Raw genomic sequence first — 234,493 nt, forward strand, 5'->3', positions numbered from 1 at the left:
TCACAGACCCTGAGCCTGTGACCCTCCACACCCAGCTGCCCATTATGCTTTGCATCATGACAAGTGCATCCCGCAAGCTTGGCATAGCTACTGAGTTCTCCCTAAGACAGGAGGGAACCAAGCCTGGACCCTCTGGCGTATTCCACCTGTAGGAGGGGGTGGCTCGCCCTGTCCTCAGACCCTTGCCAGATGCCATAGGGCTAAAGGAGTCACCCTTCCCCAGACCTCTTGGCTACTTGAGAAAATGCTTGGGGTTAACTGAATGACGGGCAATGGGAGACTACACGAATGGCACTGCTAACCATCATATGTGATGGAGTTCAGTGGAATGTTGCTGCCTCCCATCCCTTAACCAGGATGCCCCTGATAAAGGACAGGACCCCAAAATCAACACACCTGGTCAAGTTCAGGCAGTCATCTTAACACTGGATGTTCTGGCCAACAAATGGTTCTATCTTCACATTTATTACAAACTATTGGGCCATTACCCAAAAACTGTCCTCTTCAAGGTAAAGGACTCTGGGAATCCTGCCTCACAGATACCCAGAATATAAATCAGAATCACACATGTCTCTACGTGTACAAAGGCCACAATACAAGGCCTTGCCAGGACTCCTTATTCCCTTCGGGGTTACAGATATTACTGGTAGAAACCAAGACATTCACTTTTCAAAATACACAATGCTGGGCTTTTGGAAAAGGCATTCAATAGAACCTTCACGTTCCCAATGGGCCCCAAATAGCCAGTTTAACTGAGCGACAGAATGGTCTCCTCAAACAACTCCTTTTAAAATCCAAGACCAGCACATAAACCCCTGAATGAGGCTCTATGTTGCCCCAGGCCTTAATCTATCTTTACAAATTTTCGACCCATTTGAACCTAAACTTTCACCAAAAACAAAAACAAAGACCCTGACAAGTGGAGGTGTGCCCCCTTCTGTTGATTACTGGCTGGGGTGCTTTCATTGGTTTGCAACCCTGGAGCCCAAAGCCTCTGAGTAACCCATGGTTCCAGCAAAGTACGGCAAATGCTAAGACCCACATTAACCTGAGTGGGTACCCCAAGTGCCACACCAAGACAACACTGCCCTGGCCCAGGGGCTCACCACTGGAGATGCCATCGCCCCAGCCCAAGACCTCACCATTGGAAAAGTCTTTGCCCCTGTGCTGCAGATGACGTCACTCAGACACTGAACCTCCACTTAGCGATGCCCACGGACAGCCCACCCCAAGGCATAAATTGGACACAGGATAGTCTTACTTTTCCTCCTTTGATATTAGAGATTCTCTTATGTTTCTGAGCTTGCTGACTGCTAGCCCAGGGTCCTAGTATATTCCTTGCTCTCTGACAAAATGTACACTCCTACACTCCCACGCCTCAAGAGAAATCTCATAGAGGTAACCACTATCTGTGCCATTCCAAAAACCCATGGAGAGAGTCGCCAAGATGGCGCCGTGAGTAGTCCTCTTTGTCTCTCGCCCTTCGAGTCTACAATTATTTGGACACTTATCGCTTGACAAAGGATATCCAGACAGCATCTCAGGACGTCTGAGACACCCACGCGACTATACATCGGAAGGCGGATGGACTTTCCTCCGGGAGGATGTGGAAATAGGTGAGGGCTCTCCGACCCCGACGGGCAGCCTGGTACCCGCAAGCGGCTTTCTTCCAACGGACGCCCCCAGAGGATCCACGCACGTCTAGGGCAGGAGCGAGAACACAACAGAGGAGCGACGGTGGAAACAGGTGACCAGAACCCTACCTAAACCCCCTGCAATTACTCCTAAACGCAGAGGGAAACTTTGGAGTTGCACACCTGAGCCCGCGGGGAGAGTCTCTCCCCGCCATTGGCGGGGGGATCCAGCCTGGTGCTCGGGGCGCCCGGAGGGTCCCAGAGAGAGACACGGAGGGCACGGAGATCTCCCAGCTGCCGTTGCCCGCCCCGTGGGACTAGGGATTGCCGGAGATCTCGGAGAGGACCGGGGCGGGGGGAATTTTCAAAGGCCGGTCCTGCGACCCGGAGGGGAAGCGCCGGAGCTCCGCCCGGTCAGCAGACAAAACTCTCTGTCTGCCATTAGCAGAGGGGCCACGCTGAGCATTCACGGCTCCGGGAGAGGCCCGGAGAGAAGCCCTGAGGGCGGGGCGACCCCCAGCTGCCGTTGCCCGCCCCGTGGGGCTAGGGATTGCCGGAGATCTCGGAGAGGACCGGGGCGGGGGGAATTTTCAAAGGCCGGTCCTGCGACCCGGAGGGGAAGTACCGGAGCTCCGCCCGGTCAGCAGACAAAACTCTCTGTCTGCCATTAGCAGAGGGGCCACGCTGAGCATTCACGGCTCCGGGAAAGGCCCGGAGAGAAGCCCTGAGGGCGGGGCGACCCCCAGCTGCCGTTGCCCACCCCGTGAGGCTAGGGATTGCCGGAGATCTCGGAGAGGACCGGGGCCGGGGGAATTTTCAAAGGCCGGTCCTGCGACCCGGAGGGGAAGCGCCGGAGCTCCGCCCGGGCAGCAGACAAAACCCTCTGCCTGCGGTTAGCAGAGGGGCCACGCCCAGCATTCACGCTCCGGCAGAGGCCCGGAGAGAAGCCCTGAGGGCGGGGCGACCCCCAGCTGCCGTTGCCCGCCCCGTGGGGCTAGGGATTGCCGGAGATCTCGGAGAAGACCGGGGCGGGGGGAACTTTCAAAAGGCCGGTCCTGCGACCCGGAGGGGAAGCGCTGGAGCTCCGCCCAGGCAGCAGACAAAACTCTCTGTTTGCTATTAGCAGAGGGGCCACGCTGAGCATTCACGGCTCCGGCAGAGGCCCGGAGAGAAGCCCTGAGGGCGGGGCGACCCCCAGCTGCCGTTGCCCACCCCGTGAGGCTAGGGATTGCCGGAGATCTCGGAGAGGACCGGGGCCGGGGGAATTTTCAAAGGCCGGTCCTGCGACCCGGAGGGGAAGCGCCGGAGCTCCGCCCGGGCAGCAGACAAAACCCTCTGCCTGCGGTTAGCAGAGGGGCCACGCCCAGCATTCACGCTCCGGCAGAGGCCCGGAGAGAAGCCCTGAGGGCGGGGCGACCCCCAGCTGCCGTTGCCCGCCCCGGGGGGCTAGGGATTGCCGGAGATCTCGGAGAAGACCGGGGCGGGGGGAACTTTCAAAAGGCCGGTCCTGCGACCCGGAGGGGAAGCGCTGGAGCTCCGCCCAGGCAGCAGACAAAACTCTCTGTTTGCTATTAGCAGAGGGGCCACGCTGAGCATTCACGGCTCCGGCAGAGGCCCGGAGAGAAGCCCTGAGGGCGGGGCGACCCCCAGCTGCCGTTGCCCACCCCGTGAGGCTAGGGATTGCCGGAGATCTCGGAGAGGACCGGGGCCGGGGGAATTTTCAAAGGCTGGTTCTGCGACCCGGAGGGGAAGCGCTGGAGCTCCGCTGGGCAGCAGACAAAACTCCCTGTCTGTCATTGGCAGAGGGGCCACGCCCAGCATTCACGGCTCCGGGAGAGGCCCGGAGAGAAGCCCTGAGGGCGGGGCGACCCCCAGCTGCCATTGCCCGCCCCGTGGGTCTAGGGATTGCCGGAGATCTCGGAGAGGACTGGGGCTGGAGAGAGTTCCAGAGACCCAGCTTAGTAGCCTAGGGGGAAACCCTACAGGCTCACAGCAGCCTTAGGGAAAGCCTCTGCACAGCACCAGTAGAAGGCACCCAGCCGCCAGCCACAAGGCTGGAAGACCCCAGGGCAAAAGCAGCATAACTAGGTGTACTAACCACAGACTGTAGAAGATGCCAATAGCTCTCCTGCGACCTATAGAGGACAAGTGAGATTTGGTGGGGGCCGACAGCAACGGAGCGACAAATATAAGTGATCCCACCCCTGGCTGCTGGAAAAGCCCATAACACCGTTGCAGACCCCAAGGAGAGAGCACATCTAGGTGGGCTGCAACAGTAGGCACCCGCAGCCTGAAGCCCCCCTGTGACGGCCCCCACAGCAGAGGAGGGAATCCAAAGGGCCACTGTGGCTACGAAGAGGGGCCCAGGCCCAGTTAGCAACTACGGACAGGGTTCCTGGTTGGTGAAATATAAACAGCTGCTCCTCCCACCGCAGCAGCTGAAACAAGTGAAAGGAGCAACTAAACTCTATCTCCATGCGGAGGCACAAATCAACAACATCAAGCAATATGAAAAAATACATCAAATCTCCAGAACAGAAAGAAAGCAACAAATACACAGAAAACAATCCCAAAGAAAATGAGATGTATAACCTAAATGACGATGACTTCAAAACAGCCATCATTAAGATTCTCAATGAGTTAAGAGAGAATTCTGACCGACAACTCAACGAGTTCAGGAGCTATGTCACAAAAGAGTTTGATACGATAAAGAAGAACCAAACAGAAATATTGGAAATGAAGAACACAATAGAGGAGATTAAGAAAAATCTAGATGCTCTGAACAGTAGGGCCGATAATATGGAGGAAAGAATTAGCAATTTGGAAGATGGCAATATAGAATTGTTGCAGGCAGAGGAGGAGAGAGAAGCAAGACTTAAAAGAAATGAAGAAACTCTCCGAGAATTATCAGACACAATTAGGAGATGCAACGTAAGGATTATAGGTATACCAGAGGGAGAAGAGAAGGAGAAAGGGGCAGAAAACCTATTCAAAGAAATAATGGCTGAGAACTTCCCAAATCTGGTGAGGGAGATGGATCCTCAGGTGACAGAAGCCAATAGATCTCCAAACTTTATCAATGCAAGAAGACCAACTCCACGGCATATAGTAGTGAAGCTAGCAAGAGTCAACGACAAGGAGAAAATATTAAGGACAGCCAGGCAAAAGAAACTAACCTACAAAGGAACCCCCATCAGGCTATCAGCAGATTTCTCAGCAGAAACTTTACAGGCTAGAAGAGAGTGGAATGATATATTCAAAAATCTGAAGGACAAAAATCTACAGCCGAGAATTCTCTACCCAGCGAAAATATCCTTCAAATACGATGGAGAAATAAAAACTTTCCCAGACAAACAAAAATTAAGGGAGTTCATTGCCACAAAACCTCCTCTTCAGGAAATCCTCAGGAAAACCCTCTTTCCTGAAAAATCCAAAAAAGGAAAGGGGCTACAAAACCAAGAGCAGAGGAGATAAGTAGAAGGACAACAACAGAGAGTAGTAGCTCTACATCAGAACAGATTAAACCATGGGACGAGAAACAAAGGAAACTGAAGAAAACCGGAAAACAAGACACAAAATGGGAGTGGTAGGCCCCCACGTCTCAATAATCACTCTAAATGTAAATGGATTGAACTCCCCAATCAAAAGACACAGAGTGGCAGGATGGATCAAAGAACAAGATCCAACAATATGCTGCCTCCAGGAAACACACCTCAGCCCCAAAGACAAACACAGACTCAGAGTGAAGGGATGGAGAACAATACTCCAAGCTAATAATGAACAAAAGAAAGCAGGTGTCGCTATACTAATATCAGACAAGGTAGATTTCAAAGCAAAACAGATAAAGAAAGATAAAGAGGGACAGTATATAATGATAAAAGGGACTCTCCACCAAGAAGACATAACACTTATAAATATATATGCACCCAACACAGGAGCACCAAAATTTGTAAAGCAACTCTTAATAGAACTAAAAGAAGACATCAACAACAATACAATAATAGTAGGGGACCTCAACACACCATTAACACCAATGGACAGAACATCCAGACAGAAAATCAACAAGGAAATAATAGAATTAAATGAAAAATTAGACCAGATGGACTTAATAGATATATATAGAACACTTCATCCAAAAACAGCAGGTTACACATTCTTCTCAAGTGCACATGGAACATTCTCAAGGATTGACCATATTTTGGGAACCAAAGCAAACATCAATAAATACAAGAGAGTTGAAATAATATCAAGCATCTTTTCTGATCATAACGCTATTAAACTAGAAATCAACTACAAGAAAAAAGCAGAGAAAGGTGCAAAAATGTGGAGACTAAACAACACGCTTCTCAACAAACAATGGATCATTGAAGAAATTAAAGAAGAAATCAAATATTATCTGGAGACAAATGAAAATGAGAACACGACATACCAAATCATTTGGGATGCAGCAAAAGCAGTCCTAAGAGGGAAATTCATCGCAATACAGGCTCACCTCACTAAACAAGAAAAAGCTCACGTAAGCAACCTCAAACGACACCTAACAGAACTAGAAAAAGAAGAACAAACAAAGCCCAGAGTCAGTAGAAGGAGGGAAATAATGAAAATAAGAGCAGAAATAAACGATATTGAAACAAAAAAGACAATAGAAAGGATCAATGAAACAAAGAGTTGGTTCTTCGAAAGAATTAACAAAATTGACAAACCCCTAGCCAGACTCACCAAGAAAAGAAGAGAGAAAGCGCAAATTAATAAAATCAGGAATGAGAGAGGAGAAATCACAACAGATACCAATGAAATACAAGAGATCATAAGAGAATACTATGAAAAACTATATGCCAACAAATTGAACAACCTGGAAGAAATGGACAAATTCCTAGACTCCTACAATCTCCCCAAACTGAATCAGGAAGAAATGGAGAATCTGAATAGACCAATCACAAGAAAGGAAATAGAAACGGTAATCAAAAACCTTCCCAAAAACAAGAGTCCAGGACCAGACGGCTTCTCTGGAGAATTCTACCAAACATTCAAAGAAGACTTAATACCTATTCTCCTCAAACTGTTCCAGAAAATTGAGAAAGATGGAGAACTCCCTAACACATTCTATGAAGCCAACATCACTCTGATCCCCAAACCTGACAAGGACAACACAAAGAAGGAGAACTACAGGCCGATATCACTGATGAACATAGATGCAAAAATCCTCAACAAAATTTTGGCAAACCGATTACAGCAATACATCAAAAAGATTATACACCATGATCAAGTGGGATTTATACCAGGGACACAGGGATGGTTCAACATCCGCAAGTCAATCAACGTGATACACTACATCAACAAAATGAAAAACAAAAACCACATGATCATCTCAATAGACGCAGAGAAAGCATTCGACAAGATCCAACACCCATTTATGATAAAAACCCTCAGTAAAATGGGTATAGAAGGAAAGTACCTCAACATAATAAAGGCCATATATGATAGACCCACAGCCAACATCATACTCAATGGACAAAAGCTGAAAGCCATCCCTCTGAGGACAGGAACAAGACAAGGGTGCCCACTTTCACCACTCCTATTCAACATAGTACTGGAGGTGCTGGCCAGAGCAATTCGGCAGGAAAAAAAAATAAAAGGAATCCAAATAGGTAACGAAGAAGTAAAACTCGCGTTGTTTGCAGACGACATGATCTTATACATAGAAAACCCCAAAGAATCCACAGAAAAACTATTAGAAATAATCAACAACTACAGCAAAGTAGCAGGGTATAAAATTAACGTGCATAAATCAGTAGCATTTCTATACACTAACAATAAACTAACAGAAAAAGAACTCAAGAACTCTATCCCATTCACAATCGCAACGAAAAGAATAAAATACCTTGGGATAAACTTAACCAAGGAAGTGAAGGATCTATACAATGAAAACTACAAGACTTTCTTGAAAGAAATTGACGATGACATAAAGAGATGGAAAGACATTCCTTGCACATGGATTGGAAGAATAAACATAGTTAAAATGTCCATACTACCCAAAGCAATATACAGATTCAATGCTATCCCAATCAGAATCCCAAGAACATTCTTCACAGAAATTCAACAAACAATCCTAAAATTCATATGGGGGAACAAAAGACCACGAATTGCTAAAGCAATCTTGAGCAAGAAAAACAAAGCCGGCGGAATCACAATCCCTGATTTCAAAACATACTACAAAGCTACAGTGATCAAAACAGCATGGTACTGGTACAAAAACAGGTCCACAGATCAATGGAACAGAATTGAAAGCCCAGAGATAAAACCACACATCTATGGACAGCTAATCTTCGACAAAGGAGCAGAGGGCCTACAATGGAGAAAAGAAAGTCTCTTCAACAAATGGTGCTGGGAAAACTGGACAGCCACATGCAAAAGATTGAAAATCGACCATTCTTTTTCACCACACACCAAAATAAACTCAAAATGGATCAAAGACCTAAAGATTAGGCCTGAGACAATAAGTCTTTTGGAAGAGAATATAGGTAGTACACTCTTTGACATCAGTTTCAAAAGAATCTTTTCGGACACTGTAACTCCTCAGTTGAGGGAAACAATAGAAAGAATAAACAAATGGGACTTCATCAGACTAAAGAGCTTCTTCAAGGCAAGGGAAAACAGAATTGAAACAAAAAAACAGCTCACTAATTGGGAAAAAATATTTACAAGCCACTTATCCGACAAAGGGTTAATCTCCATAATATACAAAGAACTCACACTGCTTAACAACAAAAAAACAAACAACCCGATCAAAAAATGGGCAGAGGACATGAACAGACATTTCTCAAAAGAAGATATGAATATGGCCAATAGACACATGAAAAGATGTTCATCATCGCTAATCATCAGGGAAATGCAAATCAAAACTACACTAAGATATCACCTTACCCCCGTTAGATTGGCAAAAACATCCAAAACCAAGAACGACAAATGTTGGAGAGGTTGTGGAGAAAGAGGAACCCTCATACACTGTTGGTGGGAATGCAAACTGGTACAGCCACTATGGAAAACAGTATGGAGATTTCTCAAAAAGTTAAAAATAGAAATACCCTATGACCCAGCCATCCCATTACTGGGTGTCTATCCTAAGAACCTGATATCAGATATCTCAAGAGTCCGTTGCACCCCTATGTTCATCGCAGCATTATTTACAATAGCCAAGACGTGGAACCAGCCTACATGCCCAGAAACTGATGATTGGATAAAGAAGATGTGGTATATATACACAATGGAATACTACTCAGCCATAAAAAAAGACGAAATTGGCCCATTCACAACAATGTGGATGGACCTCGAGGGCATTATGTTAAGCGAAATAAGTCAGTCAGAGAAAGACGAACTCTATATGACTCCACTCATAGGTGGAAATTAGTATATTGAGAAGGAGATCTGATCGGTGGTTACCAGGGAAAAGGGGGGGTGGGGGGAGGGCACGGAGGGGGTAGTGGTGTACCCACAACATGACTAACAAAAATGTACAACTGAAATTTCACAAGCCTGTAATCCATCATAACATTAATAAAAAAAAAAAAAAAAAAAAAAAAAAAAAAAAAAAAAAAAAAAATTCAAATGTCTTTGGTTCTCCAATAACTGTAAAAATGCCATTGGTTTTATTAAATAAAATGTACCTTAATTGAAAAAAAAAAAAAAAAAAAAAAAAAAAAAAAAAAAAAAAAAAAAAAAAAAAACCCATGGAGATTATTATTTTCCCCAGAAGCCGCCTGCCTCATATCAGTCAACCCCTGCCCCCTTGCGGCGAGGACCTCTCACTCCCCGGAGCCTTCTCCTGCCCTTTCCCTGCATCTCCCATCATGACCGGTCCTTCCCCCGGGTTACACACAATACCACGCATCTTTACATACATATCCTTTCCTAAACTATCAGCTCATACCCTCCCACAACATAACTGCCGTGACCTGAGAAATATACCAAGACATTATTGTCAAACACATTTTTAACACACTTTAAAACTCCACCAAATTATTGTTAGAGACCCCCAAAACTTCAGGTCTCTTTTCTTGGCTAATGCCATATAAATGGAAAACCTAATACGGGCTGACTTAGCAGGACTCCTTATATTTGTCCCTGTGTTCCTCCTTTCTACTCTCACAATAAAATGTTTCCTATGTTGTTTAGGACAACTTACGCCTTACTCTGGATAAGTCTCCATTATCATCCACCCCAAAGTTTCCTTGAAATGATGCCAGATAGCCACAGGGCCAACTGTTCTGTGTTTCCTTAGATTCTGTATTTGTCCTTTTGACATCTATTAACCACAGGGCCAAATTAATAGCCATGGTTGTTGACAGCTCCCCTGCAGCCCTGCTTTGCAAGCACGGAAAGTCATTTTACAAACCCTCCAATCAATCTCAAGTCCGCACCCACAACCAGCTCCTTTCTCTAACCCTCACACACCACACCAATATTTCCCCTGACCTAAATCAACCTAGGACCAGGTACCTGACATCCTAGAACAGCCATGCTCCAAAGCCCACTGGAATTCCTTAAACTAGCCATCCTAAGCTAATTTCCCTGCCATGCTTGCTTTTCCTGCAGAAACCCCAATCAAGGCTCTGGCGCAGTCTTCCCCTTGCTCCTTTCTGCTTCCTGACCAAACCTGTTGCTTTCCCAGAGGCCTGTGCAGTGTGCCTCCTCCTCTCGGGCAACGTAAGTAATAAACTCTTCTTTCAATGGCATTAGCCTGTCTGTGTCCTTAGTCAGGCACTTCCATAAATGAAAATTCTGCAGGTACAACTGAGAGAGGAGCTGCCACTGTGGAGTTCTCAGACGTGGAACACCAGCCTGTGTGTGTTAAAGTGTACATGACACAAAATTTACCATTTTAACTATTTTTAAGTGTACACTGCCATGACAATTATACGCACATTGTTGTGCAACCATCACCATTATCCTTCTCTAGAACTTTTTCATCATCCCAAATGGAAACTCTACCTATTAAACAGTAACTCCTCACTATACCCCCAACCTCAAACCTAGTAACCACTATCCTACTTTCTGTCTCTGAATTCTAGGTGCCTCATAGAAGTGGAGTCGTATACAATATTTGTCCTTTTGTGACTGGCTTATTTCATTTAGCATCATGTCTTCAAGGTTCATGTTGTAGCCTGTGTCAGAATTTCCTTCATTTTTAAGACTAAATAATATTCTATTGCATGTATAGACTACATTTGTTTATCCATCAACTGCTGATGGACACTTGGTTTGTTTTCACCTTTTGGCTATAGTGAATAACGCTGCCAGGAGCATTGGTGTACAAACATTCCCCACATAACAGCCAGAAAGAGCTTTCTAAAACACAAATCTGTTAAGTTACTTCCCTCCTGAAAACCTTCTATGGCAAATTAAACCACAATGAAATACCATGAAACATCCTGCAGAATAGCTACAATGAAAAAGATTGACAACTTCAGTGTTGGCAAGGATGCAACAAATGGGACACTCATACAGTGCTGGTGGGAGTGTAAAATGGTACCACCATTTTGGAAACATGTCAGTTTCTACTACAGTTAAATATACGCTTATCCTATGACCCAGATATCTCATTCCTAGATATTTACCCAGGAAAAATTAGTGCATGTGTTCACAAAAAGACTTATACAAAAATGTCCATAGCAGCTTTATTTATAATAGCCTAAGGAAAAAAACTCAAATGTCCTTCAGTAGATGAATGGATAAATAAATTGTGATGTGTTCACACGATTGCATACTACTGTTAAAGAATAATTTTTAAAATTACGTATAATCATGACTTTCATACAGACATAAAATAAACACGTGTCAAAGGCTTTATTTAACTTACTAATTAATGAGATATCCAGAAAGATCTTACAACTGATCCAAAGGAAAATTCAAAGTACTACACATACATAGTCAAATGAAGAATAATGAAATGCTTTACAAATAGATGCAAAAATTGGCAGAACTGATCAAATCCACAATAATTAAATACATTGCAGTGGCTACAATTTGCATTTCTGTAGACAAGCATTCAATTTTTTTTTTTTGAGGAAGATTATCCCTGAGCTAACATTTGCTGCCAATCCTCCTCTCTTTGCTGAGGAAGATTGGCCCTGAGCCAACATCCATGCCCATCTTCCTCTACTTTATATGTGGGATGCCTGCCACAGCATGGCTTGTCAAGCAGTGCATAGGTCTGCACCCAGGATCTGAACCTGCAAACCCCAGGCTGCCAAAGCAGAATGTACGAACTTAACTGCTGCACCACCACGCTGGCCCCTGACAAGAACCAATTTTTAAAAAACTTACAGAGTTCTTTATCTCAAAGATGATGAAAGGTGGAGAGCCCTCATAGAATCAGATATCCCAGAAGGGTATGCTAGACAACACCTCATTTACACTGTAGACTCAGAAATGCTTTTTGAACCATTTCAAAGTTTTCATGATTTTTCTCTACATTATACAGTAATAAAAGAGAATGAACTACTGGTACACACAATATGGATGAAGCTCACAGATATTATGCTGAGCAAATAAAGGTAGACACAAAAGAGTATTACTGTATGATACCAATTTCCTGCTGGGGGCACCAACAGACTGGGAAGCCCCACAAGGGAATCTGATGGGGTGCTGGAAACGGTATATATCTTGATCTGGGTGGTGGAGATACATAGGTATAAACATATATGTGAACTCATTGATTTTACTTAAAGTTAGTGCACAAGCCTCTCCCTGTCCCACTTGCCCCCAAATCCTTCCAACAAGTGCCATTTGCCTTCAGGGTGAAGTCCATACGGAGGTCTGGTCCCTATTTCCTCTCATGTGTCATCTCTATTCCCCATTTTCCTGACATTTCCTCAAAGCTACTTTACCGTAGTCCTTCCATTTTCCTGGCCTTTGCCTCCAAATCATACGTCTTCTTCATCTCTCAGGTGTAAGGACATCTACTGTAACCACAGGCCCATTTAGAGCCAGCTCGAACAGACTCCATCTCTTATCAACAAAGCGACTAAAGATAGTCTTTCAGAAAAACTGCAAAGTCATGAAGCCAGAGCATGCGTAAAAGAAGAAATCTTGACCTGAAATGAGCTTGGAACTAAAGATCCTCCATCTTACGGAACCCAAGGACAGGGATGTGACTGGAACCTGAAAGTCCGGCTCTCATCCAAAGCGAGGAATCCCTCATTCAGGAAGGTCTGGCGTTAAAATTCCTTCCCCATCTCCTCAAAAATGTTTAGAACTCCATCGCAAACATTCAGAACCCTGTCATGTTTAAAACCTCACCAGAAATACTTGAAGCCCACCAATCAAAGCCAGTGTTTCCACGTGCCAGTCTATTCTCCCAACCTCTTAAATCTCGCCCCAAATCCTGAACTGGGGAGACAGATGTGAGGACACACGCCCTGTCTCCCTGCAGATGGATCTCGAAGAATAAGAGCTGATTTTCCCACAAAGGCTGATGCCATAATTAATTGGCTTGTTTATGCACATCGGGCAGAGAACCCCACTCTTAGGCAGTAACATTATCTAATCCTGCCTCCCTGAGTATGCGTCCCTCCCAGGTTGATGAGGATCCAGGCTGCCCCAGGGAGAGAAGCCCAAGGGTCCTGCCTACATACTGATCTATATCATCCTCCGGGAAGGGTAGGGCGTCCTGACTTAATCCGGTCTGATTCCGATCCAAAGTTATAGGACCACCCAATAACCAGACCCCACCTGCACTGATACCATTTTAACGACTTTTTTCATGATCTTTCCTTTGTTTTGTAAAGAAATAACTCACATACCTATGCCTTATAAGTTTAGCTCTAACCCTTAACACATTGCAGCTCTTACTGTCCATGGATCCTGTCCCCACGCCTGCAGCTCTTCACTGCCCATGGGTCCTGTCCCCACGCCTGCAGCTCTTCACTGCCCGTGGGTCCTGTCCCCACGCCTGCAGCTCTTCACTGCCCGTGGGTCCTGTCCCCATGCTGCAGCTCTTCACTGCCCATGGGTCCTGTCCCCATGCTACTCCATGCTATTCTCTGAATAAAAGAGCACTACTGCCAGTCCTCCAGAGTCCAAGAAATCTTTGACTCCTTGACTCACCGAGCCCACATCAAGGTGCTCCCATAACACTGCTCAGCACTCTTACTTCCTGTGTTGTCACATCAGCATACAAGTGTCAGCCTCCTCCACAGACATCCTTCTAATAACAGACTGTGGGCTCCACGAGGCAGTTCTCTAGGGCCCAGCACAATGCCTGGCACTAGGGAAGACCCCGAAGTTGACGGACAATGAAGGAAAAAGCAAAAGGAGATTCAGTCAGGCGGGGTGTGGTCAGGCACTTTCAGCTGTGTCCTCTACACTGAGTTCTGAGAGGTTCCTACTTATTCTGGATAGTACCCTTTCAGTCTTAAACATTGGCAGCTTCATTTTTTGGGCAGATTTCCCATACTTTGTTGCTATCCTGCTCCCTATTAGCCATTTTGCTATTAAAAATCTGCTCATGGGCCAGCCCCGAGGCGGAGGGGCTAAGTTCGTGGGCTCGGGGGCCCAGGGTTTCGCAGTTGGATCCTGGGCCAGGACATGGCACCACTCATCTGGCCATGCTGAGGCGGTGTCCCACATGCCACAACTAGAAGGACCCACAACTAGAAAATACAACTATGTGGGGGGTGGGGGGCTTTGGGGAGAAGGAAAAAAAGAATTAAAAAAGGAAAAGATCGGCAACAGACGTTAGTTCAGGTGCCAATCTTAAAAAAATCTGCTTAATTTACTCTGCTTTTGCTTTTTCCTAAAGAGTACTTTAACAATACGTTTTGTTTGGCTGCAGCGTTTTATTTTTGTCACATTTAAAAATCGGCAGATTACAAACAGAAAGGAGAAACAGATTTTCCGCTTTTCTTAGAAACAAATGAAGGAAAGAAAAAAAGAGATGCGGCACCCCAGAGCCCACAGTCCCGCGTGGAGGCCCTCGGCTGGACCCGCCGCCCGGCTTCTCACTCGGGCACCGCCCGCGCCCCGGGGCGTCTGAGTTTGCGACCCCCGCCCCGTCCAGGACATCTCACAGGAGCGCGGGTGGCAGAGGCCAGCGTGACTACGGAGCGGAGGGGACCACGCGAAGCCTCACGAGGAGCCGGTGCCGCGGCCTGGCCTGCGGAAGCCGGCCAGTCTCAGGGTCCTCACCCTCCGAGGATCTCAATCCCACCGCCATCGAGATTCCAGGAGCCCGTTCTACTCAAATCCTTCGCCGGCACCAAGACACACCCCCAAAACACAGAGCTCCCCACGCCGCGCCGGAAGTCGGGCGGTTACCGGTAGTCACCTGACCTGAATTCTGGGCTCTGATTGGGCTCTGGGAGCACGTGCCCCACCCAGCGCCCGCCGGGCGCCCCGTCCCAGCAGCCCACGGGGCGGAGACAGGGGCGACGGGGCGACGGGACTGGTCGGCTTCCTCAGGCCGCAGCCAATCGGAGTCCGCCGGCTCCTGGCGCGAAGGCAGCGGCGGCTGCGCGGGGCTGTGGTCGTTGGTGCCGCCAGCTGCGGGCCTGCGGGCGAGGTGAGTGCGGCGCGCGGCCTTACGGGCGGCCGGCGCTGGCCCTGCCCCGTTCCCGGCCGCCCGGGGAGGGGAGGCTTACCGGCCTCGTTGCGCGCCCCGGGTCGCCTAGGCCCGCTGAGTCTTGCTTGGGCGGGCAGCCTGGGAGGGGAGTCTAGCCGCACAGATGTGCTCTGATGGAGACGCAGAGGCCGGCGAGCTTCGCCGGGGTCGCCCGGGGCGTCGGGGAAGAGCCAGCGTGACCCCCGTGATGTTCTCGTTCATGTGTCCCCTGCCCACCACGGCGCCGGGCACAGTGGTCCCTGCGTGATCCCAGCCCGGACCTCGGGCCCCACCTCCATTTCCCCCTGAGGGTAAACCACGACTCTGTGCTTTTTCCATGGCCTTCCGCGGTGACAATCGGGCCGCTGTCTCGTTTGAGTGTGTGCTGTGTGCCACGTGCTCGGCACCCGTCATCTTACAGTCGTAGGTTACACAGGACCCCAGCAGAGGGGAGTGATGGAGGACACACTGCATCGGATGGCCTGGCCGGCAGTCTCGTCCATGTACTAGCCCTGTGACCATCCACCCGTTGCGTAGACTGAGTGCCTCGGTTCCGTTCTGTCCTGTGGAGGAAGTGATCTCTGCTACATTCCGGAGTTTTTGTTAGGATTGAACGACTTAATATACGCAGTAAACGCTTCAAAGAGTACTTGGTACATAGGGCGAGTTCTGTTCCCATCATTATACAGAGAAGTAGGTAAAATTGTCCTCGTTCTTGACAAGGAGACCTGAAGCACAGGGAAGTTATCTCTGTGCTGAGAGGGCATTTAGCGATTGAGTGCTAGCGGTAGGATTTGAACTAAGAGCTGCCTGACTCCAAAGCACCGTCCACAGCTCCAGGCTTTCTCCCACACCCCTCACCTGCCCTTGAGTTGCTCAGAACCTTGCATGCCTGATGGCCCGAGATGGCGCAGCTGCCTGGCAGGTCCTGGTGCCACCAGTGTAGGTAGATAGCATTCCTGTGCCCATGTCAGGATTAAGGAGCAGTAATGGGAGAGACTGGTTGAGAGATCCGAAGTTGGAGAGAGGCAGAGGTATTCTGGATGGGGATAATAAATAGAATTGAAGTGTACCAGCATTTTGTTAGCCGGGCCGCTGTCAGAAAGTGGCATGTAGTCTACAAAATTTCTGGGTCATGAGTTCTTTTCAATGCCACTCACCGTGGTAGCACCTTATAAACATTCTAATCCTTCTGGGAATCGGGAGAGGTAGCTATTGGCTTCAATTTACTGTTGAGGAGACCCAGAGTTTAAACGTTGGGTGAATACCACAGTGTGAGATGTGTAGTAAAAGAACAGTCTGCAGGGAAAACATATACATCCACTCTAGGATAGTGAGTATTACCCAAGGTGGGGGTGGGGGGGTGGAGGGAAGGAGGTAAGGGGAGTGAGTGGAATTTCAAATATATTTGAAGTGTTTTGTGCCTTTTAAAGAGAGAGAAATAGGACAGAATTTAACATTTTAAATCTGGTTGGTGAGTACGTGGGTATCATTCTATTTTCTGTATGTTTGAAATATTTAAAATTAAATATATGTAACAAATATAAATGTTTATATATTAAGTGTAATATTAATATTAACTATTTTGATATATATATTTTTTATATATGTTTATATGTATTTATTTTAAGGGAAGAAAGGATAGAACTAAGAGGTCCAAGGTAATTGCAGAAATAATCCTGGGAACTAAAGGCTGAAAGCCCTGTGGGTCTCCATGGCCTGGAGTATGATCTGAGGCCTTTGAACTGTTTCCTTGTCTACCTACCTACTATTCTACCTGTCTTTGCACAAATAGTGCATAGACTACCCCTCACAACCTCCACTCTTTCTGGAATGTTCCACTGTCCTTCAAGATCCAATTCATTGTTCTTTGGAAAGTTTCTCCATAATTTTCTTGAATTTTTCCTTCATATGGGAAGGCATAAGACTTTTTTTTTTTCCCTGCTTTTTTCTCCCCAAATCCCCCCAGCACATAGTTGTGTATTTTTAGTTGTGGGTCCTTCTAGTTGTGGCATGTGGGACGCCGCCTCAACGTGGCCTGACAAGTGGTGCCATGTCCGCGCCCAGGATCTGAACTAGCGAAACCCTGGGCCCCTGGAAGCGAAGCATGCGAACTTCAGCACTCAGCCACCGGGCCGGCCCCCATAAGACTTTTTAAGAAAAGACTTACTTGTAGGACTTATCCCATTGCGTTCTAAGTTTGTTGATACGTCTGTTTCCTCTCAACCCGGAAGGTCATTGAGAGGAGTAATTATGTCTTGCTCATCTCTGTACTTCACCTGATGCCCAGCACAGAGTGAAAAATACAAGTCGAAGTCAGCCAGTGAAAGTTCTTAGAGATACCCACTTTGTTCTCTAGAATGGGAAGGAACTATTTCATTTCCTTTGCTTAAAAATTCCTATATCTTTTTTTTATTTTTTAAAGATTGGCCCTGAGCTAACATCTGTTGCCATTTTTTTCTTCTCCTCAAAGCCTCCCAGTACATAGTTGTATATTCTAGTTGTGCATCCTTCTAGTTGTGGCATGTGGGACACCACCTCAGCATGGCCTGACGAGTGGTGCCAGGTCTATGCCCAGGAATGGAACTGGCGAAACCCTGGGCCGCAGAAGCAGAGTGTGGGAACTTAACCACTTGGCCATGGGCCCAGCCCCATAAGTTCCTATATCTTAATGAAATATATTCTCAATGTCAAGAAAAATATTGTAGTCATAATCCTATCTTTCAGTCACTTCACCTATTTTCATTTTTCGAGTCCTTTCCAAATTTTAGCTATACAGATTTCATACATAATCTGTAACCACAATGTACTCATAATTTAGTGTTTTCAATATTGAATTCAATATTAAATTATTCCAGGTAGCTAGTCAGTCTTCATGGTTGTCATCTATCTTGTAAATTATCACAGTATTCCACTGTCCTTCTTTGTTTAATAAGTATGAAATGTTGCTCTATGCTCTTATTAGAAAAGTTGGACATTTTTCCATAAGATTATTTAGTGTGTGTAAAATCTGCTGAACAGTGTGTTTATATTCCCTGATCATTTGTTTTTGGGAACTTGGATGTTCTTTATGTGTTTTTAATATTGATCCTCTGTTATTTGTTGCTAATTTTTCTTTTAAAAAATTTTTTTGTGAGAAAGAAGATATATTTTTAAAAGTACATAGTATATATATATAACTTAAAGAATAATTATAAAGTGTAAGATACATTAAAATTGTATAAATGTAAAGAACAATTTGTAAAATTGCAATTACACATACTGTCATCCAGATCAAGAAATAGGATATTACTAGTACCCAGAAGTGCGCTTCCCTCCTTGTAACCTCCTCCCCACCCTAGAGATGACTGTTCTCCTGATTTTTGAGGTGATGATTTTCTTGTCTTCATATTTGCCCCAGGTCTGCATCCACAAATAGAGTAGTTCAGTTTTGCCTGGTTTTGAACTCTATAAATGGGATGATAGTTTATATAATCTACTTTATCTTACTTGTTTGGTTCAACATTATGTTTGTGAGATTCTTCTATATTATAGATACAGGTTTTAAAAAATTTTTAAATAATTTTTAATAAAAATTTACTTTATTGTCATAGAATATTATGATTGTGCCCCAGTTTATCCATCCTACATTTGATGGCATTTGGGTTGGTTTCAGTTTTATTTTTTTTTGCGGGAGGAGATTTGTCCTAAGCTAACATCTGTTGCCAATCTGACTCCTTTTTCTTCCTCCCCCCATCCCCCCAAATAGTTATGTATAGCTGTAAGTTCTTCTGATTCTTCTATGTGAGCTGCTGCCACAGCATGGCTACCGACAGATGAGTGGTGTGGTTCCACGCCCAGGAAGTGAACCCAGGCCACTGAAGCGGAACCACTAGGCCATCAGGGCTGGCTCTGCTTTCAGTTTTGAGCTGTTAATGTTGCTGTGAATGTTCTTGAACATCTGTCCTGGAGCACATGTTCCCAAGTTTGTATATAACTAAGAGTAGAACTGTTGGGTCAAAGGGCGTGTGTATGTTTTACTTTCGTATATAATGCCAAATTGTTCGCAAAAGTGGTTGCACGCCCACCAGTTTGTTAGACTTTCCATTGCTCTATATCCTTGCTGATATTTGATGTGGTGTTTTTAATTTTTACCTATCTGGTAGGTGTATGTATAGTAATATTTTCTTGTGGTTTTGATTCCCTGGATTATTAGTGAAGTTGAGCACTTTGTGTTTAAGGACTATTTCTTCCTTTTTAAAGTGCCTGTTAGGGGCCAGCCCCATGGCCAAGTGGTTAAGTTTGTGCACTCTGCTTTGGCAGCCCTGGGTTTTGCCAATTTGGATCCTGGGCACAGACCTAGCACTATTTGTTAGCCCATGCAGAGGTGGCATCCCACATAGCACAACAAGAAGGACCCACAACTAGAGTATTCAACTATGTACTGGAGGGCTTTGGGGAGAAGAAGAAAAAAAATAAAAAAGATTGGCAGCAGATGTTAGCTCAGGTGCCAATCTTTAAAAATAAATAAATAAATAAAAATAAATTGCCTGTTCAACTTTTCTGTTTTTTCTAGGGACTTGTCTGTCATTATCTTACTATTTTGTAGGGGTGATTTTTATGTTCCACGTACTAGTTATTTGTCAGATATATTGCAAATATCTTCTACTTTGGCTTTTTTCTTTTTTTTTTGAGGAAGATTAGACTTGAGCTAACTGCTGCCAATCCTCCTCTTTTTGCTGAGGAAGACTGGCTCTGAGCTAACATCCGTGCCCATCTTCCTCTACTTTATTCATGGGACGCCTGCCACAGTATGGCTTGACAAGCAGTGCCATGTCTGCACCCGGGATCCGAACCGGCAAACCCTGGGCCGCCGAAGTGGAACATGCGCACTTAACCACTGCGCCGCTGGCCCAACCCCGCAAATTTCTGTTTTTAGTAGTTACTTTGTATTATTATAATTGTTGTTTTAGTCATCTGTCTCTAGTTGTTGAAGGGCTAAAGTGAAATAAAATTCCAAAATACCTTTCAGTCCTCTGGACGCTCTTTGGGTTTTGTTTTTAAAGTAGCTGTAGGGGCGGGCCCAGTGGCCGAGTGGTTAAGTTCGCGCGCTCCCCTGCAGGCGGCCCAGTGTTTCGTTGGTTCGAATCCTGGGCGCCGACATGGCACTGCTCATCAAACCACGCTGAGGCAGCGTCCCACATCCCACAACTAGAAGGACCCACAACAAAGAACATACAACTATGTACTGGGGGGCTTTGGGGAGAAAAAGGAAAAAAATAAAATCTTTAAAAAAAATAAATAAATAAAGTAGCTGTATTGATCTCCAATAAGCTGCATGTATTTCAGGTGGACAGTTTGATCAGTGTTGATATTTGTGAGATCTCGCCACCACAGTCAGGTTAATGAGCGTGTCCCTCTCTCCCCAAGGTTCCTTATGCCTCTTTGTAATGCCTTCCTCTTGCTCCCTTTCCCCCAGTCCAGAATATATAAAGAACTCCTACAGTTCTTTGAAACACATAACAACCCAATTAAAAAGTGGCCGAAGGATTTGAATAGACATTTCTTCAAAGGAGATACACAAATGGCCAAGAGGCACATGAAAAGATGCTCATAATCACTAATCATTACAGAAATGCAAATCAAAAACAATGAGATATCACCTACCACTCATTAAGATGACTGCTATCGAAAATCAGGAAGTAAGTGTTGGTGAGGATGTGAAGAAATGAGGATATGGAGAAATGGGAACACTTGGGCATTGTTGGTGGGAATGTAGGATGGTGCAGCTACTGTGGAAAACAGTATGGCATTTCCTCAAAAAATTAAGAATAGACTTACCATATGATCTAGGAATCCCATTTCTGGGTGTATACCCAAAAGAATTGAAAGCAGGATTTCAAAGAGATATTTGTATACCCATGTTCATAGCAGTGTTATTCAGGATAGCCAAAAGGTGGAAGCAACCCAAATGTCCGTCGATAGAAGAGTGAATAAACAGTGTGTGTTTGAATGAATACTAGTGTGTGGTGTATACAGGCATACGTCGTTTTATTGTACCTTGGAGATAGTGCGTTTTTTCACAAGACCTTCCGCCAGCAAAAGGGTTAAATTTGCCAAAGGCTCACATGATGGTTAGCATTTTTTAGCAGTAAGGTATTTTTTAATTAAGGCTTGTACATTGTTTTTTTAGACATAATGCTCTTGCACACTTTATAATAGACTATGGTATGATGTAGACATAACTTTATATGCACTGGGAAACCCAAAAATTAGTGTGACTCGCTTTATTGCAATATTCACCTTATTGCCGTTGTCTGGAACCAAACCCGCAGTGTCTCCTAGGTGTGCCTATACATACAACGGAGTGTTGCTTGGCCTTAAAAAGGAGGGAAATTCTGACACATGCTACAACATGGATAAAGCTTGAGGACATTGTGCTAAGTGCAATAAGCCAGTCACAAAAAGACAAACGCTGTATGATTCTGCTAACGTAGTCAGTTCATAGGAACAGAAAGTAGAATGGTGATGGCCAGGGGCAGGCGGAGAGGGAAGTGTTTAACAGGTATAGTTTCCGTTTTGCAAGATGACAAAGTTCTGGAGATTGTTTGCACAAGAACGTGAATATACTTTACACCACTAAACTATGTGCTTAAAAATGATTAAGATGTTAAATTTTATCTTGTGTGCATTTTAGCACAATTAAAAATATGAAAGGACACAGGAGCCAGCGTGAAGGAGCTGCACTCTCACGGGCCAAATATGAAACAATTTGAGCATCAAAATAAATAGTGACAGTAATGGATTACAACCCACTGAATAAATTAGGAATCCTTACGAAGAAAAAGGAGAGAAGAGAAAGTTCTTTAGAATGCCAGCGACTGAATGATGATGCCAGCTGCTAAAGGCTGATGGGGTTAGAAAAACCATCATTATACAGTGATACTATTTACCAGCCTACTATTGTTTCTTCAGGCATGAATCATCAATGAATACTAAAACAGTTATTTTTTTCTTAGTTATCTTTTTATCATTGATTTCTGGCACAATTACATTTGGTTGGAGAACATGTCATTGTGATTTCACTCCTTTGCCATTTGTTGAGACTTGCTTTATCGCCAGCTTTTGTAGATGTCTGTTCATGAAAAGAATGTGTGCATTTTCTTTCATCAAGTTTGTGTTATTCAGATCTTCTGGGTTGTTACTGATTTTTTATTTACTTGTTCTATCAATTACTGAGAAAGCTAATTTGTGTCTTCTGTAATTATAGTTTTCTTCTGATTCTTGTAACTCTGTCAGTTTTGCTTCATGTATTTTGCAGTTATTTTATGGGCCATACAAATTTAAAGTTGTTATACTGTCCTGGTGAATTGAATTCTTCTTTATCTCTGGTAAGGCTTTCTGTCTTAAAATCTATTTTTTTTAATACTAATATAGCTTTCTCAGCTTTCTTTTGGTGAATTTTTCCATTTTCTTACTTTCAACTTTCTGTACACCTAATGTTTTAGGTGTGTCTCTAATAAACAGCAAATAGAGTATGTAGTTAGAAATCATTTTTTTAATTCAGATTGATAGGGGCCGGCCCCATGGCTGAGTGGTTAAGTTCGCACACTCCGCTTTTGGTGTCACAGGGTTTTGCTGGTTCGGATCCTGGGTGCGGACATGGCACCACTCATCAAGTTGTGCTGAGGCGGCATCCCACATGCCACAACCAGAAGGACCCACAACTAAAAACATACAACTGTGTACTGGGGGGCTTTGGGGCAAAAAAGGAAAAAATAAAATCTGAAAAAAAAAATTCAGATTGATAATCTTTTTAACCAAGGCAATTAGTCAATTTATATTTATTATAACTAATAAATATTTGGATTTAAATCTACCCTTTTCTGAGGTATAATTGGCATATAACATTATATTTGTTTCAGGTGTACAAAATAATGATTCAATATTTGTATATATTGTGACATGATCGCCACAATGTCTACATTTGTCACCATACATAGTTACAAAATTCTCTTTCTTGTGATGAGAACTTTTAAGATCTACTCTCTTAGCAACTTTCAAATATGCAGTCGAGTATTATTAATATATATTTACTGCTGTATTTTGTACTTTGTATTATATTTTTTCTTTTCTCTCCTTTTGTATAGCTCTCTTCTAGGTGAGATTTCTTTCTATTATTATTACTTCATTTTCATCCTCTCAATGTCTAAAGCTAATCAACACCTTACACTCCTTGCAGGCAATGCAGAGGCCTTGGAGCACATTCACTCTTACCTCCCTCCTCACTTGTGTGTCCTTAGTGTTGGGTATTGCAACTATTTTTTTAACTCCACAAGACATTATTATTGTTGTTTAACACAGTCAAGGTTTGCATAGATTTAACTACATATTTGCCACTTTCTTTGTGTTTCAGTCCATATATTATCTGAGAACTTCTATCCAGGCTCATTTTTCTACTGCCTTAAAGTGCACCTTTTAGAATTTCTCTTAATGAGGGTCTGTTGGTGCAAACAGTTGGTTTTTGATTATCTGAAAATATCTTTATTTCACCTTGATTTTTTCTTTTTACTACTTACAATTTTATTAAAAAGGATACACGTAAGATGAGGTCTGGGAGGGAGTGCACAGCTTCCATGCCTCTCCCCATGGAGTCAGGCATATCGCCCTCCCAGAACATCAATGCATTCATCAACCAGGAAGCCCTGCTGAGCCTTGTTGTCCAGGGTTTTGATTGGCCTTTCATTATGTAGACATAAGTGATTTGGCCACTTGATTGGTTTCAGTCCCCAGCCCCATTCACCTCTGCAGAGGTCCAGCTGGTCCAAAGTCCCAACCCCTGTTTATGTGCTTGGTCTTTCTGGTGACTAGCTCCCGACCTGAAGCTGTCTGGGAACGCACCAGCAATCACTTCATTAATAAAACAAAGACAACTCCTATCATCCAGGACATTCCAAGGGTTTTTGAAGCTCTGTGCCTGGAACCAGGGACAAAGACCAGATAGATTGTTTATTAGACCTCACTCCCTTAGAGCCGGGTCTGTGCAGGGGTAACAGGGGCTGTGAGTGTCATTTGCCCAGGACTCAGGCTTGGTTCTCTGACTCTGAGTTCAGATTCTGCCTGGCCTAGAGCCTGGGGTCTTGTCGAGGTGACCTTTCAGGAGTCACCAGGAAGCCTCCTGCCTGGGCTCCTGTGTCCTCCCCTCCCTCGTGATGTTGCACGCATACAGAACCTGTGGCTGTGGTGCCTGTTGCTCTTGCTTCCTGGAGAGGAGCCTCCAGAAGCTGGGCTTTGCTTGCTGTTCTTGGGAATGCAGGGCTCCGCACTGTGCTGTCTGCTGCTTCTCTGCGGGGGCCCCATTCCTGTGAGGGTGGGGTACAGGCCGGAGATCATTTAAGTCCTGCCAGCTCCTCACACTGTTTAGATGTTAGGGGTGACAGTGAGGCCCTTGTGCATAGGACGTTTTCCCGGGCAAGGACAGTCTGTGCAGAAGAGCGTCCTGCTGTGGGCTGCGAGGAGCATTTCAGCCAGACTCAGCATTTCCTGCACTGCCAGCGGGAACATTCAGAGCCCAACTCTGACTCTGGAAGTCCCTTTTCTCTCGAGCTGCTGAGGGAGAAATCACTGGATTGACTACAGGCCTCGAATCCCAGCTCTGAGCTCTGCTGGTGGTGGGGCTCTGGTTGTCTCTCAACCTCTCGGTTTCTTTGATCCTTAACTTGAAGGTGGAAATGATTGTAATGTCCTTGTAGGGCTTGCTTGTCCTCTTTGAGGCCCTGGCTGTGTATGCTGTGTCCACACTCAAGCTTGCTCATTCTATGTTGTGTGCTTTCTGCTCCGCAGAGGAGCTTTGGGGTGGGTTGAGTTCAGCCCCACACGTGCCAGACACTCAAGATTCCACCTCTTCCGTATGTGGAGGATATTCCTACTAGGCAGTCAGAAGCACTGGCACTGTGCTCATTAGTTGCTTCATAGCCGCCCCTCCCACCCAGACAAGCAGGATTTCCCCAGTTCGTTCTTCCAAGGAGAATATTTGCCTTCCCTATTCGTGTGTGCACCAATCCAGACCTTGTCCTCTTGGGCTGCTACCATGGACTGTGACGAAGCCCCTGGAGGATGTGCCTGATACCTCCCTTGTAGTCAGAGACACCTCTCCAGCCTGCCCAGTACCCAGACATCAATGCTGACTTGAGGAGACTTGGTTCCTGGTCTAAAAACTGTGTTCTCAATCTCTGTGGGTGGGGTACAGTATACAGATCTTGCACATCATTCATTACATTTAGTCCTGGGCATATGATTTCTTCTGGTGCCCTATCTCAAGGTATGTCTTCAGTGATCAGAGAGGTCCAGGACTCCAGAACCAGCTCCATTCAATTGATATCAGGGAAGGTGACAGAGGAACCTCCTTATCATGGCTGACTTCATACAACATCCCTTTGGCTCCAGTCTTTGCTTGCGTTATCTTTTCCGTCAGTGACAATTTACACAGCAGTGAGTCCCCCAGGGGGCTTATCTCTCTGCTTGACTTTTGTCCCCTTTTATACACTGGCTGGAATTAGGTGATGGGTGGGGTCTCAGGACAGTTGGGCTGGCTCTTAAAACAAGTCCCGTGTGGATAGTCCAGCATAGTTTTTAGAACGTGGGAATCCGTGTCACCTGCTGTTAGCTGTTTCAGGACAAAGGGAAAGAGTCCCTTCAACACCCTGTTTCATGAGCTAGCATGCTGTTCTTAAAATTGAGGTAACATTGGTTTATAACATTACATACATTTCAGGTGTACATCATCATATTTCAACTTCTTTACACACTACATCATGTTTACCACCAAAAGTCTAGTTTCCATTCGTCACCATACAAATGTCCCTCTTTTGCCCTCCCCCAACTCCCCTTTCCTCTGGTAACCACCAATCTGTTCTCTATCTATGTGTCTGTGGTTGTTTTCTCTTCCACATATGAGTGACATCATACAGTATTTGTCTTTCTCCATCTGACTTATTTTCCTTAGCATAATGCCCTCAGGGTCCATCCATGTTGTTGCAAATGGCAAGATTTCATCCTTTTTTATGGCTATAGTATTCTATTGTATATATAAATCACATCTTTATCCATTCATCCATTGATGGGCGCTTAGATTGTTTCCAAGTCTTGGCTATTGTAAATAATACTGCAGTGAACATAGAGGTGCATATATCTTTCAAATTAGTGTTTTTGTGTTCTTTGGATGAATACCCAGAAGTGGAATAGCTGGATCATATGGTAGTTTTATTTTTAATTTTTTGAGGAATCTCTGTGCTATTTTCCATAGTGTCTGCATCAGTTTACATTCCCTCAGCAGTGTATGAGGGTTCCTTTTTCTCCTTATCTTCTCCAACTCTTATTACTTGTCTTTTTTAATAGCCATTCTGACAGACATAAGGTGATGATATCTCATTGTAGTTTTGATTTGTATTTCCCTCATAATTAGTGACACTGAACATCTTTTCGTGTGCCTGTTGGCCATCTGTATATCTTCTTTGGAAAAATGTTCAGATCCTCTGTCCATTTTTTAATCCAATTGTTTTTTGTTGTTGTTGAGTTGTATGAGTTTTTTTATGTATTTTGGATATTAACCCCTTATCAGATATATGATTTGCAAATATCTTCTCCCAATCAGTAGATTGTCTTTGGTTTCCTTTGCCATACAGAAGCTTTTTAGTTTGATGTAGTCTGCTTGTTTATTTTTGTTTTTGTTTCCCTTGCTTAAAGCGGTATATTTAGAAAGATATTGCTAAGACTGAAGTCAAAGAGCAACTGCCTGTGAGTTTTAGATTTCAGGTCTTACATTCAAGCCTTTAATTTGAGTTAATTTTGTATATGGTGTAAGATAGTGGTCTACTTTCATTCTCTTGCATGTGTCTATCCAGTTTTCCCAACTGGAAAACTTATTGAAGAGACTTCCCGTTCTTGGTTGTATGTCCGTGGCTCCTTTGTCAAAAATTAGTTGTCCATAAGTGTGTGAGTTTATATCTGGGCCCCCAGTTCTGTTCCTTTGATCTGTGTGTCTGTTTTTCTGCCAGTCTCATGCTGTTTTGGTTACTATAGCTTGCTAGTATACTTTGAAATCAGGAAGTGTGATCCTCCAGCTGTGTTCTTTTTTCTCAGGCTTGCTCTGGCCATTCGGGGTCTTCCATTGTTGCATATAGATTACAGGACTCTTTGTTCTATCTCCATGAAAAATATTGGGATTTTGGTAGGGATTGCATTGAATCTGTAGATTGCTTTAGGCGATATGGACATTTTAACTGTGTTAATTCTTTCAATTTATGAGCATGGAATATCTTTCCATTTCTTTGTGTCTTTGATTTCTTTCAACAATGTCTTATAGATTTCAGATCTTTCACCCCCTTGGTTAAATTTATTACTAGGTATTTTATTCTTTTTGTTATGATTGTAAATGGGATTGTATTCTTAATTTCTTTTTCTGCTAGTTCCCTGTTAGTGTATAGAAACACAACTGATTTTTGTATGTTGATTTTGTACCCTGCAACTTTACTGTATTTGTTTATTATTTCTAATATTTTTGGTGGATTCGTTAACATTTTCTATATATAAAATCATATCATCTGCAAATAGTGATAGTTTTACTTCTTTCTTTCCAATTTGAATCCCTTTTCTTTCTTTTTCTTGGCTAATTTCTCTGACTAGGACTTCTGATACTGTATTGAATAAGAGTGATGAGAATGGGCATCCCTGTCTTGTTCCTGTTCTTAGAGGGATAGCTTTCAGTTTTTACCATTGAGCATGATATTAGCTGTGGGTTTGTCATATATGGCCTTTATTATGTTGAGGTACTTTCTTTCTATACCCATGTTATTGAGAGTTTTTGTCATAAATGGATGTTGAATCTTCTCATATGCTTTCTCTGCATCTATTTAGATGATCGTGTGAGTTTTATTCTTTGTTTTGTTAATGTGATGTATCACGTTGACTGATTTGCAGATGTTGAACCATCCTTGCGTCCCAGGAATAAATCACACTTAATAGTAGTGTATGATCTTTTTAATATACTGTTGCTGATATTTCATTGAGGATTTTGACGTCTATGTTCATGAGCAATATTGGCCTGTAATATTCTTTTTTTGTGTTATCCTCGTCTGGTTTTGGTATCAGAGTAATGCTGGTGTCATAAAATGAGTTAGGAAGTATCCCCTCCTCTTCAGTTTGTTGAAGGAGTTTAAGAAAGGTAGGTGTTAAGTTTTCTTTGAATGTTTGGTAGAATTCACTGGAGAAGCTGTCTTGTCCTGGACTTTTGGTTTTGGGGAGGTTTTTGATTACTCTTTCAATCTTCTTACCAGTGATCAGTTTCTTCAGATTCTGTTTTTTTGTGATTCAGTTTTGGAAAGCTGTATGATTCTAAGAATTTATCTATTTCTGTAGATTATCCAATTTGTTGGTGTATAGATTTTCATAGTATTCTCTTAAAATCCTTTGTATTTCTGTGGTATCTATTGTAATTTTCCTGTTTTATTTCTGATTTTATTTATTTGAGCCTTCTCTCTTTTTTTCTTAGTGAGTCTAACTAAAGTTTTATCAGTTTTGCTTATCTTTTTCAGAGAACCGGGTCTTAGTTTCATTGATCTTTTCTGCTTTTCTTTTTAGTATCTATTTCATTTATTTCCATTCTGATTTTTTTCCCAAGATTTTATTTTTCTCCACAAAGCCCCCCAGTACATAGTTGTGTATTTGTACTTGTGGGTCCTTCCAGTTGTGGCATGTGGGATGCTGCCTCAACATGGCTTGATGAGCAGTGCCATGTCTGCACCCAAGACTCAAACTGGTGAATCCCTGGGCTGCAGGAGCAGAGTGTGTGAACTTAACCACTTGGCCACAGGGCTGGCCCCTCTGTTCTGATTTTTGTTATTTCATTCCTTCTGCTGAGTTGGGGTTTTGTTCTTCTTTTTCTAGTTCCTTTGGGTGTAATGTTAGATTGTTTATTTGAGATTTTTCTTGTTCGTTGAGGCAGGCCTGTATTGCTATAAACTTCCATGTTAGTACCACTTTTGCTGAATACTATAGATTTTGGTATGTTGTATTTTCATTTTTCCCATCTCTAGGTTTTTTTTTTTTTAAGATGTTATTTTTCCTTTTTCTCCCCAAAGCTCCCCGGTACATAGTTGTATATTTTTAGTTGTGGGTCCTTCTACTTGTGGCATGTGGGATGCCACCTCAGCACGGCTTGATGAGCAGTGCCATGGCTGCGCCCAGGATCTGAACCAGCAAAACCCTGGCCTGCCAAAACAGAGCAGATGAACTTAACCACTCAGCCACGGGGCTGGCCCCTCTAGGTATTCTTTGATTTCTTCCTTGATCCAGTAGTTGTTCAGTAGCATATTGTTAAGTCTCCACATGTTTGTGACTTTTCCAGCTTTCTTCTTGTAGTTGATTTCTAATTTCATACCATTGTGGTTGAAAAAGATGCTTGATAGGATTTCAGTCTTCCTAAATTTATTGAGAGGTGTTTTGTTTCCCAATGTATGGTCTATCTTTGAGAATGTTTCATGTGCGCTTGAGAAAAATGTATAGTCTGCTGCTTTGGGATGGCATGTTCTATAAGTCCATCTAGTCTAACATTTCATTTAAGGCCAGTGCTTCCTTGTTGACTTTCTGTCTGGATGATCTATCCATTGAAGTAAGCAGGGTATTAAAGTCGCCTACCATTGTGTTGCTGTCAGTTTCTCCCTTTAGGTCTGTTAATAATTGCTTTATATACTTTGTGCTCCTGTGTTAGGTGCATATATATTAATAAATGTTATGTCTTCTTGATGGGTTGTCCCCTTTGTCATTATATAATGTCCATCTTTTTCCCTTGTTACTTTTTTTTTTAAGATTGGCCCTGAGCTAACATCTGTTGCTCATCTTTTTCTTCTTCTTCTTCTCCTCCTCCTCCCCAAAGCCCCCCAGTACATAGTTGTATATTGTAGTTGTATGTCCTTCTAGTTCTGCTCTGTAGGATGCCACCTCTGCATGACCTGATGAGCAATGCTGGGTCTCTGCCCAGGATCTGAATCAGCAAGACCCTGGGCTGCCAAAGTGAAGTGTGTGAACTTTACTACGCCATGGGGCCAGCCCCATCTTGTTACCTTTTTTATCTTGAAGTCTGCTTTGTCTGATATAGGTATGGAAACTCCCATTTTCTTGTTTGCCATTTGCTTTGAGTATCATCTTCTGTTCCTTCGCTTTGAGCCTATGTTTGTCTTTGGAGCTCAGATGTGTTTCCTGAAGGCAGCAAATTGTTGGGTCTTGTTTTTTAATCCATCCAGCAACTCTGTGTCCGTTGGTTGATGAATTCAATCCATTTGCATTTAGGGTGATTTTTGATATATGAGAATTTAATACTGCCATTTTATGTTTTGTTTTCTGGTTGCTCTATATTTCCATTGTTTCTTTTCCTTGTGTTTCTGCCTGCCATTTCAGTGTAGTGGTTTTCTGTGATGTTTTTCTCAGTTTCTTCTTTTTTCACTTTTTGTGGCTTTGCTCTGAATTTTTGTTTTCTGGTTACCATGAGGTTTGTACAAAAGATCTCATAGATGAGATAGTCCTTTTTCCTCTGGTGGCATCGTAACTTCATTTGCCTTTGCAGGTGCTGTCCTTTTTCTCTTCCCTTTCCATGTTTTTGTTGTCACAAATTATACCTTTTTGTGTTGTGAATTTGTTACCAAACTGAAGTGGTTATAGTTATTTTTAATGCTTCCTTTCCCTTTAACCTTTATATTATAATTGTTTATTAACCTATTCCGATAGAGAATTGCAACTTTCTGATTCTGTCTGTTTATTTGTCACCTTGCTCAAAGCTTTGTATACTTTTACCTTTTTGTTTCAGGTGGGAGGGCTCCTTTCAACATTTCTGGTAAGGTAGGTAGTGGCCATGCACTCCTTCAGCTTTGTTTGTCTGAGAAAGCCTTTATTTCTCCTTCATATGTGAGAGAGAACTTTGGTGGGTGGAGTATTCTTGACTGGCAGTTTTTATCCTTTAATATTTTGACTATATCATTCCCCTCTCTCCTGACCTCTAAAGTTTCTGCTGAGAAACCTGCTGAGAGTGTAATGGGAGTGTCCTTGTGGGTTATTCCCCATGGCTGCCTTTAGTATTCTTTTTTTGTCATTGACTTTTGACAGTTTTATTATGATGTGTCTTGGAGAAGGTCTTTTTGCATTGAGATAATTGGGTGTTCTCTTGGCTTCATGGACTTGTATATTCAGTTCCTTCCCCAGGTTTGGGAAGTTCTCAGCTATTATTTCTTTAAATAAGCTCTCTGTTCCCTTTTCTCTCTCTTCTCCTTTGGGGTACCCATTATCCTTCTGTTGCCCTTTCTAATGGAGTTGGATAATTCTCATAGGATTTCTACATTTAAAAAAATTCTGGCCTGGCATGGTGGTTAAGTTCGCATGTTCAGCTTCGGCGCCCGGGGTTCGCCGGTTTGGATCCCAGGTGTGGACATGGCACCACTTGGCAGGCCATGCTGTGGTAGGCATCCCACATATAAAGTAGAGGAAGATGGGCATGGATGTTAGCTCAGGGCCAGTCTTCCTCAGTAAAAAGAGGAGGATTGGCAGCAGATGTTAGCTCAGGGCTAATCTTCCTTAAAAAAAAAAGAAAAGAAAAATCTTACTTCTCTCTGCTTTTCTACCTGCATCATTTCTAGGTTTCTATCTTTGAGCTCACTGATTCTCTCTTCCATATGGTCTGCTCTGTCTCCAGTGCTGTCTAACGCATTCTTCACCCTCGTTTATTGAGTCTTCAGCTCCAGAATTTCTGTTTGGCTCTTTTTTTAGAGTTTCAATCTCTTTGGTAAAGTATTCCTTCTGTTTGTTGATTTTATTCCTGAGCTCATTGAACTGCCTTTCTGAGTTTTCTTGTAGCTCATGGAGTTTGTTCATAATAGCTGTTTTGAATTCTTTATCAGTTACATCACAATCTTTTGTGACTTCATGTTTGGTTTCTGGAGAATTGTTATTTTCTTTTTGTGATGCTGTGTTACCGTGACTTTTCATGGTGCTTACCAAGTTACTGCACTTGTTGTAGCAAACACTTATCTATCTTTGTTTTGATTCAAACCTTTCTACCAGTTGGAGATTAGAGGCCTTTGTTTTCTCAGTAGGTGGCACTCTAGTGCTATTGTTTTGGTTTCCCTTACCTGAGCTGCCTCTGACTGTATATTGAGGGTTGGTGCATTCCACCCTCTACCACCTCTCTGCAGGATGTGACTGATGCTCTCGTCGTTGCTGCCTATACCCCTGAGGGTTGTTGTTGCCTTGCTATTGCTGGTGTTGCTGCAGTCACTGGCTTTGCCACAAGGGTTGCAGGGTGGCTGATGCCTCTGCTGCATCAAAGATCACCTGGGTTGGAATCCCCTCTGCCATGGCAAGGGGAGGGGAGAGTGGGGAGGGAGCTGTATTAGCAGGGTACCATGTCTGCTGTTGCCTGTTATCTTGTGGTCGCAGGCGCCGCCGCAGTTGTGATGTCAGAATCATGTGTTCACCTCCACAGCTGCTACCAGGCTTTGGTCCATGGCCAGTAGCCTGGAATCACTGGGCTCTGCCTCTACTGCTGCCCACCAGTTTTTCTGGGGCTGGGAATGGCTGGCTCAGCCACCATAGCTGGGGGTCCAGGGTCCTGGACACTGCCTCTGCTATTTCCCCATTTTGTCTCCTCTCTCTGCTCCAGTCCACCCACCTTCTTATGTGCCAATGTGTGGATCTCTCCAGTATCATGGTGTGTTAGGCAGTGTAGCCTTTGCTGGGTTATGGATGTTTTAGTGAAGGGGATTAAAGGGGAGAGACAAAGGGATCCTTTCATACTGCCATGATGATGACATATTTTTTGGTAACAACTTTATTGAGATTTAATTCACATACCATAAAATTCATTCATTTAAAGTATACAATTGAGGGGGCTGCCCCTGTGGTTGAGTGGTTAAGTTTGTGTGCTCTGCTTTGGCAGCCCAGGGTTTCACTGATTTGGATCCTGGGCACGGACATAGCATCACTCATCAGGCCACACTGAGATGGCATCCCACATGCCACAACTAGAAGGACCTACAACTAAAATATACAACTATGTACTGGGGGGCTTTGGGGAGAAGAAGGAAAAATAAAATCTTTAAACTGGTTAAAAAAAAAGTAAACATAAAGAGTGTCTGAATTCATATTAAAAAATAAATAAAATAAAATAAGTAAAGTATACAATTCAGTGGCTTTCAGTATATGTATAAAGTTGTGCAGCCATCATCACAATCAATTTTGGAATATTTTCCTCAGCCCAAAGAGAAGCTCCACACCCCTAGCCATCATCCCCCAATCTGCTCACCTCCCCACTGCAAGGCAATCACTAGTCTACTCTCTATCTCTGTAGATTTGCTTGTTCTGAACATGTCATATAAATGGAATCATGCTGTATGTGGTTCTTTGTAACTGGCTTATTTCTCTTAGCGTAATGTCTCAAGGATTCATCATTGTAGCATTTATCAGTTCTATGTTCCTTTGTATGACCAAATAATATTCCATTGTATGCATATACACATTTTACTTATCTGTTTATCAGTTGATGGACATTTGGGTTCTTTCTACTTTTTGGCTGTTATGAACAATGCCCCTATGAAAATTCATGTTCAAGTATTTGTTCAGTACCTGTTTTCAATTCTTTTGAGTACTATATGCTTAAGAGTGAAATTGCTAGGTCATATGGTAACTCTGAATTTATCCCTTTGAAGTACCACCAGACTGTTTTCCAAAGCAGCTGCACCATTTTACATTCCCACCAGCAGTGTGTGAGGGTTCTAATTTCTCTACATCCTCACCAACACTTATTATCTTGCTTTATTATAGCCAGTTTTAAAAATAGCAGCTTTTTTGAAATGTAATTTATGTATCATAAAATTCAGCCTTTTAAGGTATACAATTCTCTCTCCTTGATTTTTCTTTTGGTGAGAAAGATTGGCCCTGAGCTAATATCTATGCCAGTCTTACTCCATTTTGTATGTGGGACTCCTGCCACAGCATGGTTTGATGAGCAGTGTGTAGATCCGTGCCCAGGATCCAAACCTATGAACCCCAGGCCACTGAAACGGAGTGTGCAAACTTAACTACTACGCCACTGGGCCAGCCCTACTCTCCATGAGTTTTGAAGGATATTTTTATTGGGAAGAGTTCTAGGTTATTTTTTTATCAGCGCATTGAAGATATCACTTTACTGTCTTCTTATTTCCATTTTTGCTGAAGAGAAATGAGTTTTCTATCCAAATGTTGCACAATGGATTTCTTTTTATCTATTCTACTCAGAATTTGTTTGCTTTCTTGAATCTGAGGATTTGTATCTTTCATTAGTTCTGAAAAAGTCCCAGCTACTATCTTTTCAAATGTTAATTCTGCCCCAGTTTCTTCTCTCTTTCTGGAATTAGATGATAGGTTTATGTTAGACTTTGTTACACTATCTTTCCTGTCTTTTAACTTCTCATATTTTCCATCCATTTTCTTTCTCTGTCTATGCCTCTAAGTCAGAAACTATGAAGGAGCTTAGATTTACCCTACTTTTTTTTTTTTAGACTTTTCTGCGTTTTTTGGTGAGGAAGATTGGCCCTGAGCTAACATCCGTGCCAGTCTTCCTCTCTTTTGTATGTGGGACTCCTGCTGCAGCACGGCTGTTGAGTGGTGTGTGGGTCCATGCCTGGGATCCGAAGCTGTGAGCCCTGGGCTGCCAAAGCAAAGTGCGTGAACTTAACCACTACGTCACCAGGCCAGCCCCGATTGCACCCTACTTTTAAGCTAGCAAGTTAGCCTGCCACAGTTTTTTATTTACACACACACATTTACACATGTACTGACAAGGTACAAGACCCCTGGGTCAGAGATCTACATGGTTTTACAGCAAAAACAGCCATCAGTTCCCCACATCCCAGTTCCCAGAGAGTGACTTGAGGAGGGCTGGACGGTACGTGTGCATACGGTTGAGTGCATCACAGGAGAAGAGCCCCAAAATTCAGAGACTCTAAGCATTTAAGAGGTCCTGGCATATCTGCACATTCTCCCCTCCAGAGACTACTCATTACCCTAGAATGCGGGCAGGTCTTCCCTGGGTAGGAGGGGGAAGAGGCCTTAAGGTTTATTACCCTGAAATGTAGGGAACTATCTCCAGAGAGAGCAAGAGGAGGGCTTTATTTTTATGACTGTGGGATGTCTCTGGGGAGCTCTGGCTCCAGATCTCTCCAGACGGATACCCTTTCTCCAGCTGCCAGGACCATTTGCTGCTTGACATGGCCTTTGCTCAGAAGGCTTGGACTGTGCAGGAGTGTGAGAAACCCTTGGAGACAGATCCCAGACACTTCCTTCTGACTCTCTCTCCAGTTTACTAATTGTCTCTTTGGCTGTATATAACCTACTGGTAAATCCATCGTTGAATTCTTAATTTTGGTTATTGTATTCTTCATTCCTTGAAATTCTATTGGTGAGGTTATTTTTATAGTTTTCTGTTTACTGCAGGTACTTCCAAGCTTGTCTTTTATTTTTCTAAACACAAGGAGTTTAATTGCTTTATTCTCTAATGCCTGATACTGTTTGACTGATTCTGTTACACCTAGTTCTCATTCTTGGTGCCTTGTTTCCTTGTGTGCTTTGCTATTTTTCACTGTTTGATACACATTGTCTTGAAAAATTATTTGTAGGAATTATTTAAGACCTAAGATAAGGGTGTATTTCTCCAGAGACATTTTTGCATTTGCTTCTGCCAGGTGCCTTGGAGTTAGGATCACTTTAATCTAAATTCATGACTTGAATTTCTTTTTTTTGGTTATGCAAGTGATGAAAATTGGGTTGAAAAGATTCTTGGGCTTGTGATTTCAGGACCTCTCCCACTCAGTCCCTCAGTGATTGGTAACTTCCCTTTACTTATGGACACCTGGGGATGGAAGTCAGGTTTAATTTTGGTTTACCTTTTTCCAAATGATACAGGCCTTTGGGGCGCTGGCTTTATAGGGGAACACTTCCCACCTTGAGTGGGCCCTGGCTTTGATTCTGTCCATCCTTTTCCTCCAAGGCTATCAAAACTGATGTTCAGATTGCAGGATTGAATAGCTGCCCTCAGGGCGAAGCAACGTCAGTGTTCTCCTTAACTCTCTGGGTTCCCACTTTCGTTTAGATTTTGGTCTGATTATTTTTTCAACTTCTCGTCAGAGATTAGATGTATTTAATAGTTTCTTATTTTATCCAACAATAGTCTAGAGAAACTGCCAACAAGTCTTTTCTGTAAATGGCCAGATAGTAAATATTTTAGGCTTTGCAGACCAGCCGTGCTCTGTCATAACTACCCAACTATGGTGCCAAAGCAGCCATAGGCAGTAGGTGAACAAATGGGCCTGGTTGTGTTTCAGTAAAACTTTATTTTATTTATTTATTTTTTGAGGAAGATTAGCCCTGAGCTAACTACTGCTAATCCTCCTCTTTTCGCTGAGGAAGACTGGCCCTGAGCTAACATCCATGCCTATCTTCCTCTACTTTATATGTGGGACACCTACCACAGCATGGCTTGCCAAGCAGTGCCATGTCCGCACCTGGGATCCGAACCGGCGAACCCCAGGCCACTCAGAAGCGGTATGCACATACTTAACCGCTGCGCCACTGGGCCGGCCCCTCAATAAAACTTGATTTATGGAAACAGGCTTCAGGCCAGCTTTGGCCTGAGTCATAGTTGGCCAGCTTCTAATCCAGAGGATATTGCTTCCTGATTATCCCAGTAGCATTTGTTAAATATTGATTACTTGCCCTATTTTGTTATGTTTCTTTGATTACACATTAAAAATTATATTTTGGAGACTAGGTTTTCGTTTTTTAAAGATAGATACTATGCCATTTAAACTGTTGTTACATTGGGGCTGGCCCGGTGGCGCAGCAGTTAAGTTCGAATGTTCCACATCTCAGCGGCCCGGGGTGCGCTGGTTCGGATCCCGGGTGTGGACATGGCACTGCTTGGCACGTCATGCTGTGGTAGGCATCCCCCGTATAAAGTAGAGGAAGATGGGCATGGACATTAGCTCAGGGCCAGTCTTCCTCAGCAAAAAGAGGAGGACTGGCAGTAGTTAGCTCATGGCTAATCTTCCTCAAAAAAAAATAAAATAAAATAAACTGTTGTTACATTTAATATGATTATATTTCTAATGCTAGCTCCCTCTCCAGTGTTATTTAGTATTCTTGTCTCATGCTTTTGTCAAATGAATTTTAGAAACATTTTTGTTGAGTTTTGTGAAATATTCTTGTGGTGTTTTAATTGGAATTTTGTTAAAATCATAAATTAATTTATGAGCAACTGTTGTCTTTATGATATTTAAACCTTTCATTTAAGAACATAAAATATTTCTCTATTTATTCACATCTTTACTTCTCCTAGTAATATTTGGTCATTTTCTTTCCTTTTTTTTTTAAAGATTTTATTTTTCCTTTTTCTCCCCAAAGCCCCCCAGTACATGGTTGTATACTTTTAGTTGTGGGTCCTTCTAGTTGTGGCATGTGGGATGCCGCCTCAGCACGGCCTGATGAGTGGTGCCATGTCCACACCCAGGATCCAAACTGGCGAAACCCTGGGCCGCCAAAGTGGAGCACGTGAACTTAACCACGCAGCCACGGCGCCAGCCCGTGGTCATTTTCTTTATATCATGAAGATGTATGTCTTTTGTTAATTTAATTGGTAGTCATTTAATATTTTTCATTGCTATTGTTAATTGAATGCCTTTTAAAATTTTTGTTTTGTTTTGTTTTTGTTTTTGTTTTAGGAAGATTAGTCCTGAGCTAACTGCTGCCAGTCCTCCTCTTTTTGCTGAGGAAGACTGGCCCTGAGCTAACATCCATGCCCATCTTCCTCCACTTTATACATGGGACGCCTACCACAGCATGGCCTGCCAAATGGTGCCATGTCTGCACCCAGGATCCGAATTGGTGAACCCTGGACTGCCAAAGCAGAACGTGTGCACTTAACTGCTGCGCCACCGGGATGGCCCCTAAAATTTTTATTTTCTAGTTATTACTACTACATGAGAATGCATTTGACTCTTGTGGATTTATAGTTCTCTTTTATTTAACTACTTTACTGAAATTTTAGTTATCTATTGTTATAACTGATTTTCTTTGGCTCATGTTGGTATATAATCAAATTGTCTACATGTAATGATATTCTTTTTTTTTTTTTTAAAGATTTTATTTTTTTCCTTTTTCTCCCCAAAACCCCCTGGTACATAGTTGTATATTCTTAGTTGTGGGTCCTTCTAGTTGTGGCATGTGGGATGCCACCTCAGCGTAGCTTGATGAGCGGTACCATGTCTGCACCCAGGATTCGAACCAGCAAAACACTGAGCCGCCTGCAGCGGAGTGTGTGAACTTAACCACTCGGCCACAGCGCTGGCCCCTGTAATAATATTCTTGTCTATTCTTTTCTAGTATTTCCCTTTTTAAATATTTTTGCATTGGCAAGAATGTTCAATATGAGAGTGAAAATAAGAGATCAATCTTGGTGTTGCCCCTGTTTTTAATGATTCACCCCTATTATAACATATAAGATATTGTATTGGGTCTTGATTTTAAGTACTTCTAATTCTGTGTTTTAATATATCTATTAGAAATGGTTTGTTTTATCAGATGTCTTTTCAAAAATGCATGGATAATACGTACTATATGATTCCATATATGAATCAAGAAGTTCAAGAATAGGCAAAACTAATCCATGGTGATAAAGTCACATAGTAGTTATGTCTAGGGTATGTTAACTGGGAGAGGGCACAAGAAAGCATATCAAGGTGCTAGAAATGTTCTATACCTTGATTTGAGTGTTGCTTGTACAGTTATATATATAAGTAAAACTATTTTGAGACATATACTTAAAATCAGTGCACTTTACTGGATGTATGTTTTACCCCAATAGAAATGTATTTTAAAAATCTATTCATCTGATCATATTCATTTTTGTTGGTGAAACTGTTAAGATGATATGTCGTATTAGTGGTTTCACTTAATGTTAAGGCAGCTTTACATTTCTGCAATAAGCCATAGTTGATCACACTTAGGATCCTTGTTTTTTTTTTTTTTTTTTCCTTTTTCTCCCCAAAGCCCCCCGGTACATAGTTGTATATTCTTTGTTGTAGGTCCTTCTAGTTGTGGCATGTGGGATGCTGCCTCAGCGTGGTTTGATGAGCAGTGCCGTGTCTACACCCAGGATTCAAACCAATGAAACACTGGGCCGCCTGCAGCGGAGTGCACTAACTTAACCACTCAGCCATGGGGCCAGCCCCTCACACTTATAATCCTTTTGAGACATTCTTTCTATATTCTTTAACATTGTTTATTCTTTCATTCAGTAAATATTAAGTGCTAGATGCTTAGAGATGCTGTGGGTTATGAAACCAATAATGACCCATAATTGCATCATGCTTACCTTCTAGTAGAAGAAATAGCCAATCAAATAATTACAAAAGTGAATGTACAATTGCAACTATGATAAGGATGGCAATTGAGAGGTATTTGTTATTATAAGAGTGTATCATAGGGGAATTTTTCTTTATCAAGCACTTGTATATTGCTTATTACCTGCCAGACACCATTCTAAGCACTTCACAAATATTAATTAATTTAGATACACGTAACAACCATATGAGCTGGGTAGGCATTATATAGATGAGGAATCTGAGGTACAGAGAGGTTAAATGATGTGTCCAGGGGCACTTAGCTAATAAGTGACAGAGCCAGGATACAAACCCATGTACTTTAGTTCTGAGCCCATGTTCTTAACCACTCTTATGCTACTACCTAAATGTGGAGTTTTCCTTAAGGAAGTAATGATTTGATTGACATATGAAGGATGAATAGGAGTCAGCCGTGTCAAGAGGGTCTGCTAGAAGGCTTGTGTTTCCAGAAGGAGCATGTAGTCAGCTGTGTCATGTACTAGGAGATCAGGAACGAGAAGGGTTGGAAAAGGCTATTGGATTAAGTAACATGAAGATCATTAGCGATCCTATTAAGGCTTTTAGCATTGTGATCGGAACAGAAGCCTCTGTGAGAAGAGTGATTGGGAGAGGGGAAAGGGAGAGTGAAGGTAAGTGTTTCAAGAAGTTTGGCTCTGCAGCGAGGGAGAGAAAGGACAGTATCTACATTGGAGAAATGAAGTCATGTAGTGTCATGTTTGGGGGGGGGCTGTTTCCTCAGAGAGAGAGGCTGTCACATTTGAAAGCTAAAGGGGAGCTAGTTGAGAAGGAGGGACTAATTATACAAGAAAGAGAAGGATCAGTAATAAATAGACTAAGGTTTTTGAGAAGATGGAGGATATAGGGAATCTAACGTTTCAGGTGGGGAACTTGAGCTTGTCAAGGAGGGTGGGCTGGGTCCACATAAAGAGGGGCTTGCGTGTTCGACAGCAGAGAACTGAAGGAGTTTTCTGTGCTGGTTTCTGCTTTCTCTGGAAAGTGGAAGGGAAGTCCTCTGCTGAGAGTGGAGTAGAAGTTTTGAGAAAGTGATTATGTGAAGTGAGTTGGCCAGAGAAATGTAGTTTTGCTGCGCAGTGTTGCAGGCCCACTTGAGCTTGGTGAGCATGAACGTACGTTTCTTATTTTGTTCTTATGATGTTTTAGGATCAGGACCATGCTTGTTTTGTAGAATGAATTTTGGTGCTTTAAAAAAAAGTTTGGAAGTTCTTTCTATTTTGTCTGTTCATATTGGTTTCCTATTTCTTTCTTGTATCAACATTGACCTGTTTATATTTTTATCAAAAAAGTATTTAATTTAGCTTTTCAAATCAACTGTCATGCTGTGGTACTTAACGTTTCTACATATGTTTCTCTTATATTCTATTTCTTTTCTCTATATTTTACCTTTTCCTTTCATATTTTGTTTTACTATTTGTTCCTTTATCATCCTTTCCAAAAACTACCTCTTGATGTTATCAACTCCTCATTTTTCTTTATTGGCTTTCTCACCATTTAAAGAAACTTTTTAAAATTGTTATTCTATGCTTTTTCTAAGACATTAATGTATATATAACTAGTTTGTTGTTTTCCTTTCCTTTGGCCATATCCAAATAAAGTAAATTCTTACCAAAGGTTATGGACTCCTGTTGTTACTTAGAACCCCCTGAAACTGATTGTACAATTGTGTTCATTTTTCTGGACAGAAGGTCCATTACTTTTATCAGATTTTTACCAGAAGCCATGACCCAAAATGCTGAGAACCATTGCTAACCAAGAGTTCAGCATGTGGTATTTTCATTGTCACTCTTTAAAATGTATCATTTTATAATTTGGGTATTTTTTTTCTCTGCTCCAGTTGTTTTATTGAGACCATATTTTAAACTTTCTAAATTTTGCTTCTGTTTTTCTTGTTAATTTGTTTTTATTGACTTGTGCCTCCAGTTTGAAACTATGTAATCTCTGTTTTGTGTATATTATATTTTCCTTTATGACAGTTTTTTAATTGCTCGTCAACATTTTTTTGGTGAGGAAGATTGGCCCTGAGCTAACATCTGTTGCCAATCATCCTCTTTTTTTGTTTTTTCTACCCAAAGCCCTGGTACATAATTTAAATCCTGGTTGTAAGTCTCTCTAGTTCCTCCGTGTGGGATGCTGCCACACCATGACCTGATGAGCAGTGTGTAGGTCTGCGCCCAGAATCCGAATCCATAAACCTTGGGCTGCCAAAACAGAGTGCATGAACTGAACCACTATGCTACAGGGCCAGCCCCTCATCAACATTTGTTAAGGAATTATATTCTCATTTTATCTCTGCCAAATACCTATTAGTTCTGGAGTCATGGAAAGCTAATTTTAGAAGGAAATGTAGAGATTCTCTAACCCAATTTTACAAACAAGAACACTAGAGAGAATAAATTAATTCCTCAAAGCCACACACAATGGTTTGTGGCAGAATTGACAAAAAACTTGGGTTCTTAGTACAGTTCTCATTCTTTGCTTTTTGTGGTAAAGAGATACTGATCCCCTTACATTTCTGTTTCTTTGATTTCTCCTTGCATTTTTAACAGTTTTAGCTTTATGCATTTTCTTGCTGTGTTGTTTGGATCATATAGATTAGATATAGTTTGGGCTTTTTAGTCATTCTGCAGTGACTGTGTGTGTGTGTGTGTGAGGAAGATTGGCCCTGAGCTAACATCTGTTGCCAGTCTTCCTCTTTTTGCTTAAGATTGTCCCCGAGCTAACACCTGTGCCTATTTTGTATGTGAGATGCCGCCCCAGCATGGCTTAATGAGCAGCGTGTAGGTCTGTACCTGGGATCAAAACCTGCGCACCCTGGGCCACTGAAGCAGAGCACACAAACCTAACCACTACACTAGCGGGCCAGCCCCATAACTTTTTTAGTTTTTAAAGTCAGTGTCGTTATTCAAACAATTCTTATCAATTTTAGAGATAAGGCTTGAATGTTACATTTTCGAAGACTTTAAAACTACAAAAAGTATTTCTGTTCTTTTCATATGTGAATGACAATTGCTTGGGTCTTTTATCCTGAGGATCCTACAAATGTTCTCTGTGTCCCTCAGAAGTAATTTTGTTTGTTACTGTAAGTGTGATTTTTTTTTTTCGCTTAGTCACTTGTAAGATTTTTAAAAATGTTTCCTTTTAGGGGCCGGCCCGGTGGCACGGGGGTTAAGTGCGCATGTTCCACTTCTCGGTGGCCTGGGGTTTGCCAGTTCGGATCCCGTGTGTGGACATGGCACTGCTTGGCATGCCATGCTGTGGTAGGCATCCCACATATAAAGTAGAGGAAGATGGGCACGATGTTATCTCAGGGCCAGGCTTCCTCAGCAAAAAAAGGAGGAGTGGCAGTAGTTAGCTCAGGGCTAATCTTCCTCGAAAAGAAAAGAAAAAAATGTTTCCTTTTAGTTTAATTTCATAAGACTACCTCTTAGTGTCATAGTCTGGTTGTTAAAAAAAGGCCCTCTTGGGGCCGACCCAGTGGCACAGCGGTTAAGTGCGCACGTTCTGCTTCGGTGGCCTGGGGTTTGCTGGTTCGGATCCCGGGTGTGGACATGGCACTGCTTGGCAAGCCATGCTGTGGTAGGCGTCCCACATAGAAAGTAGAGGAAGATGGGCATGGATGTTAGCTCAGGGCCAGTCTTCCTCAGCAAAAAGAGGAAGATTGGCAGCAGCTGTTAGCTCAGGGCTACTCTTCCTCAGAAAAAAAAAAGAAAAAGAAAAACCCACCAAAACAACAACAACAACAAAAGGTCCTCTCAACTTCTGGCCTAAATTATTTTTATTCGTTCAAGAGGCTGTTTAGATAGGACTCCTTTCATCATTTGTTCTTTGCCATTGGTTTCTTTTACTACTTCAAGGAGTCTCATTTGCTGGATATATTTTTTCTTTTTTCCTTTTTTCTCCCCAAAGCCCCCCGGTACATAGTTGTATATTCTTTGTTTTAGGTCCTTCTAGTTGTGGCATGTGGGACGCTGCCTCAGTGTGGTTTGATGAGCAGTGTCATGTCCTCGCCCAGGATTCGAACCAACAAAACACTGGGCCGCCTGCAGCGGAGCGCGCAAACTTAACCACTCAGCCATGGGGCCAGCCCCTGGGTATATTTTTTCTCTTCCAGCTCTGGATTGTTATCATTCTCTCATTCCTTCTTTTCACTGATTTACTATTCTTTCTATGTATGGATATGGTTTTCTGGTTTATTTTGTTTCATCTGATAAATTTTTTTGCGCTGTTGAATCAGCTTTTTGCCTATTTATAGTACAACGGCATTATAACTTCCTTCATGTATGTGAGAGGAAATTTAATCATTTTCTAAATTATACTCATGATTCTTGTGGTGAGTCTAATCAGAGGTTTATTTTAAGTTTTGTTGGCTCTCATTGCTTTGTTCTTTAGTATTGTGAAACTTTTCACTGGTCTCAATTTACTTATTTTCAGTTTATTTTCCTCCTTTAATTTTGTGTCACTGGTCCTTGGCGGTGAACAACATTTGTGTCAAACAATTTTATTGATATTTTAACAGAGTGTGCACAGAGGAGACACCTTTTTGTTTGTCAGTACGTAGCAACTTCTTAAAGGCGTTCCCACTGAAAGATATTGAATAGGAACGTTGTGTACTTACTTCCGTGCTCTGGACTATGACTCTGGCTAGAGGATGCTACCCAGTGAGGAGTAACCAAAGAGCAGTGTAGCTTAAAAGTAGGGAAAGGTGCCCCAGGGTCATGGTTGACTGCATGCTAACTATGAATTCATAATGTATCACTACGTTTATGAAATATTTAATCAAACATTTGTACTGTTGGCGGGCTAAATATACAAATAAAATCATGCTGTGGAATAATGTTGGAAAACTGTTAGAGTACTATGGCTGGTTTTGATCTGAAAATAAATGAGATATGGAAAATTAGAAGGATGCAATAAGAACAATAAAAACTTAGAAGGAGGGGCCAGCCCTGTGGCCGAGTGATTAAGTTCACACACTCTGCTTCAGCTGCCCAGGGTTTCACTGGTTCGAACCCTGGGCTCAGACCTAGTGCCACTCATTAAGCCATGGTGTGGTGGCCTCCTACATGCCACAACTAGAAGGACCCACAACTAAAATATACAACTATGTACTGGGGGGCTTTGGGGAGAAGGATAAATAAATAAATAAATAAAATCTTTAAAAGAAAAACAAACTTAGAAGGAATATGGAAAAGGTTAAGTAATGATGCCCTGGACCTTTTTGTTCTGCTTATTGTCTTCAGGCTGAAGGTCTATGTGCCTCCGCCTCTGTGTCTGCAGTCTAATTGGTTGAGGCTGACGTTCTGAGAGGTCAGTAGTGACTTCACTCCTTATCATTTACACTGTTGAAAGACTGCCCCGTTAGACAGAGCCTTGGAGAAAGCATACTTCACTTAAAGGCCAGTGCTTTTAAACTGAGTACAAAATGGGCAGGTGCCTTTGGACATGTAGGGACTGTGGTCTTAAAGTATTCTCCATTAAAAAACGTCAGGGCTCCTTGGGGAAATGGCTGATTCTGAGTCTGGGACAAAACATGCACAAGATAAATCTGCGACATCTCCTCATTCCAGATAGTATGGAAGCTCTTAAAGACTTCTAAAGTTATGTCACACGGGTTGAAGAGTCCACCTGAAAAGGCTCCCACTGGCCGAATGTGAAACCATTTGAAAATCAGTCAGGATGATAACTGTACTGGATTGAAACTTACGTGATAGTTTAACCCATGAGTTTATAATGATACTGAAAAAAAATTGACCACCGCTGGAGGTTGTCAGAGAATGAAATCATTATTTTAAAAACTAATAAATAAAGGAAAAGAATCTAAAGTTTATCCTGTCTTTCCGATGTGAACTGTACTACTGGGTGACAAAATAGTAGATCAAAGGAGATTTCTCTTTTTTTTTTTTTATTGAGTTATTGATAGGTTACAATCTTGTGAAATTTCAGTTGTACATTAATGTTTGTCAGTCATGTTGTAGGTGCACCACTTCACTCTTTGTGCCCACCCCCCACCCCACCTTTCCCCGGTATCCACTAAACTGTTCTTAGTCCATAGTTTTAAATTCCTCATATGAATGGAGTCATACACAGATTATCTTTCTCTCGCTGGCTTATTTCACTTAACATAATTCTCTCAAGGTCCATCCATGTTATTGCAAATGGAATGATTTTGTTCTGTTTTGCAGCTGAGTAGTATTCCATTGTATATATGTACCACATCTTCTTTATCCATTCGTCTGTTGCTGGACACTTAGGTTGCTTCCACGTCTTGGCTATTGTAAACAGTGCTGCAATAAACATTGGGGTGCACAGGACTTTTGGGATTGCTGACTTCAAGCTCTTTGGATAAATACCCAGTAGTGGGATGGCTGGATCGTATGGTAGTTCTATTTTTAATTTTTTGAGGAATCTCCATACTGTTTTCCATAGTGGCTGCACCAGTTTGCATTCCCACCAGCAGTGTATGAGGGTTCCGTTTTCTCCGCAACCTCTCCAACATTTGTTGCTATTAAGTTTAGATATTTTTGTCATTCTAACGGGTGTAAGGTGATATCTTAGTGTAGTTTTGATTTGCATTTCCCTGATGATCAGCGATGATGAGCATCTTTTCATGTGCCTATTGGCCATCAGTATATCTTCTTTAGAGAAATGTCTGTTCATGTCTCCAGCCCATTTTTTGATTGGGTTGTTTGATGTTTTGTGGTTGAGTTGCGAGAGTTCTTTGTATATTATGGATATTAAGCCTTTGTCAGATATATGACTTGCAAATATTTTTTCCCAGTTAGTGGGTTGTTTTTTTGTTTCAATCCTGTTTTCATTTGCCTTGAAGAAGCTCTTTAATCTGAAGAAGTCCCATTTGTTTATTCTTTCTATTGTTTCCCTTCTCTGAGAAGGCATGGTGTCCGAAAAGATCCTTTTAATACTGATGTCAAAGAGTGTACTGCCTACGTTTTCTTCCAGAAGCCTTATGGTTTCAGGTCTCACCTTTAGGTCTTTAATCCATTTTGAGTTTATTTTGGTGAATGGTGAAAAAGAATGGTCAATTTTCATTCTTTTACATGTGGCTTTCCAGTTTTCCCAGCATCATTTGTTGAAAAGACTTTCTTTTCTCCATTGTATGCCCTCGGCTCCTTTGTCAAAGATAAGCTGTCCATAGATGTGTGGTTTTATTTCTGGGCTTTCAATTCTGTTCCATTGATCTGTGCACCTGTTTTTGTACCAGTACCATGCTGTTTTGATTACTGTAGCTTTGTAGTATGTTTTGAAGTCAGGGATTGTGATGCCTCCCTTTTTGTTCTTTTTTCTCAGGATTGCTTTAGAAATTCGGGGTCTTTTGTTGCCCCGTATGAATTTTAGGATTCTTTGTTCTAATTCTGTAAAGAATGTCATTGGGATTCTGATTGGGATGGCGTTGAATCTGTAGATTGCTTTAGGTAGAATGGACATTTTAACTATGTTTATTCTTCCAATCCATGTACATGGAGTGTCTTTCCATCTCCTTATGTCATCATCCAATTCTCTCAGAAAGGCCTTGTAATTTTCATTATATAGGTCCTTCACTTCCTTAGTTAAGTTTACCCCAAGGTATTTTATTCTTTTTGTTGCGATTGTGAATGGTATTGTATTCTTGAGTTCTTTTTCTGTTGGTTCATTACTGGAGTATAGGAATGCTACTGATTTATGCAAATTGATTTTATACCCTGCAACTTTTCTGTAGTTGTTGATTACTTCTAACAGTTTTCCAATGGATTCTTTGGGGTTTTCTATATATAAGATCATGTCGTCTGCAAACAGCGAGAGTTTCACTTCTTCCCTCCCTATTTGGATTCCTTTTATTCCTTTTTCTTGCCTGATTGCTCTGGCCAGGACCTCCAGTACTATGTTAAATAAGAGTGGTGATAGAGGGCATCCTTGTCTCATTCCTGTTTTCAGGGGGATGGGGTTCAGTTTTTGCCCATTGAGTATGATGTTGGCTATGGGTTTGTCATATATGGCCTTTATTATGTTGAGGTAGTTTCCTTCTATGCCCATTTTGTTCAGAGTTTTTATCATAAATGGCTGTTGGATCTTGTCAAATGCCTTCTCTGCATCTATTGAGATGATCATGTGGTTTTTATTCCTCAGTTTGTTGATGTGGTGTATCACGTTGATTGATTTGCGGATGTTGAACCATCCCCGTGTCCCTGGTATGAATCCCATCTGATCCTGATGTATGATTCTTTTGATGAATTGCTGAATTCTGGTTGCCAAAATTTTGTTTAAAATTTTTGCATCTATGTTCATCAGTGATATTGGCCTGTAGTTCTCTTTTTTCGTGGTGTCCTTGTCAGGTTTTGGGATCAGCGTGATGTTGGCCTCATAGAATGTGTTAGGAAGTGTTCCATCTTCCCTAATTTTTTGGAATAGCTTGAAAAGGATAGGTATTAAATCCTCTCTGAAAGTTTGGTAGAATTCCCCAGGAAAGCCATCTGGTCCTGGGGTTTTATTCTTTGGGATGTTTTTGATTGCTGTTTCAATCTCTTTCCTTGTGATTGGTCTGTTCAAATTGTCTGCCTCTTCTTGAGTGAGCTTTGGGAGATTGTAGGAGTCCAAGAATTTATCCATTTCCTCTAGGTTATCCATTCTGTTGGCATAGTTTTTTGTAGTATTCTCTTATAATCTGTTGTATTTTTGCAGAGTTTGTTGTTATTTCTCCTCGCTCATTTCTGATTTTGTTTATTTGAACTTTCTCCCTTTTTTTCTTTGTAAGTCTGGCTAGTGGTTTGTCAATTTTATTTATCTTCTCAAAAAACCAGCTCTTTGTCTCATTGATCCTTTCTACTGCCTTTTTCGTTTCAATAGTATTTATTTCTGCTCTGATTTTTATTATTTCTCTCCTTCTGCTGACTTTGGGCTTCATTTGTTCTTTTTTCTCTAGTTCAGTTAGGTGTGCTTTAAGGTTGCTTATTTGGGATTCTTCTTGTTTGTTAAGATGTGCCTGTATTGCGATGAATTTTCCTCTTAATACAGCTTTTGCTGTATCCCATATGAGTTGGTATGGCATGCTATCATTTTCATTTGTTTCCAAGTATTTTTTTATTTGTTCTTTAATTTCTTCAATGATCCATTGCTTGTTCAGTAGTGTGTTGTTTAGTCTCCACATCTTTGTGCCTTTCTCAGCTTTTTTCTTGTAATTAATTTCTAGCCTTATAGCACTATGATCTGAGAAGATGCTTGTTGTTATTTCAATTTTTTTAAATTTGTAGAGGCTTGCCTTGTTTCCCAACATATGGTCTATCCTAGAGAATGTTCCATGTGCACTTGAGAAGAATGTATATTCAGCTCTTTCAGGGTGGAGTGATCTATATATGTCTATTAAGTCCAATTGTTTTAGTTTTTCATTTAACTCCACTATTTCCTTGTTGATTTTCTGTCTGGATGATCTGTCCATTGATGTGAGTGGGGTGTTGAGGTCCCCTACTATTATTGTGTTGTTTTTAACGTCTTCCAAAGGAGATTTCTTTTGATAGAAATATTTCAGCTAATGAATAAAGAATGACATTTAAAATATCACCATTTTGAGAGGTCAGCTTCCAGACTGGTGAAGTGAGAACCCTGGGATGTGTGTAGAGATGAAACAGTTTTGGATGAGTTGAGAATTGTGACTCTGGGTGATGGGTGGTAGGAGTTCATTATACTCTTCTGTCTACTTTTTAATGTTAATATTTTGGTAACAACTTTATTAAGATATAATTTGCATATCCATGTGAATTATTCCGTGTTTATTAATTAGTTAACTGTTTTACTAAAGCATTTTAAAGAGTAAGAAGAGCCAGAAATCGTTCCTTCTTCTGGAGAAGGCGGAACAAAATCTGTATCTTAATCACCTTCAACAAGCTCAACACAATGATATTTCTCAATTGAATGTAATTCAGTTTCTCCCAAGTTTTTCTTTTCACTAATATTTAAAGTAAAACAATTGTTAAACAGGTTATTTTAATAGTGAGTGGAATATGATTTATCTAAAGCTTCCTATTTCCGTGAATATCATCTAGTGTTGTTAACCCTTCCTCCTAAGATAGGTGACCTAAAATAAAAGTAGATCTCTGGTAAAGATAGAATGGGAAAGGGAGTTGTAACTATCAGCTAAAATGAGGATTTTTTACCATTCATAGATTTCGGCTATTCTGTCTTCCTTCAGCCCCAGTAATTTTAACGTGGCTTAAGCTGTACGTTATCCCAGGCAGTAGGTCAGCAATAGCACAATTTGTTACGCAAGGGGTATAAATGTGCTTTGTAAAAGTATTCTTTCAGGTTGAAACCAGATATTATGAAACACGATGTCTTGCTGGTAAACCATTCCTCTCATTGATGGTGCTCTTTCTTCTTTTCCCAGTTTTCCTCTTGGGTAGAGAATTTAGTTGTTCATTTGTTCTTTGGATTTTCAGTATGCTTTGATCATTTTCTCCCACCTTACTTTCTGTCCAGCTCCCATTTATTCTTCAAGGCCAGGCCAGGTCCCATTTTTCTGCAAGGCCTTTCCTAATAATCCTTTCCTTAATGTCTTTTGTGCTTATTTTAGCATTGGGGGAAAACCAGGTCATTTTGCTATTTAAGTGAGCCTTCTGTTATTAAAGATTATATATGTCAAATGTCACCAATTGTAAATGTCAAAACAATTTATTGACCCCCCAAAAGAGGCCTCATTACTCTGGGCACAGTTGGAATAGTACTCCACCCCCCAACAAATATTATGATTAATGCAAAGTATGTAACTCCACTGAGATTTTTTTCCTTCACTTTTTAGGATCATGGCTGCTGTTCCTCTAAATAATCTACAGGAGCAACTGGAGCGTCATTCAGCCAGAAAACTTAATAATAAATTAAGTCTTTCAAAACCAAAATCTTCGTAAGTATTTTGGTTGGTTTGCTGTCATACAGGCACTAACAGTGTCTTAGAGATGAGAGCTCTTTCCCTTCAACCCTTTCCTTGTACAGACGAGGAAACAAACCTGAGAGGGTCAGTGATTTCCCCACTTTGTAAATTAATGGTAGAGCATGTTTTAGCAGCACCAGGTAATAAATTGTTCAGCACCTTTCCGTGCTTCCTGGCACATAATACTTGCTCAGTAAATATTTGTTGAATGAATGAATAATGAATCTTCTTGTAAATTTGGGCAAATAGGTATTTTTGATATTTTAATATAGTTTTATATCCTTTCCAAAAACAGTTTATAAGGAATCTGTAGCTCTCCAGTTCTGATCTTTCCTCCAAGCTATCTTCCAAACTCCTAATGCCATCTAATAATAATTCATATCCTTTATTGTGCTTTCACCAGGTTCTGGACACTGTTCTGGGTGCTTGACTTTGAAGTCACCGTTGACCCTCATGTCACTAAATCCAGCAGAGTCGAGGACTCTTGTCTCTTTTGCTTGTCCTGATTTCAGCATGGCTAACAGTGTTTAACTCTTCCCGTAAAACTTTTATCAGAGTAGCAACACGTAGCCACATTTGAGCCTCTTCTCTTTTTTACTTATGCTGTCCCCGCCCTCTGGAGTAGCTGTTAATTAAAGACTGCTCGCCTGAGAAATAAAGTAGTGGGAATGGCCTGGATCCTCTCAAAATTGATTAATTAGCTTCTGAATAGGAAAGATCAGCCCATAATAAGTATAATTTAAGTTACCTTATAAATTTTAAATTCAAAGAAGGCGATGGATGCTTTGCTCATTTGTGATACAATGAAGAAAAGTTGTTATATAAATTAGTAAAAGAAATTTAGAGTTTTGTACAGTTGGTGGGTTTGTTAAAATTAATCCATCTAATTCATTTTTCAATTGTTTTTCAGAGGTTTCACTTTTAAAAAGAAAATATCTTCAGCCAATGATGTGTCTGTAACTAGTGTGTCAGTAGCAAAAACACCGGTGTTGAGTGATAAAGATGTTAATGTTACTGAGGCCCGTTCCTTCACTGAACCTTTACCGCCTCCCCCAAATCAGCAGACAAGTATCAGTGACTTTAAAAAAGCTCCAGGAGGACAGCAAACCAAGAGAATTGGTTCAAAACCATTACTGCCAGATTTGTTGCAGTTTCCTCAGGAAGTTTTATGTACTACCCAGAAGACACCAGTTGTAAAGAAATCTCGTGATGCTACTTTCAAGAAATTAGAATTTAGTTCTTCATCAGATTCTTTTATTACCATCAATGACTGGGATGATACGGATGACTTTGATACTTCTGGAAGTTCAAAAGCATTTGTTACACCATCCAGAAATCACTCTGTAAGAGTGAGCACTGCTCAGAAATGTAAAAAGTCCAAGAGAACCTTTTTGAAAGCGCAGCTTCCTAAAGCAAATTCAGTAAAGGCTGATTTGACTCCTTCCTCCTCTGAAATCGAGCAAGTAGATTTGACTAAGAAACAGGATGACTCAGAATGGTTAAGTAGTGATGTGATTTGCATTGATGATGGCCCCAATTCCAAAGAGCTTATAAATGAAGATATGCAGGAAAGTCATTCTTTGGGAGAGGAAAGAGGTAAAAATCATTATTTTATCTCATTTCAATATGTTGATTGTATTAGTTTATTCAAAGCTAGGCATTAGGAACAGCAACAAATATGATACTGCTTTTGTCTTTAGGATCTATGGAAGTGCTTACTGAGCAGTCTGTTGGCCGCATTCTTGAGGCAGGGCCTACTGATGAAAGATTTTATTCTGCTAATATAAATTTTTTTTTTTTAAGATTTTATTTTTTCCTTTTTCTCCCCAAAGCCCCTCCGGTACATAGTTGTATATTCTTCGTTGTGGGTCCTTCTAGTTGTGGCATGTGGGACGCTGCCTCAGCGTGGTTTGATGAGCAGTGCCATGTCCGCGCCCAGGATTCAAACCAACGAAACACTGGACCGCCTGCAGCAGAGAGCACGAACTTAACCACTTGGCCACGGGGCCAGCCCCAATTCTGCTAATATAGTTTTTAGATTAACACCAAAGATAGCTCTGTGATTTTACATGTGAAGAAAATAAAGCCCCTAGAGGTTAAAATGGCTTCTTAAGGGTCTACTGGCTGGTTAGTGGTAGAATTGGGACGTGAAACTAAGCCTTTCTATTATAATTCCTTTATGGCTTGCTGCCACCTAATATTGATGTATAATACAATCTAATCATGCTGTTAAAGTATTATAAATTACATTCTAATTATTTTCTCTTTAGTTTTCATAGTTATTAGATGTGCAGAACTTAATAGCTGAGATTAGCCATATGTGGAAGTACCTACCTTATCAGATACTTGGAAATATGAGACTAACGTTTTTAAACACCAGAATCAAGGTTACTGTAGAGTGAAAGAGGACTGAAAAGTGATTAATAAGCAAAACTGTAGTCTAATCAAATGTGTTGCTGTTTATGAAGAGAAGATTTGGTAAAAGTAAACTAGAGAGCAACAATTTGGCATTGTGTTTTCCCAAGTAGTCAAGAGAGACACTGAATCTGGTAGACTTAAATGGCTGTGAAGCCTTTGTGGTAGTGAGAGTTATGTGTACACACAACAGCATTTGTACAGTTACCAGACTTATTTGTTGCACTTTACCCTTAAATATGAGTGAAAAAACAGAAAAGCAAAAGTGCTGATCCTTAGTATGCGTTCCGTAATTAACTTCATGAGACAGTCTTGAAAATCCTTACGCAAATCTTCAGCCTCAATCCAGCATTCACCGGAATCGATCCAGTTGACTCGATAATCATTTATGAGGAAACAAGCCAGCATTAACACGTGAAAGGAGAGGGCTGTATACCCAGTGGTGTTGCTGTTTGTGACTTGCCTGAAGTGCTAAGTGCTCACACCTTATTCTTGCTGTGTCGTTGATTATTGAAATAACTTATGTTTATCAACATAGATAGTGGTGAAAAGAAGAAAAACTTGGAAGAAAAGGAATTACATTCAATTGAGAAATCTCCATGTGTTGAGTTTGATGAAGATGATTATGACATGGATTTTGTTCCACCTTCTCCAGAAGAAGGAATGATTTCTGGCTCTTCTTCCTCTTTAAAATGCCTTAGGTAAAACAGCTAACTAATTAATAGATATTGTTTGTTTCTGGAATATCTGAAATAATTTAGTTCTGTAGTGTCATTTCTACATAGATAAATTTCATGCCTCTGCACAGTTCATTTTATATTTAAATGAGAACATCAAACAATCCCCATTTATACATTTTATTTAGTTGGTGGTATTCTAAAGCTATAAAGTTCCATTATGATTAATTACGTGGGACCTCAAAACAATTTTCTGTAGTTGATTTTGACATGTGGAATATATTCCTAAAAATATTATGTTTCCAAACTCCTAGACCTGAAATGGCACAAAACTAACTCCTTATTTAGGAAATGACTTAGTAAGTAATAAGTCCTTTTTTTAAAAAACCCTGCAGGATAGAATTGGTCATTGCGTCTGTCTTCACTGAATTGTAGTAAATTAGTGACAAGATTGTGGTTAATTGGTAATATTATGAGAAAAAGAGATATCCACATAGCTTATCAGTAGCTTAAAGTACTAAAAGTCAGTGTGACCTCTGTCCTCACCCCCAGTCCATTGAGTGGTGGTGCATATACTACACTTCTAACCAATATTTTGATGAGAAACAGATCCCTCTAGTATATCCCCTTAATTAAGGAAGACAGGCAGGAAGAGGGGTTTGCCTGCATAACCTAGCTTATCTGGGTTTATGTTTTAACAGGTGGGTTGGGATGTTTAAAGAGGTTGAGAAGGCTGACTGGTGATTACTGTTTGATGACAAAACTAAAAACCTGTAAGAGCTCCCCTCTCCCCTGCTCCCTTCTGATAGAAATTCAGCTAGAACTGTAGAAAGTGAAAAACTGAGCAGAAGTTCATATAGAGTCTAGATTCTAAATCAGCATTCTTATTGAACAGGTGAAGCCCTGAGGCCCAGGATGATGCAGTTAACAACAAAGGGACTAACATCCAGTGTAGCACTGTTTCCTGGGCCATACCTGTTCCCTTATTGAATGCCTGGCCTTTTTCTTTGTTTATAAAAAGAGTGTGTATTGCACAGATAACATTGTAACCATTTTAACAGGATACTTGTAGTCTCACAATTCCAACAAACAAAATAGATTCTTTATCCTGTTAAGTTTTGATCCTTCCCTACATGTGTGTATGATTTTTGCGTTACTGTAATCAACATGTAACTATAACTTATTATGCTTCTTTTAACATTATTTTAAAAACATTTTCCGTAGTGTTACATAGTCTTTATTTTTATTCCTTTTAATGGCTACATAATTTATTGAGTTGTCATACCATAATTAACTTTACCTAGATCTTCAGCAATTGGAAAATGGTTATTTCCAAGGTTTTTCCTAAGGTAGATTCTGTTTTTAATATTACAACCTCATATACATATTTGTATAATAAAACTGAAATAGAATTTTCACAAGTGATACTTTGTGTGCAGTGCATGCTTAAATTTTGTTACGTTTTATTTATTTATTTATTTATTTTAAAGATTGGCACCTGCGCTAACATCTGTTGCTAATCTTTTTCCCCTTCTTCTCCCCAAAGCCCCTAGTACATAGCTGTATATTGTAGTTCTAAGTCCTCCTATAGTTGTGCCATGTGGGACGCTGCCTCAGCATGGCTTGATGAGAACTGCTAGGTTCGCGCCCAGGATCCAAACCAGCAAAACCCTGGGCCGCCAAAGCAGAGAGTGTGAACTTAACCACTTGGTCCCGGGGCCAGCCTATGTTTTATTTCATTTTAAAATACTGCTTGTGACTTCTGAATTACTTTCAGAGGCGTAATGTTCAGATAATATGTAGCAGAAAATAGAAACATGTTTTTGTGTCTCTTCTACTCCTAAACCTCTTTAGATGGCCCTCAAAATCCTTTGTCTTCAGGCCCCAAGTTACATTTACAGTTTTAGCTCCAATTATGCCCTTACAGTAACCTAAGCTCCAGTGAACCTATGAGACAAACCAACAATCTGGAAAACATTTCTAAACAATAAAGCCCTTTCTTTAATTACAATATATTATCATTTTTAAAAATGTATAGAATATAGTTAATCATCACTGTTTGATTTAGTTAGAAGATTGCATTCCAAAATCCTGCTTTAGAAAAGTACCATTGATTCCTGGGTATCAATAAATAGATTGCCCTTTTTGTCTGTCCTTCATGATCTGTTACTTTTCCCATACCCATCGTTCCTCAAATGCTACCTCCTCGGTGAAGCCTCCTCAGGTTCCAGAAAGTGTTCTCTATCTTTGGGTTTCCACAGTACTCTCCCTTTTTTTAAAAAAAAAAAAAAAAGATTTTTATTTTTCCTTTTTTTCCCCAAAGCACCCCAGTGCATAGTTGTATGTTTTTAGTTGTGAGTCCTTCTAGTTGTGGCATGTAGGATGCTGCCTCAGCATGGCCTGATGAGCGGTGCCATGTCCACTCCCAGGATCCGAACTGACGAAACCCTGGGCCGCCGAAGCCAAGCGCGCGAACTTAAGCGCTCGGCCATGGGGCCAGCCCCAGTACCCTTACCCTCTCTTTGACACTCATTTAGTACTAATTTATTTTGTTACTTTTAAGATATTTGTTATATCCAGTCAGACTGACCATGTTTATATGTGTTAATATTTTTTTATAATCTGCATGAGTTAATTATATGTACAGATACACATATATACACATTGGCATAATAAGAAAAGTCTGGATAAAATGCTTTGGAGTTTCAGAAGAGAGAGATGTTAATAACCACCTGCTGAAGAAATAGGAGAAGTAACACTTAGGCTGGGCCTAGAAGAACAAGTGTGATTTGGGTAAGAAGAGCTTGGAATGGTGGGTTTTCCCAGTCAAGAGAAGAGCAGAAGCAAAACCCCTGAGGCAGACAACGCGGGGCTCATGTGAGGAGGGTAAGTGATGCCCTGTGCTTGGAGTGTGGCGTTGTCGAAAGGGCATCACCGGAGATGCAGGTGAAAAGGTCTCTTGGGGCCAGAAGACAGCAGACTTTAGGGCCAGCGAAAGAGGTTTTAGAATAGACGAGAGACAAATACATTGTTTTCTTTTCTGTTATATATCGTCTGACCAGAGTTGGAAAAATATTAGAGGAAAAATTATGCATTTGGTCCAGTCTAGACTATGATTGGTTTTATATTTTTTAATTTGTAGTGTGTTAAAGGACCTTGACACCCCTGACAGAAAAGATGGTCTTAGCACATCAGAGGACTTGTCAAAAGCTGAGAAAATGACTGTACAGCAGCCTCATCAAGAAACGAGCACAGACTGTGACGGTACAAAAGTATTTTCTTTTTTTTTTTTTCTTTTTTTTTTTTTTCAAAAGTATTTTCAACAGATCACATATTTTAACTGCTTACTTTTGAAAGCAAAGATTGTATCTTTACCCTGTGGCTGTAAAGTGTAAGATGGCAAGTTTGTAGTTCCTTTTGCTCTAAATAGAATCATCCCTGTTCATTCGTCAGCCAGCATTTGCTCGAACAACTCAGAAACTCATGTTCTCACAACATAATTCATTCTCTATTTTGAACAGCTACTTGTTAGAACAAGTGTTTTTTAGAAAATTATTTCACATATTGAGCCAGAATTTGCTTTCCTGTAACTTTAATCCTTGTGAGATAAGTCTAAAGCTCCTAGGAGTTTGTTCTCCTTTTTTTTTTTTTAAGCTAAATCTCATTAGGTCTTTAAACTCTTCCTGTAGATACTGGTTTCTAGACTTTCATCCTCCTGTTCACCCTTGTGTGTAGTCTGGGTTTGGGTCTTGATGTTCACTTAAAGTTTGATACTTTTGATTTGTTTGATTTGTTTCTAATTCATTTTAAAATTTTCTATTAAATATCAACTATAAATAATCCAGTAGCTCTACAAGACTTTGAAAAATAGTAGCCTCCTTTCCCGCTCTTGCTTTCTACTTCCCAGGGGCTCTTTCAGCCTAGAGTTTTGTGTCTGTCTAGTCTGGAAATTTTTCTAGTGTTATTTCTTTTTATTTTCTTCTATTTGTTTTGTTTCACTCTTCCTGGAACTTCGATTTGGATATTGGGCCTCCATCGATTATCTTTTCTATTTTCCATCTCTTGCTTTTCTGGGAGATTTCCTCAATTGTATCTTTAACTCTTCTATGGAATTTTTCATTTTTATAAAATCAGTTTCCAAGAGCTCTTTTTTATCCTCTGAATATTTTTGTAGTGCATTCTATTCTTGTTTGATGGGTGCTGTACTGATTGTGTGTGTGTGTGCATGCACACACACATGTAGTGGTCTCTGTGCGTTGCTTCTGTTTTCTCCAAATTTCTTTTTGTTTATTTTGGTCTCTGAATTTATTGTCAGGGATGTTGCTGAAATGTCTCATGTCCTAAGCACTCTTTTAAGTGCCTTACAATATTAACAAATTTAATCCTCACAGTGGCCCTTTTAGGTAGTTTCCGTTATCCAGTTTTTACAGATAAGGAAACTGAGATACGAATGGTTAAGTAGTTACACAGAGTTGTGACTTAGGCAGCGTTAGGGTGAGGCTTTGAACCCGGCAGACTTGAGGCTCCAGCCGCTGCACCATGCTGTTTCTACATCAGTAAGTTTCACTGATAAAATGGTCCACTAGGACAGTGGCAAGGACAGAGTCCTGCAGAATGGCATTAGAGGCCTCCCTCCTGGCTGACGTCAATTCATTCAGCACCACTTCTTGTTTAACTAATTACAGATATGTCTTCAGACCATGTTTCTCTCCCTTGTCCATGGACATGGACTCCAGAAGTTCAGGGTGTGAGGCAGCAAGAGGCAATGGGTGGGACATTGGCTCTCAAGTGGTGCAGACCTGGGACACAAACCTGTCTCCTCTTCCTCCTGGCTGTGTGACCATGACAGATTAGTTAAGCTTCTCTAGACCTCAGTTGCTGCTTCTGTAAAACAAGGAGAGTAATATCTGCCTTGCTGGGGAGTTGTCAGGGTTCGAGGTGAAGTACCCAGGGTGCTGTCGGCCTTTAATAAATGGTAGTTATTTGGGCCTGGCCCCATGGCCAAGTAGTTAAGTTCACACGCTCCACTTCGGCAGCCCAGGGTTTCGCCAGTTTGAATCCTGTGTGCGGATGTGGCACCACTCATCAGGCCCTGCTGAGGTGGCGTCCCACATACCGCAACTAGAAGGACCCACAACTAAAAATACACAACTATGTACCTGGGGACTTTGGGGAGAAAAAGGAAAAATAAAATCTTTAAAAAATAAAAATAAAAAAAATAAATGATAGTTATTATCTGACAGTCTAGTAATCCTTTCAAAGAAGGAAAGATGTTAAGAGGGCTGGTTTATTTTTATGAACTCTTGCTAACTCTGTAATTGTTTCCTCTCCTTCTTAGAGCACACAAAGCAGCCATTTGAGAGCATATTCTAGAATTTTACTCTGAATTAACATCAAGATCACCAGCCTGTAGCTTTTGGCCATCACTTTAGAATTTCTTTGAAAGTTAGAACAATGTTTGCCTGTCTTCACTCTTCCATCAGCTGTCCTGTTCACCAGGTGCCTCACGGATCAGCGAGATCTTATTTGCGCATTTCCTTTGTATTCTGAGGTGTGGTCTGTCTAGACAAGGAGACCTGAGCTCCTTTCCAACTGCTGTGTCACTCTCTGAGCCCCTCTTGGCTTTTATTTCCTTCAGACAATTATTTACTCTCCTCTTTCCAATCTGATGCTCCTTCTCCTTGGAGAGAAAACAGATGTAAAATAGGCATTAAGCAGTCCCACTTTACCATCTCATCCCGCACATCCCTGTTTACATCAGTCACTAGTAAGAGTCCACATTTCCCGAGTCTTTGTCACACGGATGCTTGTCCCCGCACTGCCCTCTGCACCCCTGGTCTGTGCTGTCTTCCCCCCTTCGTGCTCTGTGCACCCTTCAGCTGACTGCCCTCAGTCTGCATCTTCCCAGTAACTTCATTCTCGTCTCTGAACGTTTTCTTCCCCAGATTTCTGACTGTCTCCTGAGAGGACTCTTTCCTCTGCAGCCTCCCTCAACTGTTTATTTCTCCTTAGGCCCTGGGGCTGGAGTAGGCATCTTCCTTGCTTCCCACTGCTACCCTAGTCCGTTTTTTTTCTTTTCTTCATCTAAAGCCTCACCTCCTTTGACGTTTCCTAGTTATATAGTTTAAACAAAACAGTGTGGAGTGGGCTGGCTGGATTCAGATGTCCATATGTTGTCATCAGGAATTTCTCTCACACCTGCCTTCTCTCTCCTCTCTTCATCCCATCTCTCCCTCTCAGTCCCCCATTTCTTTCTGTCTCTGTTTTCTGCTTTCCCTTGTCTTGGTCTTATTTTCAAGCTGTGTTTTCCTGTCTGGTGGCAGAGATGGCCACCAGTAGACTGTCTAGCTCGTTGAAAAGAGAGATCCTCTTTTCCAATCAGTCAAAAAACTCCCAGACCTAATTCTCATTGAGCTGCCTTACGTCAGATAGCCAGTGAGGGAGTTGGGGAGGGGTGCTCTTCTTACGCGGATACCCAGTGAGGGAGTCGGGGAGGGGTGGTCTCCAAAAAGAAGTCAAGTGCTCTGCTGTCATCACTGAAAGGGAGCCTGGATGCCAGGCAGACCAGAACAACTGGGGCTCTTACCATTCCAAGCCCTTATGATATGCTTGGTGTGGGCATGGTGAGATTTACCCCTGAAATTAGTAAAAAAGAAAAATGATAGTAAATTGATAAACTTTTGTATCTTGCAAGGACCTTGGTTACCCTGAGAGAAATATTAAGAATTAACCTGAAATTAAATGTTAACATAGTTATGAGCTCTCATCATATAGAATAGAGGAAATCTGATTTCAAGTTATTTCACAAGCAGATAATAGGACAATATCTCGATGTTTTTTACCTTGTTTTTAAACTACTTCAAATTTTACATGCATGACTTTCAAATTTTTACCTTTTTTGTTTTCAAAGAAAAATATTAACGTAATTACTTTATAGTTAGACAGATAAGTTTACAGCAGCAGCTTATTCACGTGATGGACCATATCTGTAAATTGGTTGATACGATTCCTGATGCTGAACTGAAAGCTTTGAATTGTGGGAACGAACTGCTTCAGCAGCGCAACATAAGGTATTTTGATTTTTCTACTTCTGGAATATATCTGATTGCATTTCTACCACTCCAAGTCAGAAATGTGCAGGGCAAAATTTCCAGGCATTCTGGCCAGGAAATTGAACAGGATAATTGTCACTATGTTTTAAATTTATTTACTTTTCCAAACTGTTCCTTTAGTACTTATATTCAGATTTTTGAGATTGGGAAAAAGAGGATATATTTTGTCACAATTTGGGATGAAAACTAAAGATGTACTTGTGTGGCCTACATTGTAGACTGCTCTTCTTTAATGTGCTTCTCTGTGTTCTCTCTTCAGAAGGAAACTCCTAGCTGAAGTGGATTTTAACACAAGTGATGCCGGTGTTCTTGGCTCGACGTGGAGAGGCAGGCCTGATTCCCTCGGTAGCCCTGTGGAGGATGTGGCATCTGCCTCCTCGCCTTATGCGTTGCCAAAGGCTGGTTCCTGTCCCACAGAGAATTCTGTTGAGTTCAATTTTCCACACCTTCCCTCAAATTCCATTTCTGCTGGAGAATGTTTACTGACTACTACCCCAGGAAAGACAGGATTCTCAGCCACCACGAAGAATCTCTTTGAAAGACCATTATTCAATTCCCATTTACAGAAGTCTTTTGTAAGCAGCAACTGGGCTGAAACACCAAGGATAGAAAAAAGAAATGAAAGCTCCTATTTTCCAGGAAATGTTCTCACAAGCACTGCTGTGAAAGATCAGAATAAACACACTGCTTCAGTAAATGACTTAGAAAGAGAAATCCAGGCCTCCCGTGAAATCGATAATTTTGACATAGATGACTTTGATGATGATGATGACTGGGAAAATATAGTGCATAATTTAGCAGCCAGCAAATCTTCCACAGCTGCCTATCAACCTGTTAAGGAAGGTGGGCCAGTTAAATCAGTATCAGAAAGAATTTCTTCAGCCAAGACAAACTGTCTTCCAGTGGCATCTACTGCTCAAAATAAAAACTTCTCAGAGTCAATTCAGAATTGCACTGGTAAGTTTAAAATAAATTGAATGCTTCTATTTCATATGAAAACAAAACTGTCCAAAATAGGAATTGTATAAGAACAACCATAGCAAATCATCATTGCCTAAAAACTACATTGTTTCTATGCAGATTTCTGCTGATAATATGAATTACAAATCACAATTTCAAAAGCAAGTTGCTCTTTTGTCTCTGTAGCAGCTGTAGTTTTCTAAAATGTGTAATTATAACCTATTATAGTAAAGCTCTAAAGTCATCACAAATGTGCTTTGCCTTTAAACTAACATTTTTAGTTCCTAAAACAATAAAACTCACGAGGACCAAGTTTTTAATGGTTTAGGGGATAGGTAAAAAGCAAAGCTGAATTTATATGTTAAAAATGTAATGGTGTGTATTTTTAGAATTCTGGATTGATGAGAACTGATCAATTTATAAAGTAGAGAAGCGTGTGTTATGTCTTAAAATATTAAATATAGGGCAGTTTAAGAAAGATGAAGTCAGAAATTTCTTAAATGAATCAAATTATTTCTTTTGGCCTAGAATCCCTTTAACTCATTCAGCAAATACTATTGAGTGCCCACCATGTGCCATGTCCTGTGCCAGGTTCTGGTGGTGGACAGATGCATGATGAGCACTTCTGCCCTATTAGAGCTCACAGTCCAGTGAGAGGAGTTTGGGAGGAGTGAAATTAGGCACTATAAAGGCTGCAGAGAAAAGCCAAAATCAATTTTAAAACCTTACATCAACCTTATAAAGTTATCACAAAGTGTTTTTTAACTGAACAAGTTTATGTGCGTAAAAGTTTTATAAAGTACAGCCCTCCCTATTTTTACCGTTGATGACTTAATGCCACAGAGGTTGTTCTTACAGTTATGCTGTTGACCTTTAAGACAACCATTAGTGGATTTATTTTTGTATCATGTTAGAGTGTGTCACACTTGATGTTCACAATCATCCTTGAGGCTGTGAGTGTTGGGGTTAGAGTAGCTGCCAGGGCTGGCGTGAGCACCTCTTGTTCTCCAAGCTGAACACAGTTGCGACAGTGAGGCTGCAGAGCTCCGGGTGGGTGTGAGACACTATGGAGGAAGAATCAGAGGAAGCCAAGGCGACCGAGCGTCCAGACGCGGTGCCTGGGAAAACTGCGGCACCATCAACAGAGACGGGGGAGTCAGGAGGCAGAGACAGATTTGGAGAAGCGCTGAGGAGGGCTGTTTTAAGATTTTTGAGCTTAAAGTGTTGCTAAGTCCTTCAGGTAGAAATGTCTTGCAGACAGTTGGAGATACATGCGGGACTGGAACTGAGGAGGGTGTCGGCCAGGTCTTAAGAAAGAGATCTAGACGTTCTGTGAACAGAGGTGATGTTTAAAATTAGGGGACTAGGAAAATGCCAAAAAAACATGTCCCAAGAGCCCGGTCCCAAGTGTCTGCAAGACTCCGAAGTTTCAGAGGCGGTGGACGAAGCGCAGCTAAGGAAGGGAGTTTAAATCGCGTGGAAATCTCACCATCGTCTCAAGTCAAGAGCGAGGAGGAAGGAGGGATAATAGTGGGAGTGCTGCAGAAAAATCAAGGAAAATGTGAATTAGGAAGTCTCCTCCGGGGACTCTGACAGTTGGGGAGGAAACCCCAGTAAATGGTTAAAGAAGGAATTTGCTGCAGGGAAACGTAGGCCAGCAATTCTCAGGGCAAAGGGTAAATGCTAAAACTGACTTGTTACATTAATGCTCTGCTTTTTCTTAACATTCATTTTCTTAGTCAAGTCGGCGCAAAATTTAGCATCCGGAAATCTGAAACATGAGCGTTTCCAAAGTCTTAGTTTTCCTCATACAAAAGAAATGATGAAGATTTTTCATAAAAAATTTGGCCTGCATCATTTTAGAACTAATCAGCTAGAGGCCATCAACGCTGCACTGCTTGGTGAAGACTGTTTTATCTTAATGCCCACTGGTATGTATTTTTAGATACGAATTGGCAGGAATCCATTGGCAGATGTGAAATGAGAGCCGTTTAATAGAAATAAAAAGCACACCTACACAGTATCTCTGTCACTTAGGGACCTCCAAGCCTCCCGTGCAGCAGTGAGAACCCTCTGTTCTCATTGTTGACATGATAACGTTTATAGCCCTTGATGATTTTCATCTCACAGCTCATCGTGTTGAGTTGATCTAGCAGTTCTCTTTGGGAATTTTTCTTTTTTCCAGTCCTAACTTAGTCTGGAACATGAACAAAAAAATTACTATCAGAGACAGTGACCTTTTCTGGCAGTTTATTAGGTCCAGTCTGGTGTCACATGAGGGTTAAAATCATCAGCTCTGGGGTGGTGGCCTGAGCTTAAAGCGCAGCTCTTACTCTGGTTAGTGGTATGGCCTTGAACGAGGCACTCCTCTCCCCGAACCTGAGTTCCCTCGTGTGTGCAGGGGGGTAGGACGAGGGCCCTGCTTCACCGTGCGTCATGAGGATTAAATGAAAGCATTTAGCATAGTTCTTTCTTGGCCTCAGTTTTGCGGAGATCCGGGACTTTTTTTTCATTGTGCTATTAAAGTTTATACCAGCTGTTCAGTGATTTATATTCATCCAAGAATATTAAATACGCAGTTAGGATAGGAAACATGAGGGCTTTGGAACTGCAGTACCTGTGTGTAGTCCTCCCTTGCCTTTTACTTGCCTTGTGTTGTGACCTTTGGCAATTAGTTATTGCCATCATTATTAAATAATGTTGACTAGATGCCTGAATTTTTTCAAACTGATTTTAAAATTTAGAAGAGTTTGGTTTAATAATAAGGATTTCAAATTTTGTTAACTTGTTGGTCACTCTGTGTCTTCCATTTCTACCCCAATCCAAAGGTAAAGCTGGAGAGGATCCTGACAGTGATCTAGTCCAGTGATTTTTCAGGGCTTTCCATGGTCCTTTAGGGTTTCAAGGGGGCATTTTGAGGGTCCATCCACTCCAATTTCAACCTCTTGGTTTATATATATATAAAGATTCCAAATAAGGTTTCTTTTAGACAAGAAAATTTTTTGAAAACCACGGATGTAGTATGCATTGCAGGTCATAAAGTTGAGGCGCGGTAAGATTAAGTGGCATGTCTAAATTCATATAGCCTATTGAGTGGTGGAGCAGAAACTAGAACTCAGGTCTCTATTCTTAGCATCCTGCTCTTTCCTTGACATTCACACATATGTGCCAAAACAAAATTTACTTGCCACACCTGCGAAAAAGAAGGAAAGCGATATATAGTTTTAAAAAACAAATAGGGGCTGGCCCCGTGGCCGGGTGGTTAAGTTCGCGCGCTCCACTGCAGGTGGCCCAGTGTTTCGTTGGTTCGAATCCTGGGCGCGGACATGGCACTGCTCATCAAACCACACTGAGGCAGCGTCCCACATGCCACAACTAGAAGGACCCACAATGAAGAACATACAACTATGTACCAGGGGGCTTTGGGGAGAAAAAGGAAAAAAATTAAATCTTTAAAAAAATAAATAAAAATAAAAAACAAATAGAAGTCCTAGAATCTGCCTGGCCTAGCTTCTACCGTGAGCAGATGGGTGACGTTGGAAATGAGGGACTGAGCGTTTTGGTATCATTAGACGTGTACTCACTGTCTGGCCATTTTGAAGTGGAGTTACATGGAGAGAGGTGTTTTTTTGATCTCGAAATTTTCTCTGTATCTTCTGTTGGTACATGCTAAGGTAATTCTACCCTTTTATTTATTTATTTTTTAGGATTTTTTAAAGTTATTTATTTATTTTGAGGAAGATTAGCCCTGAGCTAATACCTTTGCCCATCTTCCTCTACTTTATATGTGGGACGCTTGTCACAGCATGGCTCGCCAAGCAGTGCCATATCTGCACCCAGGATCCAAATCTGCGAACCCCGGGCTGACGAAGCGGAACGTGTGAACTCAACCACTGCGCCACCGGGCTGGGCTCTACCCTTCTTTTATTTTAAAGGAAGATTGAGGATATTACCTTATTTTATTTTATTTTATTTTTTTAAAGATTGGCACCTGAGCTAATATCTGTTGCCAAGCTGTTGGGGTTTTTTTTTCCTTCTTCTTCCCAAAACCCCCCAGTACATAGCTGTATATTCTAGTTTTAGGTCCTTCTGGCTCTGCTATGTGGGATGCCGCCTCAGCATGGCCTGATGAGTGGTGCTAGGCCTGCGCCCAGGATCCGAACTGGCAAAACCCTGGGCCACGGAAGCAGAGTGCGCGAACTTAACCCCTTGGCCACGGGGCTGACCTCAATATTACCTTATTGATAAGAGTTCTGGGAGGGCTGGCCCCGTGGCCGAGTGGTTAAGTTCACGCGCTCCGCTGCAGTGGTCCAGGTTTCACCAATTCGAGTCCTGGGCACAGACACTCATCAAGCCATGCTGAGGCAGGATCCCACATAGCACAACTAGAAGGACCCACAGCTAAGAATATACAACTGTGTACCAGGGGGGCTTTGGGGAGAAAAAAAGGAAAAAAAATAAAATCTTTAAAAAAGAAAGTTCTGGGAGTAAAAGCTCTGATATTCAGTGTTGAAAGGTTCATACTAGTGGTTTAAAAAAATTGAGATCCTAAAAGTGCCTTTTGGATCGTCAAAGAAATATTAAACCATGTTTACTATGGTTTTTAATTTTGTATATTTTATCACAGTTTAACTCTAAAAGTTAAATACTATATAATATAATTATTTTAATCCTAGTATCCTAGCACCCCTTGTACTGCCAGAAATAAAAAGTTTGCTGTATTTGGACTTCCCAAGTAGACTTTTAAAACATTTCCATTCCGTTTAAGTCTCCTGCCTTGAGTGTTGCTTTCACTATCGTTTGTACCTATATAAGATGTCTTAATGATAATTTTTACACATTTAAATTGCCTAAATATTTTGGCTCATTCAAATATGGCAAATTGTTGGCACTGTGGGGAATATCACATGGTATCCTCTTAGTTAATCGTTTTAAACATTATATGTTATTTACTTTATAACTTTTACCTTTATGTTCTCAAGACAGAACCTGATGGATATTTTTTGTCATCTCTCTTTTAGGAGGTGGTAAGAGTTTGTGTTACCAGCTCCCCGCCTGTGTTTCTCCTGGGGTCACTATTGTCATCTCTCCCTTGAGATCACTTATAGTAGATCAAGTCCAAAAGCTGACTTCCTTGGATGTAAGTTAAATTGAAACACTACTAATTATAATAAAAATAGTAAAAAAAAAAAAAAAAAAAAGACTCGAAAGCACTTCTATTTCAGTACTCTGGATAACCTTCTTTATTCATGAGTCCTAAGAATAAAGCACAACATTAAGTTGTACATTTAAGCACATGTCTGAAAATTCTGATACAGATTACCTTCTGTAATTCACTCTTATTCTAAAAGAATGTACTTTAGTAAAAACTTTTAAGCGGTATTTTACTGATGTAAATTTTTTTTAAAGATTTTTTATTTTATTCCTTTTTCTCCCCAAAGCCCCCCGGTACATAGTTGTATATTCTTCGTTGTGGGTCCTTCTAGTTGTGGCATGTGGGACGCTGCCTCAGCGTGGCTCGATGAGCGGTGCCATGTCTGCGCCCAGGATTCGAACCAGCAAAACACTGGGCTGCCTGCAGCGGAGCGCGCGAACTTAACCACTCAGCCACAGGGCCAGCCCCAAATTTTTTTTAATAATATGGAAGGATTTCTTTTTTTTACTCTTGCCAGATCAACATAGTTCTCACTCCTTTATATTTTAAAATGCATACACATGAGTGTGCCCACACACATATGTCCTTCTTCCTCCTGGCTGAGGTTAAGGAACTAGATGAAAGCAGTCTACTCAATCCTGCTGATTGTGATCTTACAGAACTGATTTCAGAGTTAGGAGCCACCATTGCTCAACAAGACCACTGGTTTGATTTTTCTTACAAAGAACGTCTTAGTGCAGTGATGGTAGCCGCTGTTCCACCATCTGTGCTGTTACGCCCCTCTCATTGTTATTACACATTAAAACCCTGAAGATGTATTTATCTAAAAATAAATGTAGCCATACATTAGGATTGGAGTCACTTAGATGCTGAATTTATATTTATTTTACTTACAAATGTGAAAAGTAAAGGAAGTAAGGAGGAAAAAAGAAAAGGAAGTAATAATGGGAAGAGTGTTTTGAGTTAAGCCTAATAAGGGTTTTTTAAAAATATGTACTGATTATTTGTTATTTTTATTATATTGAGATTATATTTCCTGTGACAGATTTGATGAGAGGCTTATAAAAAATTTATAAAATCTAAGGATAAATATAAGCTTAAATCAGATTAATGTGTAAAATTTAAATTGTTCACTACTTTTATACTTAGATTCCAGCTACGTATCTAACAGGTGATAAGACCGACTCAGAAGCTACAAGTATTTACCTTCAATTATCAAAAAAAGACCCAATTATAAAACTTCTATATGTTACTCCAGAGAAGGTTTGTATTTATATCATTATTTTAAAATGTGATAGTAAAGCCCACTAGAATACATATAGTTTTTAAATTTTGACGTTAAAATTTGACATAATTGTACAGGATAGTGCAAAGAATTCCTGTATAACTTTCACCCAGAAACTCCAAATGGTAACATATTACTATGATTTTTTTTATATTTTTCTGGAACATTTTAGAGTAAATTGCAGAGATGATATCCTTTTAATCCTAAATACTTGGCTGTGCATTTCTTAAAAAGAAGGAATTGTCATATAACCTCAGTATGATGATCAACATCGGAAAATGTTCATTGAAAAATACTGTTACTTAATCTATAAATCTTGTTCCAAATCTGCTAGTTGTGCCAATAATGTCCTTCATAGCAAAAGAAAATCTTAGATTTTGCGTTGCACTTATTGTCATGTATCTTTAATGTCCTTTAAACAGTTTCTCTCTCTTTGTCTTTCATGGTTTTGACATTTTTGAAGAGCAAAGGCCAGTTGTGTTGAGGACTGTCTCTCAATTCGAGTTTATTTTATGTTTCCTCATGATTCAATTCGTGTTGTTCATTTTGGCAGGACTGTCACAGAAGTGGTGCTAGGTTCTCACTGCGTCCTGTTGGGAGACATTTAGTGTTGATATGTCCCATTGCTGCCCTGTTAGTTAACTTGGATCACTTGGTTAAGATGGTGTCAGCCAGATTTCTCCACTGTCAAATTACTTGTTTTGGCCTTTGTGATTAGTAGGTATCCTATTGTAGGATACGCTGAGACTGTAAATATCCTGTTACTCATCAGACTTTTACCCATGAGTTTCATTATCCATTGATGATTCTCCAAATCAGTTAATACTATAACAAATGTCAAATGAGGATTCTTCCAATTTAGCTGTAAGAAAGTGCTTTCCCTTTCACCCACGTGTTTATTTATATCAATGTGAAATCATGGTTCTTAATTTATTCAGTGGGTTATAATCAATGATCATTATGTATTTTAATGTTCTAATTGTCCTAGATTTGGCCAGTGGGAGAGCTCCATCAAACTGGCTTCTGTGTCCTTTTGACATGTCTCTGTCAAGATATGGGTGCCACACGTGGTCATTGCTACTTGAGGGTCATTGCTTCTAGTCCCTGTCATAGACAGAGATACAAAATATATTAATAAAAATACAAATATACATGTATGTAGGTATGTATATATTTTTCCTCCAAACAACATGCACACGTGTAACACACATCTGTAACCCTTTTACCACTGTAAACATGTGGTGGCCCTCAGATAGACTGTGGCAGAAAAAAGTTTTAGAACCACTGACCTACTACCTAAACTGTTTGCTGAGTGTGGGTGAGCATTCTAAAATGTCTGATTTGCTATTTTCTATTACTTCTGCTAATTCTTTTCATAGATTGAAATAAGAACCAGTTTTATGTGGAGCTTTTAATACGGCTTAAGTTGCAATGGAACTTAAGAGACAAAATCCTTAAGGTAACATGGTGTTTAAATGTTTTTAAATGTCTAATTAATACATTTCTGGTCTAGGTCTGTGCAAGTAACAGACTGATTACTACTTTGGAGAATCTGTATGAGAGGAAGCTCTTGGCACGTTTTGTTATTGATGAGGCACATTGTGTCAGCCAGGTAAATGCTGTTTTTATGTCTTGAAATACCAAGAAATATATACTACCAGCAGTATATGTATTTTCTGAACTGAAGAGAAAAAAAAATTAGTGAGTTATTCTGCTATTTCACTGAAGAATAAGGTGGTTCTTAATATATTGAGCAGTATTTGCTTTTTACATAAGGAAGATCCAAACAGTCTGAAAAGCAATATTTTTTTTCCAACTAGTGGGGACATGATTTTCGTCAAGATTACAAAAGGATGAATATGCTTCGCCAGAAGTTTCCCTCTGTTCCGGTGATGGCTCTTACTGCCACAGCTAATCCCAGGGTACAGAAGGACATCCTCACTCAGCTGAAGATTCTCAGTCCTCAGGTGTAAGTTCTTGAAAATCATGAATTTTAAAATGCTAGCGCGGAGGTTCTAAGTTGCTGCATATTAGAATTGTACAGAGCTTTAAAAACCCCAATGCCCAGGTACGCCCGAGGCCAGTTAGATCAATTTGGGGGGCTGGGAGCCAGTGTGTTTTAAAGAATCTGGAGTGGTTCCAATATGCAGCAAAGTTTGGGAACCAGAGCCCTAGGGCTTTTCTCCACTTACTGATCTCAAAACTCTACCCCAGCACCTATTTTTGGAAGTAGGGATAAATTGCGTGCTGTGCCTGTTGACCTGGTGTAGTCCCAGTACTGAATCAGCTTTTATTTATCTCATTTGGCTTCCATGTATCCTAGAGTATACTTCATAAAATGAACAGATTACCCTACTTTGTCATTTTCCTTTAAAGTCTCAATTATATCTGCACTATTGAACACAGTCCAGAAACTAACAGCTTTTTTACTTTGTGTTCATCTCAACAGCAAGCAGCTTTCTTGTTGCCACCAAATCCATAATTACTCAGTAACAAAAACTACTGTTAAAAATATCCCCACCTATATAGGTTGTACTGGATTATTTTGTACCTCTCAGTTTGCAGAGAAAGGTGCGTTCTCTGAAAGGTTCATTCACTCCGCAAATGTTTATTTAGCATCTGTTGTGTACCAAGGTTAAAATACTTTTTTCTTCTAATTTATTAGTGTGTGCTTTGAGTTTGTGGATTGTCTGAAGGAGTGATGACTGATAGTTGAGGATGGATTTTTAAAGCACAGCTTTTATTCATTTGGAAATAAAGACCATAAGCTGGCTCTATAAATACGATAATCAGTAAAAACAACAACGGCATCTCAGCGGGTTATGAGGAGAACTGAAAGTTCCGCCTGAAGGACATGAGGGGTCATGAGATTAAGATAGCTACAAAGACCTCTGCAGATTAGACTGGCATTCTTGAGCACAAGAATTTGAGAGTCCTCAGAATTTTGTGTGTGATGACAAAATCTGGAAGGGGATATTTTAATTTAATCTCACTTTCAGAGGGGTGTTTGTATAAAATTTGGGGGAAAAAAGATATGTGGCTTCCATAATTGATATACATTAAAACATTACATTTAAGATGTCATATCAGGGGCGGCCCCAGGGCCGAGTGGTTAAGTTCGAAGGCACTGCTTCGGTGGCCCCGGTCTTTGCGGTTCGGATCCTGGGCACGGACTTGGTACCACCCATCAGGCCATGCTGAGGCGGCATCCCACATAGCACAACCAGAAGGACCCACAACTGAAAATACACAACTATGTACCAGGAGGGCTTTGGGGAGAAGAAGAAGAAAAGAAAAAAATAGATTGGCAACAGATGTTAGCTCAGGTGCCAATCTTTAAAAGAAAAAAAAAGATGTCATATTATACTTTAGGTTCTAGTGAATAGCCTATCTGCTAGAAATTTGCTTCTACAAGTACTACATTGATCTACGAAAGGTTTTCTTTTTTTTTTCTTTACTAGGCACTTAACCGCTGTGCCACCAGGCTGGCCCCCGCTGTTCTTTTAGATCAATAATATTAATTACCAAATGCTCATAGTTAAAAGAAATGATATAAATTCAATTCAGCTTTTGAATAACTTTTTGTCAGTATAGAATTGGTGATTTTTGTTTGAGTAAACACTGCACATGTATATTTAGAGACAGACGCCTATAATATCTTTTCCTAGTAGTTGGAGGAGCTCTGCCTGGAAAATCAATAGATTGTACGTTTCCTGAGTCTAGCATGTGGTACCCTGTGCAGAACTGGTGCTCAGTAAGAATGAATAAATGTGGGGCTGGCCCTGTATCCGAGTGGTTAGGGTCTCGCACTCCACTTCAGCAGCCTGGGGTTTCACTGGTTCGGATCCCAGGCACAGACATGGCACCGCTCATCAGGCCATGCTAGGGCAGCGTCCCACATAGCACACCAGAGGCGCTCAGAGCTAGAATATACAACTATGCACTGGGGGGCTTTAGGGAGAAGAGAAAGAAGAAGAAGAAAAGAAAAGTAAAAGATGGCAACAGTTGTTAGCTCAGGTGCCAATCTTTAAAAGATAAAGAAAAAAATTTCTTTTAATTCCCATTTAAAAAAACTAAAAAGAAAAAAATGAACGAATGAAACATATGGAGGAATTTTGGTAAATGAGGATAAAATATGAAAATTTGGTTGGGGCCAGCCCCGTGGCCGAGTGGTTAAGTTCTCACGCTCCACTGCAGCAGCCCAGGGTTTCATCGGTTCAAATCCTGGGCGTGGACATTGCACCACTTATCAAGCCATGCTGAGTCGGTGTCCCACATGCCACAACTAGAAGGACCCACAACTAAGAATATACAACTATGTACTGGGGGGCTTTGGGGAGAAAAAGGAAAAAACTAAAATCTTTAAAAAAAAAAAAAAAAAAGAAAATGTGGGCAAGTCTGTTGGCTCTTTGGTATATTTGGTCCTTTACCTGGGAGGATTTAAATACCTTACTGAGAGTAAAAGATTTTAATGAACACTTTCTGCTACATTGTTTCTTGGTCTTTTCTGCCAGTAGACCCCTCGTTTGGGTTAAAGGCACCCGGCTGCTCTGTCTCGTGGCCCCATGAAGGCAGGTGTCCCTGGGTAGGAGCCGTGACCCGTGTTCCTCTCCTCCTGCCCGTCTGTGATAACCTTCTTCCTCTTTGAGAAATACAAGGATGGATAACAAAATAGACTTCATTCCTTTTCCTCAGGACCTTAAAATATGAACGGAGAAAAAGAAAAGAAACAGATACATAGACAGTTAACTATAACACAACAATAAAAGTAGCTAGCACTTACATATCTACCTACACAGTGTGCCAGGCACCATTCCTGGCGTTTGTGTGTGTTATTTATCCACACACAAGTCTTATGAGGTAGGTACTCCTATTTCCCTCACTTTATAGATGAGGAAATTGAAGCACAGACAAATAACACGCACAAGGTCATATATCTAGCAGGTGTTGGAGTAAGAACTTAAACCCAAACAGTCTGGTTTCAGAAGCCTTTAAATACTACACCAAATTTCAGAATGAAGTGAGTGGTGATCAGAGGCGTAGATTATGACTGCCGAAACTCAGGAAAGCAGGATTCACTGTAACCCAAAGTAACAACTCGCTGCATGAGGAGGGGTCAGATGGGGTTTTATAAAGGAAGCTGGCTTTGTAGAATGGATGGTCACCTGTAACTGAAATATAGCTGTACTGAAATATAATTTACATACCATAAAATTCACCTATCTAAAGTATACAATTCTATGATTTTTCTTTTTAGTTTATTCACAGGGTTTTGCAACCCCACCACTATCTAATTTTAAAACATTTTTATCTCCCTTAAAAAGAAACTCCAGGGGCCGGCCCTGTGAGGTAGTGGTTAAGTTCGACACACTCTGCTTTGGTGGCCTGGGTTCATGTATTTGCATCCCAGCTGTGGACCTACACCACTTGTCAGCCATGCTGTGGCAGCAACCCACATATAAAGTGGAAGAAGTTGGGCACAGATGTTAGCTCAGGGCTAATCTTCCTCAGCCAAAAAAAAAAAGAAGAAGAAAGAAAGAAACTCTGTTCCTATCAGCAGTCAGTTCCCACTATCCCCCATACTCCCAGCCCTAGGCAACCATTAGTCCACTTTCTGTCTCTCTAGATTTTTGCCTATTCTGGACATTTCATATAAATAGAACCATACAACATGTGGCCTTTTGTGACTGGCCTCTTTCACTTAGCCTAATATTTTCAAGTTTGTGTTGTAGCGTGCATCACTACTTCATTCTTTTTTATTGCCCAGTAGTAATCCATTGTGTGGATACTCTACATTTTAGTTATCCATTCATCATGTGGTGGATATTCGAATTATTTCTATTTTTTGGCGATTGTGAATAATGCAGCTGTGAGCATCTGTGTGCAAGTTGTCGTGTGGACATGTGTGTTCGTTTTTCTTAGGCCTATACCTAGGATGGGCAGTCATATGGTAACTCTGTGTCTAACCTTGCGAAGAACTGCCAGATTGTTTTCCAAAGCAGCTGCACCATTTCATAGTACCTTAGCCGTGTATGAGGGTGGCACTCTCTACACATCCACACCAAAACTTGTTACTGCCTGTGTTTTGGTTATACCCATCCTAATGGGGGTGAAGTGGTAGATGAAGGGAATTTTAACAGGCAGAGTGAGAGTTCAGGTCTGAAGTTTCTGGCATGATGGTACAGGTCAGGCCCAGGGAATAGTGAACAATCTGTAGGATAAGTGGAGAAACAGAGAAGGGAGGACCCTTGGAAGGTGGCTTGAGGCCAGATCCTGGAAGGTCTTGCATATTGTGATGGTAAAGTGTTTGGACTTGGTGCTGTGGGCATGTTGCCCTGGGAAGTGGCTAGATCTGGACTGTTTGCTAGAGTGATAACCCTGGCAGTGGGATAGAAGGTGGGGCGAGGAACAAGAGAGTAGAGGCAGGCTAGCCCTTTAGGGACCCTGGTGCAGTCATCAAGGAGAGAGATGGTGGTGGTGGCAGTAGCAGAAGAGGAAGGAGGGGACAGAGTCAAGAGAGAGGGCAGAGTGAATCAGCAAGACCGGCAGCTGTGACAGGCTGCTACAGGTGGACGGAGGGGAAGTTTATTCTAGCTCTGGCACAGGTGACTGGGACCGTGGACCATGACTGGAAATGCAGGGGCGAAGAAGGGTGGGATGGGGTGGGGATGGGTAATGAATTTGGTTTTATATCTGTCATGTTCGGGACGTTGAGGGATGAATGGAGATAGCCAAGAGAGGGATCTTTACCCTTTCTTTGGTCGCATGTGCCTTCTAAAAGAATTTTGGAAAACTGTACCACTTATACATTTTTAACCTGACACCTAAAATTTTTCAGCATGAGTTTAAATAAAGAGAATGTGGTCTGTTGTAAATATCAACATTTTAAAACAAAATTGTTACCTAACCATTTTAAACATATCTAGTAGAATATAATATAACAGGAATTCTGTACCTACTATCATCTACTTAGAAAACACATTAAAAAATGTAAACTCTTTAACAGATATATTGCATTTTCTCTTTCTCTCTTTGAGCTCATATTTCTCTTTTAGTTTCTCAGTGGAATTTTATCCTAAAGTAATATATTTTTATGCTTGAAGTCTTGTTTCTTACTCTATCATACTTATCTACAAGGAAAATATGTGTATAAATTAAAAATTGTTTTTTAATTTCCTATATTTTTTTCTAGATTGACTCATTATAGTCAGTAGTACATAACTGATTAGAATAGCTTAAATATATTTTACAAATAATTCTTAAGCATAAATTTTGAGTGGGAATGTGAAACGTAATGAGATCGGACTTTTTTTCATTTGGTTCACACATCTCTGGATAAATTGAGTTGGCTCGTGTTTCTTATTTTTACAGATGTAGTCACTGAGAAGCATCACTCACCTAAACACATAGGTGAGGATGGAAGGCATTTTATTGTAGCAGGAACACTCAGTTATTTGAATTTCTTCTGACGCGTATCCCAAAATAACATAGTGATCTGTCATCAAAAATTATTTTTAATGATCTGTCAGCTGACAACTCAGGTAGGTCCTCCAAATTTTGTGGAAAGCAAAGAATTGGAAACCGTTTAACTGGCAAAATAAGTCAGATCATTAGTTATTCGCTTTACTTTTTCTGGGAAATATGCCCTAAAAAAAGCTTTACCAAAATTTATCTAGTGACTATTAAATATTCGTGTTACTTTTTCAGTTGAATGAATCTTATATCCAACATATTTGGAAGAGTTGGGGAAATCAAAATACTATTAGTTTCACTATCCTTTTCCTAAGGTATTTTGGGCATATGTTTTTATTGTGTGATATGCTTTTAAATAATAATTTTGTCAAAACTTTGTGGCTGCAGATTAGCTCTTTCAGATAATGGAAAATGACTACCATATATCCCAATTGGCAAAGCCAGTTTTCACTGCCAAACCAATCAGCCAAATTAGATTAATTTTCTTATATAAAAAATTTCTGACTTCATTTTTCAATTCACATAAACTATTTAGTACATATCCCCATGGCAACTATCTCAGTTCCAAAAGCAACAAGAGCTGAGCACAAACTGATTCCATTTCCTGACACATCACTTAAAATGACATGAGTTTGACACTCTGGACCTAATAATATTTACCATGTTAATGACCACATCTACTCTCTTAGTGAAGATACAATGGGATCCAAAGCTTTTTTTAAACACTAAAATCTTTATTGAGATATAATTGACACACCATAAAATTCACCCATTTAAAGGTTAGAATTTAGTGATTTTTTAGTATTTTCACAGAGTTATGCAGCCATCCCCCAAATCTAAGTTTAGAACATTTTCATTACACTCAAAGAAACCTGGTGCTCATTAGCACTCCCTCCCCATTCTCCCCCTCTCATTTGAGCCCATATTCTTTCACTTAGCTGATTTTCATGGGTCATCCATGTTTAGCATATATCAGTACTTCGTTCCTTTTTATGGCTGAATAACCTTCTATTGCATGGGCATTCCACATTTTATTTATCCATTCATCAGTTGATGGGAACTGTCTCCAACTAGAATATTTGGTAATTCCAAACATCCCGTCTTCTAGCAGGCCACGTAAGATTTGTTGTATGTAATAAACTAAAAGGGACTATTAACTTTTTCATGATAAATTGTGTGAATATTGCTTTTAGTTAGTGACCTATCTGCTGGTGTTTGTCAGTCCGTTTGTGGTAGAGATGGTTTTAATTGGATTTGAGATCTACAACTTTATGTGCTAATCTCATGTCATTTTAATATTTTTAGTAAAAGTAATTTGCTTGAGGGGCTGCCCCATGGCAGAGTGGTTAAGTTTGTGTGTTCCACTTCGATGGCCCAGGGTTTCACCAGTTCAGATCCTGGGCACAGACCTTGCACCACTCATCAAGCCATGCTGAGGCAACATCCCAAATACCACAATTAGAAGGACCCAAAACTAAAATATACAACTTTGTACTGGGGGCTTTGGGGATAAGAAGGAAAAATAAAATCTAAAGTAATAATAATTTGACTAAATTAGTAAACATTTCTAAGGTTTTTGTTGTTGTTGTTGTTGTTTTTAAAGATTGGCACCTGGTAGGGCTGGCCCTGTGGCCAAGTGGTTAAGTTCATGTGCTCTGCTTCATCAGCCCGGGGTTTTGCTGGTTCAGATCCTGGGCACGGACATGGTACCACTCATCAGGCCGTGCTGAGGTGGCATCCCACATGCCACAACTAGAAGGACCCACAGCTAAAAAAAAAATATTGCAACTATGTACTGGGGGGATTTGGGGAGAAAAAGCAGGAAAAAAAAAAAAGATTGGCACCTGAGCTAACATCTGTTGCCAATCTTTTTTTTTTTTTTCTCCCCTTCTTCTTCTCCCGAAAGCCCCCCAGTACATAGTTGTAGATTCTAGTTGTGAGTGCCTCTGGTTGTGCTATGTGGGACACCACCTCAGCGTGGCCTGATGAGCAGTGCCGTGTCAATGCCTGGGATCTGAACCAGCGAAACCCCAGGCCACCGAAGTGGAGCACGAAAACTTTAACCACTCGGCCACAGGGCCAGCCCCTCTAAGTTTTCTCAATTAAGTCACAAATCAAAAAATGACTCAGATTATATGCCAGATGTTTTTAATAACAGCTTTTTGAGATACAGTCCACATACCATACAATTCCCCTATTTAAAGTACACAATTCAGTGGTTTTTAGTATAGAGTTATCCGAACATCACCACAATCAATTTTAGAACATTTTCATCACTCTCCCAAAAAAACCCATACCCATTAGTATTCAGTCACCCTGTCCCCTCACAATCCCCCCCCAGCCCTAGGCAACCACTAATCTACCTTCTGTCTATAGATGTGCCTATTCTGGGTACCCCGTATTAACGAAGTAATCTGATATCTGGTCTTCTGTGACCTGCTTCTTTCACTTAGCATATTATTTTCAGGGTTTATTGCTGCATAATGTTTCATTGTATGGGTATACCACATTTTATTTACCCATTGATGAATATTGGGGATGTTTCCATTAGGGGCTATGAATAATGCCGCTGTGAACATTCATATAAAAGTTGTTGTGTGGGCCTATGTTCTCATCTCTCTTGGGTATATACCCAGGAGTGGAGTTGCTGGATCGTACAGTAACTCTGTGTTTAACCTTTTGAAAAACTGCCAGGCTGTTTTTCAAAGTGCTACACCATTTTACATTCCCACCAGCAGTGTGGTGGGTTCTGATTCCACTAGCACTTACTGTTGTTTCTCTTTTTTGACCCAAAGCTTTTTTTTAGATGCATAAACCATTGTTCTGAAATTAAAGTGTAGTGTAGAATGTGTGAGAAAGCACTAAGGCCATTCTTGTTTATAGTCATTTCAGCATTCCTCTTGGTGGGGAGACCCATGCACCATACCCGACTTAAGCCCAAATCACTCAAATCAGCTTTGAGATTGTCTGCATCATTTGTGTTTGTGGGCGATTCTTTTTATGCCATAATTTTTGTCAGAACTCAAGTTTTCCTTTGCTGTGGCTGTGATTGTAAATAATTAATTGAGAATGACCAAAATAGTCCTTGGATATATCAGTCTTTTATCTACTGCCTTTTGCCAAAATCTGCTATACATTCTTCTGCCATTTCATGTACTAAGAAAGAACTCTGAGTGTTTTGTGCATATAAATGACATCAGAAGAGGGATAATTTCCAAGTGCTCTAACAGGAGTCACACAAGACTCTAGAGTAGTGTGATCTGTGCCGGTCGTCAGTGATGAAAGAAGTGACACCATAGGGTGAAAGCCATCTTCACTCCCACCACCTTACTCTCCGCATACTGAAATCAGAACATCTCACTAAGGGCTCAAATGCTTCAGTCCTGCTGTTACACTTTACTCCTAACGGAAATATGTAAAACACTTGAAGACATGAAGTCCTACCAAGGGTTTCTGATACTTTGATTAAAGAAAGTTCACCGACACCCATCCCGTATTTCAGTTTGTTTTATTTGGTGTCCTGGTGGTCTTTACATCTGGGACAATGCACAGTAGTAGAGTTCAGAATGGGTGAAAAGCGGGGTTGGTTTCTTTGTTTGTAGAAGGTGAGAGGACGATTGTAGAAAGTAAAAGTGGGGCAGGAGTAACCAGCAGGATGTCTTGACTGCAGGCACATTTTCAGATCAGTCTGAGGAAGACGTACATGTGGAAATGGAGGATCTAGAAATTTCTTTAAAATTGTCTTTGCTCACGTCCCCTTAGAAGGTCTTTGTGAATCCTAGAGGTATGCATACCCCAATTTTAGACCACCGATCTAAAAAGAAGTTGGACTGTGGCTGAGAGCTCTGAAGAGTCTAAACTGGGGTCAAAGTTGGGACTCGTGGGATGATATTTGGGTGCTGTTCAAAGCAATGAGAGTGAGGTCCCTGGAGAAGATAACATAGGGGAAGAAGAGAAGAGCCGAGCACTTCCGGGGTGATTCTCACTTAAGGAGTAAGCAAAGGAAGATGAGGAGGAGATGAAGAAAGCAGAGAGGCAAGGGGAGAAGCCCCAGGGGGATATAAACTTGTGAGAGCCGATAGGCCTTCGGGACGGACAGCTGGCACGGTGGGGTGGGTGGCAGAGAGGGCGGAGAGAGGGAGGTCTGAAAAAGACCAGCGAGTGCCAAACATAGGTGGGAGGTTGCCACTGCCTCTAAGGAGGCCTTATCTGTAGCAGTCCCTTCAGCAACACAGCTGCCCTCGCTCCACACGTGAGTCATGTGGAGGATGTGAGGCGTCCTCTAGTCCTAAAACTAAACAACGTTATCCTACCGCTGGCAACAAAACCTGAGCCCATCTAGCTTGGGTCTAGGTGCAAAGACAGAAATCCAGTGGTTTTATTCCCCTTGTTTCTTCCCTCTGATCCCCCACCCCCACCCCCCATGTGCTGGTGACCTCCTCACCACAGCTTTTTGCAGTTTATGGTGTCTCTCTTTCCTTCCATCAGCCCAGGTACTGAGATGTCTTTGTGCTCTCATTTGTTCTACAGTGTTCTCTCTCCTCCCTTTGGAGACATTGGAACCTGGGGCCATGGAGGGTCCCTGCAGGGCCAAGGACCTATAATAATTCCCTCACCTTTCTTTAGTTTTAAAAGCTTTGAAAAAATAATTTTGGTAGAATAATAATGGCACAAGCTAGAATGGAAGTGATGAGAATTGAAATTGGATGTATGGTTAGTTGGTTAGGAGTGTGTCTTCTGAGAAGCTTCGCATTGGAGGGACAGAGGCAGGATGCCAGCTTCAGTGGAGTGTAGGGTCAGAAGAAGCTTTTATTATCCTTAGGATTGGCGGTCCTAGAATGTATTCGGAGGCAAAAGGGACGAATTCACAGAAGAGAGTGAAATACAGGAGAGGAGATAAGGGAGAGGAAGACCCTGCTAGGGAAGTGGGAAGGAGGAGGTGGGATGCCTAGAGCAGAAGGCCAGAGAAGGGAAGGGCGTGTCATCCCAGAGCCAGCCACGTTCCCTTTGCGGCTCAGAGCAAGAGGTTCATGATGGTCCTTGATCTGATGTGCTTTAGCTCCTTCTGCTGCCCTGCAGTCAGCTCTCTATGTGCACATCAAAATTTGAGAACATTGGTGGCCTAAAAGTGTGTATGTTTCCTCTATGATTCTCTTAATCTTTTAAATAATGTTTTAGCCATCTCTGCTTTGTTTTTTCCTGCTTTTTCTCCCCAAATCCCCTCCAGTATATAGTTGTATATTTTAGTTGTGGGTCCTTCTGTTGTGGCATGTGGGACACCGCCTCAGCATGGCCTGACAAGCGGTGCCATGTCCTCACCCAGGATCCGAAGCAGCGAAACCCTGAGCCACCGAAGCAGAGCGTGAGAACTTAACCGCTCAGCCGCCGGGCCAGCCCCAGCCATCTCTGCTTTTAATCAACCTCCTCTTGGAGACTGGGCTCCTGACTTACCTGTCATTTTAACATGTTCTCTACAGTCCTTCAAAATTTTTGTCATCTAGTCCCACCGATATTTCCTCCTTATGACCTTTTTTTTTTTTTTTTGAGGAAGATTAGCCCTGAGCTAACTACTGCCAGTCCTCCTCTTTTTTGCTGAGGAAGACTGGCCCTGAGCTAACATCCGTGCCCATCTTCCTCTACTTTATATGTGGGATGCCTACCACAGCACGGTGTGCCAAGCAGTGCCCTGTCCACACCCGGCATTCGAACCAGCGAACTCTGGGCTGCCGAGAAGCGGAATGTGCAAACTTAACCGCTGCACCACCAGGCCAGCCCCTGACCACTCTTTTCTTTAATCCTTAACCTAAGTTCCATTTCAGTGTTGTGTTATGTAAGCTGCCACTAACAGTACTCAATTTAAGACAAATTGATATGTAGGTTTGCATTGTGGAAAATCAGTATTTAATTTTTGAAGATGTCTAAAACTATATTTTCTCACAATAACAAAATTTTATGTTTGGGACTTCTTTTAGGTTTAGCATGAGCTTTAACAGACATAACCTGAAGTACTATGTATTACCGAAAAAGCCTAAAAAGGTGGCATTTGATTGCTTAGAATGGATCAGAAAGCATCACCCACGTGAGTACAGCCATGTGGTAAATTATGTCTAGAAGTAATAAATAAATGTCTTTTTAGTACCACAATATGATATACATGTAATTGCATATTAAACATTTCTTTTCTCATTATGATAGCACTAACTTGCTATTTATAGAGCAGAATATTGCAACTATCTCAATTCTGGAAATTGTAAAACCTCATTTGGTTTGATAACAGTAAACCTAACAGAAAATGTGTTAAATACTCCTTCCTACACACCTGCATTATAATTCATGGTTTCAATGTCTTTCCTTTGCCTTCTGTCAGTTTTTGAATTATACAGCTCTTTGTTTTAGTGCTTTGTCCCAAGTGTGTCTGCTTTTGTTATATTAACTGAAACGAGATTCTGAAATTCATAGCAGTTTTCCATGTAACCCCTTTTCCACCTTTCCACAGAGAATTTTTTTGTAAATATCTCTATTTCATTTTTTAAAAATTAGTATACATATTTATTTGAACAAATCAAACAGTACAGAGATAGACTGAGAAAAGGTCAGTGATTTCCCTTTCCAGCCCCTGCTCTCCTAGGCTAATAGAAATAGTTTAGTCTGCATATCTATACCTGTGGCCACAGAGAGATGACTTTTCCTTTAATACCTTTTATTTTCTGATTTTAAAAACAACAATAAATATAATGCATGCTCATTGAAGAAATTTAGAAAGCAACAAAATGAATAAAGAAGCAAAAATCAAAACCCGTTCCAACACAAGTCACTGTTAGCATTTTGGTTTATTTCCTTCCAATAATTTTTGTATGCATTTTTCTTTTTTTTTCCCCCTAAAGATTAGCACCTGAGCTAACATCTGTTGCCAGTCTTTTTTTTTTTTTCCCCTCCATCTCCCCCAAACTCCCCAGCACTTAGTTGTATATTCTAGTTATGGGTCCTTCTGGTTGTGCTGTGTGAGATACCACTTCAGCATTGCTTGATGAGCAGTGCCGTGTCTGCTCCCAGGATCCAAATGGGCAAAACCCTGGGCTGCCGAAGCAGAGCACAAACTTAACCACTCAGCCACGGGGCTGGCCCCTGTATGCATTTTTCTTTCTGTGATCATACTATACATACAGTGTTTCTACCTTCAACCTGTTTTATATCTTGAGTATTTTCCCTTGTCTGTTTAAAAACTTAGAAAACACTTAATTGTTACAGTATATCTTATTTCATAATTTCCTTTCTTAAATATTCTAATGTTGGCCATCAAAATTTTTCTAATTTTTTGTGGCGGTAGGGAGACCTCCCCCATGACCAAGTGGTTAAAATTCCTCACACTCCACTTCAGTGACCTGGGTTCATGGGTTCGGGTTCTGGGTGCAGACCTGCTTCACTTACCAGCCATGCTGTAGTGGTGTCCCACATAAAAAAAAAAAAAAAAAAGCAGGATTGGCACAGATGTTAGCTCAGGGCTAATCTTCCTCAAATGAAAAAAGAGGAGGATTGGAAATGGATATTGGCTCAGGGCAAATCTTCCTCAGCAAAAAAAAAAAATCTTAATTTTTAAAATTATAAAGCTTTTTGTGTAAGTCCTGTATCACTTTAATTCTTAGATTAATTTCCTAGAAGAAAAGTGAGTCAAAAGATATAAGCATTTCTAAGACTCTTGATACCTATTGCCACATGCTTTCTACAAAGTTGGTGTAAGGGTGCCTTTCCATTTTATAACCAGTGTGAAATAGAGCCCAGGGTTCATCCAGGTCCATCTAAGAAGTCGTTCGGAGTGACAGGTTTAAAGGTCAAATCTCGTCATTTCCAGTACACGTGAATTCCTTGCTTGAATTACTCTGTCTTTGTGATCTCCCTCTACTATAAGAAAACGATGGAGATCTGTTTATGGTTCATATACTTCTAACAACATAATATAAATTGTGTTGTTATTTTGAAAGTCTTCATTTCTCAATACTGTTTTGGTTTCTTGGCAGATGACTCAGGGATAATTTACTGCCTCTCCAGGCGAGAATGTGACACAATGGCTGACACATTACAGAAGGATGGTCTCGCTGCTCTTGCTTATCATGCTGGCCTCAGTGACTCTGCCAGAGACGCAGTACAGCACAAGTGGATTAATCAGGATGGATGCCAGGTAACACTTTTTTAAAATTTTTTTTTATTGAGGTCATAATAGTTTATAATAGGTAACACTTTTAAAAATAAACGAAGGAAACAATCTGTTATAGTATATATGCAAACTTGCACATGTGGAGTGCAAATTGTTTTTACTTTAAAGGTAGTAAACATCAAAATAAGACTGAAATTTAAAAAAATCGTTTTTGAGACTTCTAAAGTTGCTTTTTATTTCTTAAATCAAAAAAAAGTTTTATTGAGATATAATTCACGTAGCATAAAATTCACTCTTTCAGTGTTTACAGGTCAGTGGTTTTTAGTATATTCACAAGATTGTGCAGCCATTACCACTAATTCCAGAATATTGCATCATCCCAAAAAGAAACCCCATACCCATCAGCAGTCATTCAAACCCCCTAGTCCCTGGCAACCACTAATCCACTAACCACTACTAATCTGTCTCAGATTTTCCTGTTCTGAACATTTCATATAAATGGAATCATACAAGATGTGCTCTTTACCACTGATTTCTTTTACTTAGCATGATGTTCTCAAGGTTTATCCACGTTGTAGCATGTATCAGTACTTCATCCCTTCCTGTGGCCAAATAATATTTCACTATATGGATGTACCAGTTTGTTAGCCAGTCATCAGCTGGTAGACATTTGGGTTGTATCCATTTTTTGGTTATTGTGAATAATGCTTCTGTGAACATTTGTGTACAAGTTTTTGTGTGGACAGGAGTTTTTACTTCTCATGGGTAGATAGCTAGGAGTGAAACTGCTGAGTCATATGGCGACTCTGTTTAACTTTTTGAGGAACTGCCAAACTGTTTTTCAAAGGAGCTATAGAATTTTATATTCCCACCAACAACGTATATGCTTCCAATGTTTCTGCCTCCTCATCAACACTTGTTATTGTCTACCTTTTTACTGTATCCATCCTAGTGGATATAGAGTATCTCATGTGATTTCGATTTGCATTTTCCTGATAACTAATGATGTTGAGCATCTATTTCTGAGATGACAAATTTTAGAGTGGATCAAGAGGGAAGCTGAGAACGCTCTAGGCGTCCCATACTGTGGCAGACGCTGGACTTGGATAGATCCCTCTAAACGCAAGGATGAACTTGAGGAAAATGACTAATTTTTTTTTTATAGCCTATGAAGTTCTCAGCTCGTGAAAAAAGAAATTATTACCCTGAAGATTCAGAGGAAAAATGTCTCTCAAAGTTATTTTCTAAAAATGGAAAATGAAAGAAAATCTTAGAAGATATCAGCCTGATATCCTCAGAAGGATGGAAGAGGACTTATGTGAACTAAAAACATTTGCCATAAGAAGATCACAGGCTGAGATGAAGAAAGAAATATAAATGCAGTTTATGCAAATAAGAAAATGCAAGAAAAGTAAAACAAATAGCAGAATTATGTATCAAGATACAAATGGTCCAACTCAATGCAGACATTGAATCAGACGTAGTGAATAACTTGAGAATGCAAGGGGAAAAAAACATGAAAATGGAGGGGAAAAGCGAAAATATTTGTTGGGGACAGGGAATAGGGAGTCAGCCTAAGAATAATAAATGTCCCCAAGAAAGAAATCAGGATTATGTAGCTACAGTATTAGGATATACACCTGAAAGTTATATTATGTTATAATCCAATGTTACTGCAATAAAAAATAAAGTAGATGCAGTAGTCACATGTATTATAAATAAATACATAACAAATGTATAGGAAATTTAGAAGCATCATCTTAGAATCACTGGGGGAAACTTACGTGTAGATGTAGTTAGCACTTTGTTTGATTTACGAAGCTAAAAGGAATAAGATAAAGAAATAAGTCACTCTGCAAAGAACAAAAATAGGCCTGTCTGAGGCTATTTCACTAACCTGAAAAAGAGGAGCAGACTGTCCTAAGAATCGGAAGAGGGGAGACTGGGACTGAAGAATTGTGTACCCAGCTTGTTGTCCTGTGTGTTGAAAACAGAAAGGCATTCTCAGATGTGTAAAAATTCAGAGAATGTATCACTGATTTATCATCCATGAAATAATTACAGATGTCAGTCTTCCCAAATTAATTTATATGTTTAATCAAAATTCAGCTGTTTTTTTTCCTTTAATAAACTTTTTCTAAAGTTCACCCAGAAGAATATTCAAGTGAAAATAACCAAAAGAATTTGGCAAGAAAATAACACATGAACACTGGCTTTGCAATACATTATAAAAGATCAATGAAACAGAACTCCAGAAATAGACTAGAAAACATGTAAAAACAATCTATGAAAAGGAAGGCATTAAAAATTATGGAGCCAGCCCTCTGGCCGAGTGGTTAAGTTCACTGGCTCTGCTTCGGTGGCCCAGGGTTTCACCAGTTCGAATCCTGGGCGAGGATCTAGCACCGCTCATCAAGCCATGCTGAGGCGGTGTCCCACGTGGCATGACTAGAAGGACCCACAGCTAGAGTATACAACTATGTACTGGGGGGCTTTGGGGAGAAAAAGAAGAACAAAAAAAATTAGGAAGGGGAGGTTATTCAGCCAGTGGTACTGGTTGCCTAATGGGGGAAATCATTTTGGATCCTCATATCAAAATTAATTACAGGTATACAAAGCTATTGGTGTTTTAAAAGGTATGAACTCTGAGTGGAAGAGAACTGAAGCTTAAAAACAGCCCAAAAGGAAGTAATTGCTAGAAATGACTAAAAACCAAAACAACTAAACACTTCTATTTTGATAAATAAAATTAAAAGACAACAGCAAACTAGGAAATGCATCTCTAGCAAATAAAACATGGTGAAGAGCTTGTGAAAATTTGAAGAAAAACATGAGTCTCAAAGAGTAGATTAGCCTAGGCTATCAAGAGACTGTTGGAAAGGAGGACGCACAAGAGGCTAAAGACCGATTTTTTAAAGTGCAGTTTTGCTAATAATCAAAGGAATGTAAAACAGTGAGAGACCATTTTCACCTCTTGTATTAGCAAACTTTCATGAAGTGTTGGGGACAGTGCTGTAAGAGATGATTTCCTGCAGTGCTCACAAGAGCCTTTCTCGAGAACAATACGGCAGACTGTATCAAGAGCCTCGAATCTGAAACGTGGACGTGGAACTTTACACCAGTGTTATGTGTAACACGGCTAAGGAGTCTAAGTGTAAATAGTCTGAATGTGCTGAGAGGATGATTGGATACACTGTGTACATCCCTGCCATTAGAAATGGTTTGTGGGGGCCGGCCCAGGGGCGCAGCAGTTAAGTTCACACGTTCCGCTTCTCGGTGGCGCAGGGTTCTCGGGTTTGGATCCTGGGTGCAGACATGGCACCACTTGGCAAAAGCCATGCTGTGGTAGGCGTCCCATGTATAAAATAGAGGCAGATGGGCACTAATGTTAGCTCAGGGCCAGTCTGCAAAAAGAGGAGGATTGGCAGCAGTTAGCTCAGGGCTAATCTTCCTCAAAAAAAAAGAAATGGTTTGTGAAGAGTTTTTTAATGATATGAAAATGTTCAAATGCTAATGATGGAGAAAGGTAATGAAAAATAGGTGTGTAACCAAAAATATATAATCTCTGCCATAAAAAACAAAATTGAATAGAAATATAGACAAGGGAAAAAGCCAATTTTTTTCAAGTTCTTTACATCTTTATATATAGTATAAATATTTACAATATACATGCATATATATACATATTTTTATATATATAAAACTTTTATCAAAAATATGATTTTAAAAAATGGTGGGTTTTTGTTTCTTTTTAAATCTAATTGTTTCTGCTCTCAGACCAACTAATCCTTACAGAAGGTATGATAATATAACCAAGTGGCCTTAATCTTGTTAGGTTTGTGAGATAGAATAAAACTTGATTGTTTTTCATCACAAAGAAATGATTGTAGCTGGAAGTTTAAAAGCAACACAGAAATAAAGAAGAAAGTAGCAACAAAGCCAGTTTTCCCAGTTACAAGAAATAAAGGCTTTCAGAAGGAGTTGGCGTGTGTGTCACCTCATTTGGAGCCTGCAGACTGCCTCGAAGCCATGTGCCTACGCGACCTTGGGAGATGCACCTGGGCTTCTCGGAACCCTGTGGGCCTGTGGGCTGGCACATCTCGCTCCGCAGCCTCCAGCTGTTCTCCACCACCAGAGGCTCCAGTGGGCTTTTTCTTTCCAAGGAGATTTGCCTTTGATCACGGTGCCATAAATTCAGAAGGATGCCTCACCTAGAGTGCGGGCTGCTGCTGTTCACAACATTGATGAGTGTACCCATTTGCTGTCCACATACTTATGGCTTGCAGTTCTTTTCTCTGGTACTCACAGTTTCTGAAATCATGTCAGTAGCCTCGGTCCGGCGGCCAAATCGTTCGGTTGCTTTTGAAATACTGTTCTTGCAGTAGCAATTCATTTTTTGAAGTGCTAAAAAAAGACTTCCAGCTTTGTTTGTATAAAGTAATTTTGCCTAGAGATATAATGTGTTTGGGTTAGATAGGTCCTAAATTTACAGCTGAAATGGATATTCATGAAAATGATTTTTTACTAAAAACTGATTTATCCAGCTCCTGAAGTTTAACCGTCACCTTGCTTCCACTAAGTAATTTGCATAGGCCGAGATCCACGGTCTCCAGCCTTTGTTTTCTAATATAAGCAAGTCTCAGACTTTGACCCACATGAGTTCCAGTAAAAATTTCACAAGTTTTGACTTTGAAATCAGCTGGTGAATAAAAGGAGCTGGTGTTTGATCAGCTGCTGCTACTGGGAAGATAGGTGGAAAGCACTAGAGCAGGTGAACGTGCCGTTGTTCCTGAATCTTCTGAAAGCTCAAGCCCTGGGAACGCCCCAGAGCTCCTGAGCAACAGGTTTGTGACACTGACCTGGATATCATGGCTGTGTGAGCGACACCCCTCACACCTCCATGTCAAAAACATAGGAGAGGGGCCGGCCCGGTTGCGCAGCGGTTAAGTGCACACGTTCTGCTTCGGCGGCCCGGGATTTGCCGGTTCGGATCCCAGATGCGGACATGGCACTGCTTGGCAAGCCATGCTGTGGTAGGCGTCTCACATATAAAAAGTAGAGGAAGATGGGCACGGATCTTAGCTCAGCCAGTCTTCCTCAGCAAAAAGAGGAGGAGTGGCAGCAGTTAACTCAGGGCTAATCTTCCTCAAAACAAAAAAACATAAGAGAACAACCGGTGACAACACATCGAGAGGTGCCTGCTGTTGATTCTGGCTCCCTTACGTCATCATACCAAACCACACCAGAAAGTGTCTGCACAGCGAGCTGCTCTCTACCTTCTTGAGTCTTAATAGAATTGCAAATTATTGATATAAAAATCTCATGTTAGTCATGCTAAATAATGGGACCAAGTTAAGATATTAGATTGTTGTATAGAGTACATTTTAAAGTAAAATAGAGAATAAAGCTTTTAGAGGCACTATTATTAAAATGTTCCTTTAAGTGCATTATGAGTCTAACAGGCTTTTGCTTTTACATCAGGTTATCTGTGCAACAATTGCCTTCGGAATGGGGATTGACAAACCCGATGTGCGATTTGTGATCCACGCATCTCTCCCTAAATCCGTGGAGGGTTACTACCAAGAATCTGGCAGAGCTGGAAGAGATGGAGAGATATCTCACTGCCTGCTTTTCTATACCTACCATGATGTGACCAGGCTGAAGAGACTTATACTGAGTAAGCTGAGCTCCACTGTGGGGACGTGCTCTCCTCTTCTGTCTCAGGATAGTAATCTACTCCTGCTATTGTAGGACTTTTGGTCTAGTTTTCTTTAAATAGTATCAGAAAAATAGAGGTGCTTATATAGATACGGAAATTTTATTTTAGTTCATTTTTATTGTAAAAGTATTACATGCTTGTTATGTAAAACTCAAAATGGTACTGACGTGTACATAGCAGAAAATTTCCAAACCAAGCCTTGTATACAGTCCTCCCCTAAGAAATAACTCCAGTGGTTGATTTCCTTTGTATCCTTCCAGACCCAATTTTTGTGTGCATCCTTGCATGTAACACACGTTTCAAATATGCAGAAAGGTAGAACAGAAAAAATAATGAACTCTCATGTACCACCATCCAGGCTAAGAAGTAAAACCCCCTCTGTGGCTCTCTCCTGTTTCATCCCTCTGTTCCCCCATGAGAGACAGACAATATCTTGTATTTGGTGTTTACCTTTTCCAAACATGCATTTTACTATGTAAATGGGATTATGTTATATGTGCTTTTTAAATATATATAGTGACCTGATTTTTTTTGGTCAATGCTGGGACATAATTATGACTCCAATTAATACGCATAGCTTGACTGCCTAGAATCACATAGTACGGTTACTCCATGTTTGTTTAATCAGTCACGTTTCAGTAGATATTTAGATTGCTTATTGTTTTTCACTGTTATCAACAGTGCAGTGTTGAACATCCTTGTACAGATATCTTTGGGTGTTTGTGCAATCGTCTTTGTAGGGTAAATTTCTAGACTTAGACCAGTAGCTCAAACTGAATACATTTTAGAAATTTATTATGTCCTTTGCCTGTTTTCCTGCTGGGTTGTGATAGTTAAATATGTTTCCTAAATAGATTTGCCTATTTTGAGACCACTTTTGAATGAACTCTGGCAGAGATACTGAGCATGGGAAATGGCACTTAGCAAGCTCTGTGCCAAATAATGTATCACCTGATTTGCTCCTAACCACTAGCTTTTGAGGTGGAGTTAGTCCCATGAGAAAAGCGAGCTTCAGAACGGTTTGGTACTTGCCCCCAGGAGCACGGATGTGGCAGTGGCCACCACCGCGCTGGAAGGGTAGTGGTGGCAGTGACAGGCGACATTTCCAGTACCATCTCTGTGCTGCTGTCTTCAGTGCTTCACGCAGATCACTTCATTTCATCTTCACGACAACCCTAAAACTCCTACCATTTCTCTCGTCTTTTTGCAGAGAAGGAAAATGAGATACAGAGCTGGTGTCAGAGCCCCAGGGAGCCCAGGCCCTCTGACTCCTGAGTCCATGTCCCTTGCACACTATACCAATGTGATTCTCAGTGAAAAAATGAGACTTTCAAATTTAGTGTCCATTTGTGTGTTTAAACAGAACCTATATTAAGTTAGGTCCAAACAATTTAATAAGTATGTATTTAAGTCCTAATAACTCAGCAGCTGTTTGAAAAAGATTATACTTATAAACTGGAAAAAAAAATTTTTTATTTCATTCTTAACTAACTGCAGTTGCTTACAAATGGAAGGTATGTACATGTTGTTCTCAAACCTCACAATCAGGAGCCGGCTCCATGGCCGAGCAGTTAAGTTCTCGCACTGTGCTTCGGCGGCCCAGGGTTCCATCAGTTCGAATCCTGGTGCAGACATGGTACCACTCGTCAGGCCATGCTGAGGCAGCGTCCCACATGCCACGACTAGAAGGACCCACAACTAAAAATACGCAACTATGTACCCGGGGGGATTTGGGAGAAAAAGGAGAAATTACAAATATCTTATCAAACAAACAAACAAAACCCTCCCAATCAGATTAGACACTGCCTGCCTCCTTTCCTCTTTCACATTGATTTTCTGGAGGTCCTTGTTTTCATCCAGCAACTGCCAAAAATTCAGCCTTGCAAAGATGTCATTGGAAGGAATGTAGCACACCATGAACTACCTCGAACTAGTAGTTTGTGTGGTGTTCAACAGATGTCAGGTATTGCCGTGTTTCCCTTAAATGTAAAATACCCTGCCGCACCGCTGTGAGCCCACTGCAGCACCCGGGGCTGCTTGCACAGCCTCAGGACCACCAGCTTAACCACCTGGACCCTAGATTCTCAGGGAGGTGCACAGCCCACTGCCGTCGTTCCGTGCTCTGCTTGCTTTGGATGTTCAGTTCAGTACATACTTGTCTGATCAATATAGTAAATATAATTCAACTCTTCATCATTGGGAATAATGAAGATTTGCAGAAAATTTTCACCTGTTCCTGACAATCTACATTTGTTCTTATAAAACTAAAATCTTGAGAGATGAACATAAATATTCAGTTAATTATAATATAGAATGATGTCATATTGATATATAATGCTATTAATAATTTTATTTCATTTAATATATAAAGTTATCTGAATCTATTCTAAATATTTCTGTGATATTCTCTTCAGTCTTTCTACTCTAATAAGTATGTTTTACTGTGCTCTTCATCTCTTTTAGTGGAAAAAGATGGAAACCATCATACAAAAGAGACTCACTTCAATAATTTATATAGTATGGTACATTACTGTGAAAATATAGCAGAATGCAGGAGAATACAGCTTTTGGCTTACTTTGGTGAACATGGATTTAATCCTGATTTTTGTAAGAAATACCCAGATGTTTCTTGTGATAACTGCTGTAAAACAAAGGTAAAATAAGGAAGTTTTTAATTCTTCATACATAATTAAGGAAATTGCAAAGATTATTTTTCTTCTCAATGTAGAAAAGTTAGATACAAATTAGATTACAGTAAGTGGGCCCTAAGGGATTAAACCAGGGAAAGATGACTGCCTCCCCATACTAATTTGAATAGAAACATTTTAATGGTAATTCTGTGGAATATCTTTAGAATTAGAAGCCTATAAAAGAATACACTGGATCTCTCCAAAATACTGAGGTTATATACGTGCACTGATGATTACAGGATATTTTAGAAATCTCATTAATCTGTAAATATCCAAAAGATCCAACATGGGCAGGTAGAATATTTTAAATTCAACTCTAATTATATTTAAAGATCTCATTTTCAAAAGAGTTATAACAACTAGTGTACTGTGTGTTTGGTTCAGATCAATTAGAGTACTCTATAAACTGGTTTTTTAAAAACTATGAGAAATAATGGCAAGAGCTTCTGGATGACTTTGCTTTCATCTGTCCTAAAAATAACCTTGGGAGGATGTTAAATGCGATCATTAGGTACTTTATTGTACCTGTCATGGTAATTCTATGTCTTATTGGTAATTTACAGAGTATTTTCACATTTGATAAAGTATTTGTGTTTATATTGATATATGAAATGTCTCTGCGAGGTGTTGGGAATTCACAAATGAATATGTCTTCACTTAATTGTGGTACCATGTAATGGGTGCAGGTACAGAGATATGCAACACCGGCCAGAGCAGAGGGTGATTTACTCTCTCGTGGGGCGCGGTCTGCAGATTCATGGCCATCTCCACCCACCACACCCCACCTGTAGACGTTGCTAATCAGTTCATTCATTTGACAAATATTTGTTGAGTGCCTGCTCTGTGGCAGACACTGGTCTAGGAGTCTGGGGTACATCACTGAACAAAAGACAAAGATCCTTGTCTTGTGGAGCTTGCATTCTAGCAAAAGGAGGCTGCATACAAACAGTATACATAGTAAGTTCATGTTAAAGGAGAAAAACTGTGGGAAAACGTACAGCAGCATGAGGGGTCAGGAGTAGTGGGTGGGATGCAAGATGCGGTCCTAAACAAGGTGGCCCAGGGAAGTCTTACTGCAAAGCTGAGACCTGAGCAAAGACTTAAAGAAGGAGGTTAGCTGAGCAGCTCTGTGGATATGGGCATTCTTGTCCAAAGCTAAGAACAAAGGTCCTACGGTGGGGGGCATGTTTGTGCATTTGAAGGATAGTAAGGGAACCATGTGGCTGAGCAAGGCTGAGAGTCAGCTAGGGGTAAAGGTAGTGGCCAGCCACAGCCATAACTGAAGGGCTGAGTAACTGGAGGAATGGCGTGATCCTCAGCCAAGATGTTTGGGGAAGGCTGTTTGGCAGGGAAGATCAGGAATAAAATTTGGGATGCATTGAGTTAGATATGTCTGTTTGAGTCAGGAATTCTGAAGAGACTGGTGGTACGTATACATTTGGGAGTGGTTGGCATACAGATGGTATTTAAAGCCATGAGAGCAGATGAAATCTTCAGGGGTATAAGTTTAGACAAAAGAGGAGAAAACCAAAGACTGAGCCCTGGGACATCAAGAGGTTGAGGAAAAGAGGAGGAACTAGGAAAGGAGACCAAGACAGAGAACTAGTGAAGTAAGAAAACCAAGGAAACTAAGTGCAGAAGGTGTTTCAGGGAGGAGGGAGTGGTAAGTAGTCAAAGGCTGCTGCTGAGCCGCGTCTGATAAGGACAGATTTAGCACTGGAGGATTCACAATGACTTTCACTTGACCAGTTTCAGTAGCGTGGGGCAAAACTGGAGGCAGTGAATACCGAGAACTCTTTCAAGTTTTGCTTCACAGATGAACAGAGAAATGAAACAGTAGCTGGCAGGGGAGTTAAGAAAACACAGAAGAAATCACATTGTTGTATGCTGTTAGACATGTACCTGTAGAGGGTGGAGCATGGCTGTGTAGAGAGGGGAGAACCGCTGAAGCAGTGTTCTTGAGTAGGCGGGGGCTCTCGTGTACAGGCTGAGAGAGTGGCTTTAGACGGGAGCTTAGATGGTTCATTTTAACAACAGGAGGAAAGACAAGAAACTGTGGGGCGGATGCTAGTGAGAGCTGTAGTGGAGGAGTTTGTGAAAGCTCTCTTCTGATTGCTTCAGTTTTCTCAATGAAGTACGACGCAAGGTCATCGTCGGCTGACAGTCAGGATAAAAGGGGATTAAGAGAAAGGAGACCCTGTGAAGGTCATCTAGGACAGGGGACAGCAAACTTTATCTTAAAGGACCAGAAAGTAAATATTTTAGGCTTTCAGGCCTTAGAATCACGGTCTCTGCCACAACTACTCAACTCTGCTATTTTAGCCCAAAAGCAGACATAAACAATAAATACATTGATTTTTCCATGGCTGTATTCCAATAAAATTGGATTTACAAGAATAGGCATACAGTTCATGGGCCACAGTTTCTGGCTCCTATTCTGAGAGAATGGGGGAGTGATAGACTAAGGACGTGTGGTGACTACCTGGCAGCGTTAAAGGTCCACTGGAGGTTTGTGGCCGTGTATTGAGTGAAAGCATTCAACATGGTTGTGTATGTTTCTCCAGCCAAGTTCAGCTACAAAAGTACAGGCGTGGAGTGGTGGAGAGCTGGATCTAATGTGTTTTATCAAGCAATGTGAGGACGTAACCTCTGGGCAAGGGAGTTGAAGGTATATATAATAATTGGCTGTGGGGTTTAAGCTGAGTTAGAGAACATCTGAGGATGAGGGTCAATGGATAGGTAGTCCCAGTGAGTTGTTGGAGTCAGAATACTACATGAAATAAGTTGGAAAGGTAGGAGATGGTGATCAGAGAACGAAGGGGTTGCCATAAGGCTAAGGTGTAGTAAGTGTGACCATGGGAGTGAGTGGCCGACGTGTGTGGACAACAGGGCCATTGGAGCAGAGAAGATCAAGATGCCAAAGGCCAAGGTGTGGGAGGATCATCTCTGTGTCCTAAGTCAGCAACAATTAAAGCAGGAACTGTGTTGGAGAGTGACGTGGCACTCTTTCATGATGATTCCAGATAGAGTCTAGGAATCACTACCAATTATTAGTATAAAACAAGAAAACCTATTTGTCTTCAGGTTGTTGGAATGTGGTAGATGAACCAGGACTAGAAGGTAGGAGGAACTGCATAGATGGAGGCATAGAAGCATGCAGCTTTTGAGAACTGCAGGTGGTTGGTATTGCTTGTTTAGAGAATAGGATAGATGAAAGCACAAAGATCATAGAGCAATGGGGGCTTTAAAAAGTACAAGTTTGGAGACAACTGAGGAGAATGAGAAAGGGAACTGACAGCAGACCATAAGAAGAATTGACTGGCACCAAAGACCCAAAAGAGATTAGAACTCATAAAGTTGCATGGTTGGACAGTGTTTTCCATCCATTAAGTGACAGCACTATTCCAGGAGAAAAGACAGATACTCCTACCTGCAGGTGCTATCAGGTAATTGAAAGACAACATGTAAGTATGTCTGTGAAACGGGAATGAAATAGATCGAGTAGAGTGCCAGTTGTTCTAGACACAAGGTTAATGTAAGAACTTAGAAAAGAATGAACATTTGAAATTTCCTTGGTTTTTGGTCTTGGCTTTGGTATGGAAATGGTTATTAGGAGACTGTTAAACCCTAGCAATTTAGGTATCATTATCTTAATTATAGCACAAGGTAATCTCTTTTTATCCACAGGATTATAAGACAAGAGATGTGACTGAGGACGTAAAAAATATTGTGAGATTTGTTCAGGAACATAGTTCATCACAAGGAATGAGAAATATAAAACATTTAGGTCCTTCTGGGAGATTTACTATGAATATGCTGGTCGACATTTTCTTGGGTAAGTTGTTTTGTTGTTTGAGTTACATCAGTTGAAATCGAACATCTAAAGAATTCTTATAAGTACGTGGAAAAAAACCTCTCTTGTCTATTTTTTTTATAGAACTTAAGGGTTTCAGAATAAAACCTTTTTGAGTAACAAAAGAAAATCAGTTTTTATGATTTATACCAATTATTTTTATAGAATTTACATAAGTCACTTAGATGAGGAGTTTTCACATACAAAAAAGAAAATAATAGGGGCTGGCCCCATGGCATAGTGGTTAAGTTTGGCATGCTCCACTTCGGCAGCCTGGGTTCACAGGTTCAGATCCCAGGCATGGACCTACACCACTTGTCAGCCATGCTGTGGCAGCCACCTACATATAAAGTGGAGGAAGGTTGGCACAGATGTTAGCTCAGGGCTAATCTTCCTCAAGCGAAAAGAAAAGAATAAAGCTTATCTATTTCATCTGATTGAGTGGAATGTAACTTGCTTAGAGAATTACCCATTGACTGACTTCCAGTTCAAGATGGCAGCTTGAGCATAAGTATCTGTCTTCTTTTTTTGGATAATGATAAGGAAATTAAATGGGGATTCATTCCATAACAGCGTAGGGAACCAGAGAGAGACCATCATCAGAATAGAGGTTTTAAAAATCTTTTAGGAAATGAATGGAAGCATGTTGACAAATGGAATAAAATTCAATAAACCACAATGCAAAATAAATGTAGGAGAGACTGATAGCAGAGGAGGGACTATCAACCAGGCAGAACCCCATTATCACTAGGCCTCAGACTGGAAGTCTAGAGGTCCAGGGCATGGGAGTGAAAGCAGGGGAGCCAAAAGGAGGGAGCAGTTAAAAGAAAGCCTGCCCACAAAAGAACTGCGTCAAATACCAGCCGGAATTGATTCCAGAACAAAAATAAGGAAACTGCCTGAGGAATAGAAAGGCAACTGAGTTAGGGGCCAGAGCCCCTAAGTGGCATTTGGGGACCACCCAGCCCACTTGAAGTCTGGTCCTACCCACTTACCCTAAAGCACACCTGATAACTGAATATCCCTCTTCAGGGGAGGAATTTGGGGGAAATAGACCTAGATATAACACAACAGAGGAAATCCACCTAAAAAGTGTACCCTCGTCTCTGAAGGTTAAATATAAATGGACAATCAAGAGAAAGAGAGAATAAGTAGAGTATTTAACCCTAGGGATAGAAATAATTTAGAAAATAGCCAACAGCTGTGGGGAGAAGTAAGCAGAGATTCCTAGTTAGTATTTTCAGAGAGACTTAATAATGGAGTGTTATGGAAAAGAAACAATGAGAAGGAGCTGTTAAAAATTTTAAATGATTGGCAAAGTAAATTTAGTGGAAAGGTTGGAGGATAAAGTCAAGTAAATCTAAGACCTGAGTAAAAAGATATATGGAAAATATGAGAGAAAAATATAGAAGATCAATTCTTAGGAGCTGTAAAATCTGACAAAATTTTTGAAATAGAAAATAGAGGGTTTTATCAAACCAATGATAGAAGAAAATTTTCCAGAGTGGAAGAGTAAAAAGCCTTCAGATTAAAATGCCCAGTGAATGCCAAGTAAGATGCTTTATAAAATGAGATAAAAGAATACCAAGAGCAATCAACATACATAAATCAGGAGCATTTCTATACGCTAAGAATGAACCAGCAGAAAAAGAACTTAAGAACTCAATCCCATTCACAATCGCAACAAAAAGAATAAAATACCTTGGGATAAATTTAAGCAAGGAAGTGGAAGATCTATACAACGAAAACTACAAGACTTTCCTGGAAGAAATTGATGACAACATAAAGACATGGAAAGACATTCCATGCACATGGATTGAAAGAATAAACACAGTTAAAATGTCCATACTACCTAAAGCAATCTACAGATTCAACGCTATCCCAATCAGAATCCCAGTGACATTCTTTATAGAAATTGAACAAAGAATCCTAAAATTCATATGGGGCAACACAAGACCCCGAATTGCTAAATCAATCCTGAGAAAGAAGAACACAGCTGGAGGCATTACAATCCCTGACTTCAAAACATACTACAAAGCTACAGTAATCAAAACAGCATGGTACTGGTACAAAAACAGGTGCACAGATCAATGGAACAGAATTGAAAGCCCAGAAATAAAACCACACATCTATGGACAGCTAATCTTTGACAAAGGAGCTGAGGGCCTACAATGGAGAAGAGAAAGTCTCTTCAACAAATGGTGCTGAGAAAACTGGACAGCCACATGTAAAAGAATGAAAATTGACCATTCTTTTTCACCATTCACCAAGATAAACTCAAAATGGATCAAAGACCTAAAGATTAGGCCTGAAACAATAAGTCTTCTAGAAGAGAATACAGGCAGTACACTCTTTGACATCAGTTTCAAAAGGATCTTTTCGGACACCATAACTTCTCAGAGAGGGAAGCGATAGAAAGAATAAACAAATGGGACTTCATCAGACTAAAGAGCTTCTTTAATGCAAGGGAAAACAGGATTGAAACAAAAAAACAACCCACTAATTGGGAAAAAATATTTACAAGTTATTTATCCGACAAAGGGTTAATCTCCATAATATATAAAGAACTCACACAGCTCAACAAGAAAAAATCAAACAACCCGATCAAAAAATGGGCAGGGGACATGAACAGACATTTCTCCAAAGAAGATATACTGATGGCCAATAGGCACATGAAAAGATGCTCACCATCACTAATCATCAGGGAAATGCAAATCAGTACTACACTGAGATATCACCTTACATCTGTTAGAGTGGCAAAAATAACCAAAACAAAAAGTGACGGATGTCGGAGAGGTTATGGAGAAAAAGGAACCCTCATGCACTATTGGTGGGAATGCAAACTGGTGCAGCCACTATGGAAAACAGTATGGAGATTTCTCAAAAAGTTAAAAATAGAAATACCTTATGACCCAGCCATCCCACTACTGGGTATCTATCCAAAGAACTTGAAATCAACAATTCCAAAAGTCCCATGCGCCCCTGTGTTCATTGCAGCATTATTTACAACAGCCAAGACATGGAAGCAGCCTAAATGCCCATCAACTGATGAATGGATAAAGAAGATATGGTGTGTGTATATATATATACAATGGAATACTACTCAGCCATAAAAAAAGACAAATCGTCCCATTCACAACAACGTGGATGGACCTTGAAGGAATTATGTTAAGTGAAATAAGCCAGACAGAGAAAGACGAACTCTGTATGACTCCACTCATAGGTGGAAGTTAACATATAGACAAAGAGAGCTGATTGGTGGTTACCAGGGGAAAGGGGAGGTGGGTGGGGGAGGGCACAAAGGGTGAAGTGGTGCACCTACAACACGACTGACAATAATATACAACTGAAATTTCACAAGGTTGTAAACCATCATAATCTTAATAAAAAGTTTAAAAAAAAGCAAAATACCAATATTAAAGAGATGCTGGGGAGGAGAGGCTTTTCCTCTGCCCTGTTAGGTTTATTAGTTAGGGGCCTGTGAATTAAACTGAAAAAAGACAAATTAACAAGAGAATAGACAGATTTAATCACATCTGTATGGGAGTTCACAGAAAAATGTGACTCAAAGGGGCAGTTAGAGTTTGTGGCTAATATGCCATCTTAATGGGGGAAGGAGAGTGGGGGAAAGGGCACTTAACGGGAAAACAAGTGATTTTTTGTAAAGATAAATGGGCCCTTAGGAGAGTAAGTGGGAGGGAGGTATGGTCGTTTGGGGATGGCGTCTGTTTAGGCGTGGCTGGAGACGCCTCATCTCTGATGGTAGAGTCCGTCCTCCCAGGCTCCGGGGAGGGGATTTATGACAGAGTTCTTTTAGACGCCTCTGCTTTTGGCAGATAAAAGATTTCAGGAACTCATGTACCTTCTGCTCGAAATAGTTTTTATGCCACAGTGGCGTATTCTGGACCCCTTGAGAGATTATCCTGAAATCTTTAGAAAGAAAAAACAAACCAAAGCCAAACTGGCATCAGATTAATGTCAGCAACACTGAGACTAGGAGGCAAAGAGAGTGAGTGTCCGTCATATGATACGAATAAACAGAGGAACTAATCCATGGGTCCAGTGAGAGGAAATGCCACCATCATAGCTGTGCAGCAGGTCCAAGAAGCAGGCTGTGCACATTATAACAGAAAGTCAGGAAAAATAGGTCTTGAGCAATATAGAGAAAGAGTAAGAAACGAAATTTTTTATTGATGACAGTGAAGAACACACATTGTTGCTTCTCAACATAAAAAGGAGAAAGGCACTTAGAAACTCCAGGGGAAAGATTATACAAGAAAACCAAAGCCAAATATAAAGCAAAGGAAATTGTTACACGATTTTGAGTAATTGATAGAATGTATACAAACAATCCGTTTATCTGGCTGCAGTAGACATCCTCAGGGTTGCACAAGAGTCCTGACGCTCCCAGTAGGAAAGGACACTGGTCATAGTATAAGCACTGTTGCTTTGCTCCAACAGAGTCCACGTCTAGACTTAAACATGGTTAGAGGACAGGACAGGATGTGCGTGTTAATCTTGATGATGTAAAATTAAAAGTACAATAAATAAAAATCAAAGAATAACCTCCTACATAGAGGGGAGAGAGGGTGGTCAAAAGTTCTATCTAAAGTTGCAAAAATAATTAATAGGTGAACCTATATTGTCATATAATTAGCAAAATTTGGGGCAGGGTAAGGTGAAGGGGGTGGTATAAATGAGATAAAGCCTCGTCTTTCATGGTGGGAGGTCAATAGATAAATGTCAGGTGGTGACTCTGGCTAGTAGAATGACACCAAGAGTTGGGTTCCTTGTGGAGGCGCCACCAGGAGAGCTGCAAGCAGCAGGGTTTGAAACATGGTTGCTGGAGAAGAGAGAGGCTATGGAGGGGAAGGGCGGGACAGAGGAATGTTGTCCATGGGAATGTGCATGTATTACTTTCATTAAGAATATATAGGGACCAGCCGGGTGGCGCAGCAGTTAAGTGCGCACGTTCCACTTTGGGGTCCAGGGTTCACCTGCTTCGGATCCCGGGTGCGGACATGGCACCGCTTGGCAAGCCATGCTGTGGTAGGCGTCCCACGTATAAAGTGGAGGAAGGTGGGCACGGATGTTAGCTCAGGGCTGATCTTCCTCAAAACAAAAAAGAAAAAGGATATATAAAGCAGGGGATCAGCCCCGTGGTTAAGTGGTTAAGTTCGCATACCCCGTTCCGGTGGCCCAGGGTTTCGCTGGTTCGGATCCTGGGCTCGGACATGGCACCGCTCATCAGGCCGTGCTGAGGCGGCGTCCCACATCCCACAACTAGAAGGACCTACAACTAAACTATACAACTATGTACCGGAGGGCTTTGGGAGAAAAAGGAAAAATTTTAAAATCTTTAAAAAAATTTTAAAAATATATAAAGCAATTCATTTTTTTAAAAGTGAATAGCCTAGATTGGAGTGGGAAGATGGTTTGCTCAGTTTCTCACTGTTCCTTCAGGATCTGCTCGTTCCTCAGGACAAAAGCAGCTTTTAGTGCTGGTGTTCCCTGTCTGGATTCTTGCCTTCTCCCAGTTTGGACTTTTAGGGGTGAAGGGAGCGTGGCATTGCCGATAATTTATTATAAGAGTGATACATGATCAATCTGCATTGCAATATGTAGAAAACTGAAAATATAAATACCTCCAGAAAAAACTGCTAATATTTTAATGTGTTTGCTCAGTCACATATTTATCCTATTGTATATATAATTTATATCATTTTTATATAACAAGATAAAAGCATTTTCTTAATCTTTTATTCTTCTAAAGTAGTTTTGAATAATTTATATCTTATCGTATTGATGAAATGTATTTACGGAGTCTTATTTTAGAACATTTTTCTATTGTAAATAATGGTATGCTAACCACCTTTTAAATACACCTTCGACTACATCTCTCATTGCACCTTTCCTGTAGATTCCTAGAAAGATGACTGAATCAAACATTGTCTGACACATTCTTCAGTTTCTCGTTAGCTCTTATATGTTTTTAAGAAAATCGTTTATGTCTCACCCAGTTTTCTTAGTTGCCCTCAGCCCTCAGCCTGGTCCACGTCACCCAGCCCACCTTACTGAAGCAGTGGTCCTGATCCTGTAATGTCACGTTTCAGGGACACAAATCACTTGAAGAAAGAAAACCTTGAATCGTTCAGCATATCTGACCAGAAGCCATGTGGAATTTACAATAACGTCATTATTTGGAACTCTTAAAATAGAGCTAAAGCTTTACCAAGTAACTGTTAATTGATTATAATCAGTGTCACAAGGCTTCTGAAGTAGATTGTTACAATAAAATCGTGTTTACAATGAAGATGTATTACGATTCGTAATCACAGTGGCCTGGATGTGAGTCCAGGATGCAGTGCGCTGTGGGGCCCTCAGTCGGCAGGAGGAGGGGGGCGGTGTGCGCAGGCTTGTGGAGTATCATGCTTTTGCCTCGGCGTCTGTATAGGCTTCATTTGTAAGGGCGACAGGAAGTATTGCGCTAAATACTTGGATTGTAAATAGGTAGCAATTTCAATACAGGACCAGAGATAGTATTTATAAAATTGATTGTCAAAAATTTTTTGTAGCTAGATCAGTAATACACAGTTATCCTAATGTAGCACATTGATATGAAGCTGTTAAGGTTTGTATGAACTTTTTCTGTGATTTCTTTGCTGTAATATAATTTTATACGTTGTAAATGCAACAACCTAAAATGATAAACTTTATTTTGCTGCTATTTTTGGTCAATGTGTGTTATAAAAAGATGAGGGAAAGTGCGTACAACCATCAAAATTTTACAGTTCTACTAAAATGTTCTCATTTTATGGAAATGAGTATCTCTTGGTGCCAGGGGTCTTCCTGCGGAATAGATTGTCTATTCCATTTATCCAGACCTGTCCGTAAACGACTTTCAGCCTCTACTGTACGACAGTTATGATGCACCTGCATTTACTAATCTACCTTCTTGTGCCTTCTGACCAGGGAGCAAGAGTGCGAAAATCCAGTCGGGGATATTTGCAAAGGGGTCTGCTTATTCCCGACACAACGCCGAAAGACTTTTCAAAAAGCTGATACTGGACAAGATCTTGGATGAAGATTTGTATATCAATGCCAATGACCAACCGATTGCCTATGTGATGCCTGGAAATAAAGCCCAAACTGTCCTAAATGGGCATTTAAAGGTACGGTATTTTAAATGTTTATTTTATTTTATTATCTCGCAATGAATGGACAGAAATATATTACTGCAAATTAAAGAGTCTTTCCCAAAGCTTATGGATACTGAATTTGTATATACTATCCTATATGAACAATACTCTGTTCCTCCTGATTTGGAAAGAGATCTTAAAATTGAACCCAAGTAATGTAATACCTGTCCAAATGAATTTAATGGGTTATCAGATCACTAAATCATCATCCGTTCATTAAAGAAACATTGATTGAGAAGCTTGTCAGTGCTAGGCCCTGGAGATATAAAGACGGAGAATGCCCAGCCCCTGCTCCCAAGGGACTTACCGTCTACCCGGCATAACAGAAACACCAAAAGAAGATGCTAGTAAGCCTCTCTTTGGCTGTAAGCATGCACACACCCATTCTTGTGCTCCCTTTCTCTCTCACACAGGTAGATTTCATGGAAACAGAAAATTACAGCAGTGTGAAAAAGCAAAAAGCATTAGTGGCCAAGGTGTCTCAGAGGGAAGAGATGGTTAAGAAGTGTCTGGGAGAGCTTACAGAGGTCTGCAAGGCTCTGGGGAAGGTGTTTGGCGTCCATTACTTTAATATTTTCAACACCGTCACTCTCAAGAAGCTTGCAGGTGAGTGCGCGCCTCTTCTGTCGCATGGTGTACGTTAACAGGCCAGAAGGGAATCTTACGAAGGACATTTTTTAAGTGCATAAACATATCTCAGTCTTTTTTATTATTTTTATTTAATCTCTAAATTGAAAGCTCAGAAAATCAATTTAAACTTATTCTTGAGGGAAAATATATTTTTTAAGATATATGCAGTACTTTATTATTCAGACATATGGTATAATTTTAATTTCATACTTTCTTCTAATTCTGGGTATTAAAATATGGATAATTGTAATCTCTAACACTAGATGTCACTTAATGATTTTGTGTCTGTAGCTGCCTGCCATGTGATGTTTAGCTGTGTTACGTACAAATGCCTTGGCGATGAAGAGCTAAGTTCCTCACAAAAAGAGATTGTTTTATCCTTCTTTGAATCTGGAGCTAGCAAACTGCTGTGTCTTTAGTTAGTAAGTTTACTTGCTGGCCTGAGTTATTTCCTTAGCTTCAGAGAGCTCAACCCAGAATTCTGACAGTAAAAGTCCCTGGAAAATGCATTGTTCACAGAGCTGACTGTGTGCATTCCCTTCCGTCTTCTTCCTTCCTACCGTCTCACTGTCACCTTCTTTCCATTCCACTCCCCCACCACGGGTCCTTAGGGCATCTCATCAACTCTAACATGCCGCCTATCTTAAGACTCTGTTATTTTCTGGACTATTAAGAAAGAAAAAATTCTACTAATTAAACTGTGATACAATGCTTTTATTGAAAGAACTGGTTTTGACTTATTTATTTAGGTAGAGATTTTTATCATATATAACTCTGTACATATATTAAAAATGCATAAAATCAAAGTAAGTTGATTTAGGTACTTGTGAAAATTCACATTCAAAGCCTGACTCTCCTGAATCGTTTTTTGACTCAGTTGTCCCTGTCTTCGTTTTTCCTGGTGTCATCAAGAATGTTCGTGATACAGCCTTTTCAGCGTGTTCCACTGTTTTCCCCAGGATTTTAATCAGAACCTTGTCACCCATTCTGATTTGATGGTGTGTTCTTGATACCAGAAAGCGTCACCGATGGTTGCGCATCTCTCAGGAACACAGATGTGACACAGCTTCCTCTACTTTAGGCATCCTCTTTTTTAGGTCATGTAGAGCACTTGGTTGTTGCTTGCAGGAAACTGTGGAATTATGCTCATTTCCTCAAAGACAGATATTTACTTTATTAATGCCAAATTTATTCCCCCTTACTGTGTTCTGAGTTTTTCTGCATTCAGTCGCTTTTTCTGTGCTAACCACAGTCAAGGCTTCTGTAGACATTTTGTGTGGCAGCTAAACTCAGCCTGCGAGGAACCAGTGCCGCAGTGACACTGTCAACAGTGCAATGGCTGTGGCTGGGTTCCCACGTGCACGGGTGGCAGCCCCACAGTGCCACTGCTGTCTGGCCGTCAGCACTGTAGGACACATCTCAACCTCACAATGCCAAAATGGGAAAGAGCGTGTGTCTTTGAATGGAAGAAATACAGTGTTTTGTTCCAAGGCTATTAGTGTAATTTCCTAGCTGGTCTCCTTAACTCCAGAGATGAACACGATGTACATTTTAATCTTTCTAAAACTCCAACAGCTCTCCAGATAAATTAGAAATTCTGTCAAGGATATGCATTTCTACTTGCCTCTCCCACTTTATCTTCCACTAACCCCCTCCAAAAACCTTCTGGTCTGTCCCACAGGTCTGTTCCTTTTCCTCTAAACACAGAAATGATGTGAAAATCACAGACTTGAAATCCACCCTTTTTTCAAGTCAAACACGTAGGCGTTATTACTCCCTCACTTCCCATAGCCAGTGCATCAAATCCTGCAGACCCAGACTCCCAAAAGGATCCACATCTCTCTCCTCTCCGTCTTCACACTGTGTTCTAGCTCACAGCATCCTTGCTTGCCCCTGCAGGGGCTTCCGCCAGGCTCCCAGTCCACTCTTTCTCTCACAGTCCGTTTTCCATACAGCAGCCAGAGTGGTGTTTAAAATGACATGCTTGCCTAGTCACAAGACTGATGTGCTATCTGGATGCAGAGGACTCTTAACAGCCTGCTTGTTAAAGTCACAATGCCTGCTGCACCTCACATGTGGAAAGGCTGGAGAGAGAACAGGCTTGGGTTGGGGAAAGTAAGAATTCGGTTGTTCCCTTACTGAGTAAGAAATACAAGTCCGGAGTGCAGGGGGAAGGTCAGAGCTGGAGACATAAATGTGGGTGTTCTCCAAAAATGGCAGGAACGTCAGTCTTTTAGCTAGACGAGTCTTTGCTGTGAGAGCAAGGTCTGGTTAAACTCGGAGGCACGTTGCGCAGGTCCCCCGAGCGGTTCCCTATGCCCTTTGCTCTCCCATCCTCTGCCCTGACTTCTGCACCTTCGGACTGGGATTGGATGATGGGCCCCTTCCCTCTGGGCCTGTCTGCCGCCTCTGAGTGCCTTTTAGAAACTGGCCCATGCCTGGGTGCTCTGTGGTTATTTGGCGCTAAACAAACTTGCTGAATGGGTGAATGAGCATGAATTCAGTGGGTTTTCTATAGGTGGTAATTTAAATTCCTAATTTTATGCCCATGCACAGAATCTTTGTCTTCTGATCCTGAGATTTTACTTCAAATTGATGGTGTTACTGAAGACAAACTGGAAAAATATGGTGCAGAAGTGATTCCAATATTACAGAAATACTCGGAGTGGACTTTGCCAGGTTCAGTATACAGCCAAATATGTGTTTTCTAAAAGTCTGTTTTAATGTTAAGTGATGTGTCTTACTGGATTAGAATTATGTGGTTTCCGGGTTGTATTAATACTTCTACACCTGGTCACGCTGGCGTCCGGGTGCTCAGAGCAGCCCCAGTGGTGTGCTGGGCACCTTTTAGACAGCACTGGTACATAAGTGCCCCGGGGGATGCCAGTTGCTGAACCTGCTAATAGGACCCAAAGGGGAACCTTTGGGCCCAGGACTTACTGGTTCTGGTAAGGCAAGTGCCTGAGGAATCAGGAGCCCTGGGTGCAGATTCCAGATCTGCCACTATCTCACTCTGTGATCCTTGGCAGGCCAGGAATAACCTCTTTGTGCTTCCCTTTCCTTATCTAGGAAGGAACGTGTTATCTGACAAGCATGTCTAAAGATAAAATTTAAGAGTGGAGTTTAAATGTTTTGGAAAAATGTTAACATGTAATTGGAATGCTAGATAATCTTATTAGCCATTGAAAGAATCTGCCCGAGTGAGTGCATCAGCAGCACATGTCCCAGAGCTTCCATTAGGCCTGTCATGCAGCACCTCTAAGCCCGAGCCTCGTCAGTGAGCTGGAGAAAGCCTCGGCTAAGGGGAAGTCGAGAACAGAGAGAGCTCTTGTGGGAGAGAGGATGGGTGCAGAAGTCTAACGCTCCCCTCTGACTTAGTGCCCAGCAGTGAGGCGCCACAGACAAGCTGAGCTCAGTGTTGCCCACAGGAGGGCTTTTTTCTCGATGACGGGAATGGAAGCAGTATGAGAAATGAGTGTGCGGGCATTTTAAGTCTCCCTCCACAGTCGTTTTTTTTTTATCCATTAACACAATGCTGAAAAGTAGGATTTTTGTAAATTCCTCTGTATGGTAATTATTCCATTAAAAGCCTTGCTTTGAATACATTGACAGTCTCTTGGTAGGAACTTAACACTTGTTTAGTATACTGACTTGCTCCATAGGGGGTTTTACCTGCGCTAGACAGGGCTGCTCTGCGGAAACAACCTGCAGGCTGGCGACACTCCCTCCCACGTCCTGAGGGACAGACACTGAGCCAAGAGCTTTGCCTGGTTTGTGTCGTTGAATCCCCTCAACACCCATTTTACAGGCGAAAGTGAGTGAGGCCTTTTCATTTCCCCAAAGTCCCACAGCTAGGGTGACACTCTTCGCTCGAGCCACACTGCACCCCGTGTGAGCTAGTGAGTCCAGCCAGGAAGTGTGTTCCGGCAGAGCGTGGAGCAGGCTCTCTAGACCTATGGAGAGAGTCCATGCCTTTTGGGTGCCTTGGGATGTAAATACCTATGGAAATTACCATCTTCTTTGCAAATATGTACTTTTCTACAGACCCATTTCCTGTGTAGTATGTGAAATATTCACCACTGTTATGCAAAGAAGTATGTTTTATCTTTGAAGAGTAAAATATGGTGTAGACTTTTCTGGTACTCATTTACTGAGAAACTTGTGCAGAGACGAAATGCAGGACATAGCTGTGTTTCTCTTATATTGGGCTTATTTTTTCAGCATGTGTAAAATGATAAAATTGTCTTTTATTTAGCACTCTATACTTTCCAAAGAGCTTAATGGGACTACCTGCTCCAGTAATAACAGGGACGCAGGCCTTACACAACTGAGTGTGTCTCTAGTTAAGTTAAAGAGTATCACAAATTTTTCAATGACTTCTGATCCCTTTTCTTTAAAAACAAGTTGGCATTGAGCACTTTGGGGCTTTGTGAATGGTTCTTGTGGAATGGTTGAATCCGTGTGGCAGGAGGGGGTTGGGGGGGCAGCCAGGTGTCAGCTGCATGTGCTCGCGGTGTGTGTCTCTGTGTGGACTGTAACCACACCTGGACCAGCGCAGCATCCCTGGTGACGTCTGCGTTGTCCATTTGTAGCTGAGGACAATTCCCCACGGATAAGCCCATCCAGCAGCAGAGGCACCGGAAGAAATGCCCCTGAGGAGTTCGATGAGGAAACACCCATATCTTCTCACTACTTTGCAAATAAAACCAAAAATGAAAGGAAGAGGAAAAGGATCTCAGCCTCCCAAAGGTCTAAGAGGAGAAAAACTGGTTTCAGTGGCTCCAAGACGAAAGGGTATGTTGTGCGACGTGCTCTGCAGTGTGGGGTATAAGGGAGGGAGGGACAAAAGTAGAGCGCTCAGGGTCGCCGTGAAGCATCTGTTACTGTGAGCCGCTGTGAAATGTGCCCTCAACAAAAACATTTGTTTCAGATTTTTTAGATATCTAGTCCTGACTAAGCTGATTATCACTAAAGGCTTATAGTTTCAAAATCTTTGCCGATTTTGACCTTACCTTAGAAAAAGAATTTGATGATTGTTCTTCTTGAGAGACTTTTCTGCCTAAAATACTATAAACCGTGTATAGCTGAATGAGCAAAAGGTTTTGTTTCCTTGTTGCTTTTATGATTCCATCAGGACTTGCCACCCTGCCTTTACTGCTGCCGAATCTGCAGGCCACGCTGCCCTGCACACCCCTGCCCTTCATTAACGACTGGGAGAACCAACCTCCCGACCTGGGAAGGGTAGCGACCTGGGCAGGGTGGCGAGAGGAGGCCGGGGCAGGAAGACCAAAGGTCAGTCCAGCCAGGTCTCTAGGCGGGAGGTGAATGGCTTCCATCTCCCTCCCCCACATTTCCCTGGCCCCTGGGCTGGGACGTGGCTGCTTTGGGGTGCTCTCTGCACACGAGGCCGGGGAGGGCGGGGGGACGGGGGACAGAGAGAGCATCATGGGGAGGGGGGCGGTGGGGGCAGCATTCTTATTTCTTCATAATTGCACTGTCTCTGACCGCCCACTTCTCCGCAAGGACGTCCTCTGCCCTCACCTTGTAGGTAATGGGCAGGATCATGACCGTCCCGTGAGTCTGGAGAATGTGGCCCCCAATAACTACGTATTAGAACAGAAATGCTTACAGAACTAGGAAACAAGGCCGCAGGAAACTTTGCAAGCTGTTGTGGTTTTCTTTTGCAGTTTTTCTACCTCTTTTCCTTCTGAGTAGTAAAAACAAAAATTGAGTGGGGGAAGAAAAAGGAAGGCAAATGTTACCAAATTGGCATTTTCTTGTTAAGTCCATAAACAAACATCTTGTATGTGCTAATCCTTCTGCCAGGGTACAGGAATTAAAGGCATTAGTAAATGTTAGTTTAATTTTGTGGTTTTTAGTGCACAAGTGACCAGCAGATGTTCTTCTGTGGGGACATTTTTCTTATTTTCTCCACTTATTCCTCCGTTTTGGGAAATACTCATTTGCTCAGAAGCTCACACAGAGCAGGAGACCTTAAAAGGCATCTGGTCCAGTCCCCTGGGGCTTCTGACAGGGAGCTGAGGACTGGACACCCACTCGCCCACACCTGCCCACGCACGTTCATTTCTGCACAACATCCTTGGAGTTCCTTCAATACGATCACCATCTTCTCATGTTTACTTGTTAGAACAAACCATATTGTAGTGTTCATTGCCATCAGCTCCCTCATTAACTTTTCACAACTTTTGTTTATGAGAGAGGAGCACTGTGCCCTGTGGTCTAGGACGTAATCTAATAGAGAGCAAGACTCACACTCGCCCGGAAGCCAGGACCAGTTCTGATGCTGGTGTTCAGCCAGCCTGTGTGTTTGCAGTGGGGTTCTCTTCTGATCCCTGCCGCTAAAACCAGGATGTTGTGTGACTTCATTTCACCCCTGTGGCAGCCCCTCTGTGTCTGTGCTTCCTCCGTGTAGTCACTGACCCACCCGGAAAGATCGTTCCCACAGTTCCCAGTCTGCTCACCTGGTGGGGAGCCTGCGCAGACAGAAATGTCTTTGCCAGACCGTGGCTCCCCACCCTACCCTCAGAGTTTTCCGTCTTCTCAGTGATACACAATGAGCCAGGTGTGTTCTGGGCTCTGAGTGGGAGTAGAATGGATGGCCCCAGTGAGAGGGAGGCTGCTGTTGGCAGATTCATTCTGTAAATCAACATGAACAGCAGGTTTTCGCCCGGGGCTTAATTTCTCAGCAGGAAATCAGCATAGGGAAATTTAAGGCTGCTTCTCTGCGTATTGAGGGGATCTTTGCCGGTTCTGCAGTAAAACTGCCCTCAAGCAAGAGTTTAAAAATGTTGAAAAACCACACTTCACCCAGCCCCACCAAAATGTCATTACCACAGACTAGTGGCCCCAACTCCCTGGCCCATAAATTCAGAGATGGGGGCCACGGGCATGCCCTGATGCTCTGGGGTTAATGTTGGGCGTGAATTCAGCTGATTACAAAGCAGCGGGACATACTCCTGTAGGGAAAGGCTTCCATGGTGAATGCTGCCTGCTGTTACCCTTGTAAACGTGCTGGCCCTGGGGTGGCTTTCTTTCCATTTTATTTGGGGGAGAAGAAAAAGCTGTTGCCTTCAGGTCAGTGACAGAAGTGAGATGCTGGACGGACTTTGTGATGGGCTGTGGCAAGACCGCTTCCCCGAGTGGGAGGTGACAGCAGGCAGATCTTGGAGGGTAGGCAAGAGAGCAAACTGCTGGCAACGTGGCCCTGACAGAGGCGTGCCAAGACCCAGCCACTGGCGGGCCTCCCCAGGGAACCACGTCTGCAGCCTTCTCCGCGCCCGGCCGGCCAAGTAGAGGCTCCGCCCGCCCAGCTCAGTCCCAGCTCCACTCGCCACATAGCTACCTTTCTCTGGGCCGTACAAGCACAGTAATTCCAGAATGTCTATTGTCTGGGCATTTGGGGCCTTAAAACAGGGAATTCTCACTTCCTTTATTTGGTCAGAATAGGTCCAGGAATGTGCATCTCAGCTCTGTTGTCCAGAGGGAGAGGCCCAAGTGTCAGCTGGGAAGGTGTGGGTGGAGAGAAGACGCGGGCTTGGTCTCAAGGCACAGAATTAAGAAACAATCCTTGACATTTTAGGAACAAATTGAGGACAGATTTGTCTGAAGGACAGCAGGCCTGTGTTCCTTGAATTGTAAAGGAAATGTACCTCACGCGGGGGCTTATAGGCAGAAGGTGCACAGAGACACATCAGACCAAGGAACGTCGTGGCTCGCGGAGCTGCGTGCAGCTTAAGAGAACGAAGACTGTTCCCCTTTGGTTTTATTTAACGTTTTCTTTTCTTTGTCACATTTTAGGGGGTCCACCGCGTCCAGAAAGCTATCTTCTAAAACTAAATCCTCCAGCATCACTGGACCCAGTTTGCATGGCTCTCAAGCAGCATCAGGAGCCACTAGGAAATTGGGGATTATGGCTCCCCCGAAGCCTGTAAACAGACCGTTCCTCAAGCCTTCGTATGCGCTTTCCTGACAGCCATTCCTCGGTGTGCGGAGACGCTACCTCCATCAGCCTCTGGCCATCTGTGAATATAGAACTGTTGCTTTTGTTATACCATTTGTAATTTTTACCCATATCTATTAAAATTTAAATAAATGCTTAGGGTGACAGTTCTTATTTTTAAAATAAACATTTCTTTTGAATAAGTGTGATTTGCTGCCACTGCAAATGTTGTGGTTGTTGTTTCTCAGAACTCCTGAAGCAGCAGCTGAATCATCTCAGTGAGAAAAATTCTAATCACGTTATGAAACAAAAGCTGAAGGAAAAGACAGGCATGGGACATTGGGAAACTAAAATTTTTGTGTAAGATGACATAAAATTAAAAGACAAAGGACAGAGAAAATAGGAAAAAAAAAATATGACAGAGGATTAATATCAATGATATACAAAGAGTTGCTATAAATCATTAAGGAAAAAAGCCCAGTAGAAAAATGAAAAAAGGATATGAGTAAGCTCTTCTCAGAAGAAGAAATACAAATGACCCACAAATATGTGGAAAATGCCCGTCTCCCTAGTTAAAAATGTAAATTAAAACAATGAGGTGCCATTCTTTTGCCTGTCGAATTGTCAGCGTTGGATAATATCCCAAAATCTGGGTTCGACGAGAGAATGGTCAGACATTCTGTTGGTGAGGCTGTATAAACGTTGGTGTGGCCCTTGTGTTTAGGGAGGCTGTAACTTCAAGACCCTCCATTAATAGGCCGATTGGCCAGAAAGTCCTAAAGTGGGATTTCGGACTTCTCTTTGGCGCTCCAGTACCTCATTTTTGGAGACATCTGTAGCTCGCTGACCTGTTTGGTGTCCCACTTCTCTCCTTGACCCCGGTCACGAGGGCAGAGCTGAGGAGACCCTGCCCAGGCAGAGGCTGCCGAGGCTGGCATTGGCTGGAGGCCTCGTGGCTTCTGCCCAGAGACTCAGCACTGAGGTGGCCCTGCGCGCACCCTGAGGGGCCCCCTCGAAGCTGCACACCTCCCGCCTGCCCCCTGGGACCTCGGGCTCCACGTTTGCCAGAGGCGCCTGGCCAGACGGGAGGCTGCTAAGGAGGCTGCTAAGGACTGTGCTGTTACCTCAACGTGCCTTCCAGCACTGGCGTTTCCAGAGAGGCTGCCTTTCCAGCAACCCTGATGTGAGTGGCCTGAAGAACCTTCTCGGGGTGAGGAGAGGAAGTGGAGGACAAAGTAGCCGGTAGTTGAAGCTGGTGGGGTAATGTCCCCAGCACCAGGTCACCTTGGGGAGTTGGCGGTGCACGGGGGCCTCTGCCTGGAGGTCCCACCCTTCCACCTGCAGCAGCTCTGGCTGTGGGGGTTGGGGCAGGCCCTGCACACAGCTGGTGCCACAGACGCTGGGTCACTTCCTGGCTCTGACCTCAGCCATCCCCTCACGGAGTGCCTCTTCCGCACAGACAGTGGAGACAGAGCTGTCCCCTCAGGACTCTGCCTCCAGGGGCCCCCAGGGCAATGGGGAGAAGAGACGAAGGCAGCGCTGCAGGAACCCCCAGCCCTGTCATCAGCACCTGTCACGGGAGCACCAAGGCTGACGGCTGACCCTCCCCACCTCCTGGCAGGAACTGGCGGCCTGGAGACCTTTGACCTACTTGGGATCGAGTGGCAGAGCCAGGCCCCGCACCCAGCTCTTTTAAAAAACTCTGGGAACAGGCACAGAAGATGCAAGCGGCCTCTTGAATTCAACCTCCAGCCTTCCCAGAGCCCGCGGAGGATGCGACTGCGTCCACACGGGCAGCCTCGGGGACAGAAGCCCATGGACTTTCCTTGAGCCAAACCAGGGCTCTGGCAGCCAGTGAGAGATGGTGACAGCAAAGCAGCTGCAGGCTGGGCCCCCTCAGTGGGCACAGAAATCACCACCGCCTGGGAGGCGTGGGAGGGGTAAGTCCACCAGGGAGGTCCAGCCGAGCCCCCTTCACTACAGGCCAGCCCGAGGGCAGGGGCAGGGCTCTCCCACCCTCACCATCTCCCTCTGGAGGGTGCAGAAAGGACTGGAATCTGACTCTCCAGCTGGGCCCTCCAGCCATGAGAACTCACTGCAGAGAGCTGACAGGCCCTTGCTTACCTCTGGGGAGAGGCAACCCACTACGTCACAGGAAGAGAACGACCATGGAGAGCCCACTCGATGCCAAGGCCTGTTCCAGGAATTTTCACATAATTTAATTCACTCCTTTAATCCCTCCAACAGCCTTGGGAGGTAGGCCCGTGACTTTAGCCTTTTTTATGCAGAAACCAGAATTCGGGGAGGTTATGTAATTGCCCGAATCCACACAGCTAGGAAGTGGTAATGAGTAGGGTGACACACATCTCCGGTGGGCCCTGGAGAGTCCCAGCTTACCTCTGCTGCCCTGGTGTAATAATGAAGACAGCTCCCTTTCATTCTCAAAAGTGCTTAGTTTGGGCAATAAATTACAAGGAATCCAGGTGTGTGCTCTTTCCCCGGACAATCCCCTCTCATCTCCCAACCTCATTTTTTCATCCAAAGTCCCAAGGGCCACCTGCTGGCACCTGCTCTACACTTGAGGCCCCTGGGGCAGGCTCCAGGGACAGAAGCTGCAGAATTAGCAGCCAGCACAGCTGAGCTGCAGTTTTTCTCCAGAAAGGAAATGGAGGCTGTGGTCCAGGCCCCCTTGCTCTTAAGAAATTGCTGCTGCTCCTCCCACGGCCTAGAGCGGCCGCGAGCCCCCAGCTCTCCTGGGCCCAGCAGCTGCCTGGGTTGGCGGCTGCTGTGGGTCTCACCCCACCCTGGGCTCCGACCGGGCAGAGGGACCATGGCCCACGGGCCCTTTGTGGAGGCTGAGACGGAGTCCCCAAGAGGCTCCAGCAGCCACAGCCTTCAGCAGCATGGTGGGACACGCTCAGGGGACCCAAGCCCTGACAGGACCCTGCTAGGCGCTCCAGCCCCCGCACTCAGCACTCAATGCTGTTTCTGTGCGGAGTGTCCCCAGAGCTTCACAAGCACCCTCCGCCTTTAGAAAGCTCCTGCTGGTTCCAAACAGCACTCATTCTCCTGTTCTTCGCCCCCAGAACAGCTTTCTTCAGCCAGAGCCGTGTTCCCTGTCGGCAGGAGAGGAAGGAGGGAGGGAACAAAATCCCACAGGGCTTGGAGTGGGCTGCTGGGCCCCTGTTCTGGTTACTGAAGGGACAGAGGACAAGGCAAGAGGGTAAACAGAAGTATGGACTTGAGTCCACAGAGCCTTGGGGAGGGGAGGCACCCCCAAGGGGAGGGCCTGAGCCGGGGTGCCTGTGCCCGCAGTGGTGGAGGATAGGGTTTTGGCATCATCATAACTCAACTGCATGTTCCACTATCTCACAAAGGGTTCAGGGACCATTGCTGACCACTGGTGACTCAGATGGCCCCCAGGCCTAGGCCTGCTCAGGACGCAGTTCATTCCAGCGGCTTCTGTCCCTGTGGGTCCCCAACAAAGGGCCTGGCCGTGTGTCCTGGCCCTGTGTGCTCATCCCTGCTAGGAGCCTCGGGGCCCCAGAAGGTCGGGTCCTGGCCTTTGCCAGTTCTGAGTGGAGCGGAGCCCCAAGCCCCTGCCTCCCTTGGCGGGACCCCCTCCGTGGGGCAGAGGCCAGAGCAGTGAACAGGGTGGAAGGTGCGGCCGGAGCGCTGGGGATGCTGAGCTGGGGGACCGCCCCTGCATCCAGGAAGGGTCTGCCGCGCACCGCGACCAGACTGAAAGCCCTGCCGAGGGAAGTGCGGCTGCCCCCTCGGGCCTCTCCTCCCTGGGGGACCCTGAGCCCCTGTGACCCCGTGAATGTGCAGGCAGAAGCGGGCCCTGCGGTGGCAGTGGTTAACAGCCTGTGCCGGGGTAGGGGGACCCACCTGGCCACCTGCGCTCCCAGCGCCACCGGCCCAGCCCCCGCCCGGCCACCTGCGCCACCCGCCGCCGGCGGCATCACTTTCCCTTCGGCAAGAGAACCACAGCACCCGGGGCTGCCTCCCACGGGGCTGCAGGCTCCCTTGGTCAGCGATTGCACAAACCAAACGTTTGCTGGCCAAAACACAGCGTCTCGGTCATGGCCCTGCCCTGGCGAGGTCACGGTCAGAACAGAAGCAGGAGTGGGGTGCTGGGGTGCTGTGGGAGCCCCCAGGTGAGACCTAATCCAGTCTGGAGGCCCAGGAAGTGACGTTCGAGGCTTGAAGAACGAGTAGGGGCAGAACAAGGGGAGACCCCAAGTGGGAGAAAACCGCAGAGGGAAAGGGCAGGAGGTGTGGCAGGGCAAGGTCTGGGAGGGGCCCTGCCCAGGCCGAGGAGGGAGGTAGACAAGCCAGCCTGATGGTCCCCAGAGAGTGACTGGAGCAGGAGAAAGACAGGAACCCATCTGAGTGTTTAAAAATGGCTCAGAGCGCAGGGTGGGGAAAGGCCTGGAGGGGGTGAGCGTGGATGCCGCAGACAGGCAGGAGACCCCTGCTTGTCCAGCGAGAGAGTAGAGCTTTCAGGGTAACAGGTGACAGGCGTGGACAGGTCCCACTGACCAAGGAGGGGACATGGGGTAGGGCGGGGGCTGTCTGCATGCTGTGAAGACATCTGGAGACATGGCGTGGCTGCACCAGTGACGCCAACAGTCCCTAGGCCTCCCAGGCAGGAGGATGCTCTGTTTCCTGAGGGATCAATGTGGGGACCCCTGGGCTAGGCCCCGCAACAGCCCTTGGGGCTCAGGATCTCCCACAACATATAGGATGTGCACGCGTGTGCGCTGTCCTCTCCAGCCCACACCACCTCCTCCGAGCTTGGCAAGTCATTCCTCAAAGTCCGCCCCAACAAAAAAGGGCAACTTTGTGCTAATGTATTTTTTATTTAAGAGCATGTGACGAACGCTCTGCTAATATTGACCTAGAAAGTCATCTGCAGGATGTGGTTGAGGGGTAGAACAGTGGCCCCCTGCCTCCCTGTGAGTCCCTGCCACCAGGCTGCCCAGCCTGTGACCCGGGTCCCACCCGGTCCCCAGGGAGGGTTGCACTGTGACACACACACAGGGTGCCCGGCGGTTGTATGTCTCATAAACGGCAGCTTAGTTTGTTTGTTTTAAAGCCGGCTACAGAACAACATGGCTAGTAAAGATTTTATTTCTCACTTTACTGTTTGCCTATGTGTGTGGCCAGAGACAGAGAGGTTGCTCACCAAAATATGGATACATGGTGGTGGGATTGAGGTGATTTTCACTTTTTTGAATTGCTTAACTTTTTACAACAAGCTCTGTATCTTTTTTTTTTTTTTTGAGGAAGATTCACCCTGAGCCAACAACTGCCAATCTTGCTCTATTTTGTATGTGGGTTGCTACCACAGCGTGTGGCCTGATGAGTGGTGTAGGTCCACACCCAGGATCTGAACCCTCAAACCCAGGCTGCTGAAGCGGAGCACGCGACCTTAACCATGATGCCACAGGGCTGGCCCCCAACAAGCTTGGGATCATTTTTATAATCAGCATAAAGCAAAGGGACAGCCATTCGGCCATCTTGGAGCTCACCTTTGCTCCGGAAGTGCTGAGGGATTGGAACCCCCAGTGGATGAGGGATAGGCTGTGGGGCCACGAGTGACTGCCCCCTCCCAGGGCCAGCCCAGGACCAGGACCAAGCAAGGCCAGTGGGTGTCAGTGGAGTTTGACTTGCATGGGGCACAGCAGGCAGGGGTGGCCACATGGCCTCCAGTCCGGGGGTCCTGGGGTCTGGCCATCCCCACTGGGGCCACCCTACACCCTCTTCTCTCTTTTCCTCACCTTCTGGGAAGGGGAGGATGAGGGCAAAGCCATCCCAGGACCCCATTTCTGAGCAGAAAGTGACACTTCCCCACCTGGCCACCCTCCTCACTTCAAGGGGCCGAGTGCCCTAGGCTAGGTCACCTGCACAGGGAAAGGATGCCCAGCTGGCCTGCAAGGACCTCTAGCCCACAAGTCCTGCCACTCCTCCACAGGCCTCAGCTGAGGTCTGCGCTTTGCCCCAGACTGGGGTTCTGGCTGGGAGGACCTGGCACACAGCAGGCGCCTAATAACATTTGTTGGATGAGTGGATGGGTGGATGGACGGGTGGGTGAATGGGTGAGTGGATGGATGGATGGATGGGTGGATGCGTGGGTGGGTGGGTAGGTGGGTGGGTGGATGGATGAGTGGATGGGTGGATGGGTGGGTGGATGGATGGGTGGGTAAAGGTGGCTGCTGTGAAGGCATCTACCTACACTGGCCTCCTCATGGGAGGGTAGGATAGGAGGATGGGGACAGGGGCCTGCTGGGCCTTAGAATCTCACAGCCCAGTTGACAGTGCCAGGCCATGGAACACGGTGACAGATGGGTCACTGAAGGCTTCCTCCCTCATCACTTCTGCTGGCTTCCCCAAGACAAGTGAAAATTGCTTCCAGTTGGCCTCAGTATTCACTTAGATCTCCTTTTGTGTGTGTGTGTATTGATGGTTTTGATTATTAGTGTCTTATTTGTTCTCGGAAAGCTAGCCAATTTCCCCATTATTGATTCGGAGATGCACTGTTTACCATGTGCTAAGATTTGTACAATCACCCGTGTGTGTCTCCAGCTCCCTGTTCTATCCTGCGAATCTGGAGTCCGCTCACGTGTGGGGAAGGCTTTGGGGAGGACCAAGATGCAGGGAGGGGGAGAATTCAAGCTCCAGTCCATCTTACCTTGCAGGGCTTCCAATCCTGGCTGAGGAGGCGGAGCCCTTGGGCAGCGGTTTCCAACAGCTTCTGCACGGCTGCAGGGCTGGTTAAAGCTCAGCTTCTGACTCGGAAGATCTGGGCCGGGGTCCCAGGGTCTGAGCTTCTAACAAGCTCCCTGGTGATGCTGCAGCTGCCAGCCACCCGGCCCACATTTTGAGAACCGCTGGCCTCAGGCAGAGGAAATGCACCTGGGGTCAGCCCTCAGGGCGAATACAAACCTCAGCTGCTGGGGAGTTGGCCTGGGGCCTTAGGCAAGGCCTCCTTGCCTCTTTCATCCCTGATTTCTCAGGACGACTGACCTCTCTCCATCCACAAGGTGGGATGAGCCTGTGGGTGGGTCGGAATGCTCCAGAGGGTGTTTCGGAATGGGGAAGCGGAACAGCCTTGCCTGGCGGGCACCGTTTGCAGGAGGGGTTCTGGGGTCATGACACAGCCAGGGCTCTAAAGCCCCTGCCTGCGGGACAGCGCATCTTGGAGAGAGACAGGCAAACAGAACAGGGCCGCCTTTCCCAGCGGGTGCTTTGCAGAGTCTCCTGGAGGCAAAGGAAACCTCAAAAACAGTGGAAAAGGGTGTGAGCTGACATTTCCCAGGCCTTGCCAGCCTGCGGGGTCAAATGGGGTCACGTTACCACCCGAATCTGCCTGAGAGCAGAGGTCTCTCCCTGCTGGGCCAGGCCAGGCCAATGTCACTTCATGACACAGCCCATTGGGGACTGCTGGGCAGGGGGCCTGGGGCACCAGTGTGTGACGGACGCTTTCCAGAAAAACACCATGTCAGGCTTTACGTGGAGCCTGCTCTCTGCCGAGCCCCAGAGGATGCGACTGCGGAGCCGGGAGAACAGGATGGGGCCAGCCTCCCCCGAGTGTGAGTTTCACCAACTCTAGGAAGCGGGACTATCAGAGGGCTGTGGAGTCAGAGTGCCTGAGGTCAAGGGCCAATTGGGTCAATTTATTGTGCGACCTTGAGTAAGTTGCTTAACCTCTCTGTGCCTCAGAGAGATCATAACAACGTAACCCTATGGGATTGATGGTTATGAGTATTTAACAAGATAACGCATGATCAGCATGTAGTGCAATGCCTGGCACTCACTGGACGTGGGCTCTTGTCCTTATAGCATAGACTCACTCTATGTATTTGTTGTTTGTTGCATATATTTGTGCAGAAGTTGACTGGCAGATAAACTGGATTCTGTTCTCAGTGGGCTCAGCTATTCTCAACCTAATCCTTTAATAAAATCGCTTTCTCAAAAAAAGAATCCTCCTTCAGGCATGGCCACAACCAGCTATCCAATCACCATAAGCCTCCAGATCCTGGGGTTCTGGAAATTGGTAGACAGCACTCCATAACATAGGTGATCTCAATCCAGACTCAAGGAACCCCTGGAAGATCCAGGAATGGACTGAGAAGGTGTGTAAACCCCTAAATTGTGTATACTGTTTTTGTGTATCTGTGCAGATTTCCAGGAAAGAGGCCACGAGGTTCATCAGACTCTGAGAGGGGCCAGCATCCCTGAAAGGTTAAGGGACCCTGGATCAGTCAGGGGCTGAAGAAGGTCTCAGCAGTCTCCCTGGACGGCACGGCGGCTCCCAGGCTGCTCCCAGGAGCACACAGGGCCTCCCGGAAACCAAGACCTTGGGACAAAGAAGGGAGCAGCTCAGCTCTGCATCCCCTTCCATGACAGCCAGGCCTTCTCCAAAGGGAGGAGAAGACTCAACAGATCAAACGGTGAGAGCAAATCGGCGAGTTACAGCCCTGGGCAAAATGTGTGCCGACAATTAGCCGTGATAACAAGCTGCCTGCAAACTTTCAGGGAGACCGGCCAGTGAAGCCGTGAGCGGACCGCCCCTCGCAGACCCAGCAAATGCAGCGCTGGTGGGGCACGGGGACAGCGCAGGGCCCTTCGCATCCCAGCCTCCGTCCCCATCTGGACAGTGGGTCTGGGGACAGCGGGGCGCCTGGCCTGCCTCCCCCTGGGTTGCTGAAGAGCCGAGGAGCCCTGAACGTGGGTGCGGCGCTCAAGGTCTCGGGCAGCGGCAGGGCCTGGGCGGCCGCTCGGTGGTCCTGGGGCTTCTGGGCCTTGATCGTCCCGGCTGCGGGAGCCTCCCAGGCTGTGGCCGTGGGCAGCAGCCCCCCACTCCCCAGGACGCGCAGGGGGCCGCTAGCTGGCCCCCTCTTCGGGTAAGGGGCGCAGAGGGCTGGGACTGGGCAGTGGAAGGGACTCCAGGGTGGGTGGGGGCGGGGAGGGGGCACTGTACAGGGAAAGATCAGAGAGGTCCCAGGGAGAGGTTAAGTCATAGCTCGGTGGTGAGTGACAGGCCTTTCCCACCTCCTCGCACAGCGGCTCTGGGGACGTTTCCAGGACGCTCAGGTCGCGTCTGTTCCAGCTCCACAGCCCAGGGACCGGGAACCTGAACAGCCTTGTCTTCCCAAGTATTCGGCCCCACTGCAGCCGTGGGGAGGCTGCCCCAGACACTGAGACCTGACGGCCGGACCGAGCGAGGGTGGGCCCAGGGTTCTCCTCGGGCTGCCCTGAGAGTCCCAGTCCTCCGGTTGGGGGGTCAAGCCCGCTGCCCAGTCGTGGCCGAAACTGCTCTGGCAGCCTCTTCCTGGGGCAGACAGGGGACCCTCCTGGAAAGGGCTGACCCCCCAACTCCAGCACTAATCCCGGATTCCCGCCTTTTCTGATGCCGCTTCCTCTCATCTCAAGGATGCTCGGCGCCCCCCTGCCCGACCCCGGGCCTGGGTCATCACAGGCCCTCGCTTGTGTGGAGAGCGGGGTCCTGGGCAGTGGCGGGATGGAGGGGGCGGGCATGAGGGGATGTGGGGTCGCTCCTCCTGGAGGACTCGGATTGGTGGAGTACCTCCTGTCCTGGCCACTTCCCCCAGGGAAGCTCACCACCAAAGTTCCCCAGGGGCACGGCCACAACCATTTCCTCTCTGTGAGTCCCAGAGAGGGGAAGGAGGCTCCTCATGCCGCGGACAAAGGCCTCCCTGCCCTCAGAGGTAGGCTACCCTGATCCTCGGGCCCCAGATCTGGGGTTGCCATTTCCAGCTCTTCAAATCTGTCTGTTGCTGATTTGCTGTGAGACCTTGGGCAAGTCACTTCCCCTCTCTGGGCCTCGGAGTGTCACCAATAGAATGAATGATCCAATTTGCCCACCCACTCGGACATTCCAAAATGGTGAAACATTCAGAGCCATGTGGTTTTGCATAATCAGAGCTGCATTCCTTTAATTTGACAAAAATGCAAATCATCCTGATAGATGACTCAGTAGTCCTCAACCCCAGGCCTGTAAGCCCACATCACATTGACTGGGGAGGGAGGACCCACCCAGACCCACAGAATCAGTCTCTCTGGGCCTCAGGGTGGGCAGGACCTGCAGATTTGCATTTATAAGAGCCTGCCGGGACAGGAGTTCAGACTGCAGAGGGCGGAGGGGAGGGAGAGCAGAGTCTTCCCACCCCGACGCCTGACAAAATGAGTAACAGTGACAAATGGCTTATGAAAAGAAGGAGCCAACCGACCAGGAAGACAGTCTCCCCAGCAATGGCCTCCTGGGCCCTCCGTCCTCACGCATCCGGGGCTGCACTGGGCATGGGAGCAGGACACACACCTGGCTGGACAGCAGGGCCCGGGCAGCAGGCTGGGGACAGGGCGGCAGGAAAGGGAAGATCCCCTGGCACCTTGGAGCCGCCGAGACGCAGGCCGAAAACAGCACAACCCTGAGAAGGGTCCTGAGGGGAAGGCAGAGCGGTGCCCGTGTTAGGAGTCAAATGTCTGCAGGAGTCGCTCCAGCGGACTGCGCAAGATGAAAAGGACTTGCAAGGCTGCCTTGCGACCGCCAGGAAGGGGAAGGAAGTCACATGAGGGCACAGCTGAAAGGGAAGAGGATCTGAGGATGGAAGGTGGCTTCCTTGAAACGGATAGCTGCAGGCCAGGGGAAAGTTAATGAGAACATGAATCAGCTTGAAAGAGAGCACAGAGGCGAGATGATTAAAATACATCAGGAGGGGCAAAGAGCGTGCAGAGGGGAAGACGCACGCTGAGGACCCAGACAGGACCACTGCACTTCTGCGAACTGAGTTGCACACGTCTGAAGAGCGGACTAAGAGCACGGAGAGAAACTCGAAATAATCACAATGAATTCAGAGAAAAAGGACAAAGTAACTCAAACAATTAGAGAAAAGATGATCATTCTGGAACCTAGACCTCCTGTAAGAGGAACCGGGGTCTCTGAAGTTGATTATCCAACAGCTAATGCAGAAAAAATATTTGGAGAAGCTCTCCCCAAAAGGGAGGAAGAAGCAGCCAGCTGTACTTGTGAGAGGACCCAGGGGGGTTCCCGAGATCAGCGTCAGGACATGCTGAATCCAGCTGAGTTACTGAACTTTGAAGGACAAACAAGACACTTCTTCAGACACCCAGGGGGAAAAAGCAAGTCACCAAGAGGAGAAAAAAATCAGTCTGGCCTCAAATTTTTCCGCGGCAACATTCAATACCAGAAGGAAAGGAAACTGAGTTGGGTGGAAAAGGGGAAACCAAGAACATGACACCCGGTGAGGGAGTTCAGATTTACAGACAACATGGAAAGAGGCAGGGGAATAGCACCCTCAGCCTTTTTTGAAAAAGAAAATTACTCAGCAATGAAACTAGCTAACCATTGAAAGGGGCAATGTTTTTTAAGGTAAAATCATGACTCTCATACAATAGAAAATGAACACATGTCAAAAACTTGGTTTAACTGATTAAATAATTAGCGAACAAGAAATAGGTTCCAAGTGGTTCCAGGGGAAATTGGAACAACACACACGTATAGACAGATAAGGAATATGAGATGAACTTACATATGCATGCAAAGCCGATCAATACCCACAGGGCGACGATCAATTGCGGTCCACTGGATGCAATTCATTTGCATTTCCATGCATAAGAATCATTTGCACTGCTGTCATTTTTCTACAACTTAGATTTGTGCAAAGGTGATGAAAGGCACAGGTTCCTTAATACAGGACACCAGTAGTCTTTTTGGCTTTTTTGGTCCATTTCAAAATCTTTCACAGTTTTTCCTGCTACAACCAAGAGATGACTCCAAGTGCAAAACTCAGGGACAAAATGTGCTTTAAAAATGGAATGGAATCTGTTTGAATACAAGACTAAAATGAAATACTGGGAGAATTATGGTTGTAGAACAGATTGTAAGTATTATAAACCTTGACACAGTGAAAACATCAGAATCAAAATCGGGAGCTGGGGGGCCGGCCCAGTGGTGTGGTGATTAAGTTCACACGCCCGATCTGGTGGCCCAGAATTTGCAGATTCAGATCCCGGGCACAGACCTACATCCCGCACATCAAGCCATCCTGTGGCGGCATCCCACATCCAAAAAAATAGAGGAAGACTGGCACAGATGTTAGCTCAGGGCCAATCTTCCTCAGGGAAAAAAAAAAAAAATCAGGAGCTGGAGGCAGGGAGAGGTTGTGTAAGGGAACTGATCACCTTTCTCATTCCAAGAAATGACGGAGCCTGCCCAAAATGAAACATTGATTCTTTTTCTCCAGGACTCCAATCTTTAATGAGTTTCATAATCTTTTTTCTTAACGTTAGAGAAATTCGCTATGAACTAATATCTCTGTGGAAAGTAAAGATTTATCTAAGACTTTCTGTGGAACTCAAGAAAAACTAAATACTTTTAGTTTAAAATATAGCAGGTGTGGTACAATCCCATTTTTGAAAATGATTTGGACCTTTTGACCTTTCTGTCTCCCTTTGCCTCTTTCTCTCCAAGGGCCTCTGTGTGCAGAGGCCATTCACCAAATGTTACCACTCGCCGGTAGGCTGCATTAAGCGTCTTCGCCTCTGTACCAGAAGTTCTTTGCACACATCTAGCGGCATTCTTCTGAACAGCCGGAGTGCAGAACCACTTCATTTTAAGCTGTGTGAGTCATTGACACTTTAGTGTAAATAAGGTTTTCAGGAAGACAGTGTGAAGACCTGGAGTTTCTGCAGGTCCCGACCTGGGCAGCTGAATCCTGGGAAGAGCTGAAGAGGGCAGCTGGTCCCGAGGTCCTCAGCCCCTCTTGGCTGAAAGAACCGTGGAGCTTGTCAAGCAAGCCCCTCTTCCCACAGGTCCCTGTCCTGGAATTCTAAGCCTGTGAGACAGATGCCTATTCTAGCTGGTACTGGACCCAGAAGCTGGGGGCCTGGCCCAGCCTTGATAAGTGTCTGGGACAGGGTTCTCCTCCCTGCAGCATTGTGGGGGCTCCTGAGCTCCATCTGACCCACTGCCCTCATATCCAATGCCCACCTCTTGATCAGAACCCTGACTCCTGCCCTCCTCCATTTGCACCCTTGCTCTAGCCACATTGGCCTAACTTCCCCTTTCCCACACCATGGGGCCTTTGCACATGCTTTATCCTCCACGAGAATCCCTTCCCACCCACCTTCCCTCACCCCCAGATCCCCAGGCTCCTCCTCTGGAAGCCGTCCCTGACATACCTCCCAACCCCAGAGGTCAGGCCTCTGCCCCCACTGTGAGCCCCCCATGGGCCAGCCTGGCTCTGCTCATCCCTGTGGCCCAGTGCCCAGCCAGGGCCTGGCGTTGGGGAGGCAGAAAGGCAAGTGGATGACTGGGCCTTGACCTCATCACCAGCTGGTGACCTCAGCCAGATCCCTTGTTCTCACTGACTGTTTCCTCATCTGAAAAATAGAGACAGGGGAAGTCCTCCTCATGGAGGCCTCAAGAGGAATAAAGAAGATAATGCGTATTTTTATTTTAAGGTTTGTTAAACGCATGACTATGAGATGTGAGCTTAAAGGAGGAGGGAGGAAGTGAAAGGAGGAACCAGCCCCGCCTCCAGTCTGCACCCCCTGGTTCCCACCGGGTAGCACCTCCATCCCACCCACCGTCGCTGAACACCTACCCTGTGTCCCAGGTGCCAGGGGATGCTGTGAGGTACGTAAACTGTCCTCAGTTTCCCGATGAGGAGCCCGAGACCCAGAGCCAGGCGGGTGGCTCCAGGCCGCACGGCTGGGACTGGCAGGGCCCCGGGCTCTGAAGTCTTTGTCTCCCGCCTCACTCCTCTGCCCCAGCCCCGGTGCCAGGCAAGGAACAGAGCCATGCAAAGCAGCTGCGGGGAGGGGCTCTGAGGGCCACAGAGCTCCTTGCGGAGGGCTTGTGGCCGCCTCTGGGGGGTGGGCGAAGTGCCACGTCGGGGTACAGGAGGTGCCCCTGACATATGAGCACACGCCAGGGGACCTGGCTCGTTTTAAGGGCTTGTAGCGCTCTGCTGGACAACGCCCAGGATGTCCAGAATCCGTGATCCCCCACTGTTGGACATCCCAGTTACTTCTAGCCTTTGCTAAGACAAGCAGTGCTGTGATGACCGCCCCTGCCCTACGTCCCTTTGGGTGGGTATGTAGGATAAATTCTCCAAGGGCTCCGACAGGCCCCTCCTGATGGGATGCTGGGCCTCATGCCAGGAGGGTGCCGTTTCAAGGAGGGCCCCTCACCTGGGACTGACCCAAGCTCATTCCAGAGGCAGCCAGTCCCCAAGAGCCAGCTCCCCGGCAAGACCACCCAGGCACCCCACCAGGCCCTCCTTTCGTCAGGGCTTTGTTTGCTGGCTGGTTGGGTTTTTTGTCAGAGGGCAGTGCTGCCTGCCAGCTCGAAAGGTACAAAGCTGGTCTGGGCAGATTGTTATGCAAATCAAACGAGGAAGCAGAGCTTAGAGATCAGAGGGTTTCCTGCTGGCTCCTGGCCTTGGGAGATGCTGATGGAGGAGCCCCACCTCCACAGGAGGCCTGAGAGGGTCAGGGAGGGGCTCAGGGACCACTCAGTCCCAGGGAAATGGGTCCAGCCATTGCCCCAGCCCCTTGGCTCTATCCCCTGCCTCCCGGGGATCCCTCCGGAGCATCTGTGGGGGCTCAGAATCCAGTCTGGACTCTCTCCTTCCCCTTCGCCAGCTCTGGCCCCTGAGCTGCCAATACAGCATCCCCTGGTGATGCAGGAATGTCCAGCGGGGCGCCCTCTGTGCCCACAGTCCATCCAGCCCTGACCCCTCGGCATGGTGGTCAGCTCTGTGACGGCAGAGTGGGTCTGGGTCACTGTCGCCTGCCCTGCGCCGGGCAGAGAGCCTGGCACCGCATAGATGCCCAGTGCTGTGCACAACTGGACACACCGATTGTGCCACACTGGCTGGAGCTGGGGACAAAGCGGTGCCGGGCTGAGGGGCCCCCAAGCAGGGGCTGTCCTTGGGAACAACCATTCGCACTCCAGCTGGAGTTGTCAGGAGAAGTGGACAAGAGAGAGAAGGGAGAGAAAGGAAAGGTCCTCCCCGCACAGCTGGAGGCTAACCGGAGCTGCAGGCCGCTCTGGGTGAGGCTGGAGGAGCCCGCGCTGGCTTCCCGCAAAGGCTGCACGCATCATATGACGCTCCTAGACGGAAAGTCCGGTTTCTTCTGCCTTCTTTTGAGTGTTTCAGGAACCTTTTGGCTAATTGGCATAAGGGCTCTCATGCCTAGGATTGGCAATTCTGATAAGCATTTGTGGCATCTCCGGGTTTCAGACATGAGGCTTCTCGTGTCCCCACTCACCTTCGTTCCTGGTGAGATTTGCCTTCATTTGTGTGCAGAGAGAGCTCATCACACGAAGCGGCCCGTGCCCAGTGCCCGCTCCCTGACTGGTGAGGAGTGACCGGTCCAATTGCAGTATCAGAAGATTCAATGGGGGCTAGCCCAGCTGCACAGCAGTTAAGTTCACACGTTCCACTTTGGTGGCCAGGGGTTTGCCGGTTCGGATCCCAGGTGCAGATATGGCACCGATTATCAAGTCACACTGTGGCAGGCATCCCACATATAAAGTAGAGGAAGATGGGCACGGATGTTAGCTCAGGGCCAGTCTTCCTTAACAAAAAGAGGAGGATTGGCAGCAGTTAGTTCAGGGCTGATCTTCCTCAAAAAAAAAAAAAAAAAAAGGAAGAAGATGCGATGGGGGCCACTGCTGAAGTGCCTTTAGCTCCCCAGCAGATGCTCCAATCAGAAGGTGACACCGAGTTGTGCCATCCCCAGCTTACATGCACGTCAACGCCTGGCAATTGATCACTGGCATGATTTCATTTTACCCCAGCTGCCGCCCCCTTCATCAGTGGGACTGAACGATCAGCCCGTTTCAGCAGCTCTGGATGGTCTGCTCCGACCTGGATCCGGGGCAGGCAACCTGCTGCTCAAAGCCGGGTGCCGAGAGCTGGCCCCCGGGCCTTTGTATACCCATCCCTCTGCCTGAGCGCCTCTCACTAGCATCCTTTTTAAAAGAGTTACCTCTTTTTAATCATGACCATCACACATACATAGAAATGAACACGTGTTAAAGAGTTTATTATAGGGGCCGCCCTGTGGCCGAGTGGTTAAGTTCGCGCGCTCCTTTCGGCAGCCCAGGTTTTCGCTGGTTCGGATCCTGGGCTCAGACATCGCAGTGCTCGTGAGGCCACACTGAGGCGGCATCCCACATGCCACAACCAGAGGAACTACAAGTAGAATCTACAACTGTGTGCTGGGGGGCTTTGGGGAGAAGAAGGGGGAAAAAAACCCCAAAAAGTTTATTATACTCCTGAATCAGTGAGGGAACCAGGAAGATGTTATCACTGGTTCAAAAGAGAATATGAAGACCAGACACATTTATTGATCAGGAATATTGACATGAATGTGCAAATGGAGGCAGAGCTGGGGGAGGAAAGTCAGCAGCGTTCTACAGGATGGTTCAGAATCCGCAGGTCTGTAGACAAGAATTAACTTGCGTTATTGTCAGTTACCTACAATTTGCAGAGTTGTAAAATAGCCTCATAGAATGGAATCAGATCATCCCAGGGGGGTCCTGCAGAGTCAAGATGATGCATAGCTTTTCCACAGATGTACGATTTTCCTACAACCCTCACCACCCAAAGGCCTTCACCTGGCTGACTTAGCCCATGTCTCGCCCAGGAAGCTGTCTGCCTTCTTCCTTTTAACCACAGCACTTCTCAGAGCCTTTAATATGCCAAAGTGCCCTGTGACTCTCTCAGAAGGAGAATGCAACGCGCCAGTGTTTTCCACGCTTATCTGGAGGGGAAGCATTTCTTTTTTTTTTTTTTTTTTTTTAAGATTTTATTTTTTTCCTTTTTCTCCCCAAAGCCCCCCGGTACATAGTTGTGTATTCTTCGTTGTGGGTTCTTCTAGTTGTGGCATGTGGGACGCTGCCTCAGCGTGGTCTGATGAGCAGTGCCATGTCCGCGCCCAGGATTCGAACTGACGAAACACTGGGCTGCCTGCAGCGGAGTGCGTGAACTTAACCACTCGGCCACGGGGCCAGCCCCGGAAGCATTTCTTTTTTAATGGAGCAAAGACAAGGATTCTGGAGAATTCACATTGAAAAATACCAGTTTAATTCAGCCAGCCTGATTTATGGAATAATACATAAATTATTATTGCCTGGATCAGAATTCTGGCTCAGCCACTAGTGTTCCTGTGGCCTTGGACAAGTTCCTTAATCACTCTGCACATCGATTTCCTCGTCCATAAAATGGGACTAAAAACAGAACTTGCCCCAAAGTTGCTGGGAGGATTAAATGAGTTACTGTGAGGAAAACACCTAGCATCGAGTCTGGTACAGCGTGTACTCCATAAATGTTAGCCATGTCATTATTATTTATGAAAACACGGGGTACCATTTATTGACTGTGTGTCTTTGCATCATCTCGCAAGACTCCCACAACCACCCTGAGGCCGGATGAGGAAGAGGAGGCAGAGGAAGGCAGAACGCCTAGGAGGTGAGGTCACTGGCAGCCAGCACGTGGCCAGGGTTCTCGGACCAGGCGCGGCCCTATGAACAAGCTAGTTGAGGGCTTGGCATGAAGTAGGTGCTTAATAAAGACTGGTTTCTTTCTTACCACCCTCCTCCCTCCTTCTCTGCCAGCCAAGAGTCGCACTCAGTCCCAGTCTGAAGGTCACCTCTGGCCAAGGTCATGGCCGGGTAGACAGTTCTTGAGGCCAAGGGCTCCCAGGAGCGTGGGCAGGGCAGGACCCAGCTGAGCCTGCCCTCCCCTTTTGCCCCCAGAGCTGAGGTCCTGCCTCCCCTTCCTCCTCCTCCTCTTCCCCATGCCCCGCCCCTCCGCATGCTCCTCAGCTACTTGGGGATTTGAGAACACAGGGGTTCCTCCGTTTTCTCCAGCCATCCCAGTGAGAGGCTCCACTTTCAACACATAGGAGGGACTTAAAATCGGTCTTGATTCCATGAATAAATGAATGCAGCCTGTGCCCTGGGGCGTGAGTGGGCCTGCCAGGCCACCTTGGGCCGTCCACAGGATAAACACAGACCCACACAGAGCCCCACCCCAGGCCTTGGCCACAAATGCTGCCCCAGCTGAAGGCTTGCTCAGAGAAATGACTCACCTTGAGTGCTCAGATGCAATTTTCCATGTCTTATGGACTAAAGGTGTTTTCATAACAACTGGGGTGCATGAGCCAGCAGCAGACTGTAAACAGAGCAAAGATCTGGTCAGAAATGCCCCATTCGGAGACCCCACCCACAAGCAGGGCCCCGGAGGCTGTAAGCTTCTCCCCATCGGGGCCTCCTTCATGCCCATGTGAGGCCAAGGGCTCCTTGCTTCATCCCGCAAATAGCACAGACCCCCAAAATGACTCACCCAGGCCAGGCCACTTCCTTAACCAGGGAGGGAGGTGAGTGACAGAGCCAGACCTGCAGCCCAAGGGGCCTGCTGCTCTCCTCCCCAGATGCCTAGGGCCCCCTGTGGAAAGCCTTCCACCAGCTGGTGTCCTGGCACCAGGAATCTGGGGGGCCTGGCACTGAGCCAGGCTGGAGGGTAGGAGGGAAGTACCACCACACAGGCAGAGAGGGTGACTCTCCCTCTAGCAATGACAGAGCTCCCTGGGGGACAGGACACTGACACACTGAAGCAAGTAACAGTGTGAAACAAAGAGGGTGGCGCGTCCCTGAGGACTCAGACCTAAGGGCCGCAGGAGGCGAGGCCAGCACCACCGGCTCACTCACTCCCACGCACCCCCTCTCATTCATTCAGACAGCCATTTATCAGGCACTTTCTAAGGGCCCCCCGTCCCCTTCACCCCGGGCTTTCCCATCTTAGCACATGGCACCACCATCCTCCCAGCTACTTGGGCCAAAAACCAAGGGAGTCGTCTTTGATCCCAGTTTCTCTGATCCGTCTACAGATCCTCTCCGCTTGACCGCCACTAGGCATCCCACGTCAGCCCACTTCTCTGCCACCTCCCGGGGCCAAGCTGCTCACCTCTTGCTTGCACAGAGCAGCGGCCACCAACTGGACTCCCGACCCTTTGACCTTGGCCTCTAAAATCCATTCTCCGACTCATCAGAGTGACCTTGTCCCAGCATCGTTCTGACTACACCATTTCCTGTCTCCAATCCTCCATTGGGTCCTACCAAACGGTAAACATTTTTAAAGAAATTAAGGAGACCAGCTATGGCATCATGCTATAAAGGGGTGGAATGAACAGCAGAAGGGCCCAGAGGCAGAACTGTGCATAAATGAGAACTTGTTATACGACTCAGAGGCCTCCCCAACCAGTGAGGGAAAGACAGACTCTTTTAAAAACTGTGTTGGGACAAATGGTGATCCATATGGAAAAAGTAAAATTAGATTCCTACCTGACACTGCACGCACAACCCCAGGTGGATTCAAGGCTTAAGTGTGAACCACGAAAGTTTAACACATTTAGAAGAAAATCTGAGGGAATCTTTTTATGAGCTCAGAATAAGGAATGATTTTTTTTAAATAAACTTTTTGTTAATTACAATATGCATAAAGAAAAGTGCGTGTCGTAAGTGTGCAGCTGAATAAAATTTCACAAAGTGAACCCAGCTTTGTACCCAGCACCCAGACCAAGAAATAAGATGCAACCAGCAACTCAGGAAGTCTCTTCCTGCCTCTCGATGGGGAAGAGTCTCTTAGGTGGGAAAAACATCAGCTGCAAAGGAAAATATTAATGAGTCTGGTGACATTAACATTCAAGTCAACAAAAAATACTATAAGCAAGATTAAAAGATATGCCACAGTCTGGGAGGAGATACTTAACAATACATACAACCAGCAGGAGATTAGTTTCCAGAATATGTAAAGGGCTTCTCCAAATCAAGAAGAAAGACAACCAATGCAACAGAAAATTCATCCTAAGTTGTGAACGAATACTTCATAGAGAAAGAACCCCATATGGCAAACAATCGTACGAGAAAAGAGGCTTTCCCTTGCTGGTAGCAGAGAAAGATAAGTTAAAACAGCAATGAGATATTATGTCTCAGTCATTGGATTGGCAAAATCTTTTTAAAAAGCTCATGTTGCCAAATACGGACCCCAGCCTTGAATACGGCTGGTGGAGGAGTGGGTTGGCAAGGCCACTTGGCAGGGCACCTTGCGGCATCTTGCCAGGTTGAAGGCGAGCACATCGGTGACCTGGTGCTTCTTCCCCTGGTACAGACTCTGCAGGAGCGCTCACATGAGTGCACAGGGAGGGAAATTGAAAACATCACCAAATTATGATACAGCCATGCAACGGAGATGGCCTGGCAATTAAAATCAACAAAATAGAACTGAATTATCTATTAGACACAGCAAGCAGGACATGTGTGCAAGGCAGGACAGGAGAGGTGGGCGCAAGACCAGAGCCTTTGGGAGGAGAGAGACCCCCCCTGCAGGGGCTGACCCTGGGGAGGTGGGGCCCACGCTGGGCTTGAGCCCCGGGGAGAACTTATGCACAAAGAAGTGGGAGAAACCACAACCTTTTTTTTGTCTCCCTCATTTTACAGGCGATACAGATAAGCTCCAAGAAGAAAAACGACTTGCCACGTTGGCGACCAAGCTGAGATGGTCACTGGGCCTGACCTGCAATTCTGCGCCCTTTCTATTGTCCCCTGTGCTCTGTTGCATGCTCCCTGCCCAATGGCCCCTCCTCACAAAGGCCTGGACTGGTGCAGCAGCCTCCTCGTCAGCCTCCTGGCCTCTCGTCCTCCACTCTGCCCACGACCTGAGAGACTTTCTTAGGCAGACCTGTCGTCACGCAGCTCCCCGACTCAAAAGCATCCCGCAGCTCCCCACAGCGCCCGAGTCTAAGTCCAGCCTCATAGTGGGCTCCCATTTGAGGGATAAAACAGGTACTGGCCTCACAGATTCTGTGGGCCAAGAATTTGGACAGGGCGCAGAGGGGACGGCTTGTGTCTGCTTCACCACATCTGGGGCCTCAGCTGGAAGACTCGCAAGCTAGGGGCTGGAATCTTGAAGGCCCCTTTGCTCACATCCCTTCACTCTTGTAGATTCCCAAAAGAGAGGAGAATTTAGAAGACTCCTGGAATTCATGGCCGCTGAAGCACATCCTCCTGAATTTAAGTTACATAAGGAAATCGACGACTGAATGTGGTCAAAAGGATATTCTCAAAAGTTATTGTTGACAACAAAGATTTATCCAGAGACACAGCTGATCTGGTTCTCTGAATAGGATGGTTGATGCTGGTGGATTGATCAGCAGAGATCTTAGCTGGGCATTGGCTGGAACATCTCCATGTGGCCCTGCCCTGTGTCCTGGGCTTCCTCACAGCGTGGTGGATGGGTTCAGAGTCAAGAGGGAGGCCGAAGCCTTATACCTTTTATGACCGAGTCTTGAAGCCCCACAGCATCACTTCTACCACATTTTACTCATCAAGGCAGCCGCTCACCTTCAAGGAGAGAGGAAATGGACCCCACCTGCTGTGGGGGAGCAGCAAAGTTTTAGAAGACCATGCGGGACTGGAAATTTTCTGTGGCCACTTTTAAACAGATAGACATAGGAAAACATTAGTATTCAGAGCTGGGATGAGTCGGGGAGGCATCACGCAGGCCCTGAAGGGGAGCCTGTCAGGCCGTGGGCAGAGCAGAGGGGAGGCAGGGAGGCCAGTGAGGAGGCAACCGCACTAGTCCGGGTCTTTGTGAGGAGGGGCCATCGGGCAGGGAGCATGCAACAGAGGAGAAGAGACAATAGAAAGGGCACAGAATTGCAGGTGAGGCTCAGTGATCGTCTCAGCATGGTCACCAACGTGGTAAGTCGTTTTCCTCCTTGGAGCTTCTCTGTGTCACCTGTAAAATGAGTCACACACACAAACGGAAGAGGTTTCTTATTCACAGTGTGGACCCTTTGAGAAACTGGTGAAAGGAATGAATCCTCCACGCAGGGGAAGGAAGACGAACTCGGGCACATCTGTAAAACCGGGCTGAAAGTTCCGGGGGTGCCCAGGACCAGCCTGGCTTGGTGGTGAAGGTTGGGGCTCTGGACCCGGAATGTCTGGGTGTGAATCCTGCCTCCACTCCTTACCAGGGAAGAGACCTTGGGTGAGGGACTCAACCTGTCCGTGCCTCTGTTTCCCCACCTGTAGCAGTTAGGGCTGCATTTGGCTGCAGGTAACTGAGGACCTCAATATTCAGTGCCTTCGGCAAAATGGCAGCTCGGTTTCTTTCTTGTGGAAAAGCCCATATGTGTGTGGTTGCTGATGCTGGTTCAGGAGCTGGGTCCCTTCTCTTAGAAAAACCTCTTCACCCGGAGGACCTCCCTTAATCTCATTGCCCACAGTGGAGTCATGGGACTAGCCCCCTGCGGGCAAGGATGAGGAATGGAGCTGTAGCTCAGTGGTTCTTAACCAGAGCCAGCATCGCAGCTCCACGGGACACTTGGAGATGTGCGAGGACATTTCAGGACATCACAATGATGGGGCATGCAGTGGGAGGGGGCCACTCCAGTGCACGCAACAGTTTTCCATGGAGAATTGTCCCCCAAAAAAGGCCAAGCGTGTCCTCCATTGAAAAACTCCTGGGGCTGGCCCCGTGGCCGAGTGCTTAAGTTCGCGCGCTCCGCTGCAGGCGGCCCAGTGTTTCGTCGGTTCGAATCCTGGGCGCGGACATGGCACTGCTCGTCAGACCACGCTGAGGCAGCGTCCCACATGCCACAACTAGAGGAACGCACAACAAAGAATACACAACTATGAACCGGGGGGCTTTGGGGAGAAAAAGGAAAAAATAAAATCTTTAAAAAAAAGAAAAACTCCGAAGCTGTCCTGGTCCCTACAGCGGAGGCAAGGAAGAAGGAAGGGCTGCATGCGGTCCGGTCAGCCAGCCCGTGGCACGTGCCGCCACCACATCCTGGGCTGCTGCGAGGAGCATGGGGAAGTGCTCAGGTCAATGCACAAGCAAATGTTGGGGTCCCCTAAGGGTCAAGAGACTGCACGTGAGGCACACGTGGGAGCCCTACCAGATCTTGTGGCCGAGGTCTGAGAGGAGACACTGCAAAGAACCAACCACAGGACCAGGGAATGGACGCACGCAGGCGGGGACACAGACCGTCTCTGCCTGTGCTGATTTCCCTCGGAGCTTCTTGCCTTTCTCTGAAACTTGCCCGCCCTGGGGGCTTCCCGGGTGTCCCGCCACATCCCGCCATAACGGCCACATCCCGCCTTCAGTCCCCAAAGGGACCCTGACTCAGCAGCAGACGCAGCAGGGCAGGTCAAAGGAAGTGGGGGAAACGTCACTGTTGCTTGTCACCACCACGTCCGTCTGCCTGGCCCAGTTCCCGGCAGGCAGGGAGTCGGCCCCCGGTGGGCGTGGACCAAAGCCACTGTTCCACCAGTGGGCCAGCAAGATGGCCAGCAGAACCTCTGCTGCCTTCAGGACTCGGGGACAGGAGAGGTCTGCGTCTGACCCCCAGGCAAGAGGGAGGAGGTGTCCCCCCAGCCTGAGGATCCGAGAATCAGATCTCATCGTTCCCAAGGGGTGGACCTGGCCCCACCCTAGCCTTGGGGTCCACACCCACTGGGGAGCAAGTGAGGAAGCCTGCCCTCTGCTCGCAGCTGGAGCCCAGACTATGGGCTTCGCGCGCATTGTTGAAAGACAACGGTTTCTGCTCGTGCTATTCCAGTGTTAAAAGTAAATTGGGTTCACACTGGAAAAGTTTGAAAGGCACAGAGAAGAAAATAAAAATCCATCCCCAGGCCCATCGTCTGGGACAACCACTCTCCACCTGTTGGTCCATTTCCTTCTAGTCATTTTCCAGAGTGTGTATATAAACTTCATTCATACAACTATTTTATTACCAACTCCTATTTTTCTTTTAAAGCTACATTATAGGCCATTTTTGTCTCAAAACACTATGGACCAGTCAAAGCCAACTCTTCCTCCTGCCACTAGTGCCACAGACGTCCCCTTCCCCAGTGTCACCTGTGTGACGTGGGTGGGCACACAGGAGCTGAAACCCCTGGGGATGGGCCCTTGGGAAACCAGAGGTGGGCAGAGGTCCATGCATCTCCTCCCCAGAACCAGTTTCCAAGCAAAGATTCACAGGTTTACCAGCCCAGTCCCCGGCCAGTCCTCCGAGGAATTCCCTCCATGAGCGGGAGGGGCCTCTATCTGCAGCTCCCCCCACTGACACACAGGCAAGGGAGGCCCCGGAACGTGGGCACCGGGAGCAGCTGTTTGGGAACTTTTTGGTTGCTCCTCACAGAGTCCTCTCACCTCTCTCGCCCTTCCTCAGATTCAGGAGAAACCAATTTTCTCATCCTCCAGACCTGGCCAAGGTGCTTCGGTTCCGGCGACTACAGAGCTGGCGTGAGACAGACGGTCTCCCAGGGGAAGGTGTGGGTCACAGGCTGGGCTCTCAGGTCTGGAAAAGTCCTCAGGTGATCCCAGTTGCCCTCCCTGGGCACCTGCTGTGTGCAGGGCATCGTGCCGAGTGTTCTGCAGAATTAGCCCATCCCATTCTTAGGACATCTCAGCAGGGGCGGCATCGCTATCCCCGTTTATGGATGACGAGACTGAGGCTCAGCAAAGTTAAGCCCCAGGTCAGCTTCCCCATCGATGGAGCGGACATCTGCAGCTAAGAGAGAGAAGATGACGCCGCCCAGAGTGGGGACCGTCCTAAAGCAAGCCTTGTCCCCCTGGACTGAGCTGGCTGCCTCTGTCTGAGGGGACTGGGGAGTTTGCCTTGACCACATACCATGGACAAGGCTCAAATGGACGTGTCAGGCCAGCAGCCATGTTCCAGGAACCAGGCCTCCCCCACATCTGCCCACTGACTCACGGAGCACAGAAGGCACAGATGTTATAGGGCCGACCCAGGTACCCTGGGACTTCACATTTGCACTTGTTGACATGTGGGGCTAGAATGTCTTCTTCCGCTGGGTGTGTGGGCGTGGGGACACATATGCCCGTTCTGTCTCCTGGACCAACTGTCCAGTCACAGATGACAGCTTCTGGGCCTGGACTGGGCAGACCAGAGCTCCAGACCGGCCTTTCCCCACTAACACCTCGTGTGACCTTGACCAGGTCTCACACCCTCCCTGCGCCTTGGTCCCCTCATCTGAGGAATCCTAACCTTATGATTCCCGAAGGGCAGGGATGATGAAACCCCTCGAGGACGGTTCATCCCCCACCATGACATTCATGTGGCATGTGAATTCGGAGGGGCTGGCAGTGACAGTCTGGAACCCCATGGGGAGAAGGAATCCACGGCCGTGTGGGGACGGGTTATCGACGTCTGCCGTGGGCTGGGACAAGCGAGTCTTGGTTCGTGTGCTGCGTGTTTGCCGTAACTGTGATCCCCCAGGCGACCCGTCCCAAGTGAACCCTCAAGGAGTTCCCCAAGTGCGCCCCGGAGCTGCGGTGCCCTAGTAACCCCATTTCTGCGAACACCGAGCCCTTGGAGAAATCACGCAGCTATTGAGAGGGGATTTTGCTTCGGTTTGTACTTCTCACAGGCACTTCCTGTCCCAGATAACCGGCTCCAGGGCCTGCGCTGGGGTTTACCTGGGAGGTCACAGCTGCGTCCTGAGCGCTCCCATCCGAGGGCTCCCCTCTAGAGAACAGCCCCTCAGGCTGCCTGCTTTCCTGGCAGCGCCCCTCTGCTGCAGGCTCCCCTCGGGCCCCGTTCTTGGCTGATGTGCAAACTCAGACCCGGTTTATGTGGCTGAGATGGCAGAATGCCCCACCCTCCCAGGGGCACTCTCAGAGCAGAAACCTAAGTCTCTCTAAGCATGGAATGCCAGACATGGAGGCAGGTAGAGGGGGACACATCCAAGGATGTGGGGACGGCCTCATTCCTCAGATCAGCCGGCCAGTGAGGGTCCAGCTTCATGCCACCCACCTTGGTCACAGTCGGCTGAACGCTGCGAAGGTCTCTGCCGTGTTCCTTCCTGGCACAGTCTTGTTTGACTGCGATAGGTGACTTCACTCCACCCAGTTTCCCTGGCCTTCTGGGTTGTAGGACTCCTGGCCCAGTCCCGAGGGCCAAGAAAAGACCCTGTGCTGCTCAGTGGCTCTAAATGGCAGAGAATGACTTGTGGCGGTGGGGAACATTTTGCAGGATCCCAGAATTTTCCCGAGAGCGGGAATTCCACCTCCACCCAGGGCATACATCCTTTCCACAACCCCTCACCAAATGGACGCTCAGCTTCCACTTGAATGCCTCCAGAGGCGGGGAGCTCAGTGGAGGGGTTGGCAATTCTAGGCATCTTTTATTTCCTCTTTGTGTTTTCATGTAGATTCAAGTTTTCTGCAATGAAATGATTCATTCAACAAGTATTTATGGAGCCTACTACACACTGGGCACCGTTGTAGCCCCGGCAGATACGGCAGTGAGCAAAACAGACAAAACTCCTTGCCCACGTGGAGCTGATAGTCTTATGAGGGGAGAAAGGCAACAGGCAAACAAAGAAGGAGTATATAGACTGTGTCCGATGGTGCACATGCTGTAGAGGAAAAGGAAACAAGGAAGGGGGGTGGGGGTTGCAACGTCTTCATTTTAGCAGACTGTCGGCAGTGAAGGCAACATTCATTTGAGCAATGTCCTGAGAGATGAGCCAGCTAAAGCACGTCGGTGTCATGGAAGAGAGGTCCAAATAGAGAGAACAGGGGGCTGGCTCGGTGGTGCAGTGGTTAAGTTCACATGCTCTGCTTTGGCGGCCCAGGGTTCTCTGGTTCAGATCCTGGGCGCAGATCTACACACTGCTCATCAAGCTGTGCTGCGGCAGGTGTCCCACATACAAAGTAGAGGAAGATGGGCACTGATGTTAGCTCAGGGCTAATCTTCCTCAAAAAAAACAAAAAATCTCTAGGCGATTCAAATGTGTTTCCAAGGGTAAGAACCACCGAAATAGTCCTTTAAAAAAAAGCAGCCATGGGCCAGCCTGGTGGCACAGTGGTTAAGTTCACACGTTTTGCTTTGGTGGCCTGGGGTCAGCTTGTTCCGATCCCGGGTGCGGACATGGCACTGCTTGGCAAGCCATGCTGTGGCAGGCATCCCACATATAAAGTAGAGGAAGATGGGCATGGATGTTAGCTCAGGGCCAGCCTTCCTCAGCAAAAAGAGGAGGACTGGTGGCAGATTTTAGCTCAGGGCTAATCTTCCTCAAAAAAAAAAAAAAAGCCAAATACGGGGAACAGTCTGTGCAAAGGCCCTGTGGTAGAGAGATAGAGAAACAACAGGCAGGCCAGTGCGCTGGAACCAAGTGAGCTGGCAGAGGACTGTGGGAGATGAGATGAGGTTAGCAAGGCTCAGGGGTAGGGTGCATGGTGCTTATATAAATATGGCTTCTGTAATGCAAGAAACCACATTTTTAAATAGGAAGGGGTTGGATTCTCTGGAAGTCGAATCCAGATAAAAAGAACACGCAAATCTAATCACGGTGAGCCAAGTAAAGACCGCACTGGGAAGTGCACAGTGGGACCAGCATTTCTGCAGCTCCAACAGTGCCTGGCGTCACTGGAGCCAAAGGGACAGGCTGACTTAGTTTTTACAATCGATTGTACTGATCCAGGAAAACAGAAACCAAATTGCTATGTGGGGTAAGAGGTTTAACCAAAAGGGCTGGGCTTCCTGGGGCCTAGTGGTGGTAAGGGGGGAGGTGTTAGTGTTCTCAGACCTGGAGCAGAGGCAGGTGAGGCGGACACTGGAATGGTGGGTGCCTCCCAGGACCCTCACCAGGAGGGGGTCTCCGGACCCAGGCACTTGCTATGGAAACCTTCGTGTGAGCAGCCTGGGCAGCCCTGGGGGTTCTGGTCCTGGAGGGCCAAACCCACCCTTGGGCGGCCGTTCAGGAGGATGGCAGCCAGCCGCCTATAGGACTCCACTGGGTTGTCGATCTATTAATAAGCCTGTTGCCCAGGAAGCATATGAAGCTCAGATACCTCCACGACGTGCTAACTATGCTTGGGCTGGGCCTCCAGCTCCAGGCCTACCTGCCCACCTGGTCTTTGCTGAACTTGGAGCTACGGGCTGAGGCTGCAACAGGGAATAAGACAGGCCTGGGTCAGTCAATGAGCTAACGGGTGGTGACAGGAGAGTGGGTGGGAGATGAAGTGAGGCAGGGCAGGAGAGAGGGAGGTGGAAGGCCAGAGGGGAGTGATGGTCACAGAGTCTGCACTTCGTCTTGAGCCCTGGCCAGCCCGAGCCCAGCGCAGATGGCCACGGACGGTACAGGAACATTCAGAACTCTCTGTCCTTTACCAGAGCCTGACAACGTGTCATTGTTACAGTCATGGACATAGATCATTATCTTCTAAATGGTATTTTTGGCGTGTGCGTGTTTACTCGCTTTGATATGGAGAGAGAGGAGGCAGGGTCACCTGCCAGGCTTGGCACACTTTCACCCAGGACTCCAGGAGAGGCTCCCCAGAGTGTCCGGGCCCCACGAGGGACTGTGACCCCCGCACTCCCTTTCCGCCCTCTGCCCCAGCCCCCGTATATACCGCCTAGCCCGGTCCAGCAGGGCCCAGCCAAGGTGAGCAATTACGGCCAGGAGCTGATGACAAAGAACACAGTAAGCTTCCTGCCCCATCCACTAGCCCTTGCAGTGGTCACTGAGGTCAGTTGGCCTGACACGGGTTCAAATTCTGACTGTACCACTTCCGGTACATGTGACCTTGAGCAAGTTATTTAATCCGTCTAAGACTAAATGTTCTCCTCTGTAAAATGGGTAGCACTTACTTCACAGGGTGGTTTGGAGGATTATAAAAGACCCTGCCTTTACAGATCTTAGCACGGTGCCGGCTCATAGCAAGGACTCAGGAAATGTTAACCATTACGATTATTTTCATCATCGTTACTGTCGGTGTGACCACCTTACACTCTACTGTTGACACAGGATTTCACTGCCCAAGTTTGCGTTTGTGTTTATGATTGTGTTGGCACCAAGCGGCCCTTTTTAATTGCTGCTGGCTAACGAGAAAAGAGCAGAGGCAGATTTAACGCGTAAATGATGCGTTGAAGCCAAGGAAGGCCAAATGATGTAAGAGCCCACTGTGCAAACAGAAGTCTTGCAGCAATTCAAATAGAGAAAAGTAGTGGGAGAACTGAGTCATCGCCCAGCACATGGCAGCATCCACAGACCTGTCCCGCTCAGGGAGTCTGCTCCCATTGGTCAGTCCCGTATCGGCACGAGGGGCGATTTGGTTTCAGCCAAAAAACGTCATCCTTCCCATTGAACCAATGCTGTCACTTTGAGTTGTGTTGGGTTTGTAGTTTTGTTTATATTTATTGTGTAAATATCTCCAGCATGTATTGCCAAGTAAAAAACCAAATTGTAATATGCTTCCTTTTGATAAAAAGGGAAGTAGGAAAAATAAAAAATAAAAAAAAGGGAAGTAGGAGAATAGAGGTGTGTGTGTGTGTGTGTGTAACTTTTTTCCTCTTGCCAGAAGGATAAATCAGATCTAATAAAAATTCGTACTGGAGTGTGGAGGGGAACCACGTGGAAGGGGCCAAGGGAGGAGCAAGATTGCTCCCTATGTATTTTTCTATTTAGTTTTTATCTTTTTTAAAGATTTTATTTTTCCTTTTTCTCCCCAAAGCCCCTCAGTACATAGTTGTGTATTTTTAGTTGTGGGTCCTTGTAGTTGTGGCATGTGGGACGCCACCTCAGCGTGGCCTGATGAGCGGTGCCCTATCCGCCCCCAGGATTCAAACCGGCAAAACCCTGGGCCACCGAAGCAGAGTGCGCGAACTTAACCACTTGGCCACGGGGCCGGCCCCTCTATCTAGTTTTGACGTTTGAGTCATTTTGGATTAATGCTTGCGTGAGAGCTGTCAGAAGGAATGTATACCTACTATAACAAAAATAATTGGCCTTAGTCAGCATTGGGGAGGCCGCAGAAGTTCTCTTTCAGTAAAGGGCATGTACAAGGTTCAGAGCAGAGACCTGTGTCAGTGACGGAGAGCCCGGTCCGTTCCCAGGAGAGCAGTCTTCCTAGAACACTATCTGGAAATTATTTCTTCTCTCTAAAAACGAGCAGGTCAGAACGATCAGCCCTACAGGACCCTATGAGGAGGGAACTTAGCGAGCACAATGATGGGGCCAGCGTTGGGACACAGCATAGCTACATGTCCCCCATGTGGCCAGATCCCCAGACGCCCCTTAGAGAGCACAGCCCACTAGTGTGCCTGAAATGGGTTCCAGAGCCTCTAGGCACCAAGCAGGCATCAGGATTTGGGGTGGCAGCTGCCCACAAGGCCCCGCCAGCCCCCATCAGCCTGGTCCTATTGTCCCGGAGGGCTGCCCATCTCTTCTCTGCATCCCAATGTGAACAAGTTGGGAAGGGCTCCCTCGGCAGACTGTCTGCTCACCTCCATCCTCAGAGGCGAGAGGTGAAAGGAGCAGGCAGCTTGCAAATGGGTACAAGGCACCTCGTGGGCCACCCAGGGACCAGGCCACACCAAAGGCTGCTCTGAGCGCAGACAGCAGTGCAAGGAGGCTGGCAGCTCTCCTGCCTGGGAAAAAAACAACCTATCACCACCAGAAGGAGAGCCACAGTGAGGGCAGAGATTTCACCCATGAAAGCTTGGGGTTAGGCCAAAGTGGAAAAGTTAGAAAAACCTCCAAGGTCAGCCCACCGGAACAGCCTTCCTGCCTCAGAAGGAAGGAGGATGTGATTTAATCACGGTGGCCATCGTTGCTGGCCAGGCGCTGTGCTGCGTGCTTTACAGGTGTCACCTGATGAGCTGAGGAGCCTTTACCCCACTTTACAGACAAGGAAACTGAGGCCCCAGGAGGTTAAGTCATTCCAGTGAGTTTCAGAGCTGGATTTGACCCTGGGGCTGGGCTGGTAACCAGCACACTAGACGGCCTCCTGTAACGTCTGTGTGGGGAGGGGCAGCTCAGTGGCTCTGTGGCACACCCGTTATAGAAACACCAGCACGTGCTCCTGGGAGAACGCAGGGGAACGAGGCTTGTCCAAGAAAAAGTCGGATGTGAATTCCATCTGAGCCGCGCCGTCCCAGAGCCTGGGGGAATGGGTGTCTGAGTTAGCCATGGCGCCCCCTCTTCCGGAGGCAGAACACTGAGTGAGCGGGCTTTCTGTTCTCGCTCCCCAGGTTCAAACCCTGGATCTTCTTCTTCCTCACTGTGACTCCCAGCAGGCTCTCGAGGCCTCAGTTTCCCCATCTGTAAAATGGGGATAACAATAGTACCGGCTTTGGGATTGTTATGAGCACAAAACGAGGCCATCAGCATAAAGCGCTCAGCAGAGTCACAGAACGAGCGAATGGGCACTCTGTGAGTTCCCACTGTTGGCTCGAAGCGTCCCTTGTCAGCAAGTCCTCTGTGAACGCTGTCCACGTAGGCGTGGCTGGCGGAGAAGCCCCTGAGCCCAGCCACGCGGTTGGGCAGTGGGACCCCAGGCCTGGCGGCCCCGGTCAGCTCACAGCCTGCAGAGGCTCCAGCATCCCAGAGCAGTGGGTGGTACCCCATCCTTCCCAGGCCTGCTCAGGAGCCCAGAAACCTGCTTGCTGGGTTATGAAAGTCACTTGACTTCCCCTAGCCGGTCCACCACCCACACGTCACATGGGAGGGTCTCTAATGTAGGGCTGTTGTGGGCGCCCCCTCTGAGCCCCTGTGTGTCTTCTCCCCATGAGAGTCCGAGGGGCCCTTTAAAAGTGCAAACTAGTAAAATTCTCCAAAAACTGTCCACTGCTCTGAGATTCAGCTCAACATCCCCATGGGCCTGCCACAGTCTCCACGACCCAGCCCTCGCCTACCCCACCTCCTCAGCTCCCACCTCGCTCCGCTCCCAGAGGGTCTGCTCTCCAAGGTCGTGAGCGCACACCCGAGGCCTGGGTCCTCCCGGTCTCCCCTGCCCGGGACGCCCTCTCTCCACATCTTTACTTCTTTCTTTCTTTTTTAAATAGTATAATCCGAGTCTTTTTAAATTGAGATATAATTACCATATAACAATGTGTAAGTTTCAAGCGTACATTGGGTTGATTTGATGCATTTATGCATTTCCTTGCCTCTTTCTTGAGCCTCGGTTCAAACATAACCTCCTCCAAGAGGCCCTCTCTGACCACCAGGGGGACAGTAGCTCTCGCCTCCCCAGGCACGACCACATTTCCCTCCTTATCATTTTTCTTCCAGAGCACTTACGACGATCCGACCTTCTCCTATAAACTGGCTTATTTACCTGCTGTCTGCCCCCCTCGCCACAGCTGGAGCACTGGAGGAGGGCCTGCACTCAGCGGGTGTTCCGTCAACAGCCGAGGAATGAAGGAATGAAATGCCCCGTGCACACTCCACGAGGTTTTTATTGTCACACATCGCTTATCGCCATCACGAGTCCTCTCCTCGCTCCCCTGCCTCACCCAGGGGCTCCTGAGAACCTCGGGGAGGTCTCCCTCAGCTACAAACACTCGGACCATGGGAGAGAGGCCTGTCACTGCTTGCCACCCCCAGTGCTCCCTCCCGGCATCTCGGCACCCCCCTCCGCGCCCAGTGTACCCCGTCGGGCACGAGTGGTGCTGGAGCCTTTCCAGTGCAGGCGGCTCCCGAGCCGGCCTCTGCTCCCCAGGCGCGCCAGGCCCAGAGGAGGGACAGCACCGCCCTCCTCCATGTCTTAACTGACTCCTTCCCCAGCAAGGTTTGCTTTAGGGATTAAAGTTAGTGGAGGAGCCTGTAATTTCCAGACTCATCTGTTCCTTGCCTGGCAGCCAGCACTCCGTTTATTGTATTTTCCCAAGCCCCTGATAATACCACTCCAGACACATTGGTTTGATAGCATCATCTGCCGGAAAAACTCGCCAGCGCTTCCCCCAAGCCGCAGATGGACTCTCGCCGGCCTCACAGAGGGACGGGCACCTGAGCAGAATGTTCTCGGCAGCCCCTGCCCTCTTCTCTTCCTTCGGCCTGGAGGCCCATGATCCTGTTCTCCTTTTTTCCTGTTTTCTTTTTAAGCACGACAGTGACCTCCCCATTTATCTGCCACAGTCAAGAAATGGGCTACTTCACCTTAATAAATTTTCAAAATGATACCTTTCAAGCACTAAAACTTCATACAAATACATTTTAAAAACAGCTTTATTGAGGTCTAATTGACACACTAGAAACTGTACGTAGTTACAGTATGTAATTTGAGCTGTCTTGACATTTGTCTACACCCATGAAACCATCACCACAATCAAGAAAATGAACATATCCTTCACTCCACGTTTCTTCCCTCCGCCACCTGGCCCCTTCCCCAAGCAACCACCAACCTGCTTTCTAAATACATATTTAATGTGAAGCTGTCTCACCCGCTTCCCCACCTTAGCAAACGGAGAGATCAACAAGATTGCTCCCTGCCTTGATCCAGCCACGTCCTCAGACGTCGAGGAGACATTTAAGATGCTTTGCACCGAACGCTAAATGGCCTCATTGTTGCACTGCCCTGCCAGGTGGTTTGGGGTTTGGGCGTTTTCTCTGTCATTGCCAGCTGTCTCCCCGCACAGTTCCCAGCAGACAACTCCTGCTGCCTCGCCCCCTGGCACACCCACCGGCTCCCTCCCTTCCCATTCCTCATTCCTGATCAGTGGGTCTCGGCTGGGGGCAATTTTGCCCCCCCAGGGGATATTTGGCAACGTCTGGGGACATTTTTGTTTGTCCTAATGGGGGTGGGGGTGCTACTGGCTCCTAGCGTTGCTAAACATCCTACGATGCACAGCGAAGAATGATCCGGCCCAAGATGTCGATAGTGCCGAGGTTGAGAAACCCTCTTCTGGATGACAAAACTGACTGGAAAACTCAATAAGAAGTCATGATAAGTGATTGTTGTACTTTTCTGGATCAAGAGGGAGAAGGAAGGCAGGAGCCTGCTGGAGCTGCAAGGCCACATGGGACGGCACAGATCCAGAAGATTCTGGCATGTCTCAGGTCAGGTACCTCCTTCCACTCTATCAGAGGTGGTCGCCCGCTTCCTGAGGACAAGCTCCAAGGGACTCAGCTGGAGGCCCCAGGGCCCAGTATGCAGCAGGTGCTCAATGAATGTCTAGCAGATCAGATTGCACCCAAAGCACCTATCTGGTGCCCGAGTGTGGGTAGCACTGGCTGGGCACTGGAGGCGGGCAGAAGACACAGAGGTGGCAGAAAGGAGTCAATAAACCGACCAGTGGCTGGCAGGCAGCAGAGCCACCCCAATAACTGGGAAAATGAGAAGGGCTGGCCATGCTGGGATCCTGTCCCAGCGTGACCCAATATGTCACCACCAAATCGCTTCGAGCTCCTCCTCTCGCCCACAGACTCCGTTTGCCTGTCATATAAAGGAGGATTTCCCCAATCGGCCTAGCCAGGAATGGACGGGCCCTGCCGTGGGATGGGGCAGCAGGAGCCCCATCTGCCCGGCAGTGTTCACGATGGACGCCGGATGTTCTGGACAAGAAGGCGAAGTGTGGGCATACTTTATGCAATTCTGCATGTTAAAGGTTTCATTATTTTACTATAAAAGTTACTGTAGATATTTATGAAAGTGCAGGGAAGCCAAAAGAAGAGAACAAAAAGTTCTCAAATCCCACGCTTTCAGAGAAAACCCCAGCCCCATTTTGCTGTGTGCCCTTCTACGCACACAGGGACGTACGTAGTATGGACATTTCGACTAAAACCAGGTGTGGGTGCTGCTGCCCAAGGCTTTGTGGGAGGTGCCTGAGAGTCGGGAAGAGGTTTGGAGAGAAGGGTTTAGAAAGCACTCTAAAGGGACAATGGGAGCGCCGGGGTGAGGGTGACATGGGAGTATGGTTGCTCTCCGGAGCCTCCCAGATTAGCCCCAAATCCCCAAATCCAAGGATAAAGAGAGGCTTGGCTGGCTGGCTGCCTCTCCCCTGACCCCTGCTGGGAAGGTGGGAACCTCCTCACAGCCCCATCCTCCCCTGGCCTTACCCATCAGGCCCTGCTCCCCCCACAGGTCGTCCCCTCTCCTAGCCAGGCTTCTGTCACAGGGTGCCCAGTGTAAAACTGATGAACTGTGATCCACAGGCCCTGAGGCTCCTAAGGCCCCAAGTCAGGGGCCCTGGGGAGTTTAGCCCCCTCAGGCAGTGATAAGGGAACAATACCTGCCCGCTGGACCCTGCTCAATGAGATAAAGGAAGAAGGTGGCTAGCAGGCACCCACTGGGGCAACCTGGAATTCTCTCCAGAAGGATCTCGAGGAGGGTGGCTTCCAAATTCTTTTTAGCGACAGCATAGTCCTCGTAAGATACAATCATGTGACACTCTGAAGTAGGAGAGGGACAAAGCTGGAGATGCTCCAGGCAAAGCAAGGACAGGTGCTCACTTGCTCAATTCCCTCCCCTCTCCTCCCCTCAGTGATGGGCCTCTGAGCAACACGGCAAAGAATTCTGCCTGATGCCAAAGGCAGGGTCCAAGGGGCAGGCCGGTGGGACGAGACTGGGAAGTTCCAGTGTCTCTGCTGGGTGGCAGCCATCTGAGACAGGGCTCGTCCCTCCTCCTCCTAAAACCCACTGTGGCTCCCCTAGGGCCAGCCGCCAGGATGGGTGGGGCACCTAGAGGCAGCCAGCATTGCTTTCTTTCCGGGTTGACCTTTCTTCTAGGCCAGAGGACAAGTGGGAAAGGCACTGGGGGACTCCAAGTCTAGGTGGAGCCAGTCCTGTCCCGATTTCCCCTCAATGGGGTTCTCTTGCTCACAGACTGAGGAAGAACCGTGACTCACTTCCTGCCTCAGTCTGACTGCAGTATTGTTCTCCCAACTGTGGCTGTGCTGGGGGTGGGGGGGGCTACCCCAGGGTCTTAGCTCCTTGTTGGGGGAAGTTCTCACTCCGAGATGGGGCCCAACTGGACTTACGTCCCAGCTCAACTTTCAAGATCCCTCGTTCTTCCCTGAGCTTCTGGGTTTTTGCAGCATTTGTAAGGGTGCCTCAATGGGACCTTATCCCGTTAATGGAATATTATCTCCATTTTCAGAGCGGTAAATGGAGGCTCTGAGAATTCAGCAACTTGTCTAAGGTGGCATAACATAAGATCGTACCACAGGGATCTGAACCCAGGTTTGCTTGTTGACTCGTCACATAGTGAGTTACCTTTGGAATATTACTTAACCTCTCTGGGCCTCAGTTTCCTCCTCCATAAAATGCAGATAGTGATACATGAAAGGTGCCTAAAGGAAAACGTATTGCACCTGCCTCACGGGGTTAGGGGTGAGGAAGAAACAAGTTAACACAGAGACGGAGCTGAGAATGGTGCCCGGCTCACAGGAAGCACTTGGCGGTGTGCGTTTTTGTCATTATCCCCAAACCTGTGTTCAGGAGGCCACAGGATAAGACGGTGCTGCCAGGTTACCTCACATCGAGCAGGAAGGGACCAGCAGAGACTGCTCTGCGACCTTGGCATAACCCAGCCTGGGGAAGCTCTTGGCCACATTTCTCCTCTTTTCTTTCCCAGCCCAAGCAGTGGCGGTCTTCATGGGGGCCTCAGCCAAGTAGCACAGACGTTTTCTAGGGCAGGGACCCAGGGACGGAGAGGAGCCGGCTGGTATATTGCAAGTAGCTTGGACTCGGGCTCTGCCAACGCCCCAGATCTCTTCCGGGCTCTGTGGCCTGCTATTCATGGGACCTTCGGCAAATTATTTAAACTTTGCGCGCCTCAGTTTCCTTATCTGCAAAATGGGATTAATAATGTCAGCCTGAAAGGATTATGCGGATTAAAAAAAGTACATAGGGAGGAGATAATGTAAAGCGGCTGGCCTGGTGCCTGGCAGGTGGCTGGTGCAAAACAAAAAAAAAAAAGAAAAAAAGAATTAAAAAAAAATCAAAGGTCATGGGCTACTTGTTCTGCGTATCCACCTGTCTCTACAGAGGCAGATAAAATCCTGAGTCCTCTGAGACTAGGCCACGGGAAGGTTTGCCCGGCTGCTGTGAAGTCCGGCCTCAGGCGGGGTACCCCAGGTCCGTCATCCCAGGCCACTTAACCCGGTCGTGCCCAAACGCCGGCTAGCGAGTGGGGAAGCGGGGAGCAGAGGGCCAGCTCCCCGAGAACGAGGCCGGGGCTGAGCTTGCAGGCACCCCTCGAGGCGCCCGGGCCCAAGCGCAGGGCTCCGAGTTCGAGTTCGGATCTCCGCGGGGCCGCGGCGCGGGCAGCGGGGCCTGGGGACGCGCCGGCGGCCGGGGGGCGGGGGGGTTCCGGGACCGCCGGCCCCACGTCCCGCGCGCCCCCCGGGAGCCGGCGGCAGCGGCGCCCCAGCAGGCCGCAGGGCCGGGGTCGGGCCAGGCGCTCCGGGGCGCTCCGCACGCGGCCGGGCGGCCTGGGCGGCGGCGGCGGCCGGGCGCGCGGAGGTGGCGCCGCCAGGGGGAGGGGCGCGGCGGCGGCGGCGGCGGCGGAGGAGGAGCCGGGCCGCCGCAGCCGCTGTCAGCGGCCGAGTAAACAAGCCGCGCCGCCGCGGCCCGGCCGCTGCCCCCGCCCGCCGCCCGCCGCCCGCCGCCCGCCCGCGCGGAGCCGGAGCCCGCGCCGAGGCCGACCGCGCCGACGCCGAGCCCGCCCTGGTCGCCGGCGGCCGGGCCGCGCCGCCCGCCCCCGCGCGGTGACGCTGCTGCAGGGCCGGGGCTGCCGGGCCAGGCCGCCGCCGGCTCTCCCGGGCCGAGGGCTCCGAGCCGCGCGGCGCTCGCCGGAAAACTTTCCCCGGCCGGCTCCCCAGGGTAAGCAGGGGGCGCGGGCCCGGCGCCGCGGGAGGCGCGGGCCGCCGGCTCTCGGGCCCGCGGGGCGCAGGCGGGGCGCCCGCAGCCCACCTGAGCGCGCCCCGGGCCGGGACTTTTCCGCTCGGGCCCGGGCGAGCCCTCTGACCCCGGGAAGCGCCCGCGGGCCCGCCGGGGCGGGATGGGGAGAGCATTCCAGAGGCGCGGGCGCTCCCGCCTCCCCGCCGGCCTTCGGGGCGCCGGCGGCTCGCCCGGCCCGCGCCGGGGAGGGAGGAGGCGCGCGGGGCGGGGGCGTCGTCCCGGCCGGGCCCCCGCACACCTGGGCGGCCGAGGCGCCGGGGCGGGTCCCGGGTCCGCGGGCGCCGCCGGGCTGCTCCCCGCTCTGGCCTGGCCGAGGCCCCCGCTGCCCCCGCGGGCTGGCCGGACGGAGGGGCGGCCTGCTCGCCGGACAGGTCTGACAGCAGTCACTTGCCAGGTCAGTACCTGCTTTCCCGCCACCCCCTGACCCTCGGCCCTGGGCGTGCAGACCGTGCAGACCGGCATCAACCTCAGGGCGTTGGAATTCGCTTTCCGACTTGGGAAGGGCCCGGGGAACCCAGGTGATGTGGCCTGGGGAGGGCCTGCCAGGTGTGGACACCACGTAGGAGAATAGTCAAGGCTGACTGACCTGTCTCAACCCAGAGCGGCTCAAGTTTTCCTATGACCTATAATGGGCTTCCGCACCAGATCTGATTTTTTAAGAAGGATTCTGTGGCTTTTAAAAAAGTTTGAAAACCTCTGGTCTAGCAGTTTTTACCACCAAGGAAACTGAGGCCCAGAGAGGAAGTGACTTATCTAAGATCACACAGCAGATGAGTAGTTGAGGAGGAGCTGGAAGTCAGAGTTTCAGAGGAGCCTGTCCCTGCTTGGAACAGGACCAGGCTTGGTGTCCCTTTGCTGAAAAGAGAGACCAGACCGGGTTTCCCGAGGAGCCCTGTCCACGCCAGGCCCGGAGTGCCTGGGAAGCAGCGGCCGGACCTAGGGGTAGGTTCAGTTTGGGTTCCTTGGAGTGACCCCCTCCGTCGGGATGTTCCTGAGGCTGGAGAAAAGGGCTTTGACCAAGCACACAGCCAGGAAGAGCACCCACAGCTCTGTCTATGGCCACAACCCGGAGCTGAGTCCCCCGTGAGAGGGCATCACGGGAGGCTAGGGGTACAGCAAGCCTCCGGGTTTGCGCCGAACTTGGACTCAGAGGGTGAGTCAGAGTCTGGGGTGGGGGCGCAGGGGGGGGAAGCTCATTCATTCCTCGTTCTTAGCGCCTGCTCTTCTGGAAGGGGGATCCTCCCTCCAGGATCCTGAGGCGGGGCTGCTGAAGGGCTTCGGGGCGCGGTGGAAGCCGTAGACACTGCTCACCGTGGCTGGGGGTGCTGGGCGGAGAGAGGATGCTTGCTTTCCGGGGGGCTGCAAGGTAATTAAGCAGTTGGTCAATCACCTTTAACACCAAGCAGCTGCAGCTTGAGCCACTGTGTGCTGGAACCTGGGCTCGACCCAGACAAACCCCATCTTGATTTGGGGATGCCAGCAGGGCTCACGGCACTGTAGTTAGGGGGCGGCTTTGCTTGGCATCTGGAACCAAGAGGCAGCTGTTGTGGTGGCAAAAAGAGGACAAGAGGCCTTGTTCCTATCCGGCCTTGCCCCCAGGGCTCCAATCATCTGTTAAATAAGGGGCTTGGGGGTCCCTTCATCCTCTCGGGCTGGATGTTCTGGCTGCCGGACTCTTGAGGTCATTGCTCAGACCAGCTTTCTGAAACTGGGCTGCCCAAGGCGTCATGGGGCTGTGGCTTCCAGGCCTGTTCGGGAGTTCTGTGGACTCTGCCCCTGTGGGGTGAGGAGGACCTGCCGTGCGGATGCCTCCTGCCATCAGCTGTCAGGTTATTTTGGTGTAAACTGAAAATACTCCAGGCATTGTGTGTTGAGTCCCCCCAGCCTGCAGGGTGGGACTGTAGCCGGAGCAGCCGGGGAGACTGGTTGTGGCTGAGGGCAGCCCTTGGAGAAGCAAAGGTTCCCCAGGGGTGGGCCTGCCTGCCCAGCTCCCAGGGCTTGCTGAGCTGGGGAGCTTCATTTTGCCGTCCAGTAAAGTGGCTTCCTTTGGGGCTGGGCCCTGGGAGTGGTGGGGCATCCAGGGTCCTGTGGGCAGGCGCTCTGCTCATTGAGCTGGGCGCTGGACAGGCTAACTCCCTGGGACCTCTCCTCGCTTCTCCCCACCCCAGGGGCTTGGCTTCTGGCTCGTCAGGGGCCCTATGTGGGGACAGTTATGTGGCCCTGGGCAGAGAGGTTCCGCTGTCTGTTTGCTGAAGGAGGAAAAACAACACGTGGACTATTGATTCAGCCTCACCTTGGTACTCCTGGCTCAGCAGCCGGTGTTTGCCCCAGCCGCCTGGCTCGGGTTACGCAAGGCTGGTGGGTGTGGAGTGAGAAGGGGCTGCTGCCTGGGCGGCCCCAGTGTTCCCCAGGAAATAGCGTCAAAAGAGCCTGGACTTTGCTTTTGTCTGCCAGTCTGGGCCATAGAGGGAGGTGAAGCCACTGCAAACCCCTTGCTGGGGCCCAAAGCCCCCATCCCACCGGGGTCACCCACTTTCTTCCCAGGGGCTGTGGGTCTTTGCAAATAACTCCCTGTGGCCGGGTTTGCTTGCTGAACCAAGAAACCCTAGTGTGCTGTGTAGATGCTGCCTATTAAGAAATATTAAAAAGCCAACATTTCATTCCTTTGTAAAATCTACCTAAGTAATTTGGAAAATATACAGTGACACAAAGAAGGAAATAATTACTCGTAATTCTCACCATCTTGAGAGAAGCGTTGTTAACATTGTGGCGTGTGTCCTTCCAGATTTTGTTTTGGGGTTATATGTAAATATACGTGTATAAATAGTTTTTTAAAAACAAAAGGGGCTCATGTGCACATACTGCTTTATACCCGTTTTATGGATTCTGGTGAGCGTGTGTTCAGTGGTTGTTTCTGATTTTAGTAACTCAAGCTTTGCTACTCTTTATCCTACTTCTTGTGTGGAGAGAGGCTTGGGAGCTGTGTGTCCAGGGGTCCATCTGTCCATCTATCCGGCTGACCCTGGGGGCTGGATTTTCACCCGTCTCCCCCAGAGCCCCTTTAGGCCTGGAGTGACCAGTGGGGTGGGCAGGCAACATCGGCGCATGGCTGCAGACGGACTGACTCGCTCCCCCTTTTTTTCCTTTTTCCTCTCAGAGCCGGCAGCTCTCATCCTCCCCTCACAGCCCTGCCTGTCTCGGCCCCATGCCCCCGCCAGTCAGCCCCGGGCCACAGGCAGTGAACAGGCACGCCAGAGCCAAGGCCCTGTGAACAGGCCAAGGAGACGGGGGCTCCGGGGTCCCGGCCACCTGTCCCCTCCATGGAGCTGAGGCCCTGGTTGCTATGGGTGGTAGCAGCAGCCATAGCCTTGGTCCTGCTGGCGGCCGATGCCCGTGGTCAGAAGGTCTTCACCAACACCTGGGCCGTGCGCATTGCTGGAGGCCCGGCTGTGGCTGACAGTGTGGCCCGCAAGCATGGCTTCCTCAATCTGGGACAGGTAGGGGTTCCTACTGCCTGCTCGCCGAAGCATAGGACATTGCTGGTGGTGGGGCCGTGCGGGCAGGGGTTTGGGCACTGGGAGCAGGAAGTGTGGGGCTTGTCTTCCTGGGGGTATCTGGATGGTAGGCATGTTCTGGGAGGCCGGGGGATGGGAGCAGCGGCTTCTCCTGCCCTTGGGCTTCTAGCATAGGTTACTCAGATGGACCAGGGGGCGGGAGCGAGTCCCCCTAGATCTGCTGCACCTTCCCGCTGGGTCCTGGGCAGAGAGCAGATGCTCCTCCATCCCCTGCTGCTGTGTGCCTCCCCTTGCAGCCGGTTGTCCACCCCCGTCCCCCGCCTCCCGGGGGACTGACAGATGGGAAGCCCAGCTCAGTCTCCCTGCTCTGTTATAGATCTTCAGCGACTATTACCACTTCTGGCATCGAGCAGTGACAAAGCGGTCCCTGTCACCTCACCGCCCGCGGCACAGCCGGCTGCAGAGGGAGCCTCAAGTGAGTGCAGCCGCAGCCTCTCCTACAGCCACCCTTCCCTTCCTGCTCTCAGGAGTGCCTCTCTCCCCCCTCTTCTCCGCCCACAGCATCTCTCCCTCACTCCCTCCCAGGTACAGTGGCTGGAGCAACAGGTGGCAAAGCGACGGACCAAACGGGACGTGTACCAGGAGCCCACGGACCCCAAGTTTCCCCAGCAGTGGTACCTGGTATGCTGCCTCCTTGGGTCCTGGGTCCTCCTCCCCAGCTGTACCTACCCCTCCACTGAGGGATCCTGTGGGTGGATGAGACTGACTTTGAGGCTTCCTCTCATTCTTCCTCTTTCTGTCTGCTGAGCAGTCTTTCCCTAGCCCATCGTGTGGAGCCTGGGGATTTCCCTCCCAGAGTTCTTTAGGCTTCTAGGAGCCCAGACAACCAGAGCTGGATGGAGAAGGAGGTTTTGGGGTGGTGAAGGGGTTCCTCCTAATCTCATGCTGCCAACCACATCTCATCAGTGGCGGGGCAACTGGGGTGGGTGTCTCTGCAGTCTGGCATCACCCAGCGGGACCTGAACGTGAAGGATGCCTGGGCCCAGGGCTACACGGGGCGCGGCATTGTGGTCTCCATTCTGGATGATGGCATTGAGAAGAACCACCCGGACTTGGCAGGCAATTATGTGAGGAGGTGGGGCAGGGAGGCAGCTGTCCCTGCTAAGGGGTGTCTAGCGGCAGTCCTGTTCTGCCAGTGTAGTCAGGCTGCTCCTGATGATGGCCATGTTCTTTCCAGGATCCTGGGGCCAGCTTCGATGTCAATGACCAGGACCCTGACCCCCAGCCTCGGTACACCCAGATGAATGACAACAGGTAAGAACCAGCAGGCCCTTGGCCTCCACCTGCCTTCTCTTCTCGTTCACTGGGAAGCAGGGCCAAGACTGGTTAAGACGTGCCCTGCCCGAGAGGCTGAAGTCTCTTCCGAAGTCCTGGTCCAACTGGGGCTCTGAGGGAGAGTCTGGTCAGATGGGAGGTGGCCCTAGGCCAGGTGGGATGTGTGGAGGGACTGTGCGCACACGTGGGACAGTGGTCCTAGTGGAGAGTCCTGCCGACCCTCCTGCTCCTCAGGCTGCACCTGCCACACTCTGTCCACCGCTAATGCTGTGCTCTTGCCCTGGCAGGCATGGCACGCGGTGCGCGGGCGAGGTGGCTGCGGTGGCCAACAACGGTGTCTGTGGTGTAGGCGTGGCCTACAATGCCCGTATTGGAGGTGGGTGTGGGTCTTGGTCATTCTGTCTTTGGGAGGATCCTGGGGGTGGGATTTTTCTCTACCTCGTTCCCATCCAGCCAATGCCTGTCACTTTCCCACTGTGGATCCTTTTGACCACATGGCCATTCCTTAGAGGGTTCTTAGCAACTCAGGTTGCTGAACCACCAGTGCTGGTGGCCCTGTGCTGTGGAGCGGGGTAAGAGTTTCTTAGCAGGAGTCTCCCCAGATCCTCCTGGCTCATTCTGCGTCCTTACGTGGCAGGCCTTGATCACCGCCCTCCTTTGGGAGCCCAGAGCCTCGTCCTAGTCCAGAATGTGTGGTTGAGGGCAGGTGACGTTCTTGTCTTTTCCCCTCCCCGGATATTCTCTTTGGAAAGCAGAGGCAGGCCATTAGGGGCTCAGCACCAGCCTCCACCTGCCCCTGCCCGTGCTCCAGGTGCAGGGCCAGCTGTGCTCTAGGGGCTGCCCCTGGCAGCTGGACCCACGCAGATCCCTCTCCCCCCCACCCCGTGGCCAGGGGTGCGCATGCTAGATGGCGAAGTGACAGATGCGGTGGAGGCACGCTCGCTGGGCTTGAACCCCAACCACATCCACATCTACAGCGCCAGCTGGGGCCCCGAGGATGACGGCAAGACGGTGGATGGGCCAGCCCGCCTCGCCGAGGAGGCCTTCTTCCGGGGGGTTAGCCAGGTGAGGTGGGGGTCCTGGCCCAGCCCTGGGATCCAGGCCCTGCCTCTGGGGGCATACTGGGCGCTGTCTTTTCCAGAGCTTTCTTCCTTGTGTTTTTCTGTTCCTGTTTGTTTCTTGTTGTGTTTAATTTTTAATTTTACACAAAGCATGTTTATTAAGACATTAAGGGACCAGAAAGACAGAAAAAGAGAAAAGTAAATACAAATCACCCATAATTCCACCCCTGGGATCACCACTCTGAGCATTTTGGTGGTGTTCCGGGTCTATTTTTTTGTGCATAGACTTATTTGGGTATATACCTGATCCAGCAGGGATCTCACAGGGGAACCGGGGGGTGGGTAGAGGGTCCCCCAAGAACGAGGCCTCCCCCAAGTCCTGTTCGTGAGTGACCCCAGCCTGCTGTGTCCACAGGGCCGTGGGGGGCTAGGCTCCATCTTCGTCTGGGCCTCAGGCAATGGAGGCCGGGAGCATGACAGCTGCAATTGTGATGGCTACACCAACAGCATCTACACGCTGTCCATCAGCAGCGCCACGCAGCTCGGCAACGTGCCCTGGTACAGCGAGGCCTGCTCCTCCACCCTGGCCACCACCTACAGCAGCGGCAACCAGAACGAGAAGCAGATTGTGAGTCCTGCCCCGGGTGGGGAAATGGGCTGTGGCTAGCTCTCCCCAGGGCCCCCTTTCTGACTCCATCTGCCTCCCACCTACACGTGGCTGGGTGATAGTGGCTTAGGCATCCTGGAGTGGGAGCTGGGGGCTCTCTCAGACTCCTGGGGGCCGTAGAGCTGTCTGTGAAGCCCTGAGACATGTGAACTCTCCCTAGAAACATGCATCGCTCTTAATGACCTCCAATCTCTACTTCAAGCCCCTTGTTCCTTGGGAAATGGAGGCCCAGAAAGGGCCAGGCATTGGCCTGTCCACTGCAAGCTAGCGAGGCAGCCCCCGGGAGCAAGGGGTCTTGGCCCTGGCTTGCTGCACCCACTGTGGTGCTCAGGGCCTGTAGGCAGAGGGAGGGCGGGCAGGCGGGCAGGGCCTCTCTGGTCCCCATCACAGGCCCAACACTGTGTCCTCTGGTAGGTGACCACTGACCTGCGGCAGAAGTGCACGGAGTCTCACACAGGCACCTCAGCCTCTGCCCCCTTGGCAGCCGGCATCATCGCTCTCACCCTGGAGGCCAAGTAAGTGGTGGGGACTTAGGGGCAGGCCTGTCCCCACCAGTGCTCTCTGCAGGGCAGTCCTTGGTCTCCAACCTCTCTCCTAAGAGACTGAGCTCCCAGCCTCTCCCTCCCACCTTTGCAGTAAGAACCTCACCTGGCGGGACATGCAGCACCTGGTGGTACAGACCTCAAAGCCAGCACACCTCAATGCTAACGATTGGGCCACCAATGGTGTGGGCCGGAAAGGTGAAGACAGGGTGGCCCAGTGGGCTGGACTGGGGGTCGGTGGGGGCACTCTATGCCTCCTGGCTCACCCTGCTTTCCCTGCCCCACAGTGAGCCATTCGTATGGCTATGGGTTGTTGGATGCAGGTGCCATGGTAGCCCTGGCCCAGAACTGGACAACGGTGGCCCCCCAGCGGAAGTGCATCATCGACATCCTCACTGAACCCAAGTGAGGGCTGGACCCTGGCTGGGAGGGGGCGGGTGGGACCCGAGGGTCGCAGGGGGTCCCTGCTGGTCCCTCTGGGCCAGGCTGGTGGACCTTCATGGTGCTGTCTGCACAGGGACATCGGGAAGCGGCTAGAGGTGCGGAAGACTGTGACCGCCTGCCTGGGGGAGCCCAGCCACATCACACGGCTGGAGCACGCTCAGGCGCGGCTCACGCTGTCCTACAATCGCCGCGGCGACCTGGCCATCCACCTGGTCAGCCCCATGGGCACCCGCTCCACCCTGCTGGCTGCCAGGTGCTTGCCCTGTCCGGCTCATCCTCTCCCTCCCACCCACATGCATCATTCATTCACTCTCAGGCCCTGATCGTCACCAAATACTTCTCAAGGGGGCACTGTGGGCATTTAGGGAGGGATGGTTTTGCATATGGGACTGTCTCATATTATAGGAATCCCTGATTCTGCCATTACATGCCACATCTGTGTGCCTTCCCATGTGTAGCACCCTTGCACGTTTCCAGAATCTTCTGGTTGATGAGATTTGGCCTCCTGGGAAACAGAGCCAACAGGCATTCCCAGCCCATGGGGTTGGTGCTGCACTGGGGGAGGGTGTCTGGTCCATGTGTTGTGGGCTTGGTGCCCCCTGGCTCGGGTCCCCCCAGAAGCCTCAGACAGCTGTGTCCACCCTCTTCGTCCAGGCCACATGACTACTCTGCAGATGGGTTTAATGACTGGGCTTTCATGACGACCCATTCCTGGGACGAGGACCCCTCCGGCGAGTGGGTCCTGGAGATTGAAAACACCAGCGAAGCCAACAACTATGGTATTGGGGCACTTGAGGGCTGGCAGGGCAAGGAGGAGAGCTGGAGGGGTGTGCGCTGCCAGGAGGGGTCCCAGGGCCCTCTAACTCTTGCTTCCTCTCCACCCCGGAATAGGGACGCTGACCAAGTTCACCCTTGTGCTGTATGGCACGGCCCCCGAGGGGCTGCCCACGCCTCCTGAGAGCAGCGGCTGCAAGACCCTTACATCCAGCCAGGCCTGTGTGGGTCAGTAGTGGGTGCTGTTGGGGTGTGGGGGCCTGAGACGGGGGTGGACAGAGGTGGTTTGTCCTGAAACCCAGCTCTGGGAGAAAAAAGGGTCTGAAGAGCCCCTGGGGCCCTTGGGGTGGTCACAGTTCTGGGGCTGGGAGCTCCTGGGGACTGTGACAACTATGCTTGCAGCTGCAGGCCACAGGGCTCCCGTCGTCCTGGGGCTCACATGGCCGTGGGCAGCTTAGCTGACCCCTGCCTTCTCTCCCATGCCGGCAGTGTGTGAGGAGGGCTTCTCCCTGCACCAGAAGAGCTGTGTCCAGCACTGCCCACCAGGCTTCACTCCCCAAGTCCTCAATACTCACTATAGCACCGAGAATGACGTGGAGACCATCCGGGCCAGCGTCTGTGCCCCCTGCCACGTCTCGTGTGCCACATGCCAGGGGCCAGCCCCCACAGACTGCCTCACCTGCCCCAGCCATGCCTCCCTGGACCCTGTGGAGCTGACGTGCTCCCGGCAAAGCCAGAGCAGCCGTGAGTCCCCACAGCAGCAGCGGCCGGGGCCGTCCCCAGAGGTGCAGGCCGAGCCGCGGCTGCGGGCAGGGCTGCTGCCCTCGCACCTGCCCGAGGTGGTGGCCGGCCTCAGCTGCGCCTTCATCGTGCTGGTCTTCGTCACTGTCTTCCTGGTCCTGCAGCTGCGCTCTGGCTTCAGCTTCCGGGGGGTGAAGGTGTACACCATGGACCGTGGCCTCATCTCCTACAAGGGGCTGCCCCCCGAGGCCTGGCAGGAGGAGTGCCCATCTGACTCAGAAGAGGACGAGGGCCGGGGCGAGAGGACCGCCTTCATCAAAGATCAGAGCGCCCTTTGACGAGCGCCTGCTGCCCGCCCCTTCGAGCCCGTCCCCTCCTTGGGCACTTTTTAATTCACCAAAGTATTTTTTTATCTTGGGACTGGGTTTGGACCCCAGCTGGGAGGCAAAAGGGGCAGAGACCGCCTCCCACCCTACCCTTGGGCCACCTGGTTGCCTGAGGTGGGGCCCCAGGACCAGAGGAGGGGCAGGGAGGGCCTCGCCCCCCAGCACCCCAGCGTGTGGAGAAAGGAGTGAGACCTCTTGGGCAGCTTTCTGAGGCCCAGGCCCCAGCCAGAGCTCCTGCAGAGTGAAGAGGGGCAGCCCTTCTCTTCCGGGGTTCCTGCCCTGGGCCGCCCTCTTCCCCTTCCCTGTCCCTCTGAAGCAATAATGGTCCCCATCAGGCAGCAGGGAGGCTGGCCCAGGGGGTATTTGAAGGAGGAGGCCGCCTCGCCAAGGGCTTTTGCGTCCCTGACCCTGTCCCCCACCTCTGGTGAGCCTCGGGCGGAAGCGGTGATTGAAGGAAGGGACCAAGGCAAGGCAGGTGCTTCCAGGGGCGCACGTGTGTATCTGTCCCTGTGCCCACTTCCACCACAGCTGGCTGCCCGCGGAGTGAGGCTGCCCCAGGCCGAGCCCCGTGCTGGCGTCCTGACCACCCGCCCCTCTCTGGCACCCCCCCTCCTGCCGGGGCCCAAGTCCCTGTTTTCTGAGCCCGGGGCTGCCTGGGCTGTTGGCATTCACAGTCCCGGAGCCCCTGGGTGGGTGGTGGGGAGGGACGGTGGCCCAGCCGGCCCCTCCCGCCTCCCACCCGATGCTGCTTTCCCCTGTGGGGATCTCAGGGGCTGTTTGAGGATATATTTTCACTTTGTGATTATTTCACTTTAGATGCTGAGTTTTGTTTTTGTTTTTTTTTTGTATTTTTAACGGGGGTAGCAGCTGGACCACCCACCTTCCCACACCCACTGTTCATCCTGCTGTTCCCCCGGCTGCCCTGGCCCTGAGGGGCAAGGGGCTGCAGCGTGTTCCTGAGGAATGAGGAGTAGCTGAGCCCCAAGTCCTGAAGAGGCAGGCAGGCCAGGCCTAGGAAAGGGGGGTCACTGGGGGAGGGGCAGGCTGTCGTCGTGTTTTACATGGGCTCGTCGTGCCAGGAGCTCACGGGTCACTGCTTCTCCAAGTGCCAGGGGTGGGCAGGCAGTGGCACCGAGCCCCCTCCAACACTGTGCCCTGGTGGAGAAAGCACTGACCCGTCCTGCCGCCAAGTCTCCCTCTTCTGACGTGCCTTTTGCACCCCTCCCATTAGGACAATCAGTCCCCTCCCGTTTGGGAGCCCCCTTTTCTTTCTCTCCCCAGCCTCTCCTGGCACCCAGCCACCTGCCCAGGGGTGCCCCCGCCTCTCCCACCTACCCACCCTTGTGGCCAGCCCAGCTGGTTTTGTAAGATACTGGGTTGGTGCACAGTGATTTTTTTTTTTCTTGTAATTTAAACAGGCCCAGCATTGTTGGTTCTATTTAATGGACACGAGATAATGTTAGAGATTTTAAAGTGATTAAACGTGCAGACTATGCAAACCAGGCCTGGTCTCCAGTGTGGTGATAATCGTCCTTCCCAGGACCCTGGGACTCGGTCCAGGGTGGGTGTGGGGGTAGGGCGGGTTAGGTGCCCGGTGGTGTCCTGCCTGCCTCTAGGTGGGCCCAAGTCAGGACTCCAAAGTCTGTCTCTTGAGGGGTTCTGGGGCCTCCTTCAGGGAGCAGCGGGGAGTGGAAGGAGACAGCAGCTGGAGATGAGCCCCAGGAGGTGGGACAAGCTGAGCATGGCACCCCCACAGGCCCGGTCTCCAGCAGGGTGGAGAGTAATAGCCTGTGCCCTGCTCGCTCAGGGTCTTCTTTGGCTGAAGTGGCTCGGCCACCAGCTGTGAGCCCGAGGCCTCTGGAGGGACCCAACTGAACCAAGATGGCTTTTGCTGGCGAGAGCCAGTCTCCCTCAGGGAAACTTCATACCTCTTCCCTCCGGACCGCCCGTCATCAGCCCCAGGTTTCCCTGGGGACGGGAGCCTTGCCTGGGGCCAGGGGAGTGGTGCTGGCCCCACCAGGCCTCTCCTTGGGATATTTACTTGGAAATTTTATTCAAATAGAGACTGGCGCCTGAGCTCTCCTTGGGGAATCCAGCGGGGTGGGGAGGGCCCAGACCAGGCCGCCCAGCCTGCTGCTGGCACTGCCCACCTGCCCCCAGCCTCTGGGCCTGCAGGACCCCGGCCCCAGGGCGCCTGCCACCTCACCGGGCCAGGCCCCTCGCTGCGCCCGGGCGGCCTCCCCGCGTTCCTGGGCGCAGGCCGCTCGGCCGGCCATTCTTCCCCGGCCCCCTCCTCCCTTCCGTTTCCGCGGCCGGCCGGCGGCGGGCGGCCCGAGGCAGCGGCCGGCGCGGGGCAGGGGGGCCGCCCGGCGCTCCCGCCCGCCCCTTCCCCTGGCGGGCCCGCCCCGGGGCCTGGGCCGACCGCGACCGCAGGAGGAGGAAGCGCCGAAGCAGGAACTGGCCAGGGGTCGGCGCGGCCCGGAGTCGGCGCTCGGCGGCCCAGCAGCAGCTGCCCACGCGGGTAACTGCGGCCCGGCCGGGAGGCGGGGGGCGGGGACGGGGGCGGCCTGAGAGCCGGACAGCGGGCGCGCGGGGCAGGGGCCGCGCAGGGGCAGGCGCGGCCCCCGGGCACGGCTCGGCTGGCGCTGCTCGGACCGGCGGGGCCCTGGGCACAGGCCCTGGCGACGGGTGCTGGGTGGAAAGGGCCTGGGAGGGAGGCACTGGGCGGCCCCTATTCCAGGACAGGGAAGGAGACCCCTGGCGCCAGGCCTTGGCCTGGGCCGCAGGAAGCAAGGAGGGCCAGTTCCTGGCCAGGCCGCGGCCTTGTACCTGTAGCTGCATTTCAGCAGGATGGGACCCCACCTTCTGCCTGTCTGCAGCTCCTCTTGGTCCGGCAGCCCCCAGCCTCCCTGTCCCACTCCTCCATCTCCAGCTGCTGCCTTGTCCCCAGTGGTGGCCTCTCCTCTGTCTGTTCCCAGGACGGCACTATGGGCTTCTCTTCGGAGCTGTGCGGCCCCCAGGGCCACGGGGCACTGCAGCAGCTGCAGGATTCGGAGCTCCGGCTGCTGGAGGGCATGAGGAAGTGGATGGCCCAGCGAGTCAAGAGTGACAGGGAATATGCGGGGCTGCTGCACCACATGTCTGTGCAGGACAGTGGGGGCCAGAGCCGGGGCATCGGCCTTGAGAGCCCTATCAGCCAGGTGGGGTTCCATGGGGCACTAGGCCTCCTCACCCCCTTCCCGCCTTCGCCTGAGGAATTCCTCTGGGGGCAGGTCTATGTGCCTGCCCCCTTCCTTCCCTGGAGCACACTGGGGAGGGTGGAGATTTGGCAGGCCCAGGCGTGGGAGCCATTGTCCCCCACTCCCCTGTCTCGCCCAATCCGTGCTGCAGTCCTGGGCCGAGATCACCAGCCAGACGGAGGGCCTGAGCCGGTTGCTGAGGCAGCACGCGGAAGATCTGAACTCGGGGCCACTGAGCAAGCTGAGCGTGCTGATCCGGGAGCGACAGCAGCTGCGGAAGACCTACAGTGAGCAGTGGCAGCAGCTGCAGCAGGAGCTCACCAAGGTGGGTACAGCTCTGGGCCGTCACCTGGTCATTTCTGCCTGAATTTTGAAACTAAAAGGGCTGGCTTTGCACAAGAGCCCCTGCATTCACTGGGGAAGTGGAAGTTCTGACCACAAGGTCTGTTCCCAGGGCCTACTCCGGCCTTGCCACAGCTTCCTCCCTCCCCCAGCCTTGGGCTGGCCTGCAGCAGGGCCTCTGCACTTTCTGTCACCTTACCATGTGCCTGGGCAAAGAATGAGGGATCCAGCCATCGCCTAGGGGGAGCACAAGATCTGTGACCCACCTCCCGAACTGTACCTACTGGCTCTGGGGGCTGAGAGACAGAGAGGAATGAGGGCTCATCGTCTGCCTTTGGCCTAGGAGACACCACAAGGCAGCAGTGTGGCCCCCTGACACAGAGGTTAAGGATTGGGGCTGTGAAGTCAGCCTGCCTGCATTTGAATCCTGCCCTGCCCCTCGGTCTAGAGGTTGTGTGATCTGAGCTATTTATCCGGGGGCTTCAGCCTCCTAACTCAATGTGCTGGTCAGCCAGCCCCCGCACCACACCCCTTCCATCAGTGCAAACCCAGCCTTGCCACGGACTCACAGCGGCCCCTGGTGGCCAGTCTCCACCCACACCTCTCTCCCCAGAAGCTCATCTAACTCAGGGGTCTGCCTGTTTTTATAGGTACTCTGACTGGAACACAGCCACGCCCATTTGTTTTCATATTACTCATGGCTACTCTAGAGCTACAGTCGCACAGCTGAGTCATTTCAATAGAGGCTATATGGCCTACAAGCCTAGAACATTTACCATCTGGCCCTTTAAGGAGAAGGCTCATCCGGTCTATACTTTCGGCTCAGTTACAGACGGAGAATCTGAGGCTCAGAGGAGAGGGATGGAAATTGCCCAAAGTATCCCAGTGCATCAGCAGGGGAACTGGGATAAGAACACTGGTCTCCATTATCCATTGCTTCTCCCACTGGGAACATAATTTGCAGAAATCAGTGCAAAATGATAACATAGGGCTCCTTGTCAAAAAATTATCAAGAATTTCAAGATGGCATTAAACCAAGCACAGGGCCCTTCTAATTGTGGAGTTCTGTGTGACCACAGCACAGGCTGCACTCACCTGCAGCTGGGCCCTGCCTGCCACCGGAGAGCACTCTAGGCCTAGGAGGGACAGCTGTGGCCAGCCTGGTCCACCTCTCTGCCTCCCTGGGGGCCTAGCCTTAACTCAGCTCCTCTGACCCTAACCTCAGCAGCAGAGGTTAGGCCCCAGAGGTCTCCAGGCCCTTCCTGGAGGATGGACTTTGATGTGTGGTCTGCCTGGACTGTAGCACCTGTCCAGGGCTTCACCTCGGGAAAGAATCTCCCGTGTCCTGTGGACCTGCTGCCCCACACTGGCCTCTCCTCTCTTCCCAGACCCACAGCCAGGACATTGAGAAGCTGAAGAGCCAGTACCGAGCCCTGGCACGGGACAGCGCCCAGGCCAGGCGCAAGTACCAGGAGGCCAGCAAAGGTGTGTGACTTCCCTCACTGGCAGGGAGGGAATTGGAAGCCAGCTCTGACCTGTCCACAGGTGCCCAGGGAGTGGGGGCTGCCCAGGCCTCTGCTGTCACAACAGCCCCCACCCTCCCCTCCCCCGGCAGACAAGGACCGTGACAGGGCCAAGGACAAGTATGTGCGCAGCCTGTGGAAGCTCTTTGCACACCACAACCGCTACGTGCTGGGCGTGCGGGCTGCACAGCTGCACCACCAGCACCACCACCAGCTCATGCTGCCCAGCCTGCTCCAGTCGCTGCAGGACCTGCACCAGGAGATGGCGAGCATCCTGTAAGACCACAGCCCCACCCCACCCCCATCACAGCCCTCAAGCCCTGCCACACGCCCAGAGGCAGGGTCCAGAAAATCCAGTCGTGTAAAAGGATGCTCACATAATCACATGAGAACGGGCCCGGGGCCAAGGACTGGAACAGGCAACTTACCTCTGAGTTGCATTATTCCAGGGCCCATTATTGCAGAATTTTGTTATATTTATTGAGTGCTGTTCTAGGCTCTGGGACACAGCAGAGAACCACATAGATAAAAACATCTGTCTAGGATCGTTCATGTCAGTGGAGAGAGAAAAGAAAGTCAATAAGTAAAATAGCATGTTAGAGGCGATAAGAGCTGAGGAGAAAAATAAGATAAGAAAAGGGGATTCGGAGGCAGCGGATGCAGGGGAGGAGGTTACAGTTTTAAACAGAGTGGTCTGGGAGAGCCAGGGCGGGGGGGGGGGATGTTTTGAGAAAGGCCATTCCAGGAGGGGACAGCAGGTGGACAGGCCTGGAGGTGGGAGAGTGCCTGAAATCCAGCTATACCCAGGAAGCCAGTGTGGCCCATGCCCAGGGAGTGGAGGGCAGATCTTGGGGGGCTCCTGGGCGATAGAGGGTCCAGCAGGCCATTGTGTGGACTTTGGCTGTGTTGAGAATAGATCTCAGGACGCGAGGCTGGGGCAGGGAGACTGGACAAGAGGATGTTGCAGTAATCCAGTCCACAGACCATGGCCACTTGGACCAGGACAGCGGGAATGGAGGGGAGAGGTGGTCGGGTCCTGGATGTGTTGTGAAGGTGGAGCCAGTGGGATTTCCTTATGGGCTGGAAGGAAGTGGGAGGTGAGATAGAGGAGTCAAGCATGCCTCCAAGGATTTGGCCCCCGAGCACCAGAAGATGGACTTGCCATTAACTTATGCAGAGGAAGCTATGGGAGAAACGGGTTCGGGAGAGAAGAGTAGGAGTTCATTTTTCCAGTGTTGGAGTTTGGGTGTCTAAGAGATGGCCAACGGGATGTTTTGCGTAGGCAAACGGATACATGAGACTGGAGCTCTGGGGAGGTGCTGGCACTGGTGATATGAATACAGGGTCAGCAGCTCCTCAGTGGCACGCGTGTGTTGGAGCCCTGGAGCCCCAGCTGTTGGGCTGGCTGCCCAGGGCAGGCACGACTGCAGCTCACGTTCAGTGAGCACTTCGTACGTATCACGTGCTCTGCACACAGGATCTCACTGGGTCCTTGTTAAGACTCCCAGCTTCCCCATCATAGATTAGGAAGCGAATATCAGGGAGTAATTTGCCTGTGGTCATTTGGCTGGCAAAGGATGAGGTGGGGTGTCAACCCCAGGGCTGACTCCAAGCCCATTGTCATGGACCCCGGGCTTCCCTGAGCCTTGCCCAGCCTGAGGCCCCGCTGACCAAAGGTCCTGTCTGGGGGCAGGAAGGAGATCCTGCAGGAATACCTGGAGATTAGCAGCCTGGTGCAGGACGAGGTGGTGGCCATTCACCGGGAGATGGCTGCAGCTGCCGCCCGCATCCAGCCCGAGGCTGAATACCAAGGCTTCCTGCGACAGTATGGGTAAGCCCCTCCTTGCTCCTGCTGGCCACCAGGGCTGCTGGCCTGTTCACTGACGGGGCACTGTCCCCCTGCAGGTCCACACCTGACATCCCACCCTGCGTCACCTTTGACGAGTCACTGCTTGAGGAGGGTGAACCTCTGGAGCCCGGGGAGCTGCAGCTGAACGAGCTGACGGTGGAGAGCGTGCAACACACGTGTGTGGTGGCTTGGCACAGGGTCTGGGGCCCGGGGGGTGGATACTGTCCAGACAGAGCTGTGGCCAGGTGGCTGGGCTTGCTTGGCTCTTCAGGGATGCATCTGAAGGGCACGGTTCTAACATTGCCCTTCCTTTGGGCACAGGCTGACCTCTGTGACCGATGAACTGACTGTGGCCACCGAAACGGTGCTTGGCCGGCAGGAGATGGTCACTCAGCTGCAGCGTGAGCTCAGGAACGAGGAGCAGAACACCCACCCCCGGGAACGGTGAGTGAGTCCACCCACCACAGCCTGCTGGCTCTCCCTCCTCCCTCCTGCCTACCCGACCCCCTGATGGCTGCCAGCCACAGGCTGAGCCCTTCTCTCTCCCCCGCCTCCCACCTGCCCCTGCCTGCAGGGTGCAGCTGCTGGGCAAGAAGCAGGTGTTGCATGAGGCACTGCAGGGGCTGCAGGTAGCGCTGTGCAGCCAGGCCAAGCTGCAGGCCCAGCAGGATCTGCTGCAGGCCAAGCTGGAGCAGCTGGGCCCTGGCGAGCCCCCACCCGTGCTGCTCCTGCAGGATGACCGCCACTCCACGTCGTCCTCGGTGAGCGCCTACCCACGGCCCACCGCCGCCAGCCACGCCTGCCTGCCCGGGGCTGCGCTCCTCATTTTCGCCCTCGCCCTCCCCAAGCCTGGCCACCCGCTGACGTCTGTCCCTGGCCTCAGGAGCAGGAGCGAGAAGGGGGAAGGACGCCTACCCTGGAGATCCTTAAGAGCCACATCTCAGGAATCTTCCGCCCCAAGTTTTCGGTGAGTGGAGCCTGGCCTGGGCCTGCCCCTCTGCCCTTCTCTAAGGGGTGGGTCAGGCCGGGGCCTCAGAGAAGACCCCCATAAGCCCCTCACACCAGGGCATTTTGGGTTAGTCACTGGGTGGCCCTAGAGAGGAGGCTCTGCCCGGCTGCTTTTACTGGGGAGCCCCTCTCTTCCCTGGATTCCAGGCTGCAGATGTCCCCAGACCCTGCCGCCCCTGCACCCCCTTTCTCTCTGCCACCTGTGTGAAGCCACCTGCAGCCTTGTTACCGCCTGGCTCCCCCTGCTCCGGGAGCGGCTGAGGGGCTGCAGCCTGGGAGAAAAGGCAAAAGCTTGGCTTGGGATCAGCCAGCCTGGGCTTCCCATCCCAGCTCTGCCTAGAGTGGGCCTGGGCGAGTCTAGTGTCTGCTCCAGGGGCCTGCGGACCGCTCGACATGCCACTCGGTTGGTTTATGAGGACTGAGGGGCATATGAGAGAGAGAGACCCTCCCCCCAACCGACCCCTGGCTAGCCTAGTGGCCTGTCCTGACAAGCTGGCTGAGTGACCCCTCCCTGCTCCTCCCCTGCCCCTGCCCAGCTCCCCCCACCGCTGCAGCTTGTTCCGGAGGTGCAGAAGCCCCTGCATGAGCAGCTGTGGTACCATGGGGCCATCCCTCGGGCAGAGGTGGCTGAGCTGCTGACACACTCTGGGGACTTCCTGGTTCGGGAGAGCCAGGGCAAGCAGGAGTATGTACTGTCGGTGCTGTGGGATGGCCAGCCCCGGCACTTCATCATCCAGTCTGCTGACGTGAGTGGGGGCTGGACTCCATCCCTCCCCTCCCCTTCACCAGAGAATGACCTTGAGAGGGTAGGAAGGAGCTGCTGTGTCTTAGATGCCTCCCTGGCAGAGCTGAAAGGGGCCACAGAGACCACCCAGTCTCTGTAACAGAGCAGAGGCTTAAGCCTTTGGCATGAGTCCTCCCCTAAGGCTGGGCCAGCAGACTGGTCCTGCACCATCAGGTCGTGCCTTTCCTGCAGGTCCCTGTGCCCCCTGTCCCAGGCAGGCCCTTTCTCCCTGCTGCTCTTCCTCTCCTCTCCCAGGGCTCAGGCCCCCTCCGCACCGGAGGCTGTTGACCCCAGGTTCCCCTGCCCTGCAGAACGTGTACCGACTGGAAGGCGATGGCTTTCCCAGCATCCCCTTGCTCATCGACCACATGCTGCGCTCCCAGCAGCCCCTCACCAAGAAGAGTGGTGTCATCCTGAACAGGGCCGTGCCCAAGGTGAGCCTGTGCCCAGCCCGGCCACGCCACCATGGCAGGGCTTGGGGAGCATGGGTTCGGGCGCACACGGAGTCAGAGCAGGAAGGGCTTCCGAGGCCCCCGTCTACAGACAGGGTATGAGGCGACTCCTCGCTCCCCAGGGGGCAGCCTCCTTCTAGGATTGGAATGTCAAGGTCACTCCCACTCCATGGGCCACACATACCAGACTGGCGCTCATCCACTTAGTGTCCCTGCTTGGTCCCTGAAGTCATCTGAGTGTGATCCTGATAGGGTCCAACCCCTGTTTTACAGATCAACAAGCTGAGGTGCCAAGAAATGAAAGGCAGAGCGTTGGTGGGGTTGCTCAGTCCCGCACAGGGCCCAGCACGCCTGCCCTTCACTGACTTCTGACCCTGTCCCCTCCCTTCCCCAGGACAAGTGGGCACTAAACCATGAGGACCTGGTGTTGGGCGAGCAGATCGGACGGGTGAGTTGTGTGTGGCTGCCTGCCCTTGCCCTCCGCCAGCACCGCTTCCTTCCAGCCCACAGCTGGGTCCCCAAGGCCCCCCCGCCACAAGCTCTTCTGCCTCCCTGCTCCCTGCCTCAGTCTGATTCCCATCGTGTACCCGGACCCCCGTGCAGCCGCTGCAGGAAGCTGAGGGGAAAGCACCTGCTCCCAAAAATGTCCCGGGAGACAGCCCTGCGGCCAACACCCCCACTCCACTCCTCCCCACACGGCCCTCACCCCCAGCCCCACCCCTGCCTCCTCAGGGAGGGGAGACTCACTGTTCCCGTGAGCTGTGAAATACTTGCTTAGGAGAGAAGTCACTTTCCTAAAAGTCAGAATGCTCTCCACCCCAGATGAGAGTGATTTATGGCTTCTCCATGTCACTTCTCAGTGAACAGGGCAAGTCAGAGGGAACATTCTCTGCTGGTCCCACGTGGACCTTCTCGGTTCCCCAACCAGGAGGGGAGCTCCTAGAGAGCCGGGATGGATGAGCGGGGTCACTGAGTGAAGGTGGGTGGGGACGAGGTGGGCTGTCCCCTGAACGGAGAAGAGGACCACGATCCAGGCAAGACTGGTGGGAGCCCATGACCATTTCAGGGGAACTTTGGCGAAGTGTTCAGCGGACGCTTGCGAGCTGACAACACCCTGGTGGCGGTGAAATCTTGCCGAGAGACGCTCCCCCCGGACCTCAAGGCCAAGTTTCTACAGGAGGCAAGGTGGGTGACAAAATAACCATCATGGTATGCTAAGGATCCTCTGTGCAGGGCACCACGTAAAGTGCTTGACCTCTGTGGGGTCGTTAATCCTCATGGCCCCCCATGCCGGTACCCCCCACATAGCACAGAGGGGTAGAGTCTCTGTGACCCACCCGAGGTCACACATCAGGTCGGCTGGCCTCAGGGACCGAGCTCTTCTTTTCTCCTGCCCTCCCCCACCCTCCCTCGGGTTCCCTGGGTACCCTGGGGCTCCTGGGCCTGGGGAGGCCAGCCCCCGAGGTGAATCCTAAGCAGCAGTCCCCTCCAGGATCCTGAAGCAGTACAGCCACCCCAACATCGTGCGTCTCATTGGCGTCTGCACCCAGAAGCAGCCCATCTACATCGTCATGGAGCTGGTGCAGGGTGAGCGGGGTGGGGGGGAGCTGGTCTTGAGGGCTGGGGCGCTCAGCCGGGCCAGCTCGGCCCCCACAGGAGGCTCAACGAGCCTTCCCTCACCCGCCCCCAGGGGGCGACTTCCTGACCTTCCTTCGGACGGAGGGAGCCCGCCTGCGGATGAAGACTCTGCTGCAGATGGTTGGGGACGCCGCAGCGGGCATGGAGTACCTGGAGAGCAAGTGCTGCATACACCGGTGAGTGGTGGGTGCGGAGGCCCGTGCAGCGGCACCTGGCCCCGACACCTGGCCCAGCCACAGGCGGTGCTGGCACCAGCTCCAGAGTGGATTTCACCTCTCCCGATGGGCCCAGGGGCAGGGGGCAGCTTTGTTCGCAGCTGAATCTAGAGCCCCCGGGCCAGGCAGGTGACAGCTGCAGCATGGACTCTGGCTGAATGAGCCCTGCCCTGCCTCGCCCAGGGACCTGGCTGCGCGCAACTGCCTGGTGACGGAGAAGAATGTCCTGAAGATCAGCGACTTCGGCATGTCCCGGGAGGAAGCTGACGGGATCTACGCAGCCTCGGGGGGCCTCAGACAAGTCCCTGTGAAGTGGACTGCACCCGAGGCTCTTAACTACGGTACGTGGGCCCCATCGTCTCCAGGCTGCAGGGCCCGAGGCTGGCCGTGCGTCTTGCTGCCCGCCTCCCTCTGGCCAATGCATGCGGACAGCCCATTCACAATGCTCACTGCCTCACAGGCCGCTACTCCTCCGAGAGCGACGTGTGGAGCTTTGGCATCCTCCTCTGGGAGGCCTTCAGTCTGGGGGCCTCGCCCTACCCCAACCTCAGCAATCAGCAGACGCGGGAGTTCGTGGAAAAGGGTAAGGCAGCTGGGCTGCGTGACAGCAGCCTCTGAGCCTGGCGCGCTTCCCGGTGTTCCAGCTGGACTCGCCCAGGCCCCCTCACCTTCCAGCCTTCCCCCTGGGGCGGAATGAGAAAGATCCTGTACCTACCGTTGACTGAGCGCCTGCTGTGTGCTAGGCCATACGAGATCTCATTTATTCCTCACAGCCTGTGAGGTGGGGATTAAAATGTCCCTTTTACAGATGGAAAAACTAAGGTGTGCACAGCTAACATGTGACGGGATTGAGGTTAGAACCCCTGTGTCCTTGGTGCAGAAGAGCGGCTGGTTAAGAACAGTGCATCTTAAGCAGCTCCCCTTGCTTACAATATGCCCCAAGGGCTGCTAGGGGCCCTCAGAGTCCTCCTCATGCCTGCTGTGCTGTGCCTGTCCTCACAGGGGGCCGTCTGCCCTGCCCCGAGCTGTGCCCCGACGCTGTGTTCAGGCTCATGGAGCAGTGCTGGGCCTACGAGCCTGGACAGCGGCCTAGCTTCAGCATCATCTACCAGGAGTTGCAGAACATTCGAAAGCGGCATCGGTGAGGTGGGGAGCCGCTTCTCAAGCCACTGCCCTCTGGAGGCGAGCCTGTGTCTCCTCACCAGCTCCTGCTTGCACCGTTGGACACCATTTGCAGCCCTGGACTGCAGCCAGCGGCGTCCACACTGCTGGCAGGGATGCAGCTCCGTGTCTGCTGTGCATCCCTGCTCCCACCAGGGCTTCCTGTTCCAGGCAGAAATAATAAAACCACTTGTGCCCATCAGGTGCTCTCAGCATGCGCAGTCCTCTGGAGGCAGGACCCAGGAGGAGCAGAGGGCCGGCACTGCGGCCGTGGGGAGGGTGGAGAACGGGCAGTGTTCACGGGCAGAACTGACACGGTTTGGTAGCCCCCGGAGCTGAGACACGGGGAAGAGGGAAGGAGATCAGGATGGTGTACAGGCTTCTGACCAGATGGCGGTGTCGTTCCTGAAATAGGATCGCAGGCAGAGGAGCAGGGCTGTGGGGAGGGCGATGAGTTTGGAGGTGTTGCGTTTGAGAGGCCTGTGGAGACGTAAGTGTGACTGGAAGCCCAGAGGGAAGTAAAGACTGACAGTTGTGGTCGGAAAGTCATTAGTTTACAAACGTTAGAGAGTAGCTGACCCTGTGGATGTGTACGGCAATCACATGAGAGTCAGGAGAGGTGAGAAGGGGACCAGGGAAACTTAGAGTTCCACTCGAAGGAGATCGGAGTGGCTGAAGAGAAAAGAAATGCTTCCCAGGACGTTTCTCTCTCAAGACAAGCTTACTGAGCAATGGGGTGGCAGAGCCGGGAGCCCGTGGCTCCTCCCGAGTCCCCCTGAGATTATCTGAAACTTTTCCAGCAGCCGTGGTGAAGATCCAGAAGATGAAGAAGTACAAGCAAACCGAAAAACAGAAACAGGGAGATTGACGGCACCAAAGAACAAGGCAGGAAGAACTTCGAGGTGAAATGGCCTTCTCCTCAAGGAAGTTTAGGAAACAGTTGACATCTGTTCTCAAAGAGAGAAAAGCCCTATAATGTTTAAACAAGAGGCAATCAAGTTCGAGTGTGACTAAATGGAAATACTAAGAAGTCAAAGGGTGTCTCCATTCAAAGTGGTAAAGTGTCTCCATTCTGGGTGGAGGTGGTAGGTCTCTGCAGGCCACCGCTCCCATTGCAACAGCTAGGAGGAAACCAAGAAGACGAAAGCCATCATTTTTAAAGAGAATGGAGAGTGGCGGAAGAAATAAGGACCGGACGAACTAAGATTCCAGGGAGGAAAAAGCCTCTCCCAGGTGAACTGATGCTGGGTGGCTCTTTTCTTCTGAGAGATGTGCTGATTTGGGACGGCTCTGACGATCAGGATTTCCCCAAATCGAGAGACGACTGGGGAAAAGAGAAATGAAGTTTCTGGTGCAGGCAGGGAGCCAGAGGAGGCTGGAATGTGAAGGGAGTGTTCCCCACGGAGCGTTTGCTGAGTTCTGGAGCAGTGCAGGCAACTGGGACGGGGCTGGGCTGGAGAGGCAAGGCCCGGGCGTGCAGTGTCTGGAGAGAGGGGGCCTGAAACAGACAAATAGCTAGTTCACCCTGCGAGATATTGGCCAGATTTGAACCCTGTGGATTGGGAGGCTAAAGAGCTAACCTCAGAGTCTCTGAAGAGAAGAATTTGAAGAGCTCAGACAGAGACTGGCCAGGCTCTCAACCCCAAATCTGCTCCGAGGGAACAGAGACGATCCAGAGGAGGACTGAGTTTCAGCAAAACTATAACTCAGTTCAGTACTTGATTACATTGAGATGACCAGCTCCTCTGGGAGCCTACAGGGAGGTATGGAGAAGAATAATCTTTTACCCTTCTTTTATAACCAATATGCAGTACACAAATATTCTAAAACATGCAAAAAAGGGAGAATAATGGGGCTAATACACAAGAGAAAAAAATAAACAACAGAAGCAGACCCACAGATGATCCAGATAGTGGAGTTGGCAGAAAAAGATTTGAAAATAACTATGCTTGAGTCTGGCCCCATGGCCAAGTGGTTAAGTTTGTGCGCTCCACTTCGGCGGCCCAGGGTTTTGCTGGTTTGGATCCTGGGCGCAGACATGGCACTGCTCGTCAGGCCATACTGATGCGGTATCCCACATGCCACAACTAGAAGGACCCACAATTAAAATATACAACCATGTACTGGGGGTATTTGGAAAGAAAAAGCAGAAAGAAAAAAATAGATAAGGACCTCTTTATTAGAAAATAAAATAAAATAATAACTATGCTTAATATGTTAAATGAAGAAAAAGGTGGACAAAATAGATGCAAATAGAGAATTTCAACAGGACTGGAAGCTATTTAAAAAGAATCAGGGGCTGGCCCCGTGGCCGAATGGTTAAGTTCACGCGCTCTGCTGCAGGCGGCTCAGTGTTTCATTGGTTTGAATCCTGGGCGTGGACATGGCGCTGCTCATCAAACCACGCTGAGGCAGCGTCCCACATGCCACAACTAGAAGGAACCACAACGAAGAATATACAACTATGTACTGGGGGGCTTTGGAGAGAAAAAGGAAAAAAATAATAAAATCTTTAAAAAAAAAGCAAAAGAAAAAGAATCAAAGGAGGAGGTAGAACTGAAAAATACCATTTCTTAGGGCTGGCCCAGTGATGTAGTGATTAAGTTTATGCACTCTGCTTTGACAGCCCAGGGTTTGCCAGTTCAGATCCTGGGTGCGGACCTACACACCACTCATCACGCCATGCTGTGGTGGCATCCCACATAAAAGAACTAGAAGGACTTGCAACTAGGATATACAACTATGTACGGGGGCTTTGGGGAGAGAAAAGAGGAAGATTGGCAACAGATGTTATCTCAAGGCCAATCTTCCTTACAAAAAAAAATTTCTGAAGTTACAAACTCATTGGATAGGTTTCATAAAAATTCATAGAACTAAAGGATAAAGTCACAATCATAGTTAAGAGACCAGACACAGCAGAAGAAGGGCTGCTGAACATGAACATAGATTAATAGACGATATCTAAACTGAAGTATAGAGAGAACAAAAAAAGAATGGAAAGAACAGAGCCTAAGAAACGTGGAAGTCCAATATATGAGTAATTGAAAATCTGAAAGAAGAAAGAGAAGTTAGCATCAGAATAAACTGGAAATGACCCAAATGTCTATACAGCAATAAAAAAGACAAACCACTGATGCATGCATGAACACTGATAAATCTCAAGGGCGTGCTGAAGAAACCAGACATGAAAGAGTGCGTACTTATGATTCCATTTTATGAAGCTGAAGAACAGGCAAAAGTAAGCTATAGAGAAGTCAAAATAGTGGTTATGTCTGGGGGTACTGATGGCAAAAGTGTGAGAGCACGGGGCAAGACTCCTGCCCTGGTGTCCTTGCCACCTTGTGTGTCTCTACATAGGCCATGGGACAAGGATAGAGCAGTGTGGCTTGTCTTGAGAGAACGTGCTACCATTATTTATAGAGTCAGGGGACGTACACAGCCTAGGGAGGAGCCCCCCTATCTTGGAGGAGTCTACCACAAGGCCATTTCTCATTCATCTTCATAGTTTCAGCCCAGCGAAGGGCTTTCCATCTGGCCCCTCCCCTTGGAGAGTGCAGCCAAGGCCATACAACTGCTTGGCTGTAGTGAGAGTTGGCTCCTAACCACAGAGTGACCTACCACCGTGCCTCCTGTCATCTGGTCCCTCCAGATCAGTGCCATCCTATGGGATGAGGTATGTGAGAGGTTGACACCATGCTGGTCTTGCTTTTTCTGCCTGGATCCACTAGGGCTTGTCGTCTGTCTGGCTGAGGCTGTGGAAGTGTGGCAGGCGCACCTAGCGGCTGCATAGTGATTCTTGTGGCCCTGTTAGCTGCCATACTGCGCTTAGGGACTGCTTGACCACTTGACCAATTTGGCACTTAATGATGGGCTGATAAGGTCATAATCCCCTTTTAGAGAAGAGACAGGGCTCTGGACTGTCAGGTTAAGTATGGGATAGCATTCTGGTGGACTGAGTGTCCACTAAGTGCCCACTCAGTGCTGAGGTGTTTGGTGACATGAGAGACAAGTCTCTGGTCCCCAGTGAGCTCCATTGGTGTTTAGAGTAAGAAATCAAAGAGGGAGGGTCTTGCAGAGCTAAAGAAAGCATACAGTGGTATTGCTCACAGCAGGTGACTACAAATAGAACACTACCAGGTGATCAGGGGCAGTCCACCACTCAGAAATGTACTGAGATCCACTCTTAAAATGAGTGAGAGAGAAGGGAAATCAGAGATAGATTTGGACAAAAGTCCAATGAAACCACAGAAGCATGGCTCATCCAACTAGCAAATGAGGGTGCTGTGTCAGTTCTGCTGGATGACAAGGAATGGAAGTCATTAGGGTGCTTAACAACTGATCCTATGCTCCAAGCCACTTTGGCCACAACCACTCTGGCCAGTGAGAGGGATATGGAGGAGGAAGATACAGAGATAAATCAGGGCTCATTGCAGTGGGTCTTTACAACTAGGGGGAAACAGTGGCCTAATCCAAGATGAAGTTCTGTCATCTGATAAGCACCCTTGGACAGTATCGGGAGAGGCTGTCACTTCCTTTTAGTCTGCTGTGACCTCAGCCTGGATTCATATCAGAGATCATGAGTGCCCCGATGAAGAAAAAGTCACCCAGAGTCAGATTAAACATTTGCTCGACACCACCAGGCTATGGGCGAAACTGAATCTTCTCTTGCTCTCTGGGGATGTCTCTGGGAGACGTCTCTGCTCTGTAGACCCTGTTTGAGTGGCAATTAGTGACTGAGAGACTACGGTGTTTTTTTATCATGACGTCCTCGTTTGGGGATGAGGCTGGAGTGAAAACACCAGTGAAGTGGGGGTTGGCCAACAAGCATTTATCATTAAAGGGGAATGGTACATCCAAGAATGGAGTAAGGCATTAATGGAATCTCCTTCCTGCACGAAAGGATGCCCGGGTATGAGGCGCGGCTATCCCAGAGGCAGAGTCTGTGTCAGCACCTTGGATTTCTTGGGGTCCTCAGTACACTGATGTCCCTCAGGACCAAGTTAACGGCCAATGCAGGGCACTGAACTGCTGAGGCTGTGCAACCACAGAGAGCACAGGTTAAAATTTTGCATGGAAAAGGGTGCTCCACACAATATGCAGAGTTGCTGGCTATGGTGCTCGCCCTGGAAAACACTGCTCATAATGCGCCTTGCTACATTTCACTGACCCCCGGGCAGCAGCCAGTGGACTGGCAGTCTGGCATCTGGCAGCAGGACAACTGGATCATTAAGTCCTAACCCCCGTAGGAAGAGCGTTATGGCAACAGACTGTGTGGGACACACGTCCCCTGTTCACAACCCATGGGGATTGTGATGGTTACTTTATATGCCAACTAGGCTGAGCCACGGTGCCCAGATATATAGTCAAATATTATTCTGGATGTTTCTGTGACGGTGTTTTTGGTTGAAATTAACATTTAAATCAGTGGACTTTGAGTAAGGCAGATTGCTCTCCATAACGTGGGTGGGCCTCATCCCACCAGCTAACGGCCTAAATAGAACAAAGACTGACCTCCCCCAAGCGAGAGAGATTCCGCAGCAGATGCCCTTCAGACCAACTGGAGCATCGGCTCTTCTCTGGTCTCCAGCATCCTGGCCTACCCTCCAGATTTTGGACTTGCCAGTCTCCATAATCGCATGAGCCCATTCCTTAAAATAAATCTTTCCGGATATATACACATCCTATTGATTCTTCTTTGGAGAATCCTGACTAATAGAAGGATGCCCATGGAAAATGATCCTGTGACTGTGAACATCAGTGGAACCATCAAGCTGGTCAGAACTGTAGAGCCCAGGTAAGAACCACAGCCGCCTGCAACACTATCCACAGTACCTGGCAGGCCATCTGTAGTCCAGGGCCTGGCTGATGTGCCTGCACTACTAGCCACTCAGTGGAGTGGCAGAGAGAACTCTGGGGCACTGAACCTGCCTGGTCCTGACAAATGGATTATACGGGCCTTCTGCTTTCCCCTCAGGGGTACCACTGGGCATTGACTGCAGTTTTCCGGGTGTGGCACAGTAGTTCCCAACTGCACAGTGGATGTGGGCCGTACTACTCAAGAACTCCCAAAGGGGCTATGTTGCATATTTGGGTTCTCCAAACACATCCCATCAGAGAATGGTGCCGCCTTTATAGCCAAGAGTACTCCACACTGGGGCATTCCCCGGACATTTCCTGCCCTGTATCACCCACAGGCGGCAGGTGCCAGCAAAAGATGGAATGCGCTCTTAAAGGAGAAGCTAAAATACATAAGTAGACAACCCAACTCAGCTGCCGGTGGAGCGCACACTCGAGGCAAGGCAGCGGGTATTCTAAAGGTGACGGTTCCGCGGAAGGGTGGTTCTCACCTGGACAGAGTGTTCAACTATAAGGTTGGGAGGGAGAGAAGAGGCCCCAACTGGCTATAAGAGACTCAAACCACATATTTAGTCCTTCCTGCCCTTCATTTTTTCCTCTCTTGCCTGCCTCCAGGAAATCAGGCTAATGGAAGAGCAAAGAAGAGCTGGGGGTGGGAGAGTCTAACCGGATGCTGCTTCCACCCTGCTTAGGCCTGTGCAGATCAGGCTATACTTGCCTGCCAGACACCAGTCAGTCTAAACCCTAGTGTAAGTGGGGACAGACGATTGTATTGCCCCGGGCTTGTGCTGGCCACTCAGAGCAGCACGTACGCGGCAGCCAACACCTCTTGCTGCGCTTGGAGTGACAAATCAGGACAAGCGGAGTGATCCCTCTCGACTCATAATCAGGCTGGCTCTACGGCCGATCTCCAGGGGCATCTGGGACATAATGGTTTGGTTCTGGGTGGGGAGCCAAGTCTGACCATCCTGCTGGAAGGCATAATTGCAGTCATTGTTGTCTAATGTTGCTTAAGACAAACAGAAAGGATTTAGTCCAAGCTCCCATCAGGACAATTAATTGAGCTATCTGATAGGGTGGCTTATGCTCCTGAAAATAGTTCTTAGCTAGATACATGAAATGTTGGAGCGGCGGGAGATGAAGTCCTAGGAAGCGGGCACAACGCCCTGACACCCTTGCACGGCTCCCTGTAGGCCACGTAGGCAAGGCTTGCCCACAGTCCAGCCCAAGTCTCAGCAGAACGCACTACCATTCCTCCTGCAACATGTGCCCCAGGATTCCCACTGGGACAAGAGGGGACAGGCAGCCTGGTGAGGAGCCGCCCTGTCTTGTGGGAGATGGCTGAGAAGCCATTTCCCGTCCATCTTCCTGATTTCAGTCGAGTGTAGGCTTTCTGCCTTGCCCCACCCCGCACTTAGAGTGCAGCTGCTGGCCGTCAAAGTGTCACTGCAATTGGGAGTTGGCTCCCTCCCCACAGAGACACCTATCACCATGCCGCCTGTCATCTGGTCCTTCCTGTTCAGTGCTCTCCTGTGACTAGGGAAAGCTGACACCAAGCTGGTCTTGTTTTTCCTATCTGTATGAGTCATAAGCTGTCTGAACCCATTGAGGGTTGTTGTCTCCTCCCTGGCCAAGTCTGGGGAAGAGTGGCAGGCCTGCTAGCGGCTGCACAGCGATCCTTGTGGCCCTGTTAACCAGCACGCTGTGCCTCTTGACAGAGGGGGACATTCTGGGGTGACAGGAATGAATGTTCTATGTTTTGATGTGAGTGGTGGTTATAATTGCATATACATTTACTAAAACTCATCAAACTGTACACTACACGTGCCACGTACTATAAGTTATAGCTCAATTAAAAAAGGAAAAAGAACTACCAGAGAATCAACAAGAGCTCTTGAAAATTAAGATTATGATTGCCAAAATGAAAAATCCAACAGAAGGGTCGGAAGAGGGGCCGGCCAGTGGCCAGTGGTTAAGTTCGCTGGCTCCGCTCTGGCGGCCCAGAGTTCCGCCAATTTGGATCCTGGGTGCAGACATGGCACTGCTCATCAAGCCCTCTGAGGTGGTGTCCCACATGCCACAACTAGAAGGATACACAACTAAAATATACAACTATGTACTGGGGGTTTTGGGGAGAAGGAGGAGAAAGAAGGGAAGAAGGAAAAGGAAGGAAGGAAGGGAAACCTCGCGGCTGCGCATTGTCCTAAGGTAATAATTTAAAAAGAAGACGAATGTGGGATTCACGGAGATGTTCACTGCGGGACGGCTTATTATGCTGCAAAATTATAAACAATCCAGATGCCCAGTAAAAGGAGAACCACCAGGAAATTTAAGATATGTCACTCACTGGGTGGCAGGCACGGAAGGGGAAGCGGTTAACACACCGGACCGACAGGGGGCAGCACCCCTTCGCCTAGGGAGCGCGACTGCATCCAACGGAGGATACCCAGAGCAGAACCGGGCGGGGCCCGGGAAGCGCGCTCCTCCGTGCAGCTGGGGAAATGGAGCGGGGACGCCGCTACTGCTGCTGGATAAGGCGCTTACTCTCGTAAGATTCAGGAGAGAGAAAGTTGCACGCCGCTCGCCGAGGCTCCACAGCTCGCGGAGGCCGGGGCCCGGGCTGCGGCTGCGCACTGCGGACGGGGGTGGGCGCCCGGGGCCGGACGCGGGAGGCGCGGGAGGCCTGCCCGCGGGAGTGGAGCCGGGCGGGGCGGCGGGCCCAGCTCCTCGCGCCTGCTTGGCGGGACGCCCCGCGGGCGGGGCCGGGGCGGCGCGCCTGTCCCCGCCCCGCGCGCTGCTCGGCCCGGCGGCCGCGAGAGGCCGGCAACGGCGAGCGGGGCGCAGAGGAGCACGCGGGCGGCCAGGCCCCGCGGGACCGCGGCTGCGGCGCGCCGAGCCGGGGGCGGGCGCCTGCCGTCGCCTGCGTCGCTGCCTCCGCGCAGGCCGCCGGCCCGGGCATGTGACGGGCGCAGCTCGGCCAGCGGGGCCCGGGGCGGCGCGGAAGCCTGCCGCAGACGGTAAGGCGCGGGGGAGCCCAGGGGCCCGGCCGCGTTCGGGCCTGGGCGGCAGGAGCGCGGGCGGCGCCGCGGGGTCGGAGGCGGCCCGAGCTCCCGCACCCGGCAGTTGTCGCTTGGTCGCCGGGGCCGGCAGCATCGGGGAGGGGGCTGGGCCGGCGGGCGGACAGGCTGCGGCAGACCCGGCGGCAGGTGCCTGCCCTCCCTGCGACCCCTCTCTCTCCCCAGCTCCACCCGCTTTGGCCGGGACCCTGCCTCCAAGGGCTAAAAATATTGCCCGGAGGCTCCCGGGGCAGAATCAGATCGCGCTAAGTAGGGCACGACGCGCGCGGAGGCGACAGAGCTCATCGGCCCCAGGGCCCGGGAAGGCTGGGAGCGGCGGCTCCCTCCCACGCTCGGCCCAGCAGCGGGCGGCCTCACTCTGCCGCCGACGAGGCCAGTGGGGCCCGCGGGCGATGGCAGTGGGCGCTGGTCCTCTGAAGTTGCCCCAGAACGGAGTCGCTGTGCCTACCTAGAGGATCTTCACCATCAGTCGCTGCCGGCTTCCTAGGGGGTCCCCTAAATGCTCTACAAGCAGAGGCTGAAAGTTACCCACGGCAGGAGTCAGAATTAACAGGGAAAAGATGTAGGATTCGCTCAATGTTGGAAACATGAGCTGCCGCTGCTGCTTCTGTAATTCATTCTGTTTCTTAATGAGAGAGGAGCCGTGCCAGGCACTGTCTCTGCTGAGTACCAGTCTGATCCAAGAGGGCGGGAAGAGAGGCTTCCCTGTCAGTCTCTTTGATTTATACTTTTAAAATCAAAATAGATACCAGTTTGTTCCTCTGAAACTAGAAGCTTGTGGCAGTGGAGGCTGGACACCCACCTCCTTTGACTGGCTGTGTCTTTCTTGTAGGCAAGCTCTGTGGGCAGAGGTTGTGTGGGGAACTCTGGAATCAGAGCTGAGAAATTTGTCATCCAGTCGTGTTTTTATAGCATCAGCCTGGGAGAGAGAGCATCGTCTCCGCCCTAGGGGCATAGCTGCTACTGGGAACAGGCAGGACCAGCCTCAGATGTGCTATTTATGTGACCTTTCTTTGTCTCGGCAACGGGAATAAGAGCCAGGTTGGGTCTGGATTCACAGCCGGTGTTGGGATGTCATGTTTAGGAGCTTGATGATCTTTGCAGTCAGGCAAATAGGTGTTCCCTGGGAGCAGGCCTCAGGAACTCATTGGGGCGTTGGGTGGAAAGACCACCAAAGGGATTTTGCCTGCTGGAGCTACATATGGTGGCGTTCCTCCTGCCAGGTGTGTGTGGCTGCCAGTATGAAGCTGAAAAAGCAGGTGACAGTGTGTGGGGCTGCTATCTTCTGTGTGGCTGTCTTCTCGCTCTATCTCATGCTGGACCGAGTGCAGCATGATCCTGCTCGACACCAGAACGGTGGCAACTTCCCCCGGGTGAGTCAGGCCTGGTTGCTAACCCCTTCATATACAAGTCGTCTGCGCTCAGGTTATCACCCCAGCTGGAGAGCCGTGTCAGCCCAGGGCAGGAACATTCCTTCCCAACAGGCAAATTTTCTAGAAACTCAGAGCTAAAAACAATGATGGCCAAAGCAAGAAGGAAGACAAAATGGCAATCTGTACTGCCGCTCTGTCCTCCTGAGTTCTTGGTGGGCATTGCTGATGGATTGCAGCCTTCTTTCCCCTGAGCATGATGCGATCCTTGTCAGCTCAGTGCTCCCGACAGGCAACAGGCAACGTGGGTTGTTGACAATAGGCCTGTGAGATGAAATCTTTCCCATCCATGAGCTGGAGAGTGAGGATGTTCCCAGCCCAGGTGGACTGTGGTCCTCAGTAGTGGTTCGCACCTCTTCCCTTCTCTGACCAGAGCCAGCCCCCAGGCTTGTGGTTCTGCCTTTGGTTGGGGATGGAGAGATCACAGTCAGGCCTCAGGTGGGGGACCCCGTGCAGAGATTCTCCCTGTAGCCTAGGAGCTGCGGGTGATTGCTTTCTGGTTTTTTGGCAGAGCCAAATTTCTGTGCTGCAGAACCGCATTGAGCAGCTGGAGCAGCTGTTAGAGGAGAACCATGAGATCATCAGCCACATCAAGGACTCTGTGCTGGAGCTGACAGCCAACGCCGAGGGCCCGCCCGCCCTGCTGCCCTACTACACAGCCAATGGCTCCTGGGTGGTGCCGCCAGAACCCCGGCCCAGCTTCTTCTCTATCTCCCCTCAGGACTGCCAGTTTGCTTTGGGGGGCCGGGGCCAGAAGCCAGAGCTGCAGGTAAGAGTTAGAGCTGGCAGGGACCTACGGTGGCCGTGGATGGGGCTCTGAGCTGCTCTCCTGCCCGGCAGATGCTGACTATATCGGAGGAGTTGCCGTTTGACAATGTGGACGGTGGCGTGTGGAAGCAAGGCTTCGACATCTCCTACAGCCCACGTGACTGGGATGCTGAAGACCTGCAGGTGTTTGTGGTGCCCCACTCTCACAATGACCCAGGTAGTGACCCCTGGGAGCTGGGGTGTGGAGTGGGCTTTCTGATGACTAAGGTAGGGGAGGGACAGTTGAAGAAGATGGTGCCATCCTCAGGGGGCCCTGTATTGGCTCCCCAGGCTGGATCAAGACCTTTGACAAGTACTACACAGAGCAGACCCAGCACATTCTCAACAGCATGGTGTCCAAGCTGCAGGAGGACCCCCGGCGGCGCTTTCTCTGGGCAGAAGTCTCCTTCTTTGCCAAGTGGTGGGACAACATCAATGCCCAAAAGAGAGCGGCAGTGCGAAGGCCAGTGCCGGTTGGGGAGATGTGGGAGGGCTACGCTCTGGGCCCTGGGGTGGGTTTGAAGGTCTCACCTGAAGTTGGGGGTGCCAAGGTGCCAGGGGAGAGGCAACGGGAACTGTGGCAGAGCTGAGGGTGACGGTAGAGGGGCCGATAATGAGAAGGCAGGAAGTGGTTTGAGGGTCACTTGTGTTAGGAGAAATCAAAGTCATGTGAGCACAAGCGAAGAGAAAGCCTGGGGCCTGGCCCTGGCAGCACAGACCGAGGTCCAGAACTCAGCAGGGCCAGGTCAGCGCGGAGGTTGGTTGGAAGGAAAGGAGGGCACATGTCTGTTCTCTTGGTCCTGGGTTCGGGTGAGCTAGCTCGGTGAGGCCAGTGTGCACAGGTCTCGGCATCTTCTGTTGGCAGGCCCGGGTCCTCGCCCCAGGCTGAGTGTTGAGTCCTTATCTCCAGGCTGGTGGGAAATGGGCAGCTGGAGATTGCAACGGGAGGCTGGGTCATGCCGGATGAGGCCAACTCCCATTACTTTGCGCTGATCGATCAGCTCATCGAGGGCCACCAGTGGCTGGAGAGAAACCTTGGTGAGTCCGGGCTCAGGAATGGAAGTCTGAGGACAGCAGGGGGCCACGATGCACAGGGATGGCAGGGGCTGTTCTTTCTAGGCTGATTCCACCAGTGTGGACCTGGTGTGATGACACGAAGGAAGCTGGGCGCCCATACCCAGAGGCTAGGCCCTGAGGTGTTCAGTGTCCCTGGCTTCCATGCCTCTGCCCAGGTGTGACCCCACGTTCGGGCTGGGCCGTGGACCCCTTTGGATACAGCCCCACCATGCCTTACCTGCTTCGCCGCGCCAACCTGACCAGCATGCTGATTCAGAGGGTGCATTATGCCATCAAGAAGCACTTTGCTGCCACCCACAGCCTGGAGTTCATGTGGAGGCAGACCTGGGGTAAGGCCAGGTAGGGTGGATGGGGTCCCAGCAGTGGTCCTTACTGGGGAAGGGCAGGGGTCTCAGTGTCCTTCAGAGCAGACCAGTAAGCACTGGTGCGGACTGCCAGAAGTGCTTTCTCCTTCAGGTTAGGTGGGGATCACGCTGACCTCTGGCCTCTGTGGGGCCTGCTGTCTGTCCTAAGGGTCTGAGCATACTGTCCCCTAGAGGAGCTGTGGGCTCCAGAGCTCCCTGTGTCCTGACCCTTGGCCTGCACATCCTCAAGTCCAGTTCGAGCCTCCCCTTTTCTCAGGGCTGCCTTGCCTGCAGCAGATCCCTCCCTCCTGGCATCCCTGTGCCCAGCTCCAGAGGCTGCCTGCTGGTGGCTGACTGCCCGGGGTGTCTCCCACAGACTCAGACTCCAGCACAGACATCTTCTGCCACATGATGCCCTTCTACAGCTATGACATTCCCCATACCTGTGGCCCGGATCCCAAGATCTGCTGCCAGTTTGATTTCAAACGTCTGCCTGGCGGGCGCATCAACTGCCCCTGGAAGGTGCCGCCCCGGGCCATCACGGAGGCAAACGTGGCCGAGAGGTATTGGCTCCAGCCCCGGCTGGGCGTGGGGGCTGTTTTCACTCCGCAGAGGAGTTGGGAGATCTGGCCTCTGATCTGGGCTCTGCTGCATGGGGGGCTTTGGGTTCCACATCTGTAAAACGGAGTGGGTTCGGTGGCGAGTTCAGGCCCATGGCAGCTGCGGTGGCAGCTGTACCAGGAGTCTCCCTGGAAAACTCGAGTGGTGCTAAGGAGCCACCCTTTCCAGAATGGTTTTATTTTCCCAAATAAGTATGTTTTCCAGTGCCCTAACAAACTGTCAAGAGCCGGTTGACTGACTCAGAGGTGACTAATTCTCAAGTTAGGGACAGTCCCTCACAACCCTTAGCTTACGATGCCTCCATTTAGCTCGGGTATCCCACCGGGGCTCCGAGTCCCCCAGGATCCTAGGTGTCCGTGCACCAGAATCCCATTCAGATGCACCTTCAGTCCCTCCCAATGGCCTCCAGCTCCAAGAAAACAGACCTGTTCCCTCTGAGAATCGTTAGGGACCCTGAGGGTGTCCCCGTTGCTGAAATCAGCCCCCTGGGAAGGTGCAGCTTAAGAGCTATCTAAAACCGCGATTTAGCCAGAACCGGACTGGCCTTAAGAATACAACAAGTTGAACTGGTTTTCATGTTTCAATACTCCAATTTCCATCATGTCCAAGAGGTGAAACGTGACCGAAAGGGAAAGAAAGTGGTCTTTTGTTTCCAGAATCCAGAAATCTAAATGCTGGTTTCAGGCAAGAATCGAGGGCAATTACAGCTTGATTTTTCTCAGAGCAGCAGCTGTGGTCCACAGATGCCAGCCCCGGTCTGCAGAGAGCAAGTCTGCGATAACTTCATTTTCTCCTTTGAAAGGCTGACTAGCCTGATAAATTAGGGGAAAATGCTATTCTAAGGAGTCCTCTCTTGAGAACAAAGCAGAGAAATATAGGCTGGACCAGTACAGTTAAGTAGATTAGTGGCTAGTTGAACTGTGACACCCATAACATGCCAATTACTAGATTGGTCTAAAAAGAGAAAGGGGCTTTAATGATATGCTACAAGGCTCTGTTTTTGTATTGATTTTACCAGTAGCTTGGATGAAAAAGACAATGTCAAATATTTGTATATAATTCCTACTGTATGCCAGGCACCATTCTAAGTGTTTAGACAAATATTAATTCATTCAGTTCACTTAAATTCTCATGATGTTATGCTGGTAGGTACTGATGTTATCCTAATTTTATAGAAGCTGAGGCCCAGAGAGGTTAAGTAACTTGCCCAAGGTCGCTCAGCTAGTGCATGTGGAGCTGGCGTTGGCGTAGTCTGGCTCCCAAGTCCAGCTCTTCACTCTGGTGCTGTGCTGCATTGCTACCTGTCAGGCAAAATGAAGCTGGAGTGTCAGAATCAGCATCCCAAAATGTCTCAACAGGTTGCGATGTGGGTTGAATCTGACCAGATAGGATTTATTAGATGTACATGTAAGCTTCCACCCTTAGCTTTAGAAGACAGAATAGGAGAGTTCAGGATGAGGAGAGAAGACCTTGCTGAGCCACATGCATGGAGAACATGGACATTAGGTCGGTGGGGTGACGGTGACCTGTGGATGCCCCGGGCCAGACTGGGAGGCATGTGGTTCTCTCTTCCCTTTGTGGGTCAGCCTACCCTGGACCCCATATTTAGCGCTGGGCCCCTTCCTCTGAGGGACACTGGCAGATGCTCAGAGAGCTGCTGGTGAGCAGATCCGAGACTGTTAAATGTGGGGACCAAAGAGAAGGAGGAACCGGGACTGTGGATCCTGAAGGGAAGCTCAGAGCAGTGCGAGCACATCTTCGATATGTCTGAAGGATAATCCTGGGGAAGGAGGAGTGATTTGTTCTGCGTGGTGTCCAAGGGCAGACCTGGAGTCAGGGAACTGAAGCCGTAAATCGCAGCCCAGCACAGGAAGAACTCTCCAGTTGCCAGAACCGTCCAGAGAACACTGGGCTCCTGGCACCAGGGGTCCCACCCCAGGAGGTGTCCACCTGCAGCTGAATGACTCCTTGATGGGCGTGTTCCAGAGGGGCCTCCCTCGGGCCGGCTCTGCTTAGCATCCTGCCACACCGAGGCTTCAGCCGGGCCCATGCGCTTTCCCGCCCGCAGGGCAGCCCTGCTCCTGGACCAGTACCGCAAGAAGTCCAGGCTGTTCCGAAGCAACGTCCTCCTGGTGCCGCTGGGCGACGACTTCCGGTACGACAAGCCCCAGGAGTGGGATGCCCAGTTCTTCAACTACCAGCGGCTCTTTGACTTCCTCAACAGCAAGCCTGACCTCCACGTGCAGGTGTGAGCGAGCGCTGAGCTGGGGAGGGGCCCTGCGTGCGTGCCACTGCCCAGCCCGCCCCGTGAGGTCCCCTGCTCCCCGCTACCCGCTCCAGAGCAGGGGTGTGGGCACGGTTTCCCTTTTGTGTCAGATTCTTTCCCGGCTCCCCAGCTTCTGTGTGAGGTCCAGAGGGGCAGGGCGCACAGGGACTGCCCTCTGTGTGGGCAGAATCCCTGCCCCTAGCCCCAGCTGCAGCTCTGAGGGCCACGATGCCCAAAGACTCTGGAACTGATGGAAGCGGGGTTTTGGGCTCCCCACAGGCCCAGTTTGGCACCGTCTCTGACTATTTTGACGCTCTGTACAAGAGGACGGGGGTGGAGCCGGGGGCCCGGCCTCCGGGGTTTCCTGTGCTGAGCGGGGACTTCTTCTCCTACGCGGACCGGGAGGACCACTACTGGACGGGCTATTACACTTCCCGGCCTTTCTACAAGAGCCTGGACCGCGTCCTCGAAGCACATCTGCGGTGAGGCCCGCCTCCTTCCAGGCCAAAGGGAGTAGAGGAAGCCTCTCGGTTTAAGGAGGGGCTGGATTGGCTCAGACAGGACTCGAGGGCACAGGGACCAAGGCAGGTGGAGCAGTGGTGGAAAGGAGGCTGGTGGGCCTTGCAGAGCAAGCACGGTACCCTGGGGAGCTGTGCAGGCAGGCGGCTGACTTCTCTCTCTGGGCAGGGGGGCAGAGATTCTGTATAGCCTGGCTGTGGCTCACGCTCGCCGCTCTGGACTGGCCAGCCAGTACCCGCTCTCGAACTTCGCCCTTCTGACGGAGGCTCGGCGCACTCTGGGGCTCTTCCAGCACCACGACGCCATCACCGGCACTGCCAAGGAGGCGGTTGTGGTGGACTATGGGGTCAGGTGGGAGCCCTTCTTTCTCCCCCATCCATTCCACACCCCTGCCCACTGTCCCAAAGAAAGGATGTGCTGGGCGGTCAGTGGGCAGGCCTGCCGAGGGCTCGTCCTGCCGCGAGGTGGACAGCCCATCTGCAGTCATCTTCCCCATGGTCCCTCTCCTGTTCCCCACCCCCCAGGCTTCTGCGCTCCCTTGTCAGCCTGAAGCAGGTAATCATTAATGCAGCTCACTATCTGGTGCTGGGGGACAAGGAGACCTACCACTTTGACCCTGAGGCGCCCTTCCTCCAAATGGTGAGCCCCGTTCCTGGGTCTGCACAGGGGCGCCCCCTGGTGCATGCAGGTCCCATCCTAAGAGCTGTGGTATGAGGGTGTTGCTCCTCTTTTCCTTCCCCGTCCTGGGGTGAAAGATATGTGCCCAGTGCATCTGGTGGTCCACATCCAGGACGGGCGGGGCAGGGGGGAAGAGGTAAGTCTCCATTGGAGCTAGGCTGAGCCTGGCGATGGTTCTTTCCTTCCTGCCTGCTTACTTCCAGGATGACACCCGCTTGAATCACGACGCCCTGCCAGAGCGCACGGTGATCCAGCTGGATTCCTCACCCAGGTGAGCCGGACCAGGCCGGATGCAGAGGCAGAGCTGCTCCTTGGCTCTCAGCCTCCTCCCACCCCACCCTGCTGACCCGCCGCAGAACCTGGCTGCCGTTCCGGCTTCCACCAACCGGGAGCAGTGGCCTCTTGGGTGAGCCCACCTTCTGCCCACAGGTATGTTGTGCTGTTCAACCCGCTGGAACAGGAGCGGCTCAGCGTGGTGTCCCTGCTGGTCAGCTCGCCCCGGGTGCGTGTCCTTTCAGAGGAGGGTCAGCCCCTGGCTGTGCAGATCAGCGCCCATTGGAGCTCTGCCACTGACATGGTCCCCGACGTCTACCAGGTGAGCTGGGGGCTCGGCAGGTGGGCCCCAGCCCTGCGTGCTAATCTTTGGCCTCTGCCCACCCACACCCACTTCCCACCCTCCTGCTCGTGGCCCTGCTTCCTCCCCAGGTTGGGGACAGGAGTCTTGGGGAGAGGGGTTGCCCAGAGGACAGTCACTCCTGGGATTTGAGTCTCTCCTTGAAAGGAAGGCGAAGTGTGGTATGGCAGTGATAATGGTAAAAATGGCGGTTATGTTTCCCCGTTGTTCACTCAACAAGTATTTACTGAAAGCTTAACGTGTGGTCACCACTTCATCGTTCTTCAAGTATCATTTGAGGCTCATGAAAGTCTGATGAGGGCCAAGTAGTATCACGCCTGCTTTCAGAGCAGGGCACAGAGGCCCCGGTGGGGCAGGCACTTGCTGACTCTTGGTAAGCGAATGCCCCAGGCCTGGGATCCCGGACCTGTGTCCGGGCCTGCTCCAGGCCATGGCCCACACTTCCCCACCCCTGCTGTGCCTGCAGGTATCTGTGCCCGTGCGCCTGCTGGCCCTGGGCCTCGGCGTGTTGCAGCTGCAGCTGGGCCTGGATGGGCACCGCACCCTGCCCTCCTCTGTGCGCGTCTACCTGCATGGCCGGCCGCTGTCCGTCAGCAGGCATGAGGCATTCCCTCTCCACGTCATTGACTCTGGCACCAGTGACTTCGCGCTCAGCAACCGCTACATGCAGGTCTGGTTTTCAGGCCTCACTGGGCTCCTCAAGGTAAAGAGCCAGGGACTGGGGGCCGGAGTGGGGCGTGGGTTGTTGGGGCTGTGCCGAGCTGCTTCCTGGCCTGTGAGCGTGCTGCCCCCTGGCTGACGGTGGACCCGGGAGTGGGCCGTCTGGGCTCCTCGGGGAAGTTTGTCCGTGCCCTCCTGGGGACAGGCCTGACATGCTGGTGTGGGGCCAGTGGTCAGGGCTGTGTTTTTTGGCAGAGCATCCGAAGGCTGGACGAGGAGCGGGAGCGCCGGGTGGACATGGAGTTCCTCGTCTACGGCACGCGCACGTCCAAAGACAAGAGTGGAGCCTACCTCTTCCTGCCTGACGGCGAGGCCCAGGTACCGAAAGGCACCTCGCCAGCCCCAGCAGCCCCTGGGTCCCCACTCGCAGGGAGGCTACGAGGAGACATTCCAGAGGCAACGAGGGGCACAGGCCTTCCTCCAGGGAGACCCCTGCTGCCAGGGCTCCTGGCCCATGCTGCCCCTGGGAAGAGGGGAGGGCTGAGAAACTGCGCCTGGGGGCTTGGGCCCGGCTTCCCGGGGGGTGTCAGGCCGGAGCCTGCTGGGACGGGCCCTTCTCCTGCCCGAGCCCAGGCTGCTGCCCCCTCGCTTTGCTCTCTGTGCTGAGGGTTGAGCTGCCACCTGCTCTTTCCCCAGCCCTATGTCCCCAAGGATCATCCCGTGCTGCGTGTCACCGAAGGCCCTTTCTTCTCGGAGGTGGTCGCCTACTACGAGCACGTCCACCAGGTGGTCCGGCTCTATAATCTGCCAGGTGCGCCCTGCAGATGAGGACAGCCAGGGAGGACGTGTGGGCTCACAGGCTGCGACATGCTCTTCCTTCTGCCCATTCTCTGTTTGTACATCTGTTCCCAACAAATGTATCATTCGAGACATTAATTCTCTTGGAGTAAAGATGGTCGAGAAATGCCCGGGAATGGCCTGGGGGGTTGGGTACAGCCGCTGCCGGCTCAGCTCGGCTCAGCCTTCTCCCAGCCCAGTTTCTCAGATGGTGGCTCATCCTCACACCTCTTGACCCTCTCTCTTTGTCCCTATGCCCAGGGGTGGAGGGGCTGTCTCTGGACATGTCGTCTCTGGTGGACATCCGGGACTATGTCAACAAGGAGCTGGCCCTGCGCATCCGCACAGACATTGACAGCCAGGGCACCTTCTTCACGGACCTCAATGGCTTTCAGGTGACTCCTGGGGCCTGTGGCCCTGGAGACCCCGTGGAGCGGGCTTGCACTGTGCTTTTTGCCACCATCATAGGCACCAGGGTGGTCTGTCCTGATGCAGAAGGGGGAAGCAGAGGCGAGAGTGATCAGGGACTCCTTCAGACTGGGGACCCCTTGGGCCCAGATGGTGCCCGGATGCCCTTCATCTGCTGGCCTTGCCCCCACAGGTGCAGCCCCGGCGGTATCTGAAGAAGCTGCCCCTGCAGGCCAACTTCTACCCCATGCCCGTCATGGCCTACATCCAGGATGCACAGAACCGCCTCACACTGCACACCGCCCAGGCACTGGGCGTCTCCAGCCTCCACGATGGTGAGTGGAGGACAGGAGCTGTGTGAGGATAAAGGAAGGGAAAGAGAAGCCCATCCCTGCCCCGAGGCCTCTCTGCTCTGCAGGCCTCCCCTCCTTCTGGTCCGCATCATGTCCATGCTGAGAGAAGGGGCGAGGCATTAGCCGTTCCCGTCTATCCCGGTCGGACGCTGGGGGAAGGCGCTGCTTGCCCTCCCCGCTCCCTGGTCCTCGTGGAGGTGACTGCGGGGCTGGGTGCCCTGTTGGACCCCTTCAAGAAGCGTTGGGGGATGGAATGGTGATTCTCAGCTGAGGAGTGCAACCCTCCTTCTCCTGGCCAGGAATGGAGTAGAGACAGTTGGAAAAGTACATTCGATGTTATAATGAAGTACTTAGCAAAGGAGAAAGATACATACTGTTTTCCTATTAATGGTCATTAAAAGAGAGAATGACATTCTTAAGAATCAAAACAAAGGCATGAGGGGGCCGGCCCTGTGGTGTAGTGATTAAGTTCGCACACTCTGCTTCAGCAGCCCAGGGTTCGTGGGGTGGGTCCTGAGCATGGACATGGCACCACTCATCAAGCCAGGCTTGATGCAGCGTCCTACATGTCAAGCGGAGGAAGATTGACACAGATTTTTTTCTCTTTTTTTTAAAGATTGGTACCTGAGCTAACGTCTGTTGCCAATCCTCTTTCTTTTTCTTCTTTTCCTGAAAGCACCCCACCACCATACATAGCTGTATATTCTAGTTGTAGGTCCTGCTTTACTGTGTGGGACACCACCTCAGCATCGCTTGATGAGTGGTGCTATGTCTGCGCCCAGGATCTGAACCAGTGAAACCCTGGGCTGCTGAAGCAGAGCATGCAAACTTAACCACTTGACCATGGGGCCAGCCTTGACACAGATGTTAGCTCAGTGACAGTCTTCTGCAAGCAAAGAGAAGAATTGGCAACGGATGTTAGCTCAGGGCCAATCTTCCTCACCACCCCCCCCCCCCAAAAAAAACAAGTGCATGAGTAACACTGGCCTGGGACTGGTCACTCGGGCAAAAGCCCAGGTGGCTCCCATATCCTCAGGGTAAAGGGGACAGTTTGCACTTGTGGCCTCTGAGGCCTTCAGCTCTTCCCTCTTTGGGACGGAGCCTTTTGCACAGGGCTGGGCCCAGAGTGCCCAGTTCAGGCCCACATTCTATGGGGGGCCGGTGGCAAGTGCAGGGGGTACCTGACTCCCGACTGGAAGGGGTGGCTCTGCTGCCCCTTCGCCCAGGATCCCCCTGGCTGTGAAACTTGCCCACAGGTTTGTCTACATCATCAACTCCTGACTGAGCCCAGTGACCCCACGTGATTCTCTCTGCTTTTCTGTGGATCAGTGTGCTAAGAAGTGATTGTTTCATATGCAAGGGCTCTGTTAGGATTTTCAGCTTTCTGTGACTTCTCAGGGTCAAAAGACTGAGGCACTGGGGAAGTCAGGATCAGGGCTGGGGCTGTGGACGGGCAGCTGGGGCTGTCTGGGTGGCCCTCATCAGGAGATGCTGGCAAACGTGCTGGGAAGAGCTGCATCCCAGCAGATGCTGGCTCTGCAGCGAGCCCTGCCCCAGCTGCTGTAACAAGGAAGCCATGGCGGTCAGCTGCCGTCACTTCCCCCAGGGCACCCCCAAGTGACGCCTCACGGAGCCACTGGCCATGCCCACCACAGCCTCCTTGTGACAAACGAGGCACGGAGCTGGCGTCTGTCCCCATCATCCCATCTGTGGAATGAGGGCAGGAGCACGTGTGTCCTAGTCACTACCGAGCCCACAGTAGCTCTGACCCCACTGCTGGGAGCCAGGTGCTGTCCCCCGTGGCCAGGCTGGGTGCCGTCCCCTGGGACCTGGGCACCGTTCCCTAGGAGCCAGGCACTGTCCCCTGCAGCCAGGCTGGGTGCTGTCCTGCCTGGGTGCCCACCAGCCCCTCTCCTGCGTGTGGTTCCTGCCAGGGTCTGCCTGCCCCGTCTGATCTCTGCGTCCTCCTCTGTGGGGTCAGCCCGCACTCAGCCCCTCCAGCTCTGGCTTGCACAGCTGCTCTCCCGCCCCAACTCACGGGCTTCTCCCTCAGGGCCTGTGGTGGCTTCTTCCTCAAACAATGCTGTCTGCTTGGGGCTGGAGTGGCAGGCCGGGGGCTCACAGTTACCTTCCCCAGGCCAGCTGGAGGTGATCTTGGACCGGCGGCTAATGCAGGATGACAACCGGGGCCTCGGCCAAGGGCTCAAGGACAACAAGAGAACCCGCAACCATTTCCGCCTCCTGTTGGAACGGCGAACCCTGGGCAGTGAGGTAAGATCCACGCCTCCCTCCCAGGGAGCCAGGCAGGCAGTCCCTGTGGGGGGCCCCAGGTTCCCAGCCTCAGGCTTGAGGAGCACACTGAAGGTGGGCACAGGATGGCTAGAGTCGGGCTGGACTCCTGGGTTGGGGCATGAGTCTGACACTATGCTGCTCCATCTCACGCAGCCTGTCGCCTGTGCCCCTCGGGCTCATCTCCCGTCTTCTTTGCCGCCCCCTTCCCCTCAGCCCCTGTGTTCCCTCACCCTCTCTCCTCAAGCCCTTCTCAGCTCCTGGCTTTCTTTGCCCCCACCAGCCTGGCAGCCATGTTTAGGGCCTTGATCTTTCACAGCAGCAGGAGCAATAGTGAGAGGTGAGGGGGGTGAGGTCCAGCAGCTAGGGGGCAATCTGCTATTAGCGAGTTGTAACCGCAGCTGGCGCCTGCGGAGGCCAGAGCCTGCCACTCGATCCTGTGTCTGTAGCTCCTTCACTCACAAGTAGACCCCAAGCCCCCGCTGTGCTGTAAGGACCCAGAGGGACACAGACGCTTAAGATACTGGCTCTGCTCTCTAGGAAGTTACCTGTGAGTGGGGGTGGGGACATGCTACGTGTGTAAAAATACAAGGTAGAAAATGTTCTGTCCACTGGCCCTGAGGAGTGAGAGGACACTGGGCCAAGGGGATCAAGGACAGCGTCCTGGAGGAGGTGCCGGCCAAGCGTGGCTTTGATGAGTGGGGTCTGATCCACACACGTGACCCAAGGCACAGGGTGCGAGGCAGGAAAGACAGCGTGAGTGGGGATGGCAGTGACTTCGCTCGGCTACGCTAGAGCTGCCTGTCCATGTGGCAGCCACTCGCCACACGTGGCTGTTTAAATTAATTAAAACTAAATATGAGAACAAATTCAATTCTTCATTCATACCAGCCACATTTCCAGTGTCGGTGACCACAAGTAGCTAGTAGCTACTGTATGAGTGCAGATATAGCGTATTTCCATGATTGCAGAGAGTTCTCTTGGCCATTGCTGGGCTAGCATGGAGGGTGGGATGGGGCAGACTGTCGTGGCCCTGAATGCCTGGCTGCGGAGTCCGGACTCCATCCTGGAGGCCAGTGACGGACCTGAGCAGGGAGGGACAGTGTTGGGACTCTGCCCTAAGCATGTCGTGCTGACTGCAGGGAGTGGGCTGGACCGTCAGGAAGGGGCACTGCGGGCAGGGGCGACAGTCTAAAGGCTGTTCAAGCAGGAAGTGTTGGTGGCTTGCTCCAAGCCCTGGGAGGGAGAAGGTGCAGAGGTGAGGGCACTGCCGAGGTGAGACTGGAGATCACAGCAGAGGGAATTGAGAGATTTGGGGCAATTGGAATTCCAGAAGGGTGGCGCTAAGGACAGAAATCCTGAATATGGACAAGTAGCTGCCTTGGAGGACGGTTCAGCTAGGCCTGTGAGCCCGACGTCCAGGACAGTCATCCAAGGAGTGGTCCTCAGTCGGCACAGCTGTAGGGACCACTGGGCCCGAGAATCAGAGCTGGCCCCGTGGATGAGGGATCACACTTGAAACCACAGGATTCCTCCAAGTACTTTCTCCGTCAGAGCACATTCTCCACGTGAAGCACACGTCTGTCGTCCTCTCATCCCCGCACTGAGATCGCCCTCTGTGACGGGAGAGGTTGCTGATGGGAGTGTGTTGCTCAGGATAGTGTTAGGGAAGCAAAAACCCACCAGAAGTAGAGGAGGGAGGGCCTGGTGAAATCGCCCTTTCCAGGTTGTGTGAGATGGGAAGGGTCCTGGAGCCAGCCCCCCCGAGTCCAGACTCCTCAGTGAAGCACTTTCCAAAGGAACTGACACAGCCGTGCTTCCCTGCTCGCCCCTCACCCCGGCTCCGCTCCCTCACCCACATCTCCGCCCATCTTGCAGGTCCCAGATAGCCACTCCACCAGCTACCCATCCCTCCTCAGCCACCTGACCTCCATGTACCTGAACACCCCAGCGCTGGCCCTGCCCGTGGCCAAGAGGCAGCTCCCGGCCCCTGGCCTGCGCTCCTTCCATCCTCTGGCTTCCTCGCTGCCCTGTGACTTCCACCTGGTCAACCTGCGTACGCTCCAGGCTGAGGTGAGTGTCCCGCTCTGCTCTGCATCTCCAGGACCAAATTCTCGCCTTTCCTCACCCAGTCGCCTCCCTGTCCCAGTCCTGCCTTCTGGGCAGAGGTGCTGCTGCCCTGCGGGCTCTGAGGGGCACCCCCACCACCCTGCCCTTTGTTCTGTCTGTGCTCCAGGAGGATGCTTTGCCCTCGGCAGAGACTGCCCTCATCTTACACCGCAAGGGGTTTGACTGTGGTCTTGAGGCCAAGAACCTGGGCTTCAACTGTACCACAAGCCAAGGCAAGGTGAGCAGCCCAGTCGGTGCAGGGAGCCCCTGCTGAGAGCAGGGTAGGGAAGGGGTGCCCCAGGATGGCCGGTGGGAGGGCTTGGTGAGACTGCAGTGAGGCGGGACATCGAGGGGGTCACTCTGGGGCTGTTTAGAGAGAAAGGGGGAGGCTGTTGACGTGTTTTCAGAGCTACTGGGCGTACAACTGGAGAACCTCTGTTCCATGAGTAGGGACCTCCATCAAACAAAGTAGAAAATGCCAGAAATGAAAACCCAAAGCCCCTACGCTGTGGTTTTGTAAGCTCTAGTTGTCGTTGAAGCCAGCACTGATAAATGCCTCCACACACCGGGTCCTCTGTGGGCGCCAGCGACTCAGGAGTGAACGAGGACGTGGTCCCTGTCCTCAGAGAGCTCCCAGCTCAGGGCAGCGGTTCACACCCCAGGTTACGTGGAGGAGCTACGTCCCCCCCGGCACAGCCCTGCCCTTCTCTCCTCTCCACAGGTGGCCCTGGGGAGCCTTTTCCATGGCCTGGACGTGGGTTTCCTGCAGCCAACCTCCTTGACATTACTGTACCCTCTGGCCTCGCCCTCCAACAGCACTGACATCTATCTGGAGCCCATGGAGATCGCCACCTTTCGCCTGCGCTTGGGCTAGGGCTTCTCGTGGCCTGCAGAGAGAGTTCATCCACAGAGACTGCTTCTTGACACAAGGTCGGGTTGGATGAGCCATACTGGGTATCCCGTCCCCATCTACCTCTCAGAACTGTGACAGCCTGGGCCCTGCTCTCATCTTCTGTTTATTGTTGCTTCTGTGCTCGGGGGCAACCCACCAGCCCGGCGCTGGGTAGACAGGGCAGATGCTGGTGAGATGCAGGAGAGGAGGCCCTTGGTCAGAGTGGGCAGGGCCGGCCTCTGCCGTGGGTTGTGAGCGGCCGCCCAGTTGGGCACAGGCTCAGGCACCCATCCTTTTCCCAAAGTGGCATGGAGGAGAAGCAGGGGCAGAAGAGGCAGGAGGGGCTGACTGCATGAGAGCCCAGCATCGGGGGCACTGTGGGCGAGAGCTGGCTCCAGGGGTCCTCTGGTTATGTAGGGACTGCGTCTCTCGCTGTGATGAGCAGGAGCAGAGTGACGGTTGGGAGGCGGGAACGGGACCCAGAGTTAGCAGTGGGGTGGAGGAGAAGGAGTTGCTGCTTTCTGTGATGGCTCCACTCTTAAGTGCTCCCTGGCCTGCACGCCCTGACTGGGGGCTCAGGAAGTGTGGCAGGAAGGACTCCTCAGAGACTCTGTCATGGCCAGAGGTCATATGACACTTCAGGTACCAAAACCCCCATCTCAAACTGGGCATTTGGTCTGTGTGTTGATTTGTGGGATGATGGCAGGGGCCTGGGGGGTCCTCCACCCTACCGACTCCCCTTTGGTTCCTGCACTCTGCACCACTGCCCCTGGAAGCTGCTTCCTATCGTGGGGCGTTGGGTCTGGCACAGGCAACCCGAGAGCTCTCGCCACCGCCCTGCAGTCCAGCCCTGAAGCTTCACCTTCGGGACGTCCTTCTACGGAAGCATTCGATTCCTCGCCCAGGACTAGGGGTGTGCAGAGTAAGTTAGGGGGCCGTGTGGCTGCTCCTCAGCCTTCATTTCAGCTTCACTTAATAGAGAAGAATTTATGATAATCCTTTAGATGCTGAAACAATACTTGGTAAAATTTAAAATCTATCCCTTATTAAAACTCTTCCTAAATTAAGGTTAGAAGGAAACATCCTAATCTACATAAAGGTCTCTATTAAACCAGCAGTTAATGGCATTTTAAAGAGCCAGACACCACAGGCGTTCCCACTGAAGTCAGAAGCTAGCCAAGGACATACCCTTATAATTTAGTGATGTCCTGGCCCCACTGACCCCTGCAGTGTGACAGATGAGGAAGAGGAGGAAGAGTAGACGGAGGAACGGCCAACCTATAAAATCTAAGAGAATGAACTTATAAAACCTGTTAAGAACATTCTGTCAGTTGACCCAAATGATCCAATATCGTGTTGCTCTAAAGATTTTGACCCTCCCCAGATCAGCCCATAAACTCAGTGTAACTCCAGTGAGGTCGGATGCTTTTTGGAATCTGACAGGTTCTGAGGTTCATCTGGAAGGGGAACACTAAGAGAATTCCGAGTGGCCATGGGCCGGGGGTGGTGCCGACTTGTCCTGCAGGGTTTCCCGAAGGACTCTCGGGCCATCCCACGTTCAGTCATGTGACCTGGAGCAGAATCAGACAAAAGCCTGAGGGCCAGAGGGAGAGCCCAGGTATCCGGGAATTTAGTACAGGATAAAGGAGTATTTTAAGTAGGGGGGGAAGATGGGTTATTTTTAATAAATAGTACTTTAAGACCATTGGCTCTCTATTAAACTAAGAGATTTCTACCTCACCGTTTCCACAAAAATTAGTTCCTGAGGGAAAAACACAAAGTTAAATACAAAATTACTGAAGAAATATAGGATATTTTTATACCTCTGGGGTGGGAAGTTCTGTTCTAAAACATAACATGAAACCTAAAAGATACATAGTAAGGGAAAAGATAAACAGATTTCACCACAAAAAAATACTGAGAGTTTCTGTGTGATGGAAAACATCAAGGTTAAAACACAAATGATAGACTTGGGAGAAATTATCTGCAGCACTTAAAAAATTGGTGAGTATAATGACTAGGAGAAAAGCTTGCTTTGGGTCCTTAGAGAAAGTCACTGGGGCCTTCTAAGCAGCTACCTAAAGACTCAAGAGTGACACGGCTGAGTTCTTGCAGATCATTCAGGGTCGTCGCTGCCGGCATCAGGCCAGGGCACATGGAATCCCGTCTGTATCATAGTGGAAGAAACAAGCTGATCAGTGTGAAGTGCTTAGTGCCTGGTACATATGAGAGCTCAATAAATATGAGCCAGAATCATTTTAGTAAAGGATGCTAAGCAATTACATGATAGCAGGTGTTATTTGCTAGTATAATTTGTAATCAAATGGTAAGGAGGAATCTGTGAGCCTCCTAGAAAATTAGCAGAATAAAGGCTCTTATCTCTGGAGGTCTTAGATGTGCAATGAAATTATTTGTCTGCCAGAAACTCTCATGTTTAATTCTACACCTTGGCCTTTTAAAACAACTTAGGGCAGGGGCTGGCCCCGTGGCAGAGTGGTTAAGTTTGCGCGTTCTGCTGCAGGAGGCCCAGTGTTTCGTTGGTTCGAATCCTGGGTGCGGACATGGCACCGCTCATCAAGCCATGCTGAGGCAGCGTCCCACATGCCACAACTAGAAGGACCCACAACGAAGAATATACAACTATGTATTGGGGGGCTTTGGGGAGAAAAGGAAAAAAATAAAATCTTAGAAAAAAAAAAAAACAAAAACGACTTAGGGCAGCGTTGCTCAAGGTGTGGTCCAGAATCACCGGAATTACTTGTTGAAATTCCAGCTTTCTGGCCGGTCCTGACTAGGGCTGCTCCTTGAGCCTGGATGCTGGAACGCGGATCTGTGAGCCGAGCCACAGCTCCCTGAGACTGACACGTAACAAGAGCAAGAAACAAGACCTGCCTTGAGTTATGTAGGGGGCGAGCAGGTTCCTGGGCACAACCTGTCAAACCAGTCTCCTGGATGAGGGGCCAGAGAACCTGCATTTTTAACAAGCTCCCAGGTGACTCTTCTGCAAACATAATTTAGAAGTGGGCCTAGGATTTTAAGGCAAGCAGCAGCCCCCTAGCACAGAGCTCTGGCCCTGAGGCCTCATAGTTCTGAGAGTTACAATCGTAATTGGAACCAAGACGTGACACAGAAGTAACCTTAACCCCTGCAAATGGATAGAATTGTGCTCCCCCCTGTACCCCTCCATCCACCTAGAACCATCCCGGCTCTGGGGAGGGCTCTGTGGCCAGTTCAAACCATGGAGAGAAAGGTGGACTCAAACTGTTTAAGAATTGGGTCCTCCCATGTAGGGTGAGCCGGGCCCAGACAGCGCTCTGATTTGGCTTGTCCAGCGGGTGGGCATAACTTTAACCTGAAACTGACCTGCTTACCACTCCCTGTCACTGTGGTGAGCTGGTGACACCCGTGCACTCACAGCGGGGGAAGTCAGTCTGGGTGGTAGGAACGAGGCTTATCATCCAAGATAGAGATCTCTGATCAACATCTTTGTTTTTCCCTAACAAAAATGTGTACAAGGAACAAACACTTGAAGGGGCAATTCTCTAGTGAGAAGAGATGACAGAGGAAAGATCTGATCCTTCACAACGAACTTTAGTTTCACTTAGGGTCAGTGGGAAATAAATTCAGATCATAACAGCTGCCAGGACCAGCAGGTCTGCAAAGAGCCTCCATCCATTTTGGCTTCTGACTCTGGACCTCCCTAGTTGAGAATAAACCTGAACAGAAAGCGAACCCTATGTCATTAGGTAGCCTGGGCTAATGGGGAGCATAAGTGGGGTTGGGGACCTGGACATCTCAGCATTTGGAAGGTGACAGGGTTGATGATTTAAGACAAAGCATCAGTGTGGAAGCCTTGAGAAGCTCTCTCAGTGGTGGAGGAAAGACTGAGGTTTTCGCCCATTTTATGGTTTAAAAGTATTATTCCAGGAGTTCTTTTTCAGAAGAAATAGAAGCACACCTCAGGAGGATGTTCACTGGAGCGCTATCTGCTGTGGTGGAAAATTGAAAACAAACCTAATTGTCTATCAAAAAGGGAATGAAATACTGTCCATTCACATAATAGATAGAAAGTAATTTTTTAAAATAATCCAGACATTTACATGTATCAATATGGATAAATCTCAAAAACACCGGTGAGGGAAAAGGAAGTTGCAAAGTGATCCGTCCTTATGACATTAAAATACTCAAAAACAAGTACTATGAGGACAGTCTTTTCAACAAACAGTGTCGGGAAAACTGGATATCCACGTGCAGAAGAATGAAGCTGGACCCCGGCCTTAGACTGTATACAAAAACTAACTCAAAATGGATCAAAGACCCAAATGTAAGAGCTAAAACAAAACTCTGAGAAGAAAACAGGAGGAAATCATGATATTGAATTTGGCAATGGTTTCTTATATATGACACCAAAAGCACAGGCAATAAAAGAACAAAACAAACTGGACAACATCAAAATTTTAAACAACTGTGTATAAAAGGACACAGAGTGAAAAGGCAACCCACATAACGGAAGAAAATATTTACAAGTCACATATCTAATATGAGGTTAATCCAGAGTTTATAAAGAACTCCTACAACTCAACAACAACAAAAACTAAAAAATGGGCAAAGGACTTGAATGGACATTTCCCCAAAGATATACAAATGGCCATTATGAGCACAGGAAAAGATGTTCAGCATCACTAATCATTAGAGAAATGCAAATCAAAACCACAGTGAGATACCACCTCACACCCGCTGGGCTGGCTATGTCAAAACAACAGGAAATAGCAAGTGTCGGTGAGGATGAGAAGAAATTGGAACCCTTATGCCTTGCAGGTGGAAATGAATAATGGTACAGCTACTGTGGAAAACGGTATGGCACTTCCTCAAAAAATTAAAAGTAGAATTACCATGTGACTCAGGAATTCCACTTCTGGGTACATAAAGAAATGAAAGCAAGGACTTGAGATACTGGTATATCCATGTTCGTAGCATCCATGTACAATCACCAAAAGGTGTAAACAACCCAAATGTCTATACCAACTTTTGAATGAATAAACAAAATGTGGGATATATATACACAATGGAATATTACTCAAGTTTAAAAAGAAAATTTTTTTTTTAAAGATTGGCACCTGAGCTAACAACTGTTGCCAATCTTTTTTTTTTCTGCTTTATCTCCCCAACCCCCCCCCCCCCCCCCCCCGCACCGTACATAGTTGTATATCTTAGTTGTGGGTCCTTGTAGTTGTGGCATGTGGGACGCCGCCTCAGCGTGACCTGATGAGCAGCGCCATGTCCGCGCCCAGGAACTGAACCCTGGGCCGCCGCAGCGGAGCGCACGAACTTAACCACTCAGCCACGGGGCCGGCCCCAAAAAAAGAAAATTTTGACATATGCTGCATGAATGAACCTTGAAGACAGTATGCTCAATGAAATCAGTCAGTCACAAAAGAACAAATACGATATGATTCTACTTATATGAGGTATCTAGAGTGGTCAAATTCATAGAGGCAAAGTAGAAGGAGGTTGCCAGGGGCTGGGGGGAGGGGAGTGGGGCGTTAGTGTTTAATAGGTATCGAGTTGAGTTTTGCAAGATGAAAGTGTTCTGGAGATGGATGGTGGTGATGGTTGTATATCAGTGTTGCTATGCTGCTTGCCACTGAACTACACTTAAAAATGGTTAAAATGATACATTTTGTTTAATGATCTATTTTACCACAATTTAAAACATTTTTAAGAAACAAATACTATGTATTCACAAAAACCTATGAATTTACAAAAGTATAAAAATTGACTGGAAATGGACACCTCACATTTGTAATAATGTTAACATTGTGGAAGGGGGCACTGACAAATGGGGATGGGGATCAAAGGATTATCTTTCGTGTATATATTTTATAAAATGATTTGATGCACCTATGACAAAGGGATAAGTTCTGAGTGGGAAGGCAGATGTTTGTCACATTATTCTCTGTTGTTGTGAGTACTGTGGGGTCAATTCCCACTCCTGGGGCCCCTGTGGACAGCAGAGCTGAACCCAGCCTGGTCTTTTTGCACCATCCTCTCACCTTTCAGCACTGCTGTTCATGGAGTTTTCATGGCCCATTTTTCCGGCAGTGGGTGGCCAGGTCCTTCTTCCTAGTCTGTCTAATCAGGAAGCTCAGCTAAAACCTGTCCACTACGGGGGACGCTGCTGGTACGTGAAATACCAGTGGCACAGCTTTCAGCATCACAGCAACACACAGCCGCCACAGTATGGCAACCGACAGACGACACGCAACAGTCTTGGTTCCCTGACCGGGAAATGAACCACTAGACCACCATTAATCTCTGTATCCTTATGTAAATATAGAAATGTAATTTTAGCAAATCTCCAGAAAAGAATAAATGCAATTATAGTATTAAGAAACAAGAGAAAGACAGTGAATGAGGGAGGGCAGGAGGGAAAAAGAAAACCTGGAAATCTAGCAGGTTCTTAGCTCTCACTTCTAATATAAGAGCTGTTCGAAGGGACGGTCAGATCCCCAGGGTGGCCAGGAATCTCTCTGTCTTCATTCTAATTCTAGGCCAGAAGTAAACCTTCCAGGTCCCAGCCCAGCAAAAGCCAAAGTAAATACACATGTAACCTGTGAGGTGCTCCAGACTTAAGGTCGTAATGTATTAATGCTCATTTCCTGATGTTGACGATTGTAGTTGAATTACATAGGAGAATGTTTTTGTTTAAATATGAAGGTATTTAGGGGGGAGAGCGCACCAGGTCAGCAAATTAACCTCAAACGGTTCAGGGAAAAAAGTTACTTATCCCATTTGTCTGTTTAAAAAAAAAACTATTGAATTAAAAAAATATCTCCCATATTGGCTCAGATCAAACAGGTTACCTACGGAGGCCTCAGACTGAATCCAGATCCACTAGCTGCTTCAGACCTGATCTTTCCTATTCCCAGCAATCGGGGCTGACCTCAACTGTGGTCATTCTTGTCTGGCTAAAAAGACTCAGGAGTGTGGCAAAAAGAGAGAGAGGTTCTGGTCCCAATCCTGTCACGAACCAGTTTTCTTCACCTCTCCAAGCTTCATATTTCTTCTCTAAAATGAGACAAAAATTCTACCCTGCATCTCTCCTCTGGTTATTATAAAGAACAGACGAGGTAACACATGCCAAAAGGTTTTGTAAAACATGAGGCCCTGTGACGATCTCTTGATCTTTGCATTTTCTAAAGGTACAAAAGGGATTAATGTTTGTTAAATGTCCTGAAACTCTAATTTTAAGCCACTTAAGAACTGAAGACTAATTTTAAAACTTCGGTAAATATTGTTTTTAAAAGTGTAAGGAAGTACTTTTAAAAATCCTGTAAGCATGCCCGTCAAAACTAATTAAAAAAAAAATTAAAACCAGAATTCTCCAAAACGTACCAAACGCTGGCCTGCCTTTAAGGGGATTAAACTTTTGAACTTTGTTTATTCGTTTATCTGGGACCGTCTTGAAACTCGTTTTCTTTTAAAATCACCTTTTTGTTGCCCTTCATCTTTTTTTCCCCAAAGCAACTGCACTGGGGCCTTTTTTGGGTAAATAACCATCATGGTCCAAAACGAAGTGGCCTTTGACCTCACAATTTCCCCATCCCCCAGTTGCACCCTTTTCAAAGGGACTTGATGCGCATCAGGTGCTCGGCAGCGACCACGATCCGCACGCGGTGGTCCCGCCGTGCGGCCGCCACAAACAGCTCCGCCCCTCGCCCAGGCCCCGCCCAGCGCCGGACTCCATGGGCGGGGCTGCCCCGGAGCCACTTCCGGAGGCGCCCGGAAGTTCCTGTCGCTTAGCAACCAAAGGACCCTGCCATGTGATGGGGCTGAGACCTCGGGGTTGGGGGGGGCTACCGACTGCGGCCAGTGTCCGCTACAATCTGCCTTGCTCAGCAAGCGCTGCCAGTAAGCAGGTGGCGCTCCTTTCCCACATCTGTCATCCCGTCCAACTTTCTTAATGAGGAAGACCACTACCGTTTTTTGAGCACCTACGTGTCAGTCTCCACCAGGCACGTCACATAATCTAACCCTGGAAATAACACAAGCTATCTCACTGATCAGGAAGCCAGGCTCAGAGGGGTTGAGACCTCAACTTGAGGGACCAGTCCCAGGACGCACACAACTGGAACCCTGCCCTGATGAAGGGCAGGTATCCCGCCTACCGGTTCCCCACTCGGGAGGCTGGAGAAGGAGCAGCAGCAACTTAAATCTTCACCTCAAATACTTTATTTTCCATAATGACTTATGAACTAGGGCTTATATAAGCCCAAATCCCTGAGGGGCCAGAGACTCCACCATGCAAAATCGCAAACAGACCCAAGGGAGAAAGGCAGTGAATGCACTAGAAATGGGTGGGGTGCATCTGATTCCCACAATCCAGGGTTCAGCTTAGTTGGCAGGAAATCTTCGGCAGGCGGAAAAAAAACAAGTGTTTTGGCCCCTAATATCTGGGCTGAGTGAACCAGGAAGGGAGCAGGGGCGGCACGGAAGGGCTGGAGTATGAATCCTCTCCTGCCTGAGTAAGGCTGGAGCCTGTGCCACCTGGTGGCTCCAAGCACCGCTCAGAGTGTCAGCCCCCGCTCCTTAAGCAGCTGCTTGAGAGCCTCTTCCAGCTGCCGGTTTGTTCCCTGAAGCCCCTTCACCACCTGTGCTGCCCACTCGAAGTATTCCTGGACTCTCTGTTCGGACCATCCTGCAGAAGAACGGACAGAACGCTGCTCTCATGTAGCCTCCAGGACAGCCGCGGATGGTGCTTGTCCCGGAGGACTTGGGGCAGGGCCTTGGGAAGGGTTCCTGATCTGTCCTGAAAACTTCCCCTTGGCCCAGCCATCGTATTTCTACTGTATGAAGGAAGATCAGAGTGGTCTGGTAGGATTCGTTTGGGGAACGCCCAAGCTTTTTTTTTCCCAGGGGAACTGACCAACCTGTGCCTCCAGAAGGTGGACACCCCTCCCCTTTCCCTGAGATCAGGTTGGGGCGCGTACCCTCTGGGGTGCAGCGATTCAGGTCCCTCAGATTGTACAGTTTGTCTGCCAGCTTCACCAGTTTCGCCCCCGGGCTGCTGTGGGGCGCCTGCTCCACCTGCAGCCGCTTTCTCTCCAGCTTGGGCAGAGTCTTGTCATCCGTCACCTCCTCCACCAGACGGCGCACTTGCGCCCCGAAGTGCAGCTCCACCTCATCCAGGGTGGTGTCCGTGTCCTCCACGGTGTCATGGAGCAGGGCTGCCTGGGGACAGGCTTCCACTCAGCCCTGGGACGCCGCCAGCCAAGGGGTGCCCGGAGCTGAATGGCGCCCGTGATCCCCACCCCAGCCTCCTGGACGAGAAGGAGGAAGTTACCTGCAACACCACAATGTCAGTGATTCCCGCCTCATGGGTCAGGATCCGAGCCACACCTGACGGGGCAAAGCAAGAAGTCAGACCAGAGGGAGCCCCAGGGCGGCGCGTTGTGGGTTTTGTAGAGCCAGATGTGGCCCATCACTAACTGGGTGACCTTGGACAAGTCCTTTGCTCTCTTTGGATGCGAAGTGTACAAAGGGGACAATCATGCCTGCCGCCTAGGGTTGTTGTGAGGCTTAAACACGAATAGCGTCTGGCGCAAAGCTGGATACACAGTCGGTGCTCAGGAAGGAGCGAGCCCTCCGCCTGCCCTTCCCGGTCCCCACCCCCTAGACGCCGCTGCGGTTGCTCCCCGGGCGGCGCGCCCACCGATAGGGTGGTTGATGTAGGGGGTCCCTTCGGGGTCCTTCCGCCGTTGCCATCGGTGCTTGCGAGCCGCGAAGTCTGCAGCTTCCAGCAGCCGCGCCGCCTCGGAGCCCATCGCACGGGTCCGGCGGACGACTGCAGTCCCGGGAGCCCGGGGAGCCCGGACGGAGCGTCCACAGCGCCCCCTGGCGCCGCGGAGGCCCGGGGATGGCGGAGTGTGGCCCGGACGCGTTCCTCCGGGGCTGAACCTCCCGGCAGACAGCGCGGGGTGCTGGGCAGCTGTCCTCAGCATCGCAGCCCTGGTTCAGTGCGCTCTGCTGGGGGTGCAGGAAGAACATGGGCTGGCTCTCTAGGAGCCCGTAGTCTGGAGGGAGGAGGAAGACCGACAAGAAATAAGACAGTGGGCTCATGGTGTGCGCACCGGGGACTGGGTTACGGTGGAGGAAGGGCCATTCACTTAGCCTCTTAGTCAGAGGCAGCTTGTCTCAGGAGGGGTCCCTCCCTTCATGAAAAGTCAATCTTCAACCTGTCAGTGCTCTGAAAATTCTCAAAGAGCTTTAAAAAGTAGTTCTCCCTGCAGGGATGTGCCTGGTTGCTCTGGGCATGGGAGCCTCATTTTGGGGCCCAGAACTTCTGGAAATTGGAGCCTACACAGCCCTACCTAATTTAGATTTCAGCTCCCAGGCTGCAGTGATGTCTCTGCAAGAACCGTCTTCTTTGCTCTCAGGTGCTGGGACAAAATTTCTTTCTTGTGCCACAAAGGTTCCTGCTTCAGTCCCCAGGCACCTGCTGTGGGCCCGTGGGGTGATGAGTGTTGACACTGCTGTTCTGGGAGCATGGTGTTGTCAGGCCTCAGTAGGCACTAGAACAACACTGAACACTGCTGGCTGGTGGCCTCCGGCCTTCTGGATTAATTCTCTGTCCCCGTGGGTGGCAGCCATGAGGTAGGAGGGGTCACAGGGCCCCAGAGGCCCCAGAAGAGCATTCCCTGTGAAATGGGGCTCGTTAGTTGGGAAGTATACTCCAGGCAGACAGGTAGCCTCTGCGCTCTGGCTGGTAGCTGGGGCAGATGAGGGCTGAGGGAAAGAGCTAACGAAAGGGCCTGCCTCTGGTCTTCAGCTAGTGTTGGTGGTTGCCATGATGCAGAGGTTAGGGAGGGAACATCCAGACGCTGGAGCTCAGGTCTCCGGGGCCTGACATGGAACAATCAGAATTCCCAGGGCTTCCACACAGCCGGAAAGTTGAGAGTGGGTGGAGAGAAACATATGTGGCTCTAAATGCTTATCTGTTCTTCTGGCTAATGGCTGAACTTCTCTCTCATCCCTCATCCTGTCCTCTAGTCTTCTGAGCCTTTTTCCCTTCAGCTCAGAAAATCCTGGGCCGCTGGGAGCCGCAGCCCCCATTTTCCAACAGAAGATAGGAACAGTCACTTTCATCCCTCTCTAGAAGTCTGTGACAGGAAAGCTTCGAGTTTGTGTTAATGGTGTCCGCGGGCCTTGATTTTCATTTCCGTGCCGTCTGCAGCCATGGCTTAGAAAGACAGAGATCGGGGCTCCCAGGACCCGGGCTGAGGCGGAAGTGACTCTCATGGACTTCCAGAGGACGCAGGGCCTTTCGCTCAGGGGCCTGTCTGGGGGGCTACTGCTGGTCTTCAGCTGGATGACCCTTTCCCAGCAGACCTCTCTCTCAGGTACAGCACTCTCCTCTGCCCCATGCCCCGCTTCAGGTCCCCTATTCTCCCAGCTGGGAAGCTGATGGGGCGGAAGGGAGCCGGTCCACCTGAGAATGGCTGATCCCTTTCACTCTCCCCCAGGGGTGGAGCGGGGTGTGGGCGGACCCTTCCGGCTTGTCTCCAGCCCCCTTACTCCTCCCTTCAGCATTGGCCCGCCACCCTCACTTGTGCCAGACCACCCGGGAGGCAGGCGGCCGCCACTACCCTGGTTTCTTCTGTCCTCGGCTCTCTGACACTCGCGAGGAAGCCTACTGCTGCCACCTGCAGGCGGCAGGGGGCTCCTGCTGCACCCGGGCTGAATTCGAGGCCCTGTACCGAGTCAACCTGTCCTCCCTTCCGCCTCCGCCCACGCTCAGGTGCGACCTCCAGCCCCAGAGCCGCCGGAGCAGGGGCAGTGTGGTCCAGGATCTGGGGCTCTGCTCCTAAATGCTGGGGTGGGGGGCTTGTAGCGTGTAGACTAGTGGAGGGACAGACCTCAAACAGAAAATCACGTAAATACGTGATTACAAACGATTCCGCGAAGGAAAAGTTGAGGGGCTGTGAAAGCCGGTAACAGGGAGCCATTGCATGTGTCGTGGGACCGGGGCGGGGTGGGCGGGGCGGGTGTCAAGACAGAGGATCTCGTAGTCTGTGGATTGCACACGTTCTAGTCGAGGTTTTCAATCCTGAATCTGTGCATGGAGGGCTTCAGGGTACCTGTGAGCCTCCTAAATTTGTATTTCACAAACGCTACTTTTATCAGAGGAGGGGGTCCCGAGCTTCCTCCCGACTCTCGGGGGCTCTGTAACCCACAGGATGCAGCGGCGAGAGTGCGGCGGGCCAGCACCCTGATGCTCTCGCCTTTCCCGCAGGGGCCCGGGCCCGCTCCTCGCGCTGGGCCTCTACAGCCTGCTGCTGGTGGTCCTGATCAGCGCAGACCTCGCGCACTTCTGCCGCGGTCGGGGTCGGAGCCGCAGCCGGCCAGCCCCTCGGTCCTCCGCCGCGCGCCCCCTGCAGGTCCCGGCGGGAACACACTAGGCAAGCCCGGGGCTTCTCTGCGCCTGCGCACCCAGGCCGAGCGCCCCGCCTTGGCCCCGCCCCCGAGGCGCCCCTCCGTGGCCCCGCCCCTTCTCGTTCACCGCCTTGGACGCCGGACTGGGGCGGGGCAGTGACGGCAGATTCCTGAGCCCTGACCCACCCCCGCCCCAGAGACTGCGGCTGCGCGGGCCCGGGACATCTGCATCGTGATGACTGTGAGTGGTCCAGGGACCCCCGAGCCCCAGCCCGCCGCCCCCGGGGTGCGTACCCATCCCCCCGCACCATCACCTCTTCGCTCCAACTCGGAGCATTCCCCGGCCTCCTCCTCCCTCCATCTTGGCCCTCAATGGGACTCGTCCGCGACACGCAGCCTCCTCTCCTCCGTACTCCCCGGCTCTACCCTGAGCCCATCTCCGACGCCTCCACCCCTTCCCCCCACAGGCCAGCTCAGTGGAGCAGCTGCGGAAGGAGGGCAACGAGCTGTTCAAATGCGGGGACTACCAGGGAGCCCTGACGGCCTACACCCAGGCCCTGGATCTGGGCGCGACGCCCCAGGACCAGGCCATTCTGTACCGGAACCGGGCCGCCTGCCACCTCAAGCTGGTGAGGGAGCGGCTGCTCTTCCCCTGGCCTGCCGGCCCCGATTTGCCCATCTCGCTGCTCCTCGGGCCCCGGCTGGGCATTCACCTCCCCAGGCCACCCACACTTGTCAGAAATCTTTGGGCTTCTTGGTCTGGGGGGCGGGGGCGTCGATCAGGTGACCGTAGAGAACAGCCCTCCGCTCCCATTAGTGCCCTGGAAAGGAGATGGCCAGCCCCTCAGGCCTCTGTGCCTTCTCTTTCAGGAAGATTACCACAAGGCCGAAACGGAGGCATCCAAAGGTAGGGTGCTGCCGGCCCTTGTGGGGAGCTGTGGGGCTTCTGTGGTGGGCAAGGACCCTGGGACCACCGCACCTTCACAGTCACCTTTCCTTTCGCCCCTGAAACACATCTGCCTTCTTTCTTTCCCACTTCCTCGGGTGTCTCCTTTTCTGCAGCTACTCTCACCCTTTCTGAGGCTGGAGTGCTGGGCCCCACATTCGTCCCCCCACCTTCCTCTGGCCCTCGAGATCTTTCCCTCTTGCTCTTGCCTGGAGACGGAGGCCTCATGGGTGCTGACAGAGCTCCCGTTTCTGCTCAGCCATTGAAAAGGACGGCAGGGATGTCAAAGCGCTTTACCGACGCAGCCAAGCCCTAGAGAAGCTGGGCCGCCTGGACCAGGCTGTCCTCGACCTGCAGAGATGTGTGAGCCTGGAGCCCAAGAACAAAGTTTTCCAGGAGGCCCTGCGGAACATCGGGGGCCAGATTCAGGAGAAGGTACGTGAGTGACCAGGAGAGAGCAAGGCACTGACTGGTGGTAGAGGGGCACTGGTCCACGGGCCTGGGTCAAGGGTGTAAAGAAAGTTCTCCAGAGAGGAGGTACCTATGGCCAGTGAACTTGTAGAATGATGCTCAACGTTGCCAGCAGTTACGGAAAAGCAAATTAAAATAGCAAGGGGCTGTAGTTTTGGTGGTCTAAACATTTAAAGTTTGTGTACTTTGCTAGAAGGAGGGAGGCAGACACAGAAGTGGTGAGGTTAGGGGGACATGGCTCACGCATGACTCCTGGAGGGGATATGAGTTAGCACAGCTGATTTAGTACAGCTCCTTTAGAGAGCACGTTAGCATGTCTCTTAAAATTGTAAAAGAGCGGATCTTGTGATCCAGTATGTTTACTTCTTGCTGTCTGCTCTAGAGAAGCCTTGCTGTGTGCACAAGCAGGCTGGGTATGTTTATTTTGGCTTTGTTTGTAGTAATAAAGTCAAAACTTGCCTAAATGACCAGCAGTAGGGGAATGGCTAAATAGCCTGGGTGATGTCCTTCCTACAGACCCTGTGTTGTAGTTGCTGAGAACAGGTAGACCCACAAGTGTGGACATGGAAGGCAGATACTCGTCAAATGGAAAAAAGCAAAATATACAATAACATGTATAGTACAATACCATTTATGTTAAAACAATCCCGCATGTATACACCCAAAATATGCCATGTTTTCTGTGGGTCTGCTTGGGTAGGTAAACACAGAGAAAAGTATTTTTTTGGTTTTTTGAGGAAGATTAGCCCTGAGCTAACATCTGCCACCAATCCTCTTCTTTTTGCTGAGGAAGACTGGCCCTGAGCTAACATCTGTGCCCATCTTCCTCTACTTTCTATGTGGGACGCCTACCATAGCATGGCTTGCCAAGCGATGCCATGTCCGCATCCGGGATCTGAACCAGTGAACCCTGGGCCGCCAAAGCGGAACATGTGCACTTAACCTCTGCGCCACTGGGCCGGCCCGCAGAGAAAAGTATTTTAAAAGACATACATCTGGGGCTGGCCCCGTGGCCGAGTGGTTAAGTTCGCGCGCTCCGCTGCAGGCGGCCCAGTGTTTCGATGGTTTGAATCCTGGGCGCCGACATGGCACTGCTCATCAAACCACGCTGAGGCAGCGTCCCCCATGCCACAACTAGAAGGACCCACAACGAAGAATATACAACTATGTACGGGGGAGGGGGGAGCATTGGGGAGAAAAAGGAAAAAATAAAATCTTTAAAAAATAACAACAAAGACATACATCTGGGGCCGGCCCGGTTGCCTAGCAGTTAAGTTCACGTGCTGCACTTTGGTAGCCCAGGCTTTGCAGGTTTGGATCCTGGGTGTGGACCTAGCACGGCTCTCAAGCCACGCTGTGGCAGGCGTCCCACATAAAATAGAGGAAGATGGGCACAGATATTAGCTGAGGGCTAATCTTCCTCAAACAAACAAACAAACAAACAAAAAACATACATCAAAATGGTATGTTTGTGTGACCTCTGGGGAAAGGAATGGGATTGAGGGGGATTTTCAAAAGAGAGCTTGCTTCGGCCATTAATTTTTTTTTTAATAAAGAGACATCACTTATGTGGTACATATATTTAAAAATTAATTTAAGAGGAAGAACCTGGCAAGCAGGTCGCCTGGGCCTGGCAGGAGACTGTGCTGTGACGGGTTAGTCATGTCTGCACAGATGCACGAGGGAAGGGGGGCAGCATGCATACTAGGCAGCTGTCCACGTCTGGGACCCTGGGGAGAAAGAGTACTCATTGAGAGTATTTTTAGAAGCTGTCAAAAAGAGAATTCTGGAGCTGGGGGGAATGCTAGCAGCTGCCTCATGGCCTGCCTTCACAGGAGGCATAAATGTTGAGTTCGGTGCCAGGGGCGGAGCACCGTGCTGCCACAACAGAGATGGCACCACTGGCGGTGGGTTGCCTCGTGGCTGGCAGGATGCCTCCCCTTCTGAGTGGCACTGCCTTCAGCATCGGTGCTGCCCCTGCTGCCCGAGAGGGAAGCAATCAGAGAAGTAAACAGCCTCGGGAAGTTCAGGAGAAGCTGGCTGGCGAGTCTCTTCCTGCCCAGGGTTGCTTGGTGCTAGCTTGAAGCCCAGGCATCCTTGCTGGGCCTCCCAGAGACAGGCTCTAGGCCTGGGAGGAGCCAGAGAGAACAAACGGGCAACTTGTTGTCTCTGGCCAGGAGAGGTGATGTTGTTCATGCTTTGTTGGTTTGTCATAGGTGCGATACATGTCCTCGACGGATGCCAAAGTGGAGCAGATGTTTCAGATACTACTGGACCCGCAGGAGAAAGGCACTGAGAAGAAGCAGAAGGTATAGGGCCCGGACTGCGTGAGTGGGGCTGAACTCCCACGAGAGCTGCCCTTCCATAGCACCCTCCCTGTGTGCTGACGTTGCCCCCAAAGCCCCTGTTGGCCTGGTCTGCTGGATGTCACTCCTGAGATCGTGCCGCTGGGCCCACAGACCCTGGGTGGGAGCTCAGAGGGCCTGCCCCTGAGTGTGAGCCATGCAGAGGGAACAGTGTTCACTGAGCGCCCTGTGGGCCAGGGCCTGTGCCAGGAGCTAGGGGCACAGAGGTGACTGAGGCACTGTCCCTGCCCTTCAGGCTCTGCCAGAGATTTGGGACCCATTTACTCTAACCATCGACCCTGAGAGCACGCTCTTCCCTCTACTTACAGAGAAGGAAATTGAAGTTCAGAGAGGTTAAATTTGTGGCCACGGACGCTCAGCTGCTCAGTGGAAGCCATGAGGTCCCGAGCTCAGGGCCTTTGCTTGCCCTGCCCCTGCTGTGTGCAGGGTCCCCGTGGTGATGTGCTTCCTCTGATGCAGGCTTCTCAGAACCTGGTGGTGCTGGCCCGGGAGGATGCCGGAGCTGAGAAGATCTTCCGGAGTAACGGGGTTCAGCTCTTGCAACGCCTGCTTGACACGGGAGAGAGCGACCTGATGCTGGCAGCTCTGCGCACCCTGGTCGGCATTTGCTCTGAGCACCAGTCACGGGTACGTGTGCCAGAGGGTCTAGTTATTACCTCCATCCGTCCGTCCATCTGTTTGTCCATCCATCCATCCATCCACTCACCCACCCTTCCACCCTTCTATTCTTCATCTTATTCCCCCCCAAAATGTAAGGCAGAGTACAAGGAGACATGTAATAAGAGAGGAAAAATTAAAATGGCACGACAAAGGCCAACATAATTTGGGCTGAAGTGGGTGCTTGCTTTGGGTGGGCTCACAGGCGTGAGCTGGCTTCCCTGAGCCGGCTCACAGAGGTGCCTGTCACTGACTCATTCATTGTCCATGTGGTAAAAGCAAGCTTGTTGCAAAGAAAAAGGCACCTGTCCTTCCCCACAAACCAAACTGGGTTCCCCTGGAGGGGGTCCTCACAGTGAGTGATGTGGTCAGTGATGTCACACACAGCATCTTTACCATCGAGACAGTGACCAGATGTGAAGGGCTTGACCCTGAAATGATTCTCAGCATAGACTGAGGGTGTCCAGCACAGACAGTTCAGCAGGAAGAGTCCTGCCCTGGGCCAGTGTCACGGAGGCCATGCCCCAGCTCTTGCCGGAGCTGGCTTGACCCAGGGGACAGGGACGTGGCCCTTGGTTACTTTTAGAGGAGCCCACACTTCCTACATGAGAGTGGAAATGTGCAATGCTCTGCGAAAGCTCTTTAGGCCAAGTTCGGCTATATTTCTGGGTCTCCCAGGACTAAGAATGGTAAGAGCCTGTGAATTCTGTCTGCAGAATCCCCAGGGTGTAGACAGAGCCTCAGCGTTGATATTGGGGAGGAACTAGGTGGCCTTGGGCCTGGTAGGCAGGTAGCTTTGTCCAGGCTGTTTCTCCTTCCTGGGGGGACAGAGGCCAAAGCAGCTGCTTTCAGGACCACAGTATTTATTCCTTGTCTTGTCTGGAGCCAAGGAGAGGAGAGAGGGTGGAGAATTCCTCTGGAATGCTTTCTTTAGGAAGCCTTTTCAACGAGGTCATGCTGGGCCCCCCGGCCACACCCCCAGGCAGGCCCACTTGGTTTTCGTTGGAGCTGCTCCTTCCTCTAAATGTTTTCTCCCCTCGGGCGCCCTTCCCTGGCCCCCAGTTAGGGGTCTCTGTGGCTGCCCTTCACCAGCTTGAGGCTCTGTCCACCTCTCTCCCACCCAGACAGTGGCGACCTTGAGTGTGCTGGGAACGCGGCGCGTGGTCTCCATCCTGGGCGTGGAGAACCAGGCTGTGTCCCTGGCTGCCTGCCACCTGCTGCACGTTATGTTTGATGCCCTCAAGGAAGGTGTCAAGAAAGGATTCCGAGGCAAAGAAGGCGCCATCATCGTGGGTGAGTGGCAGCAGGTCTGTGGTCCTTTGGGGGTTGCTGTCGTGGAGGGAAAGGGGCTGAGCCAGCCAGGCCAGCTCGTTGGGGACCAGACTTGCAGCTGCAGGTTGTTCAGGAATATGGCTTGGTGTTCCAAGTAGCCAGGGCACCTGTGGGCAAGGCTGGAACCCAGCCCAGAGCCCAGGATGCAGGTTCCCCTACCCCGTATCTTCCTGGCCTACTGGGGAAGTTCAGGGTCAGATGGGGCTGGGCCACCATGTAGCCCACCGATGTTGTCTTGTTGCCAGATCCCGCCCGGGAGCTGAAGGTCCTCATCAGTAACCTCTTGGAGCTACTGACTGAGGTGGGGGTCTCGGGCCAAGGCCGAGACAATGCCCTGACCCTCCTCATCAAAGTGGTACCCCGAAAGTCTCCCAAGGACCCCAACAACAGCCTCGCCCTCTGGGTCATTGACCAAGGTAGGTGATGCCGTTTGAAAAAGAGCAAGAAAGAGCCTGAGCACGGGTGGCATCTTGCTTGGGTTGCTGGGCCTGTGTATCCCCAGCAGTGATTGCAGTGAGCCCGGGGTCTGCACTGAAGTGCACCCTGTGGCCTGTGCTGCCCCCTCGGGGAACGCAGAGTTAGACCCTCAGCCGTGACCATGTGTGCTGCACGCACGTTGAGCAGGCCTGAGAGCTGGTTAACGGGGAGGAGGGATCAGCTTTCTGTATCTGAAGCTTTTTTTCAGTGAACGTGTGTTGCTTCTATATTCAGGAAAGAACATATGTCTAATATAAAAATTCACACTTCTCTTTTCCCCTAAAAGATAAGTGAGGAAAGCTTGGCAGAAGTCGCTGCACGAGCACACCTTCTGGGTGCTCCTCTCCCCTTGTTAGCCCCATAGTCCTGTGAGGTGTGGATGCTATTTTCCCCTTTAGATTTACAGATGAGGAACCTCAAAGCCCCAGGACATTGGGCCCCATGGGCAGGGCCGGCATGCAGACCTCACTTCTAAGGTCCCTCCCTGACCCCACAGCTGCCTCCACAGGTAGCGAGTCAGCCAACCAGATTCTTTGCGCCTGCCCTCCAGGCAGCCGTGTGCCCTCTGTTACCTCGTCCAAGAGGGGTCCTGCTTTTCTGTCCAAGGAAACATCTCCCCTTTGCCTGTAGGGGTTGGAACTAGTGTTCTATCTACACAGGGTGTCTTTTCAGGTCTGAAGAAGATTCTGGAGGTGGGGGGCTCTGTGCAGGACGCTCCCGGGGAGCTCACGGTGACGGCCAACAGCCGCATGAGCGCCTCCATCCTCCTCAGCAAGCTCTTCGATGACCTGAAGTGCGATGCCGAGAGGGAGAATTTCCACCGACTCTGCGAAAACTACATCAAGTAAGGGAGTCGGCCCGCCTCCCACCGCCGGGGGTTCCAGCAAAAGCCGCGACTCTTTGGGGAGGAACAGCAGGCAGAGGTTTTCTGCAAGAGCAGCCTTGGGGAGGTCTAGCAGGGGCTAGCATAGCGGTCCTGGGGCCTACTTCTTATTCCAAAGTGATGTCCCCAGGGACGCTGGTTCTCAGATCGTTTCTCCTGTAATGCGGCACATGCCATCGAGCACGCACTATGTTTATGGAGCACTTAGTGTGTGTCTGTTCCGACACAGCAGTAACACCACAGCCCTTACCCTTATGGAGCCTCAGCTGGAGAAGACTGGTGACAAATTACGAAACCAGCAGAGCAGTTTCAGATCCTAAGTACAGGAAGGAGATAGACAGGGTGTGAGTGAGAGTGACCTCTGTTGGGTGGGGTGTCATCAGGGACGGCTCCCTGAAAGCTGAGAGCGAGAAGGCCGGCGCCCGCTGTCAGGGGAATGTGCTGGGCTTCCCGTCGGCAGTTCCTCGCTGTTCCTGCCTGGGCAGCACAGGTGCCTGGCCCGTGGAGGGGAAGGCAGGGAAGAAGAGTCCCTTTATGCTGGCCTTGGGGTGACAGCTGTCACCTGTGCCCCTCAGGAGCTGGTTTGAGGGCCACGGGCTGGCCGGGAAGCTGCGGGCCATCCAGACGGTGTCCTGCCTCCTGCAGGGCCCATGTGACGCCGGCAACCGGGCCCTGGAGCTGAGCGGCGTCATGGAGAGCGTGATCGCTCTGTGTGCCTCTGAGCAGGAGGAGGAGCAGCTGGTGGCTGTGGAGGCCCTGATCCACGCGGCCGGCAAGGCCAAGCGGGCCTCGTTCATCACCGCCAATGGCGTCTCGCTGCTGAAGGACCTGTACAAGCGCAGCGAGAAGGACAGCATCCGCATCCGGGCGCTGGTGGTGAGACGGGCAGGCCTGGGCGGGGCAGGCAGGGGGACCGCCAGGCAGGGGGTCGGGCTGGCTGGTGTCTCAGGGTGCGGTCCTGCCCACTCTTGGTGGAAATATGGGAGGATGCAGGGCCTTGTCAAAGCCAGAAGCATGGGCCCTGGCTCCTTTCCCACAGGGCTCATGGTCAAGTCAGGGAGATGAGCCTTATACAGACGGAACACCCGAGAATGCAGGGTGGCACGTGCTGCCCGCTAAGGGTGGTGGGAGAAGCTCTGGAGGAGATGCTGAAGGAGTTTGGAGGACACAGTGGGCCATGCTGGTCAGAGGGGGTCTGTGTGGAAAGGTTGGGCCTGCAGGCCGCCCCAGGAGCTGGTGGTCTGGGGCCTGTGTGGCCTCCGTGAGCCCATTTCAGCCAGGCACCTTGGGGGAAGCTGGTCCTCCTTGGGGCCCTTAGTTCTGGGTTTCTCTGTCCCCTAAGGATCTTGGCCTTGGCTGAGGCACCTGTCTTCTCTCCGCCTTTGCTCCACCTGTAAAGAGGTTTTTTGTATGACATGGAAAGGAACAGAGCAAATCCCGGTGCAGATTGGGAGGGGTTGGAGCCCAGGACAGCACAGCGGCCCATGTGTCAGTCTGTGCCAGTAGCTGCTTTTGCTGCTGAATGCTCTAGGTGGTAGCCTGGTGGGGGTGTGCGTGGCCTCCTGCGAGCCTGGCAGAGTGCCAGGGAGGGAGCCCCTGCCAGGTGTGGAGGAGCCCAGCTCTGCCTCCATCCCTAGAGGCCAGCAGCTGCTTCTCGCCTCTTCCCGCAGGGACTTTGTAAGCTGGGCTCGGCCGGTGGCACTGACTTTAGCATGAAGCAGTTTGCTGAAGGCTCCACTCTCAAACTGGCCAAGCAGTGTCGAAAGTGAGTCATTTGGTGTTGCCGTGCCCCACCATGCCCCGTCAGCTAGACGTCAAGAGAGGAGGGTCTGGGTGAGGGTCCCTGGCTATCCCCCAGGCAGACCTCCTGGGTCCTGCCACGTGATCTGCTTCCGTATGTGGGGCGATGCCCAGGCCCCTGGCTTTGACCCCCTGGTCCTGGTGTGCCCCTTCCAGCCCCCCCAGTTCTGATGGTCATCCACCGCCCTGCGTGTCCCCAGGTGGCTGTGCAATGACCAGATTGACGCAGGCACTCGGCGCTGGGCAGTGGAGGGCCTGGCCTACCTCACCTTTGATGCCGACGTGAAGGAAGAGTTTGTGGAGGACGAGGCTGCCCTCAAGGCCCTGTTCCAGCTCAGCAGGGTAGCTCCGGGGGTCCCTGCAGCCATCCGGGGACCCTGTCTAGAGTTAGAGCTTCCCAGGCTTTCTTGACAGGTCTTGGCCAATAGCTTTGGTGGCCTGGGAGAGAGGGCTGGTAGCCCGAGTGGCTGCTCTGGGTGGCGTGGGCATACTGGCCTGCAACAGCAGTGTCGGAAAGGACGGTCTCTGGTGGAGTTGGGGAGGTCAAGTATGTGAGCTCCCAAAGGCTAGCGCCAGGCAGGGCCCTGGGGGGGCTCCCAGCTTCATCCTGGCGCCCAAGGGGTCCAGCGAGGGTAGAATTGGGGGCCAGGGCGTGGGCAGCATTTATCCCAGTGCCGCTCTGCCCCCTGGGGTGGCCGACTGACTGGCCCTCTGCTCCTGGCAGTCCGAGGAGAGGTCGGTGCTCTTCGCGGTGGCCTCAGCGCTGGTGAACTGCACCAACAGCTACGACTACGAGGAACCCGACCCCAAGATGGTGGAGCTGGCCAAGTATGCCAAGCAGCACGTGCCCGAGCAGCACCCCAAGGTGAGGGGGCCACTGAAAGGGGCTGGGGGGGGGGGGTCTCTGCATCATGGGGACCGGTTCACCTGGGGCTTCCATAGCAGACGAGCCTTCCGTTTACGCGGGCTTCTTTCCCTTTGTTTTCACATCCATCACTCTGTGCTGTGAAGAGGGTCCCCCTTTCCCTTCTAGTCGGCCGGGGCCCCTCTGCTAAGCCACCTCCTTCCCCAGGACAAACCGAGCTTCGTGCGGGCTCGGGTGAAGAAGCTGCTGGCAGCGGGCGTGGTGTCGGCCTTGACGTGCATGGTGAAGACCGAGAGCCCGGTGCTGACGAGTTCCTGCCGCGAGCTGCTCTCCAGGTGAGGCTGCCCGGTGGAGCCCCTCCAGCTCGGAAGCCTCGAGGCTGCCCGCGGACCCCCGAGGGGGCAGTCCCGGTGCTGGGGCCTCTGGGCGGGACTCCGGGCTGCCTCCTCCGCCCAGCCCCGCACCCACGCTGCCCTCTCCCCGCAGGGTCTTCCTGGCTTTGGTGGAGGAGGCTGAGGACCGCGGCACCGTGGTCGCTCAGGGAGGGGGCAAGGTGAGCTGGCTTACAGACGCTTTCCTGATGGTCCATAAAACCCCAGCAACAGCTGCCACACCCAAGAGTAGTTTTAGATGTGGGATGGGAACATTGTTGGTGACTGGCAGGAATGTCTTCCTGTGAGAGAGAGATGCTGGCAGGGAGGGTTCATCAGAGGCCCCGGCACTTTGTGTCTCTTTAGGTCCTGAGCTCTCCTTTGCGTGTGTCGTTGGCCCCCACCTCCCCCACCGCCCCACCCCCGTCCATGGCTCGCCCTTCATAGGTGTTTCAGGAAGCACTTGGGCAGCTTAATGAGAGGCCTGAGGGAGGTGGAGAGGGTCTGAGCAGGGAGCCGCGTCAAGCTGGGCAGAGAGGAGGAGAAAGGTGAGGGCAGTCAGTCAGGGCTCAGGGCCTGCTGGTTCCAGCCGTCCACTCCTGGGCGTGTCTGGACACTGACGGGCTTGTCCCCACAGGCTTTGCTCCCGCTGGCCCTGGAGGGCACTGACGTGGGGCAGACGAAGGCGGCCCAGGCTCTCGCCAAGCTCACCATCACCTCCAACCCAGAGATGACCTTTCCTGGCGAGCGGGTGCGTGTCTTCCTGCCCCAGCCCTGGTCTCTACCCCTCCCTGGGCCCCGATGGCCTCTGACCTGGGCTGTGGCTCCTCCTTGGGACCAAGAGGAAGTGGCAGCTTTGCTGAGCCCCCGGGGCGGGGAGGGCAGCCTTCTCTCGGGGTGGACTCCCACCTGCGGGGTCCGTGGGTCGGTGGGGCTGGGGCGAGTAGCCCTGACAGGCACGTGCACACCACAGGTCTACGAGGTGGTCCGGCCCCTTGTCTCCTTGCTGCACCTCCACTGCTCGGGCCTGCAGAACTTCGAGGCACTCATGGCTCTGACAAACCTGGCGGGCATCAGTGAGAGGCTCCGGTCAGTGCCCTTGGGACAGGCGGCCTGGGCAGGGGGCGGCATCAGGGTTTAGATTATCCCCAGGGAAGCACTTTACAGTTTGGAAAGTACTCTGTGGTCACAGCTTTGTTCGAGCCTCGCAGTAACCCCTCTGTCACATCCAGCTGAGGAGACAGGCCAAGAGGTGTGACGTGGACAGTGCTCCATGAGAGGCGAGTCACCAAGCAGTAACCGTGCCGGCTCTGGAGTCAGACCGCCTGGGTTCAGATCCCGGCTTCACTGGGTACTAGTGTGTAACCTGAAACAAGTAATGTAAACCACACTGTGCCTCAGTTTCCCCCTCTGAAATGGGATGGTGATAGTGCCTATCTCATGGAGTCATAGTGAGGAGAATTAAACGAGAAAATACACGTACCAGCACTTGGTACATAAGTCTGGCTCCTAGCAAGATGCCCAGTCGATACGTATTCGCTATTACTGCTAATCGTGACCTTGGGGACATTACTCACTGCTTAGCCTTGGTTTCCTCCTCTGCACAATAGTCATGCTCATCACACCTGCACCATCACCCTAGGGCCGTGTGAGGATTACTGAGGTAGTCCAAGTGCCAGGCCAGGAGAGTGCTTGAATATTCCGTGTTAGTGTCACCATCACCCCCAGTCTGGTCTCCTACTCTGAGCTGAGAGCATTGTCCACGGTCCCCTGCCGTCTCCTAGGCCTGGGCAGAAGGCTGGACCCCAGTGCAGTTCATCCCTGGTGGAGGAGGGCGTTTGGACATTGCCCAGGGAGATCCTCAGCTCGGGCTCGATTCTGTGGGGCTACGGGGCTGGGGGCAGGGGATGCCGAGGCTCTGACGATGCTGACCCTTCCACCCCTGGCCCGGCAGGCAGAAGATCCTGAAGGAGAAGGCCGTGCCCATGATTGAGGGCTACATGTTTGAGGAGCACGAGATGATCCGACGGGCGGCCACGGAGTGCATGTGTAACCTGGCCATGAGCAAGGAGGTGAGGGTCGGTCCTGGCGGTCGTGGCCGGCAGCTGTGCAGAAATACCTGGGCCCTGGCTGGGCTTTGCCCAAGCTGACTCCGCGCACACCCCTCATCTGGCCGCAGGTGCAGGACCTCTTTGAAGCCGAGGGCAATGACCGGCTGAAACTGCTGGTGCTGTACAGTGGCGAGGACGACGAGCTGCTCCAGCGCGCGGCTGCTGGGGGCCTGGCCATGCTCACTTCCATGCGGCCCTCGCTCTGCAGCCGCATCCCCCAAGTGGTCAGTGCCTCTGCTCAGTGGGAAGGGGAGGTGGGCCAGGAACCCCCAGCATGGTGGCGGTTGGTGGGGGAAGTCCCAAGGTGTGCGGGTGTGTCCCCTGCCAGGGTTTAGCCTGTTGCTCAGTGGTCACACCACTGTGTTCCCTGCAGACCACGCACTGGCTGGAGATCCTGCAGGCCCTGCTTCTGAGCCCCAACCAGGAGCTGCAGCACCGGGGCGCCGTGGTGGTGTTGAACATGGTGGAGGCCTCGAGAGAGATTGCTAGCACCTTGATGGAGAGCGAGGTGCTGGAGATCCTGTCGGTGCTGGCTAAGGGCAAAGAGAGCCCCGTCACCAGGGTGGCTGCAGCTTGCCTGGGCAAAGCGGTGGACTATGGGCTTATCAAGCCCAACCAGGATGGAGAGTGAGGGGCTGCTAATGCACACGCTACCTACCACAGCACAGGGGGCCAGGACAGACACGGCCTTGCTGGTGGGGGCTGGGTCCCAAACACTCTGGCCTCTCCTCTGCAGCTGCCCTTTGATGTCCTCTGCTCTGAGTCAGGGGCCACATCAGTCACAGCCCTGCTCTGCCAGCACTGCCTCCAGCCTCACACTGCAGGGCCCTCTCCTGTACTACTGTAGACAGCTGAGGGTGGGGAAGGTGACTCCGAACTCAGCCTGTGGATTCCTGCACTGGGAAGGGCATGTTGAGCAGCCTCACCACCTTGAGCACCACCTGAGCCAGCTAGCAGGCCTGCTGCTGACCCACTAATAAAAGTGTGTGAAATCGAATGCGTGCCGCCTGTGGGCAGGGAAGGCTGGTGGTGGGCCCGAGTCTGGAACAGGAGCTGGGGGTGGTGGTGCACAGTGGAGCTCCACAGCAGCAGCAGAGCTGCCTTTACCGAAGGGATCTGGTGGATTCCCCACTCTAGAGCCTGCTGAGTTGCTTCCTAATCCTATTGGAGGGTCAAGGGATAAGCCTAGTGTTATGAACCTGAAGTGAGTTTGCTCACCCGTTGCCCAGCAAGCCACTCTGACAGCGGGAGTAGTGAAGGAAGTAGGAGTTTATTGCAAAGCATTGCAAAGCGCTGAGCAAGAACAGGCAGCTAACGCTGTGATCCTGAACTCGCCGAAAGCTACTTGCAAGGGTTTTTATTTGGGATTTTAGACAGGGGAGAGGGAGCATGTAGCTGAAGTTTACAATGAGTCACGGTAGCTTCTCAAGGCTCCTGCGAGATGCCTGGGGTGGGGGTGGGTCCCATCAGCAAGCTATTCTCTTATCAGCGGTGCTCCTCTTCTGCAAGGCAAGCTCAGAAACTGGTTATTTTGTTTCCCACCTTAACCTTGTGGGTACAAGGTGCAGTTTCACCCTAATCCAGGGAAATTTTAACTCCTTCATCCTCAGTTTCACTAGGAAGCTAATCAATAAAACCTATCCAATCAGGAGAAAAGATGCGTTTAGGGTACAGGCTCTAGATGCCGGCCCTTCAGGACTTTGTGTTGAGAGTTCTCAGTGGCCCCCACTCGGGCGGTGCTCTGGATTTGGGGTCGGTGTGTCGCCCTGGGCATGCTGCTCCCTCACGGAAAAACGTGCGGGAAGTCCCCGCAGCCGAGCCGGCTGGAGCGGGGCCCATGTCCCCACGTGCCGGCGCTGGGCCTCCGGAGAGCTGCTTCCGCTCTGCGGGCTCCGCCCAGCTTGAAGCTCACTGGCTCAACGGAGGTAAGTGGCAGGTCCCGAGCCAATGGAAGGTAAAGCCCGCGAGGCGCCGGCTCCCGAGGCTGCTTCCTGTCGGGCGGCCGTCCCGCGCGTGTGCAGTAGCGGGCTGCCGCCGTCCCAGACCCGGGCCGGTGACCCAGCGCCCTTTAGCGCGGCGCTTGATGAGCGTCCCCGAGCGCTTCTAATCGAGCCTCGCTGCCCCGCGGTGCCTGCGGGGGCGGGGCCGCCGGGTCTGACATCTGCCTAGCCCACGCCCACGGGGCGCTTCCCCGCTTCACGCCCGCAGCGGCCCAGCGTCGGCTGGAGGGCCGGCTCGACGGAGCGGGGACCGCGCGGCCGCTGCAGCACCAGGTGAGCGCTGCCCTGCGGCCGACCGCCCAGCGGCGACGTCACCCCCCCTCGCCCGCGATTGGCCCCGGGGAGGCTGCGGCAGCCAATGGGCGCCTCGCCCCGGGCGCGGCTCTTCAAACCTGGCCTCCAGGGCGCCTGGCGGCCAGGTACTGGGCGGGCGACCCACACCCGCGCGGCCGCTCTGCGCGCCCGCCTTTCCTCCGTCCAGATTGCCCATCGGAAGGAGCTGCCTGAATGGGTGGAAGGCACAGGGTCAAGATCAAGGGCAGAGGCCCCCTTGGGTTGGATTTGCACACGGAAGGGGGTAGGAGGCCAAGCCCGGGTCAAGGAGCTTCGGTCTAGGAGGAGACCCAGGCTGTGACTTCAAAGGCTTGAAAATGCCTGTGGAATCCTGAGCAAGCCGCACGTGCGGTAGGGAGAAAGTGGCGCTGCTGTTGTAAGCGCTGGACTGTGCGTCTTCCTCTCCATTTGTGCGTGAGCTCCTTAGGGGCAGACGGCTGTCCTCAACGGCCCAGAGTGAGGGATCAGTGCATGCTTTTAGAACGAATAAATGCCGAGATGAGGTCAAGTTGAAACTGTTTAAACAGGTGCCTGAAAACCAGAAGGTGGCACTGGGCATTTTTATCAACTCTAAGTAGTGGATTTAGTAAGCTAGTGCTTACGGTGTGCTTATGAGGGTGTGTGCCAGCCCTTGAACCCTTTATTTGCGTCTATTCCGAACAATTCTACCAGGTAGGTACAAACCTCACCCTCCCCTCCTCCCACCCTTGTAAAACTTAAGAAACTTGAGTTGGACTCAGCTTCGGTGAATTGGCCTAAGGACACAAAGCTGCAGAGGCAGGCGTGAACCCTGGAGCTGGTCGTGACCCATACAGGGTAGTCTCCCAACGCTCTGCTTTCCACTTGTGGGAGGAGCATTGGATGTGGAGTCGGTGGGCCTTGAGTTTGGCCCTCTGCCCCTCTCAGCCCTAAGCTGTGTGACTGCCCCAGAGTTACCTTCTCTGGGAGTCTCCTCTGTCAAATGGGGGCAGTTCTGGTTCCCAAGGTTACATGGGATAACGCGCCTGACACTTGTGGGACCCTGAGCTTGCTTGAGTCAAAAGGGAGGACAAGAAAGGGCCTTGTCACTCTAGGCAGCTCCGCATCTTCCTAAGTCTGGTAGGACTTTAGCCAAGGCTCCGGCCCCGAACGTTTGTGGAATGGCTACGTGTGCCTCCGTGGTTAGGAGGATGGTATTTTTCCCATTTTACAGATAAGGCAGCTGCAGTGGCCCGCAAGGGGCTCGTCTCCAAGAATCGCCTCGGGCTGTAGTCCCACCGCCCAGCGCAGCTGAGGGCGCTGTCAGGACATGGCCGAGGAGCGCCCGGGGGCCTGGTTCGGCTTCGGTTTCTGCGGCTTCGGGCAGGCGCTGGGCTCGGGGCGCGAGCGCCGGGTGCTGAGCCCCGAGCCGCTGCGTGCGCCGGGCGCGGGCCTCGACGTGTACCGCGTGAGCGCCAGCTGGAGCTACACCGCCTTCGTGAGCCGTGAGCGCCCCCCCGGTGCCCCGCGCGCGCGGCCCCCAGCCCCCTGCGCGCCACCCCCGGCCTCTGCAGTGCGCTCTCCGCCCCTGCAGGTGGCGGCCGGCTGGAACTGGCGGGCGCGGCGGGCGGCGCAGCGGGCGGTTGCAGGGACGCGTGGGCCTCGGAGGCGCTGCTTGTGCTGTTGCGCGCGGGGCCGGGCCCCGAGACTGGGGCGGAGCTGCAGGCCTGGGCGCCCGGGTCGGAGCTGCGCGGGGAACCCCTCTGGGTCCACACCGTGGAGGCAGGGGCCGAGGGGGATGACGGGCCGGGCGGCAAGCCCCAGGCCGGGCCGCTGCCCCTGCTGCCCTGCGCCCGCGCCTACGTGAGCCCGCGGCCGCCCTTCTACCGGCCTCTGGCCCCGGGGCTGCGGGCGCGCCGCCTGGAGCTGGGCGCTGAGCACGCGTTGCTGCTGGACGAGGCGGGCCAGGTGTTCTCCTGGGGCGGGGGCAGGTGAGTGGGGGCGGGGGCAGGTGCAGGCCAGCTGGGCTTTCTGCGGGTGACAGGCGGGGGGTGGGAGGTAAACATGGCTGGAGTGGAAGATGAGCATATAGGGCAGGTGAGTGTGATTGGGGAGGGTGGGGGAGGGAGACCCCTTGCTGAGCCTGTGGCTGACTGGAGTCTCCCTTGCTCAGGCATGGCCAGCTGGGCCACGGGACTCTGGAGGCAGAGCTGGAGCCGAGGCCGTTGGAGGCGCTGCAGGGCCTGCCCATGGCTGAGGTGGCCGCAGGTGGCTGGCACTCTGTGAGTGTGAGTGGTGAGTGACCTAGGGCTTCTCTACACCAGCTCAGGGTCTTGTAGGCTCCAGACCTTCCCGTTCCTTCCTCCTCTTCCAGTTTTCTGAGCCGCCCGGCCAGGCCTTCTCCCCAGGTCCTCCCAGGTCATCAGCCCAGTCATTCATGGCTCCTAAGCTGCTCACATCCCGCCCCTCTGCACCCCTCACCCACTCACACCACCTGCAGGTGTTCCTATCTTGTTACTGGTCTCACCGCCCCTCCTGGCCACCTGCCTCCAGCCAGGGCTGTCTTTCTGAAATATTCCCCAAGGGAGCATGAAGGGGTGAGGGGGCAGCCATGCCAAGGAAAATGGAGAGAGGCTGCATTTGCCCACGTGGCCATGATGTGTGGCACACATCGGGCGCTCAGATGCCCACAGAGGATGATGGTGGTGAGGGTGAGCCCTTGTGGTGAGCCCCGAATGAGGAGCTTCACTCTGAGCTGTGTTGAGGCTACCACCCTGGCAGGCGATCCAGGGACGGCTGATCCCTGGGCTGCTGGGTGGGGCTGGGAGCAGAAGACCTGCAAGGATCTGCACCTGCAGCTTTGGCTGCACTGACATCCCCAGGGGCTCGAAAAATGACCCGATCCTGCGCACCCCCCCCCCCCCCATTCTCAGGTAATGGGCCTGGGTTGGCAGCCAGGCCCGAGAGCTGCTGGGCTGGAGGGAAGAGGAGAGAGGGCTGGAAACAGAGCCCAGCGGGAAGTGTTGCCCTGCGTGCCCGGCGGGGCTGCAGGCCTTGAGTTTGATGTAGTGGTTGAGCACGGAGGCTGCAAACCAGGCTTCGTAGGTTCTGATCATCACTCTGCTCCTTGTGACCTCAGGCGGAGCACTTGACCTCTCCGTGCCTCAAGTTTTCTTGTGAATAAGATGGGGATATTGTCATATAACCCTCTGTAGGGCTGTTATTACTAATGATTATGTTTGGAAAGTGCTTAAAACCTTGGCACAGATTAACCACTTGATAAAAATGAGCTACTACTGTCAGTGAACTTTTAGCATTAGGGCTGTTCTAACCAAGAAACTGTAGGCTGTGGGGGGCGACAGAGGTGCGAGCTTCCGGAGGCTTCAGCAGGACGGGGGGAGGGGGAAGGGGACAGGATAGACCGGACTGAATAAAGGGCGTGGGCTCCGTGGGTTTGAAAGGGAGGCCACTGGGAACGTCCAGGGATACATTTCCAAAGCGTGTGTCTGTGTGTGTGGTGGGAGGTGGGGTGGGGCAATTTACCAACGAAGGAAAAAAGGTGAAAATGGAGTGGAAGGTCCAGCAAGAGAGTTCCTTTAAAGAAAAGGGTGACCGGAAGGCCCTTGTGGGGAAGTGAATCGTGATGCCCAGGATGCTGCTGGGCCTGAGGGGGGCACTCTGCCTGGAGCGCCAGCTCGGCAGGGCGGGGCTAGCCGTCCCCTGGGAGCTAGTGGGGTGGAGGGGAGTTGGGATGGAGGCAGAGTGGGCTCCCATCTGTTTAATGGGCCCCCTTAACTTTCTTTCAGAGACTGGGGATGTTTATATCTGGGGCTGGAACGAGTCAGGGCAGCTGGCCCTGCCCACCAGGAGCCTGGCGGAGGATGGAAAGACAGTCGCCGGGGAAGGTGAGGGTTAACTCTTGACTTTCACACGTTTCTGTCATTCCTGACTCCTGGCCATATGCTTGCCTGAGAGCTTACAGTGCTCAGAAGGGACATGTGACATCATGGGACCCCCAGGACACACCACAGCACTCTGAGCCCCTTATGGGAGAAAGCGTGGCCAGGCTGATGCCAGTGTCAACACTCCCCACAAACTTGTGAACTCCAGCACTTCTGGGGAATGTGGGGGTTGGGAGCATCAGCTTTGGAGCTGTTGTGTTAAGTGAGTGAATGTGTGAATAAAGTTTAGGCCACTGCTCACTAACCGTCGTTATCATCATCACTCTTACTGCTTCTCTGAAGCCGCTGGACTGCATGAAGGTGGTCCTGACGTGAAGAGCACAGCTGGCAGAGAGGATGGCGCCCCTACCCCCTTCATAGCTGTGCAGCCGTTCCCAGCTTTACTGGATCTCCCGCGGGGCTCAGAGGCCGTGAAGGCCAGCTGTGGATCTCGACACACAGCAGTGGTGACAAGTGAGTGGGGCCGGGGGGGCTGGTTCAGGATGGAGCAAGAAGTTACTCCAAACCGCTCTCTGGCTGCTGGCTGCAGAAAAGGGTGCGGTCACCTAAAAAACTACTATTTTAAGCATCTTTGACATGAACTAAGTAGCTGCCTCAGCGAATAGAGCCCTAACCCCCACTGGCTTTAATAGTGGCTCCCCGGCTGGTCAGGCCGCGGAGGTCCTTCCTTCTGGACGGGGCTGATGTTTGCAGCGTCTCCATCCCAAGGCAGCGCCTTCCCAGCCCAGCTTCTAAGACTCCTCAGTTCAGTAGCTGTGAGATGCCTGCCAATCAGTTGGCAAAGAGGAGGGTGAACTTTTCCAATCTGGATCCTTTACCACCCTAAATGTGATTAGACAGTTGTTGGGGAGAGAATATGTTGTGCAATGCCAAGCGAATCTGGCGGTTACTCAGTCATGTGCCATGTTTCAGCCAATGACAGACCACGTATATGATGGTGGTCCCATCAGATTAGTACCACAGAGCCCAGGCGTGTAGCAGGCTGTACCATCTAGGTTTGTGTAAGTGCACACTGTGATGTTTGCACAGTGACAACTTTCTCAGGACATAACCGTTGTTAAGCGACACCTTTCTGTAATGTGCTGGCTGTGGGGCATGGCAGCCCAAGCTGGATAAGTGCCTCGGTAGGGACCAGTGCTGACAGCCCCTACTGTCTTTCTGGTTGCAGGAACAGGAGAGCTCTACACCTGGGGTTGGGGTAAGTAAGGGGTTTGCTTTTGTGAAGCTTAAACCAGTGGGAGGAAAGCCTGGGAGCAGAGAGCGGGTGACAGCAGCCATGCAGACCAGTGGCGGCCGGGGCCTTGGCCTGGCCCCTTGGAAGACGAGGACTGAGAAGCTGTGTCTTCCCAACTGTAGAGCAGACCTAGGCAAACTCAGGTCAGAGACCAGACAGGAGGGAAAGAGGAGACGAGACCAGTGCTTCCCCTCTGCCTTTCTGAGGAAGTATTTGTCCTAAGGAATGTTTGGCCCGTGTTTATGAAGCATCTTTTCGTCTAGCACTGGGTAGAGAAAAAGATAAAACAAAACTCTTTGCTCTGAGCCTTCGGGCCTAGGAGCAAGGAAGCTGGAGGAGCATCTTGCCTGGCATGGCTGGTGGCCATTGCCTCTTGGGGACCTGCGGGCTTGCCTGGCCCTGGAGGCGCCATGGCGTTGGTCTCCTGCATTCACAGAGCAGACTCCAGCAGGGTGGGGGCTTAAACCCAGCACTTGGGGCAATGGGCTGGTGCTCCTTCCTGGAGGGAAAGGCCTCCTGGCCACAGAGAGGATGGCACGAGGCTCGTTTCACTTTAGGTAAATACGGACAGCTTGGCCACAAGGACACAAGCAGCTGGGATCGGCCCTGCCGCGTGGAATACTTTGTAGAGAAGCAACTCCAAGTAAGGGCTGTGAGCTGCGGGCCCTGGAACACCTACGCGTATGCTGTGGAGCAAGAGAAGAGCTGACGTGTGTAGATAAGGCATGAAACAAACGTACAGGATAGTAGAAAATGATAAAGCTCACACCTGTGAGACTCCCCCCAGGCCAAGGGAAGCCATCGCCAGCACCTAGAGGCCCCGCATCCCCTCCCCCAGCCCTCTCGCTTCACCTTAGAGCAGTGTCCTCAACTTTGTCCTCACATTAGAAACACCTGGAGAGCCTTACAAACGGATGCCCAAGGCCAGCATCGTGGTGAAATCAGAACCCCTGTGTGTGGGGCCCAGACATGGGCAGACTTTAAAGCTCCCTCCACATCCCCCAGGTGATTTTGAGGTACCCACGATTGGGAACCATTAGAAGTCACCTTCCGTGATCCACTCACCTCTTTCCATTTAGAATTGTACCCCCTTCTAGCCATCCTTATAAATGTAGTTTAGTTTGTCTGCTCTTGAACACTAGGTAAATGGAGTCATCCTGTGTGTTCTTTTGTGTGTTGTTTTTTCATTCGGTGCTGTATGAGCCATCTGTGTTGTGTCCTGCGGTTCATTCCTTTTTATTGTTATACGGTATCCCGCTGTATGAATATACCTTGTTATATATTCTTTTGTTGATGGTCATATGGTGATTTTTTCTTTTTCTTTTTTTTTTAAATTTTTTATTGCATTAATGATAGGTTACAATCTTGTGAAATTTATTATTATTGTCTGTCAGTCGTGTTGTAGGTGCAACCCTTCACCCTTTGTGCCCACCCCCCACCCCCCCTTTCCCCTGGTAGCCACTAATCTGTTCTCTTTGTCCACAGGTTTAAATTCCTCATATGAGTGGAGTCACACAGAGATTGTCCTTCTCTATCTGGCTTATTTCACTTAACATAATTTCCTCAAGGTCCATCCATGTTGTTGTAAATGGGACGATTTTGTTCTTTTTTACGGCTGAGTAGTATTCCATCACATATATATATACCACATCTTCTTTATCCAGTAATCTGTTGATGGGCACTTAGATTGCTTCCACGTCTTGGCTATTGTAAATAATGCTGCAATAAACATTGGGGTGCATAGGAATTTTGGAATTGCTGACTTCTAGCTCTCTAGATAGATACCCAGTAGTGGAATAGCCGGATCATATGGTAGTTCTATTTTTAATTTTTTGAGGAATCTCCATACTGTTTTCCATAGTGGCTGCACCAGTTTCCATTCCCACCAGTGGTGTATGAGGGTTCCTTTTTCTCCACAACCTCTCCAACATTTGTCACTCTTGGTTTTGGATATTTTTGCCATTCTAACAGGTGTAAGGTGATATCTTAGTGTTATTTTTAATTTTTTGAGGGGCCTACATGTTGTTTTCCACAGTGGCTGTTACCATTTTACATTTCTGCGAACAGTGCACGGGGTTGTGATTTTTCCACATCCTCACCTGACACTTGTTTTCTGTTTTTTTCATAGTAGCTATCCTAATGAGTTCCAATAGGACATTCGTATTTGTTCTTTAGAGAAATGTCTTTTCAAGTCCTTTGCCCATTTTTGAATAAGGTTTTTGTTGTTGTTGAGTTCCAGGAGTTCTCTGTATATTCTAGATATTAATCCCTTACAAGATATGTGACTTGGAAATATTTTCTCCCCTTCTGTGGATTGCCTTTTTATTCTGTTGATAGTGACTCTTTTTCTTTTTTTCTGAGGAAGGTTAGCCCTGAGCTAACGTGGGTGCCAGTCTTCCTCTGCTTTATATTTGGGTCACTGCCACAGCGTGACTGACAAGTGGTATAGGTCCACACCTTGGAGCTGAACCTGTGAATCTGGGCTGCTGAAGCAGAGTGTGCAGAATTTACCCACTATGCCATGGGGCTGGCCCCTGATAGTGACTCTTAATGTAAAAAATGTTTTAATTTTCATTAAGTCCAATTTGTCTATTTTTTTTTTGTTGCCTGTGCCTTTGGTGTCATATCCAAGAAATCATTACCAAATCCAGTGTTGTGAAGCTTTTGTCCCATTTTCTTATTTTAGGTCTCACATTTAGGTCTTGATCTATTTCGAGTTAATTTTGTATATGGTAGGGATCTAACTTTATTCTTTTGCATGTGGCTATCCAGTATTCCCAGCACCATTTGTTGCAAAGACTGTCCTTTCTCAGTGAATGGGCTTGGTACCCTTGTCAAAAATTATTTGCCCGTGTATGTGAGGGTTTATTTCTGGGCTCTCTGTTCTGTTGATCTCTCTGTCTGTCTTCATGCCAATGCCACACTGTTGACTCCTGTGGTTGTGTAGTAGGTTTTGACATCAGGCAGCGTAAGTCCTCCAGTTTTGTTTTTCTTTGTCAAGATTGTCTTGGCTGCCCAGGGTGCCCTGAGATTCCATATGAATTTAAGGATGGGTGTTTTCTATTTCTGCAGAAAACGCCATTGGGATTTTGATAGGGATTGCATTGAATCTGTAGACTGCTTTGGGTACTGCTGACATTTTTAACAATAATAAGTCTTCTAATCTATGGACATGGGATATGTTTCCATTTATTTATATTTTTAAAATTTCTTTCAGCAGTGTTTTATAGTTTTCCTTGTACATATCTTTCACTTTCTTGGTTTATTCCTGAGTATTTTATTTTTGATGCTATTGTAAGTGGAATTGGTTTTGTAATTTCCTTTTCAGATTGTTTAGTTTCTACATAGAAGATCCTATCATCTGCAAACAGATAATTTTACCTCTTCCTTTCCAATTTAGATGCCTTTTCTTTCTTTCTTTTTTTTTTTGAGGAAGATTGTCCCTGAGCTAACATCTGTGCCCATCTTCCTCTACTTTATATGTGGGACACCTCCCACAGCATGGCTTGACAAGCAGTGCCATGTCCACACCCAGGATCCAAACGGGTGAACCCCGGGCCGCTGAAGCGGAATGTGTGAATTTAACCAGTGTGCCTCTGGGCTGGCCCCATGGATGCCTTTTATTTCCTAATGGCTCTGACTAGAACTTGTGGTATTATGTTGTTTCATTTCTGATTTTAGTAATTTGAGTCTTCTTTCTTTATTTTTAGTCCATCCAGCTAAAAGTTTGTCAATTCTGTTGATCTTTTCAAAGATCCAACTTTTGGTTTCATTGATTCTTCTGTATTGTTTTTCTATTCTCAATTTCATTTATCTCTGCTGTAACCTTTATTATTTCCTTCCTTCTGCTAGCTTTGATTTAGTCTGCTGTTTTCCAGTTCCTTAAGTTGAAAGTTAGGTTGTTCACTTGAGACCTTTCTTGCTTTTTTTCTTTTTAAAGATTGACACTTGAGCTAACAACTGTTGCCAGTCTTCTTTTTTCGTTGTTGCTTTTTCTCCCCCAATCCCCCCAGTACATAGTTGTATATTTTAGTTGTGGGTCCTTCTAGTTGTGGTATGTGGGACGCTGCCTCTCAACATGGCCTGACGAGCGCTGCCATGTCTGCGCCCAGGATCTGAACCCAGTGAAACCCCGGGCCACTGAAGCGGAGCACGTGGACTCAACCACTGGGCCACAGGGCCGACCCCATTTCTTGCTTTTTAATGTGAGTATTTAAAGCTATAAATTTCCCCCTTAGCACCAATTTTGCTGCATCCTGTAAGTTTTGGTATGTTGTTTTTGTTTTCATTTGTCTCTAAGTAGTTTCTAATTTCCACTCTGATTTCTTCTTTGATTCATTGGTTGTTTAAAAGTGTGTTAATTTCTACAATATTGTGAATTTTCAGTTTTCTTTGTTATTAATTTCTAACTTCATTCTACTGTGGTCAGAGAAGATACTTGGTATGCTCTCTCTCTCTCTTTTTAAAACTATTGAGACTTAATTTGTGGCCTAACGTGGTCTATCCTGGAAAACGTCCCCTGTGTATATTCTGTTGTTGTTGGGTGGATTGTGCTGTATATGTCTGTTTAGATCTAGTTGGTTTATTGTGTTGTTCAAGTCCTCTGTTTCCTTACTCATCTTCTGTTTGATTGTTGTATCCATTATTGTGAGTGGGTTATTGACGTCTCCAAGTCTTATTGTAGAACTATTTCTCCTTTCAGTTCTGTCAGTTTTTGTTTCATATATTTTGATGGTCTGTCATTAGGAGCATAAATGTTTATAATTTTTATATTTCTTGCTGTATTGAACTTTTATTAATATATAATGTCCTTGTTTTTTGACTCTTGTAACTTTTTTTGTTAAAGTCTATTTTGTCTGATATTAGTATAGTTACTTCTGCTCTCTTTTGGTTATTATTTGTAAATAATATCTTTCTCCATCTTTTCACTTTTATCCTGTGTCTTTGGATCTCAAGTGAGTCTTTTGTAGACAGAATATTGTTGGATCATGTGATTTTTATCCATTCTGCCAATCTCTGTCATTTGATTGGTGACATTAGTCCATTTACACTTAAAGTAATTACTGATAAGGAGGGCCTTACTTCTGTCATTGTACTGTTTGTTTTCTATATGCCTTAGAGCTTTTTTGTCTCTCATTTCCTGCATTCTTTCTTTAGTGTTTAGTTGATTTTTTTTGTAGTAAAATGTTTAATTCTTTCTTAATTTCCTGTTGTGTAAATTCTATGGCTATTTTCTTTGTGGTTGCTATGGGGATTACACAATATCATACAGCTATAAAATTCTAATTTGAATTTATAGCAGCTTAACTTCAGTAACATAGAAAAACTCTGCTCCTTTATAGCTCTGTCCCCACCCTTTTCAGTTGTTGATGTCATAAAATTATATTTTTATACAGTGTGTGCCCCCAAACATAAAGTAATGATTCTTTTTTTTTTCTTAAAGATTGGCACCTGAGCTAACAACTGTTGCCAATCTTCCTCTTTTTTTTATCCCTCCTCTTCTCCCTGAAGCCCCCCAGTACATAGTCGTATGATATAGTTGTGAGTGCCTCTGGTTGTGCTGTGTGGGACACTGCCTCAGCATGGCCTGATGAGCGGTACCATGTCTGCGCCCAGGATCTGAACCAGCGAAACCCTGGGCCACTGAAGTGGAGCACTCGAACTTAACCACTTGGCCATGGGGCCGGCCCCTAATGATTCTTTTAAATGCATTAGTCTCCTAAATTATGCAGAAGACAAGATTTGGAGTTACAAACCAATGTTACAGTAATACTAGCTTTTACAGTAATAACTCTTTTCTTTAAGTGTATTAGTCTCTTAAATCATGTAGAAAATGAAAACTACAGTTACAAGCCATTGTTACAATAATATTAGCTTTTATAATTGCACATGTACTTACCTTTATTGAGATATTTACTTTTCCATACAGCTTTGAGTTACTGTCTAGCATCCTTTCATTTCACCGTGCAGCAGGACTCCCTTGAACATTTCTTGCAGGGAAAATTAGTGGTCACGAACTCCTTCAGCTTTTATTTATCTAGAAATGTGTGGATCTCTCCCTCACTTTTTTTTTTTTTTTTAA

At 48.9% G+C, this 234,493-nt stretch overlaps 8 protein-coding genes and 2 long non-coding RNA genes across 22 annotated transcripts; 8 read left to right on the forward strand and 2 right to left on the reverse strand.

Moving 5' to 3' along the window:
- The first annotated feature begins 15,054 nt into the window (after nt 1-15,054).
- On the forward strand, nt 15,055-112,120 carry BLM (BLM RecQ like helicase). Of its 5 annotated transcripts, XR_011497096.1 has the most exons (23): nt 15,055-15,192; nt 50,488-50,589; nt 51,527-52,212; nt 53,570-53,732; nt 56,851-56,972; nt 60,646-60,778; nt 61,080-61,777; nt 63,520-63,711; nt 66,802-66,920; nt 68,085-68,198; nt 69,734-69,832; nt 70,041-70,189; nt 75,592-75,761; nt 81,666-81,772; nt 83,709-83,869; nt 89,327-89,522; nt 92,028-92,218; nt 95,942-96,089; nt 103,080-103,279; nt 103,720-103,912; nt 106,493-106,615; nt 108,529-108,730; nt 111,755-112,101. XR_011497096.1 is itself a non-coding variant. In XM_044761014.2 (22 exons), the coding sequence occupies exons 2-22, from the start codon at nt 50,492-50,494 to the stop codon at nt 111,924-111,926; spliced, it is 4,266 nt and encodes a 1,421-aa protein (XP_044616949.2). In that variant the 5' UTR covers nt 15,055-15,192; nt 50,488-50,491; the 3' UTR covers nt 111,927-112,120. The 5 variants fall into 5 exon arrangements, 4 of the variants coding, with proteins under 4 accessions (XP_044616949.2, XP_070350988.1, XP_070350979.1 ...); XM_044761014.2 differs by lacking the exon at nt 75,592-75,761 and having other exon boundaries at nt 111,755-112,120; XM_070494887.1 differs by lacking the exon at nt 75,592-75,761 and having other exon boundaries at nt 15,123-15,192; nt 60,650-60,778; nt 111,755-112,120.
- Nucleotides 112,121-113,352: 1,232 nt separating this feature from the next.
- Nucleotides 113,353-130,970, forward strand: LOC106832051 (uncharacterized). The gene is made up of 4 exons (XR_011497099.1): nt 113,353-114,152; nt 120,086-120,355; nt 125,409-125,583; nt 130,851-130,970. It is a non-coding gene; the product is annotated as an uncharacterized lncRNA (long non-coding RNA).
- On the reverse strand, nt 125,579-135,153 carry LOC139041625 (uncharacterized). The gene is made up of 4 exons (XR_011497106.1): nt 134,925-135,153; nt 130,928-131,075; nt 130,053-130,135; nt 125,579-127,528 (listed from the first exon to the last, which is right to left on the reverse strand). It is a non-coding gene; the product is annotated as an uncharacterized lncRNA (long non-coding RNA).
- A 14,309-nt stretch (nt 135,154-149,462) lies between these two features.
- Nucleotides 149,463-160,644, forward strand: FURIN (furin, paired basic amino acid cleaving enzyme). 4 transcript variants are annotated; one of them, XM_044761034.2, is made up of 16 exons: nt 149,463-149,602; nt 152,838-153,177; nt 153,572-153,670; nt 153,781-153,876; nt 154,194-154,322; nt 154,433-154,509; nt 154,818-154,906; nt 155,423-155,595; nt 156,007-156,219; nt 156,673-156,773; nt 156,895-156,998; nt 157,088-157,205; nt 157,318-157,497; nt 157,899-158,023; nt 158,136-158,246; nt 158,508-160,644. In XM_044761034.2, the coding sequence occupies exons 2-16, from the start codon at nt 153,001-153,003 to the stop codon at nt 159,095-159,097; spliced, it is 2,382 nt and encodes a 793-aa protein (XP_044616969.1). In that variant the 5' UTR covers nt 149,463-149,602; nt 152,838-153,000; the 3' UTR covers nt 159,098-160,644. The 4 variants fall into 4 exon arrangements, with proteins under 4 accessions (XP_044616969.1, XP_044616973.1, XP_014698086.1 ...); XM_044761038.2 differs by lacking the exon at nt 149,463-149,602 and adding an exon at nt 149,935-150,074; XM_014842600.3 differs by lacking the exon at nt 149,463-149,602 and adding an exon at nt 150,231-150,622.
- Nucleotides 160,645-161,532: 888 nt separating this feature from the next.
- FES (FES proto-oncogene, tyrosine kinase) lies at nt 161,533-171,558 on the forward strand. The gene is made up of 19 exons (XM_044761026.2): nt 161,533-161,666; nt 162,124-162,345; nt 162,536-162,709; nt 164,115-164,211; nt 164,342-164,525; nt 165,943-166,080; nt 166,155-166,274; nt 166,420-166,542; nt 166,673-166,859; nt 166,982-167,065; nt 167,643-167,852; nt 168,202-168,324; nt 168,737-168,790; nt 169,409-169,527; nt 169,835-169,929; nt 170,033-170,156; nt 170,379-170,536; nt 170,656-170,778; nt 171,198-171,558. The coding sequence occupies exons 2-19, from the start codon at nt 162,133-162,135 to the stop codon at nt 171,338-171,340; spliced, it is 2,469 nt and encodes an 822-aa protein (XP_044616961.1). The 5' UTR covers nt 161,533-161,666; nt 162,124-162,132; the 3' UTR covers nt 171,341-171,558.
- Nucleotides 171,559-179,608: 8,050 nt separating this feature from the next.
- On the forward strand, nt 179,609-198,697 carry MAN2A2 (mannosidase alpha class 2A member 2). Of its 3 annotated transcripts, none has more exons than XM_070494911.1 (23): nt 179,609-179,760; nt 181,513-181,662; nt 182,252-182,488; nt 182,560-182,704; nt 182,818-182,989; nt 183,437-183,564; nt 183,759-183,932; nt 184,324-184,510; nt 186,637-186,814; nt 187,114-187,316; nt 187,522-187,704; nt 187,878-187,992; nt 188,235-188,302; nt 188,461-188,626; nt 189,132-189,368; nt 189,581-189,703; nt 190,022-190,136; nt 190,424-190,557; nt 190,764-190,905; nt 193,061-193,194; nt 195,091-195,285; nt 195,449-195,559; nt 196,043-198,697. In XM_070494911.1, the coding sequence occupies exons 2-23, from the start codon at nt 181,531-181,533 to the stop codon at nt 196,193-196,195; spliced, it is 3,432 nt and encodes a 1,143-aa protein (XP_070351012.1). In that variant the 5' UTR covers nt 179,609-179,760; nt 181,513-181,530; the 3' UTR covers nt 196,196-198,697. The 3 variants fall into 3 exon arrangements, with proteins under 3 accessions (XP_070351012.1, XP_014698084.2, XP_044616991.2); XM_014842598.3 differs by having other exon boundaries at nt 179,610-179,760; nt 182,231-182,488; XM_044761056.2 differs by lacking the exon at nt 179,609-179,760 and adding an exon at nt 180,088-180,229 and having other exon boundaries at nt 182,231-182,488.
- A 5,725-nt stretch (nt 198,698-204,422) lies between these two features.
- On the reverse strand, nt 204,423-206,180 carry HDDC3 (HD domain containing 3). The gene is made up of 4 exons (XM_014842597.3): nt 205,926-206,180; nt 205,557-205,612; nt 205,204-205,444; nt 204,423-204,911 (listed from the first exon to the last, which is right to left on the reverse strand). The coding sequence occupies exons 1-4, from the start codon at nt 206,035-206,037 to the stop codon at nt 204,781-204,783; spliced, it is 540 nt and encodes a 179-aa protein (XP_014698083.1). The 5' UTR covers nt 206,038-206,180; the 3' UTR covers nt 204,423-204,780.
- Nucleotides 206,181-207,361: 1,181 nt separating this feature from the next.
- On the forward strand, nt 207,362-208,821 carry LOC139041633 (protein shisa-like-1a). Its single transcript, XM_070495027.1, has 3 exons — nt 207,362-207,612; nt 207,800-208,010; nt 208,506-208,821. Exons 1-3 carry the CDS (start codon nt 207,510-207,512, stop codon nt 208,669-208,671), a joined length of 480 nt encoding a protein of 159 aa, XP_070351128.1. The 5' UTR covers nt 207,362-207,509; the 3' UTR covers nt 208,672-208,821.
- Nucleotides 208,741-221,921, forward strand: UNC45A (unc-45 myosin chaperone A). Of its 3 annotated transcripts, none has more exons than XM_044761070.2 (20): nt 208,741-208,886; nt 209,113-209,274; nt 209,516-209,552; nt 209,851-210,026; nt 212,279-212,371; nt 212,888-213,055; nt 214,210-214,378; nt 214,663-214,833; nt 215,567-215,738; nt 216,353-216,653; nt 217,448-217,542; nt 217,778-217,919; nt 218,302-218,442; nt 218,650-218,777; nt 218,929-218,995; nt 219,451-219,564; nt 219,787-219,902; nt 220,768-220,885; nt 220,993-221,148; nt 221,298-221,921. In XM_044761070.2, exons 1-20 carry the CDS (start codon nt 208,881-208,883, stop codon nt 221,553-221,555), a joined length of 2,790 nt encoding a protein of 929 aa, XP_044617005.2. In that variant the 5' UTR covers nt 208,741-208,880; the 3' UTR covers nt 221,556-221,921. The 3 variants fall into 3 exon arrangements, with proteins under 3 accessions (XP_044617005.2, XP_044617001.2, XP_070351038.1); XM_044761066.2 differs by having other exon boundaries at nt 208,794-208,931; XM_070494937.1 differs by having other exon boundaries at nt 208,841-208,886; nt 209,708-210,026.
- A 1,020-nt stretch (nt 221,922-222,941) lies between these two features.
- On the forward strand, nt 222,942-230,076 carry RCCD1 (RCC1 domain containing 1). 2 transcript variants are annotated; one of them, XM_070494999.1, is made up of 9 exons: nt 222,942-223,197; nt 224,450-224,720; nt 224,810-225,206; nt 225,389-225,510; nt 227,022-227,120; nt 227,460-227,630; nt 228,346-228,375; nt 228,969-229,134; nt 229,897-230,076. In XM_070494999.1, exons 2-8 carry the CDS (start codon nt 224,546-224,548, stop codon nt 229,118-229,120), a joined length of 1,146 nt encoding a protein of 381 aa, XP_070351100.1. In that variant the 5' UTR covers nt 222,942-223,197; nt 224,450-224,545; the 3' UTR covers nt 229,121-229,134; nt 229,897-230,076. The 2 variants fall into 2 exon arrangements, with proteins under 2 accessions (XP_070351100.1, XP_044617060.1); XM_044761125.2 differs by lacking the exon at nt 229,897-230,076 and having other exon boundaries at nt 228,969-229,700.
- Nucleotides 230,077-234,493: the final 4,417 nt, after the last annotated feature.

The sequence above is a fragment of the Equus asinus genome, chromosome 2, assembly GCF_041296235.1.
Source record: "Equus asinus isolate D_3611 breed Donkey chromosome 2, EquAss-T2T_v2, whole genome shotgun sequence".
In the NCBI taxonomy this organism is placed as follows: Eukaryota; Metazoa; Chordata; class Mammalia; order Perissodactyla; family Equidae; genus Equus; species Equus asinus.

Excerpts from the sequence above, each read along its gene's own strand:
- BLM (XM_044761014.2), top strand. The coding sequence starts at position 50,492 with ATGGCTGCTGTTCCTCTAAATAATCTACAGGAGCAACTGGAGCGTCAT. Across the intron at positions 53,733-56,850 it reads TCCTCTTTAAAATGCCTTAG|TGTGTTAAAGGACCTTGACA; the intron begins GTAAAACAGCTA and ends TTTAATTTGTAG. Across the intron at positions 81,773-83,708 it reads GATCAGAAAGCATCACCCAC|ATGACTCAGGGATAATTTAC; the intron begins GTGAGTACAGCC and ends GTTTCTTGGCAG.
- FURIN (XM_044761034.2), top strand. The coding sequence starts at position 153,001 with ATGGAGCTGAGGCCCTGGTTGCTATGGGTGGTAGCAGCAGCCATAGCC. Across the intron at positions 153,671-153,780 it reads GGCTGCAGAGGGAGCCTCAA|GTACAGTGGCTGGAGCAACA; the intron begins GTGAGTGCAGCC and ends ACTCCCTCCCAG. Across the intron at positions 153,877-154,193 it reads TTCCCCAGCAGTGGTACCTG|TCTGGCATCACCCAGCGGGA; the intron begins GTATGCTGCCTC and ends GTGTCTCTGCAG.
- FES (XM_044761026.2), top strand. The coding sequence starts at position 162,133 with ATGGGCTTCTCTTCGGAGCTGTGCGGCCCCCAGGGCCACGGGGCACTG. Across the intron at positions 166,275-166,419 it reads GTGGAGAGCGTGCAACACAC|GCTGACCTCTGTGACCGATG; the intron begins GTGTGTGGTGGC and ends CTTTGGGCACAG. Across the intron at positions 170,779-171,197 it reads GCGGGAGTTCGTGGAAAAGG|GGGGCCGTCTGCCCTGCCCC; the intron begins GTAAGGCAGCTG and ends CTGTCCTCACAG.
- MAN2A2 (XM_014842598.3), top strand. The coding sequence starts at position 181,531 with ATGAAGCTGAAAAAGCAGGTGACAGTGTGTGGGGCTGCTATCTTCTGT. Across the intron at positions 182,705-182,817 it reads CCACTCTCACAATGACCCAG|GCTGGATCAAGACCTTTGAC; the intron begins GTAGTGACCCCT and ends TTGGCTCCCCAG. Across the intron at positions 187,993-188,234 it reads AGGCGCCCTTCCTCCAAATG|GATGACACCCGCTTGAATCA; the intron begins GTGAGCCCCGTT and ends GCTTACTTCCAG.
- HDDC3 (XM_014842597.3), bottom strand. The coding sequence starts at position 206,037 with ATGGGCTCCGAGGCGGCGCGGCTGCTGGAAGCTGCAGACTTCGCGGCT. Across the intron at positions 205,445-205,556 it reads CTGACATTGTGGTGTTGCAG|GCAGCCCTGCTCCATGACAC; the intron begins GTAACTTCCTCC and ends GCCTGTCCCCAG. Across the intron at positions 204,912-205,203 it reads GAATCGCTGCACCCCAGAGG|GATGGTCCGAACAGAGAGTC; the intron begins GTACGCGCCCCA and ends GTTCTTCTGCAG.
- LOC139041633 (XM_070495027.1), top strand. The coding sequence starts at position 207,510 with ATGGACTTCCAGAGGACGCAGGGCCTTTCGCTCAGGGGCCTGTCTGGG. Across the intron at positions 207,613-207,799 it reads CCAGCAGACCTCTCTCTCAG|CATTGGCCCGCCACCCTCAC; the intron begins GTACAGCACTCT and ends TCCTCCCTTCAG. Across the intron at positions 208,011-208,505 it reads CCGCCTCCGCCCACGCTCAG|GGGCCCGGGCCCGCTCCTCG; the intron begins GTGCGACCTCCA and ends CCTTTCCCGCAG.
- UNC45A (XM_044761066.2), top strand. The coding sequence starts at position 208,881 with ATGACTGTGAGTGGTCCAGGGACCCCCGAGCCCCAGCCCGCCGCCCCC. Across the intron at positions 215,739-216,352 it reads CTCTGCGAAAACTACATCAA|GAGCTGGTTTGAGGGCCACG; the intron begins GTAAGGGAGTCG and ends TGTGCCCCTCAG. Across the intron at positions 220,886-220,992 it reads ACCTGGCCATGAGCAAGGAG|GTGCAGGACCTCTTTGAAGC; the intron begins GTGAGGGTCGGT and ends ATCTGGCCGCAG.
- RCCD1 (XM_070494999.1), top strand. The coding sequence starts at position 224,546 with ATGGCCGAGGAGCGCCCGGGGGCCTGGTTCGGCTTCGGTTTCTGCGGC. Across the intron at positions 225,207-225,388 it reads TTCTCCTGGGGCGGGGGCAG|GCATGGCCAGCTGGGCCACG; the intron begins GTGAGTGGGGGC and ends TCCCTTGCTCAG. Across the intron at positions 227,121-227,459 it reads AAAGACAGTCGCCGGGGAAG|CCGCTGGACTGCATGAAGGT; the intron begins GTGAGGGTTAAC and ends GCTTCTCTGAAG.